Source organism: Mus musculus, chromosome 12 (genome assembly GCF_000001635.26).
Source record: "Mus musculus strain C57BL/6J chromosome 12, GRCm38.p6 C57BL/6J".
NCBI lineage: Eukaryota > Metazoa > Chordata > Mammalia > Rodentia > Muridae > Mus > Mus musculus.
This window is the reverse complement of record NC_000078.6, coordinates 28,634,067-28,909,762: the sequence shown is the minus strand read 5'-3', so window position 1 is coordinate 28,909,762 and position 275,696 is coordinate 28,634,067. Positions and strand designations below refer to the sequence as shown.

The 275,696-nt window shown below is 47.4% G+C and overlaps 6 protein-coding genes, 1 long non-coding RNA gene and 1 other non-coding gene across 30 annotated transcripts in view; 2 read left to right on the top strand and 6 right to left on the bottom strand.

The window, feature by feature from the left end:
* Positions 1-42,268: 42,268 nt before the first annotated feature.
* On the bottom strand, positions 42,269-157,961 carry Eipr1 (EARP complex and GARP complex interacting protein 1). Of its 7 annotated transcripts, none has more exons than XM_006515121.4 (10): positions 157,759-157,958; positions 149,610-149,693; positions 142,859-142,991; positions 115,827-115,908; positions 80,899-81,055; positions 62,107-62,206; positions 50,375-50,550; positions 46,641-46,808; positions 44,929-45,093; positions 42,269-42,842 (listed from the first exon to the last, which is right to left on the bottom strand). In XM_006515121.4, the coding sequence occupies exons 3-10, from the start codon at positions 142,943-142,945 to the stop codon at positions 42,668-42,670; spliced, it is 1,110 nt and encodes a 369-aa protein (XP_006515184.1). In that variant the 5' UTR covers positions 142,946-142,991; positions 149,610-149,693; positions 157,759-157,958; the 3' UTR covers positions 42,269-42,667. The 7 variants fall into 7 exon arrangements, with proteins under 7 accessions (XP_006515184.1, XP_006515183.1, XP_006515185.1 ...); NM_001379229.1 differs by having other exon boundaries at positions 42,272-42,842; positions 50,375-50,511; positions 157,759-157,944; XM_006515120.4 differs by lacking the exon at positions 115,827-115,908 and having other exon boundaries at positions 157,759-157,961.
* Gm46345 (predicted gene, 46345) lies at positions 132,652-142,851 on the bottom strand. Its single transcript, XM_017315316.2, has 2 exons — positions 136,618-142,851; positions 132,652-136,527 (listed from the first exon to the last, which is right to left on the bottom strand). Exons 1-2 carry the CDS (start codon positions 137,040-137,042, stop codon positions 135,999-136,001), a joined length of 954 nt encoding a protein of 317 aa, XP_017170805.1. The 5' UTR covers positions 137,043-142,851; the 3' UTR covers positions 132,652-135,998.
* Positions 157,962-159,277: 1,316 nt separating the features above from the next.
* Positions 159,278-219,143, top strand: Trappc12 (trafficking protein particle complex 12). Of its 13 annotated transcripts, none has more exons than XM_006515059.2 (12): positions 159,279-159,402; positions 162,227-163,464; positions 171,914-172,030; positions 187,287-187,400; positions 188,573-188,711; positions 197,779-197,891; positions 206,165-206,237; positions 208,154-208,227; positions 212,521-212,619; positions 217,166-217,269; positions 217,917-218,004; positions 218,206-219,143. In XM_006515059.2, the coding sequence occupies exons 2-12, from the start codon at positions 162,232-162,234 to the stop codon at positions 218,446-218,448; spliced, it is 2,397 nt and encodes a 798-aa protein (XP_006515122.1). In that variant the 5' UTR covers positions 159,279-159,402; positions 162,227-162,231; the 3' UTR covers positions 218,449-219,143. The 13 variants fall into 13 exon arrangements, 9 of the variants coding, with proteins under 9 accessions (XP_006515124.1, XP_006515122.1, XP_006515120.1 ...); XM_006515057.2 differs by having other exon boundaries at positions 159,279-159,601; NM_001377007.1 differs by having other exon boundaries at positions 159,363-159,402; positions 217,169-217,269; positions 218,206-219,135.
* Positions 164,195-169,162, bottom strand: Gm31269. The gene is made up of 2 exons (XR_872619.2): positions 167,395-169,162; positions 164,195-164,718 (listed from the first exon to the last, which is right to left on the bottom strand). It is a non-coding gene; the product is annotated as a predicted gene, 31269 (long non-coding RNA).
* An 8,444-nt stretch (positions 219,144-227,587) lies between the features above and the next one.
* On the bottom strand, positions 227,588-234,556 carry Adi1 (acireductone dioxygenase 1). Its single transcript, NM_134052.2, has 4 exons — positions 234,391-234,556; positions 231,866-231,985; positions 230,194-230,373; positions 227,588-228,797 (listed from the first exon to the last, which is right to left on the bottom strand). Exons 1-4 carry the CDS (start codon positions 234,508-234,510, stop codon positions 228,678-228,680), a joined length of 540 nt encoding a protein of 179 aa, NP_598813.1. The 5' UTR covers positions 234,511-234,556; the 3' UTR covers positions 227,588-228,677.
* Positions 230,374-230,438, bottom strand: Mir6937 (microRNA 6937). Its single transcript, NR_105902.1, has one exon. It is a non-coding gene; the product is annotated as a microRNA 6937 (primary transcript).
* A 15,614-nt stretch (positions 234,557-250,170) lies between the features above and the next one.
* Positions 250,171-260,162, bottom strand: Rnaseh1 (ribonuclease H1). Of its 5 annotated transcripts, none has more exons than NM_001286865.1 (8): positions 259,947-260,161; positions 257,623-257,738; positions 256,539-256,700; positions 254,079-254,178; positions 252,437-252,491; positions 252,046-252,130; positions 251,468-251,592; positions 250,172-250,770 (listed from the first exon to the last, which is right to left on the bottom strand). In NM_001286865.1, exons 1-8 carry the CDS (start codon positions 259,994-259,996, stop codon positions 250,684-250,686), a joined length of 780 nt encoding a protein of 259 aa, NP_001273794.1. In that variant the 5' UTR covers positions 259,997-260,161; the 3' UTR covers positions 250,172-250,683. The 5 variants fall into 4 exon arrangements, 2 of the variants coding, with proteins under 2 accessions (NP_001273794.1, NP_035405.2); XR_001780440.1 differs by having other exon boundaries at positions 250,171-250,770; positions 252,046-252,126; XR_001780439.1 differs by having other exon boundaries at positions 250,171-250,770; positions 251,468-252,126; positions 259,947-260,162.
* A 13,647-nt stretch (positions 260,163-273,809) lies between these two features.
* Rps7 (ribosomal protein S7) overlaps positions 273,810-275,696 on the top strand; it is a 5,107-nt gene continuing 3,220 nt past the window's right edge. The window contains exons 1-4 of the mRNA NM_011300.3: positions 273,810-273,907; positions 274,100-274,183; positions 274,276-274,347; positions 275,411-275,554. Coding sequence (NP_035430.1) covers positions 274,109-274,183; positions 274,276-274,347; positions 275,411-275,554 — 291 coding nt within the window. The 5' untranslated portion in view covers positions 273,810-273,907; positions 274,100-274,108. The remainder of the gene's footprint in view (positions 273,908-274,099; positions 274,184-274,275; positions 274,348-275,410; positions 275,555-275,696) is intronic.

Sequence of the window (275,696 nt, the reverse complement as noted above, 5' to 3'; positions counted from 1 at the left end):
GGATGGAACACAGGGCCCCTAATGGAGGAGCTAGAGAAAGTATCCAAGAAGCTGAAGGGGTCTGCAACCCTATAGGTGGAACAAAAATATGAACTAACCAGTACCCCCAGAGCTAGTGTCTCTAGCTGCATATGTATCAGAAGATGGCCTAGTTGGCCATCATTGGGAAGAGAGGCCCCTTTGTCTTGCAAATTTTATATGCCACAGTACAGGGGAACACCAGGGCCAAGAAGTGGGAGTGGGTGGGTAGGGGAGCAGGGCTGGGGAGGGGGGAGGGTATAGGGAACTTTCGGGATAGCATTTGAAATGTAAATGAAGAAAATACATAATAAAAAATTGAACCCCCCCCCAAAACAAACAATCAAACAAACAAAAAACCCTGCCTGGAGCTGAGGTCATCAAGGCTCAAAGACAGACCTGGGGCAGGCCTTACTAGCTCTCCCAGAGCCCCCAAGACTATCTCTGGGGAAGCCAAAACAGAAGACATGGGAGGTTGTCATAATATGGGTGCTATTGCCACCAGAGAGAGACAACTGGGGAAACTCTCCCAGCACCCCTGCTTCAGCCTGTGGGCTACGAGACACTGTAGACCTGGGCAACACTGCAGCTCCACCTGCCCTCCAAAGCCCCGGGCCCTTTGTCACCTCTCTGCTACACATACCTGCCACAGCCTGAGGCCACATTTGTATTCTGTTCTTCAGAGCCTACTTCCAGAAGCTCCAGGGAGAGAAATTTTGTGGTGTTTGTCTAAGACCAGTATGCCCCCACTTACATACATGCTCAAGGTTTGTCCATGTTGTAGCATCACAGGTCAGACTTGGAGAAGGACAGGGTGGCACGGGTCTCTTCGCTGCAGTAACAAATGACCATGAACACGGAAGTTTCCCCATGTAATCTCAGGCCCAAGAATCACAGGTGAGGGCCAGTGTCTAGGTTCTGGCTCTTCAGGCACAATCATTCTATATGGCCTAGGATTTCTTTGCTGATGTCATTCCATATTGCCCATTGCCTTTGCCTGCCTCTCTCCTCAGAACTGGCAAGTGGCTCTGCACCCCCGCCCCCCCCCCGAGCCACTCTGACTACCTTTCCACCTTGCTCTTCTTCCTCCCACAAGACCTGGGGTTATCCTGGATAAGTCAGGACCTCTTTCTTCCTTGAACCCTAACCTCCATTCTATCTGCAAAGGCCCAATGCCACCTGACATTGCAAGCCCCTGGCATGCAGAGACTGGGCATTCATGAACCCCTTTATGATCAGCTTAGATCAGGGGTCAGAAAGGTTAGTTGAGGGCTAACATCTGAAGCAGAGTTGGCCACGTGAGGGACCATGTATAGGGCAATACCCCAAAGGCACAGCAATCTCTGGGGATGGTGTAGAAGGCAGCCATGGGGGTGCAGCTAGCATGGAGGGGGTGATAAAGCCAAGGACCAGGGGCAGCCAAGCAGAGGCCTCAGATTTACTGAGAGGGCAATCAGAAACCATCCGAGGGTTTAAGCTGAAGAACGACCTTGTCTGATTTATATTTCTAAAAGATTGCTCTCTTGCCTGACATTTGAAGTGATATTTGAGATGCGCACTGAAACCACAGGTAGGATTTAGAGTGATGAAGAGGCGGGGAGGGGAGTGTTACACAGGTGCCGGACGATCCTGGCGGCAGGAAGGAGCAGGAGCAGCCCCTGGATGAGGCAGAGGGGCCAAGGCAGAGGGGAAACCCTCTGCAGCAGCAGGGAAGGAGGGTGGGAGTCTGCAGGGGGTGGGGTCTGCTCCGTGAAGCTCCTCAGAGCAATCAATAGGGCCGAGGCTGCACTGGCAGCGCCTTTACATCATCATTAGACACCATTAAAGAATCAATAATTGGAATAAAGGGGAATCTTTGCAAAAGGTCATCTCCAACCCTGCAGGGACAGATCACCCCAGGAGGAGCCGGTCTGGGGCCCAGAGCCAATACTCTCCATAGACATTCTCGGTTTCATTCAGGGAGTAGAATAGGGAATTAATCCATCCAGGGAGCTTGAAGATAAGATCTACCATGCCGCCTTCCCTTTCCTTCTCATTTCTCTTTCCTTGTTTCTAACATACAGATGGTTGTATCTGATAGGTCAGAGAACTCTATAGGCTGTGACTGTGTCTATGCGAGTCAGGGGTACACGCACTGCACAGGGGTTGAGTCTCATCCTTGAGGGGGGGGTGGGTATCATCCTCTAGAGAGAGATCGCCAGGTGACCAAAAGCCATGAAAATCTTCAGCTCAGGTCTCAGAGTCTCTCAGAAGAGAACCCCACCCCCAGAATCGTACAGTAATAACCATAGTCTTTGCTCTAGATTTTTTCTACATTGTCCCCAAAACAAAGAGGCATGTGTGATTTTTCTGCCTTGTTAACAAATAGAAAAGTATGTGCTTCAGAACAGAACCCAGGATCTTGGGGACTGTCAAACATGGTGAAAGGCAAACCAAGGGAAAGCAGTAGATGGAAAAATCTGAGCTCTGTCTCTTTAAAGCCTTGTGCTCTCAGTGCAGTCAGGGCAAATTCACTGTGTGTGGTCTCCCTCAGATTGAGAGAGGACAGAATCATTGCTAGAGGTGTCAGCTGCAGCAGCAACCGTGCCTGCCTTATTTGTAGAGAAAAAGAAAATATGAACCTTCCCTGTGATTCTTTATATATTCTGCGGAGTTGCTTAAGCCTTAAATTACATGCGCGATGTCATGAGCAGTACCGTCTCAGGGTGCCGTGCCCCTGTCAGGCGCAGGAATGCTGCTGCCACCCACCACCAGCAGCTTCTTGTTTGTCTCTCTTATTAAAAGGAAGGATGGAGACCCCTGTAGGAAGAACCAGCTCTGAGTCAACAGAGGAGAATTTAACCCTCCCCTTTCCTACTGAGCACAGATAACATCATCCACACAACCAGGAACAGTGACCTTGGCTCTGCCCAGAGACAGTCCTAGACTGGTGTTCTCTTCAGGTCAGAACTGACTTGCTCTGCCCTGGAATTCTGAAAAGCACACCCTAGGCATATCCCTGCCCATTTGTCCTCACTTCTTACACTTCATATGATCCTGTGGGTTTATCAGTGCTCCTGTCCATACCCTCAAACCAGAGGCATACAGAACCACCCTCACTGCAAGGGAAAGAGGTTCAAGGACCTCAGAGGAGGCCAGGTGAGCATTCCTCAGCACACGGCACAGAGCCATGTCTCTTTGGAAAAGGAGAGGGGGGTTTTAAAAAGACTGGGAGAAGGGGAGCTATTTTCTTCAGTAATGTAGCCACTGTCAGGATGCCCAAACCCCAATAAATATCTCTCATTTATGCTCCTGCAAGCCATCTTAATTAATTCAGTGTTTCATACACAGAGACATGAAAGGGAAGATGAGAGAGAATTGAGGGTGAATCTTACCTCATATGTATGCATGAAATCACAAACAATGATAAACACAGGAAAGCAGCCCAGGGGCCAGACTTTACATCACAAGTCAATGGAACCAGAGAAGACCCAGCAGGCCTCACCTATCTGCTCCACATGTGGCCCACTGATGGATGTCACAGGGACCTTGAAAGCCTGGTTCCTTCCCCTTGAGGCCCTTCTGATCCTGTGACCTCCTGGCACTCACACACTGACCTCAAAAGATGGGTCCTGCTCATGAGGCCTTGGGATGCAGATGGCTCTAGCTCTATTTCATTCAGTCTAGTTTTCCCATTTTGTTCAGACCTGTGAACATCACTGTAGGGTATGAGCAGTGAAGGTCTGTCGAAAGATCATGGGAGCTAAACTCTACTTGTGTGACCACAAACCTCACTTCTAGAGATACCCCAAAGAGAACAGGAAGTGGGGTCTTAAACATGGTCTCTCTGGGTCATTTTGCTGTGGCAATAACTGAATACTTCAAGCTCAAAATAACCCATCAAGCCATGAATGGACCACCCTTCTGACCCAGTCATCTTGCAAATGTCATCTTGCTCAAAGTCTTGCAACTTTACGATGGGGATTAAAGGTCAATGTGAGTTTGAATAGAGACACCCAAACCATGGAGCATGAGTTTCCCAATCACAGCTCACCCCGGGATGCTCCATGATGGCTACAGAGACAAGATGGATGGACTTTAGACCTCGTGTGTGCAGAAAAGCAACCACTATCTTCAACCAAAAGGCACAGTCTGATAAGCAATTTTAAAATTACCACCTGTGTACTTGGCTGATTAAATCCGGGCACAGAGACCAGTGGGCTTCCTGCACTATATCAGAGACCTGAGAGTGTCACAAATAAGAGCGAAGACTGATCGACACAGCTGCCTTGCTAAGATATGTAAAAGAGAGACGCATGAGATGGGCAAGGCAGCTGGAAGAGTGCCTATCTATGTCACACGTTTAGCTCAACACCATTGCCCCAGCTGAGTTGCCAAAACTTTGGCATTACCATATTGCCTCTGGCTTTGAACAGCCTTGCCACAGACATGTAACCTGGAGCCTGCTCACCTGCAGTGACTCTTGGCATTTGCGTTTCCTCTTCACTCTGACGTCTTGCATTTCCAAGGGCCCATTAGCTTTTCATCTCTATATAACCTAATTTAGCTGTTGGAAGTATTCTGTGATCTGAAGGTTATGAAATTAGTAACTGACCAGGAGCAAAACCACTGGAAACACTGTAGCATCAATAAATCCCATGTCCTGGCCTGCTCTTTATCTGTCCTTGTTTGTTTTATTGTCACTGTGATAAGCACCATGAAATGATTAATTACAACTTACAGGTAACAATCCATGATCAAGGAAAGCCAAGGCAGGAATCTGGAGGCAGTAACTGAAGCAGAACACAGAGGAATATTGCTTACTGGCTTGCTTCCTCTGGATTGGTCAGCTATCTCTCATATGCAGCCCACACCCACATGCATAAGGATAGTACTACCCACAGTAAGCTGGGTCCTTCTGTATTGATTAGCAATCAAGAAAATGCCCAGGAGCTGGACATTTGGTACAGACCTTTGATCTCAGCACTCAAGAGGCAGAGGCAGGTGAGCTCTATGAGACTCTGCCTCATAAGGAATAGAATAAATGAGAGAGAGAGAGAGAGAGAGAGAGAGAGGAAGGAGGAGGAGGAGGAGGAGGAGGAGGAGGAGGAGGAGGGGGAGGAGGAGGAGGAGGAGGGAGAATGTCCCAGCCATGCCCACATGCCAATCTGACAGAGGTAATTCTTCAGCTGTGGCTCCCTTTTCACAAATGATTCTAATGTGTGTTAAAATTTTACAATGACAACTAACAACAGTATGGAATGATCTTCAAAGAGGAGACAAAAAAATACAGAGATAGGGTGAGGCACAGGTTCCATGAGTACCACAGGATCACGGAAGTGGTCATAATCACCGATTTCTAGGAACCCTCACACTTCCCTCTCCCCATGCCAGTGGCTTGGCTGGTCATTTCTAAGGGTCAGTACTTGAGCTCTGGGGCCCTTCAGCAGACAACAGTGGAGTGTCTAGATGGCCATGATCTTCCACATAGCACTGCCTCTTAGGAACATCTGTACATGTATGCCTGCTCACAGCCCTGGAGATGTGTCCAGGCATGTATCAGGGGTAGTTTCTTTGGAAAATGCCTGGAGACTCTAGTGAATTCCCTCTCTGGAGGTGCCTTTCCCATTCACAGGTACACTGTCCTCTTGAAGGTGATCCTAGATGGCTCAAGTGAGGCCCGGTGACCTGGGCCCTCTGAGGACTCAGTACAGAGTGGTTTCAAAGAGGAGCCACAAAAAGAGGAAAACCCACCAAGAGTTGCAGCAGAAGAGCATCTTAGGGAAATGAGCGGGTCCTGTGTGGCTTTATATCAAAGTAGGAAAGGACACCCCCCCACCCCCACCCCCCCACACACACACCTTGGTCCTTCCGGAATATGCTTCTTCCCCAATAAGCCAGACCCCTATCCAGCAGGCCATGCATCTCCATTTGTCTGGCTGTCTCTGTAGAGGGAACAAAGGAAGGGAGGCAAATTGGCCCATTTAGGAGCAGGCAAGCAGGCCATGAAGCAGGGCTGACATTCTAATAACTGTCTCTGCTAGGAGTTTTCATTTTCCTCCAAACCCGAGACTTTCTCCTTCCTTTAATTCCCAAGGTACGCATGTATTTGTGAACACACATGCATGCAGACATGTATATATAACACAAATGCACACATGAGCACATAGGCACACACACACACACACACACACACACAGAGGAGAGGGCACAAAGGGAGATGTCAACACATTTGTATATGCCAGCTAACAGTGCATTCATACACATGCCTGTGTGCACGCAACAATGCCTGCCATAAATATGTGTGTGCATGTACACACTGTGAGGACTGTCTCATGGCTGGAGAGATTCACAACTGGGTTTTTACCCTGGGTCTGCCCTGTTGATGACCTGCTGCTGTGAACCAGCTTCCTGCTACACATCAGGAGAAAGAAATATGGAGCCATTATCACGCCATTAACTCAGAGCTAATGGGCCAGGTTCATCACCCCTTTTTCCTGATGCGAGGTAACTGCACAGACCTGCTCCATCTGAACTGTGACTCATCCCCATGGCCACAAATCAGCCTTGCTGGACAAAGGGAGCAGGGAGATGCAGCTCCCCTAGACACTGAGTGTGAGCAGGGGCTGTGTACGTCAGGCAGGAGCTAAGGCCTGCGAACAGCCTCCAGGAGGGTAGGGCCTGCTGGAAAGTTGTCTGAAGAGCATTTGACTTCTATGTGAGGCTCCTATTAGTGGAATGTGTGGACCGAGAGTGTTTACCACCGAAAAGGCAATGGAACCTGGGAGAATGGATCTTAAAATTGAGGAGTCTTATGAAAGAGTCAGGAGAAGGATTGAGGGACCCGAAGAGGACAGGGACTCCACAAGAAGACCAACAGAACCAACTAACCTAGACCCCTGGGGGCTCCCAGACACTGAACCACCAACCAAAGAGTGATCGCAGGCTGGTCCTAGGCTCCCCTGCATATATGCAGCAGATGTGCAATTTGGTCGTCATGCGGGTCCCCCAACAACTGGAACGGACACTGTCCCTGAATCTGTTGCCTGCTTGTGGATCCTGTTCCTCTAACTGGGCCACATTGTCTAGCCTCAGCAGGAAAGAATGTGCCTAGTCCTGCAGTGATGTGTGTGTGGGTTTGGGGAGGGTGATACCCAGAGAGGGGGCTTCCCCTTCTCAGAGGAGAAAGGGAACAGGGAGGATCTGCATAGGGGGTAGTGAGAGGAGGAGGGCTGCTATTGGAATACATGATTATTTTATAAGTGAACACATAATTTTTTTTTAAATGAGGCAGACTAGAACCTCAAGCAATAGCCAACTTTATTCAGAGCACCAGACAATTTATGTGCTGAGAGTTAAGAAAGGCCATGTAAGTAAAGTTCTCGTGAGTTCAATCTGTATACAATCTCAAGGACAAGCCGCACCTGGCAAGAAGCATGGTTTTCCATGGAGACATATAAACAAATAACAACAGCCAGGTTTAATGAATAATCGAAAGCAAACTCACTCACCTGGGAGAAGCACAAAAGCACATTCAAGAACAACTCTGTGTTTCTGGAGAAACTGAGGTCACAAGACTTATTTTCTTGGAGGTTTCTTCTCATAAGCACTCAGAATTCTCCAACAACTCCATTCTTTTATTCTTATTCTTATTCTTATCCTTATCCTTCTTTTTTTTTTGAAAATTTTTATTAGATATTTTCTTTATTTACATTTCAAATGTTATCCCCTTTCCTGGTTGCTCCTCTGAACACCCCTATCCCAGCCCCCTCCCCCTGCTTCTATGAGGATGTTCCCCCATCCATCTACCCACTCCTACTCCCCTGTCCTGGCATTCCCCTACACTGGGGCATTGAGCCTTCACAGAACCCAGGGCCTCTCCTCCCATTGATATCTGACAAGGCCATCCTCTGCTACATATGCATCTGGAGCCATGGGTCCCTCCATGTGTATTCCTTGGTTGGTGGTTTAGGCCCTGGGTGCTCTGGGGTTCTGGTTGGTTGATATTGTTGTTCCTCCTATGGGGCTGCAAACCCCTACAGCGCCTTCAGTCCTTTCTCTAACCCCTCTGTGCTCAGTCCAATGGTTGGCTGAGAGCATCTACCTCTGTATTTGTCAGGCTCTGGCAGAGCCTCTCAGGAGACAGCTGTATCAGACTTGGATCATGTTCTGATACAAGTGGTCAGGCATACCTGGGTTAAAGGTTAGCATAGTGCTCACACTGTGTGCTCTTGGGCTCTGAGCAAGTCTCCATCTCCCTAAGCTTCTGCTCCTTGCATTCTTATCACACAGGGACAATCAGAAGCCACCATCTATGACTGAGGGTACACAGCCCTCACCAAACCCCCAAATCTGCCAGAGCCTTGATTTTACTTAGACTTGCAGCCTTCGGAGAAGTATAAAGTGAATTTCTGCTGTCAGGTATCCATGCCTGCTCCTGACATGTACACGCACTGCCCCCTCACACACACACACACACACACACACACACACACACACAGCTGTAGCACTTATGATGAGCAAGGTTGTCATCTTCATACAATTATCTGGGAGACAAGCTCCCAGACATGCCTGTGAGGAAGTTTCTACATTAGGCTGTCTGAGGAGAAGAGGCAGTTCGCCCAGCCAGCACTAGGCCCCAGGACAGAGTGCAAGGTGAATGACACAGACAGAGGCGAGCTAAGCACCAGCGCTCATCACCCTCTGCTTCCTGATTGCAGACACAAAGTGATCAGCTGCCTCAGGCTCCCACACAAGCAGGCCAAGAGAGCAGGCAAGGGTGAAGGAGAGTGGGCCACAGTGGTTCCTCACTGTGGTGGCTGGGTACAGGGATGGCTCAGTAAGGAGCTTATACATCAGAGAGACGGACAGGACAGAAAAGTGTCAAAATCACACACACACACACACACACACACACACACACAAGCGTGCACTGCTGCCTCATGCCCTGACTGAGGGTCCTGAGCTCATGCTGTGGGGACCAAGTCAAGGCTAGCTATCACTGGCTGGGGTGTACTGCAGAGATGGATGGAAGTAAGGTCTCCGAATCCTGCCTCCCCAAGATCCCAGGATCACCATTACAATCTGTTTGTCAATGATAGATAATTTATGACTTCCTAACCCCCACAGTCCATCACTCTGGGAGCCCTGACTGGCAGGCGGGGCCAGCCAGTTACTGTTGGCCAGTGTTCCATGTCCTGGTTGGAAACTCTCCCATGATAAATAAGTATTGATTAACCCCACTGACCCTGGCACTCAGAAAAAGCAGTCCTCTGTGTTGTCCTTCCTTCCGAAGTGACACACTTTCTCTCATGCCTTCAGGACTCCCTGAGGCTGCCTTGTTCTGAAACCCAAAGGCTCAGAGTAACCAAGCCTGCCTTTTGCCACCTGCTCTAGCGTGCCCCAGAACTGCAGACAAGGTCTGTCTTTGCTGTTCTTCCACTTGGCCACTAATGTAAAACTTAGAAGTAGAATGCAACGCTGGCCTCCCATGTATGGTAAACTGAGAGCTCTCCCAAATTGGGGTGTTTCACAGGGAGCTGCATCATGTGAGGGACCAGAAAAGCATTATCCCATTGGGGTGTGGGTGAGGCTGTCTCTGAGCAAAACTTGCTCTCTATGTGGCCTTACTTGAGGGCCCTGCTCAGTAGGACAGAACAGACTGGAACCAGTACAGTCCCCACCACCCCATTTCCTAGTCAGTGTCTATGGGTCATCCCAGGTTAAAGGAAAGGGACCCAGGTGGAAGGGAGGGAGCATGCTTGCCATCACGTGAGTTATCCAGATTGTGCTCTTGATGACACATGGCTTGTAACCAATGAGCCACGTCCTCTACAGCACAGACTTGCCTGGAAGGAAAGCTGTTCTCCAGCCCTGGCACTTCCCAACTGTGTGACCCTATGAGGTAATTAACCTCCAGGAGCCTCCGTTTCCTCAACCATAAAAGGACCATAATGCCTCGTGCTGCCTGGGGCTGTTGAGCAGATTCAGTGTGAACTGTGTGTGCTCACTGGCTCTCTGTCCCAGAAGTTCTCAGCACCCTAGGAGTCATCATCTCATCTTCTCAGCAACCTCACCTTTAGACTGCCTACCCCATCAAACCCAACCTACCATGGTCTAGACACTCTGTGCTGCACCTGGCTAAGAAGGGCGGCAAATGTAACGATGACTCCCCACTGGGGTGCTCAGCCTGGGGAGAAAGGGTCCTGGGCAGCAATACAGACCTCCCCTCTGTCCCTATCTAGTGAGGGTGATGCTAACCTCTGTAAAGAGTGCAATGTACATCCTGGCGTATCATAAATACAGTCCACTGGCCGTTACCACTGTGTAGTAAAGAGATAATGTGAGCTTTCCCTGAATTTCCTTTCTGGTCCCCACCTCTCTTTCTGATGTAACCCTTTCCTAGGCCTGGCATGTCATTGCATATTGACATCAGTTTTATGCAAGGTATTTCCCATAAGCCAAGTTAAACCCTAAGTGAAATGAAGCTAGCTAAAACAAATGAACACACAGTCTCCCACGTCCCCCAGCTTGCCAAGCGCTCTTGTCTTGCAGAGGGGTTCCTATTGATCGCCCTGCTCTCCCTGATCCCTGACCCCTGACCTCTATTCCCCCAAGGAAAGCGCAGATCAGCAGCTTTCCTGCCGCCATCCATAAACCTTGCTGAGTTAGACCCCCATCCTTCTTTCTGATTAGACCTTCCGCTCCGTTTGTCATCCGTCTGGGTGATCTACTTCCCTCCAGTCTGTCAAGTTGCCCCATAACCTCATTCCCAGGGACTTCAATCTCTCAAAACCAGACTCAGATTTATTGTAAAGAACATCCCCGGAATAGAAATTGCCTTGTCTCCCTTTGCGGGAAGATGAAAGCCTACAGGGCCCCTTCCCATGGGCTGCCTTGGTGCCCCACTCCCAACCCCCAGCCCACAGAGTTCAATGAGGCACAGTGACCCTGACACTGTGGTTGGTGACTAACAGACAGTGAGGGTCACAGGGACATGACAGCAAGGTAACACCTCAGCTATGAGGGGATCCCCAAAAGTCAAGAACAGCAGGGCCAAGGCTGAGAAAGACTAACCTTGCTGCGACCTTACTCCATTTCCAGCTGGGACCCATACTATCAGAAGTGCAAGTGGGTAGTACCCAAGATCAGCAGAATTTGTTCAGCGCCGCGCACCCCCATGAGTAAATAAGGTCCTCTGGAAATGGACTTCACTCCACCCAGATGGCTCTGAGCTGATGTGACCTCATCCCCAGAAGCCACACGACATCAGAAGTGTCAATAGAACAACTGGCACATCGTAGATAGCTGGCACTGTCAGCTGGTGAGCCAGGTGTCTAGCTCCCTAGGGTTGCATGGGAAGGTGTGCTGGCTAGTTTCATGTCAACTTGACACAATCTAAAGTCATCTGAGAGAGGGAACCTCAATTAAGAAAATCTCTCCATAAGATCAGGTTGTAGGCAGGCTTGTGAGGCATTTTCCTTAATTAGTGATTAGTAGAGGAGGCCCAGCCCATTGTGGGTGGGACCATCCCTGGGGGTGTGGTCCTGGGTTCTATAAGGAAGTAGGCTGAGTAAGGAATGGAGAGTAAATGAGAAAGCAGCACTCCTCCATAGCCTCTGCATCAGCTCCCGCCTCCCAGTTCCCTGCCCTGTGTGAGCTCCTGTCCTGGCTTCCTTCGCTGATGGACTATAATGTGGAAATATAAGCCAAATAAACCCCTTCCTCCCCAACTTACTTTTTGGTCATGGTGTTTTATTGCAACGACAGAAACCCAACTAAGACAGGAGGCTCACCTCAGTTTACCCTCCACATAGAACCTTCCAGAGCCAGACAGTTGATCTACATGCCCTTGCACCTCTGTGAAGAGACTCCATGACAGAGGCAACTTATAGAAGACAACATTTAATGGGGGCTCATCTTTCCAGAGAGCTAGAGGCCATAACCACCATGGTTGGGAGCACAGCAGCAGGCAAGTAAGGATAGTGTTGGAGCAGTAACTGAGACCTTACATCTTTATCCACAAGCACAAAACAGAGAGAGACAGAGAGAGAGAGAGAGAGAGAGAGAGAGAGAGAGAGAGAGAGAGAGAGAGAGAGAGAGAACTGATGGGGAATGACATGAGCTTTTGAAGCCTCAAAGCCCACCCTAATGACACACCTCCTCCAACAAGACCACACCTCCTAGTCCTTCACAAACAGTTCTACCCACTGTAGATCCAGCATTAAAGCTTGAGATCATGGAGACCACATTCATCCAATCCACCACAGTACCCCTGCCTGTTCATTCCTTCTGTCCTTTCTATTTGGTCATAACTGGCATGGCCTTGGTGGTCCCACCCCTCGGAGGAATCTGGATTCTAAGCATCCCCACAGAATACCAGAGGACTTTGGTGACCTAGCTCTGAGGAACACACAGGAGAGAAACTGCTTATAGATCCTGCTGGAGACCTTCCTAGCATGTCACCTTGGAAGTCAGTTACCGCCCCCCCCCCATCCTGTAGCTGGGACAGTAACAGAGCCACTGAGGATGAAAAACAGAGGAGAAATTCACCTAGCTTGCATTGCTCATGTTTCTAGTGGCTTCCTTGACTCATCCTTGGAATCCTGGGGTCTGAGTTGCAAGATAGAGACATGAGGTTGGGAGGTGGCTCCAGAGGCAGTATTGAGAGGAATGGGGTCTATTCATTAGGAGACAGTAAACATCCCTAGGTCACATGCTTCAAGGGGGGGGTGAGGAATTCCCTCATACGCTGCTATAAGCCAACAAGAAATATCAGGAGGGAAGTCTTCACAACCTCACAGCGTGGAGAGTTTGGTGCAGGGCAGGTTCCTAGGGCCCAGACTCCCACCTGTGTTCAGTATTGCAGACATGACATGAACCCCAGATTGATTCTTCCGTGGGTCTGTATAGGAAGGATCTGAGCTGCTGCTGCTGCACCAGGCTGTCTCCAAGTAAGAGCTATGTGATAACACACCAGCTGATGTGTCCATATGCCTGGGAAAGAGGAAGGTGTCCTCCAGAGAGCTGAGTTGGATTGTGGGATTATTGGCTTCCATAAGGATCTGTGGGGGTGGAACAAGGGTTCATTCTTGATCTAGGTCATGTGGCAAAACTGGGGACAGGTAGCAGTCGGCCTCAGGAGGACCAGGGTTCTGCAGCTTCAACAGGAAGTGCTTGGACTGCATGTGACCCGTGTGCTCTAGCCAGCTTTATTTTCAACCTCCTGATTCCTGGAGCTAACAGGAGTGGAGTTTTCCCAGAGTTACTTTCTGCCTCCTAAATTTTTAAAGGCTGAATGTGTGTTTTATTAAAACAGCAGCTGGGTAAACCTTCAAGCATGCCCTCTGTATCCTTCTCCAGGCTCTGGGGAGGGCCCAGTGCAAGGCTAAAACAGGCAGGCAGCCTTGTGCTGTGGCCACAGCACCCTGGGATGATTTTTTCTTTCACTGTGGCAACATGAATGTATGTTTCCCTTGAGAATTCGCCTTGTCCAAGTTTCTTAATTAAAGCTGCAAGAACGGTTATGTTTTTAGCCAATAAAAGGAGGCTTTCCTGAAAACATATCCTTTCCTCCCCTGATGCTAGTCCGGCTCAGTGTCCTGGGACTCCTGCATGTATGGAATAGACTTCAACTATGCTTTTGTATATCCACAGCTTCCCCTAGAGACGCAGCATCACCTGCTCAGAGCAGCCTTATGCTTCTACCACAGCCATTTCTCTGGCCTGGCCCTCCTCCACCATCTTTTCCTCGGCTATAAGAACCTTTGTGCCTTGGGGGACCGTGAACCTACATGGGGCTGTGGCCTCCTTGGCTTCCCGGTCCACTGAGGAACTCTTTCCAGAGCTCTGCTTTAAAGTCAGGAAGGAGTGCTTCTTCCTGGCATTTGTCCCCAAGGTCCCCAAGGCATTTCTTAACCCCAGTGCTGTCAACCGTCCTAAGCCAGGCCTCTTTCCATGAAGCAACCAACATTCCTGTCCTGGTACATGTTAAAATAAATAAGTGAAGGCTTTTGAGCAGATCATCTCTCTCTCTCTCTCTCTCTCTCTCTCTCTCCCTCCCTCCCTCCCTCCCCCCCCTCTCCCTCCCTCCCCCCCCCCTCTCTCTCTCTCTCTGTGTGTGTGTGTGTGTGTGTGTGTGTGTGTGTGTGTGTGTGTGTGTGTGTGTGTATGGGTGCACACGCATGTATATACCCATGCTGTAGCTCTTCTGCCGCCATCCAACTTATTTTCTGAGATCGTCTCTTACAAGCCTGATGCTCACCAAGGCTATGATGGCTGGCCAGCGAGCCTTAAGGATCTGCCTGTCTCTCCCTTCCCAGAGCTGGGATTACAAGATCATGATGCTACCATTCTCTGCTTTAAAAGGCGTGTGTTATATTTTTGAAAGTCTCACACATTCAGACGATGCCTTCTAATCCTGCCCATCCAATACCACCTCCCTCCAGCTCCTCCTCATGTTCCCTTCTGCAGCTGTCTCTAGACTCCTGGGTCCTAGTGATCCAACTCAGGTTCTCATGGTTCTCAGGTTCTCGCAGACTGTACTTTATCAACTGATCCCTCTCTCCAGCCCCAAGACGATTTCTTAAACAAGTGAAGAGCTAGAGAATTGGAGCCTAAGTCTTCTTGTCTCTTGGTACTCCAAGCCAATCCCACCTACAATTCCACGTTGTATACTCACGGCCCATTGTGCAGTGGGCCCCTGTCCTTACCTTCTCCACAGTTCCTTATAGAGCCTCACTCTTGTCACTGAGGGCCAGATATGCTGCTTACCATGCTCACTACATCATTGTCCCCGCCCACTCCAGCCACACTACCCTCAGATGCCCCATCTGTCCCGTTCTCTTAGAACTCTGTTAGGATCATGCAGATTAGGCAAGGTGACAATGTTGCCCAATTGTCCTCAAGAGGACCTCTGAGTTTCTTAAATTGTCTTGCATCATCTTGAAGGACAAGGGGAACTGGGGCAGCAAAGAAGGCCCCTGTCACAGAGAGGACAGTGAAGACCAAAGGGTAGGGAGACCACTGCCAAGATTCAGTGCTGGGGAAAGGGTATCATTCCATATCAGACACCTATTGTATGCAGTGAACAGAGACAGGTACAGAAGGAGACTGGCCCAGCAAACGCTGAGAATCAGAGCATCCCTATAGGGACATGTAGCATGGCAGGGGTTGAGTCTGCAGGTCTGAGAACTAAGGTCTGATCCTGGTGGAGGCTCCTAACCAGGAGAGACTGAAGCACTGTGGCTCCTGTGGGAGAGTGTGCTATGGGCTGTGGGCTAGTGAGGGGGAAACACAGGAAGGCCATGCGGGATACTGGTGTCCTTGAGGAACACGGTCACTGCATAGAGCTCAGGGCTTGGGGATGCCCACCAGGAACAAGTTATCTTCCCTCAGGTATGATATCAACTATGGAGTGATATTACTGGACACAAAGCTGACTATGCACGACCATGGGGGCTTGTGACAGAGGTGATGTGGTTTTTACTGACTAGAAATGAAAGTGTGGCATCATCATGGATCATCATGGATCAGTCACAGAAGAGTACGGATGTATACAAGCAATACTGTCTCCAAAAGGCATAGTCCTGTGCTGGGAAGCCCACAGAGGACACACTATCACTCTTTCGAAGCCTTTTCCTGGGAGACTATGGATGGGACTCAAACAAAAAAAAAAAAACCTATTTTGCAAGAAACCAGCTTGTAAACCCTGTGATGCCTATCCTTTGCGATGTGTACCCAGAGTTAATGCTTCCTGCTGAGCATCTGTGGCCCTGGGAACCCAGGTCCTGCAGGCTGGGAATGCCCAGGCAGCCAGAGCAAAGAGCTCACCTGGCTGGGTGGTGTGTGCCTTGGGTGCCTCTGGATCCCCCATCTGCCATTCTGTGCCTTACAACATTGCTCCTCAATGGCATCATTGCGATAGCTTCCATGTAACACATTCAAAGCCATTGCTTTCCTGCAAGACATACTAGAGGAGGTCCGTGAGCAGCACCTTGTCTCATGTGCCTGGCCTCTGACATCCAGGGGTCAGGGAAACCCTAGGATTCTATTTTATTTAATTATTGATTAAATCTGACAACTCCATAGGTGTACAAAATATATTCTGATTGCTCTCCCCACACCTCTTTTCTACCTTCTACTCTTTAATCCATCTGTTTCCAACATTCATGTCTTTTTGTTTTGTGACCCACTTTGATTTAAACACCATCATCTTGTATAGTTCCATGGTTTGGAACTATTCATTGGAAGCTGGCAGGCTCTCCTGTGGATACCCAACTGAAGACAATGGCTTCTCCTGCCCTAGAATCTATCAGTAGCCAATAGCTCAGCAGTAAGGGATACGGCCCATAAGCACCTCACCATCCATGGCTGGCTGTTGACAGGTCCAGTGCCAGTAAAAGGAGCTGCTATTGAGTCAAGGTTGCAGTGTCACACCCAGAGATGGCACTTCGAGGCTCTTCTCTCTTCATCTTCCCGCTCTTATATTCTCCCCTGCCCACGTCCTCTTTAGGACTAAGCTCTCAATTGTCACTTATGAGGAATCTACATCCATGGATATAAAAGTAGATATTTAGAAGGCAGTTTGATGCTGTATCAACTTAGTTAAACAGCAATAGTAAGCCCCCCTCCTAGAGCCCATGATCTTCCAAAGCATGGGTTTTTGACTGGGTTTATAGTATCAAGCATGGGCTCTCTCCTACATAGTGGGCCTCGAGTCCAATCATAGAGCAGTTGGTTAACCCTATGACTACAGAGATGGGTACAGGCAGGTTGGTTTGATGGTTCACAGCATTCGTACAGAGTACTCCCATTCAAACAGTATGAAGTCAATATGACCACCTTTCAGACGAATGGATTTATGTCTGTCTTCTCTGTGGGATCTCTGTAAGGTCATGACCTTTTGGATGTCCCTGGTTTGTTGCTCCCAGAGAAGCATCTCCAGCACCCCAATCCTTCCCACTCTGCGCCCCATCAACGTGCCTATTGTTTCCACACCATTTAAAATCAGATCTGCTTCGACTTCACAGAATGAACGATGGCTGGTAGGAGAGTGGTCCTGTGACAGCTGGGAGCTTTCCTGAAGGGTAACAGACAATAAGAGTATCCTAAACCAGGAGCCTGGAGATCTCCCCGGATACAGAGACAAGGAGGGTCAGAAAACGGATGCCAATTAATAATTAATGGCCCTGGGTACTAGAACCAGACAAGCTTCATGTGCTTTGAATAAGCTTGAAAAAATGTGTTTGCTTAGTAAATCTTTAATAAATGCACATGTTTAATGTATAAAATAATACAGGTGTGGGTAGAAAAAGAAAAGGTGGGTGGTAGGTATAGAGGAAGGACCGAGGGGAGGGAGGGAAGCCCCAGCCAGGTCTCCCAGACTTCCCAGAGGTACAGCTCTTCTCACAGCACTGTTCATATATTTTTTCTGCATTTTATTCTTCAGTGTCTCTGAGGAGTCTAATTATTGTTTGCCTACACAGCCTATATTTTTTATTCCATTTGTTTATTTTAAATAGTTTAGAATACTTCCAATCATATTTGAAGGATTACATGTGGTGTGGGTATCAGAATGGAAGTCAAGCCAGGACCTGGTGCCTAATGGGTGAGTGTTTTACCACTGAGCAGCACCACCAGACCTCTCCAGGCATGTTTGAGAGTGATGTGCTGCAGGTTGGTGGCAGGCTTTTCTTTGGAAGTGAGCAGGAGTTTCCAAATATCACAATGAGTCATCTTTTACTCCAAGGTACCAACACTCCACCAATTCTGCCCCCACCCCCACCCCGCACACATACACTGTTCTCTCAGGATCTTTAGAGAAGAAAGATGCCCTCTCCATGAGTGGAGTGACAGCTGCCATTGCTGGTGCCTCGAAAGGTAGATCTGCCTAGAATTGGCTGTCTCTGCTCAGTTCACCTCCACTGTAATACCGTGTATTCAGCATCCACTCTGCTTCCCTGGTCTGCTCCTCCATCAGATGCACACACCATTTGTACCTGCTGAGCAAGAACACCTCCTCCACCCGTCAGCCTGTGCTCCAGACAGTCTCCTAAAAGTCATGTGCTGATGGCTTATCTCCCAGCTCATGTTAAAGAGATCTTGGGAAGGAAATAAACACTGAGCCCAATCTGTCATCTTGAGCCAGAAGTCTAGCCCTCTTTTGCAAACAAAGCATCCTTTCTGACAGGCACAGAAGCCTGCTCTCCGAAAGCGGGGGTGGGAGTGGAGGGGGAAAGACATTGCATCTAGGGACACTTTCTGAGGGTATGCAGTATTCAAAATGCCTGGAACCAAAGGCCCTTGCATGAGGGCCAGAGTCTAGGCAGCTGGGGTCCTGGAAAAGAAGGGAGGGAAAAGACAGAGAAGAATTTACCATGAGTGCTTGGATTCTGAAGCATTTAGTCCTCATGATGCTATGAGTTTGCTGTAGTTTTATGACTGAGAATGCAGGAAGTTGTGCTTAATGATAATTTACCTGTGGAGATGTCCCAATTCTGCGAATACCTACCTTCCCTAACTGCTGTGATGTTCAATGTCTCTGTAGCAACCTGAGCACATTGTCACAGTATGTCACGCAGACATGCTTAATGGCATGAATGTGGGAGCACAGCTGGACAGACACCTTCTGTGGTCTTGAGTCCTTGAATGTTATTCTCTCTGTATATAGTGGACATAACGTTCTGCCTCCTGGAGACAGTAAGTGGCAGGCGGGGGATTGTATAGCCTCACCCATGGGCTCCAGCATCAGAAAGCAGAAGTTTTCAACTCACTGATTGAGGGTCAGAAACCTCACTGGACTCTTCAGTGATTAGTCAGGCACCCAGTTAATCAAGGTCCTGAATTCTCTCACTTCCGATACTTGCAAAGAAAGGTGCATTAGTATAAGTCTGAGAGAGGAAACTGAGGCATGAAGAGCTTATGTTGGGATAAAGGATGCAACCTGGATTTGAACCTGTGTCTGTGTGGCTGAAAGGCAGGGCTCTTCCAGTGCATCACTGCTATCTCCAAACACCATAGAACACCACACAGACACGGATACCACCTAGTGCTAAACTAACACCATACCAGCAGCAGGTTAGAACAATGCTAGTATACCACACTGACACCACACAAGTACCCCACTAACCATGCTAATCCCATGTCAGCACCATGCTAGCCATGCTAACATCACACTAACTATGCCAGCCCCACACTAGCACCACACTAACCACACTAGCACCACACCAAAGCCAGCAATATGTACCAATCACCGCAAAAGACCAGGCATCAGCTTTGCAAGAGAACACTGGACACCAGTGTGCTGGGACCTACATGCCACAATATGAACATGAACAGAGGAACGGCCATGGCAACCAGAGTGATAAATTAAACTTCTCATCCATGGCTCAGGATGAAGGTCCTCATCACAGCATGTGACAACAGACACCAAATCCTGCAGTGCCTAATACCCTCCTGGTGCCATGAAAATGCTTCTGGCCGCCACCACGCGCCAGCAGAGCTCAACAGAAGTAGCAGTAACCTGGTTAGAGCCACTGAAAGTGGAAACCTCGACACACTCTGGGTGCTCATTCATTCAGTAGTAGGCACACCTATATCTCTTTCATGCTTCCCTCACAGAAGTGCTCGGTAGAGAACAGCTACCACCATCCCTTCCCTGACTGGTACACACCGCTCCCAGAGTCATGGTCAACAGGACTTTTCCAGCATCTATCTCTTTTGCTTGCTCACTCTTGCTCTTTCTTTGCTATTGACAGTGCCACAGTCCACTTTAATAAAGAGGTGGACAGTCCATCTACAGTGACCTGTGGCTTCCTCATGTAGTGGCCCCATCTCAGGCACAGGGCAGGTAGTCATGGGTAACTCTGCCTCTTGATTACAAGGTACACAAAAGTGGTATAGAACCACACACACAGGCATAAATGGGCAGAGGCAGGGAATCTGTGTAGGGGGGGGGTGGTTTGTGTTATAGCTGGTAGCCTAGCTGTGACAATCTTAGAAGGTAGCCTACAATATGTTTTATGGAGAGAATCTGTGTAAAGAATCTACAGACCCTCCCTATTGTTGCTTACCTGTGAGCCTGTATTTGTAGCAAACTAAGAAGGTTTCTTAAAGCAGGAAACACACATTTCCCTGACCTTGAAAACAAAGTCTGACCTGCATTCTGGCTGGGCTAGGGAATGGGTGGCAAAAAAATGAGCTCTTAAGGCCTCATAGTCAGCTAGGACTAGAAACTGCTGTCCAGGGTACCAGTTTTCCGGCTTTGTCCCCTCTCTTCCCTAGAGAGGTGGGGGCTGGAGAGAGCAGCTTCCTATGGGCTTTGTTAAGAGAGCCCAGCGCAACACTAATGGCTAACAGAATCATTCAGGTGAATGACTTCCCTCCACTGGCACAACATGGGTTCTTAAATCAAAGCCTGGGCAGAGCTGTCTTCTCTCAGTGGCTCTCTTTGCTTCACTAAACCATATCGCTCAAGTGATCTGAGCAGGCTGTGTGCTGCTTCCCCCAGCACTGTGCCATGAAATCCTGTCTGCAGAGCTAGCACTCCCCGGTGGCTGGGCTAGATCCTTCCAGCTGTCAGTCAGAGTACCTGAGAAGGATTCTATTCAGGGCACTGCACCGTCAGAGGGAAGGCAGTGACGGGGAGTTGGGAGCCATGCTCTTTTTAATTATCTGCAGATCTCGACTGCAAAAATGATACTTCTGTCAAAGCGAAGGGTAACTAACGATTTTTCTGTGTGTGCTCAGCTGAGTGTGCCAAGAATTATGATAAGGGCGACACCTCATCTGCTCAGACCTTCCAAAGAAGGCTTGGGCTTCTCTCTCAATACTGAAAAGAAAAAAACAAAACAAAACAAAAAAAAAACAAAAAAAAAACCTACAAGTGAAATCTATGGGTCAGACCAGTGGACCTGTTTGATGGGGGTTAATGGAGACAAGAGATAACAATACCTCGCCACCACTCTGATGTTGCACTCAGTGGTCAAGTCAGGGAGAGACTCGGATCATCCAGGATCATCACACTTCACTCTGACTCCGCTTGTCTGAAGTTCAGGTGGTTTGTACCCAGACAGTACTCACAGACCTCCTACAGGGCCTAGGGACAGGCCCTCGTCTCCACCTGTGACGCTGCCACAGTGCCTTGGAGTCCTGCGTTCCCTCTGTACTCAGCTGGCCTGAGCATAGGACCAGGGACACTTACGTGTGGCCACAAGTGGGAGTCCCTTGTGTTCCTCTTGCCTTCCTCTCCCACCTGGCCATGACCATAGCCATCAGGTAAACTGCAGAGTGCATAGGGACTCTAATGTGCCTCACAGGTTTGCTTAGCATGCTGTGCATATCTGCAGCAGACCCAGAGAAGCACAATGCATTTATCAGCCCGGGCTCTATTATGGAACACAGCAGACCAGCAGCTTAGTCAGCAGACATTGACTTTTTTATAGTCCTGTAAGATGCAAGACCATGACCAGAGTGCCAACAGGGCCAGGTGCTGGAAAGTCCTTCTCTCTGCTTCCATACAGCACATGTCTTTAATGAGACAGATCACCCTGGCCTCTCTTTGCAACAGGGCACTGATCTTATGATGAGGACACCATCTATGGTCTCATTTCCAAATGCCATTACAATGAAGATTAAGCTAAAACATGTAAAGTTAGGAGATTAAATTCCATCTATGGCACACACTAAAATCACCTTGCATCGTGTGAGACAGTCCTTATGGTCCAAGCCCACCTCCTCCAGCTTTACACAAGGGCTTCTTAGCATATGCATGGTTTGCGTTTCTGACTTGAGTATCTGTGAGCAGACTGTCTGCTGTGCTCCAGGATGTGGTACGCCATGCCTGATCTCTATCCACTAGATGCCAGTAACACCCCATAACTGGGACATTCTAAGTTGTCTGCAAAGATTCCCAAAAGTCCCGAGGGCAGCAAGAACGCCTTGGTTGAAAACCACAGACTTAAAGAGAACTCATATCTCACAACATAGTGCGTACAGGATATAAGCTAAGATTACTCTTCAGCCTAGGAATCAGGAACATCAGATCCTCAAAGTTAAAGACAGCCAGCACATGCCAGCCTTGAGATGCATTCGGTTTCTGAATTATCTATTAATCTACATTCAGCTTTGATCGATGCGCTCCAGAGCTGAAGGTGAACACCAGAGAAACAGAGAAGGCTTCAAACACCTGCAGAGAAACAGCACTTACACCATGGAGATGTCGGAGTAGGAAAATGCAAACTATAGGAAGAAAAAAATCAGTCCCAGGATGGCTTCGGCTGAAGACTTCAGATAATTGGAGAAAGCTAAAGATGTTGAAGACAGTTGCATGTGGTCAATCTCATTAGGAAGACAGGGAAGCAAAGCAAAGCATGGGCTTTAAACCCAACGCAGGGCAGGGCGGGAGAGGGCAGGGCGGGAGAGGGCAGGGCGGGAGAGGGCAGGGCGGGAGAGGGCAGGGCGGGAGAGGGCAGGGCGGGAGAGGGCAGGGCGGGAGAGGGCAGGGCGGGAGAGGGCAGGGCGGGAGAGGGCAGGGCGGGAGAGGGCAGGGCGGGAGAGGGCAGGGCGGGAGAGGGCAGGGCGGGAGAGGGCAGGGCGGGAGAGGGCAGGGCGGGAGAGGGCAGGGCGGGAGAGGGCAGGGCGGGAGAGGGCAGGGCGGGAGAGGGCAGGGCGGGAGAGGGCAGGGCGGGAGAGGGCAGGGCGGGAGAGGGCAGGGCGGGAGAGGGCAGGGCGGGAGAGGCGGAGCAGGGGTGAAGAGACTGAACTGCTCTTGCAGAGGTCAGTTCCCAGCACCCACATTAGTGCCTTAAAACCACCTACACCTCCAGCTCCAGGGCATCCCATGTCCCAACGTCCTTCTCTGGCCTCTGTGGGCACCTGCACTCAGGAAGGAAGGAAGGAAGGAAGGAAGGAAGGAAGGAAGGAAGGAAGGAAGGAAGGAAGGAAGGAAGGAAGGAAGGAAGGAACATACTGGGTAATTTCAAACTCCTGACCAAGAAAACTCCCTGCCTAGATGGTCTTACTGCAATTCTGCCAGTGCCTAAGAGGGAAATGAAGCATATTAGACCACAACAGTACTCAGTTTACAAATCCAGCACTGTCTATGTCAACAGTATGCCGATGAGGAGACCAAACCCAGCCTTCATGGATATAAATGCCAAACTCCTTGGCACGATGTTAGCAACTGAAACCAGTGGAGCTGGGGCAGATGCCAGCAAAGGGCCTTTCTGGGGCATATAGCAGTCAGCCATCCACTATGTGAAAAAACTGAAGGAAACCACACAATCTCACCAAACAGGCACAGGATGCATTCAACAAAATTCAACAGCGTTGGTGTAAAAGTTCTCGATGACCTTTCCGGCAGAGACGACCTCCCCACGAGAACATGCCTCTCACAAAGGATCTCCTTCGTCTTTCTCCAGAAGAGGAAAAGAGGAAACACCAGAAAAAGTGCCTTGTGCAGAGCCCCAGTTCCTACTTTATGGATGTGAAATGCCCAGAATGCTATAAAATCACCACAGTCTTTAGCCATGCACAGTAGTCTTGTGTGTTCGCTGCTCCTAGTGAAAGGTTTATGTCTAAACGGGACTTTTCTAAACAAGTAGACACAGAAAACACATGCTAACACACGAGGAATGATGGACAAAGAAGATGGGATGCAAGGTCCACCCACTGTGACCCAGGAGGAGCCTGGTGACGGCCCGTGCATGGCAGATGACAGTAGGTTGTAAGCTGTGTAGGTTGTCCAGCTGTGGCCTTCATAGACACCTGCCTATTCCAACTGTGGGATTCAACAGCATAGATGGCAGAGACGGCAAGGGGACCCAGGTGGTTTTTTGACACTAACTAGGTGTGGTCTGATGTTGTCAAGTGTGCAATATCTGAATTGGCTTCCAATCTTGTTAAATCAATGGCTTAGTGCAGGAAGGCCACTGAATCCTTTGTTCCACATTCCAGCCATATGGGAATTGGGTAATATTATCAACCAGCAAGGGAAGGATCTGGAAGCAGGCATCACGGGGAGGGGTGAGTCGTCTATCCCTCAGGATACATGAAGGGTCATCTGCTACCACAGGTTCACAGGTCTCTTGATGTGGGCGCTGCAGTGTGCTGGTGTGCTGTGATTGATTGACAAGCCACCTACAAAGCTACATGTGGGACAGAGAGAAGAGACAAGGGGGAAGAGAAGGGGTGTGGTCTTAGCTCTCTCAGTAAGTTCAGAGTGACTGAGAATCAGGAAATACCTGCCAGATGTCACTGCCTTTTAAGGCAGTTATGCACGAGATGTTTAAGCAGCTCATTAAAACCTCCAGCTCATCTGAGGTTGCCTCACCCAAGGTCAGTCCACAGCCAGGTTTCCAGCTCTTACATTGTGCCATGTTTTGATGAAAGCCATTACTGACCCATAGGAAGAGGGAGCTACAAACAGAATGACCCCAGACTAAGAGGACAAATGGTATCAACCCTCCCTGAGTCTGGCAATGTAGCCCACCTCTTGCCACATTAGAGTCCCACCTTAGTGAATTCTAATGTTCTTTTATCAAAGGCAATCCTCCTGGCTTTGCTGTGCCAACCCCACCCCTGCCACCATTCTGACGCTCTGTGCATTCCTGTGGAGGTTTAGAACATACACTAAGACAATGTCCCCTCAGTGGACCCTGGCCCCACTCCATGGCAATCCCAGTGTCCTTCAAGCACAATGGCTTAATTTATTGCTGTTGACACTTTAAGTGGACTGCAGATTAATTTGTGGCACGAGGTCAGTCGAACGTCACTCTGCTATCTCCAGGGTTTGCCCTGCATATCTAAGGTCTATTATCTGCCTTGTTCCAAGACCGTGAAGAAGAATTCTCCTTCTTTTAACACAAAAAGAAAGGGAAGTAAATTATAACTCTCTGTCTTCCTAAGAGGGAAAAAAAGGAGGAAACTTATTTGTTATACCAAAATAATTTCTATTCTGAAAAGTACTAATTTGTGGTGATAATTCAAAGTTTCACCCCCCCCCCTTTAGTGATAGAGTGGCTGGGCCAGGATGCTCAGACAACTGGCATGCCATGTTTGTAAGTCCAGATTTTTAGTCACTGAAAGGCAAGCACATATTAGGCTCTAACATCATCTTGCTATGCCTAATTTATGTGCTTTTTGAAGCCCTGGCCACATCGCCAGCAGCAATGACCAATGCTCTGCGAATAGGGGTGGTAAGCTGTTCATGGACAGACGACATTCTGTTACAAAAGGAGTTGGTGCTACATCTAGCATGACTCCAGGGACTTGGCCTGACTAGAAAAGATGAACACACAGACAGACACACACCAAAGAGAAGCTGGGTTTAGGTAAAGTGTTCTTGGATGGAAAAGCCATAGCACCATGGAAGTTCAGCGTATTATTATATACATGAACAAGGGGGTAGGGTTATTGCATACAGGTAAACAAGGAGGCAGAGTCTGTGACATCCAGCTGGATCATGGAGGCAGACTTAGCTTGTCTTTGTCGAAGCTCTGTGGGAGCATCTCTACTCTCTACAGGAGGAGTACACTATGGTGGGCATCTCCTGCACACTATCAACACCCACACTCAGACCCACCAAGGCAGGCTTTGCCACTGTCCTCTGAGCCTCACCCAGGGAAGGTGGGAGCCTGGTATTTCCTTCTGGGTCTAAGGCACTGGGGTCTTTGCCCTGGCCGTGCCCATCTCAAGAGTCCACATTTACTCAGGAAGTCCCTCATGCAGGACTTCCTGCACACCCCACAATTTGTGGTATCTTCTTGGCAGTAAGGACAAGGCTCTTCAGCTTAGTCCTGATCCTGCTTCCCCATCTTGTACCCCACCATCCATCTCATCTTCCACTCCATCCTGCATCACATTCCCTTTTTAGTCCCTCAGATGAATATGATGCTCTGTGTATTGTGGGAGGGCTGTGTCGTGTGGGGGTGTGAGGAGGTGCATGGGTGGTGTATATAATGTATGTATGTATGTATGTATGTATGTATGTATGTATGTATGTATGTATGTATGTGGAGGGTGAGGATGGAAAAAGTAGGGAAGGAGAAGGTATGATGGGAGAGGAAGTGTGTGTGTGTGTGTGTGTGTGTTCAAGTGCTCAAGTGCACACATTTGGGGAGGTATGGCAGTTACAGAGCAAACATTAGGTGTTGTTCTTCGGGCCCTGTCTACTTTGTTTTCTGAGATACTCACTGGCCTGAAGCTTACTGACTAAGCTAGGCTGGCTGGCTGGCAAACTCCAGCAATCCACCTCTCTGTGTCTTTCTAGAGTTGAATTACAAATGTTACAACTGTGTGCAACACCCCCCCCACACTCAGCTTCTCTATTAAAATTGTTAAACTTTCACACAATTTATTTTGATTATATTTGTTTCTCTCCCCAATTCCTCCCAGATACATCCCCTGTCAACTTATCCAACTACATGTTCTCTCTGTCTGTCTCTGTCTCTGTCCCTCTTTGTCTCTGTTTCTCTCTCAACCCCCACCCCCACACTCATAAAAAAGCATGGAGTCACCATGGAGTATGGTTGACATGTCCATCAACAACCCAGGAGAGAAGACTGATTTTCTCTCTCCCAGCCAGTCAGAGCTACTGGGTTAGGGCTGGGAGTTCCTCGCCTTCCCTTCTCCCTGGTAGGATTGTTTCTGGCTTAGACTTGTGCAGGTCTTGGGCGGTATGTTCTCACAGTCTCTATGCGTTCATATGTGCACGAGCCCTGTTGTGTCTGCGAGACATTTTTTTTTTCTTGGAGTGATCCATCACCTCTGTCTCTTACAGTCTTGCTGTCTCCTCCTCTGAACAGATCTCTGAGCCCTGAGGGCCAGAGTGTGATACAGGCCGCTAGGACTGGGGTGCTTCAAGGTCTCACTCTTTGAACATTGTCCAGTTGTGAGCTCCAAGAAGAAGCTTCCGGAATGAGGTCTGAGTGATGCTCTGAACTATGGGTATAGCAGTATGTCATTAGGAGTCATTTGTTGCTGGCCTTTCGACAGAGTAATTCTCGAGCCTCAGGGTGTCGTCCTTATCGTCAATGTCGGCTCTAGGTTCCATCTCAGGGATTAGGCTTAAATCCTATGAGAAAGTGGTTGGTTAGCCCTAGAAAGACAAGCATTGCTTATGGGCTTTGAATGTGAATGTTAGACTTTGAGCTTTAGGTGTGTGTGTGTGTGTGTGTGTGTGTGTGTGTGTGTGTGTACTTGTATGTATATGTGTTTCATTTAGAATATCTAGGGGTTAGATATCTAGTTAGGGACCAGGGGAGGAGAAGATCTTCCAAGGAAAAGAAAATAGAATACAGCGTTACCAAAAAATAAAATTAAATGGGGTGGATGGGAGAGCAGGGTAAGGGAGAGAATATGAGGAGAGTCAACAGACACTAGAGGCCTTTTAAAAAGCCATGTAAAAAACCTACTACTGTAGAAGCTTTCTAAAATATATACATAGATAAAAGGAATTAAATGGCATTATTGAAATGGGGAAGATGAGCCCCACTTAGATATTTTACATTACCAAATCAAACCCTCAGGACTAGAAATAGGTTACTTCTCTTTGAGTCATTAGCCAAAGGGGTCCTAGAGATCAAACAATTTCTGGCTATTGTCAATGCTATTGTTCCCCTCTACAAGTAGACTGTGTTGCTGAGAATCCCATATACTTATGTCACTGAACATGGTGAAATTAAGCTTGTACTCAACTCGAAGCTTCTTACCTTCTGGGTAGCATTCGCAGTGCTGGAAGGTGCTATATATGCTACTAGAGAGAGAATAATCACCAACCAGCATGAGCCTTGTGAGCTACAGTAAGGATGTGCATACAAAATACACTGGTACAATGGTGGCACCTTATGGTAGCGCAATAGCTTTTGAAAACATGGGTCCTGGGGATTGAACTCAGGTCCCCATAAAGGTAAGATAAGAACTTTAAGGTAAGAGACATTTCCTTACATTTTCCTACATTAATCTAATTAGTCTGGCAATGCCTGCTTTTCCTGGCCACCTTGTAGTTACTGAGGTAGAGTTCTTCAGACTCATGTCTGCACGATGTTGTACACACATGAGACATTCCAGTCATGGTGCATCCCTGGACCATCGTCCACATGTGAGGCTCCTCTGCATGGTGTACACGTGGGACACCTTGACTATTGTGCACACAGTGGGGCTCTCCTGCCATGGAATGAGCAGCCACAAGAACCTCTTTGCATAGAATACGCACAGACAGAAATCCATGCCCTTCCTCCTTGGTTATCACAGGTATGTGTCAAGCTGTCCATCCAGGGTAGAAGATTGCAGTCTGCTACCTGCCAGTTCTTCTCTCTGGCTGAATCTCATAAACTCAAATAAATACCTGTACTCTGTGCACAGACCTGGGTCACCTTAGTAGCATGCCCTCCCTCCTCGACTACCGTGTCTTCTAATATCATCATTTGCTCCTTTGCAAGACAACTCTCCTTTCTTCCAAAGCCTTAAAGCATCTTTCTAGTTCCCTTTAGGATTGCATTGTCTATTTACAAGAGTCTCCCTCACCACCTAAGTTTGAATCCCCTAAGAACAAGGATATAGTTGTGCTGCTCTCTGAACTCGAGCCCAACCAGATCATGGCTTCCACAGACCCTTGGTCACACTATAAACAAGGCCCAGAGCACATGTCATGCCTTGGTGATTTTCCTTCATTTCATGAGTCAGTATTAGGTTCCCAAACTGAGCTGAAAGCATACAGTTCCTTTCCTCTACCTTTACAGAGTGAGGCAGAGCCATGGGCAGCCAGCTGGTGTCTACTGTGCCCTGCTGAAGGTGCAGGGACAATGGGCAAACTTAGCGCCTTGATTAAGAACAAAAGAGAAATGCCAGACATGGTGGTAACACACCCTTAATCCCAGCAGTCTGGAAGCAGAAGCAAGTGGAGCTCTGTAAATATGAGAGCAGCTTGGTTTACATATAGAATTCCAGGCCAGCCAGGACTGCAGAATGCAGGATGGAAGCAAGAGAGAATAGGCAGTGGGGACCACAGTCCAATTGGACAGAAGCAGGCAGGGCATATCTCACTAGAACAACTGGGAGGGGAGTCAGCTCTGATATGCCTGCCTACAGGGCATGAAGCAGTTACTTATGCAAATGTATAGGCCAGTGTGTATAACTGCACAATACAAATCACAACTAACCCATCACAGTACAAACAGAGAGCCCCAGGCACTTCAATCTGAAATGAATTCTGCTCCAGCAGCAGGCTGTTCTCAGCCACCTTCATGGGTCTCTAGATAGAGTGTCCTCAGCACACAGCATCAGAACCTAAAGTAGCTGGGACCTGCAGAAGAGGCCAGCACCAGGCTGTATGCAGCTACAGACTTTCATCTATCTGGCCTGAATATGACTGCAGGAATCCCTCAGCTACCTAGGTGTGGTGAGCATTTGTTGGGGGATGGGTGGTGATGGCAGCAGCGTTTAAAGCGATGCTGTCATCTCTGCACACACACACACACACACACACACACACACACACACACACACACACACACACACACCAGCCATCTCCACACCTACCATTCCCACATTGAAAAGCTGTGGTTCTCATCACAAGGCAGGGCAGAAAGACCCTTGCAAATATACACTCTTCCCACTTTACAAATAAAGAAACCGAGCAGAGAAGGCTAATGGCCAAAGGCAGAGGTAAAATCTAAATCTGAGCCCTGGAGGATTGGCCTCCGAATTCCTGTTCTGCTGGGGGTGCCCAGCAGGTGTGATTCCCATAATGCCAATAGCACAGATTCAGGCAACAGGGGGCTGGAGGCTTCTGGCCCACGATTCGCCTACAGCCTAATCCAATTCTCCCTGTAGGTCTTCCCTCAGAATGGATTTACCAGGAGAGCCACGCACTGGACTTAAGTTAGAAGGCTTACCTTACAAATGAAGGATTTATGAAATGGAATGGCTATGGGACAGAAGCATGGGGGAGCTCATCTTTAAAGGATGGTCTGTGAGCTCTGGCTATGAACATGTCTGGAAGAAGCTATTCAGAAAGCACTTAGCAGGAAGGAGGCTCTCTATAGAGAAAAGGAAGATTGGCTGCCTGTGGCACTCCAAGTGCTCAGGAGACAGCCCCTGTATCTTTCTCTCTCTTTTTTTTTCTTTTTGCCCATGCTCCATCCAAATCAAGGCAGGATGACATGGAGATGTTAGGGGTCTGATAAGAGGCTCCCCTACATTGCAATCCATGACATCTATCTATACCACAACATAACACTTGCCTAGTGGCTCTGCACACACTTTAAATCCCTTCCGGAATAAGTCTAGGCCAGGAGCTAATGCTTAAACAAAGGAGTGGCTCACCTTGATCTTCCTTCAACTTAATCACACTCAACATCTTGCATATTTCAAAAGGGACACACATTAGCAGTGTTCGGTCGTGAACACGTGAAGGTCACGCTGGATTTATTCTCCATGGCTGGAAGGAGAGCTGTGAGACTGTCAGGAAAGACAGGATTCACGCTGCCGCAGGGGCTCGAGACTTCCAGCCCTCCTTCATCACCATTTCCCTGGAGAAAGGTCTAGGCTGGCGTCAATGGTCAGGGTACTCTGGAAACCTCACTGATATTAGGTGGAAGTCTTTTAATTACACAGAAACAGACACTTCAGCACTAGCTCTGGGAACTCCCTAATGGTGGAGCTCTTGATTCTGTGGCAGAGAAATGACCCAAGAAGTAGAGCCCTTTCTTCCATCTTCTCTTGGCTTCTTCAGGAGGACATTGCTACGATGGAGGTTCTGGGTTGCATCTGCACCCTGGATGGGAGCTGATTCCTTGGCTTGCTAGCCTTGAATGACTAATCTAAACCATGAGCTACGCAGGGGTAACATTTCATCTGCGTTTTGTCCACAGCACTTAGCAGAGCACTGAGGCCCAGTACACACTTGGTGAATGAATGGTATCAAATACCATTGTGTGGTGACCACAGGACAGAACACACCCAGGGAGACAAAGCTTTGAGAATTATTCTATTGCCTATTGTTTCAGTGTTTGATAGCCATCCTTAAAATGCTCCATTCTGTCCTAAAAGATCTATCTCTTTATTCCCCCAGGAATGACATTTATTAGAGGACAGTGGCCCAGGCACTGTTAAATGCACAAAACTCAATGATGAACACATGCCGTGTTTTCTGCCCTTTTGACCTCTAACCTTTCAATACAAGCCCCAAAATGAGCCCTTTTTTTTCCCTCCAAAACTAATATATTAAACATGAAATAGAAATACCAGTGAGCTTGAGAGGCTGGGGTGCATCTCAGGGGTAGAGCACATGCCTTCCATGTTAAAGGCTTCTAACATTGAAGGGCTCAGGTGCAGACACACACAGTAGCACATGTGGGGTCCTGTGCTGTCTCTCTGGGGAGGACAAAGCCTTTGTTCTCATCCTGACAGTTAACCTGCTGCTCAACCTGAGACTCTTCTGTCCCCTCCCCCTGCCTCACAGTCAGCACATGTGTCCTGGGTTAGAGTTTCCCTTCAGGAGAATGAGACAGAACTGTGGGCAGCAGATGGACTGAGTAGAGAGAAGGTACCCAGAGGATCCAGCAAGAGCTCTTCCTGGAGCAAACATGGAGCCAGGCCTGTTATAGGGGCTGTAGCCTCCTGGAAGCCATACTCTCTAATGAATGCCACACAGCTGGCCAGCTGCCACATATACTGTCCCTACACCCTCCAGACATCTAACACACTGTACTGATCGCCAAACATGATTCTAATGCCCACAATGTTTTTTCTTATCAAGCTCAAACCTGCCTCCTGTTAAGATTATTCATTAGTTTTCACAGATGTGTTTTCCTGAGCTTTGAAGCCTGTACTCCAATTTCACTTCCACAAGAGTCTCCAACCAAGGTCACTCTACCCTTGTCCTGAACTATCTTTCCCCATCGGAGTCCAAACCATTCCAGTATCCCAATATAAGGCAGCCCAAGCTCCATGTATCCTGGACACTGCTGAGCAGGGGTGTAGTGTGGAGGAGGGGCCATCGACTGGGCCAGCAGTCGGCAGGCTACAGCTGCACTGTTATCTGGTCACTATGGTACCAGTGAATATATACCAATGGATGAGAGGTGCCCGTGGGTATGAGGACTATAAAGGTGGACAGGTGTGACCTATCTAACTATATTTCAAGTATAGTGGGTCAAAGTATGTCTGAGTTGAGGGGTACCTTGGGGTTAGCAGGATCCTCCTGAGTCCCTGCTCAGTGTCTGAGTCATGACAATCCCAAGACTTCTATGTACATGGGTGATACATCGGCATGACCATGCACTGAAACCCAGCATCCAGGCCAGCTGTATGATCGGAGGATGCCTCCTCCAGGAGCAGACCTTGTCCAACATGGAGTGAATCTTCTCTCCTTCCTCTCCTCCCCCCCCCCCTACAGCCCTCAATCCTTTCTTCCTCCCTCCCCCCCTTTTATTATGGAGCAGGGTATGGGGGTCCATATATGTTGTCCAAACTAGGGTAGAAATTCTGGTCTCAAGTCATCGCTGTTTCAGCCTTCTAAGTAGCTGGGAATATTGAAGCTGGTTTGAGTATCCCGGTTTGATCATGGCTTTTGCTTGAGAGGAGTGTGCCCAGCATAGAGGAGTCTACATGGCAAAACAGGGGAGCGGGGAATCACAGGACAAACGGACCTCAGTGTTATACACTCCTGCTCTGGCTTTTCCTCATTTCACAGCAAACCCCCAGCCCTCTTGCGCCACAGGCTGATGTACAACTCCCTCTGTCGTACACAGTCTAGCTAACCTGGCGTTCAGGTACCTATGGGACCTTGCAAGGCCGCAAGCACCAGCCTTACCCAGACATACCCTGAGTGTCTCCCTGACAAGGCAAGGCCCCGTGCAGTGGCAGTCAGTGTTCTGTGCCCTGTCGCTTCTCTGATAGGGTGCCACAGCAAGTCCTCAGGCTCCATGAAAAGGCGTCAGAGTTGTCTACCCCACAGCGTTTCCTAGGTACCCACATCCTCTGTCACAGGCACCGTCTCTCAGATCACCTCTGAAACTGATGACAGTACACTGACCAACTACTGCTGAAAAGGACAAGACAGAGCTCAGAAGTGACCACACACTGGCCTTTCAGAGATGCTGCAGGGGCCACTCTGACTTCTGTGGCAATATAGCCCGTCTAAAGGGTGTACACCGGCTAAGGAGATGAGCAAGGGCCCAAAACCATGATAAAAGGGAGGGTGTGGGACCAAACTTTTGTGAAGAGCTGCTATCCCAGTGAACCCTATTGAAGCCACAGCCCAGATGTTGTTGAGCTTTTAGTGTTCATAGGGATTCATTCCACAGTGCCCTCATCTTGACGAGGATACTGAGGTCAGCACTGGCAGGTAGCACACTGCCTAAGTGTATCAGCTGTGCCAGAGTGGAGCATCTCTTAGAAGGCCTGGTGGCCAACTTCACACAGGGCTTTGGGAACACCAGGCCCCCTAACGGGTATCATGGAATTCCACCTTCTCCTTCAGAAGGGCCATGTTACCTTCACTTTAAAGCTAGAAACTCCTGCCTAGAAAAGTAAAGAAACCTGACCTAGTTCATCAGGAAGCCACGCTACCAGTCAAACCCAGACCCCCAGGCTATCATAACCACCTGACCTGCTCCACTATCAATGCTCAAGTTTAAAAAGTAATGCGCAACGTGGGGGGGGCGGGGTTAAAGTCACAGAATCACCTTGGACAATGCACTCCTTAGCATGCTTCCACAGGGGACCACAGCCTGGCTTGTGTTCAGGGTACTCACACAGTAGGATCCAACTATTGTGACTGGTGGTCTCAGGGAAGCCCTGTCCTACTAAAGCTGGTATAGCCGTCAACCATTTAGAATGGCTTTCAGCTGGGATGTGCTACCAATGCTGAAATACATGCCTAGGACCAGTCTGATGCACATTTCTGGGAGGCTGAAGCCAGAGAAAGCAGAGGCTCTTCTATGGAATGCTCCTTCTTGAGGTGAGGGGCTTTCTGCCAATAGAGCCTTCTCCCTTGGCCCCTGCACTATGGGCTAGGTCCTTAGCACCTGCCCCCAGCCCTGACAGCTTCATCAGTCAGTGATGTATACCTCAGCCCTCCCCACGCTCTGCAGTGTAGCCAGCTCTGAGACGGCAATAGAAAGACAATTCCAGCACAAGCCTTCCCATACGCTTATTAAGCAGCAAGACACAACAGGGCATGAATTATTACGCAATAACTCGTGCCTCGAAGCCATTTCAGATGCAGAAGTCGGCGGATTCATCATTATCATATATTCAGTTCTATTTTTCTTTTTCAGGCTATAAAAAATCATGTCTAAATCTCCTAAAACCATCATAGTTACATCAAAAAGTAGATTGGGCTATCAACTTCGACAGTTTAAGATAAGCCAGGCGCTGAGCAGGAAACACTCTAAAGAGTTCTTTACTTAGGTTTGGGTTCTGTTACTGGGAGATGATGATAAATATGTGATTTCTTACTCCTACTCTGGCTTTATATATATTTAAAAAAATACAGCAAAAAAAGGGAAGTTCCCAGTTAAGGGAGTCAGGTATGCCTCCAAATGCCATTGCCCACACGCCACTGCCCACACGCTGCTGCCCACACAAAAGGCAAGCAGCATGCTGCAGGGAGGGACTGTGCTAAGAGGGAAGCCATTCTCCCAGGGACAAGAAATTGTGGAGACAGCCTCAGTCACGGAGCTGCTATAATGGATGGATGGGCATGGGATAGCTCAATGCTATTCCGTTTCCTCCCAGGAATATGGGCATGGCACCTTGCCATCCCTAATGAAGAATGGACAGCAGTGACAGGCTGCAGAGTCCCTTAAAGAGACTTGAGGGAAAACTCAGGATTCTGTGGCCACCCATTCCTGGGACATTAACGATGGCCTCAGGCCAGCCGGAGGGAGGTGCCACCAGTAGCTCATTACAATAGACACCCAGCTGCAGGCTCTGGCTTAGGGCCCAGCTGCGGGACTCATTAGTTACATCGAGAAATCTAGTGATGCTGGAGAAATTTGAGTTCGAGGTCCCACCCATCCTGTGGAGAAAAATGCCTTCTCTATTGTTCCCACATGGCTGAGGGACAAGGCTGGGGTCACCTGGTGGGGACAAGTGAAGTGGTTAGAGCCTCAGATGGCACAGGCTGCTTTGGTTTTCAGCCCCCAAAGCTGCCAGCTGGTTGCATCCTTTTCTGAAGCTTGGCCACTCTTGCACCTACTTTAGCAATGTGTGCTCCTGCACCTACCTTGTTATTCATCCTACTACCCACTAGCACCTACTCGGTATCTACGCTAGTATCTACTCCCAGTGCCTACCTACCTCAGCATCTACCTTAGTACCTAGCCTAAAATCTATACCCCAGTACCTACCCTAATATACCTCAGTACCCACCCCAGAACCTACTTTATTATCTATGTTAGTAACTGCCTGAATACTTACACTAGTACTCACCCTAATATCTATACCCCAGTACCTACCCTAATATACCTCAGTACCCACCCCAGAACCTACTTTATTATCTATGTTAGTAACTGCCTGAATACTTACACTAGTACTCACCCTAATATCTATACCCCAGTACCTACTCTGCTCCAGCTTTTTACAAAAATACAGCAAAAAAGGAAGTTCCCTGTTAAGAGTGCCAGGTTTGCCTCCAGGATGCACTGCCCACATGCTGCTGCCCCTACAAAATGCAAGCAGTATATCCCAACACCTATCTCAGTACCTACTTTATTATCCATACGCAGTACCTGCCTAAATATCTACCCCAGAATCTACCCTAATGTACCCCAGTGCATCCCCCCAACAGCTACCCTAATACCTATACTCCCGTATCTACTCTAGTATACCTGATGCATATGCTGCAGTATCCACCCCACTCAGAACCTGCTCCTATGCCCCTTGAGTCCCCGAAAGGCCAGCAGCCAAGACATGGAAAAGCACTGAGCCTTAGGGTCGAGCAGGCTGGCTGCTGCTGCTGTGCCTTAGCTGACCTCAAACCCCTGGAGCTTCACCAGTAAAGGCTAGAAGACTGCTGCCGAGAACACCCTGAGACCAACAGGAATCAGGAAATGACCATTCAGGTGAACGCAGTGGGGACTCCACAGTCAGACGGGCTGAAGGCAACAGTATAACCTGGGTACCTCAAGGCCATGCAGCTGTCCTGACCAGCACTGGGACAGTGCTGAGTGACTGGCATTGTGTGCTTGCTGGTACCTCAGGAGTGCAGAGCACCAAGGGTGAGCTCATGTGCCACAGCATCACTTACCATGACAGCTGGGCATGGATCACTAGGTGCAACTGTCACACAGCAAGAAGAGATGAGAGAGGTGAGCTGCAGGTGGGGTGATTTGCCCAAGTGCTCGTAGCTCCAGCTCTCTGTGTAATTGGTCTGGAAGGCTTTTAACAATTATTGATAGCTGCAGACCTCAAGAGTAGCTCAGTTATTTTCTGCATCGAAGCAGCGACCAAGCCAGCCCAGCAAGTACAGCCCCTTAAATTCTGAGACCATGGTGGGGGTTGGTGGGTGTCCTGACAAATGCGTGCTCGGTCACACACAGCTATTTTGCACAGCACTACACAGGACCAGAGGGTGGTCTGCACTGACCTTGGGGAACCCTGACCAATGTGGGCCTCCGTGGCATTTGTGTCGAAGGGCAATGCCCCCACAAAAGCCATTCCTCAGCAGGCGATGAGGCACTGCACCAAGGAACTGCCAGGCATGAGCGGGAGGAACTAAGAATTATGACCACACCTGGTTTTAAATCACAGCTTGGCGACAGGCACTCCAACAGTGATCCATGAGCTGCGGCACAGGTCTGCATGGCATGGCCTGTGGTTAATCTGTGTGAGCTGGTGACCTGGATAGAGGCAGGGTGCTGCCTCCTCTGCTGAGCTGCTGCTGGAGCTGTAGGACTGGCTCTGCTCAGGAGAGAACTAAGACACGGATGTCCTTCCATGGTAACCTCATGATGCTTTCTTTGCAACAAAAGCCAACAATCAGAATCAGATGCTTAAGGTCTAGGAGATCAGTGCAGGCCTATCCTGACAGCCCTGCCTATGGGGGCACTGAGGCTGGCCATGTAGTTGGCTCTGATGGGCAGGCAGCGTGGTGCTATATGGTCAAGGAGCTCACTCAGACTGTTTCACCATGCCTGGCACGCCCACAGTTGTCACCCAAGAGCCAAAGTGCATCCTGGCCACGTGTGTGCCTGTCACAGGCTGTTGTCTCCTTCGGCGGAGGCAAACACCCAAGTGAACAGAACGGGGACTGTGATTTCATTTCACAAGCAAGGAGACGCCTCCTACGCATCTCTGAGCTTATCTGAGCGGCAGGCTCCAGACCAGCAAATTGCCGCCCACCTACACACTCTGCACTTCCTCGGGGACTGAGTGAGAAGGCTCTTTGAGAAACAGATTCGGGATCTGCTCTTCCTCCAGGATGATGTTCATTCCTCTTGGGGAAGCTCATCAACTTCTATATACTGAGGAAGGGCTGGGGGCCTCTGGCATCAACTATTCAAACATCCCTAGGAGAGGGAGCCCACCTGTGCATCTTATAAGCCTCTCAAACTTCCCTGAAGGGGATGGCTTGCCCCTTCCCCACCAGTGCCACCAGCAAGCACACCACAGATAATGATTCACTATTCCTCCACTCTCCTACCCAGCTCTGTACCTCTGCCTGTGCACCCTATAAGCCGGGCACCACGCTGCTAGCAATATCCCTTAGTCCAGGCGACATCTGAATGTGCTTTAAGATAACTTTTAGCAACCTGACCCAGAGCAGAACACCCAAGCTTCCCAGTTGCTCCTGTGGCCCATCTTAAGTCCACACTGGTACAGGGCCCTGCCTGGGTGTGTATCTCAGCTCCCAGGTGCCTCCCACCCTGTTGCCTGTGTGTATGAAGGATGATGCAGTATTGGCCAAATGAGTCTGGCTGACCTTTCAAATCACGCTCCTCTCCTCCACCCTAAACTTCTTTTATCCATTATTTACTCACTTTACATCCTGACCACAGCTTCCACTCTGTCCTCTCCTCCCAGTCCCACTCTCATACTCCTCCCCCACCTCCAATCCCCCTCCTCAGGGCTCTGTTGACACAAACCTGCTGTTTGCCTCCCAGCCTCAGTAGCCTCAGCAACAGTCCATCAGGTACCACTGAGGCCTGCCTCACTAAAGGCATCCACATTGTTCTTACTTAGTCTAGCAGAGCCCAGTGTCCCTCAGTCTGGTAGGCTCAGGCCTCTGAGGGCATCTGTGAGCAAGGTGTACACAGCAGCTTCAGCATAGGCCCTCATGCCAGCTTCCATCTGAAACCCTTAAGTGCAATGCCATCATGGTTGACAGATGAACCTCTTACGTAGATAAAGACACCCAAACCTAAGGGTTATGGAACCCATATTGCTGCCCTGAGAAGCGGCATGCCCACCCCTCTCCCAGCAGAGACCCGATGAGCCAGCCTAAAATCCCACACACCAGGTCTTGTTCAGATTCATTCATGCTGGCCCTACTTTCCTCTCTTACGCCCTGGCCCAGAAGACTCCCTCCATTGACTGACTCTTCTTGGTTCTTCCTGACCACTCCCTTTTCTGTGATGGATGGCTACTGCCCTGACCTGCAGAAGCTCTGGTCCCAGAGATGACAGATACGGTACATGGCTTGTCTTCCTCTCCCTTTCCCAGCATGGGACATCAGAAGCTCTGGGCAGGGCTGTGTGGGGGAAAGGCTTTCCCGACAAGGAGACACTGGTCTTGGGGACAGAATTCAGAGGCACTCTTGTAGATCTGTCTGTGATAGTGAGGAGACCAGGGAAGCTGGTGTGGTGTGTGTGTTTGTGTCTGTGTTGGGAAGGCTTTGGCGGGGGGGCTCAGATGTGGATGAAGGGGTCTGTATGCCCTGGAGAGGCCTCAGGGTCCCTTGGTACCTACTGAGTATCAGACCCTCACCCAACAGTATCCTCTCTGCTCCAGATGGGAACCACAGAGTTGGAGATCCTCAAAATGTCAATCATTGAAGAAGACATTTTATACTTTATGAAACTAGATGAAGAAAGATGGCCAAGGTCAGGCCTTCATGGACCTAGCAGCTGACCAAACAGATACCCAACTGCCACACTTCACCCCTGCCCTGCTCTTGTTTGTTCCTTGATTTTCCCAGCCTTCATCCAGCCTGTAGTGGGATTCAGAGTATAAAGCAGTTTTCTCTTTCAGTTGCTTTCTGTACACGGGGTTAGGGCAGGACTAGGGGAGGTCTGGTATGACGGGACCCTGGTGCCATGAGCCGCAGAAGGTCCTAGACCACTCAATAGAAGGCAGGGCTCTGCCGTAGTGGGTAGAGAGAAGGGTTTCCAACTTCCCCATATAACTGTGGCAGCAGCCACACGGGCCATGGGAAGTGTCAGATTAAGGATGGCGACCCTTCTTCTCTGACCTATCAAAGGATATGGCATCTTTCCTGTTCTTCTCCCACTGGCCCCAGACACAGGTATGGCTTCAAGAGGAGCAGTAAGTAGGGGACTTAGTCCTCAGGGAAGCGGTCACAGGACCCAGAAGGAGGCTCCGGGAACTCGAATGTTCTGGGCAGTAGTCCATAAGGTCCAAAGGGATTCCTAATGAGACAGAGAGCAGTGGAGGGGAGTGAGAAGGAACAGACAAGCGAGACCTGGTGTGGATAAAGAAGCATGGCAAAGGGGAAACAGCAGTAAGGGATGCTGGGATGCTGGGATGCTGGGATGCTGGGATGCTGGGATGCTGGGATGCCTGGATGCCTGGATGTCTATATAAAAAGAAGTAAAACCATCCCAAGTGGATCCAGGAAGTAAATGCAGAGCCATGAAACATTCAGAAGAAAACACTGGAGAATATCAGGCAGGTTCAAACCATGAAGAAAGAGGCTAGACAAGTTAGATTTCAACTTCTTTCTTTCTTTTTTTTAATCCCTGTAAGTCATACTGCTCAGCAAGCAACAAGGTGAGGAAAACAGGTTATTTGAAATTACATAGCTGATAAGGAACTTACACCCAAAATAAAGAACTGTCAAAATCAATACTAATTAAACACACAATTAATTACCAACCAACTGAATCTACGGACTCTGCCAAGGAGGACATTAGATGGCTAATGAGTTTGTGAGCTGTGTAGCAGGGGCGAGGTCTGCAGTGTATGAGGTTGAAGCGTGGGCTGCGGGTAAGGGACAGGCTCTACAGGAAGAGGAAGCCATGAAGCCTCCAAAGTACTAGACAGTGTACAAAGTTATACCCCAACTGACATGGACCCTGAGATTCACTATTTGTTTGTTTCTTTGAGATAGGGTCTCACCATATATCCCAGGCTGGCCTCAAACTCACAGCAATCCTCCTACTTCAGGATGAGTGCTGGGACTACAGATATGTATATCATACCTGAACCCGAAATCTGTTTCTACTTGGAGCAGCCCCAGTGAACCTGGAAGGGTCAGAAGACACACCCAGAACTCAGGTCCACGGGGTCACTAAGTAGCCCTTCACCTTAGGGGTTGACTGTCTTCTAGATGTGACATGGATTTGGTGGCAGGGCCACAGCTGATCAGCCACTGCCCAGAAATAAAAGTGTCTGTTCTCGGGGACCAGTGCATGTGTTTGGGACAGCTCTACTATTGACTACCAATCACATGCCATGGATGACCTTTGATGGAAACATTGCAATTGCAGAGTGTGGCCTGCAGGGAGAAGACAGAAGAGTGGCCCTGGCACTGCCGCCCAAGCAGATGCTCTATGAAAGTCTCCAATGAAAACCATTACAGAGAGGAGGATCCAGATAGCCATGCCAAGAGCTGTGAGCCTGAGACAGCAGGGAAGAGTCTGCGGTTTGACAATCTATTCTGCACTGTAAAGATTCATAGAATGTACTGTGAAAATGACATCATCCAGCAGGGCAGTGTGCCTGTCCTGCACAGCGTCTGTCCCTGCCTGTGCACAGGCACCCAGATCCAGGTCCAGGACATGAACCCCTGGGCAGTGCTCCACTTCCCAGGTATACAGATATGTCAGGTTAGGGCTTCAGACTGATGCAGAAGTCTGATAGACAAGCTGTGGGACTGGCTGGACCATCCCCCTCTCTTCCATCTCCTCTTTTGACAGGCAGGAAGGCGGGGCATTTGAGTAAGGAAGCAGAGCCTGCAGGAAAAGATGGGCACCCTGTCTACTGCCAAGGTGGCTTCTCGAGCATGAGCATGTGTGAGATAGACAAGCAAAGGCTCCAGGGTTCATACAAGAGAGGTCAGCAGTTCCCAGGGCTCTTGAGGAACTGTTGGTGGACTGTGCTGCTGGTTGCCCATGGTGACTCTACCCATTCCTGACTTCTGACATGACAGAGACCAGCAAAGGCTAGCTGGCCAGTTTAGTTGTACAATCTGAAACAAGTATGCCCCACAGACAGAGTGAATCCCATTTTACTAAATGTGCTGGGCAATTTTATGTCGACTTGACAGAAGCTAGAGGCATCTGAGAGGAGGGAGCATCAACTAAGAAATGTCTCCAGATGATCATGCTGTGGGCAAGCCTATAAGGCATTTTCTTAACTAGTGACTGTTGATGAAAAGGGCCCAGACCATCGGGGGTGGGGTCACCCCTGGGCTGCTGGTCCTGGATTCTATTAGAAAGCAGAGTGAACAAGCCTGCAAGGCCTCTGCATCAGCTTCTGCCTCCAAGTTCCTGCCCTATTTTGAGTTCCTGTCCTGACTTCCTTAAGTGATGGAGCACAATGTGGAAGTGTAAGTCAGATAAACCCTTTCCTTTCCATTTGCTTTTTGGCCAGGGTGTTTTAACACAGCAATAGTAACTGTAACTAAAACACAATAGTGAATCACTAACATCGCAGGCTAGGCACTCATCCACCTGGAGCCAATGGTCCACAGGAGCCTTGCCTAAGGGACGGCACTGTGGGGAGGGCACACCTGTCCCACAGGTGAGGGATGGCACTGTGGGGAGGGCACTCCTGTCCACAGGTGAGGGATGGCACTGTGGGGAGGGCATACCTGTCCCACAGGTGAGGGATGGCACTGTGGGGAGGGCACACCTGTCCACAGGCGAGGAATGGCACTGTGGAGAGGGCACACCTGTCCACAGGTGAGGGATGGCACTGTGGGGAGGGCACACCAGTCTCACAGGTGAGGGATGGCACTGTGAGGAGGACATATCTGTCCCACAGGTGAGGGATGGCACTGTGGGGAGGGCATACCTGTCCCACAGGTGAGGGATGGCACTGTGTTTTTTTCAGATGTGATAGAAAAAACAAACAAAGAGCCTAATGACTTCCTCAGTGGGGCAGGGAGCCTGAAAGGAGGAGGCTGTGCGCATCCCACTGACTTTATTTCAGTTTGCAATCTCATGACAACAGGAAGGTGGAAACACACTGGGGAAAAGTTAAACTTCCAACACCCTTTAAACAGAAACCAGAAACCAAACAGAGACTGGGCAGCCATCAATTCACACATGGACAGCTGTGTCCAGTAAAGCTCCCGCCCATGCTGAGCAGTGTGCTGACAGCATCAGATGAGCTGCTGGCAGAAGCGCCATGTCCCTCAGAGCTCCTGTAGAAGCAATGCTGGTTCTCCCAAGGAGGGAATCTGTCTGTGAAAGGAATTACCTCGTAGCTGCAGATTTCTGAGAATTTGCCAAGTACCAAGCAGCAGTGCCATGGGCCACTAGAGCAGTATGTGGTACTTCAGTGCCCTGGGAACTCTGTTGATAACCAGTCTCCCGTCGTAACTTAGGGAAGCAAACAGCCATGGGTCAGCTGAGGCCCAGTCCACTGCATACACGCTGTCCTCATGCTCCTCATAGGTGGCAATAACGTTGTCCTGCAGGGGTTCCTTGCTCCTATAGCCCAAGACATAGAGACCCGAGTGAGCCACAGGAGATATGAGGGTCACAGAGGAAAACACGGCAAGGACCATATGCAGCCTATGTGTGGCCAGCATGCTGACGCTCAAGAGCCCTCATGACAGCTATGGGGACAGGGTACAACCGGCTCTGGGACTGTGGGTTCCTGGGGTGATCATCTGTCTGGAGTATTCTGAGGGCCCTGTCCAGGCACCAGGACACTATGTCTAGTAGAGTGTAACAGCAAAGCCACTAGCAAGTGAGCCCGAAGGACACTGAAAGCAGCCAGGCCAGGGCTACAGAGTAGCCAGTGTCTGGGATCTCAGCTGAGGCTGCCCAAGCCACTGAGAGGAAGGTTTTGTTCAGGTGTGCGGCCAATTTGGGACTGGGACTGGGTGAGGCAACACCCTCTCCTTACATCCTTAGACATGAGCCCAACAAGTCCTCATAGAGAATCCAGGGCTGTACACATTCCCAAGGAGCAGGCCTCCTGGCCAGTATCAGGAGGTCTGAAACTCCAGGGTTTCCCGTCTGCAAAATGCAGCCCAACCTGCTCCACAGACACAGGCAACTTCCCAGAAGGCACAGCTGCTCTGGCACTTTCTCCCCCTCAGTTTCCAGAATGACTTCCAGCACTGAATGCAGTCTAGGGGCCCTGAGTGCCAGAATAAATGCTTCCTTTCCCATTAGACTGCTGGAGGTCTTAATGCCCTCCACCCACCCTTGAATTTCACCTGGGATCTAAGGTACCCCAGGGCCCCCACTTTCCCAGCAAGTAGACCTGCCAGTGGTCAAAGAATACTTTGTGACAAATACCAGGAAGCATCTCCACAGGGAATCCCATTTTCCTGAATTTAGTCCCATCAACATGGCAGGATGTCATCAGGACAGTCTGGCAGCCACGGCCTCCTCCCCTGTTTCCTTAATGCTTCCCACAAGGGGGGCAGCACACACATTAATCACTCCGCAGACTAAGGGAGCAGTAAGTTCCTCCCCTGGCAGAGGAGGTGAGAGACTGCCTCCTTGGCAGAAGCCCGTCTGCATGGCACCCTGGAAGAACAGCTGGAGGCTCTGCACCTGTGCTCAGCAGGGCACCAACAGGAAAGTGACAGTGGAGGAACAAACCCTGCAGCAGAGCCACACAGAGGTGTCTCCTCACAGAGTAACGAGACAGATGCAAGGGAACAAAGGAGTGTGTGTGGACACAAACCAGCGCAGAGGCCTGCAGTGTGCTCTGGGATCGCTAGCTGTCCAACTCGGTGGGTTTCACTCCAGAGCCTCCTGTCTGCAATCTGGGCATGAATTCCTGGAGTGTGCTTTGAGGGAAGCTACTGACACGCAGGAGCATGGTAAAACCACTGTAAGGGATGAGAGCATCTCCCTCCAGTGTAGGCTCTACCAAGAAAGCTATGGGCCCTGCAGCCTTCTCTCACAACAGAATGAGAGCACCCCCACTGACATGCACTGGGAGCCCAGGCAGAAAGTCTACAGTCACAGCTAAAAGGGTAACCACAGAGTCCTATGTGTCCCAGAGACAGGAGTCATGGGTACAAGTACCCAAGGGAGCAGGTACATGACAAAGGGCTTTTAGAGAACACTGAACCACAGTGGTGCGGCTGGGACCAGGACACTCTGAGCAGTGTCTCCATTCTGAGGAGGCCTGAGTGAGTCACTGAACAGGACTGAGAATCTTATTAACGAGCTGAAGGCTATAAGGACATGGTCAACACTACTGAACTATTCACTGAGAATCCCGAGGACACTAATAGTTTCACAGGGAGTGACAAGGCCTAGGGAGCTTCAGACATATTCTTGCCAGTGTTCAATCTGGTGACAACAGTAGCCTTTCAGATATGGCATGTGGCATTCAGTAAGACAATAGAGAATACAAACCGAGTAGAGGGATGCCTTCTAACTGCACTGCTCCTTATCTCACAGCTACTGACCTTCAGATCTGTGGTCTGTAATTGCATAGAGGAAGGGGATATCATCCTTATCACACCCAGAAATCTCCTGTCCCAAATGTCATCTGTGATCATAGAGTGCTCCTGCCCAGAGCGTTGCTCGAAGCGGTGTCTCTTACTTTTCAGCATGGTGCTCTTCTGGATCACTGATGTCACCGTCGTCCACCAGGTGACCAAAGGGCTCTGAGGAGATAGATACCATGTTGGACAGGATGACTCTGCTGTCGCTGCTGCCAGTGAGGACCAGCTGGTCGTGAGAGTGGTTGTAGCGCACACTCCACACCCTGCAAAAATCATGGGTAGATACACCATTTTGAGTGACCTTACTGGACAGAGCTGCATTAGGGCAATGTAATCAGCACCACATATGCTGACACCAGGGACTTTTGGGAAGGAGCTAAAATCTACCAAGGGTAGATCCAAAATATTCTTTTCGGACCTAGCAAACAAGGCCAGAAGACGGAGTGTCAGCTTGCACCTGCAGAGGGAGAAGGCTTAGCATTCTACCTTCCTTGAAGCCACACATGGATTAGCCACAACCTGGAATATCTAACAAAGTCCCACACATCTTTTCAGCCAGGCAATGCCACAGGATCCAAGACAAGCCTGAGCATCCTCCAAGTATCAGGTCTGATATTGGTGCCATTTCTCCTCGCACTGGCCAGGGGCCCTGCAGAATTTGGCCTCCTGACCCTTCTAAGACCACCGAAGGCTCTAGTGCCTACGTAGTTGGAGAGTGCAGCAGAACTCACATGCAAAGCTGTGCTCAGCACAGAGGACACAGCTAAGCTTTCTGCTTGGGCTGCAGCAAATTACAGCCATCCATCCAGTTCATCGCAACTGCACAGGGAGGGCCCTAGGGCTTCACAGACACAGTACCACTTCCGGTAAGAAATTCACAAACTCAGGCATAGAACTAGGAAGGGAAAGCCCTGGAGGGGCCTCCTCACCTAGGGAGGAGTCGTCAGGAAAGTGGATCTCTCAGCCAGACTTTCCTACACATATACACATGCATGAATGCAGGCACACACACAATTCACATTTCCTACATAGACACACATACAGACACACAGACACATTACACATGTATACACACTCACACATTTCTTACATATACACACATTCAAACATGTGCACACACACATTTCCTACATGCATACACAATCACACATTTCCAACACATGCACACATATACAGAAACACACATTTTCTATACACACATTACACATACACACCTCACACATTTCCTACACACAAACACGTGTGCACATGCACATATAGGTTTTGTTGGAATAAAAACATGCCTTCATGCCGTATATACTAGTCTGCGTCTCATTCTTTCTTTCCTCTCAGCATATGGTACACATCCAGACAATATTTGGAGAGGATGAATGGTCTTGGGCGTCCTTCCATATCCACACATACAGATACGCCTCATTCCTTCTGGCAGCTGCATAATCTCCCCTGCACGGATGTCACCAAATTTCCCTAACCAATCCCCCACTGATGGACATTTGGGTCCTTTCCAGGTTCCACGCGTGGCAAACAATGCTGTGTGAACATCTGCGCACATTCACGTTTCCACACTTGAACCGGCGCAGTTGAAAGAGGAACGGAATCTGGTGTTTTTCTTCTTTTCCTACACTTATAAATCACAAACATTCACATTTGGAATTAGTGTTTCTTTAGGAAGAATAAAACTGGGCTGATTGAATGATTCACAGCAGCACAAACTAAGCTGGTTTGTGCTTTTCCAAATGGTAAAGTAATTAGCAAAATAAATTACATAATCCCCTCTTCCCTAAAGCAGCATGCAAATGAGTCTCTGTACCAGTGGGAGTGCTCCTCCAGGGTCTTCACAGGCTCGGTGACATTCCGTGTGTCCCAGAACTTCACCTTGCAGTCATCTCCACAGCTGGCGAGGTAATACTGCTTGTTGGGGTTGAAGTCTAGGTCACGCACCAGCTGCCCATGAGCGTTCTCTATGCAGTATATCTGGCTGGAAAGAGAAGGACAGCACATGTAAGAATGAATGGACTATGGAAACCACCCCACTTTTCCAGGCTCTGCCTAAGCCCCCAGCTGAAGAAAGAGCTGGCCCATGCCCCTGCTGGCAGCCAAGCAGAGGGAATCCTAGCCTGGGTGCCTGGGCTCATCCACGTTTCTCCCCCTATAGAAACCACTCATGGCTGAAAGAGTGCTGGCATGCCAGTATTATATGTGTAGTTCCCTGGGCCAACTGGACAAGTGGACAATGGCTTGTAGGTATCAAATATGATTTGGTGGGCAGTGGGTAAAGGTATCTGCCACCAAACTTGATCATCTGAATTTGATGCCAGGGACCAAGACTGTAAAAGAGCCAAATCCTTCAAATTGTCATCTGTTTTCTCCATGTTCACCAGGGCACAGCTCCCCACCCCCACCCCCACCCCCACTAAATAAATAGATGTGATAGCTTTTAAAAGTATTTTAAAATGTATTTGGTCTCTTGAGAGTGGGAGAGGCCAGAGGGACAGTGACAGCCTTGCAGAAGCTGGAGCAGATGAGTGAGGACCCTGTTTGCTGTGCAGCACAGAATGAGAAAGAAGAGAGGAGAAGGCTAGACTCGACGCGTGGTGTGCTGTTGCTATTAGGAGATATATGTAGAAAGAAAAAGACAAACAGGAGAAGTAGAAAACCTGTGAGAAAGATGAAGAAGCTGGGGTTTGCTTTCCTGGACTTAGTCCATGTCGGTTCCCATCCCCACTAGTTCTCAAGGCAGGACATATGGAAAGGGGGTGTCTGAAACTTACAATATGGTGGTTTAGAGTGCACAAGCTCAGTAGACACACACACCTGAACATATGTGCACACTCTTCACACACATATGTACTGCTCATATACATGCAAGCACATACACTTGTATATATTCATATTCACTGTCTCTGTTTCTCTCTTTTCCCATTTCTTCCCCCCCCCCCGCCACCCTAAACTCATCCATACTTCTTTGACTGCCACACACAGGGTCTGAAATCCAATACTTCTGGTCAGTAGGGTCTTTCTGATACTACATCCCCAAAACAGAGTGACATGCTCAGTGCAGGTGGACAGTAGCCCCAGTTAGTGCTGTGTAATCCCTAGCTATACTCAGGGGAGACACAAGCCTCCACTGCCATCACTGGCTCCCTCGCTTGCTATAGCTTCAGTGGCGGTTGGAGAACAACCTTGAAGTCTTAATTACCTTTCACATAGCAGAACTGTATGTGCCCTGCAACAAATATCAGCTGAACTCTTTTCCTTCCCCAGCCTGATGGCATTTTCAATTATCAGTCTGTACATGTGTGAGATGTAGGCACATGTGCATTCAGGTACGTGAGTACAGGTGCACATATGTGGAGGTCACAGGACAGCCTTCAAAAGACTCTGGAAGTTCCCTAACCTCTGCCTTTCACCACCACTCACTACAAACACTGTGTCTGGCTTTTATGTGGCTTGGGCCTGGGGATGTGAACTTGGGTTGTCAGGATCGGCAGGCAAGTGCTTTTACCTATGGAAGTGTCTCCCCAGCCTGGTACGTTACATCTTCAGCTAGCTCCTATAGATTTACATCTTCAGCTAGCTCCTATAGATTTACATCTACAGCTAGCTCCTATACGTTTACATCTTCAGCTAGCTCCTATAGATTTACATCTTCAGCTAGCTCCTATACATTTACATCTTCAGCTAGCTCCTATAGATTTACATCTTCAGCTAGCTCCTATAGATTTACATCTTCAGCTAGCTCCTATAGAGTTACATCTTCAGCTAGCTCCTATACATTTACATCTACAACTAGCTCCTATACATTTACATCTACAGCTAGCTCCTATAGATTTACATCTTCAGCTAGCTCCTATAGATTTACATCTACAGCTAGCTCCTATACATTTACATCTTCAGCTAGCTCCTATAGATTTACATCTACAGCTAGCTCCTATACATTTACATCTTCAGCTAGCTCCTATACATTTACATCTTCAGCTAGCTCCTATACATTTACATCTTCAGCTAGCTCCTATAGATTTACATCTTCAGCTAGCTCCTATACATTTACATCTTCAGCTAGCTCCTATAGATTTACATCTTCAGCTAGCTCCTATACATTTACATCTTCAGCTAGCTCCTATAGATTTACATCTTCAGCTAGCTCCTATAGATTTACATCTTCAGCTAGCTCCTATAGATTTACATCTTCAGCTAGCTCCTATAGATTTACATCTTCAGCTAGCTCCTATAGATTTACATCAGCTAGCTCCTATATATTGCACTTTTTCAATGTCGTGGTATCTCTACCCTACCCCCACCAATTCAGATGCCCCAAATCATAAGAACTCTTGGGTGAAACAAGGAAAGCTGTAAAATAAAAACTGTGACCCATTCTGGGGGTCAAGAAGGGCAGTCACAGGCACACTGTGATCCAACTGAGGCTGGCTTCCGTTTCTGGCAGCACAACTTTAACACGGCCAGAAGAAGCAGCGCAGGCAGCCTGGCTAGACAAGAACAAAAGGCTGTTGCCAAAGGAGTCGCCCGTCAGTGAGAGGAGCAAAGGCTCTCCACTGTGCTGACACTTCCTTTGCTTGTCACAGAGACTCCCTGGGCACAACAAGGTCACTGTGGGGAGTTGCCAGCCAGTGCTGTGTGAATCTTGCATTTTGGTGTGTGAGCCAGTCTTTGAGCTTCTTGTCTTCACATTCTTCAAAAGGCAGCAAGGAGAGAGGCCCAGAGGACAAGGAGAAGTGGGCTGTGTGGGATATCCATCACGGTTTGAGTCTACGGCCTCCAGCTTGATCAGGAAACCAAATCACTCCTTTGTGCAGATATGCACAGGGGAGGAGTGCCAACGAGTTATTTATCAGCCCTGGATTTTCACAGGGGCCTCAGAACTAAAATTAAAGGTGTTCCCCCACCGTGGAAGAAACTCACGTTATTACATGACATCCGTCTCTTCAGCTCAGTGATAAATGATGGTGTGCTAAGGGGATAAACTGCATCTTAAAGAAGCCTGTGCAGGCTCCTGTTGCCATGGCAACAGACATCCCACCATCACTCCTCTGCCTATCAAAATCACAACTGGAACAGAAAAATCGCTCTTGTTTGTTCCATTAGAACTGCTGGTTGTTGCGTATAATTACTTAAATGACAAAATATGATTGCCCAATAGGTATGGCTCTTGAAAGCACAGAAATGGCCAGACAACTCCACAAGGGAGGCTTAGGCTGGGGACTGAAAGTGCCAGCCTACAGCGCTAATCACAGAGATGAAGCATCTGTGTCGCCATGGGGCTTGTGAGGCACCACAAAGCCCTGGACTTGGTTTCCTTCTACGCTGCCTCTGACACAGAAAAATCTAAGGGACATCACAAAGCCAACAATGGGACAGCTCCCTGCAATGGGCCTGCTAGCTTATTTTGGGGTGAAGATAATTCCTACAGAAATAAGATGAAGACAGCAAGTCAGGTATCCCCAGTGCCTCTAGCTTTCAATTAACTCCTTCAGAGGGCGAGGAAGGGAGAGAAGCAGGAATCCACAGTGTGGGTACAGCACTGACCTCATGCTCCGTGTGTCCCATCCTCGGAGGGTCGTGTCACTTGCTGTGGCCACCTGGGTACAGTTGTGGTGTGGGCTCCACCGCCCCGCGGTGAACTTCAGCTGTCCCCTTCCTTCCAGTGTTGCTGAGCTGGCCAGCTGGTAGAACGGGTATTGTTCAAAGGAGAGAAGAAAGATCTGGACTCTTTACACAATTCTCAGGATTTTATGGAAATAATTAGAACAATTTGGAGGTTCGGTCTTTGTTTCCCCCCTTAAAAGGCAAGACCATTTGAACCTTATTGGAAAAATAAAATAAAATAAAACCGTGCACAGCAAAAAATAGAAGGCACATTAATAGCCCCTATTGTGGAGGGCTTGCTTCAAGTGTGTGATTAGAGACAATCAGCTCAAACTTGAAGAGAACAATATGGAATAACTCAAACATCTGGCTTTCCCAAAGAAAGAGAAAAACCAAGTCTCCATGACCAGCTCCTTCCAAAATGACACATGTTCTTTAATCAAATGTTGTTCCCAATATAATACAACCTCTTTCCCCTTTATCATGAGGAACACAGGATCCTCACAGGGGTTCACTCAATCCCCACAGGCTGGTGAGCCCACAAACTGTCTTTTGGGGGTACTAAGACAGGCCTTGGTTCCAAGCCTGGGATAGAAGGCCACTCCACTTTCCCCCTGCCTAGATCTTTTGGCAAAGGCCCACAGGACTTTCCACGTTCCATTTGGAGCTCTACTCATCTGAGTAACTTAAACACCATCTCTTATACTCCTCCAACATCCTGAACCCACTATTGGTGAATACATTCAAACCTTCAAACTGGGCTCTTCAGAGCCCCTGAGAGGCTGTGTAGCCTCAGCATCTGGGAATAGTCGCGTTGAAAAAGCTGACTGGATAGCGGAGGCTGGGCACAAGAAGACAGGTGCATAGAGGTGAGAGCCTCTCTAGTGGGGTATTATGACAACTACAGCTCTCAGTTCCTGAGACTAGATATTCTGGAAGCTATCACCCAGCAAAGCATGTGTGAGAAAAGGTCACAGGCAGGTGGGACACAGGACGTCCTGGCAGGGAAGAGTTCATGGAAATAGCCATGGGTGACCCAACAGTGTCTCAAAAGTGGCTATGAAGATGTACCTCCCATTCTTCTTCCCCAGGCACCCATCTTCCCTTCAGGGAGACTACGAGCCACGAAAAGCATAAGCAGTACTTTGTCAGAGTATAGTTCACGATGCAAACCTCTCTGCAGGCCTCATCCTTCTGATTCATCAGCATGCCGTTTAGCTAAGGAGCCCAACTCTGAAGATCCATAGGCCTTACTGTCACAGACACGTCTGACCATTCATAGCCCTCACAAAGAGCGGAGGGCCACCTCTGCGCTTGTACAGAAGGCATTTGCCCTGTTTCATGGGGACACTGATGCAGTTGTGCAGGTACCAGAAAAATACCCAAACAAGAGGACAACATGAGGGAAGAGAGAAGAAAATCCTTAGGTCTTTGGGGACTTTGCGAAGGGATTAGCAACATCATTTGGGAGAGGCCTGGGGACAGTGTTAGATACTGAAGGTGGGACTGGGAGGGGCCATGGCAGCCACCATAAAAAGAACACACTGACATATGTGAAATGTGTGGCACACCAGTCCCTTGCACCTGGAGGGAATGTGGCAGTGAGGTAAGTAAACATGGCGAGCCGCTAAGTTCTCATGAGATAGGACATACAGCCGCAGTCTGCTCGCACGGAAACATGTAGCAGCACAAGAGGGATGGGGATGTGAGGAGTCAGGGGCTTGGTGAGAAGCCAGGAAGGGGATGAAGAACTGGAGGTACAGGCTACTCTGCAGGCCAAGGCTCACAATCCCCAACACAGGCAACTCACACAGCAACTCAGGAAAAGAACAGAACAAGAAGAGCCCATGAGGCCTGGGATATCTCAAGGTCATCACAGTTGGGGTGGTGGTGGCCGGAGATAGGGGCAGATGAGTACTAGAGACCCAAGACCCTACCCATTTTTGTCCTGTCTCTTATCCAACTCAGCCTTCTCAAAGCCCAGGGCAGAAGGAATGATATCCACAGAACCTGGCAGGTCATACTGGTCGTATCAGCCAACTTTCAGAACTCACCATATAACTCCCACAGAATGGTAAGGGATAGCCAACCAGGGGCAGCCAAAAGGGGCCAGCTGGGTGAATGGTGGGGGCAGGCAAAGGAGGGTTGTCCCACTAATAAGCCTGGTGTCTTCTTCCCTCATTGTGTTGAGTTCATGGGCCCTTGTTTTTCCTTAGTTTGGCAGAATGGGGACTTCAATTCTGCTACCGGAGCGCATTTCTTTTCAGTTAGCACACGGCTGCTCTGAAATACTCAGCACAAGGGCATGAGGGGAGCTGGGCTTGCAGCTCAGTGGCAGACACTGCTTGCCTGGTAGACACAAGCCCAGTGGTATCCCCAACATCGAAATCAACAATAAAAAAGCACTAAAAGGAGGGCTTAGAGATGCTGTTGACTGAGTCACAGGGGCCATCAGAGGACAAGTGAGGAGCATACTGAGTTCTGAGGTCTGAGGAAGCTACTGTGGCGCTGCATAGGAGAGAGCATGGCAGCAAGAAGCACGGCACAGCACCTGGGCTCTGAGACAGGAAGGTGCTAAGAGCCAGCCGCCATGATGGAATGCAGTTACTAAAGAGGAGGTACAACATCGATGCTACATCAAAATCTGAAAGCAGTTCTCACTAGGCAATTACAAATACACCCACATGGGCATCACCATTTAGTACGGATACAGAATGGTTAGGCTGGGGCATTAAATGATGGCAGCTTAGGTTTGATGTCTTGGTGAATAAAAAATTCTTCCCTCAGTGTCTTCTCAGGGTTTACACAGAGCCACTCAGTCTAGTCTCCTGAAAACCTACTGTTCTGGCTAATGACAGCTCGCTGGTGACAGAATATACTAAAAACATAAGCTCAGTAAGCAGGGTCGGTTCATTCTGCCTACTCAACAGCAGGTTCTCACCAATGTCCCACTAAGCCACTCATGCACTGTCTTCAGACGCATAGGTCATATCAGGTTTTTTAAGATTTATTTTTATTTTATGTGTAAGAGTGTTTGCCTACATGGATGTCTATGTACCACATATGTGCCTGGTGCCCTGGAATCCGGAAGAATGCATTGAATCCCCTGGGAATGGAGTTACAGATGTTGTAAACTATCATTTTGGTGCTGGACCATAAACAGTCAGAGGTGTCCTCAGCAACTCACTTTCCTGGGCAATTGACCCCTAAGCAGCCCCACCTCAGGGACTAACCGCACTGAGCTTGGAAGCAGGTAAGCCTCCTGTCGGTCACTAGCCCACAGGTCCAGAGACAGTTCATGTGGAGGGACAATTGGCTCACACCCAGGTCTCAAGTGGTACAAAAAGCCCACACATATCAGTGTAGGCTGTGTGAGACAGGCAATGCTCTGGCAAGCGTAAGGCTGCAGCAGAAGTCCTAAGCTGACATATCAGGACGTTCAGAGGTCAAGGCGAGATAGAATGAAAAAGGATCCCAAGTTTAGAGTTTCCATAGAGACTCCCCTGACTTCACAGACAGGAAGACTAGACCTCAGATAGTGTGAGGAACTCACTCACGGCCAAGCGGTCAGCTGAGGGAAAGCAGGACCGACTCCTGATCAGGCTAGTGTACGGACTCCTAAGGCAAGGAAGGGAGAAGGTAAAGCTTAGAAACATCCTGCTCAGGGCAGCAGCAGCAGCAGCAGCAGCAGCATATGCCGCGGGACAGCCTTCATCCTGTTTCCCTGCAGCATGGAGACAGCTCAGCAAGAGCTCCATAGGGGATGACAAACATTGTCATGTTTTCAGCACGCAGAAATAGTCAGGGCTTCCTGGTCCAAAATGGATGATTAAAAGCATCTAGCAAACGCTTTCAGATGAAATGTCTCTAACACCAGGACACAAACAAAAGGAAACACCATTTAATGAACAAAATATAGTGACCTGTGGTCTTCTGGAGCCTCACACAATGCATTTCAGAAAAGCCTCAGAGTTAGAGTAGTGAAGACAAAAAGCTGCACTTCTACCACCATGGCCGCTGAGCCAGAAAGCGCTCAGGAGCAAGCACTGCATTAAAGGCAGCCCTGCAGAGTCAAGTACCCCTATCCCGCTTCCTTCAAGAAGAAGCAAGGCTGGGGCGCTTACAATGTAGGTAGCACCAAGCAACCTGTGAAAGCTGTGTGAAAGGCAAGGAAGGCACAGCTTATGTGACAATTCTGACCATCCTACCCTAACCCGCTTCCCAGCCTTAAGCTTGAGTTGCTTAAAGCCAATGACTAGTTAGGTACGGCATGGGAATGTGTTTGACACCTGGACAGAGGACTCAGCCTTCTCATTGCTGGTACTGTAGGGATCTTGATGTGATCGCTGGAACTGTTGCAGCTGTCCTGCCAGCATCATGACAAATCAGTGATAAGTAGATATCGCAGAGCAGAGGGATGTGGAGCAGGAGACTTCATGCTGTCGAGAAACTGAACCAATCAACCTTGGAACTGCTTTGTCTTCTTTATTGTTGCATCACTATCCAACTCTCTCTCTTCTTAAGGTACATTTGGCTCCGAGTGCAAATGTTACCTGTAATACCATCTGAAAGTACTGACGCCACCCTCCTACCCCACTCCGTAATCTCAGGCTAGGAACTCCACTCCAAGAGTGGTTCTGCTCTGCTAGCTTCTAAGGATTAGCCTAAGAGGTCACTAAGTCTTAGGAGGAGTAGCATCCTCTAATGTAACTCAAACACACAGTGGCAACAGTCCTTATAGGAGTGGGTACAGGGATCAAATAAAAGAAAACACTGCAACTGTCTGGAACATGTTGGCTGCACTAACCTTCTTCCTTCATTTTGTCATGACGTAACACACAACATGTGGATCATTTCAAGAGCTCTGGGTTGCCCTGGGAATAAGGTCAGAGCAAAGATACAGCATGTGTACAGATAGTGGGACTGAGATTCATGTGGGAGCCTGGGTTTAAAAAGGGCAGACTAACCTGCAGGAAGAAACCTCAAGGCTGTGGCAGGGCTACTGTTGGCTGCTTGTAACCAGGCTTACAGTGAGAATCAGAAGCTAAAACAGCAAAAAGACCTGAAAAATATGTACTTTGGCTAGAAAAGGAGCATACTGAAAACTGTGGACAAACTGATAGCTGCTAAAGAGACTAAAGTTACTAGAAAGACCTCACTTTTCTTTTTTTTTTTTTTCCCATTTTTTATTAGGTATTTAGCTCATTTACATTTCCAATGCTATACCAAAAGTCCCCCATACCCACCCACCCCCACTCCCCTACCTGCCCACTCCCCCTTTTTGGCCCTGGCGTTCCCCTGTTCTGGGGCATATAAAGTTTGTGTGTCCAATGGGCCTCTCTTTCCAGTGATGGCCGACTAGGCCATCTTTTGATACATATGCAGCTAGAGTCAAGAGCTCCGGGGTACTGGTTAGTTCATAATGTTGATCCACCTATAGGGTTGCAGATCCCTTTAGCTCCTTGGGTACTTTCTCTAGCTCCTCCTTTGGGAGCCCTGTGATCCATCCATTAGCTGACTGTGGGCATCCACTTCTGTGTTTGCTAGGCCCCGGCATAGTCTCACAAGAGACAGCTACATCTGGGTCCTTTCGATAAAATCTTGCTAGTGTATGCAATGGTGTCAGCGTTTGGATGCTGATTATGGGGTGGATCCCTGGATAAGGCAGTCTCTACATGGTCCACCCTTTAATCTCAGCTCCAAACTTTGTCTCTGTAACTCCTTCCAAGGGTGTTTTGTTCCCACTTCTAAGGAGGGGCATAGTGTAAGACCTCACTTTTCAATGAAACAAAAGGAAGTCTACTTGAGGGCACCCCAGGAACTGGACAGATCCCAAGGGCTCACAGGGATGAAAGAACAAACTACAGAGAGCCTTTCCCTTGTGACAAAGCACCCCAGAGTGCTCTTCTTACAGAGACAACCTGAAAATTGTTCTTGTAGGATTCCTTTTGCAATGTTCTACCACCCAGGCATTCAGAGGCTGCTACCTGTCCAAGAAGACCTGACTGCCACTCAAGCTGGCAGAACACCTTGGCATCATCCACATGATGCTAATTTTACAGGGATGCAGAAAATGAGAGCTGTCGGGTCATGGAAGCTTCCTCCAGGATTTGAAAGGAAAGACTGGGAGACCAGGCAGTGTGTGAAAGGGCAGTGTCCCCCAGAGCAAGGTCCCTGAGAGAGCAGTGTGGACCCATGAGGGTGAAACCAAAGCTGAAGTAGAGATTTCAATATGTTGGGGGTAAAACAAACACAGAACATCTACAAGGGAAAGCAGTGGGCACTAAATGGAGTGAGCCCAGGAGGGAAGCCCTGTGCTCTGCAATTGGCCAGGCCATAGGCACACGGCGGCCCAAGTCCTCTGGCCTTCAATCACACGGCTGTGTGTTGGTTGCCAGAATTGAAACTAGAGGTTTTAACATTTGTCCTGCTGAGTTCCAGTTTTGCTTTGGTCCAATCTTTCATTGCTGTCTTCCTGTTCCTCCCTTTTGGGATAGAGATGTTTACGTGGTGCCATTGTCTATTGGAGTAAGCAATTTGTTTTTTGAGTTTTATAGGATACACAGCTAAGAGTGGCTTTGATTCAATGGGCCTTTGAACAATGTTTGAAATGTTAAGTCATTTTGCATTATAAGATGGTCATAACCTTTGGGAGTTGGACATATGACTCCAGTGCTGGGGATCAGTGAATTATCTGAAATGTTTACAAAATCCAAGGGCACAGATAGCTACTCAGTCACAGAAGAATTTGTACTTAGTAAGTTGCAAAACTCTGCACCTTAAAGATAGTTTGCTTTTAGAAGAAGATAGCTTCACATATAAGTGCAAGCACAGCTCTGAAGTCACTCTATAGCATCAAGCAGGCCATGAACACTTGGTGCTCCTGCCTCAGGCCCCCAGTACTTTGGTGGTTTGAATATGCTTGGCCCAGGGAGTAGCACTATTTGGAGGTGTGGCCTTGTTGGAGTAGGTGTGGCCTTGTTGTAGGAAGTGTATCAATGTGGGCATAGGCTTTAAGACCCTCATCCTAGCTCACTGGAAGCCGGTCTTCCATTTGCCTTTGGAAGGTGTAGAACTCTGAACCTATATGCTAACCCCAATTAACTGTTGTCCTTGTAGGAGTTGCCTTGGTCATGCTGTCTGTTCACAACAGTAAAACCCTAACCAAGACAGTACTCAAGTTACAGGTGTGTCACTACACCCAGCACAGCTGTCCTAAGTGTAAGCCAGCTGGTCTGCACGCCAAGCCCAGGCTGTACAGGTGATGCTTTCATGATCCCCAAGTCCCACAACGCACTGGACTGAGAGACTCATAAGAAAATCTGTTTTCCATTCATTTTTTACATTTCCACCAAAAGCTTTACAAGCTTCATTAACAATCTTGTTTTCATTACTCCAAATCGGTTTTTTCCCACAAATCAAAGTCACCCTCCCTAGGCACAGTGACCACTGCAGCCAATCAAACTAAAGTCATGAGCCACTTGCTGAGATTCTCCCTTCCTGAAGGACAGAGACAGGGCCTGGGCAGGGGAGGACCTCGGGAATCTCCACTGCTGGAATAAGCAGGCCAATCCTGCATCTGTCACTCATATCGAGTCCTCTGCAGAAGGCTCCTTTGGCCTCTTTAAGCCTTTTGCTTTCATCTGCCAAGTCAGAGGGCCAACAAACCCATAGCCATGAGGCCCATGTCTCAGTTTAAATGTACCCAAACAAGCCGGGCTTGGAGCATGCCTTTAATCCCAGCACTTGGGAGGCAGAGGCAGGCGGATTTCTGAGTTCGAGGCCAGCCTGGTCTACAGAGTGAGTTCCAGGACAGCCAGGGCTACACAGAGAAACCCTGTCTTGAAAAACAAACAAATAAACAAAAAATGTACCCAAACACGGGTGAGAAGTGACTGCCCACTGCAAAGCCGCCAACTGCCTCTCCAAAGCTGCCAGGAACCATTTCTGACATCAACTGGCCTAGGCCTGGCACATGGCTGGCAAAGTCCAACCTTAGCCCTAGGTCACAAGAAACACATGGAGAGCAATGCCTGCCATCTTCACTGTGAAGCCAACCACTACTCATTCTGCCTGCTTGCTTTCTTCCTCCCATTCTCTCTGGAACTGGCTAAGGAAAGACTCATACACAGCATTCATCTACATGGGTGTGGATGTCCAAGTCTCCAAACGTAAGGCTGGAAGGGAAGACACCCAAGGAGGAATCTACTAATAGAAGGCACCGTAGGCACTCTTTCCTCGACTCTTTCTGTTCTGTAAAGCAAAACTGTAGCTGCTGTAAGACATATAAGGCAAGAGGCTGGCCAGAGGGGCCTTGGCCTTGGGATATTCCCAGGCTTTCTTTAAGCCTTGCTTGTCTCAGATGTAAAGCCAGAGATATCACAGCAGTAAATACCAACAGAAAAGACCCAGAAATGCCGTGTAGAAGCCTGTATACCCCTATCAAATGTGCACATAAGTCAGGAAACTTTGACAGTAGCCACTCCAGTTCCATCTCAGGAGAAAAGCTCTGAATGGAAACAGGAGCTCTCATACTCACCTGCATGTTAGGAGGCCCCATTATCCCTCTGGGTAGAGTCCAAGATGTGAGACCTTAAATAAATATAGCCTCAAATGGCTCACAGACCTCAATATAGAAACCCAGGCACCTAGGAAGGTCAGGATGAGAAAGCCTTCAGAATCCAGGGTTCCTCGGGTTCTCAGGCTTGAACTCCAAGAGGAACAGCACTGGGTACAAGTATCGACAGGGATATAAGACGACATGGGGACCTTACACGCATTGACAACGCAAGAGAATCTGAGCTGAACACCACACATCAGGTCTCAATTCTGTGATATTCTGGAAAAAAACAAAGCTGAGGATATAGGGACAAGGCAAGAAGAACACAAAGAGAACAGAGAGAACAAGCTGAGCACTGGGCCTTGAGGGCAGTGGAGACCCTGCAGGAGTCCCACCACTGTGCATCTGTCTAGACCACAGGGTCCAACTCAAAGGCAAGCCTTGTGCACTGTGGAATTTGGGGATGCGATGCAACATGCATGGCCAACACCAGGAAGTGCTGCCTGGGTTGCTGCTGAGGGAGCTGGGATATCACCTATCTTGTCTCTGCGGTTCTGGAGATGAAATTCAGGGCCTGCTAGCAGGTGCTCTACCAGAGTTAGAGCTCTGCCCTTTTAACTTATTATTTTGAAACACAGTCTTACTAAGTTGTCCTTTCTGACCCTATACACTCTCTATAATCAAGAAAGCCTTAAAATTACAATTCTCCTGCCTAAGCACCCTGATTAGCTAGATTATAGGCCTGTGCCACAGAAAGTCTTTTTTTTTTTTCTTTTTTAAATGAAAATTTCTTGAGGGAGAAGGTACAGGGTGGTGGGATAGCAGGGTGTTAGGAAGAGAAATAACAAAAATAATTTTTTTCAAAAATGTAATAAATGCTAAACACTAATATGTATGCTAATTAAAAATGAGTTGGGTGCATAGGGAGGTGGGGGAGAACCTAGGATTGGGGGAGGGGATAAATATGATTAAATATGTATAAAATTCTCAGTGAATAAATAAAAACATTAAAAAAGAAATCAAGAAGAATATCAAACATGTGCTTTGTACAATCCCGTACTAAAAAGATGAACAGACAGGCAGGTGGCACGCCAGGATAAATACTTCCGAACTACATCCAGCTCTGGGAAAGGGAAGCTAACCGTGAAAGAAACGATTCCTGTGAACACTGATGGTGAACTTCAGGCCGGACTGCATCTCTAAACCATGCTTCGCTCCTTCACAGGCACAACCGTGTGTAAGAGCCATCACTCTGAGGAAGTCCTGTGTGGACACAGCGGAGGCGGCACCAGGCTCTCTGCTTTCCACATGACAGAACCACTGATGTCCACAGAGCTGAAGGCAGCAGGACGTGGAGCTGAGCGAGCAGATGGAAGCAGGGAGGCCGCCCAACCCTTCATCGGGGTCCACATACCCCACAGACCCTCACACTCCAGGCCTCCCCAGGGTTCAGCTAATGATTATAAATGGCAAAGGATCTCCAATTTAATTGCAGAAGGTAATGATGCAGTGAGCATAAGATTAAATTTACCACAGAAGGCAATATCCTCAAACAATAGAAGAAGAGACGCCAGTATGGGGAGGCTGCAATCGATGGGAAGGTTTCTGTATTAAATACCGTCGCACTGGGTCACAAAGGGGTATTGACAGAACTGCTGACAGCAGATAAAAAAGGGGGAGAGAAAACTAAATTGGTCTCTGCAGAAAATAAGTTACAGATTAATCACCCCGACATGAAATGCTTTAGCGATGACTTGGGGTGTGAAGATGTGTTTACCATCTGACCACAGCTCAGGACATCAAAGGGCAAGTGGAGCCTTCTCAACTCCAGAGTGTGGTCCTTGGGCCTCTGCTGGGCACACCCCCTCTAGTGCTTGGGGAGGCTGAGCTAGGTCTTCCCCAGGGTCACAGCAAAGCCTGCTGGGGAGGAGTATCCTTCCTTCTGAAAATTGTGACAGCTGACACACAGCTAAAGAAGGAATTAGCGTGCTGGCCGACTGCAGCCCAGCGCCCAGCATGTCTCCTAAGGGCTGTGAGTGTGTTCCCAGTGTTGTCCACAGCTAGTCTGGGCACTGGCTCTCCTGGCTGACCTTTTACTGTGAACACCCCTGTGGGTTTGGGGTCGTCACACAGAATGAGGTGCTTTGTCTTCTGAACATGATTTGTTTCTCTTAAATACTATCCGTGCTCTAGGAAAACGGGCCAAGTCAAACTTCAGACAGCGGGGCCGGAGTTTTTAAGCACTGAAATGTCACATAGTATTCTAAGTGTAGCCTCTGCCTCATGTCACAACGATGCACCATCAGCCACGTTTTCTCTTTAACCTAGGGGCATTGGTGAAAGTGGAAGGCACCAAGACAGCAGAGAGCTCTGTTAAGTGTCATGGGAACAAACAAGCATAAGGCATGGCCACCTGAGGAACCCACATGCTGTGAAGGTGACCATGTGGCCCCTAGGGACATGACATCATAATGTTTCATTGCAGGGCTCCAGAGTTTTCTTCTTTTTTGTTTTGTTTGTTTTTCGAGACAGGGTTTCTCTGTGTAGTCCTGGCTGTCCTAGAACTCACTCTGCAGACCAGGCTGGCCTCGAACTCAGAAATCCCCCTGCCTCAGCCTCAAGTGTTGGGATTAAAGGCGTGCGCCACCACGCCCGGCTTCAGAGTATTCTTCTTTCTTCTTTGACAACACATGCTATCAAATTATGAATGCCTGTGATACACATCTTAGGAAAGAAAGACTTAAGGAACCAACCATGAAGAAAACCACACAATACTTAACTCTACAGAATACTCAAAATGAGTATCTGGCAAGATAGCCAGCAATGTGGAATTAAGCTGACATAAGTGTCCCTCCTCAGAGTGTGATTTTCTTTTAAGAGAACACTCTGGAACCTGAAGCCATCCTCAGTGAGCCTCAGTATCACTCATGGTGCTTAACTTATACCCACAAGGCCTAGCATTCAGTTCTCGGCTTGATGCCTCTGTACCTGCATCATTCCCTATGTGATGATTTTGAAATTACCAATGTGAGCATCAGGAAGTGTATTCTGCATCCAGCCAAAAGCTGCAATTCCAAAGACAACCGGTGAGAGTTTCTCCCTTCTTACTCACCACAGCCTGGCTCGAGCTGGGCTGGAGGTCCCACAGCAGGATGTGGCTATCGGCCAGGGAAATGACCTTCTTCCCATCCCCCATCGGTTCCCACACGACACTAAAGAAAAACAAATGACAATGTTAATGTGACCAATGGGGACTGCCAAGACTATAGCCCACAGCTTTTACCCAGACTCCTCACACTGGTGCAAGCTCTTTCCTGGCCCAAAGCCTTTAGTGTTTATTAACAATGGCATCTAATAGCATATGTCATCAGAGACATTATGTGTCAAAGCTGTGACCTACCATGATAGATACAATTAAGGTTGGAGATCATGAGGTAGACTCTCTTGCTTGGGACCTAAGTCCCCATAAGAGGAGAGAGCAGAATTTGCAAGTCCCTGTCTCTATCCACCATGTGAGGACAGCAAGAAGGTAACCATATAAGTCACAAACAAAACAAACAACAAGTCTCACCAAGAATTAAATCAGCCAATACCTGAATGTTGGCCATCCTGCCTCACAAGCCACAAGAGCAATCCAGGATGACTGCAGTGCTCACAATACACAGCTCTCTGGTAGCTCAGTACTAACAGCTGGCCCAGGAGGAAGGGCAGCTGGACAAGGCACGGAGAGAAGTTGATTTCACATATGAATGCTTTGTCTTTGGTGGGGCAAAGGCAACTCCTTTCAGGAGTCAGTAGGGCAGAGCTGAGAATTGCACCCATACTCCAAATTCTAGGTGGGCCACCCACCTGTGACAGAAGCTATTTCCCTATCACAGCCAGTGTCCCTGTTGTTGCAACCCAACTACTGCAACCATGGATCTGAAGAGTTAACTGTAGTGAGAATTTTGGTTTCCTTAAAAACATAAAAATGTTGTGTGAATATGTTTTTGTCTTAATCCTAGATGTGGGCTATGCGGCTGCTTCACATTGTCCACAGCAGCTATGATTTGTCCTGTGCTCTGGCAAGGGTGTGATTCTGCCTGCTAAAGATAGTTTACGTTTGAAATTCTGGGGACTCTTGAGAGGGTATAAAAATGCTGAGCCCAGAGAAGCTGCAGTTTGTTAAGTAGCTGTGAACAAAGACAAAAGAAGAAATTGGATATCCTGATGACTAAAACCATCATTGCCCCACAATATTGACGCCCCCTTCCCCCCTTATTGTTCTTTCTCTTCTACCTAGTGTTGGGGTTGGGGGGATTGGAAGAAATAAGGGTGGGGGAGGGAGGCAGATAAAGGAACCCAATAAAGTAGCAAAAAGAACGGTTATGGTAACAAGAGGCAAACATCTCAGAGAGCTGAGGTGGGTATGATCAAGGCACACAGGAATGAGGGTTTCTTTTTCTCCACATCCTCTTCAGCACTTGTAGGCGGATTTGTTGATCCTTATCATTCTGATTGGGGTAAGATAGAATCTAAAGTTGTTTGGATTTGTAGTTCCCTAATTGCTAGGGACGATGAACATTTTTTGAGATGTTCTTAGACATCTTTACTTCTTTTGAGACCACTCTGTTCAGATCTGTAGCATATGTTTGATTGTAAAACAAACCCAAATATCCTCCCAAGAGATCAAAGTCCAAAAGAGAAGCCTAAAGCACTGAAATTGCTAGAGGAGAACGCAGGCAGCGCCCACAGGACGTGGGTAGGGAAGGCGTTTGTGGGTAGGATGCCATTTGCCCAGGAACTGAGGCCAATGACTGGCAAGTGTAACTTCATAAAAGTAAAACGCACCACGATCAATAGAGAAGATGCTGAAGATAAGGAAAGGAAGAATGTGGGGAATTAATTGCAGGCTGGTATCCAGTCGAGCTGAGATCTGAACCCCGATGGTCATAATTCACCTTCATGACACAGTAGGCGTTCCCTCATGCTCCTGGAACTCTGGCCCCTGCCTAAGTTACCACCTCCCACAGCCCCCACAAGAGAAGCATGGTCAGTAGTCATGTAAGCAATGGCCCAAGCTTCTGGCCTTCAGGCTAAACTCTTCCCAGTTACCTAGCAACAGTAAAGACGATAAAAAGGGCTGTTCAGCCCCCACCTCGCTCTCTTACCTCTTACACCTCACTCTCATCCTCTCTCCCCTCTCTTTGTCTTCTTTCCTCTTTCCTTTCTCTTTGTTTTCTCCTCTCTCCTCTCTCCTCTCTCTTTCTCTCTAGCTCTCTCTCTCTCCCTTCTCTCCCCCTGCCTTTCTTTAATAAAGCTCTTAAACCATAGAGAGTCTCTGCTCCATCAAGATCCGCTGCGCACTCTGGTCAGTGTTGGGAACTTCTTCCCTCATCCCTCTCTCCTATAACCCCGGGGCTACAGGGTGTAGCCTCGGGGTCCCCGGTCGGGGGCTGCCCCTTCTCCACCCCCTGCAGAGCCGAGTGGGGGGTTAGAGGCTTAGATACCCACCCAGGGCCAAGTGGAAAAGTGTCCGTCAGCCCCCCAACACCTTGCCCAGAGCACAGGAACTCTGGCTGGACATGTGACCCCTTTTCCCTTCCTCTTCTTCCCCGGGTCCCCCTTTTTTTTGTTCCCAACACAAGAAGAACACAGAATGGGAGAGACTCTTTGCCAGCTATACATATAACAAAGAATACATAAAAGAATACATAAAGAACTCATAAGTTTAAAAACAGAAGAAGAAAGAAACTAGGGGACTTGGGGATCTAAACAGAGTTCTTAAACAAAAAAGAAAATGCTAAGAAATAATCTCGAAAAAAATTGCTCATCATTTCCAGCTTTTACGGAACTGCAAATCAAAGAAACTTAGAGACTCCATATTACCCAGTCAAAATTAAAGATCAACAAAAACAGCTAACAACAAATGCTGGAGAAAACGTAGAGAAATAGGAAATCCTCATCCGCTGTAGATGTGATTACAAACTGGTCCACCCACTCTAGAAATCAGTGAGGAAAGCCATCAAAAGGAATCTGTTTTAGCCCAAACCCAGCTACACCACTCCCCAGCACATGGCCAAAGGACCCAACAACCTGCCCTACAAATAGTTCTTCAGCCATGATCACTGCCACTCTATTCCCAACACCTAGAAAGTGGAAACTTTCTAAATGCCTTTGAACTGAGGAATGCCTAATGAAAATGTGGTACACATCCAGAAGGGATACTATTCATATATTCACATTATGATTCATAACAGTAACAAAGGTACACTTATAAAGCAGCAATGAAAATAATTTTATGGGGGACCACCATAACATGAGAAAATGTATTAAAGGGTCTCAGCATTAAGAAGGTTAAGAACCACCACTGATTTTGTGAAATAGTTATTGTGGGTTCTTCCAGAGATCCATGGCTGCACTAGCCCTGGAGAGTTGGCTGGGTTTTAAGTACCAGGCATGACTTCCCTTCAGTTGAGCAGACCTTACATACAAAGAGAGCTGTTGGTTATTCCCAAAGTATACACACCACTATTGCACCCTTGGGTTAAAGTGCCATACTGGTTGCTGCTTTAGCTCATAGGCATATCTGGATAGATTTATTGGTTGCTTCACTCTTTTGGAAGCTTGCATGGAACTTTCTGATACTATGAAACTAGTCCTCAATAACTGAAATGGCAGGAGTAAGGGACCTGAGGTAAAGTGTTGAGTGGGGGGAATCCAAGGATGTAAAATAAAGAAGACAAAACAATAGCTAAGATCAGGGGTTCTTGCATAAGCTGATGCAAGTTTATTAAGAAGTACAGTGGCTGTATTCTGTTGAGGGAGGGAAATGGCTAAGAAGAGTAGAGAACTAAGTCAGACAATATTGGCAAAGAGAACATAGGATATCTAGGGTGCGGATGCCTTAGGATGCCTTAGCTCAGGGGAAGAGTTGGCCCCTCAGAAACCTTGACCCTGTGAGGAGCCGCCCTCACATTTGCCATTACAAGATGGCGCTGACAGCTGTGTTCTAAGTGGTAAACATAATCTGCACACGTGCAGGGGCAGTTTTCCCGCCATGTGTTCTGCCTTTCCCGTGATGACAACTGGGCCGATGGGCTGCAGCCAATCAGGGAGTAATACGTCCTAGGCGGAGGATAATTCTCCTTAAAAGGGGCGGGGTTTTGCCATTCTCTCTCTTGCTTTCTTGTTCTTGTTCTTTTTCTTGCTTTCTTTCTCTCTCTTGCTCTCTTGCTCCTGAAGATGTAAGCAATAAAGCTTTTGCCGCAGAAGATTCCGGTTTGTTGCATCTTTCCTGGCCGGTGGCGAGAACGCGGGTAAGAGTTGGTGCCGAAACCCGGGACGAGAAGACCTGGGACGAGAAATCCCAGGACGAGAAAACCCGGGACGGTTACCATCACCGGCACTGGCTCCAGGGTCAGACAGGCCTTGCCAAGTCTTGGACAAAACTGAAGCTAAAGCTCCCTTTGCTATCTGGGTTATCACACTCATATGATCTTTTCTTGGCCCACTCATTTACTTACAAAGTTTATGGTTTCATTTTTCTTTACATCTGAAGAGTATCCCTGATTTCTGGTGGTCTTAGGTGATTCCTGTGAAAGGCTCATTTGACTTCCCTCGGGGTTGAGACCCACAGGTTGAAAACCACAGCACTATACTATAAACTACACTCTAAATATTTACTTTTATAGCCACAGGTAAGCATAGGTCTTATCTATGTATACCCTTTTCTGTCTATAGCTATAGTATCTATACCCCTACAGTAGTATCTACAGTATCTACACCTCTCTCATCAAAAAGTTTCTCCTTGTAACAGATGAAGATCTTGCAGAACACTACAGCTGATGAAAGTGCAGAGAACAAGGGAGTATGAGGTACCCAGCCCCAACTGACAGATACACAACATGATTCCTGAAGGTAAGGCTCAGGTATCATAGTGGAAGACAGGGTGGAAAATTTCTCAGAGCTAGAGGAAGAGATTGGTGTGAGATTTTATCAGTTAGATATGTCTGTGAAGCTACACCCATTAAGTCTCACCAATGTGGGTTAGCCTTAAGGCTTAGGGGCTGGCTTCTCTTCCTTCTGAGTTGTTTCCTACCCATGGAGATGTGAGTAGGGAACTTCCTCCAGTTGTCACGACTTTTCTGCCACAATAGACTGTATCCCCTCAGACCATGAGCTCAAATGAATCCTCCCTCCTTTACGGTGTTTCTATGAGATATGCAGTCACAGGAATGAGAAAGGTCACCTATACACAGAAAACCAACTATGCACATCCCACGCCATCCTAACCAGAAGTACCTTGTGATCAAGACACTGCTCCTGCTAACACAAGCCTACAATGGCACCTTTCCCCTAACCAACATTTAGCCACACACTGTCCCACCTTGCCTCCTCATCTGTAGATCTGTCAGTCTCTGAGAAAAAGCTCACGTTTCTTAGTATTTTGAACAGAGGCGAAGATAACATGATTTTTAAGTGGCTGTAGAAGTAACTTTTATGTCAAAAAAAGAGAAATATATTCTAATTTGAAAACAAGTCTTACATGCTTAAGGCTCATAGGAGGCTACATTCATTTGCTTTAGGAAATAACCTGGTTTTGAGTTATTACAGCCATTTGCAAAAGCTTTATGCCCCAGACGCAAGTTCTCTGTCACTTGTTTCTGAAGGTCATGATGAATATAAAACCTAAAGACAGCTCTCTGAAGCCTGGAAGGGGCAGGGAGACAAGGCATGGTATTTGGCAAATTCAGAGAAGCTTGCCCTACTCTGGAGCCGCAGAGTCTGCATAGGGACATGACAGCATCACAGGGCTGCCTAGGTACATGACAGCATCACAGGGCTGCATAGGGACATGACAGCATCACAGGCTGCCTAGGGAGAGACTAAGCTGACCCTGCATTTCACTAATTCCTCTCTAAACAAGGATACAAACGAGCCTAGAAATAGTCATGGCGCTGCCTGCGGGTCGACAGGACTCTCCCTGAAATAGGTGCTCTGTGCTTCTATATATGCTCTGTGAAATAGTGCCCAGCAGGTGACAAGGCCAAAGCAGGGAAATTCCTAATCACCTAGCCATAAGCACACAAGTATCTTACACATGCCTCTAATCTAATCATCACTGCTCTTCACTGGCCCAGAACTGACACCAGAAAGGACAAGTCAACTACAGGGAACCACAGTCTTCAGGCATTAAGCACCTTCCTCTTACCACCTCTCCCACAGACAGAGCAATGAGCTGACCTCACTGGACACATCACCTCTCACACTGTTCACAACTTCTGGCTTCCTGGCCCAATGTCAATTCTCACAGCCTAGAAGAGCCCTGCCCAGGAGAGCCCTGGGGAGAGGTGAGGCTGCTCTCTGCTTCTTACACGTCCAGTATACTTAAGATGTACAAAGGAGAACCGAGTAGATCCCGTGTCGGGCACAGCTCAGGGAAGAAAGTCCATTCACAGGGCCACTCCCAGGAGTGCAGGCTCCTCCCCAGGAAGAGGGCTGCTGGTCAGATAACTCTTGTGACTTGCTGAAAGCAGGTTATTAAAGCCATGAAGACTTTGATGGACACAGACTCTTAGACCCTCAGCCAAACGTGTCCAGTCCTTTCCCAGTTGTAAACTGCAGTACAGCCCTGTGCTGAAGTCAAAGCTCACACATAGCCAGCTTGTATGCCTTGCCAACTACACTACTGGCAATGTCGCTTCTTCACCTGGAACTCCTACGTACCAGATGCAGCCCTCTGCCATACTGCCCCTCTGACACGCAGTGTTATTTGCTGACAAAAGTTTGGGAGCAATCTTCTATGTCTACCACTCTTAATCTCCCTAGATAAAACTAGGCTTGTTGATTTTTATCTTTTAATATCTTTAACTGTCATGTTTAATGGAAATACTGTGTACTGGCTGGTTTTGTGTGTCAACTTGACACAGGCTAGAGTTATCACAATGAAAGGAGCCTCAGTTGGGGAAGTGCCTCCATGAGATCCAGCTGTGGGGCATTTTCTCAATTGGTGATCAAGGGGGAAGGGCTCCTTGTGGGTGGTGTCATCCCTGGGCTGGTAGTCTTGGTTCTATAAGAGAGCAGGCTGAGCAAGCCAGGGGAGGCAAGCCAGTAATGAACATCCCTCTATGAACTCTGCATCAGCTCCTGCTTCCTGACTGCTTGAGTTCCAGTTCTGACTTCCTTGGTGATGAACAGCAGTATGGAAGAGTAAGCTGAATAAACCCTTTCCTCCCCAACTTGCTTCTTGGTCATAATGTTTGTGAAGGAATAGAAACCCTGACTAAGCCATACTGCCTACTCAATTTTAGTTCAGTGCAACTCTCAACAGTAAGTATGCTGCAACAATACTTCAGTAACAGGATACATGCCAGACATTGCATGGCACTACTACCTTATTCAAGATACTGCATGGTACCACCTGTCTCATGCCAGGCACTGCATGTCACTACCTGCCATGTGCTGGGTGCTGCATGTAATCCCTTTCCTTAATGCAGATACTTACCACTACACACTTAATGGGGAAACATGGAACTATAAACTTAATGCAGATACCACTACACACTTAACATGGATACTCACCAGTACAAAATTCCTTCTTACAAGTTCTTTTGCTGCACTCCTAAATCTTGCTGTGTGATTCCACTGTCATTTGTCTAGCGACATTTATTTCCCTTATAAGTGTTGACTTGTTCTGTTGAGCATGGTGGTTGGGAATCACCTGGAGCAATCTTTCTCATCCTGCTGCCTTAGGAGGCTCAGCACACAGACTTGCTGTGTGTTTGTGGCCCTGGCTTCCCTGTCTTCACCAGGGTTTGCTAATGGCAGCTCAGTTGACCATCTTTACTGATCCCAGGTCCCCCTGCCATCACTGCCCTCTCTCCTTGGTCAGTGGGCTTGGAAAACATAACCACCAACATCTAACAAGTCTTGTTAACAAAGTAATAAGTGTCCCTGAGTGGGCACTAAAGGAGCTCTCCTCTGGGCATTAAGTTCAAGATGGCACCAGCCTTGGTGACACCCCACTGAATTGTTTAACTTATTCTGCACACAAAGTCAAATGCCCAAGTTAAAAAATGTGAAATTAGAAACGCTGGCATCCCTCATATTCTCCCCTCCTGGGATGACTGACACACTGCTTGGGTCACATGCTCTCTATGTCATCTCTAACATGCAGGGTACAAATAGCACATTACAAAGGTTCCTGGAGGATTGTCACCAGTCACTGACATCACTGTGTAATCTCTGTTCTTTCTTAAAATTATCCCGGTCATTCTAGGTCAAACACACACACTTCTATCTATAGGCTTCACAGAAGTAAATTATATAGATTTCTGTGATTTTTTCATATTTTTTAATTTTTATTTTCTGTGCATGGGTTTTTTGCCTGCAAATATGTCTATGTACTACATGAGGCCAGAAATGGGCATCAGATATCAGATCCCCTGGACCTGGAGTTACAGACAGTTGCAAGCTGCCGCGTGAGCACTAGGAATCGAACCCAGGTCCTTTGCAGGAACAGTGAGTGCTTTGACCACCGACCGAGCCCCAGAATTCTGTGTCTTTAACATCTGGTTACTACTATATGACAGTTCTGGGCTTCTGTCCAACTTTTCACACAACTGATTTGTATAGTAAAGCAGTACGTATCTTGGAGATACACTTCTTGGCACCCGTGAAGATCAAATCAGTTCTAGAACTGCAATTTCAGGTTCAACAGGCAGATGTGCTTGCAGATCTTCCCCACAGAGGTGCTTCCCATAAATGTGATCCTGACCATTCTGTTAAGAACTCCCAATTCCCCTCCAAAGCATATGTGCTGTTTTGATTTACATTTCCTTGACAACGAGATAGTTTCTACATCCTGTAAAGTGTGACTGGTTGCCTCTAGTTCTCTTGCAAGCCCCTTGTTCTTTATGACATGGTCTCTAAAAGGCACCCATTACAGGAGCTTGCTAACCTGCAAGGACTCATTCTCCATCTTTCACTCTTCTCAGGGAGCAGAGGCCTGAGTGGGTGAGGAATTACGGGATGAGAGAAATGACCAGTCTTTCTTTTAGAACTTAAATCTAATCAACTGTAAAATAAAAACCATTAAAATATTCACAACATTAATCAGAATCCATAATTTGTTCAACAAAAATGTGAAAATCTCAAAGTTAGGAGTTGCTGTGTCAAGCAGCTTGAGAAAGTGCTATCAAGCCTCTCCCACAGGGCTGGACTGCAAAAGATAGGGAGCAGAAGAGCAGTGTGGCTTCTAGGCCAGCAGAGAGCTCTCTGATGCACACAAGCAGCTAGAGGCGACACAGGACCAAACCTTAGCAGCGCAATGCAATAAAACTGTATTTACTTGAGGCCCCAGTGAGTGGGAGGTGAACGCTGCCTACATTATTGCCCAAGGGAAAGGATTGGTGGGGATGCAGGGTGCTTCACTTGTTCAGAGTGACTCACTATGCTGAGTCTTTTCTCAGTAAAATAGCCGAGCCATCCATTTAATGTCAATTCATGCTACAGCTCTGCTCCAAACCAGGGCACCCTCCTCATGACCATCCTTCTTGCAATCTTCAAGAACAGGCGTGGAGCGCTCAGAGACATGGCAAAGCCCCCTCACACATTACAGACAAGCACCTGGGAGGAGAGAGCATGCCGCAGTCTTGGCTATCAGGCCACACGGCCAGCCTCTACAGATTACCCCACAGAATATCAACCCAGGAGTTCAGAGGAATTCAAAATGGCCCAGGCTTTGGCCAGAATAGCTCAGGAAGGGGCCTCCTGGGGGCTGCATCCTGACAGAAGGAGAAATATAATGCTCAGCCTGCTCATTCTGTGTGCTGTGACTCTACCTGTCCCCAGCCTCCCTGTGAGAGCACAGTGCTCCAGCCCTGCAGGACCAGCATCTGCATTCCCATCCCAGCAGCTGCTAGACACCACTGTAGCCTCTTCCCTGCCCTTGGCCCACAGCACTCTCACTTCCAACAAAAGGAGCCCTTCCTGGGTGTAAGACTCAGCAGAGAGAAGTCAGATACCTTGTAGCCAAAAGCCACATCTTTGAGGAGAGAGTGTGAGTCCCGTGGTTTAACAGGCCACAGGCAGAAAATGCTCATGAAAAGAGCTTTCTTTTTTCAACACTGAGTAAGGAATTTCAATGAAAGTCATTTTTATGAATCTGAAAGTCACAAATGATTTCTATTAGCAACCGAGAAGCTGAGGTGCAAGCCTACAAGCAAAAATTCCGCAGAAACAGGGAAGAAAAACAAAAAAGCCAGCATGGTGGTGCACACCTTTAACCCCAGTACTCTGGAGGCAAAGACTGGTGGGTCGCTGTGAGTTTGAGGGGCTGCAGAAGTGGTGTCCGCAAGAGAGTGCAGGTTACATGACAGGGACAGATGCTGGTGCTCAGCTCACTTTGTCCTGTCTGGTCAGTTCAGGACCCCAGTCTCTGAGATGATGACCAGTCTACCTTGATTACGGTAGGTCCTCTTCAGACCATGTTTTATGTGTTCACTCATACAAAGTCTGGGGACTAAATTTGGGCTTACACATGATATCCATTCAGATGTAGCAGCAGCAACTTTGGTCACTAGAAGCATCCTTCAAAAACACGTCCATGCACGTACATACACACAAGGCACATGCGGTAACAACCAAAACTTGGTGTGGCTTCCTGGTATTTCAAAGGTGTCTGCAGTGGGCTGAGGCCTTCGAGTTCTTGCCTTACAATTGTCTGTCTTTCCTGTTCAGAAGCATGGGAAACCCTTGGGGCCCTGCAACTAATGTTCTCAGGTAGGGCCCAAAATGGACTAGCCATGTCAACTCTAAAACATGGCAAAGTTATAAGTAAAGGTTTAACACGTTTCCTAAAGATTGTACAGTTTTAAGGTGTAGATTGTAGGGCAACCAAAAAAATCACAGAAATTCTTCGTTTGGGCAATTGCTCCTTCCCAGTACTAAATGTGGGCCAGCACGAGGACGTGGTCTGAACGGAAAGGCTTGTGATGGGGAACACCTTGCTCACGCCCTGCCCACAACTGACTCCCATGTGCTGTCTGAAGGCTGCTGTCCCAACTCTGTCTGTTTCCCATGACCCTTCGGTTAGAGCACAGCAGAGGAAGGGATGCCTTGTAATCAGGGCCCAGCCACATTCATGTCCCAAGAATACTGTCAGTGTTCCAAACATTTCCACATAAAACTCAATTAGTTGAGGAGGACTTAACGCAACCAAGGTGACCACCATCTCAGAGACTGGGGTCCTGAATGACCAGACAGGAGAAAGTGAGCTGACTGCATGTTACCTGCACTCCCTTGCTGACATCACATCTGCAGCTCCATCATGCCTTCACTGCCATGGACTACACACTCAAACTAGAAGCCCAACAAGCCCTTCCTTCCCCAGACTCATGTTGTCAATGAACACAGCTGTTTATACAAATACACCAAAATTTCCACAGAGAATGGTTTTAAGGGAGAAAGCCCGGAGCAGAGGCCAGACACTCAAGTCTTGGCTCAGCAAAGTACAGACACTTAGCTTAGCTGTGTTTTGCTTTCCTGTACACATGAAGCCCTGGATCAGAGAGCCACCTTCACAGTATTTGGCTTAGGGTTTCTGGCAGTCATTCATCCTAATCCAGCAGGTGGCAACCCATGGTCCCAGGTGCTCCAGTGCACATCGACTATGCAGTCTTTTTAAAGGCAAATCAGAGGAAACAACCAATCATCCCATCAGAACTGAGGAAGCCCCTGGACATTTCCTTGCAGGACAAGTCCAGAGTGGGCTTAAGGATCAGGGAGGAGAGATCAAGGGTGCTCTAAGAGGAAAACCAAAAGCATCACACACAGATCCATCTCATCCTAGTCAAGGTCATAGTACCGCTTCCTCTGCAACCACCATAGCCCCAGCCCCAGGAAGGAAGCATGGGGAAAAACCTAAAAGCTGAGATGACTCAGAGTCAGGCTTCTCAGAGTTTCTGACAGTAGACTCTCAGAAAACATTGTAAGACATTTTCACAGCTCACCAATTAAAACCTGTACGCAAAATAAACACACCAGCACACAGGCGACACACAGAAGGCAGACAAAGGAAAACTGCCATCACACAAAACATTCCTTCATATAACTGTGGTTCCTACAGTTCACATGCAGAAGGCAGACACCTCACAGAGAACGCACTCTGCCTGTGCACAGGCTTGCCCTCTGCTCTTGTCAGGCATGGGTCTCTGCTGGGAGGAGGTTGTAAATGATGACAATTCTTACTTCCCAGTTTGTTCTTACCCTGTAATATGTACTTGAAAAAGACATGGGGAGAAAGAACTTGGTTCCTGCAAGCAGCATGGAGCTGCAACACTGGGCACAGCTGGCAGAGTTTCTACAGAGCTGCAGCACCAATGACCTTTACCTCTGTTGTTGTTTTATAGGTTACTCTCCTGTCATCATGTTTGTGATAGCTGTAGTACACGAAATCCAATAAAAAGGGAAATCCCATCTTCTTGTATATCATCACCATGAAACCAGTGCTATAAACAGGGGAAACAGCCGATGGTTCCTGCCATCCTTTCCACTCCAAACTAAGTTTTATTTATTTATTGTTCATAAAAAACACCTACTTTTTATCACACTCTATCAAAAAATGAAGACATAAACAATATTAACAAGTCAAGAATACAGTAGCACACAGCCAGTAGAAATGTGCTCTGTCCCTATATAACCATGATGCAAAAATCACAAGCAAGGGCTGACTGTAAGTAAAACCCAATAAAGTTATAGCTGAGGTCCTTTGAAGAAGTCACCAAGGGCCACAGGAACAGGATAATGGCTCCAACTGAGCAAGTTTTATGTTCAAACAAAAACACACTTTTCTCTAAGTATGTGAGCCCAAAACTAATGATTTTCCATCAGCACCTTGGAAGGGACAGTTCCGCCACCATCAAGGAACTCTCAAGGCAATCCCAACACAGCTTACATTGGCACTCTCCATACAAGCTCCTCATTTTCCCTGATCACAGAAGGGCAGGGCAGTCCCCACAGGTCTCACTGCATGAGAAGCAGCAGCCACAGCTGCCAGGCTCTCCACATATTACGTACTGAGTAGGGAAGGGTAAGAAAGGCTTCTTCCTATGTAAGTCAACTCTTTTAAAAATAATATTACATAAGAAAGTCAATGTAATAATTTTTTCCTCAGATCACAGAACAATGCTCCTGTGTCACACAGATCTGGTTAGTAAACGTCACACACGTGCTATAAGGATTGAAAAGGCAGTTTTGAGAACCACATCAGAAAGTCAACAAGCCCTTTGATCTCTCTGCAGAAGTGCAGGGCCTTTACGCTGTAGCATAAGAAACACTTCCAGTAACAGAGCTGTGTTGATATGTTGCCTGGAAACTTTCTGACAGGCGAGCCATGTAACTTCTGACACCAGGTGACTTGGTTATTAAAAGTCTGTTTACTCTGACATCTCACTGGGACAAACTTATGGCGCTATCAACTACATAAATTCCACTTTCAGGGAGACAGAAAGCTAACGGCAAACACAGCCTGGAGGTGAGGCAAACCAAAGGTGATTATGTCAGGTGGTTTTCTCCTCTTTGGAGTACAACATACAGTTAGCAACTCAGTAGAACTACACAGTATGTACACTCAACTCAACTGAGAGAAGCCTTCCACCAGTGAGAACTCAAGAGCAGAGAGGGCCAGAGTCTGAGTACAGCAGGGAAGCTCTCCCACCCCCATTAACCATGCAAGAGACGCACAAACTCAACACCTACCCCTGGATACACTGCTGCTTGGGGTGGGACAGGGTTGAAGGATGGACAGGGCATACAGAGCTCTATGCTAGAGCCTGTTCCTGTCTTAGAGCTGAACAAGCAGAGCTGGCTCAGGTCATCTTAATTATCGTGGGGAATTCAAAATCCACAGCGGCCTAACGTGGCTCAGACTTAGAGCAGCCTCCTCTACACTCTCCGCATAGGAGTCCAGCCAAGAGTCAGGAAGAGCACTCCGAGCCCAAGTGATGCTCCCCTAACTTCCAAGAACACATTACATAACTCCAAAGACTCTTGTTCCTAGGTCTCACCAAACTCAAAGGTAGCCTTTAAATTACAGCAAACTTTGAAATAAAGAACAAGCTAATATAGGAGGATCAGAAGCCCTTCTGATCATCCAGGCAAGTCCTTCTTTGTCTTCTCATCTCTCACCTCCTTAGGAGTGGCAGCCATAGAGAAACATCCTAACACATAGGATCACCATACCTTTAGATTTAAAATTGTTATTGGACCTCAAGCTTCAATAACAGACCTTCAATACCACTGATGGCCTCATCAAAAGCAACCAGGCCCTGGGAGCTCAACTTCCTGTGTATACAGGAAAACACAGTGACAGGAGCCATCAGTGAGCGGGGCAGAGGGACTTACTTCATCAGACCCCAGGTCTGCAGGGAACACATGCTTGGATTTTTTGACATTGAGTCTGATGGGAATGAAATTCTGCCATTAAAAGCTGCCCAGTCTGCAGCACTTGGTGGTAGCAGCCAGAATTGACTAGCTTCCTTCCTTTCCACAGGACACAACTGTGCACTCTCTGTTTCTTTCCGTGTTCTGATTGACACTTGGTTCAGAAAAGGACCAACAAAAACACACTCTTGAAACATTTTTTTACAGAAAACATGAACTAAATTTTGAGGAGAATATAAATTTCTCTTTGCTATAAATAATGACCTATACTTTCTACACTGTATTTTCAGATTTCTGTATTTGATTCTTTCCAGGAAATTCTGTCTGTGATTGCATATTAATACTTAACTTTTCTAATACTCATATGGGCAAAGGATAATGACACAGAGCCCCTTTTACAGTGTTTCTGAGAAAATACCAAAGGACATTTATAGTATTCTTTGACATCATAGAACTGTCCGTTTCCTCAGCAAACTAAGCAGCAATCTAAGAGACAAGTTTGGTACTGAGCAATAGTCAGGAATCAGCTTCTGAGTATCTGCTTAGGGACTACAGCAACACCGAGATGACTCTTCTACAGTCGTGGCTGATCTAACGATGACCTGCGGTGATCACCGGCAGATCTCTGCTGTCTTGGGGCAGTCAGAGCACAAACTTCTGAAACCCTCCCTTAAGCAGCTTTACAGGATTTTGGACAACCATCAACTTTCTCCTTTCACCGTTTGGCAGCATCCTCTGTTTCCTAATATAAACCAAACTCAGAAAGGAAAGAGACACCGGGCCAGGTCTTCTACTCCTGACAAATACTCAGGGTCCCCTCCCTCTCCTCTCTCAACACCATTCCTGCCCTTTACTTCCTAATCACCATCTTGCTGTACACACCAGCCCTCCCGGGTGTCCCGCATGCTCAGCCTGGCTGGCATTTCAGTGTGATATTTACTCTAGCCCTAGGGGAGGGGTCTTCTTCTCTAGCAGCTGGCTTGGGCAGCAGGGGTCAGTTGGCTGTGCAGCGCCACAGTTATTCAGAATGCTACCAGTGAAATAAATACCTGCATGGCGCTGCATGCTTAAGAAACTATGACACCTACACAAGCCAGACCCTGGACAGCTAGGGGTGGTATGTGAACATATCACAATGGGCTTCAATTTACATACATCTTCAAAGCTTCTGACTAATAAGGCAACTTCTATGAAAGATATCTGTATCACCCAAGAGAGTAGTTTGCAGAACTGTTCCATACACTACTGGTGGGAGCACACACAACACAATGTACTGAAGTTTTTATTGTTTTGGCTTTTCATCTGTTGGACAAAATGCTCACTAACAAGTAGCTGGAGAGCTCCTGATCACCAGAAGGAGACAGGGAATGGCAGAATCACCCTGTTGTGGCTAATTGGCCATTAGAACCATGGTGACGCGGCTACATTATATGACTCTTGGTAGGTAATCACCTCCTTCCCTTCTCACAAGTTGGGTTCCCGGAAACCTCCCCTTTATCAGGAACCCCAAACATGCTGGGATATACCAACTGGGCATGTATGAAGTTCTAGGAAGCATTCAAGCATGGTGGCCTAGAGTTAATACACATACTGCATTGTAAACCATCATGTAAGTATCAGTGTAGCCACGAACTCAAGGAGAACTGCACAAAACATAAATGGAAGATCTTTTTAAAGACCATCCTCAGGCTGGAGAGATGGCTCAGTGGTCAAGAGCACTCAAAGTCTATTCTCAGCATCCACATGGTGCTTCACGCCATCTGCAGCTCCAGTGTTAGTGGATCCTCTTCTACCCACCAGGTGGCACCAAGCACACATGTGGTACAAAGACATATGAAGGCAAAACACTGGAAGCCTTCTCTGATGAGGTGAAGTGTTCCCAACACCTGAGACAACAGCCAGATTCCAAGTGATGACAGCTACTTCTGCTCCTGTGGTAGTGAAGCCACAAACCCAACAGTCCTGTAAGGAGTCAGCAAGCCTGTGCACTCTGCTTCACGCCCCAGGCTGCAGAACACTGGCAGATCTTTCCACAGGATCACTGGAGAAACATCCCTGGCTCACTGACCAGGAAGCTCTACTGCAGTGGTGAGTCATTTCTTGCCACTGGGCTGAGCGCTGTCCGTGGTGCTAAAGACACAGCCTTGCCCCTGACCAGACTCAGCACTTACAGGGAGCATGCTTAGGAAGATTGGGGACAAGAGCCCAGGACTATTTGCATCTTTTCACACGCTGGGCTGCAAGCCTTTCCTATTAGAAGAAAGACTCGGGGGCTGGTGAGATGGCTCAGAGGTTAAGAGTGCCGACTGCTCTTCCAAAGGTCCTGAGTTCAAATCCCAGCAACCACATGGTGGCTAACAACCATCCATAACAAAAATCTGATGTCCTCTTCTGGAGTGTCTGAAGACAGCTACAGTGTATTTACATATAACAAATAAATAAATATTAAAAAAAAAAAAAAAAAAAGAAAGACTCATCCCTCTCTGCATCCAACTCCTCTTTGCTAGAGACCCAAACAAAAGCAGGCGTGTGACTGCTCAAGGACAGGCTGTTCTGCTGACATGGCTTCAAGGAGCGAGGTCCCTGACTTGTTCCCTTAGTGAGAGGATCAGACACACTTCTGACCTGTAGGGCACGAGCAGCAGCAGAGACAATACTGGGGTACTGGGACCTGAGCTCCCACACATAAGCACAGGTTGTTTATGAAACTTCTGGTGATGGTGAAGTCACTGGTGTTCTGCCATCATGCAGTTTCCATAGGAACCCAGCTGAAGGGTGCACAGGGCTCCCAGGTCATTCCTACAACTGCTAGTGGGACTGTAATTACTTTCAAGTAAAACACTTAAAACATGCAAATGTGAGAAAAGTGTGCAAGGATGGCACTGGGAAACCAAAGAGAGGGTGAGCTACTTTGAACGATAATACCAAGGTCAAACTCAAGAGCACTCAGGAGAGCCAACAACCACACGCACTGGGTCAGCCGCTGTAGCATGTTCACAGGCAGAACATAACCAGGCAAGCACTTTCATACCCAGCTTCCTACAGTGCCCCTCGGAGTGGTGTATGACTAGAGTACTTGTATGCTGGAAGTCAAGGAAGCTGCCCCCAGGTGCCTCATCCCCGGTAAGCTGGGAACCTTCTGGATAGGACTGACCCTCTCTAAGTGACAGCTCACCTGCCCCAGCTCCCTAGTGCTGCTGTGCCTCTAGAGACACATATACCCATGACAACCATGGCCACATACCAAGGTCTGCTTAATCTGCTAACACAATCACTGTGTGACATGAGCTCTGCAAGAGAGCTCTGTAATGCGCAGACTCTGTACTCAGGCAGCAGAGTGACAGCACACAAATGTTCGCGCCTGCAGCTTAAGGACACACTGGCTTCCCTTGCCTGTGAGACTGGGTGGTGTCAGTACTTAGAGCGCCTCTGGACAAGCAAATGGCTGCTGACCAAGTAGAAACAGTAGCCACGCAAACAAATCCTCTAGGGCTAGCACTGAAGCCATGAGAGCCCCACACAGTTTGGCTGTGACAGAGTGACAGACTGGTCCCACGGTGCCCAATTCCAAGTACTATCTCCAGGTGAGTCCTCTAGCAAACATGACTCACCACTTCCTGTTGGGGCACAGTACACACTCATGACAGCCAGGGTATGTTACAGATTCATGGCAGGCTGCTGTGCTCAAGGTCTCCTCTAGGGGAGCATGACTCCTGAAGATCAGGTCCCCTGATGTTCAGCCATCATCCTTGAACCCTGGCAGAGTGTGTGCAACAGCTGTTTAATACAGTTTGCTGGGTTGGATTTATTTAATGGGGTGAGCTGACCGCTTGTTGTGGACCCATGTCTCCTCACAGAAATGTTCACATGGGTATGGGCAATCGCACTGAAGTGTATGGTACCAAGTAAAGAGACAGTCCCTGCTGAGAAAGACAGGCAGTGGTGTCTGAAGCCATGGCCACTGTGTGGAGGGCCTAGGTAGATAAAGCCAACTTCTAACCACAAATAGTAGTCACATTTCTTCATCTTCATCTCCACACATGCCACAGGATTGACAGGAAATAAAAGGACAGAGAGATGGAGGGAACTGAGGACACTGCCAGGTGTGTCCTACCTTCCTATGAAGTCCACAGGAAGAGAAAGTTGTGTCTTTGAAGCTGAGGCAGTAGATTATTATAATGCTATATGGGGCCAGGCTAGTCTATTATTCTGTCAGGTGACTCCAGGCAATGCGATTTAGAAGAGGGAAAGGGTGGGAAATGTGTTCTTCAACACACTTGGCGGGAGGTGTTCTGTAACTGTAAGTACCCTAAAAACACCTAGGGCTAAAAGTGACAAGCGAGTGTAAACACTATAAAGAAAGAGTAACAGAAGTGGAGAGCAAGGGGGAGAAGCTGGATGAAGTGAAGGAAGCTGTGCACACACAGACCTGAGCAGCCTTTAGGCTTCCTCCCCATGTATGAACTATGTAGCATCCTACCAGGCCACGTTGCCTTGGGCCGAGTTGTCAAGGTGACAGAGCAGCTCCAGGGTCTGAGCAGTGCTTGCAGGGTCGTCAGGGGACTCGTGGCTACCGGATTCTAATTCCTTGGGCATCCTCCACACAGCTGCACACGCCTGGACTCGACTGTCTGTAGCTAAACAAAAGAGAAATGTCAACAGAGCTCTGTCCACATACACTCAACACTTACATCAGCCTATAAGCTCCTGGAAATACTAACGTGCAGTCCGCCCAACCTGAGTAGCAGGGAACTCACCATCCCTGGCTGGTAAGCCATCACTCTCCTCAAACTCAGTTTCCTCCTGTTCTTTGACAGTGTTTTTTAAGAAAGGGAACGAGATAAAGGCACTGCCATAATTGCCAGGCCATGCTTGGGGTTTCTATTCATAGCCTCATGGGATCACAAACAAATGTCAAACACTGAGATGTTCTTCATTTGTCAACTGTTCGGCCATAGTTTGCCTGAAATGACCTATGTCTGGGCCAAGAGGGCAGGATTACTTAAAAGAGCTACAAGCTGAAATCCATGTCTGTTTCTCACGGCAAGCTAGTGTGTGGCAGGAGAGCAGCCAGGACCCAAGGACACCTGCACAGTGCCCTCTGTGAACATGACCTGTTCTCCCAGCTCCCATTGCAGGGGCTTCCTACCATTCTCAGATCCTGAACACCCAGTATTCTAAAGGTACTCCAGAGATCTGGGTATTGTGAGTAGCCTGAGAAGTCATGAATAGATAAAGAAAATAAACTCATCTTGAAAGAGTAGACTCACAGCTCTCCAGGCATGTGCCAGAACAGGCCTTGGGAACTCCAGAAAATATCTTAGAAGAGAGAGTTTTAAAACACGATTTTAATTAGATTTTGAGATATAATTTTAAAATTTGGTTTTATTTTGTTTGAGTTGGTTTCATTGTTTCTGTTTTCTGAGACAATCTCATATAGTCCAGGCAGGCTTTGAACTATCTATATAACCAAGGATGGTTTTGAACTCCTGATCACCCAGTTTCCACTTCCCAGGTACTGGGACTGCAGCACCACCACTCACTGGAACAGCATCCTTTGGCCTTAAAGATTACCTCAATGAACAGTCCCTGGTATGAAATCTGCTCTGTGGGGTCACCAGGACCCCAGTGGGAAATCAACTGCTCTGTGGAGTGACCGGGGTGGGGGTGGGGGGTGGCAGGGTCATGAGATGTCCAAGCAGTTGTTCTGTGGGATCCTCTAGGTCAGGTCCCTGGTGTGAAAGTAGATGCTCTGTGGAGCGATCATCTGTCTTACCTCAGCTGCTGACCAGAGTCCTTGCTCAAGTCAGTAAGCAATGAAACTGTGCTTGTGGCATAATAATTCCACTTTCTAATAAGCTCTCTCCCTTCAATGTCCATAGCCAGCAGGTCCACTCTGCTTACTGAGTGCCCTTCCTCTCTGTTTACCCTGTATTATTACCCTAGCTAACACCCACACCTGAGCCTACCTTGACATAACATAGAGCAACTGTGGACCAGCCAAGGTAATACTACTGTTGATAGACTATACACCTGCTTCATTTATCATACCATCCTGTATTACTCCTCACAAAACAAAAAGAATCTGTTTCTGTTTTCTTTCATTTTATTTATTCTTGCTTGTGTGTGTGTGTGTGTGTGTGTTTCTCCTATTTTGTTTTAAAGACATATACCCACTTGGATAGACATATAGAAGATAGAAAGCAGATGGCTCAGTGCCAAATGACCTTACATACAAGAAAACTGACTCCAGGCAGCAGTGGGGAAAGCTTAGAGCCAGCTTCTTGACATCATTCAGACTCGCACTGGCAGCATCTGGCTGCCTACAGAAGCGCGGTAAACAAAGGAACAAGCTAGGAAAAAAGGTCGGGCACAAGTGGCCCAGGTCTGCAATCCCTCCATCAGGGAGGCTGAGGCAGAAACACCATGTGCTATACAGAAGGTCCTGTTTCGGCACAGACAAGAATCTTGAGGGGAAAGGTGATGTCATAACAGACACAAACACTGTGAAGCATCACACAGAAATGTTAGGGTTCATAGTAAAGATGCTTAGAACTCAAATGAAATAGTAAACACATAGAAAGACCAACATTTAACAGAATTAACAAAACAAATAAACTTTCTGACTAGACAAGGATCTGTTTAAGGCCTGCAGAGATGGTCAGTTGGTGAAGGCACTGGGCCTCAAGCCTGGGACTGAATTCAACCCCTGGGACCCACATGGCAGAAAGAGATTCAACACCTACAAATTGTCTTCTACACACACACACACACACACACACACACACACACACACAAAGTAAATAAATGAATGAATGAAGAATTAATTCTTACACAGAAACCAGTAAGCTCAACTATTTACACCACAAATCTTTCCAAGCATTTAAACAAAGGGCGAGATACCAGGTACAATAGTTCCTACCTATAACCCCAGCACTTACAGAGGAGAAGGAAAAAGACCAAAAAATTCAAAATTTGCTGTGCTACATAGTGAGACCCTATCTTAAAATGGGAAGAAAGGAGAGGGCGAGGAAAGGAAGGAGGGAGAGAGAGGAGGAGGACAGAGGAGGGAGGAGGACAGAGGAGGGAGGAGGGAGGACGGAAAAGAGAGGGGATAGGGAGGAAGATTACCTGCTTAATAGCAAGAATCTAGAAGGAATTATAAGATATTCTATGGCCCCACCTCACTAATATAGATATAAAAATGATAATAAATAAGGCTCAATGCTGTATACAAATAGCATAACATGGGAATGAAGTTGGGCCAGAAGATGGCTTAATGGGTAAAGGCAGTTGCCTCCAAGCCTGGCAACCTGAGTTCAATTCTCAGAACCCACAGAACGGAAGATAAGAACTAGCTCCTGCAAGCTACCCTCTGACCTCCACATACACACTGTGGTCCAAGTGTAGCAACGCTCTTAGAAGACTAAAAATGGAAGAAATTTATTCACGGGGAAGGAAAAGACAAGGGGATCAAAACGTGGGGGAAGAGAGAGTTGGAAGCAAAAGGAAAGTCCTATAGAAATGTAAGCATGGTGGATAAAGTGTAAAACTGTGTGAGAATGGGAGGGGCAGCTTCACACTGCCAAGGCCACTTAACAAACTATAAAGGAGAGCTACCTCATCAGTGTGAAAACAGGAAAAGAAGAAATCACACTGCCATTGCTAGCCAGAAAATGCACATGACTCTGCTCGCACTGTCAGGAGCAGAGCATCTGAGCAGCAATATAAAACTCAGCTGTCTATCTACTGGTTATCACAACAAAGCCAAGGATTTAAATGATGCCAAAGAACAGCACATGAGCTACAGAGATGGCTCACAGGTAAAAGCAGCATGGCGCTCTTCCAAAGTGCTGAGTTCAGACCCTAACACCCAGGTCAAGCAGCTTACAACCAACTGTACCTCTGCCTCTACAGCCGCCTGCACGCATATGCTCATCCCCTCTCCCTCCCCAACTAAAAATAATAAAAATCTTTTATTTGGCACTAAAAAGTTTAGTGTCAAATAATATTTTAACTAAAAGTGTGTGTGTGTGGGGGGGGGGTTGCTTAAACAAATAACACTGACACGAAAAACCAAACAAATAAACAAATGGTGTAACAGGCCATGTTCATGGATGGAAGCTCACTCAGCACTGTGCAAAATTTATGGGGAGTAGAAATCAAGAACTTGCATGAGAGTTGGACGGTGGTGGCTCACACCTTTAATCCCAGCACTTGGGAGGCAGAGGCAGGCAGATCTCTGAGGTCCAGTCCAGCCTGGTCTACAGAGTGAGTTCTAGGACAGCCCGGGCTACACAGAGAAACCCTGTCTCAGCAAAGCAAAGCAAAGTACCTGCATGAGAATGTGCACACCCAGATACCCAACATTCTTGAGAAAGAAAAGCAAAATGGGGCGATTTACAAGCAAACGTCAGTTTTCTGTGGGTGCAGATGGACAAGTGGCCCAGAGGGGGACAAGACTGCAGAAAGGACTTCTGTCAAGACAGTCACTTGATGGTCAGCCAAAATCCCTCTGCATAAGAGTGCACAGAGAGGCCTTTCCACAAATGATATGACAGTTTTGTATCCCTATGAAGAAGGCACCCTTCTCCCTTCCGTAACAATCCCAAACACCAAGTGCAGAGGACAGCTGAAGGTGAAGGGATAAGAGGAACCAGGACAGCAGGGTGCGCCAGGCACGCATTTAATACCCTCACAACCTCAAGCCAGCAGAGTTCTTCACAGCTGCCCACGAGGGAAAAGATGGACAACAAGCAACACTCAAACTAAGAATATCCACTGGCCAGGCTTGGTGGCACACGCCTTTAGTCCCAGCACTCGGGAGGCAGAGGCAGGCAGATTTCTGAGCTCGAGGCCAGCCTGGTCTACAAAGTGAGTTCCAGGACAGCCAGGGCTACACAGAGAAAACCTGTCTCGAAAAACCAAAAAAAAAAAAAAAAAAAAAAAAAAAAGAATATCTACTCACCAAAACACATTATTATTTGAGCTTCATCAAAATAAAATACAACTCCATTAAAAATGAAGCAAAACAAAGGAGGAAAAGCAAAAAGGGGAGAAACATTGTACTACATAGAACTCACTAAGGACTGTATCCTATAATAAAACAGCCAGCACATTTTTTTTTAAATATTTATTTATTATATGTAAGTACACTGTAGCTGTTTTCAGACACACCAGAAGAGGGCATCAGATTTCGTTACGGATGGTTATGAGCCACCATGTGGTTGCTGGGATTTGAACTCAGGACCTTTGGAAGAGCAGTCGGCGCTCTTAACCGCTGAGCCACCTCACCAGCCCCAGCCAGCACATTTTTAAAAATGGGTGTGAGACTGAATGAGACACTTCAGCAATGAAGATGCATAGATGGCCAGCATGTTCCAGGAACGACGCTCCACACCTTCAGTAATTAGAGAACTGCAAAATAAGATTGAAGACACACCACGCCCAGCAGGACAGCAAATGCCTAACGCAAAAGAGACAACTTTGAGTTGAAGAACCAGATCTCTCATGGTTGAAGAGTGAGAAAACAGCACACACACTTCCAAAACACCAGATGACCCAACAATCGCCAGCTTGGAAAGCCTGCTTAAGCTTTAACTTCCAACCATCTGGTAGTTAAGCCTGGCCCTTCCTCTAGTGGCCATGTGTAGACTGCTGCAGCCAAACGTCAGGAAAGGCCTGAGCACGGTGATGGACCAGAGGAGAACTGAGAGGATGAAAATGAGGTGGCTCGCCCAGGGGTTCTCCAACAGCAGTGTTCCTGCCTAACGCACATGCACATGTGTGTACAGACAGATACATTGAAGTGGGTGAGAGAGAGTGAGTGAGAAGAAAGCGGAGAGAAGGCAGCCTTGACCTGGGCTCAGCTGAGCCAGTTTAAAGCGGGACCCCACTGACTAGAGAGACAGCAGCCCAGGGGTGAGGAGTCTTCAGCCCTAGAACAGTATACACCACCATAATCACTGCAGGCCACACCCAGAATCGCCTGCCGCCATTCACGTGAATGGCCAATCACTGGGCAAAAAGTAACAAGCACCTAGCTGATGTGGGGCCTGCCCAGAAAGATGTGTGCTCATATTACCACGTGAGAGCCAAGATGTCACCATGGAGATAGCTGGGGACCAGATGTCAAGTAAAGTCCTGGATTTTACTTACAGAAGACACTTTGGGAGTGGGCCACTCTGTGTTATCTCGACAGTCCATACATATAAAACGAGATCCACAAGAAAAGCAGTTTGAGGGATGTCCATGGCTGTGGCCTGAGCAGTCACGGAGCTTCTGAAACTGCTGGCTCCCCTCATACTGCCAGAGGGTAGTAGAGACTTCAGCCGACTCCCTCCCAGAAAAACAAAAAGGAAGGTACAGTCTTCCATAGAGCTGTGTCTGCTCCCCTACCGCCTCTGGAATATAGTCTGAGGCCTACGGACAACCTCACAAGACATCACACTGACCAGTGTTTGGTGGCATCATGTTGACCAGGCGGGAGGAGAAGGCAGAAGGCCTCAAGGGCAGGAGGTGCAGCCACCCAGGGACAGGGACCTGGCACTTCTGTCAAGGTTCAGAAGGCCAAAAGAAAAGCAGAGAAATTTCTCCATGGAAAAGGAGACACAGAGCTGGGCGGCCCTACTCTACAGCCAGCCCAGCATAGGCACAAGAGGCTGCCAGTTGAGGACCAGAAAAGCCTTGTAGAAAGGTCAGAGAGAGAGGAGATGACCCCATCATGTCCCATCTGGAGGCCCTGCAGTACGGAGCACGGCAGTGGAAGAAGCAAGCACAGGAACAGCCCAGCACTGCCTTCAGATCCTGAAGCAAAGCCTCTGTCTCCAGCAGAGGCTCACATCCTTTGGAGCACAGCTCTGACCATTCTGCTGGGCCAAAGGTGGTCTCCAGGACATGGGTCGACACGTGCCCCATGTCACTCATGAGACCAGCACCAGTTCCGAAGCAAGGCAGGCCAGGAATATACGCCCAGAGCCAGGCTGGACCAGAGAACATGCAAACGCATATAGCAGAGCCCAGCCTGACATGACCCACTGCCCCCATGCACACAGGGCTGGGGCCACCTGCGTACAGGGTCTTAGGAAGCGACACACTTAGTGGGGGAAGAGGAAAAGGCGGAGCTGGTGAATTGGTAGGGAGGGTTCAGCTTAGAGGTAAAACCTAAAACTTTACAACAGGTACTAGCATCCATTCTTAGGAACTGCTGACCAGACAGACAAGGAAGAAACTACTCAAGACAAGACATAAAACACTGCTCTGTCCTCAAGCCGTGCAAGCAGAAATGGCACACACTCAAGGTATGACTGACAGCCCGGCGGGATAGTCAGACTAGAAAGAAGGGATATACCAGAAACAAGGACTAGATATTCACCTGGTGGCAAGCGGATGTTCCAGGCCCCATCAACCATCAAAGAGCACTCTCAATTCTCACTGTAACCAACACCTACTCTAGGCTTGAGTGTGCCCCTGGGCTCTGAGCCAGTCAGTGAGCTTATGCCCCCAAGTATACTCACACGGAAGTATATTCAAACAGAATCTGAGCAGGGAAGCCACTGAAGTACTGAGTATGCAGACTGACCCAGGAGCCACTGCCCCCATCAGTGGTGGTAACCTTTTCAAAGATAGTCAGGCTCTGCAGAGGGGGACCCAGCATCGCTTTAGCTGTGAGCCGAACATCACTGTGCCCCAGCAAGTGGCAGGGACAGTGTAGCATCTTTACTTTCAGTTATTAGAAACCGCATGTATTTATGACAGATAATACATGTTCTGAATTGTGTAAGCCCTGAGATGAAAAAAAAAAAAAGGAACCAAATTAATATAAGCATTACTTTACAACCCTTAAAACCTACTCCTTTACTGACTTTCAAGTAAACAATAGATCACATATTGTTTGTGATCTATTGGTCACCATGAACCTTTCCCTCTCGTCTTAGTGAAATCTGAGTCTTTCGACCAACATTTCCTTTTGGGCCACCCCAGCCACTGCTTAACCACCATCCCCTTGGCTGTATGGCTGGATAAAACAGGATACTGCAGAACTGTTCTGTATTTGCCTTGTTACACCCAGCACAATGTTGACCACACTCACCAAGGTCTCATTAGTTTCTCAGGCTGAGTGGCATTTCACTGTGCACTACCACTGCATCCACTTTCCCCAGCCACACTCACAGCACAAGGCCTTCTGCCCGCCCTCCCCTCCCCTCCCCTCCCCTCCCCTCCCCTCCCCTCCCCTCCCCTCCCCTCCCCTCCCCTGAAGCCTCATTTTTCTATTTCTCATGAGCACTTCTCCAGTCTCCTGGCCTACCTACACACGCTCACAGAAATCAACAGGTGTGATCATTCACACATTTAATCCCAGCACAGAGGAGAGGGGGGAGAGGGGGGAGAGGGGAGGAGAGAGGAGGAGAGGGGAGGAGAGGGGAGGAGAGGGGAGAGGGGAGGAGAGGGGAGAGGGGAGGAGAGGGGAGAGGGGAGGAGAGGGGAGAGGGGAGGAGAGGGGAGGAGAGGGGAGGAGAGGGGAAGAGAGGGGAGGAGAGGGGAGGAGAGGGGAGGAGAGGGGAGGAGAGGGGAGAGGGGAGAGGGGAGAGGGGAGGAGAGGGGAGAGGGGAGGAGAGGTGAGAGGGGAGAGGGGAGGAGAGGGGAGAGGGGAGAGGGGAGGAGAGGGGAGGAGGGGAGGAGAGGGGAGGAGGAGAAGAGAGGGGAAGAGAGGGGAGAGGGGAGAGGGGAGAGGGGAGAGGGGAGAGGGGAGAGGGGAGAGGGGAGAGGGGAGAGGGGAGAGGGGAGAGAGAGGTCAAGGGATAGAGAGATGTCTCGGCCCCACAGTTCCAAGCTTGACACCAAAAACCCAAGGACAAAACAAACTCTGGAAAAAATTTCCTCTGACTTCCATAGGCATGCTGTAGTGCACCCACTCACACTCTCAGACACACAATAAATAAAACTTGATTTTTAAAAATGACAAACTAGGATATGCATGAGAGGTAGCACATAGTACCTCCTTCCTAAGCCCAGGTAGCCTCGCTTAATGTATTTTCCATTTCCATCCATTTTCCTCAAGTATTCATAGAAAAGCAAAGACTTTTAATGCTTTCCATCATCATCCCTCAGCATTTATCTTTCACTGCTTGACTCTGAAAACTGCTGCTTGAGTTGCTGATGGAGTCTCAACCAAAATCATTCAAAGTGAGGCTGGAGAGATAGCTCCGAAGATAAGAGCACTTGCTGTTCTTGCAGAGGACCCGAGTTTGGTTTAAGATCCACATCAGGCAGCTCACAACCACTCCAGCTCTAGGGGATCTGACACCCTTTCCTGGCCTTGAAAGATACACACATGGCATATATAGATATACACAGACACTGGACACACAGGCACACACACACATACACACACATAAATAATTTTTTTAAAGGAATTAAAAGTCACTCAGTGTACTTTGGCTGGGGACTAGGCTAGGGGTTACAACAATTTTAGAGAAAATCCTGAATGTGCTTCTGCTCTTCTATACTATGTTGTTTTTTCAAAGCTGCCTTCTTAGCATTGATCATGATGATCATGAAACCAAAATACTGATCAACTTTGAAAATTTCAAAGATGCTCCAATATCAAGTATTCACTCAATATTCAATTCTCTGTGTAAAATAAATAAATAAGTACACCCACTTCATATGTGGGGTTTTTTTCATCTTTTTTTTTGTTTGTTTTTGTTTTTTGTTTTGTTTTGTTTTGTTTTTCGAGACAGGGTTTCTCTGTGTAGCCCTGGCTGTCCTGGAACTCACTTTATAGACCAGGCTGGCCTCAAACTCAGAAATCCGCCTGCCTCTGCCTCCCAAGTGCTGGGATTAAAGGCATGCGCCACCATGACCAGCTGGTTTTTTTCATTTTTAATATATTAAATTGTACATACACCAAAGAATTGTTTTAAAAGCAATTTCTTTATGAATGTGAAACGCTTGATATGTGAAACTATTTCATATACCTAAGGTAGCATACATATTTCTTAGGCAAAAAGGGGGGCTAAAGTGGAAAGGTACAGCAACCTTTCCCCCAGATGGATGTGAACAGCGAGCCAGTTAGCAGAGACACAGCTGGAAGGTGAATTCCTAGGGCTAGAGGACAACACTGTGTCTGACCAGGTTCTTTGTGCAGTGGACACAGCAAACCTTATTAGACACTTTCCAAATGTTGCAATTCAGCATTTCTCACTCCCAACACCAAACTGCCAGCCCTGAAACAGTACACAGGAGCAACACCGTACAGACTGAGCAGGGAGTATTTAGTATGTATGAATATGCATGCAACAATAAGAATAAAAAAGGACATATCTGAAAGAGAGCAAGGAGGGGGTGTGCGGAATAACCACTGGAGGGAGGAAAGGGAAAGAAAGAAATGCTGTGATTATATTATAAACTCAAAATTAAAGGAGAAGTGTTGGGAAGCAATACGTTTCTCTAAAAATTAGTAAGAAAAAAGCAAAAATGACTGTCAAGTATATGTAAATTTATTTTGAAAAATTATAACTTCTGTTTCAAAGCTTATACTGAAATTTTAATGGGTTCAAGAATGTCCAAAATTACTCACAGAAAGATGTTAACACACAAACATACCAGGGAGACAAGAAAGCTGCAGGTGTCTCACTCCAGCAGCAGCTGCCCGCACCATGGCCCTGGAGATAAAACCACAGCTTAATGAGAACTGTGGTGCCAGTCCCAGGAACCAGTGGGCACGACAGGAAACTGCATCCTCAGAAGCAGGTGAAATTTAAGGTAAACAGAGCTAAGCAGGGAATACAGGAGGGATGCCACAGAGACACACAAATTGGTTCTGAAACTCTGAGGATTTCCATAGCTGCATGCATCTCAGCAGAGCAGTCAGTGCACATCCAGTGGATATCAAAGAAGCAGAGGTACTTTCAAGGAGGAAAGCCCACCTTCAGAAGCAATGGGCTCTAATAAGCAAGGAGGCATTGATTGGGCTTTTATCTCTGTTGTAACACATGCCTGAAATAAGGTCCTATGATGTAACCACCTGGGCAAGAGTAATACTACCATGTCTAGGAGCTTGCAGAGGGCATTAGGCACAGACGCTGTATAAAACAAAGCCTTGACATGGCACAAGAGATAAGGTCTGTGTGCAAACGAGACAGCATCCCAGGCACAGCCTCTGGACAGAAGCAGGCCACCACAAGGAAACAGGATCTGCATTAAAACCAAGCTAGGGCACTAGGCCTTGGCCCTATATAAAGCTAAGCTTGGGAGCCAGGCACAGCCTCTGTATTCAAGCATATCATAGCACTGGTGCACACAGCAACTCTGTCATGTTGATACAGAGCCAGAGAGCCACAGGATAGCTAAGCTAGAAAATTCAACTGTCACTCAATAACCTGACCTCTCTATTTTAGCAATGAGGAAACTGAGGCTAGATGCAGGTAACCGACTCTTCCAAGTTCACAAGGTTCGTTATATTCCCGGCATCAGGAATAAAATAGAGACTCTTGCCTCAGAAAAGTCCACTGCTTTAAAAGAGAAAATACTAAGTTATGTCTTTAAGACCAATTTGATGCTTCTATTTTTTATATGAAACACAAGAGCTAAAAGCACTTAATGAGATAAAAAGATAATCAGGGCAAAATGAATAGAAGAGGCATACTTGAGGCGCCAACTGTATCCATGGAGTGTGCTGCGTGCTGTAAGGGATTAGAGTCAAAAGGCTTAGAGGAATTCAAAGGAGATTAGAGCCTTTGTGGGCTGAATAGCAGCTGCAGCCAGCTTGCTAAAGGGCTAACAATGCCCTGGCTGGGGACGTGGTGTGATCCCCAGCTGGAGGAGGAGGAGGCTTCCACGGCTGCTGCATAATGAGCGGATTCAGAGTCTAAGGGCTATTTTTAGAGACTCCAGCCACCTCAGCATCTGCTGCAGACCAGGCAGGTGAGTGAGATGAAATCCGGTCGAGGCAATCACCTGACACAGGCACAGCTCTTGCTGTACATTGAGTGCCCTGGCACCTGAGATTAAAAATACATTCTCCAGTGGCCTCCACAGTGCTTCAGAGATGTGGTCACATGCAGAATGCACAATAAGTATGAGGGACGCACAGACTGACGCTAGAGAGGGGACAGGGCTGTAGGTATCCCGGCATGACACCAGGTCTGTCCCTCTCCAGGAAGACGTAACAGGGCACAGACATCTCTCAAGTTTCTGTGCAGGTGACAGGTGCACAAGTTCCTGCTCACAGTGCAAAGACTGGTTGGGAAGTGAGTGTGACAGAGAAAGGGTACTGTCAGCAGTTCTACCCAGCAGCTCTGCTGCACTCGAGCACCACACGATTCACTGCAGGTGCCAGCAGAGCACTGTCCTAAGTGGTCAGGGAACAGCCATGGCCTTTTGCTCCATTCTTCACCTGAGACAAGTCACATACCAAGCCCTCAGTCTTAGGAGGACCCCAGTTCTCTCAGAGAAAAGAAGTAGCTAGACCTGTAAGCAATGCCTCTAGGACCACGGACTCTGCCCATTCCTACAGACTTGAGCACAGAGTACACATAAGTCTGTGCTCAAGTGGGACTGCAGGGCTCTGTCTCAAATCCAGCTCACAGAGGCTTAGTCCAACCTGCACTTACTTCCCTGATTCCTGAGTGTGTATCAAAAAAGATGGCCCAGTCAACAGCAAGGCCAATCCTTTCTCCCTGGCAGCATCCCATCTTTGGTATGCAGGAGAGCCAGTCATCTGAAGGGGGACAGGAAAGTCCCAAGAAGTTTAGCTTAGAAAAATGCCAGTCAAAGGCACCAGACACTCCATCATGGGTGGCACAGAGCAAGGCCCCCATAACTCATGAGCTGGCTGCTGCCTTCTTTCCCAGCCCCAGGGCAGAATCTGTTGGCCTGAGCACAAAGCCTTTAGAGAAAGATGCAAATAGCCAGGTTCTCCAGCAGGGTGTGCAGTCCAGGTGTGCCACAGCTACACAAAAGAAAGCAAGATTTAATATTGAGATTGATGCAGCCCTTAATTTTCACCAGAGCAGTTTGAAAGGGTCCTCAGAGCCACCTATTACCTAGCAGGGTCAGGTACACACACATGTCCTGCTACAGACTATATCAATCCTTGGGTTCTCCACAAAAGCTGGCCAGAGGCTGAGAGAGTGAGTACTAGTCAAGTCTGGCCTATTCTGTATGTCCATAAGTTAAGATTGGTCAAAAGGGCAGGAGAAAGAATGTGGGACCATGTGGCCTTCAAGCCTCAAGTATTGACTCTTTGGCCTTTCCAGCTGCTGTATCCACATCCTGTTACCAACTTCCAGTTTCAGGCAGTAACCTTGCTAGCACCCTCTGTTCTGTACACACTGCAGAGGGCTTACTGCTCTTAAGAGAGACACCGAATGGAGACTGTAGGGAGAAAGGCTAGAACAATGTGGGCCTTTAAGTGGGTCTCTATCCTAGGCCTCTCTGTACCCTCTGCTTTGGTCTACTCAGTTATTCCCAAGCCTCTCTACACAGAGACAGGGTAGATAGCTTCTTGTCCACACCAGCCCTAGAAGGCCTTGTACCCATTCCCACTGGTGGCTGCCAGGGGGTTCCCAAGCTTCTGCACCCCATGGACTTTTGGAAAGCGGTCAATGGCTTGCCCAGAAGAGGCAGACAAGCTCTGGATTGTTCTGGCCCCAGGTTCTTTGCCCTCCTGGACCTGGACGACACTACTCCACAGGCTCAGCACTGTCTCAAGGTCCCTTTTCCTCAGGTATCCTGGCATGATACTAAAGTCCCCTTCTGCACGAGGGCAGCTACTTTCCTCTCTAGTAATTCTTCACTGAACTTTCCTGTTTACGTTGCCTTCTGCTTTACACCCAAACCAGAACACACAGATCAGCAGGGGGCCAAGCCCTCATATTACCTGGTTAACAGCAGCCACAGGGAGAGGAGGGGTTCCTCAGATGCCCAAGGAAAACAGGTCCACAGGGTGACAAGAAGGCCCCATGACTTTCCAGCACTATTACAATTGACCTGGAGCAGCATGGGGCACTTTTGTCACTAAATAGCCAACTACTTGTGGCCTTTTTGGGTCTGGAAGGTACCACTTGCTGACAGTGGAGCTCCACCCAGCGGCCTTCAAAGCTGGTAGCTACTCTTGAATCTTAGCAGGCAGCTATCATACTGACATCCACAGAGTCAGGGAGCAAACCTGGACGCCTTCAATGGAATAAACACAGCCAGATGCTGAGGTCTTAGAGCCAAGTAGTGAGTGTCCTTTACACTCACCTTCTCCTGTCAAGGAACGGTCCAAGCCAGACATGGCAACAGACACCTGCAACTCTAGTACGTGGAAGGCTATTGGCTGATCTAACCCTGGTCCTACTTAAAGAGAAGAAACTCCACAACACAGGGAGGACCACGTCACATGGTGAGTGTGGGCAACCCTGTTGGGAGCTATTAAGACAACTCTATTGTCTTGATCTCCGAATTGGGCCTCTCCCCCCCCCACCCCCCCCAGAAGAAAAGGGGATCAAAAGTGGGCCACCGAAGCACCGTTCTGAGAACAACCACAAAATGTTCCAACCCTAAGTCAGCGCCAGATGTTCTGACCACAAGATGTACCCTGATACCACCAAGTTCCTGCTTCCCTGTGTAGTTGCCAAAAGAAAAGTTTCCGCTGCCCCATCCCTCCTGCTGAGAAGTACTTCCTCCTTAGCTTGTGCATTTCCGCTGCCCCATCCCTCCTGCTGAGAAGTACTTCCTCCTTTGCTTGTGCATTTCCACTGCTCCATTCCTCCTGCTGAGAAGTGCTTCCCCTTTTGCTTGTGCATTTAAGCCTTGAGCCTTGCTGAATACAGAGAGACCTTGATGCTACTCAGACTGCTTCTGTGTCGTTCTTTGCACTTGGTTTCCATCTCTCCCTCCCCGCATTTGGTTCTTAGGAGAAGGTCCCCTCGAATAACTGGACCTGCTGGACAGGTCACAACCCTGTTGGCCATAGCACAAACAAACACAGCCACCTACTCCCCAGTGGAATTCTCATGCTCTATAAGCACTGTCACTTCAAGAAGGTGGTGAAGGAGTGTGCTCAATCAATCGGGACTCTCCTACACAATGCCCTGTGTCTCTGCTTACTGGAGAGTCCTGAAGCCTGAGACTAAGAAGGAACCCTCCCTCAGCTTTCAGAGATATTCTTCCAAAATGGCTCTAGCAGCCATTACATAGGAGGGCTGCTGAAAGAAACTGAAGGCAAACCCCAGGAGACAAAAGCCAGAGAGACAACCTGGCCACCCACACTCTCCAGACAAAGAGACAGTTGAAAACAGTGCCCCCCACCCACTGATAGGCAGGCTACTTGACTAAGGCGTGGACAGTACAGACCTGGCCCATGAGGAGCATTTATGACTACACAGCAGGCCCCAGGAAGCCCTGCTTCACTGCTGCCAGCTGTGCCTAAGGCCTCAAGTCCACTGCCTATGCTCCATGACCCTTGGTGACTAAGATCTGTGTTGCCCCAGAATCCGCCAGGATGAAGGAGTCCTGACATGCTGGGTGAGGAGGCCCTTCTTTCTAAAATCGTCAGTATGGTTTCTAGCCGCCACTGATCAAGCTGGCTATCTTAAACAGAAGGTGGCCCTGCACAGACATAAGTCATTCAGAGGATGGTTCGAATGGGCTGTGTCTAAGAGGTCAAGACATGTCCAGGTGAAAAGGGCCACTAAGCAGCTTGACATCTCCAGCTGAAGGCTAGGGACACATGCAAAGGATTAAAATTAATTTTATCTTAGTGTGCTCAACAGTTTATTTTAGTTATCAACTGGCAACAGAGTCTAGGACTTCTGATGTTAGCAACACTGACAACAACTTGACATAAAGTTACTGCTGTACTGTCCACAAAGTTACTAGACAATGCATTAAATACATAGCTTACTTTCAAAAGACACAGAGACCACCACCAAGAGCAAAGACTAAAACTAATCCGAAGAGCCAAGTGTGAATACAGCTTCCCTATCAGTACTGGTCCATCTTGAGACCCCAGGACTCAAACACAGCAGTAAATTAAGCTGCAAGCACACAGAGACAGTGGGGACTGAGACCTCTGTGACAACCAAGGCTCCTAGAGTAAAGCCCGAGCTAGGAAGGACGACTCTCGGCTGTTACTGGAACCATTAAGAGCATGTTTATTATCCCCTACATAGACACCATTTTCTATTCTGAAGAAGTGTAACTTAAATGGGTCTTTTAAACGTTTGATTTGGGGGATGGGGTGCACAGAAAAATGGCTCAGTGGTTACTACTAAACTTGGCGACCTGAGTTCAATCCCTGAAACCCACGTGGTAGAAGACAACTGACTCCTACAAGTTGTCCTCTGCCCTCTGCACACATTTTGTGTCACACATGGAGTGGCAGCATACCATGGCATGTGCGCACACCCCACACACCCCTACAGCACATTACAAATCAATACTTATTTCTTTGAGTTTGTTTTCAGAATTCCACAGCAGGAACTCAGAGTCTGAGATAATAGTAGCAGAGTAAAGAGGAGCAAGCAGTCTAGGGCTCCAGTTGCCACTTCCTGGCAAGAAAAGGCAAAGGCAATCAGGCAGCCCTGGGGAAGAGGCTGGCCTTCGACCCACAGCTCTTGCAACCTAAGGTGGCCCTGAGGGTTACAGTGAGCTGCTAACTTCTGCTTCGTGAGTGGTCAGCAGTGGAGAGAAAGTCTGTCTTGACTTCCACGTCTGAGGCTGAGGCTGAGCATCATCTAAAGAGGGAGAATAAGCTGAGCTACTCTGAGGGCCTGAGGAGAGAAGCAATCATAAGTTAGGGCCTGTGGGCACTGTCTTGATTAGACTAATGCAGAAGGGACAGCCCACTGTGGCTGGTGTCACCACCAGGCAGGTGGCTCTGGGTGGTATAAGAAAGCAAGCTAACTAAGCAGGCCATGGAAGAAAACATAGTAAGCAGCATGGCCTCTGCCTCAGCTCCTGCCTCTAGGCTCCTTCCTTGAGCTTCTGCCCTGCCTTCCCTCAGTGGCAGACTGTAACCTATGAGATGAAGGAAGCCCATTCTTCCCCAAGTTGCTTCTGGTCATGTATTTATCACAGTGACAGAAGCAAACAGGAGAGGTGGTGAACACTGACTGTCAACCTGACAGGATCTACAAGGGCCTAAAGGATAAGCCTTGGGGCTTGTCTGTAAACGAGTTTCTAGACTGGGTTAATTGAGACAGACTGGCAGTGCCATTCCACAGACTGAGATCCTAGACTGAATAAAAAAGGAGACAATGAGGTGTCTCAGTTCCTTTTATAAAACATGATGACCAAGACAACTGATAGAAGAGTTTATCTGGGATTTATAGTCTCGAGGGTTGAAGTCCATGGTGGAAGAACAAAGACATGAGGGCAGGAGTGTCTGGTCACTTACATCTTAAATCTACAAGTAAGAGGCTGAGAAACAAACACTGGGAATGCCACATTTTGAAGCCTCAAAGACTGCCCTCAGTGATACACCTTCTCTAATGAGACCACACTTCCTAATCCTTCCCAAACCACTCCACCAACTGACAACCAAGTCTTCAAACATATGAAATTATGGGGGCCACTCTCATTCAAACCACCTGAGCTGAGCACTCATCACTCTGCTTTCTGACTACAGATGCAGTGAGAGCAGGCGCCTCACACTCCTGCCACCTCGCCTTCCCCATCACCAAGGGCTGAACCTCCGAGTGGAAGGGGCTTTTGTTTGGGGTTACTGCTATTGCAGCAGTTTGTTTTCTCCACTATGGTACAGGGGATTTCCTTCAAGGAGGGTATTCAGTCAAAAGCAACTGATACAGGAGTCAAGTACTCAGTGGAAGAAAAGGCACAGTGAGAAATGACATCAATAAAGCACACCAAGAAGAAGAGATTATCAGATGGAAAACATGGAAAAGGAAATACTAAACTCAGGTGTCAAAAAACGAGCAATAATGCCCAATTAAATTTGAATTTTACAGAACTACTGGCTGTTATGGTGATGAGTAAAACAGTCATAAAAGTAAAACAGGCAAGACCAGAGCATCTAAAAACTCTGGGACACAGTCAGGATACCAGACCTAAGAACCCAATCCTAAGAAGTAGCTGAGACAAAAACTAAAGACATATAAAATATATTCAATTAAATTAGAGCAGAAACGTCCCAAAATCTGAGTTAAGAGTTTAAATTTTCTTCCTTTTAATTATGTGTATAGGGGAGGAGCTGTATGTGAGTGTAGGCATCCACAGACACCAAATGGGTCAGATGCTCCTGAAGTTACAGGCAGTTGTGAGCTCCGCATCATGGGTGCTGGGAATCAACAACCAGGTGCTCTGCAAAAGCAAGCAGTACATGTTCTTAACAACTAGATATCTCACCGGCCCTAAGTTTACAGGTCCACCACCTTAGATATTTTCATCATCTCTATAAAAGAATAATGATGGATCAAAGGAAAAAAACCAGTAAGGATCCCAAACCACAAATGAGAAAGCTCAAAACTGAACGCCTGCCTCCTCTGCTCACCTGGCCCTCCCTGAAATGTGCTCACCTGTGGTCCTGCACTGCTTCTAAGAACAATCGCTTGCTTATCTTCACATTTAGTGCTTGGTGTGATCTGTTGACATTTTAACTAATTTTAATTTTTTAAAAATGTGCTGGAAATGCAGTGTCTTAGGTGGGAGGATCTGCTGATGACAGAGTTTGGAACCTGAATTAGTCCTCTAGGCCTTGGCAATAAGGTATCCTTTAGAGTCTCCCCAGTTTGAATCCTGACCCTGAGTAATACATTCCTGGATGGGCACTGTACTACTTTCAGCTGTAGTACAAGAGGCTTTTCTCTCAACCTCTCAAACCCCTCTATTCCTCTCCCTCCCTCCCTCCCTCCCTCCCTCCCTCCCTCCCTCCCTCCCTCCCTCCTCTTCCTCCTCTTCCTCCTCCTCCTCTTCCTCCTTCTTCTCTCCCTCCCATCCCGTCTCCCTCTCCCTCTGCAGAGAATTGAAGCCAGTACCTTCTGAAGTATCTTCCAGTGAACTGCAGCCCCAGGCCCTGGCAGCTTTCCTGAGTCTGGGGAGACTTGTGCACAACAGATCATGAGCTACTGTTGCCCTTGCTGCTTATGTAGAAGTAATAACTCTGCTTCGCACAAAGGAAGGTGAGAGGGAAGAAAGGGGGGAGGCTGGGAGAGAGAGAGAGAAACACCCCAGGCTGTAGGCAGCCCCAGGCATTTTCCAGAACCCAGAATTCACTGTGGCTGGAGGAACACACCAAGTCATCCTCAAGCCTGTGGAGGCAGAGCAGCCTGTTGGGAGCTGATACGCGATAAAACTCACGAACAAACAGGAGCCTGAGTGAGAGCTGGCCAAAGGAAGAACAGAACAGAACTGCAGCCCAGTGATCTCAGACCCCACAATGACCTCAGACACCACAATCTTAAAAACATTCAAGTGAGTGATGGAATACAAGTGTGAGGGAGTAACAATACTGCCAAATTTTAAAAGAAGCCTTTTTGGATTTTTGTTTGTTTACTAGAATTAAATGAATTATCTAGAAATAAAAATGACAGTTATTTTTAAAAAATCTCACTTGGCAATTTAACAGAAATTCAGAAAATCCGTGCAATTCAAACTGACTGGAATAAAGATGTCAAGAAAGCATTGGACACAGCACAGGAAACTGAGGAGGTGGCACTGAAGAAACAGGGTGCTGTGACAGCTGCCACACAATTAAGTGGGGTACAAGGGGAAATCACATGACACAGAGGCCAGAAAGCTTTACAGAATCTTAAGAAAGAGAGAAAGATACAAATTCTCTGGGTCGGAGAGTAGGACAATTTCCAACCAGCATAGCTAAAAGCAAAGCCATTCCTGGGCTACCTACAGAAAAGTGCAGACCTCCAAGAACGACAAAATCTGAGCATGGCAGACCTGGTGAGAAGCCTGAAGCTGGTTTCTCTGGAGGAACAGGGCAGTCTAGAGCAGTGCATTCCGGGCTGCACAGAGGGTGTCCAGTCAGCAGAGCAAGACATTCAAGAAACATGGGCTTTACCTGTGCCCACAATCCCAGCACATAGGAGACAAAGACAGGCGTTCTCAGGCAGCTTAGGCTACATAGGGAGATCCTGTCACAACCCTCCCCACCCAAAGAAAACTACAGGCTTTCTCAGGTTATCAGAAGCATCTGAAGAGCCTCTGAAGGCAGCTTCTAAGACACCCAAAAAAGAGGCAGCGTGACCCCAGAAGGAAGGTCTTAAGTTACAACTAAGAAAACCAATGGCAACAACTGAGATGGCATCCAGACATGGAGGATTGTGATGAGAAAGGTAATTTTAATTCTGCGGAATTTAATTGATGAAGGTGAGATTTAAAACCTGTTGAACAATGTATGGGGTGAGGGTGCAGAGGCATTCTTGCTTTTTACACTGTGGGAAGGAAGGCAGGGACTATTTAACGTAAGTCTTATGTTCAATATAAACAATGAACTTCAAGAAAAACCACTTAAAGAGCCAAAACCACCAAGTAACTATAGAGCAACAAAGTGCTACTTTAAGGCTCACCACCACTCAAGAAACCAGAATAACAGAGCTCACATAATATCAGATGAGAGAAGTTCCAGGATCACCATGCTGTAATAAGCTAAATGATCAGCTACAGACAGCCAGACAGATTTGTAAAAACTAGCACAACACTAGGCCAGGAGCTAGCTCTGAGGGAAAAGACACTTGCCTTCAAGCCTGAATTCCCCAGTCAGGCCCGGGAGCCCACAGGCGTGGGAAGAGAGGAATGATTCCTGAATGTTGTCCTTTGGACCCCCGAACAATACAAACACAGTAGATAAATAAATATGTTTTTAAAAAAGTCAGTGAAAGTTTCTTTTCGAAAATTAACCCTGAAACGTAAGGACATAACCAGCAAACAGGAAATGATAAAGAATTAGGAACAGTCGAGATGTTTTAGGGCATGATCAAAGTTTCAATCCACTAGAATTGTACACAAATCCTTTAAAGATAATTCTGATTTCATTTCATTGTGAGACGGCATCATGATGTAACGCCCCCATGTTCTCAATCCATCTCCTTTCCTCTGCCTCCCACATACCAGGGTTACAGGTGTGTGTTTCTCAGCTTAACCTTAGTTTACATGTTTGATAAAACTGTAACCAAATATGTCACAGGAAGTGAGAGAGCCACTAAGACTTCCCTTTCATTAATTGAGATTCGATGGGAAAACTTAAGGCTTTACAAGAATTAAACACTACTTTCCTCAAACATAAATATAACATACAAAGAGTCATAAATAAAGCACCAAAAACTTCAAACACTTGGCAGACAACCACATTTTATTTTTCATGAGTGTCTCTACCATGGGAAACAGATTCTACGTAACACTGTAATGTCTGAAAACCACCAGGAAAGATTAAGAGACAGGGGAAATCTTTTATCTTCAAAGATACACCTTCCTCTAAAAGGCCCTAGCAAACAGAGCTGACCATGGAAGCCAGAAAGAAGCCATTACCTCGCAGTGTGATCCTGCCGTCCTCAGACACCTAATGCCAGCAGCACAACTAAAGACAAGGCAGCTGCACACAAGGACAGAGCACAAGCAGAGCTGGGCTCAGAGCCCTAGCCAGATGTTAGCTGATACCACAGCATCCTTGGGTGCCAATGACCTGTCCCAAAATATTAGGGCAAGCAGTAAAAGGATCACACTAGACTAAGGAAGCCACTCACCTGGTAGACAACACTAGTACTTACATATTTTCAAGACAAATGCACTCCATTTTCAAAATGGCCATTTAGGGTGAGGAGTGATTGTTTTACTTCCTTGTTGTTGCAAATGGTGTACATGAGATTTACAAAATGCTTCCTTGATGATTTATTGGAAATACAGTACCTTCTCCTTCAGACCCCACAGTCATTCATAGTGAGTGTGCTGGGGTCCTGTGATGACAGGTACGCAGTGCACAGGCCTCCTCTCCATAGGAAATGCTGTTTCCCAAGGAACCTAAGAGGCAGCCCACAGGAATGGAAGATCATCTTCCTGCTACTCTAAAGGACTGTATGTCTAAAGTGGGAGAAGCCCAGGCCACCATCTCCTTTCCTCCAATAATCCATAGCCTTAGGTCTATCAGCACACGCAAAACACTGTCCTCTACCAGGTCTAAAGCTGTGACTGATAACGCCCCAATCCCTGCTTCTCATCAACTGTTCTAAATTGTCCAGGGGCAGCTATGCTTGTGGGTTCTCTGCAACTGTGCTGGGTGCTGTGAGAAACACTTGAGGACCTCAGCATCACTTGCCACAGACAACACTCTCTGCTGGTATATCCTGGGTGGACAGCTTCCTATGAGTTGCAGTTGTTCAATGCTGCAAATGTGGCTCAACAATTATGAAAACTGCTGCTCTTGAAGAATCTAAGTTAAGTTTCCAGTACCCACACAGGACTTCTCACAACTACCTGTGACTTCAGGGAATCTGATGACCTTTTCTAGCTTCCAAGGGGATGTGTGTGTGTGTGTGTGTGTGTGTGTGTGTGTGTGTGTGTGTGTGTGTGTGTATTTTATTCAAAAACAAAATAGTGAGTAAAAATAAATCCCTGTTGTCTTAACAAAGATGTAAGAATAGTTAATGTTAAAAATAGCAGCCTAAATACAGGAGAAAGAACCAGCAATGGCAACTCTATTATTAGACTTAAGATACTGACATTGTCACCGGCATATCCGCTATCTAAAATACCCCTAGAGTTATATATATTTTATACTTTTAGCAATACAATAAGGAGTCACCTGAGGAACAAAATGACAATAAAATTATGACATAGACACTGTGATTACACATTACAATTTGATCCAGTAGTAGAATCCCATATTGACACCCCAACAGAGCTCTGATTCCTCTGAGAAGATGAATCCCGCAAATATCTGAGCCCAAGTCCTCAGTCCACCTGGGCTTCTGCTCAACTGGCAAGACCGATTTATAGCAGCTGTGTGTTGTCTTGGTTAAATACTGATTTAAAATACTTAGGAGAAGTTTCTGTGAAAATGATGTGCAATGTTCTTAAAAGCCTCAGTAATAGCAAGCTATTTAAAAACCCTGCCTATTTAGAAGACAAAAACAAAAGCAAAAGAAAACAAACAGAAAACACATACAGGGGCAGGAGTCACAACAGCAGAGCCTCTACATTCAGGCTGCGCATTCCCTCCTAGATGCTCTACAACTAAAACTGGAAAGCCAGAGAGGGGTTCAGGGGAAGAGTTCTGGAAAGGGGGGATACAGATGCAGGAGACAGGACTCAGAAGAATGTCTTGATCTCTATCACAGATAGATAGCATAAAAACGATGACAGCCGGGGCTGAAGAGATGCCTCCGCAGTTAAGAATGTGTATGTGCAGTGCACTTGTAGAGGATCCAGGTTCCCTTCCCAGGACCCATGGCAGCAGGCTCTCAACAGACTCTAACTCTAACTCTAGGGAAAATCCAATGCCCCAGCCTCCGTGCACATAGCAACACACAGTCACACACACACACACACACACGCACACACACATACACAAAATTTACAAATATGTAAGCGGCATGAACACACATTTACCTAAAACAATGACATTACTTGAGTTGCCAGATAAATGCTTGGCAAACACTAATGCTTATGGGAAAAGGGACAACCGGCCCATGATTTGCTGTCTCTTCTGAAGTAGTTGACCAGCCTTGGTTGATGAATGAGGGCCTATGTGTCCACTGAGTGTGTGGGGTCACTTGGGCGGTGCTCCATTTGATCCTGCTAATATCTTGTAAAATCTTGGCTCAGTCGTGCAACCTCTGTGAAGGCAGCTGTCTTGTGTGTGAGCTCCAAGGACTGCACAGAAGACAGAGAAGTGAAAAGCACACCACCAAGAGTCCTTCCTCTCCTTCAGCTCTGACTCTGAGCTGGAGCATCACTGCCTAGCATATATCAGCTGAATGGAACAAAGGGTGCTCTGTCCTCCACCCCACATCCTTAACTGCATTAGTCATTCCTGAGCTTATCAGGAATGCACCAGCAGCTGCAGTATGCCTCAGGACATCTCTAAAGCTTGACTCCAAGTCCTTTCTAGTGATAACCACCCCACCCCAGGAGGAGGAGTCAAACAAGGGCAGCAAGCAGGCTGATGTCAGAGCCATCTACAGCCTTCCTTTCCAACCCAGGCTGCCCTGCCTTCTCCAGACTTCTGATTTCCTACCTGAGCCACATGAACATGTCTCCACCCACACTGGCTCTGAATATGCCCTCTAACAGAATTGCAGTGCCCAGGGCCCTGTCTTCTTTGATCACAGCTCCTATTTCACTATTTACCTAGACCTGCAGGACATCTGGAAGGGAATAAATAGGTCAAGACATAGCTGGATTCAACAACCACAGAGCAGCATAGGCTAGCAGCCAACAGTGTTCTCTCAGGGATGATGAAACATCTCAGTCAGTAAAGCGCTTATGTTGCAACATGAAGACCTGAGTCTAAGAATCAGGTAAAAGGCTCCCAAAGCTGGGGGAGCAGAGACAGATAAAAGAAACACTGAGGCTTGCTGGCCTTGGTCTACGTGGCAAGCTCTAGGCCTGGCCTATGAGAGATATCCCCCCCCCCATAACTCCTCCCCCCTGGAGCCAGAGTTAGCAGCTGTTTCGAGCCTGCTGACATGGGTACTGGGAATGGAACCTGGATCCTCTGTGAGTGCATCTTCTTGTACAGCAAGTAGAAAAATTAAAATTCTGGCTCTGCTGTTCCCTTCCAACTTTTCATGTACAGGTTGACCTATTCCCATTGATCTCTCTCCCAGCCACTTCTATAATGGAGCTGGAAGGACGATGGCCAGTGGCTCTCTCCCTGAGCTGAGCTTGATTCAAAGAGCCCTGGCTATTGGAAAGGTTTGCCTTTCTAGAAACCGAATGTCTCCAGAGGGAACAGAGTATGAAGGCTTACCCACACTGACACCCTGATACCTGGCCTGGTCTAACAGGGATGCCATGCCCTGGACCAAACTATTCAGTCACCACCCTAGCTAAATGAGGCAGTCTGGCACATGAAGCAGATGAGATTGACACAAGGTTGATACATGTATCTGCCTGCTCTCCAGAGCAAACCTCGATAACTAAAACAAGGGCAGTGGCATCCACAAAATGTCAAACTATTTGCTCTCTGGAGAGCACTCCTGTTACAGAGAACCGGTGGGTCCTCAGCATGAGCTGAAGCATCAGATCTGAGAGATGGGGTTTTACACTGATCAGAGCACTACTCGGGCACTCAGCCATGTCAGACATTAATTAACACCCTTGCACAAAAAAAAAAAAAAATCACACCTTCATTCTTTGAAACTCTAACGATTTGCAGACTGTCATGTTTAGGTTTCTACTATTTTTCCTTGGGCTGAAATACCAAAAAACACTCTCTTACAAAAATATCCACTTGATACAATTTGCACCTAAAAAAATCTTAGTTTTCTAAGTAAATATGAGGAAAGTTGTTCCGTCCGGTACAAAGAAGGTGCAAGGGGCAGCCATCAAGAAGGTCCAAGTGGCTATCAAAGGAAGCGTATTATATTTCTGGCTTCTGCGAATCAGCTGTCTGACCACATGCAAGCTACTCCAGCAAGTTCATAGGCTTTGGTGCCTTTGCCTGCAAAATGTAGACAGGTCTCAATCTCTGGGGACTTTGGAAAAGAGAAAGGAAAAATGAGCATCCTCACCCCATGCTTGAGACAGGCTGACAGCAAGAGCAACAGCTCACAGGAAGGGCCAGTAACTAACACAAGAAGGCAGTGTAAGCACCGCTTCGCCAAGCCTGTGCAAGCAAACTGACCACAGCAGAGAACAGCATACACGGTGTCTCGGTTAGGGCTCCCACTGTGTGAAGAGACACCATGACCAACTCTTAGGGGACAACATTTACTTGGAGCTGGCTTATGGTTGGTTTCAAAGATTCAGTCCATTTTCATCATGGTAGGAAGCATGGTAGCATCCAGGCAGACTTGGTGCTAAAGAAGGAGCTGAGAGTTCTACATCTTGATGTGAAGGCAACCAGGAAGAGACTATCTTCTACAGGCAGGACAAAGGTTTCTTCTGCCCTGGGTGGAGCTTAAGCATAGGACCTCAAAAACACACACCCATAGTGCCACACTTCCTCCAACAAGGCCACACCTACTCCAACAAGGCCACACCTACTCCAACAAGGCCACACCTCCTAATAATGCCACTTCCAGGGGCCAAGCATATTCAAACTACCAAAGAAGGGAACCACCAGCAGGCCAGCCTTACATGAAGGTAGGGAGGAATATGACTCTGTGCCACAACAGCCCCCACTGATGGTAATACATCGGCGATCCCAGGATGACAGCTCAGAGCAGCACCTGGAAAGGGAGCCTCAGGCTTACGGCGTCCTGCTGCAGCCTTAGCGTATAGCTAAACTTTCACAAGTGTCTTTTGTAAAGGGAGAGCCGAGCAGTATAAAATCAACTTTCCATATAGTCCATGGGTCATCATTTTTTTTCTTTTGTAATCTCTATAAAAAAAATAATAATGAAGCTGGGTAAAGACACTTGCCACCAAATCTGATGACTGGAGTTCAGTATCTAGGACCCACGTGATGAAAGAGCGCCAATTCCCACAGGTTGTCCTCTGACCTCTACACACTGCCTGCACCCTCACACACACACCAAGCAATCGCACACATTCATGCATACACAAATAAATAAATAAATAAATAAATAAATAAATAAATAAAAGCTTTTTAAATAAAATAGAAAGGGGAAGTGATGTGGCTGATTACTTTGTGTTTTTTCAAGTCGGTGGGGAGAAGAGACGCCCCATATGGCCAGTCTTCTGCTGCAAACTCCTGCTAAGCCTGTTTAGCGCATTGGCAAAGTCTGTTCATCCTTTTTCTTCACGCATTTTATATTGTTATCCGCATCCTCTAATGGGTCAAGAAAACTGCAAAGAAGTTACACGTGGACACTGACTCCCTGGGAGGAGCTCAGGACCAGGTTAGCCTCCACGTGGCGCTCTTCCCTCCTCCTGCTGCCTCAGGGAGGGTTGGTTCACTTTGGAAGAACTGTATTAGCTGACAGCTTGCAAAGGAGTCTTCTGACCCCAGGCCTAGGAGAAAGGGGACATTGTGTTGTCAAAAAAAAAAAAAAAAAAAAAGGGCACTGACTGGGAAGATGGGGCATTCCCACATCTCAGAGCTCCATCTGGGCAGATGCTTTTGTGCCCTGAGTGACCTGTCTCCCTCACTGAGTGAGGAGGCTGACAGGAGCCGGGCTACCTGGCTCACTCCCATTAGCATATCCACAGTCAGAAAAAGCTCCTGAGTAGAGTCTGGCCGCTTTCCGACCTCTGCTAGCCTTGCTTCAATTCTAGCAGTAACAAGCAAGCCCTTCTGCTTTAGGGATGCTCTTCTTCATTTCCATCAAAGGTTTCCACAAGCACAGCCGCAGTGTGCCAACACCCACTGAGACACAGAAAGAGAGACAGTAGGCCTGAGTTCAAGGGCATTCCAGGGCAGATGGCGCCTCTCGCCACCATTCACATGTCTCAGCTATGTACCCAAGATCTGGGTTCTGCAGTTACATGAATGGCTCCTCTCATCTCCATTCACCTATCCACTCAGGGTCTGAGTTCTGCAAGTGCATGGCCTGTACCACTGCAGGGATCCCGCTCATGTCCCATGGTTATTTCTATAAATCACCTGCCTGACCCTACTGAACCTTGCTCCTTAAGCCAGTCTTTTATTGGGGACTAAGCACTAGCAAACTGCCTCCTGGGACCAAGCAGAGAAAGAAGGCTGCCTGGGCCGCATAGATACTTAAATTAGCTTTATATCTTGGTGTCCAAATGCCTGACTAAAACAACCTTGAGGAAGATTTGATTTACCTTGGTTTCAGGCCAAGGTCACTGGCCTGTCTCTGTGGGTCTGAGACAAGGCAAAAGACGGTTAAAAAAACAAACAAACAAACAAAAAAAACCCCGCAAGGTGGTACAGTGCATGGTGGTGGAGTTTCTTACCTCAAGGCCGAAAGGAGGCACACAGTGACAAGGACCAGAGACAAAACAGGTCTTTCAAAGACATACCTCCAAAGCCCTACTTCCCCCAAACAGACACAGCCCTCAATAGTCCATTTAAGCTATGAACTCTCTAGATGTTAGTGAATTCAGGATCCAGTCTCCTTAGCCAGCTGGGATCATACCTCTGATAGGTGAGCTTGGAAGAGTCCCAAAAGCAAACTGTCAGCAAAGTGTGACAGTGCTCACTGGGGACAACGACCTATCTTTGCCACAGTGACTACAAGTAGTTACACTACTTATATTTACTTTGGCCCATGTGAAATCACAATTTGGCTTGTACTCATGATAGAAGTCTACATCGAAACTGAAAAGGGAAGAAAATTACATTTCTCTTATAACACAAGGGTGCCTCTGGTTGGAGCCCCGCCCCACCCCCCCAGCACTGTTAGTACTGCTGAACGCCATCCGCCAGAGCACACATTCTAGAAAAGGCAGGGCCACAGGCAGCTCTGAGGTAGACTGGCTTGTGTGCATGCATACAGGAGGTCTGCAGCCTTATGAAAGACAGAAAGCACGAGAAGCAATCAGGGCATACCTCTTCAAAAACAGCCACACAAGAACAGCTCAGCACCGCTGTGCCAGCCCTGTGGGGCAAAGCCTAGACCACAGCAAAGTCTTGCAAGTTCCCTTCCTGTAGCCAATTCCGTGGCTGGGCACAACTGACAAGAAATGACCTCTGTCCTCTGGCCTGTGGTCTGGGGCAAAGAGACCTGTCACAGGCTCCCATTAGATGGCATTTCCTCTTCTCTCCTCCCTCCCACACTGTGCACATCTAACCAAAACCAGAACTGCACCTAAATTCCCTCCAGTTTAACCTTGAAGCTGACGACTAGGGTGCCTACCACCCACCCCACAGAGGGGCACAGGCTGTAAAAGCGGCTCCTGGCTGGTGTGCACACTGACGGGGCAGAGCCAGAAGCCATGCTGCCCAGAGAACAGCTGCTGAAGTGTGAGCTCCAAGGCTGTGCTCCACTGGGCACCTCTGCTCCTCTCAGAGAAGCCAGCAAGACCCAGCTGGTGCCCATTAACGCTTTCCAGCACAGAAACAAGAGGACTCACAGGGGCCCCACCCTTCCCACTGACAAAAAGGCTGCGTGGCTACCCACTAATGAGCCCAGTGTCCCTCACACCCCCGGCCACATGCAGAGGTATGAAGAAATAATCACCTCCAGGACGAGCCCTGATTACTCTCAGCAGCACCTGTTCAGTGAAACAACAGAAGTAGCCAGCACACCTACAGCTTGGTCAGCCCTGCCAGTGCTTTTCATTAGTGCAGTTATTTACTGCACTTTACAGGCATGCTGTCCCAATTAGTCTTCCACCACGTCTCTAGTCCGCACTCAAAAGCATACAAAACACACAAGCCTGGCCATTGTGCGCAGTCTGGGGAGCCCAGCTGCCCCTGACCCGTGCTCCCTGCTTTTCTCAGCATCGGGGAGGTAACTAGGAGAGGCCTACCTGGTCAGAGGCTTCCTCTGTCCCCACCTCCTGAGGTGCACTGAGCCAGTCAGAATGGCTAGCGAGGCAACGTCTAGATCTCACACTCCTGTCTCTTCATTCTACCACCCATGAAGCTGCTGATTCTGTGAGCTGTGTGTGTGTGTCTGTATATGGATGTCTGTGTATGTGTCTCTCTCTGTGTGTGTGTATGTGTATACATGTAGTATATGTATATGTAGTGGGTGTTACTGGAGATGAATCTTCAGCCACATACCTGTCAGGCAAGCTCTTTCCCACTGAGGCATAACTCTAACCATCCAGCAAAAGATCACTAGCTACATTATAGAGCATCTCACACTACCACAGGGTCTGGCCATCCTGGAACAAAAGAGCCCCAGTTACATTATAGAGCATCTCACTCTACCACAGGGCCTGACCATCTTGGAACAAGCTGGGCAGTTAAGCCAGCCAGAGATTCTGTAACCACATGTACCAGAGACCCCAGCCTAGAAGAATGGGCTATGGATATGGGGGCAGGAGGGATGTCCTAGCCACAGAAAGGAGCCACAAGCCTATAACAAAAGACAACAGCCACCTGCTTCCCAACAGGCACTACAATGGTTGTTCTGTTTTAAAAATGTCAATTTCAGGGGTGGAGAGTTGGCCCTGAAATTAAGAGCACTTTTTCTCGAAGAGGACTCAGGTTCAATCCCTACTACCCACAAATTTACTCACAACCATTTTTTTTTCCATTTTTTTATTAGGTATTTAGCTCATTTACATTTCCAATGCTATACCAAAAGTCCCCCATACCCACCCCCCACACTCCCCTACCCACCCACTCCCCCTTTTTGGCCCTGGCGTTCCCCTGTACTGGGGCATATAAAGTTTGCAAGTCCAATGGGCCTCTCTTTCAAGTGATGGCCTATTAGGCCATCTTTTGATACATATGCAGCTAGAGACAAGAGCTCCGGATACTGGTTAGTTTATATTGTCACAACCATTTATTTGTAACTCTAGTCCCAAAGGCTCTGACATCCTCTTCTGACCTCCAAGGCCACCAGTCAAGCATGTAGTATACATGTATACATACAGACAAAACACTCTGAAAGAACCTAGTGAGGAAACCCCCACTCAATTCCCGATTCGGCGTGCACCCAAGAATCATGAACAGACGACCATCTTGATGTAAAAACACGAGGTAGTTTAATGGCGGAGCTCCGGGTCGAAGAAACGTATCTCACGCAGGAGACAGTGGTTTTGACTGTTTAATGGCAGAGCTCCAGGTCGAAACGTATCTCACACAGGAGACAGAGGCTTGGAAGCTAGGGGTTTTTATAGAAAAGGGGCGGGGACTGGGGGAGGAATTGGTGCGGTTTCACATGATTGGTCCATTTAAATATCAGCAGGGAGGAATTGGCAGGATTTCATATGATTGGTTCATTTAAACATCAGCAGCCTGTTTAACATTTAACTCAGGTCAGAAGGGCAGGAGACAGGGAGGCGCCGGGCCAGTCCAGCAAGTCATTCTCTTTATCTTTATGGCCAAGCAGCCTCAGGAAACAATGGGCCTGCCCAGGCATGTCCTTGCCTGTTCTGCTACATTCTCAGCCCCAGGTTTCAAAGCTCACAAACAACTCTTTGGGCTATTTGACATAAATTACATGAATCACAGGTCTCAAGTTTTTATTTTCTTTCAACTCCTACACATATAATAATAATAAAATTTAGCCAAGCAGTGGTGGCACACACCTTTAATCCTAGTACCCAGGATGCAGAGGCAGGGAATCTCTGAGGACATCCTAGCCTACAGAGCTAGTTCTAAGATAGCCAAAGTTACATTTTAAAAAAAGTCAAATTCATAGAAAAGCCAAAAGTGGTTTTGAGAAGGTTAGACTGATTCCATGACAGACTTCAAATTGTCAGTTAAGGAGAACTGGACAAGCCCAGGCAAGTCAATTACTAACAGAAAAGAACCCCAGGCTCCAGCCTTCATGCCTGATAATGGCTCCGGAATGTCTAGAGATAGAGTAAGATAAAGCTCACCTACCCCAGAATTCCAATGTGCTTCTTAAATTGAGCCTGCAAGCTCACTTAGCTGTCCCTCTATCTTGGTCATGGGAGACCCCAGCATGCTGGACTTGGGCAGAATAAAACATTCTTTGCATTTACATACGATCTGAGCCCAAGGTATCATTCTTCAGAGAATCATGGACAGTTTTAAATGCCTGTCTTCATGTACACATTGTGTGAATGTTGTTAAGAGCTTCCAAGTACCTCCAGCTATCAGGGTCTACACTTCAGAAAGCTATAGGATATAGCCCAGAAGATGCAGGACACACACCACCAGAGCTGGCTTCCTATGAGGGCACTGCCTGAACAGACAGAAAACCAGGGGGTGGTCACACTGTGTTTAATGATGCTATAGTCTGTATCCAGGGGATGTCTTTTTTTATCTCAAGCACCTGGGCATTTTCCTGAGCAAACATAAAGGCAGTTCTCTGGAGGGTGGGGCATCTTTTAGTCAGAGACTCCAACAGTACATAAACCAGTGACTGCCAGACATTGTACCCAGGTTCATAAAGTTGTCCTAGAGTACCTCAGGGTTCTGGGCCTGTGGTGGTTTGAATAAGAATGGCCCCCTTAGGCTCCTACATTTGAATGCTTAGTAAACAGGGAGCAGAACTCTCTGAAAGGAGCTGTGGCTTTATTGGAAACAAGTCACTGGGAATGTCCTTTGAGGTTTCAAAGACCCATGCCAGGCCTTGGCTGGCTGGCTGGCTGGCTGGCATGTTTTCTCTCTCTCTCTCTCTCTCAATCTCTCTCTCTCTCTCTCCCTCCCTCCCTTCCTCTCTCTCTCTTTCTCTCTCTCTCTGCTTAAAGATCTTGAAGTAGCCATCTCAGCTCCTCCAGCACTTGCCTGCATGCTGCCATGCTTCCCACCATGATGATAATAAAATAACTCTCTGAAACTGTAAGCCAGCCCCCAATTGAATGCTTTCTATTATACAAATTGCCTTGGGGGAAACAAAATAGATTCTGTGGGTGGTCTGGGGGCAGGTGCAGATGGGAACAGGAGGAATCGGGTGGGGGAATGAGAAAGAGACAGGGAGAGGGAGAGAGCTGAAAGAGACAACTGAATTGGCAAACATTTGGGGGCAATGTAGAATCCTGGTACAGTAGTAATTCCCTGGAATCTACGAGAGTTACCCCAGTAAACTCTCCTAGTAATGGGGGATATGGAGCCCAAACTCTCCACCTTCTAGAACCAGGTAAGGCTCCCAGCAGTATGCCTGGGACATCAATTCAGCCACAAAACCTTTGACCTATGATCTGTTCTGCCTGTAAAATGTGCTGAAGTAATTAAGGATAGTGCAGAACTTGTGGGAATGGCCAAACAATGACTGGTCCAACTCAAGACCCATGCCACGACACTTGTCCATGCCTGACGACACTACCTAGATGGCCAGGAGTCAGAATCAGGACAACCCAGAGACCCAAGATAGAACCAAACATGACTGGCAAACAAACAAACAAACAAAATTATTCTTCATGATATTCTGCTATATTAATAGATTAGTGCCTAGCCTAATTGTCATCAGAAAGGTGTCATGATGTACCAGCATCATGAGATCAGATACAGAATCAAAAAGCCAAACACTAGGCAGAGCCAGGGGAACCCCATAGAAGAAGGGAAGGATTGTAGGAGTCATAGGGAGTAGAGAAAAACATGCCCACAGACTCAACTAAGCAGGGCTCATATAGGTTAACAAGGACCCTGTATGGGTCTGAGCTAGGTCCTCTGCATATACTTTATGGTTATGTAGTTTGGGTGTTTAGGGCAGTTTGAATATGCTTAGCCCAAGGAGTGGCATGAGTAGGAGGTGTGGCCTTGTTAGAATAGGTGTGGCATTGTTGGAACAAGTCGGTTACTTTGGGGTGGGCTTTAAGACCCTCCTCCTAGTTGCCTGGAAGAGAATAGTCTTCTCTTGACTGCCTTCAGATCAAGATATAGAACTCTCATGTCTGCCAGCACCATGCCTGTCTGGATGCTGCCATGCTTCCCACCATGGGGATCATGGACTAAACCTCAGAACCTGTAAGACAGCCCTCACTAAATGTTGTTCTTTATAATAAAAGTTACCCTGGTCATGGTGTCTCTTCACAGCAATCAAACCCAGACTAAAACACTGTCCTTGTGGGAGTTCAAATATGGGAGTAAGGGCTGTCTCAGACTGTTTTGTCTGCACTTAGGACCCCTTCTACCTGAGTAACCAAGCCCATGATATGAGGGTTTGTGCCCAGTCTTATTGTATCTTGTTATGCCCTGTTCAGTGGATATCCCTAGGAAAGCTCCGTCTGCCCCCAACAGAGTAGAAGTTGATTTGGGGGAGAGGGAAGGTGGGAGCAGGGATGGGGAGGAGTGAAGGGAGGGGAAACTGCAGTCAGGATGAACTATATGAGAGAAGAATGGCAGTTAAAAAAAGAATTGCCTTGGCCTTGGTCATGTATCTCTCTACAGCAACACAATAGTATCTAAGACAGTGCCAATCTCACATATAACACATCCAGCTCACAGTACAATTTGATGGCAACCTGCCAAGAACCAGCCTCAGCATGGAGAGGGTTTCTGAGAGAAGGGGTGTCTGGGAGCGGCGAAAAGAACAATTCGAAGTCAAATTGTGGATCCAAGCTGATGACCTGTGTTCTACTTGATACTTTTCTTGATATGTTCTGCTTTCTCTCTGGAGATCTCTCTGACTGTATTCTGCTTGCTTGCTATTCTAAGAGATCTCTCTGTCCATGTCATGCTTGTGTGTGTGTGTGTGTGTCTGTGTGTGTGTGTGTGTGTGTCTGTGTGTGTGTCTGTGTGTCTGTCTCTGTGTCTGTGTGTGCATGTCTCTGTGTCTGTCAGTTCTCCAAGCAGTTCCCTTTTCATCCTAAAAAGAAATCTCTGGATAGCTCATCTCCTGCAGAACACAGGTTCAATCTTTTATTTTACATATCATAGTCATTTAATCCAATTCTTAAGAAGTATATGTTTTTCTTCTTAACATTGTAAAACAATTCAGAGATATGTCTGCCTTTTTGAAGCACAAACAATAAGCTAGCTGGATGAGACCCTGATCTGAAACTACCATTTCTACCACACCTGGGCCTAACCTCCTCGATCTGTCCTAGGTTGACCTGGATCTCAGGAATCTGCCAGCCTTTGTATCTTTCTGACAAGCTGTCTCATAGTATAGCTGTCTTTGTTCCTTTAGACTCATGAAGCCCATCATAATTCATACTGTATCCTTATATTTTGCATAGTTGAGAAATTACATATTTTCAAACTCATGTATCTAGAACTCTTTCTCACAGCCTTAAGGGCTATCTTGAAGGTCCCAACGTTTACTATTTTGCTGAGTGAGACATTAGCCACACCTTCATCTCCTGGACTCATGCTGTCAGATTATCATAGCATCATTAACATTAACAGAGAGGACATTCCTCAAATGAATGTGAAAATATGTACATTATTACACAAACAAGTCTTACACCCACAGCAGCCATCGACACTAGTGGAGCCTCACACTAGGATCCTGTCCCAGGGGCAAAACCATGTCATCACATCACTCTGTCCCCACCAGGGTCACACCGGGCTCGGCAGCAACCCACTAGCAAGGGGCAGGCTGAGGCCACTGTGACTCTATAATATGTCCAGTTGGCAGCCAGGGTCCATCCCTTCTTCCTCTGAACCTAGGCTATAGTGGGGCAGTTGGTCTGCACTAGAGGATTTGGAGTAAGAGAACATTGGACTACATCCTAGATCTAGCTCCAGGCTTCAGGAAGGTAGCGTCTGTTGCTCACACACATATGAATATGTCCCTCATACACAGAGACTTGCTGAGAATAGATTACCTTGATTGAGTGAAGGCATGCTGCAGCCTCCACAGCACCCACACTTGCTGGCAGAAGCTGAGACCAGCTGCTTCATGCTTTCCTAGAAAAAAAGAAAGGAAAGAGGTCCCCATGCCTGGGCCTGAAGACTTAGATCCTCCCCAACACTGTTTTCCACCAGCTCTGCTCCTCCCCTCCCCTCCCCTCTTTTCTGTTCCCCTCCCCTCCCCTCCTCTCCTCTCGTCTGAATTCTCAAGACTTTGTTCAGTCTGTGCCCTTCTCCCCATTCTTGGAAGAAACTCCCCAACATGTGAAGACTGTGCCCACCTTCCTGGACTGTAAAAATGGATCCTCTTTCCCACTAGCGCTGTCTCTCAGGGATGGATAAGAGACTGGCAGGTGGTGTATGCCATAGAGAAGAGCTAGGTCAGAACAAGAGGTGGCAGAGGCAGCCTGTGACCTCGAAATGTCACTTACTTGGTAGAAAAGATACTTGTTCTCAGACACTGTTAACTCACCCAGAGGTCTTCTAAAACACAGATTGGTTTTGGACCTCAAAATTTGGAAACACCTCAACAGTAATCCCCCAACCCCAAACAGAGTAATTTTCTTTTACTAATTACTTTTATTAATTCTGTGAATTAATATACAAAGTAATGGGTTCCACTCTGCATTTTCATCCATACTCTGCTCTTACTGATCCTCTAACTGACCTCCCTGCTCTGCCCCACTACTGGATATGGATCATGAAGCTACAAAGGAGACCATGAGAGAAGAAAACTCTTAGGTGAGGGCAGAGGTGCATATATGTGACATCAACACTGAGTTTGAAGTGCATGCTGGAAGGACTCTCACAGTTCCAGCACACTTCATCCCAACTCTCCCAGTCCTCTGAAAGTTACCACAGGGTAGAAAAAGGAATGACTGTGGAACACCAAATGTCAAAGATAAAGAGGTCTGTCCCCCAGTCTGCCATGGTGCATGCATGGTTCCCTTGCTTCTCTGTTGGTGTCAAGTAAACAAGTTACCAAGGAGGCAATAATGTGGGGAAGAAGTACTTCCAATGACAAAGTTAGACATCACTGTGGTCCTTAAAGAGTCAGAATGAAACTGTTGCTAGGCAACAGCTCTGCTACCCTCCGGTGGGCTCAGGTATCTGCTGTGTGGCCTGCCAGCTCACGTAAGAAAATGGCAATGACCTGACTTGGGCCCAAATGTGCAGACCGCAGATGGGGTGACCTTTTACTGTCTGAGAGAAAAGGCTTTTCTGAGAACACAGCCAGTCCCTGTGACACAGGGAAGCACATGTCAGCTTCAAATACTAACCTCAGAAAGTAGACACTTCATACAAAAGCTGCAGTGAGAGGTGTGCACATTGAAGGATAGTATTTCAAATGAGATGCAGTCTCCCTCAGGTTGGTTCTTGCACACACGCAGCACAGCCTGTCCCAGCAGCCACCTTGAACCTCTCCAGGACAGGCTATGTGAATGCACACCAACTCCATGTCCTCCTGCTCTAGAGAACCAAATGCTCCCTCCAAGAGCCTGCCCATCATCACCTCATCCGACTGACATCCTGCCTTCCCAGGCTGACATCTGAGCTCTGAGAGTGTTCTAGGGACTAACTTGTCCTTTTGCTCTCTCCCAGCAAGGGCTTTACTCTGTTCTTCCCTGTCTCTGGCTTCAGGGAGCCCTGTTTTCAAGGTAAGAGGCAAATTTCTGCTGCTCTATCATCCACATCTCAGGGTTTACTGTCTCTCTCTTTCTCAGTCACTCTGCTGCCTTTTCATCACCTTCAGGATTATGGATTCAAACAAAGACCACCAACCTCAGAGCCTCCTTTCTCTCTGTCCTGATGGAAGAGGAATAAAAAATGAGTCAAAGACCTGGAGTAATGACTGCAGTCACTACTTTTTAGTGACCCTGACTACAGGGTCACTCTCTTGCTGCATAACAGCAGGAAGAAAGGCAAGCAGCAAGTCCAGACCTTATTACTCAGTCACTCAACTCCAGCTCTTCTGACCCTGGAAGCCTCTTGTTTCAGGTTCTCCTAGGGCCTCAATTCTCACTGGCTTCCTCAGTTTCCTCCTCAGCTCTTTATCTGTGTTCCTCTCCATACACACCAGGTTGAACTTCATGGCTCCTCTCTACACATGCGCTGGGCATACTCTTCAGCTCCCCAGCTGGGCTCATACAGCTTTGTGTGCAATGAGAGGCACCATGTGCATTCATACCCTTTGTCCCCAGACCCCACTACTAGGAATCACGGCTCACTCTGCACATGAGATCTTGGCCTTGTCTTAATCCTCAAGTTCTCTCACACCAGACATTAAACATACCATCAATTGTGCCATTCCTCTTTGTCTCCACGGCTACCACCCTGGATCAAGCCTCCAACCCCACTCCCAGGAGATGGGCTGATGAATGATCCCAGGCACCAAACCGTATGTTGACAGCAAGGTGGGTCTTTAAGCCTTTCCTTAAAGGTCTGAGTGTTCCCAACAGTCCTTGCCTTTGACCGTCTCTACCAGACACACTGTGTTAGTCTCTAAGGCAGCGTGGTGAAGCACGTGTGGCTGAGGGAGAGGCACAGGCAGAGTTTTCCAACACCCAGCTTCTCACACTGGGGGTCACAGCCTCCATCTGAGGTCAGGCAACTGCATCTACTTTAGCAACAGTAGAAGGTTCTGAACAGCACAAATTCCTTCCAAGTCAAATGTGTCCTGAATCTGAGGCGTTTCTACCAGCGCTCACTCATGCTTCACCAACAGCATTACCACAGCCTTGGCTCTAAACGAAAACACCAAGGAAAGGTGCCTGAAACACATTAGCTCACAATCACGGTTGCGGTTCATGTACTCCACAGGCAAAGCCTTCTGTTGCTCCAGAGGCATGATGGTGTAATTATGGGGTGAGGGGTCTTTTAGCACTTTCCTCCTGCCATTCCTCAGCATGCATGGATTAAAGTGTGGTACCGTGTTTGATTTTTTTTTTTTAATTGATATTTGAGTTGCTGATTTGAGTTTTGTGAGGAAAAAAATATTCAATGAATTCTGGCTTAGGATTAGGGCAGAAGTTCCAACAATTTCTGAACTGAGCCCAAACATACTTGCACTATGTAATTATACAAAGTGGAGCTTAAAATGAGGCAGGAAAATAGAAACAGAGAGGCTAGGAAGATGGACCAGTGATCAGGAGCAAATAGTGTTCTTGAAGCAGAGCAGAGTCAAAGGCCCAGCAGCATATCAGGTGGCTCATAACTGCCTGTAACTCCAGCTCCGGGGATCTGACATCTGGCCTCTGACCACATGCATATGTACACACACATGTAAAAATAAAGACCTTCTGCAAAAGGACAACAAAAGGAGGGGCAAGTTCCAGGGATTGGCATGTGAAAGGCAGAGCCTCACGCCCCACTTCACTCACTACGACAGCAAACTCCAAAAGTTACACAGTCCTGGGAGGGAGAGGTGGCAACTCTGTGCATGAAAGAACTCCTTTTGCACCTTCCCTCCCTTCTGAAGCCAGACCACAGGAGAGACACGGAATATGCCCAGGCCTTTTGCAACTCTTAATCAAGTCTTCCTTTCCTCGAACTCCACGTGTATCTGTGCAGACTCCCTGTATGGAGGGAAACACAGGAGCCTGAGCCCTCCAGCACCTGCCTTCCAGACTCACATCCTTGCTTGTGACTGCTTGCTCAGCACAAAGTCAGAGGACCATCATCTCTGAAGAACTGAAGATGCTCCACAGCCTACAGTGTTAAATATTCAGCTGGCTACAATGCAACTGTAGTTGGGGGTAACCTTGTAGATCTGAGTGCTGGTATGGCCAAGCCCAGCGGTCTGGTGACTGGAAACTACCTAAGAAAGAAAGGGAAACACTGCTGGCAGAGGCCCTGGTACAATGGCAGGACTACTGCAGCCTCCTAGAAGCCAGAAAGAAAAGGTGGCACTCTGTACACTGGCCTCTACCACCTTCCTCTTTCTGCTAAGGAATTTTTTTCTTTTTTGAGGCAGGGTCTTTCCATATATCCCAGGCTGACTTGACATTTGATACACAGACCCAGGCTAGCTTTCACTCACAAAAATCTGTCTGCCTGACTTTCTATTAAGTACTTTAATTGCAATGTGGATAAAGTTTTGGCTTGTGATAAATAAGATGCAGCCAAGATGAATTCATTGTAAAAATAAACACACTCATTAATATGTAAATTGAATCTTTAATAAATGGAAAAACAGTATGTATACCAAAAAAACTGTGTATAATAAAGTTTTAATTTAATACCTACAACTGTTTGATTTATATGTTTGTCTTACATATCCAGGCTCATGTGAAAAGGTTGTAAGTGGGAAGTTGGAGGAGCGCTGGTCTAACCCACAAGGTCCCCTGACAGCAAGTTCTGCGTATTCCTGGGTGTAGCTGTGCTCCTACAGCTGTGCAGGAGACTGTTATGGACCAGGGGTGAGCAGGGTAAGTTCTGCTCACACTTCGGAGAGGACCTTCCTCTGGCAGAGTGATGAGGATATGTACTGGACACTGAAAAGCCAGAGCCCACCTAATGAGCACAGCTCATACCTCAAATGCCAGTCCTCACAAACAATGCAGGATGGGATGAGAGCGTAGAGCAGAGCCACGGCCCCACCTAGCATCACTACACACACTTAGAGGACAAGAGCTCAGGTTTTTATAATTAGAATCCACACCAGTGCAAAATGGGATGCTGTACTATATGACTATTTAAAAGTTCATTACATACCTGAATGCTTCTTGTGTACCCGTGTGCTGGGCACAGAATATCTATAGCTCCTATGCTGTCTGCTTCAAAAGTCATCTAGGATGTGCTAGGTGCTGAATGCATTATGATGTAGATCGAACCACATTTCAAAAGTGATGCCAGATATTTCAAAAATCCTTTGTCTAAATGCAATGCATGGCTCCTAAGATAATGGTTTTAAAAGCAACCAGAATTTTCCATCTATTCATCTTTAGTAAGAAACAAACATAAAATACACATAGAGTGATACAATGAGTCCGTAAAAGAGTGGTCCAGGATCTTGCCTGTGTTCTTTCTGTAATCTGTGTAACAAATCTGTAGATCCTGATTCTTCTAGAACAGGAGTTATCATCAAAGACACAACTGTTTACCGAATACAATAAAGCTAGACAGAGCCACGTGCCCTCAGGCAATACCACCCAGTGCTCTCCTGCTGACCCAGAGGTGACCGTGGGCTACACTTGGGCCTTGAAGCTCATATTGTCCTGCAGCCCCACTCCTGGACTTTGAAAGGATGCCTTACATCAAGACTTGTCCCTTCCAGCTATGTGCTAGCAACACTGGGAAAGGCCACTCTGCCAGTATGTAGAACTACCTGGGAAGTATTCCGATCGAGATGAAGCCAGCACATAGGGTCCACAGGATGCCTGTGAGCAAGACCCGTCCAGCAAGCAGATGGTTACTTGTACGTTTCTGTTAAAGGTTCATCTCTTTAACTTATAGTAAACATAAGAATCCGGTGCCTTCTGGATCTACTTCATTGAGCAGTCTGTGAGGGACAGCAGCCTAACCCTGACTCATATCCTTCTACTTCCTACGCTTTCTGTATATAAAGCTTTCTGTATATATGTGTTTCTTACAGAGGCTAAGAAATGTCCCCCAGAGTATTGAGCCTCAGGTTAGAATTGTCACCCAAATCCAAAGATGACTAACACTTGTACTTTCTCTGATTCTAGCAGTCCTGTAATGAATTGGAAACAGCCAGGCAAGAGCCCTCAGTCCCTCCACAGAGCATTGAGCAGAAGAAAACAATGCCAATGTAATAGATTCTAGTACTCAGAAAATCTTAACGTTTAAGACAGAGAAGGGAATATTTTGCCACACCCCCCCACAAAAAAACCAAAGTACAAAATAGACATCACATTATTGGCTTGATCTAGAAGACAAAATTATTAGTTGGAATAAAATAAGCTGAGTTTCCACATTTGTTTACTGTCTTGTTTAAACGAGTTATTTTAAACCAGTCATACCAAATGTCCACCTGAAGCACCGGCTGGCTTTCCAGCTCAAAGGAGCCACACTCCTCTCCCACATAACACGTCACTGCCTTTCCCGGGGGCCCTCTACATTCCCTTCACGCCCCCGAAGAGCGTCCTCTGAGGAGTCATCATACCCCAGCACTGTGGACTGACATGTCTGCCGAAGGCTAACCCAGCAACATCCTTGCATCACCCCCGCCCTCCACATGTTTCTCCCACACTACCAGGACCATCGGATGGTCCAGAAGGAAAGAGGTCAATGGACAGAGCGCGACTCCAGGTAGACTTGGGATGCACTGGTAAAGGGCAGCACTGAACAGAACACACTGGGAAGAAAAGGTCGTATGTAGATCGGAGCCAGCCTCCTATACTAACATCAGAGGCCAGCGTGGACTGGAACACAGAGAAGCCCTGCTTCACAGCCTGACAGTCAGCCACAACTGCCCTGAGGCCTGTGTGCATCCTAACCTCTACTCTGTGCCTGCCCGTGTCCAGGACATGTGAGCTAATGAGTGAGAGCAGGGCTGGGAAGGGGGCTGTGTGACCCTCTTAACATGCTGCAGGAGAAGACTTAGCGCTTAGATGTCAGCTCCACATGGAGTCAGGCTTCTCAACCACATGAGAATGAGACAGCACTGTTCATGTCACACACTTACTATGAGGCAGCACAGCGGAGCTCAGTGAACAGTAGGTGTCTGAGAAATCTCAGTGCCCAGCCCCCAACAACGACTGAAGGGTGCAGTCCCTTCTGTATCTGAGGTAGGTGTGGGATACTTGTGCCTACTACATTACTAGGTCCAACCAACTTCAGTTAACCTTGCTACATGGAAAACATAGGTTCCCCTGCTTGTCCAGGTACAGCAAACACTTCTCAATGCAGCTGGTAGCAACTATTTATCCACTACAGCTGTGCCTCAGCTCTGTCACTGCAGCGAAAACACCGAAAGATACTGTGAGCATCCACCCAGAGCACTGGCACGTCAGTGGGGCTCTACCCAGGGGATACATGCATACATTACATACATACATACATACATACATACATATGAGACACATGCTCACAGGTGCACACGCACACCTGAATACACAGCCATGTACTATTCTGGTACTACTTCTTAGATGTGATCAAATCATGAAGGACAGGCAATCTTATCCATCCATAACATGTCATCCCAACCTAGCAGTATTCATCCTAACAGCACAGGTAGAGGAATGGCCCGGGCAATAGAAACAAAAGACTGTTCTAGGCTCAGCACCACCAATCTGCGTCCAGCAATCTAGACCAACTGCCAAAGCATCCAGAGCCTAGGACGACAAACACAATGAATAGTTCAGACCACTCAGTTTCCAACACACTCTTCAACATAACTTCGAAGCCACACGATACTCAATAAGCCAGGCAGTAGGGCACAGGGCCAGTGAACTGGTGGATCTGGCCAGATCATTGCACGAAGACTGTAAGAACTAGGTCCCCTCTATTTCAGGTCAGAAGCACAGCAAATTCCTGCCATTTGCAGTTCAACCATGTGAAACCTCAACCAAAGCTTTTTACCTTTCAATGTTCCCATAAGCCCTGGGTTACCACTGTCTTTTTAGGACACCAAAGGTCTGTTAAAACAACGGCTTTCCCCCAGCAGGTGCATTTCTTACTACCCATAGGCAGTGTGTGGCCAACCTCTGATCCTCATCAGGCCTCCCTACATAGGCACCTACCACCTGCCACCCCCTGAATCAATGTACACTCACTCACTCTCATAGGCTTTGTTATAATTCGTTCCTAAAAGGGCTTGAGAGCCTCATAGGACGGTCTCTCCCCTTTCCCTCTCCCGCTCCCCTCCCCCTCCCCCTCTCCCTCTGACCCCGAGGCCTTGCATGTCTCTGTTCCCACCCCCAGACACTCTTACATGCCATTTTCTAACTAGCCCCTAGAAATCACACTGAATGGGCTCCAGTGATCCCATCCAAATTCTTTCTTGCCATTACCAATTTCCACCAAAAAAAAAAAAAAGAAAGGAAGGAAGGAAGGAAGGAAGGAAGGTGGGAGGAGAGGGAAGTAAGGAGGGAGGGGAGGGAGGGAAGGAGGAAGGAAGGAAGTAACGAAGGAAGGAAGAAGAAAAAGAAATAAGTCTGTCTTAGGAAGAGGAAAAACACTGAGGCCTGCTCTCATTTAGGAGGCTAGGGCCACCAAGTCTGCTTAGGATAGTCTAGGGAGCCCTGAGGTGCCTATGAACCCTCTGGAGTTTGAGACTCAGTTTCCATGAGATAAGGTATATGACAACAGACACCCATCTCTTTTCCCATCCTCCTCTCATTAACAAGCACAGAGCTTCACCCATGAACAAGCCACGGGATCTGTATGAATGCTGGGACCTCCCAATCCAGGCTGTGAAACCTGAGACCCTTTCCCTCCTTCCAGGGAGGTCAGGCTGATCAGCAAGTGGAGGGTAATTGTTGGGAACTGAAAAGGGGCCAGGACTATCACCTGCCTAACAGACCAGAACTGTGTTAGAAACAAAACAACTTTGAGAAGATACACCTGGTCTTGCAACACTGGTCTAACAGTTAGATCAAAATTCTTCCTCCCAATTCAGACTGACTAAATGTTGGCTCAGGTGACAAACTGAAAGGTGCAATATAGAAACAGTCACAGAGTCAAGGGAGGACTAATCATGTATCCCCCGATGTTTGATTCCACCATTTATATTACCCTGGGCCTCAGCTGTGGCAGGTGTTTTCATTAGAACACAAGGGAATGGGAACAAATGGGTCAAGAGGCCAGGAGGTGGGGCTGCGCATTAATTAGGACGTGACAGGACCACAGGAAGACTTGGGTAGAGGGAGCTGCCAGACGCAGTGAGGCAGAATGTAGGAGACTTTTTAATGGGGCTCCTGAGCCTGCACACACTGTAGCAAACTCTCCAGAGCGCAATGAACTCAAGACACTGCATACAGAATACTCCCTGGGCGGCCTGAGGTTTCCAAGCCATTTGAAAGCCTCTCAGTACACAGCAAGAGAAATCACTTCCTGAACTCCTAGCTCTAGCGCGATGAGGGCATCCCTGGCAGTACCTAGGAGAAAGATCCCAAGCCCTGCTTGCCGACTTCTACACTGGTGGCAAAGCACACACATGCCACCCTAAAGCAGACAGAGTGCTGATTTTAAAAACAGAAAACAGAATTTGAAACTAGATTGTCGACTCTTCCTCCTGAGTTGTTTGTAGAAGACTGTCTTCCAAGCCAGTCACACAGTGAACTTCACATGCATGACAAGGTGACCTGCAGGCTACACAGCTTCAAGCTGCTGCTCCAAATTCAGCATCAGCTTTACCACACCACCCACCTTCCCACTGGCACTCCCTGGAAGCCTTCTGTACTCATCGTGATAGCCACTAGGGGGATTCCCGGGCCTTGGCACACCACCATGCCCCTGCACCAAGGTTACTCTGGTGAACAGCTAGCTGTCTACTGCCTGCCTTCCCCACACAATTTCAAGGGAGGCCAGGACTTCACACTGGTTGGCCAACAGCTGTTCCAACGTGGCTGTACCCATAGCACAATGAACAGAAAGTAGGACAGCCTTAATAGCCAAAAGTGAGGTAGAAGGGAGGCTCTGAGGGTCCACAGCAAGGGATACAGGCCCTATGACCCAGCTCCTCCCCTTGTGAAATGCTATGAAGAGAGTCTCAGTCAGTCTGGCTGCTGTCAGCCTCACCACAATTTTATAGAACGCCAATTTGGGGATCTTACAAAAGCCTGATGTTGAATATACTTTTCGCTTTCAGCAATAATCCGTACAATATGAGCCTGAGAACTTTGGAGCTCTATGGAGGGAGGTGACGGAAGGAAGGGGCCAGAGGTAAGGTTATAGAGGGAGGGATGGTGTGGTCCTTGCAAGCCAGAGCCTGGGGTCTACACAAGCCCACTGTAGATGAGCCATCTGAGGGAGGGCCAACCCCCTGCCTGGGGTACAGAGAGCCAACAAGCCAGAGTAAACCTTATATTTGCCTCCCTCTTTCACCACCTCTGATGTGCACCAAGGACTTAGGCTTGATCACACTGATCTGGTGTGTGCCTTGATTTCAGGTGAGTGCCAAGGGGGTCAAGCCAGGGCCTTGGAAGGAAATGGGAGATAATGTGCTCTTGGTGGGATGAGGAGATGAGAAAAAGGCAGACCTTGCTAGCATGTAAAACCCTAGGGTCTCAATTATCAGGTGCCACAGCAAGAGCCTGAGCGGTCCCTAGCCACAGCTCCTAGGAGGGCATGCTGCCTATCCCTGGTGCATACAATCCCTCTCCACCAGCCCAGGAGGCCCCAGCAGGAGCACTGAACACAGTCAGTATTTCATCTGTGCCTCGTGCTGTCAGCTCCTGTGGTTCTAATTTCCCGAGGATGTAGTGCTGACATGATCTACGCTCTTCCTGACATTTCACCTTCCTCTGCTGAAAAATTCATGCTAGTCCTCATGTAGGACGATCTTGCCCAAGCATAAGGCAGGAGATGTATGCTGGCCACCCTCACTCATATCTGCTGCCATTTGCCCTTCTGCAACCATGGATGGAGCTCAGAAAGTCGTCGTTTGCAGACTTTAAAGCCTCTAATTTACCGACCAGCTGCCAGGGTTCTCTGTTAATTTTAAGGACATAGCCCATCTTTACTCTTCCTGAAGTCCAGCTGCTGAGGTTCCCTAGCTTCACAGCATTGCCTCTTCTACTCCCGCCACTTTGTCTGCTGAGACAAGGGTCCAGAGTGACAGGCAGAAGAGCCTGAGGAGAAAGCCTAGGCAACCTTAGCTTCAGTCTGGGGGCTTGTCTCGGTTGCCTTGGGCCTGCTGCTGTTTCTATTCCTGAACCTTTCCTGACCCTAACCAGTACCCTGGAAACAAGCCTGATCCCAAAGACCCTAGCTGTGTGTTCTGATGAGGTCACTCTGATGACCTCCAACACCCATAATGCCTGCCCTGGCTCACCTTATCATGCCCAGTCTCACACTGTGAAAGCTCCAACCCTGCATTGCCTACCTAGCTTCCTTCACACTACCTTGCCTTAGACTGCCTGGAGGCTCAACCTGAGGTGCTCACCAAACTGCCAGTCAACCTCCTTTTATCCACAGGACCAGTGCAAAGTCCATCACTCACTCACAACTTCCCTGGCAAGTTACCCAACCACGTCCACACAGCCCTTCCAGCTGTATGACACAGAGCATACGAACAGAAATGTATACACCTCCGCATCATTTCTCACCATCCCCATGTCTTCACCACCACCATCACCTCCCACCATCCTTAACTCTACCCCTGCCAACATCACCACCACCACCATCCCTACAAACACCAGTAATCCACCATCACCAGCATCCCAACTACCACCACCATCCTCACATTATCCCGCCATCATCAGAACTATGACTCTACCTGGCCCTCACCATCTCACCCCCACCCCATAACCACCATTTACATCATCACTCCCATCACTCCCACCCCACCCTCAACACACTTCAAACGACGAATGAGGCCAAGCACAATGTGAACTCACAGATGACAATTACACCTGATTTTTCATACTCATGAACAAAGTCATGAGTCAAATGCATGATCCAGCCAACAATGTACTCTGAATATAAAAGTGGTCCCATAAGTTTATAATAGAACTGAAGAGTTTCTGCCACCTAGTGATTACTGTTGCCACCATAATGTCACAACAAAATATATGACAAATTTGCAGTGGTACTGATGTGAATGAAGCCATTGAAATGCCAGTCTATAAAAGTCACAGCACATAAACTCGTGTATAGTGCACAGTACTGGATAACCATCAATTATGGTATTAGATTCTGTACTTACTAGATTTCTACTATTATTTTTTAGTGTATTCCTTCTTTTCTTTTATTTTTTTCTTAAAAGTCAGAGTCACCTTTCGAGCCGTGGGGTTTTTGGTTTTGTTTTTATATACCTGTAATTCCAGCACTCAGGAGGCTGAAGCAAGAAAATCCTGACTTTGAAAGCATTTGGCTTCAGCCAGGGCTGTATTAGTGAGACTGTTCCAGATCACCGTGAAATGCCTATGGAGATCCTGTCCCAAACAAACACAATCAAAACTAAACTAAACAAAACTCCAAATCAGAATGCAGTGTCCTAACAGCAACAGACTTGCCCCCTTGGTATTATGAGGTCTCTCTTTGTTTTAGGAGTGATGACCCTCACCACCCAGCTCTGTGTACATAAGCTCTATGCCCTTTGTGCAGAAAGACAGCCCAAGCAACATGTTTCTCAGAGAACATCCCACCTTCTTGCAACGTCTGATGCTCTGGACTGAATCTTACTTCTCATGGCCGAGGCATGCATGGTTCATGAACAGAGATCTCCTTCCTCAAGCTACCTGCTCTTCAGTTTCAAGCTTTTCTGTCTTAATTGGGGTTTCCTTTTCACAGGAAAGTCTTTTAATAATTGTTTTCTCCCTCAAGAGCTAGAACAGAAATAACTTCAAGCCAAGCCCACAGAGGAAGCTCTACAGCAGACACTGGCTGCTCAGCCAGGCTCCTTCACTCTGGAATCTACTTTACAAAGGAGGCTCGACCTCTTCTGGTCACAACACCATGCCATACCCAAGGGACACCCAACAGTAAGCAGCTCAAAATGCCTGCAGGATGCCACTTCTAGTTAGAAACACAAAGCAGAGGCGTGCAACCTGGGGGCCCACATGTGCTCTACATGGGGTATGGCTCTTGGAACCCCAAGAATGCAGAAATGTTGAGAGACAGGTTGCCTCACAGCTGCTGTGAGAACCTAATGGCAGCAGAAGGCCCTACCCAAACCGCTCCATAAATAACAAAGAAAAAAGACATCATGACTGTTACAGATGTACATATGTTAAAGCCCCAAGTCCCAGGAGACCACGTATGGAAACAGGCTCCTAGGAAAGAATTAAGGTTCAATAAGGGTCGGGCGGTGACCTAACATGACTGGTGTCCTTATAAAAGACAGGCAGAAGAGAATACAGAGACAAGACCGCTGAATACACAAGCCACAGAGAAGGCCATGAGAGACATGAACTGCTAGACTGTCCTCTTGGACTTCCAGCCTGCAGACCCATCAGGGAGTAAGCCTCTGTTGTTTTTAACCCCATCCAAGGAGGGCTGCTGCACAGCAGAGAGGACGAGCACAGAGCCTCGGCACCTTTGTGAAAGGGTACACAATACTAGGGGCAAGGGACCACCTCAAGGCCACCTTCCTAATGCAGAGTCCAGGCCTCCAAAAGCCAGGGAGATTGCATGCTCCTACTCTGTATCTCCAAAGCGGAACTGCAGATGCTTCGGGAGAGGTGAGGGCCAAGGACAGAGAGCAAGTACCAGGCTGTGGGCGAGCACAGTAAATGACCCATCTGGAGTGGAGGCAGGAAACTGGAGGAAACAGACACAGTGTTTTTTATGGTCTTACTGGAAAAATTAATTCAGATTGGGTTTTGTCAAAGCACCCCCATGGGCTGAGACCAGGAGGAAGGACTATAAACAAAGCACACTGACAAATGGCAGAACACCGAGCTTTGAGGGGCGTCCGGGGTGCTATGGGACCAGGCCTTATTTAACATCTTCATTAGTGATCTGGAAGGAGCAGTAAACAGCACATTAATTACACATCCAGATGATTCTGAATTTGGAGGTGCTGCAGAAAGTCAACGAGGACAGAGAAATGACACAAATGGGACCCAGAGGCCTTTGCGAGGAGCATACTTAGTATCCGAGGCTCTGGCTCACATAAAACAGAATGCTAAGAACACTCTGTGCTCTGGGTCAACATCCACTGTCCAAGTAGCAGTGGCCAGGCAGATGCAAGTCAAGTCCTCCCCACGACTAAATGGTAAAAAACAATAGCACTTAAAAAAATGCTGCAGTCCACATTCTCCCTGGCTGTTACTCAAAAGACTCAGGTCTCATGCGACACCGAATCCTCAAGCTTGAAAGCCACACTCAGCCAAGGTCACTGGGGTACAAGTGCCGAGGTGGACACACAGAAAGGGAATGATTAGGCCTCTCTGGACAATACTTGCGTCCCTAGAACTTTATTCCATTCTAAAGATATAAAAGACACACGTTTAGTGCCTTTGAACTCATGACCTCTGAAGGCCAATAGTAAAAGTTACTATAAACAAAACATGAAAGTGACAGTTACAGCTCAACTCCACAGGACAAAAAAACAAACAAACAAACAAAAAACAGTAAGAAACACAATGTGAATTTACAAAACGTACACCCCAGAAGCAAATAATGGAGGCCTGGGCCATTGTGCCAAATGCTGTTTTCTTGGAACAACAAATTCAGAAGGGCCAAAATCCCGAACATACTGCTCTGGAAAAAAATTATAAAATTACTTTTTAGAAGACATTTATTTACATATTACAAGGGATTTATTGGTAGAAAGAAAAACATGCAGAATACGACATCAGCTACATTATAGCAATAAAGTCTCATATTTGTGCAAAGCATAAACTCTCTGGGATAACAGCAGTGATAACTGAAATAAGACACTCCTAAAGAAAAGACACCAAGGGAAAAGCTGGTGACTATGCACACAGCTGTGCAACAACAGACACCATGAAAGCCATGATGAACAAACCCCATCCTCAGAGGAAACAGACCGGCTGCGCACAGCCAGTCCCCTTTCACAAATGCACATTTGGAAGTGCCATGCTCATAGGGTACACAGGGCACACAGAGAGCACACAAAGCATACAGGGCATACAGGGCACACAGAACACACAGGGCACACAGAGCATACAGGGCACACAGAGCACACAGAGTACACAGAGCATACAGGGCACACAGAACACACAGGGCACACAGAGCATACAGGGCACACAGAACACACAGGCACACAGAACACACAAGGCACACAGAGCATAAAGGGCACACAGAGCATACAGAACACACAGGGCACATAGAGCACACAGGGCATACAGGGCACACAGAGCACACAGGGCATACAGGGCACACAGAGCACACAGGGCACACAGAATACACAGGGCACACAAGGTATACAGAGCACACAAGGCACACAAAACACACAGGGCAACACAACACACAGGGCACATAGAACACACAGGGCACACAGGGCAACAGAACACACCGGGCACACAGAGCACACAGGGCACACAGAACACACAGGGCACACAGAGCACACAGAGCAAACAGGGCACACAGAGAGCACACAGCACACAGAGCACACAGAACACACAGGGCACACAGGGCTATGCTGCACAGTGAACCTTTCTGAGCCAGGCTGTCAAGAAAGAATAAAGCAAGTGAGAGGTGTCTTAAGGTCCTCATACCACCTGCACTTCCAACAGGGCAAGGCTGTGAAGACAAGGGCCTGGTTTACGAACTAGAAACATAATGCTAGTGTTTCAGCAAGGGCAGTGGGCAGCAACTTGAGGGTGGGCCATGAGACCTAGCTGACCCACCTGAGCAGTAGCTAAAATCTGAATCTCACACTGTGACAGAAAGCATGTCTTCCTTCAGGACCTGGTACCCTTCAAAGCACACACTCTCATGAACTTTTCTACCAGGCAGATTAGGATCCCAGCCCCAGCACTCTTTCCATCTGCACAGGGGACAAGCTCACAGACACACCCACATCTCCAGATAACACTGTGCAACCACAACAAAAGAGTTCCTCAGAGGGAACTTTTTAATCCTGTGACCCCTACTCCTGCTGCATAGCCTTTTCCAGTGGTAACTGAGGACTGGGGTAGTACTCAGGATCTCCATATTCGAGATTGCAGCACACAACTGTAATCAATACCAGCCTCCTGACTGACCTAGAGCTAAGCTACCTTGTGCTGCTTGCTTACAGTCACTAGTGACTCTTCAGTGGGAAAATGGAAATGAGAACACCTGCAGCCAGGCAAGACACACGTATGTAATCCCAGCCTTCAGAAGGCAGAGGCAGGAAGATTGCCTATTTGAAATCAGTCTGGTACTAAAAACAAAACTCTTCCAAAAAAAGTCCATTGGCTAGATATGTAGCTTGGTGAAAGAGTGTTCACCTAGTACACACACACCAGGCCCTGGGTTCTTTCCACAGTACCATCAAAACCAAACAAAAGGGCCAACAAGATGTCTCAGTAAAGGTACTTGCTGCCAATACTGATCCTACAGACCCACGTGGAAGGAGAGAGCTAACCATGTTGTCCTGATTACCATGCATGTGAGCATAGCACACACACACACACACACACAGTATAACTTTTAAAAAGCAGGCATTGAACGAAGACCAAAGTGTGGACACTTTACCCTTTCTTAGAATTGGGAACAAAACACCCATGGAAGGAGTTACAGAGACAAAATTTGGAGCTGTGACGAAAGGATGGACCATCTAGTGATTGCCATATCCAGCGATCCATCCCATAATCAGCTTCCAAACGCTGACACCATTGCATACACTAGCAAGATTTTGCTGAAAGGACCCAGATATAGCTGTCTCTTGTGAGACTATGCCGGGGCCTAGCAAACACAGAAGTGGATGCTTACAGTCGGCTATCGGATGGATCACACGGCCCCCAATGGAGGAGCTAGAGAAATTACCCAAGGAGCTTAAAGGGAACTGCAACCCTATAGGTGGAACAACAATATGAACTAACCAGTACCCTGGAGCTCTTGTCTCTAGCTGCATATGTATCAAAAGATGGCCTAGTCGGCCATCACTGGAAAGAGAGGCCCATTGGACTTGCAAACTTTATATGCCCCAGTACAGGGGAATGCCAGGGCCAAAAAGAGGGAGTGGGTGGGTAGGGGAGTGGGGGGGTGGGTATGGGAGACTTTTGGGATAGCATTGGAAATGTAAACGAGGAAAATACCTAATAAAAAAATTTTTTAAAAAAAGCAGGCATTAACTAGGTAACCCATAATTTGTTATCAGATAAAGTACTTGTCTTCATGTCTGACACCGAAGCACTGAAAAGTATCACTGTGTCCTTGTTGCCACCACCATTTTCATTGACATTGCGAGGCTCCTTGTGTGTAAAACAAGAATAATGGAAATAAGGAAAGTCATGTGACTTGTCCTGCTTACCCTCTGAGCTTCTCATAGCCGCTTCAGTCAGGCCACTCTGCAGTCTTCCGCCCTCACCAGACAATGCTGTCCACTCTAGGTGGGGCCACAGAGCCATTTAGACAGGCCTTTAGCATCACTACTTTCGGTCCACATACATCAAGAGACTTGGAAATGAGCTAGAGATAGGGAATTCATTTCTTTATGCTATGTTTATCACTAACTATTGATTAAAACAGGCAGCATTGAAATTTTAAAGAGAATAAAATTTAGGCTATTCATACCCAAAAGGAGGCCTCATCCAATTAACATAATGACTGTTTGCCAAGATCACAACCACAGGGACCTGGGGGAGTTGACGTGGGGTGGATATCTCATCTCTCACCACAACAAGTGGTGTCAATGAATCAATATATACAAACTCCAAACCAAAAGAAGTCTACGAAAAGTACCATCCAATGTCCATGCAGGGACACACTTAACTCTCCATCCCCTCAGTTCCTCCCAGGGCAGTCATCTTCAGCACACAGCTCTTCCAGAGAAGGCAGCTCAACCAATGTGACATTTGCTTATCCCAGAAAGACTAAGACTCATTAGATAAGGAAATGAAATTCATGCTAATTCAGTCAGGAATAAGCTGCACATTAAGAGTTGCTCAAAGTCTTCATCACCTAGTGATGTCACCACACAACACATAACTCATGTGAGTACTGGTGTTTCATGCCACATACAACGACACACTCCAGTGAAAATTAACTGTTTCTGGTTTATGTATTTACCACACTAATTTTTCATCTTCTTACCAAAGAAACACACATAGTGTTAAACAGACTACCGTGTCAGTGGGCAGCAGCGTTTTGATTGCACCACATCTTGGGCTAGATTTAGCCTTAAGTTTTTCTGTATTTGGCGCTAACAGAAGCAGGCTCTATGTCGTCCTCATGCCCTGTAGCCTGATGCCTGTGAGGCCACACCACCTAGGGTATGTAAGCACTCTCTGTGATGCTATGACGAGATCACCCGGCCACACAGTTCTCAGAATGTGCCTGCGCTGTTGAGTAACATGCTGCATTTAGGTTTAAACTTAAATATAACATGCTTCCTTTCAGAGCATACTGTAGTGTGAAAACTAGGATGGAATTGCAGACAAGGTCTGGCAGTGCTGAGACACTCACATTCAACATCTGAGGAAGGCAGGGGTTCTAAAAAGAAGCTGCCACCAACAGACTAATAGGGAGGGTGCCTGGGAGCCCCAGCACGGGAAGAGCCCCAAGGGTCTCCAGAGTGACAGGTCCTCAGCAGTAAGCTCTTGATTCTTCTCTCTTTTTCAAAGAACTCTTTCTTGGCCCAAGATCATGAGAAAAGCTAGCCCTGCCGTTTCCAAGTATATATTACCTTAAAACAAAGTTGTTATTCAGTCTTAATATCTGCTCAGCAAGCACGAAGGGAAGTAAGCAACGACAGAAGCCAGCACGCTTCAGAGATATGCAGCAGGGCCCCACGTGCAGCCAGGCATCCTCTGCTCCCACATTTAATTAGCATCCCCTCGACAGTGATCCTCATGGACTCTAATTGTTCTCCCTACCTCTCCCGGGTGCCATTCTCAAAGGACTCTTGATCATTTCATCTCAGAATTCTGGTTTTATAGAGAGAAGCCTTAAGATACTCTCTACCCAGGAAACCCTTCTTCTCTTAGCTCATTTTCACCAAGCAATCATTTAAATTGAAAAACATAATTCTTTTCTAACGTGGCACAGAGATAAAGGGGAAATGGTGGCTTTTAACAGGAGGTTGTACCTTGACCCGTGGATGTGGCCATTACTGTAATCAGAGCACTCAGGGTACTGGGACCAGCAGGGTATTGTGGATCACCTGCCTCAGCAACTCCAGGCTACAGATAAACTGAGCCAGAGAGACTCAAGCAGGAGAGCCCCTGGGATGTCCCTCCATGCTCCTCTGAAGAAGCTACATGCTCAACAGCAGGAGACACAGATGCAACAAGCATGGCTTAACTTCCCTCCCCAGCACTGCAGGAGGCCGCATTTCATGGATCCACGCATAAAGCTCAAGTGATAGCAGTTGCTCTGAAAAAACCATTTCACAGCCTCTAACCCACAGAGTGGGCAGTTACCTTTACCTCATGAGAAGACACAGCATTCAAATCACACCATTGCTGCTGGTCACATCTGTCTGTCCCTCTGGACCACATGCTCTGGAACCCTGTATTGGGGCTGTGTGTCCTCTCTCTGTCCTAGACACTACAGCTACACCTTCCTCACAGACCTGTCACAGGGCTCAATAATCCTTTCATTGCTTAAAATCAATACGGTTGACACTAGAAAAAGATATACCAGATCTACCCTATGGATCTGGCCCCTACGCTACAGCTGCCCTAAGAGTTCTGTGCTGCCTTTTAGAAGCTCCTGCTGACATTGCAGAAAGGCTTCATGAATAAGGTGTGCACATGGAGATCTAGAGGGTGAAGGCATACCACATTCCAGGTTCTGGCCAGACCACCTACCATATTCTAGCCATCCCAAGTACTAACGGCCCCTAGTACTGAGGAACCATCTATGAATTCCTGTGGTTTAGGAGTCAGGAATTAAATTCTCTACAGATCTGTGCCAACCCCATGAATGTACCCTGGCCACAAGAAGGGAGATGGCAGGAGTCAATCCAAGTCTGAGACACGTCTTGCATGCAAAGTCTGAGAGTCAGAGCACACTTCTACAAGGGTCAGAAGAGAAGGTTTCAGGAATGGCATGTGGCCATTCAGAGCAGCAGTAAAGATTGAGGCCACCAGAACACATAATGTGGGGACCCTGTGATGGGCCACAAGCAAGGACACAGTGTCAGGACAATGGTGCCCTCTACTGACTGTGAGATCACTGCTACATGGGTATCAGCAAGGATAGTATCAGCAAAAGCAGAACACACCACACACACTCACACACAGACGCTTATGTCAATGTATGGGTGCACATGTGTAAAAGAACACCATAAAACACATACTACACACAGTACACACATGGACAGTATGAACACACACAATACATGCTAAGTCGGAAAAATAAAAATGCTTTTAAAGCAGGATAGTTGGGTCTGGAGATATGGCTCAGCATGCCATAAGAGAGAGCACTTGCTGCTCTTCCAAAAGACTGGAGTTCAATTCCCACCTACCTTGGTAGCTCATAAGTGCATGTAACTCCAGTTCCAGAGGCTCTGGTGTCCTCTTCTGGTTTCTAAGGACACCCACACACATATGGCAGATATTCAGAGACACATGTACACATAAAGATAAACTAAATCTTAAATACATAAAACAGCAAAGTCTTTTCACTGGCATGTGTGCTTTCCTTCTCCTGTGAACTGTATGAAAACCTTGTGATGGACACGGACCTTGTGATGGACACAGACCTTGTGATGGACATGAACCTTGTGATGGACACGGACCTTGTGATGGACACAGACCTTGTGATGGACATGGACCTTGTGATGGACATGGACCTTGTGATGGACATGGACCTTGTGATGGACATGGACCTTGTGATGAGCACGGACCTTGTGGTGAACACGGACCTTGTGATGGACATGGACCTGTGATGAACATGAACCTTGTGATGGACATGGATCTTGTGATGGACCTTGTGATGAACATGGGCCTTGTGATGGGCATGAGCCTTGTGATGGACATGGACCTTGTGATGGACATGGACCTTGTGATGAGCACGGACCTTGTGATGAACATGGGCCTTGTGATGGGCATGAGCCTTGTGATGGACATGGACCTTGTGATGGACATGAACCTTGTGATGGACATGGACCTTGTGATGAACATGGACCTGTGATGAACATGAACCTTATGATGGACATGGACCTTGTGATGGACATGAACCTTGTCATGGGCATGGACCTTGTGATGGACATGAACCTGTGATGGACATGAATCTGTGATGGACATGGACCTTGTGATGGATATGGACCTTGGGATGGATATGGACCTTGTGATGGACATGAACCTTGTAAGTGAACATGAAGGCAGCCCAAGAGGCAAAATCCTCGTAAGGCTTAAAAGTCTACCGAAAACATATTTTGAGAAAGACAGACTACAAAAAGGTCTGGCAGACCAAAGGCAGTGAAATCTGTGAGTGCATATCATCACTGCCTTTACTTGAGTGACTGAACTTTTTCCAGATGGCAATAACACCACTTTTAGGATGAGCAAACAATCAAGACCTGTTATTTGTCACCACTGTCCTCAGGCCCCACCAGCAATTTGATACCATGTGCTAAGTACTCACAAGTTCTGTGTGCTGTCTACTATGGAAATATCTCCCCTTTGCTCATAGGGGCACATGCTCCTTAAGGAGTCATCAGTACAAGGGCTGGGGACGCAGCTCAAAAGGAACAAGATTTGCCTCACATGTGTGAGGTCCTGAATTCAGTCCCCAAGACTGCTAAAAAACTGATTAGTGCAAAAAGGTAGGGCTGGCCTTTCTATCTTCACTATCTTCAAACACCACCCTAAGTTTGAAAACTTTTTTTTTAGTCTTTACAGGCAATGGCTAAATACAGACCCACAGTGCACAAACCCCTTTGGATAACCTGTGACAATATGTGCCTACACATTCATCCTGGCAGAGATATAAGCAAAGACAGATGAGTCACAGTTTGGTGGTAACAATCCTCAGGTTTCTTTATCTTATTACAAGTTCTTGCCCCTCGACAAGAGTGAAGAGCAGCACTCAGCCCGTGAGACCTGTGAGACACTGGAGTTACAAGGGCCTTCTTTGCCTTTCCTCCCAATGACTAAAAGAGGTTTGCCATTTGCACTACCAGGCCATCCTATCACCCACATGAACTCTCAAGGCACTGGAGCACCTGTGTATCCATCAAGATGCCACCATTCTCAGACTTCCCGTGACTGTGGAGATCCTGCATATCCCAATTAAGACACAACCTGAGCACTGCTGTTGACAGCAGTGTCCAAACCAAGATTCTTACACAAGGGCACACCTGTCTAAGTGCATTCCATGTCTAACTCTCTTCTTAGAAGCTCCCTTCCCATGGTTCTCTCTCCCATCTTCAGTAAGATCCACTAAGAGTTTAGCACACAGGCAAAAAGTATACACAGACACTGACCGAAGGACACAAAATGATAAAAAGTGGTTCCCAAAGCCTGCTGGCCTCAAACCATCAATCTACTTTCCAGGCCTGTCCTCCCTACCAGCTGTGCACTGAGACACATCTTGAAAGCCTCAGCCTTGACTGAAAGATGCTGCCCCTCCCACCATATCACAAAAGGTGGGCTTCTCTACAAACATGCACACTAACAAATGATCACATGGAAGCCTAGTAGTTCATGGGCAATCTTCATATACAAAAAAAAAAAAAAAAAAAAAAGATATAAGCATTCACTTGCAAAGTACAATGGGTAGTTCTTCCTGAGAAGGCTGTTATATGCAGTCAGACATGGCAGAGCTGTGACCTGTAGAGCCAAGGTTTTCTAGAGGCATCTAGAGAGAAGAGTTGGGCACCTGTCCCCATGATGGTGAATGTCACCACAGATCATTTGAGTAGACTGAGTATACCACAAAGCATAGCTTCAAAGAGCAAAAAAATCTAAGAAGTTCAAGTTCACCAGCCCCTGCTGGCTGCGCTGAGAAGAGCTCGGCATTCTGGAAAACAGTGCTGCCCGCAGAGCAAAGCTGCAAACAGCATTCCTGGAATTCAGCCTCACATGCTGTCAAACTACACCCTTCCTAGAGACAGGGAGAGATGAGGAGAATTCTGAATGGTGGGCCAGGCTGCCTTCAACATGCAGTGGAAAGAGCTAGTCTCTCATCGGTCCTTGAAAGACTCAGCACAACTGGAAGAGAGTGATACACACGGCACAGTCAGCACTAAGACTTCCCCTTAACACCGATCTGCTGCTGTTGCTAACCGCTGCCAGGACAGCTCAAATCACTATCAGCACCATAATGCCTGAGGAGCTGGTAAGACCCAAGTGGAGAGCCAGCAAATCAGACATTCAGATCCAGAAGCCCTAGAAACCGAATTATATCCACAATCGGGGCTCACACTTGCCAGGGGACTCAGCAGGGGACCCATTAAGCCACCAGCATATACTCTGGAGCCTGGGAGCAGACAGTGCTGCCCCAAAGCCCATCTCTTTAGTGGTGAGGATATGAAAGTGTACAATGTGTACTGTGGTAGCAAACCCCTACAATGGGCAGCTGCTCCAAATCCCAACAATTGAGAAACATAAGGAAGAAAGTTAAAAAGAAATGTAGATAAGCTGAAATGGTATAGATTCAACAGGGGTTAGTCTACTTCAAGAACCAAAACCCAGTGGGAACTGCAAAGTGCTGCCTTGCTGACAGAAGACACAGCAAGGCTGCCTCTGCCTTGGCCTGCGGTATGAAGCTGGTCCCTCAACACTGGTAAGCAACAGATGGGATACTGTGGAAATGTGAGGAGAGCGCAATAAATTGAAGAAAGAGCTGTTGAGAGAAGGAACAACAATGATGACTGGAAAGCTCAGCTCTACACACCAAACGCTAAACAGGCTGACCTGAGGACAACCTGGAGAATGGCATGGAAGTGTGGCTAGGACACTGAGTCTATAACAACAGTGAGCACACGGAGCACCCGGAGCACAGTGAGCACAGTGAGTACACGGAGCACAGTGAGCACAGTGAGCACAGTGAGCACAGTGAGCACACGGAGCACAGTGAGCACATGGAGCACAGTGAGCACAGTGAGCACAGTGAGCACACAGAGCACAGTGAGCACACGGAGCACAGTGAGCATAGTGAGCACAGTGAGTCGATTGAGCTCAGTGTGCCTAGGAGTAGAGTTCACCTGGGAGGAAAGTGGATCCTGAGGTGATAATAAAGCCCAGGAGACCCTGGTCCTGAGGACTCCAGACAGACACCGAGTGAACACTTGAAATCACCATGGACTGGCTTTGGCTGCTTTCCATCTGCCTTTTGAATGGAATGTCATAGTGACCATGCCTGGCCACCACTGTGTACAGTATGTGTTCCAGGCTGCCAGCTGGAGAAACCCTGTGCTGACAATACCATCAGAGTAAGCTCTGCACCCACCACCTCAGATCCTGCACCCTGGATAACCAGCAGGCCCTGTGGCTGCGTCTCTGGGGTCAAGAACTGGCTCTGCACATAGACTAGGCCTCACCTTCATGCACCCGCAGCGGGACTGTCAAAGCTGAAGGTTCCCAAGGTCAGCTGATTGTGCTAATCACAAAGAGCACCCACCTGCCTACATGTTACTTTCCTGAGACTACTGTCTTAGGCACAGAAACTTGGCTCTCTTCAAGCATGAACGACCACAATCTCCCTATTGATAGGTTATTTTTCCACCAATGAAATGAGCCAATTCATGCCAGATTAGATCATATTAAAGGCAGGCTTATTGAGAAGCTGCTCTTGGGCAAATTCACTGGCCCCTAGGATTGAGGCCATGGGAGTCATGGGGGGGGGGCGGGGGGGGGCTGGAGAAGGATGGATATGCTCAGAAAAGAGAGAAAAGAGAAGATGTTGGCATTTAGTCTAGGTTCTGTCCCAGTTACCTGGCAACAGCCAGGTGTGCCTGACTCACTATAAAAGGGGCTGCTTGCCCCTCCTCTCTCTCTTGCCTTCCTGCTCACGCTCTGTCTTCTCATCCCTTCCCCCTCTTTCCAAATTTCCCTCCCCTCTCTTTCCACATGCTCATGGCCCACCTCTACTCCTCTACTCCTTCTCTCTCTGTGTTCTACTGTCTCTACTATCCTCTCAACTCCCCTCCCCATACCCTGATTAAATTCTATTCTACGCTATACTGTCATTTGGCTAGTCACTCAGGGGGAAGGGATGCCTCAGCATGGGCCCGCAGAGCCACCCCCTTCCCCAACACCTGACTGCACCTCCACCAAACATATTCTCTCTCTCCTTTTTTATAAAACAGGAAGAGGAGAGAGGGAGGGAGAGAGAGAGAGAGAGAAAGAGAGAAAGAGAGAAAGAGAGAGAGAGAGAGAGAGAGAGAGAGAGAGAGAGAGAGAGAGAGAGAGAGAGAGAGAGAGAGAACAAAATGTCTAGGGGAAGGGCAGTCCAGCCCCTAGGTTAGAAAGTTCAGGGTTGGGGGCAGGGTAGGCCAGGTAGGGACTGAGGGATTCTGGGAGAACCTGGAGGCCAGGTCTGCTTTGCTATATAAAATATGCACTTCATTCCCTTGTCCAGCGTCCAAAACCAAACACATATAAGGAGAGAAAGTGGAGGGCTGGATTAGAAAATTGAAGGCAGAAGGCTGGAGCGGATGTGGCAGCCATGAAACCGAGGCAGCAGTCATAGTGAGGTGACTACAGACAGGTTGCCTTCAGAGGTAAGGAGAGTCTGCTCACCTGACATGGGTCAGTATTTACATTACTGCTCGATCCGGCATCAGGGAAGGAGTATAACACATTCGCCACCTCACACACAGCAATGTGAAGACACATGGGAGAGCTGTGTCTCCAGAGGCTGAGCAACAGACAGACTAACACCTCTGTAATGGTTTGAATAACAATGACTCCCATAGGGTCATTCATATGAGTGCTTGTCCACAGTACATGGAACTCACTGAAAACGATTAGGAGGTGTAGCCTTGCTGGAGAAGTATGATTTTGGAATTGGGGTTTGAAGCTTCAAAAGCCCATATCATTCCAAGTTAGCCCTCTGCCTCTGCATCTCTGTCTGCCTTTCTGTCTTCCCCTCTCCCTCTGCCTCATGGCCACTGTTTCACGAGGTAAGCTCTCAGTTACTGCTCCAGGGCCATGCTCACCTGCCTGCTACCGTGCTCCCTGCCATGGTGGTCATGGACTCACCCTCTGACACTGCACGCATGCTCTCATGTTTTCTTTTTATAAGGTGCCTTGTAATGGTGTCTCTTCACAGCAACAGAACAATAACTAAGACAGGGAAATTCAACATGAACGTCTTACTCAAATGCAGTAATACCATGTAAAAATCTAAAAGAGATGTGTGTTGGCAGGCATCTATAACCCAAGAATGTGGGAGGTTTAGGCCGAAAGGTCAAGAATTCAAGACCAACTTGAGCTATATAGAAGTCCCTATCAAGAAAGGAAGGGAGGGAAGGAGGGAGGGAGGGGAGCAAGGAAGGTGGGGGAGAGAGAGAGAAAGAGAAAGAGAAAGAGAGAGAGAGAGAGAGAGAGAGAGAGAGAGAGAGAGAGAGAGAGAGAGAGAGAGAGAAGTTTCAATGAATTTGGGAAAAGACCTTTCATCAAACATTTTTTTAAAACCGGGAAACAGACTATATTTAAAATAAAGACAGGTTGGCTCAAAGTGAGACAGAAACAAGTGACCATACAGAATCCTATAGAGGCAAAGTCTAACCAAAAGGTTCCAGAAGTAGGCACCCTACTTTCTGATGGAGCCACCCATCAGAACAGTGATGCACTCTGTGACGTGAGTTGAGGTTTTCCCCTGAAACCACCATGAGGAAAGTGACAGACAGAGCAGGGGAACTGAGGGAGAAGTGAGGTCGCTCACTGACTGACTGACAGAAATGCTGAAGGTCCCGAACCTGGAGCACTAGGCTGGCAGGTGGAGGCCCACCGGGCACATGGATACACAACTAACACGGCACTGCTGCCAGAGAGGACTACATGGCAGTTGATGACACTGCACGCCCCCAACATCAGACAGTAGGATGGAAGCAAGTCACTCCCATGCTTGTAGTGGTGTGGCTCACACGAGAGCAGAGACCTCCCCTCTCAGAAGCCCTCGGGTGCAGTGCTCCTGGAACAGCAACCAACCCTGAAGCACAGACATCTATTCCCAGTGTCAGTGTGTACGGACAGCACCTAGGTGGATGGTCATATCTAAATCACACACAGACCCATTAGCAATATAAAATCACTCTCACGTGACACTTCCAGCTGACACACACACACACAACAATAAGCACAGCACTTACTTTTGTTGTAGCAGGTGGCCAGCACACCTTTATCTGCCGGGCTGGCACTGATGTGCCAGATCTCACCCGCTTGATGGAGGAGGACATTTTTATTTATAATGTTATTTTCGTCATCAAAGTCTATGATGTGGATCTGCAAATGCAAGCAGAGGACAATCAGCATCTCGGATGGTTTTCTTGGCACCTTAATAAGCACCATGACTATAAAGAACCAAGTGCAAACTCAATGGCTGCTATCCCTTTGAAGAGTACTCACCTCTACAGCTTAGTTCTCATGAGCCCCTTCCCAAAGGTAGAGTGGCAAGTCCCCGAGCAGTGCCTCCACAGAACCAAGCTGCAGAATGCTGCCAGCCGGTCTTCTCCAGTCTAAATTCCCAAGGTGCTAAAACCTCTACTCTAAAGAGGCTTGGGGGTGAGAGCATGCTAGTGTCAACCTGTCAGATTCTCGGATCTATGGTTGCAGGGAAGATGGGAAGTGGAACAGTCCAGAGAAATCATGGGGTGCTGTCCAGTGAGGTCCAGACTGAATATGGGGCTGCTGCCCAATGGGACTGGTTAACCATGGGGCGCTGCCCAGTGAGATCTGAGGATAACTGTATAGGTTGCTGATCTAAGGGTGACCATGGAGGCTACTGTCCAGTGGGAACCAGGTGAGCTATGCCTAGTCCCTCTATGATAGGCAAGATTCAACTCAAGGGAGCAGTGACTGAGATGGGATGAGCCTGTGTTTTAGCACATTTTTGGTTTATTTAAAAATGAGGCCAACATATCAGCACCTCTGACTCTCCACTACTAATTACAACAGTGTTGAACTTAGGTTTCCAAGAGAGAAAGCTAACGATGCCATCTCAATGCTTTTCTGGGAAAAAAAATTAGAAACTGAAATGATTTTCACATTCAATCTCTCTGTTCAAGCCAGCAGAAAACACTTATTTTTAAAATACACATATTCTAAGAAAATAACATAGATCTGCACAGATTTCTTCCAAGAAAGCTCTCCAGCGGCACTGATTACTGTGATGAAAGAGTCAAAGCCACCTTGATGCCTGGGGCAAGTTCAGCTAGCACTTGGCTGCGGCAGAACCCCAGGAAGCTATTTAGTACCTGGTAGACTGCTTAGCATCATGGAAAGTTGTCCATAATGTAGATTGAAGGAGAGAGGAACATCAAAGGAGCTACATAAACATGACACCCACTCTTGTTTTTAAAAGTGCATGTGTCCCCAGCCAAGTGGAAACAAAAGGACTCATTCCCAAGGTGGGGGCCATAGCCTTTGCCTTTGAATCTCTGTGCTTTATATTTTTAATGGTTTTTCTAACACTAATATGTGTTGCTTTTGCTACCAGAGCAACACTAAAATGTTCACCCAAGAGCTAACAACACGTTTATGTGGTACAGCTTCAGAAGGCCAGCATTACCCTTAACCAGAATCCTTCCTCCTCCTCAGGAGGCCTCTATATTCATCAGTGTGGAATCCGAACCAGGCCAGTTAGCACACGCAGCTACAGTCCTCTTCCCTGTGGGAAAGACTAGGACACAACCGCCCTTTAAAACAGTGTCTGTGAGTTTCTCTCTACCCTCGAGTTCGGTTCAAAAGCAGATAAGAAAATTAAGGTAACAGAGACCGACTTGGTAAGGCTGCCAAGGGCCTTAGATACTGGACAAAACAACAAACCAAAAGTGTATCATTTCCACCTCAATGCACATAAAAATTCTTTAAATGCAAATAAAATTTTTCAGTCACACACCATGGCACATGCTTTTAATCCACATTTGGGAGGTAGGAACAGATAGCTTTTTGTGATTTCAAAGACAGCCTGGTCTACATAACAAGTTCTAAGCCAGCCAGGGCTATATAGTGAGATCCTGTCTTAAAAAGTTAAAAGTCAAAAGTAAAGTCACACAAGATGGTTCATAGATTTCACCACACCCGATGACCTGAATTTAATCCCTGGAACCTATATGGGGGAAGGAAAGATTTGACTCCTTTGGTTGTCCTCTGACTTACACACAAACAATAAATAAATAAAAGCAGGTTTGGGGAGATGGCTTGGTAAGAGAAGTGTTTGCCAGGCAAGCATGAGGACCTGAGTTCAGATCCCCAGAACCCACTAAAAAGCCAGGTATGACTACATGCATCTGTAACCCCAACCCCACAGCTCACTGGCCAATGTGGGAAGTGCGCTCTAAGCACAGTAAGGGTCTCAATAGGGTGGAGGGTGGTTAAAGGGGACATCTACCGTCTACCACTCCCTCCACTCATACCACACAGGTGCAGCACCCACCAAAAGCTACCCTCTTAAGAGCGGCTAGGCTCCAGTGGTGTCCCCTGGGGATCCTCACATAGCAGTGCTGCCTTTCCCAGTCTTTCCCAGAACTGCCCCAGCTGGACAATGAGACTCCTCCAGCCACTCACTAGCTTTCCTGGCCTGAAGCACTCTCACTACAGCCCGCTTTCAACTCATAGTTCAGTGATTATGGCAGCTGTCCTGGGCTAGCGCTGGACAAGGCAGGCCATTTTCATGGTCGTGTCTGACTATTTTTCCTCAATCCCAATTAAAGTCAATGACACTAAAAACACTGGCCTGTTTTGCTCCATCACATGAGTCAGGAAACCTGGGACCCAGTCTGGATTCTGCCACTTCCTGGTTATGTTACCATAAGTGAGTCACTAAGACCTTCTGGGCTCTTACTTCAGCATTTATAAGTTTACAGAATTTGATTTCTAGATCTATTTAACTCAAGCCAGTTTGCATCCTTCAGCTGTGAACTTAAATAAGAAATGGCACATTATTAAATACAACACACTTTTTCCAATGTTAATTAGGCATATTAGTGTGTCTCCCTATGTATATGAATACCCTTGAGTCTTCTACCCCAGGACATGAATCCCAAGGATGCTGGGAAACCCAGAGAATCAAAAATAGCCTAAATCCCAGGACGCCTTAGCACTGTGACTATGTCTTTTGAAACAATGAATAAGATAAATACTCTTTTGCACAGTGAAGCCAAGGCTAGGAAAGCAGCTGACTTAGCCAGCTTACTGGATGTCACCAGCTGTCTCATTATTAGATGTAAATCTAAAACTCAGAAATATCTGAATCTAGGATTTTTCCCTTTTAACTTTTATTTTTATTTTATGTATATGGGTATTCTGCCTCCATATATGGCTACAACCACATGCATGCAGTGCCTATGGAGGCCAGAAGAGGGCAATGGCTACCCCAGGACTAGAGTTACAAGTGGCTGTGTACCCCATGTGGGTGCTGGGAATCAAACCTGGGCGATCTCCAAGAGCAGCCAGTGCTCCTTATCATTGAACCATCTCTCCAGCCCCAAGTATAGCATTTTAAAAAGAAATTGTGCAAAACACCAATGCTCATAAAATAAAAATAATCAATAATGCAGATGAGATCAATGTTCTCTGACAGCAAAGAGCAGGCCTCACAGAGACTAGAGAGCAAGGCAAGCACGGCAGGGGACTGGCTATCTTGGTCGGTCTCTCCTGATCCGAGATGACACTTCCAGACTGCACCACATACACAGTCCCAGGAAAATAACCCACAGCCAATCCTGGAGGTGCTCTAGCAGTCCTGATGGGACAGGCTGCTGGGAAATCCTAAACCCATTTGCACATCTCCTTGATGGTTTTTCCATCAAAAGCATAAGCAGACCCATCATGTTGCACTGCATCCCAACTGACGGTTGTGGTGCAATTGCAGGACAAGCTGACTATGGCTTGGGCCAGGGAGTGAGCAACACTATTTAGAGGTGTGGTCTTGTTACGGTAGGTGTGGCCTTATTGGAGAAAATGTGTCACTGTGCGGGTGGGCTTTGAGAGACCTTCTCCTAGCTGCCTGGAAGCCAGTCTGCTCCTGTGTGCCTTCAGAGCAAGATATCATCTTCTCATCTCTTTCTCCAGCACCATACCTGCCTGGATGCTGCCATGCTTCCAGCCTTGATGATAATAAGACTCAAACTCTGAATCTGTAAGACAGTCACAATTAAATGTTGTCCTTTATAAGAGCTGCCTTGGCCATGGTGTCTCTTCACAGCAATGGAAACCTTAAGACAGTGACACAAAGGCCTACGGAAAGCTCTGAGGTATTGGCTTCAAGTCCTCTAGCAGAATAACTCCCAATGGATTTTGAGCCACACCAACCTGACATCTAGCCTAACAAGCCCAAGGGATCCACTATGGCAAGTCACAGAATGAGCTCCAGGTACTAGAGCCCAGATAATATCATTTCTATAGAAGAAACAAGTACCTGGTTTGATGGCCTTAGAAATATAACAAATGACAAAGAAAATCTAGAACATCATAAGATTTCCTTGTAAATAAACAAATGTACTTTTTATATTAGAAATAAGCATGGGAACTAGAAAGATGGCTCAGTCATTAAGAGCATGTACTGCTCTTGCAAAAAAAATGGGGCATCTCTGGGCTTCTCGGGCTCTTACAATCACAGGGGCATACCCATACACAGATGCATATATGTAATTAAAAATAAATAGAAAAAAAAAACTAAATTGTTGACAAGGTATCTGACCTTCCTCAACATAAAGTCATCTGAGACAAGTCTTTAGTGACAGGGTGACGGGCATTAAACAGTCCTCAGTCCTCAGAAAATGCCCAGTGCATATCACAGTAGAGAAAAATGAAACAGGGAAAATCAGATACAGAAAAGAACCAACGAGAACTCTACAGTAGGAGCCCTGCACTGAAGGCACACATCCCAGAGGACAGGAAGAGCAGAGCCAACAGCTGCTTCCAAGCTAGGGAAGACGGAAGGGGAAGGAGTCACATGGCACAGCTGGAAAGATCTCCTTCTTATGGTAACTCAGAAACCAGAAACACACATCTTTTTCAAAGAAACTCTATTTTGTATGTATGAGTGTTTTTGCCTGAATGTGTTTCTGTGTTTCTAGTACCCAAAGCAGCCAGAAAAGGGTATCAGATTCCCTGGACTCAGAGCTACCCATGGTTGTGAGCTACCACATGGGTGCTGTGACCCAAACCCAGGTTCTCTGGAAGAGCAGCCAGTGATCTAAAACTCTGAGCCATCTCTCCATATCCCTTACCCACACACTTTAGAAAATTTTTCAATTGTATTTTGTCAGCCCCTATTTATACATTATAGGTATGTGTATATGTATGTGTCTGAGTTTGTGCATGTGAGCACAAAGAATGAGTACTAGCCCACTAGGGTGGCTGGAGGGGGAGGTCATGAGTCACCACTCCAAATAAAAATTTTGTTACTGTCCAACCTAACATTTGTACATTTTCATATTCTGACCATTTCTGACTTTTCCTGAGCACCACTGTAGTTACTGTTATTTATATACAAAGCTTTCTCTAGGTTTTGGATACAGAAATGGCAGGTTAAGTAACAGAAATGTTCACTTACACAAGCTCTATCTAGAAATGACTGTGCCATTTTTAAACTCCTCAGCAGCATGCAAGAGTGACAACTTCACCATGCCTACCCAGCACCACTATTTGTCAGCAGCTGCTAATGTTATCTCCTGTGTGAAAATAACAACTGGGCAGAGGCCTACCATGACTAACATAGCCTTACAAACCTTTTCCCAGTGTCAAGAATAATGTAATTTTCATGATAGTTGTGGTCTCTCTGTGAAGTCTATAGAGCAGGCATGTTTATTTCCATTTTTATAATAAGGAAAGTGAAGTCCAGCAAAGTTCATCCATTTGTTAAAGGTCATACAGTTAGTATTAAGCCACAAACTGACTCCAGAGCCCCTAAGCATCCACTGCAGTGTCCACAGAAACAAATGGCTTTCTTATTGCGATGTGATCATGACCTGTTCTTAATTACACAAAGTAATAGGAGCAGTGAGAAATGGCCCAATGATCATGTCCCCAGACTGCTTCTTAATCACTTATACAGTAAAACCTATGTCACCACAGAAACAAAGCAAACTACAAAAGCAACTAAACAGGGCTAAGGAAGATGGCACAGTCTTTAAACTGCTTGCTGCATGATCATGAAGACCTGAGTTTGGGTTGCCCATACCCACATGAAAGCTAGGGATGATGGCACAAACCTATGATCGTAGCACTAGAGAGGTGGAGACAGACAGATCTCTGGAGCTCATGAATCTGGCCAAGTCACTGAGCTCTAGGTTTAATGAGCTCAGCGGACAAGGCACTGCCTGGCATGGCGGTGCACCTCTAACCTCAGCACTCAGGAGGCAAAGGCAGGCAGATCTCTTGGGGTTTGAGGCCACTTTGATGGACATAATTCCAAACCAGTAAGACTACAGAGTAAGATACCTTACTCTGTTACTTATATACACACAAATATACACACACACACACACACACACACACACACACACACACACATACACGAAGAGAGAGAGAGAGAGAAATACTGACAGAGGGACAGAGAAAGGAAGAAAAAACAATTGAAGAAAAAACCCAAGTCAACTTGTGACATACACATGCACCTATGTACACACACACACACACACACACACACATACATATACCATGCACACGCATAAAGAAGAAACAGTAAACAGAATATTTAAATTATTGTAATCAATCATTATACATAGTTGGGTAATAGTTACGACTTAGAAATATATATTTAAATCTAATAAAATTTTGTTTGTGTGGCATTAAATTTTTTTTAAATGTTGCCTGAAAAAAATCAAGAGCAAGATGGATATGAAACTAAGAATAAGCTTCGTAATTAACATGTATACATTTGTCAAAAATAGTTACCTGATTATCATATTTAAGAGACTGCGTCCCAACCAAGAAGCGAATGGCATCTGTTTCCGCAGTTTGAGGTGTTAGAGCACGTGCCTGAGGAGGGAGGAAATGCATACACATTTATGAAGTTAGGCTTAATAAACACAGAAAAGTCGGCTTATCTCATCTGCTGAGATGAAGGATAAATCAGCAGTGTCTAGAGGCGACTGCACACTCCTAACACAATTGCACTTCAAATCTGTACGTGAAATAACTCTAAGTGGGCACTAATCTAAGCAATAAAGACACAAATTATTTACACAGAGATAGTTAAGTTGTGCAATAAAACCACCATGTCAGCAATAAATAGATTGGTTCAACAAATTATACTTCATCAAAACAACACAAACAGAAAGGGCTTCCAGCGATGCAATGCAGGTAGTTTAAGCCAATTTCCCTGCAGAGAACTGGAAAAGCAATGCAAAACACAGTCTGCCTCAAGGCCTCAGAGTGTGACAAGCCCAGGATCGCAGGGCAGTGGTGGCGCATGCCTTTAATCCCACCACTTGGGAGGCTGAGGCAGGTGGATTTTTGAGGCCAGCCTGGTCTACAGAGTGAGTTCCAGGACAGCCAGGGTTACACAGAGAAACCCTGTCTCAAAAAAAAAAAAAAAAAAAAAAAAAGACCAGGATCTGGCTACTTTGTCCCTGCAGGTTTAAGTCTGAGGAAAACTGTGACAGGGTAGGAGGCTTAGAATGCAAACATGCACAGAGCGGGGCTGTCTTAGTCAGGGTTTCTATTCCTGCACAAACATCATGACCAAGAAGCAAGTTGGGGAGGAAAGGGTTTATTCAGCTTACACTTCCATGCTGCTGTTCATCACCAAAGGAAGTCAGGACTGGAACTCAAGCAGGTCAGGAAGCAGGAGCTGATGCAGAGGCCATGGAGGGATGTTCTTTACTGGCTTGCTTCCCCTGGCTTGCTCAGCCTGCTCTCTTATAGAACGCAAGACTACCAGCCCAGAGATGGTCCCACCCACCAGGGGCCTTTCCCCCTTGATCAGTAATTGAGAAAATGCCTTACAGTTGGATCTCATGGAGGCATTTCCTCAACTGAAGGTCCTTTCTCTGTGATAACTCCAGCTGTGTCAAGTTGACACAAAACTAACCAGTACAATTGACCCCTTGTCAACTTGACACACAAACACATCACTAGTAAGCCTCAACCCTTACATTCTTATTCATCCCCAAGATCTAAATAACTTTAAAAGTCCCACAGTCTTTACATATTCTTAAAATTTCAATCTCTTTATAATATCCATCTCTTTTAAAATTCAGTCTTTTTACAATTAAAAGTCTCTTAACTGTGGGCTACACTAAAAAAGTTTCTTCCTTCAAGAGGGAAAATATCAGGGCACAGTCACAATCAAAAGCAAAAGTCAATCTCCAACCGTCCAATGTCTGGGATCCAACTCATGATCTTCTGGGCTCCTCCAAGGGCTTGGGTCACTTCTCCAGCCAGGCCCTTTGTAGCACACGCTTCATCCTCTAGGCTCCAGATGCCTGTACTCCACTGCTGCTGCTGCTCTTGGTGGTCATCTCATGGTACTGGCATCGCCAAAACACTGCATGACCCCTTCAGTCCTGGGCCTTCAATTGCAACTGAGGCTGCACCTTCACCAATGGCCTTCCATGGCCTCTCATAGTGCCGAGCCTCAGCTGCTTTGCGTCACCCCTTCATGCCTTCAAAACCAGTACCACCTGGGTGACCCTTACATATTACCAAGTCCTGCTGCAGCAGGAGTACAACCTTGGCCATCTCTGGAACACAGCCTCTTTGTGCTTTCAGAAAACACTTCCCAGAAGATGTCACCTCAGTGATGCTGGTCTCTTCTTAATCACCGCTAATTTCTTAGCTCCAGCTAACCAGCATCAATAGTCCCAGTAATGCAAAGTTTTTGCTTTGGTAGTTCTGGGTCTTGTTAATCACAGCTGATTCTTCAGCCCCAGCTAACCAGAACTACAGAATCTTCACATTCAAAACAGCAATGGCCCTGAAAAGAGTCTTTAATTTTCCCTCTGAAATTTCACAAGCCAAACCTCCATCTTCTGCAGTGTTCTCAATATTATCTTCCAAGCTCCTACACAACATCCGACAGAGCTCTTAACAACGAATGGATCTTCAAGCCCAAAGTTCCAAAGTCCTTCCACAGTCCTCCCCAAAACATGGTCAGGTTGTCACAGGAATACCCCACTTCTGGTACCAATTTGTCTTAGTCAGGGTTTCTATTCCTGCACAAACATCATGACCAAGAAGCAAGTTGGGGAGGAAAGGGTTTATTCGGCTTACACTTCCATGCTGCTGTTCATCACCAAAGGAAGTCAGGACTGGAACTCAAGCAGGTCAGGGAGCAGAAGCTGATGCAGAGGCCATGGAGGGATGTTCTTTACTGGCTTGCTTCCCCTGGCTTGCTCAGCCTGCTCTCTTATAGAACGCAAGACTACCAGCCCAGAGATGGTCCCACCCACAAGGGGCCTTTCCCCCTTGATCACTAATTGAGAAAATGCCTTACAGTTGGATCTCATGGAGGCATTTCCTCAACTGAAGGTCCTTTCTCTGTGATAACTCCAGCTGTGTCAAGTTGACACAAAACTAACCAGTACAGGGGCCCACCACCAAAACACTGGAGCAGATCTCACCCGTGGGGTCACAGTAGTGAGGAGCAGAATTGTAACAAGAAGGCTGGCGCACCCTGAAACTGCATGCTCGCAATCCTTGATCCAACAAACAGCCCACTGCTCCCAGGCTGAGGAAAACTGCCAGCAGTAAGTCCGCCACAGGAAGGGAACATCTAAGCTCTCATGCCGAAACCTAGCCCTCAATCAAATGTAAGTCATCTCACAGGAAGACAAAACCACAGGGGCAGAAGAAGGAAAGAAAATGGAAAAGGGCAGAAAGTCCGATGGCCCAGTCTCTAGGAAACAGGTTCTAACCTTACGGTGTGTGTACCTGGAAAAGTAGAACTCGGGCATTTGCTACAGAGGCCTGTCATCCAAGTGGATAGCCTTCATACCATGCACCCCAGTTGAGCAACTAGGGCTACAAGTTGTCTCTGGAGAATGGAATGGCCTGGGGCAAAGTGCCTCTGCAGGTGAAGCCACCTCCAGCTATAGGACCCAACTGAGAGCTACCTGCCACCATCACGCTCAGAAGCTAGCAGCCTCCTGAAGGTGAAGTCTAGGAAACTTAGGCCAGCATAAAGTGCAGCAACTGTGCTTAGAGCTTTCATAATAAAAGACAAGATCTTAAGTTCCACACTTTGAGAAAACAAAGACTGCCCAACTCTGACTGTGCTTCAAGCTTGTAAAGTAGCTCAGCTCTTTCAGTGCGATCATTACCAGGACCCAGGCCAAGGCCCTGGAACTTACACCTTACTTCCTGCTGTAGGGAAAATATGGCCCATCAAAAATGTCTACATCCGTGTTCAGACACACAGTGAAGGGCTTGTGCAGCATCCACTCAGTCAAGGGCTGGAGGAGGGGAGAATGTCCAGGATGTTATTCACCCTTGTGCTACAGTCACAAACACATGGAAATACAGCAGAGTCAGGGTGAGCTACAGGGGGGACCTCAATCAACCCTCCAGTTTCATTTGCTACTACCTGCATGTGCCACTGAATGCCCATGATCCCAGGCACAGAGGCCATGAGGTCAAGGCCATCCTGGGCTACATGAGACCCTCCCTCAGATATTGAGAAAAAAGGGACCAGACAATCTGGAGGTCACACAGCTAAACCACATATTATTAGTTTGCCAGAAATAACAGCTCTACTATGTAGAGTTACAAGTTTCCCAGCCGACTTTTACAGAGAAGTTATTCTTCACTTAAATGACAGCTTTGCATGGGTGACTAGAGCAGCAAGAGGTTTGGTGCCGGTCTCCTTGGCAGCCTTGCCTTTAGGCCAGATCCTATTATGCTCTGCACAGAAACATTGGTCACTGATTAAGTATTTTGTCCAGAACTGAATTACGACGCTTAGTTGACCTAGACTTAAGGTCAAAGTTAAAAGATTCTTAAGCAGCCATGACTGTGACTGGACACTCCAGACCATGAAAGGAGGGAAGAGAGGGGACACCCTGTGTTCCTGGAAGATCTCCTCATTCTCAGAAAAGACATGGATGTTCCTCCATTTCTTAGCTTCTCTCCTCATCATTCCCTCTATGGTCCTCTTGGATGAGAGATGTTGATTTGTGAGCAAAGCTCCCTCCCTCTTTTCCTTTTATGTTCTTGATCCTTAACACATCTCTCAGACACGGGGTTTTTAGTAAGATGAGCCTCCAGTAACACTAATGGTAGCTTAGAAAGACAGGTAATTGCAAGGACTCGGGCAGCTGTGGCTGGCTCTAAAGATGGAAGAAGTAGCCATGTGCCCAGGAATGTGGGTACCACTGGATGCTGGAAAAGGCACGGCTACAAATGCTCACATGGAACCACCCCAAAGTGACAAAGACCCCAGTGAATTGGGTTTAGTGTGGGGCTTCTCACCTACGGAAAGGTAGAAGCCTCTAAACTTCTGCAATTTGTCACAGCAGCAACAGCAAGCCCCTCCCTCACCAAGCTCACCACTGTCCTCAGCAGCCTGCATCCTGAATTCCTGACTGTCACAGCTGAGCTCCTTATATTTTTTTACAATTTATTTAGTTATTATATATATGTTATAATATATATTTATTTACTTATTTAGTTTTTCCTTCTTTTTTTTTCCTTGAAAATCAGTAAGAGAAAGAGTTTAACCATTGTACTGACCATTTAGTTTGTACTCTTTATACTATTTCCACAATTGGTACAAATTTTAGATTTCAGAAGATCAACCACACTGCCTCTGTGTCCCCTCCCTTCTCCAGGGACAGCAACACAAAACTCAACTGATAGTGTATTTAAATAAAATAGAAGAACTACATGTCCAGGGTGACACACACTCTAACATCTGGAAAAGGTGATCGTCCACTCAACAGGCAGAGCAGTCTAAGGACGCATGTCCACTCCTGCCTCCCCTTCCGCACACTTGGATGGACATTTGGACAGCCTTAAACCAGTTTGTGAAATGGTTAATCCTTTGTGGATCTAGAAATCCACACAGACACATGCCAAAATTGGGGCCTATTAGTAACACCTCAGAACCTTTGAGCTTTATGTGCCTTTTAAAGACCTAGCTTAGGCCACACTGACTGCTGAAAGGAAGAAGGTGGTCAGCAAGGCTAGAACTCAGGTTTACCCTGCTGGGAAGAAAGCAGGGGATGGGCTCCACCTAAGATTAGTACACAAAGACCTTCAAATGCAACTTGAGGTCACACAAATGATACAAGGACTAGAGTACCCAAAAATAGGGCCAGAAGAGGACCCAACTGAGAGCGAATGACTATTTTACATTAAAAGTCTTTTCTGCATTTCAAGTTGATGACGACAGGCGGAGCAGGCTAAGGATGCATGTCCACTCCTGCCTCCCCTTCCGCACACTTAGACGGACATTAAAGACAGCCTTAAACCAGTTTGTGAAATGGTTAATCCTTTGTGGATCTAGAAATCCGTCAAGTATTCTTTATCCCTGAGCCATCTCTTCAGGCCTTCTTTCTTTTGAGATAACTTTTGGTAGCATATTTGAGACAACTTTCGGCCAGCCGGGTCTACAGAAGTGAGTTCCAGAACAGCCAGGACTACACAGAGAAACCCTGTCTTGGGCTGGAGAGATGGCTCAGTGGTTAAGAGCACTGACTGCTCTTCCGAAGGTCCTGAGTTCAAATCCCAGCAACCACATGGTGGCTCACAACCATCTGTAATGAGATCTGTCACCCTCTTCTCTGGTCTGTCTGAAAACAGCTACAGTGTACTTAAGAAACCCTGTCTTGGGTTGGGGAAAGACGGTGAGAGGACAACAAGCTAGCTAAGACATTTGTCAACTGAATAATGAATAGACCCACTAGGAAAATATGCTACCAAAAGTTATCTCAAAAGAAAGAAGGCCTGAAGAGATGGCTCAGGGGTGAAGAATACCTGTTGCACTTCCAGAGAACCTAGGTTCAATTCCTAGTACCCAAATGGTAGCTCACAACCATCTGTGGCTCCAGTGCCAAAGGATCTGAGGAGTTCTTCTGGCTTCTGTGAGCACATGCACTGCACAGACAGAAAAGCAAGCGAAACACTGATACACAGAAAATAAAAATAAATAAATCTAAAAAAAAGAAAGAAAAGAAGTAAGAAGCCTGAACAGCTACCACCAGGAACTACACTGTGACCAGGGTGGCGTGAGAGTAGAAGGCCGGGTAAGCAGCACCATGCTGCTCTGACTGCTGCACAGCCCCAGTGGGAGCTCCCCAGTGTAACGATGCTGTCCTATGGAGACAATCACATGCTGACACAAACAAGAGGCTTCTGGAGACCTGTCAGGAAGGAAGCTGAATCTAGCATTGGAATTCCGTCCCAGTATTCAGGCATTACCCAAAATCTGGAGAACTGTGCCTGTGAGTAACCATAAAGATGAAAGTAAATAACGTAATAATAATAAATAAATAGCAGCTAAGAGTAACTTGATACTCACGGAGAGGCTCCAGCACCCACATCAGGTGGCTCACAACCACCTCTAACTCCAATTCCAAGGAATCCAGAGCCCTCTTCTGAGCTTCCTGGGCACCAGGCACACATGTGGAGCACATGCATGCACCCAGAGAAAACACTCACATGCACACAATGAAAATAAATCTTCTGGAAAGCACACATGTGTGGGATGCCCCAAGCACATAGGCTTCCTCAGGAAGCAGCAGGCTGACTGTAGGCCTGCTAAAATCATGGAAAATGAGAGCAGGCCCTGTAGTGTTCCCCGAGTCCTCCCAGTGCTTCTGAAGTTCCCACTGAACTGGTAGTACACAGAGCAATCTGAAGACAGTTCATTAAATGTGTGTGTGTGTGTGTGTGTGTGTGTGTGCGCGCGCTGTCTTAGTTAAGTCAGGCTTGCCTGTCCACTTTAAGGTTTACACTGACTACTGGGGCTATGCATCTCACTTAAAAATTATCACAGTCCATAGACAGGCCCCTCTGAGATAAATTGGAACATCTCCCAGTAACTTCCATTTGTACTTAGGCTTCCAAAGGAACACTAAAAATTGACTCTGAACATATTCCACACATTTCTTCTCATTTTGCAAGTAAATACACTGATACCCCAGATGAGTGAAACACCCTCAACAAGCTCAGTAGCAGTATCTAGGCATAGCCTCACTCTGTCCTGCATTGTCTGACCTTAGCCCTACCATATGATACCTCTATGCATCCATAGCCTCATTCTTTATCTGTATAGTGGGTATTCAGAATCACCTGCAGAAAGCTGAGTTTCTCCTCCCATCAGAAGTGAAGGACAACCCCACAAAGCAATCATTACAAATTTGTGTTCAAGAGCACACAATGTCCAAGGATTTTATTTTTATGGAAGGATCACAAAAGAAAGGAGTGAGGACAATGAGGCTACACTGGATTTGATCCCATCTAGATGATGTCAGATGTAATTCCCAGGACAACAAAGAATAGACAAGAATATTCTTGTAGGAATAGAGGAGTGTAGAATAGTCGTCCTGATTCCTAGCATGGGAGTTCTGGATACCCAGGAAGGCGCTGAGAATGGCAGAAGTCTCCAGTGAGCTCTTAGCAAATCATGGTCCAGGTCTGAAGAACTCCCTGGGAGATGGAAACCCTCATCCCACTATTGACTCGAATCTGTAACGAGTTTAGTAGCTATTGAAATAAAAAGTTCATAAGGAAAAAGGCAAGTATATTTCCAACCTGAGTGAGCAAAATGCTTCATAACAGACCAGCCAGCCAGCAACTCCCCTCCCCACGAAGTCCCTCTTTAATGCTCTTGTACTGAGCAGTATCCAACACACAACTCAATGGTCAATAATTGCTACTCAAGACCCCAGAAGTGCGAGTGTAATCAAGTCACCTGCGAGGCCGAGTGCTCACCCTCTGCTGTCTATGCCAGCCCTGGCCCTCACTTGGCCACACTCCCTGCGCGTACCCTCTCCCCAAATCCGGGCCTTGAAGCCCAGAATCCTTGGAACCAGACTGAGTGTGGGCGCTCTCTGGTGAGGGCCAGGCACAGGCGGCACCTCACCGACTCCGCCATGCTCACCTGGAATTCCAGCCCGTAAATCACCGGGGCGTCGTCTTCCATGATACTCTGCCTACCCAGCTACTCACGCCTCAGAGCTCGAGTCCCCCCTCACCAGGGATCGCTCAGAACCCATTCATTCCCCGCCTGAAAAATGGACTACGAGACCCAGACCGGCTCCCTGACGGCTCACTTCCTGTTTTCTTCGTCGCGTCATCAATACGCTCCTCCCCGGTGGCCAATGGCAGCTGGGCCTTTATTCTGCGCATGCTCATTTGGCCTTTCATGAGACCCAGCAGCTACAGGAGATCCTGGGTTGGAAGGCCGGGCCCGGAGCAAAAGCAGCGGGAATGGACGTCCATCAGGGCGGCGCTCTTATCCTGCGCTGCTCCCTCAAGTTCCAAAGATCTGAGCCCTAAAGAGAACAGTTAACTTGGCATTATGGTTGGCAGAGCTTTACTCCTAAACCGTGGTCCTGAGCACCAGAGCACTGCCCAACCCACTGCCAGGACCTTCGATCCAGCCTCAGAAGCAGGCTCTTAGATGTCCATTTAAAGATAAGATGCTGCAAGCTTGAGTCAAGACTGTGGTGATGGTGTAAGTGGGCAGTGACATACAGCGAGCGGTGTGCACTTCACGTAACCACCCAGTCCTGCACAGAGACACAACTAAGCCCACGATCTAAACTGTCCAGAGCTCTCAGAGACAGAAGGCTCTAGGACCTGGCATGGAAAATACTGCAAGAATGCACCATAGGAAATGAACTGTCTTGGTTCTATGAAGTTCTGGATCTCCACACGCGTTTCTTCTGTGTTTTGACTTTGCCATTATCTCTTGACTGACCTTCATGACAGCAGTTTCTGTGATGCTACCATTAGCCCCCTTAGTAGTCATCCATTGCCCACCTTTGTCTTACCTTGACTTTCTGATAAAACCTCTGGCAACTAGCTTCCACCGATCCCAAAGCTATGAAAGTCATGAGATAGCACCTGAGACCTACCCACCTACCCACTGCTTCCGAAGTGTGCTTAAGAAGTAGGTATTTTTGGTTGTTACTGTAAAACTTCATCAAATTGTTATCATGTAGGGCAGAATCTACGGTGACCTGAATCTATGTTCCCAAGCTATAGTCACTCACAGAATAAATTCTTCTTCCCTTTGAGATGAGAGCTGTGTTTTTACGTTGTCATAGAAATGTGACACAGAAAATCAAGAAAGCAAGGTTCTTGACTTGAGGACGATTCTCAACCAACCATGAGTTCAGCAAGCAAGGCTGACTCTTGACTCCTTAATTCCTCCCCGCAACTTTACGGATGTTAGCACACACTGCCACAGACACAAGGGGGGAAACGTGGAGAATCAACTAGCACAAAGATAAAATCCTAGGAAAAAACATCCTTGGTTGGTGACAGGCCCAAGGACAGACGATTTTCTTCAATCTCCAGGACCATCCTTGTCCCCTACCCAGTTTGGCCTTAGGCCCCGCCCACAGCTCTTGAGCCGGATATGCGCCCGGCTTCCAGTGGAGAGCTTAGCGGCTCCCAAACTGAGCATGTGCGGAAGTCGGGTCTCCGCGGCCAGCACACGCAGACGCACAAACGCGCGGGACCTTGGATCTTGAGTTTACTTCCGGTCTTCCGTCATCTCTTCGGACCCTTTTCGCCTGTGGGTGACCCGACCTCAGGGGCGGGTGGCAGGTGAGGAGCGGGTCGCAGTGAGGAGGGTCGCCGGTACCCTTGACCTTCCCACAGAGGGCGGCGTCCTCGCGTAATCAACCGCTCTCGGCCACGCAGAGTAGCCCCACGAGGGGCTGGCTCCTTCGGGCTTTAGCCAATTCTGTGTGCTCCCTGTGGTTTTGGACAAGGTACACACCCTCCTGACCTCGGTTTTATGTGTATAAAGTGCGGGTTCGTTAGCATGCTTAGAAGGTGCCCGTGTTACATCACCAGTGTTCGAGCTATGTTTTTGGTTTGCCCCAACTTTTGCTCCTGTCGACCTCGGTGTGTCATAGCCCCACAATAAATGAAGCACTGCAGTAAGCCAGAGTCGGGGTTAAGAGATAGAGGATGGGGTGCCATAGACATAACCTGACCACTGACGAATGAGTAGTGTTGTGTGGGAAAAGTGATTCCTTCCTGTAAGCATTCGGGAGATTGTGATGTGGAATATTTTAAGTTTGAGGTCAGTCTGGGCTAAATAGGGAGACACCCCAACCCCCTCAAAAGAAAGAAAGAATGAATAGAGTCTAAAAACTAAAACAAGGGTTGACAGGATGGCTCAGTGTCTGTCACCATTCCTGATAATCTGAGCTGCATCCACAGGACCCACACGATGGAAGAAGAGTTGTTCTTCCACATGATTGTCTTCTGACCATAAATAGACAAATGAATAAATACAGTAAGACGAGGTGTTGGTGCTGAGCCTGTATCATTTGAGAAGTAGAGGCAGGATGTTCAGGAGTTCAAAGTCGTCTTAGGCTATATAACAAATTTAAGGCCAGCTTAGGTTACCTACGACCTTGATTTATAAAAACAAACTCTCACACATATTAAAAAGCTAAATAAATGTTAAAAAAAAAAAAGTATCAGCCAGCCAGTGTGTGGTGAAATCGGAGTGTGTGTATGCTGTTGCAGGAAGGAACTGCAGGTCTGTGATTGCTCTTGGCAGTGGTGGTCCTTTTCTCTGAGCGCTCAGGAGGCACAGGCAGACTGATCTCTGAGTTCGAGGGTAGCCTGATCTACAGAGTGAGTTCCAGGACAGCCAGGGCTACTTGGAGAAACTCTCTCTTTAAAAACAAATAAGTGGTCGGGCAGTGTTGGTGCATGCCTTTAATCCCAGCAATTGGGAGTCAAAGGCAAGCAGTTTTCTGAGTTCAAGGCCAGCCTGATCTACAGAGAGAGTTCCAGGACAGGCTATACAGAGAAACCCTGTCGGGGGGCGGGGGGGAAGAGAGAGAGAGAGAGAGATCAAAGTGGTCCTTGATACATAGCAACAGTTAAGTTTACTGTGGCTTTGGGTACATAAGACCCAGTCTCAAAAGAAAAATTTGATGGCCATGATCTAGCACATTGATTTCTGGGCATTGAAATAGGAATTTGCTGTACCAAAGAATTGAAATTAGAGTCTCAAAGACGCACACACACAGACACACATCCTGTTCACAGAAGCACTGTGCACGATTGCTCGAGGCTAGAAGGAACCCAAGCATCCATTTGACAAGTAAATGGATGCGCTAACTGGCGCACGCCTGCAGTGCTGTGTTGTTACTCACCTGTCCAAGGGAAGGAAAGCCCATTGGTGCTGCGGCATGGGTGTCCTGCCGTGAGGAATGGACTGTGGTGGCTGTGCGTTCCAGTTCAGAGGACTTGGCGCTCAGGAAGCAAAGAGGGCAAATAGCACAGAGCAGGCTGGGGCAGCCGGTAGACAGCAACACCTCATGCAGTCAGGGCTTACAATAGCCAACAGAGAAGACTACCGTAGCCTGACAGAAAGAGGGGCCAAAAGGCATCATCAGGTCAGTGCTCCCAGCATGCCTCAGAGTCTGCTGGGGAAGCGGCTTCATACTGGATTCCTGAGTGGAGGGTCTGGGCAGAGCAGAGCAGTGTCCACGGATGAGCTTCACACTGGTGCCAATGGTTACCTTCTAGCTGTTCACAAGCGCTTCTTTTCACGCTCAAGATGTGTTGCTATTGTTAGCACCCAGACAAGGCCCTTGGACGGAGGACACTATGAGATAGACATGGTTGAGCCTGATGTGGGGGCAGGGACGATCCCACCTTCACGGTAAGGGCAGACAGCACTTGTTTACTGATACACTGTGTATTGCAATGGGCCAAGGATGTCATGATGAATGCCTTATGATTCTACTCACTTGAGGTCCCCAGGAAATATAAAAGATGGGAAATAGGATGGTGGTCATCTGTTTTATTAAATGGGTATAGAACTCCTGTTTTTGCAAGATGACAAAAATTCTGGAGGTTAATTGGACAATAATGAGAATGTATTAAACATTACTGAACTGTATACTTTAAAAAATGGTAGCTAAGCTGGGCAGTGGTGATGCATGCTTTTAATCCTAGCACTTGGGAGGCAGAGGCAGGCAGATTTCTGAGTTCGAGGCCAGCCTGGCCTACAGAGTGAGTTCCAGGACAGCCAGAGCTACACAGAGAAACCCTGTCTCAAAAAACCAAAAAAAAAGAAAAAAAGAAAAAGGGCTAGCAAGTTTTATGTGTATTTTATCCTAATTAAAATTAAGTAAACTAGAAAAAGAAAAACTTTTAATTTGTGCCCCTTGGATGTGGAACTATTAAACATGTGTTCCACTGAGCGATAAGATAAAAGTAGTACAGCCTATGTCTCAGAACCGCAGAGGTTGTGAGTTCAAGTCCACGCACGTTATGTGAAATCCTCTCTCAGAAAAGAAAACAAGTTTATTTACCCATACTTGAAATAAAACAGTGGAGTGATTCACGACTGCCTCTATTTTTAGACAACATGGAAACAGCTAAAGATGGTGAGCAGAGCCCAAGTGAGGCATCTCCTTCAGCCCAGGCAGGTCCTGAAAACATCCCGGAGCCTATGTCTCGGGAGGAGGAGAGCCAGCCATTGTACCATGAAGAGACCATTGATCTTGGTGGAGATGAGTTTGCATCTGAAGAGAACGAGCCCACATCGGAAGGGTCTCACAACTTCGGAGATAAGCTTAATGAGCACATGATGGAAAGTGTGCTCATCTCCGACTCTCCTAACAACAGCGAGGGGGACGTTGGCGACCTCGGCTGTCTACAGGATGTTGGGGAGCCCCCCAGAGGTGCCACTGATCACCGACTGCCCAGTAGCACAGACAAAGAAGTGGTGGACACTCTGAGTAATGGCAGTGAAACCGATGGAGACGACACTCCCAGAGACATCTCAGACATGACACCTGATAGCAGAGCCTCTCTGAAGGAAGACTCAACACAGGAAGATGTGACGAGCATGCCTGCACTGGAGAATGCTGCCACGGAGGAAGTCGGGCCTAAGGACAGCCTCGCGCCCCGAGAAGAGCAGACCTCAGAAGTGTCCTCCAATCAGTCCTCCTCCAAAGACGAGCCCTTGCCCGTCTGCACCATCTTCAGCCAGGCTACCGCCACTCCCTCCCAGCCACACCTGTTTCTACAGGATGGCTTCGAGTCCCAGATGGTGAAATCACCCAGTTTCAGTAGCACCAGTGAGACGTCAGCCAAGACCCCTCCTCCGATGGTCCAGCCCAGTCCCAGCCTCAGTACATTTTTTGGAGATACAATGAGCTCTAATTCCTTGGCCTCTGACTTCTTTGATTCCTTCACAACTTCTACTTTCATTTCAGTCAGTAATCCCAATGCAGGTTCCCCAGTTCCAGAAAAGCTGTCTTCACTCACTGCCCCTGTAGGAGAGAAGTCCCCGGATTCCACCAGCCCATCTTACTCCACAAGGATGGATAGATCGGAATCAGGTGTTTCTCGGGCCCCTCTGGATGTCCCTGAATCTCCAAAGCCATTTTCACAGATCCAGGCTGTGTTTGCTGGAAGTGATGACCCCTTCGCCACAGCCCTGAGCATGAGTGAGATGGACCGGAGGAATGACGCATGGCTTCCCAGTCAGGCGACCAGAGAAGTCCTGATGTCAGTAGCAACCCAGCAGTATGGCACTGTGTTCATAGACAAGGAGAACCTCACTATGCCTGGCCTCAAGTTTGACAACATTCAGGTAGGATGAGGACTGTTTTTATGTCCATATCTCACTGCGTGTAATCTCCTTCTAGATCTGTGTACAACAGAGAGGCTTGTAGTAACTCTGGCTTTCCTAGTTACTGGGCTTGACAGCACCTATACCTGAAGCCGCCTAAGCAGCACGTACTGAGTGTGCTTCTTAGGCTTGTGGGTCTTGCCTACTTCTTACTTCTTGTAGCAGCAAGCTGACTGAGTTCGAGGCCAGCCTGGTCTACAGAATGGGTTCCAGAACAGCCATGGCACTCCCCGTTGTGTGCCCCACCCCACAAATGCATTCTAGAGCTGGAACGATAACTCAGTAGTTAAGAGCACCGGCTACTCTTCGGAGGAGCTGGGTTCAATTCCCAGAACTCTCGTGGTGGTTTACAACTCTCTGTATCTCCAGTTCTGGGGGATTTGACACCCTTTTTTGGCCTCCTCAGGCACACATGGTGCACAGACACACATGCAGGCAAAACACTCATAAAGGAAAATAATATTTCAAAAAAATAAATAATAAAAGGATGTATTCTAGGGCTGGAGAGAGAACTTGGTGCTTGCTGCTCTTCCAGAGTACTACAGTTTGGTTTCCAGTACTGACATCAGGCAGCTCACAGCTGCATATAACTCCAGCTCCAAAGGAGCCAGTACACTCTTGTGGCTTCTGAAGGCTTTGTACTCAGGTATACATAGCCCCAGATAGACAAACTCACACACACACACACCACTAAAAATAAGTCTTTATGAAAGAGTGCATTTCAATAGTATTAGCTGAGAGTCAGCAGATTAGGTCAGACCCAGAGCAGGATAATGGATGACTGAATAAACTGAAGAGTCCAGATGTGGATCTGTAACTGCAATCAAGCAGTTCTAATCAGTCATTAGTCTTGCAGTGCCTTCAGTGTAGATGTGGCTTGCTTCTGTGAAGTTCTGTGTACAAGATGCCAATCAGATGTTCTCCCTCTGACACTGTTGTAGGTAGAGTGTCCTTTGTTCTAAATCAGCTCCATAAATACTTACATGGAGGTTTGTTTTCCAAGTGGCTTATCTAATTAAAGGTCTCATTTTTATGAGATAATTTTTTTTCACTTATTTATTCAACAACTCTGGTGGCAATCAAATTAAGTTAGACAAGCCTTAGAGTTATGATTGGAAAGCTGTATTCAGCTCTAGTTGCATCCCGCAAGGACATGCACATTTCTATCCAAGTGTTTTGTTTTGCTGGATGGTGTCTTAGTTATGGTTGCTATTGCTGTGAAAAAAAACAAAAAACAAAAAACAAACAAATAAATAAATAAATAAACCAAAAACACAAACAAACAAAAACATGACCAAAAGCAACGGGGGGAGGAAAGGGTTTATTTCAGTCACGGTTCCATATAGCATTCATCGTCAAAAGCAGTCAGGGCAGGAACTCAAGCAGGGCCCGAACCTGGAGGCAGGAGCTGATGCAGAGGCCAGGGAGGAGTGCTTCTTTCTGGCTTGTCCCCATGGCTTGCTGAGGCTGCTTTCTAAGAAAGCCCAGGATCACCAGCCTAGGAATGGCACCGTCCACAATGTTCTGGGCTCTCTACTGTCTATCACTAATTAAGGAAATGCCCTGCAGGTTTCTCTGCAGCCCCATCTTATTTTATTTTTTTTTTTAAGATTTATTTATTTATTGTAAGTACATTGTAGCTGTCTTCAGACACTCCAGAAGAGGGAGTCAGATCTTGTTAAGGATGGTTGTGAGCCACCATGTGGTTGCTGGGATTTGAACTCTGGACCTTCGGAAGAGCAGTCGGGTGCTCTTACCCACTGAGCCATCTCACCAGCCCTCTGCAGCCCCATCTTATGGAAGCTTTTTTTTTTTTTTAAACTGAGGTTCCTTCTGCTAGACTGTGTCAAGTTCACATAAAGCTAGCCCACATAGATAGCATTCATTCCTCTTCATCTTGGGTAGCAGGCATACAGTCTCATAGATTTTCACTGTGACATTTCCATACACAGATAGCATGTCCTTTGCTCGTATTCTCCTTCTGTCACATTCCTTTGTCCTCTCTGTCACTCGACAGCTTCTTTCCTCCAGAGTGTATTCTGCTTGCCATGGCGTGTGCGTGTGTGTGTGTGTGTGTGTGTGTGTGTGTGTGTGTGTGTGTGTGTGTGTATGTGCGCGTGCGTGCGTGCGTGCGTGTGTGTGTTTAATCTAAGTTCAATATATCAAAAGAAAACCTAAGATATTTGTCTTTCTCTTTTCCCTTTTATTGTACACTCTTGCTTCCCACCTTGGGTCCTTCCCTCCCGCAATGTGAACTTGCTGTGTAAATCAGGCTAACATCAAACTCTTAATCCTCCTAAGTATGTGGTCAATCCTGAGCCAGCACAGCCACCTCACAGTAGTTCTTCTTTCGCAGAATCTTTTAAGAATTTCCTATAATGTCTGTACCCGCTGACGTTGTCAGGGCTCTCCCTGTGGTTCTGCTCTGTCTTAATGTTGAGCTGTGTGTATCCACCATAAAGATGACAAATGTGTCTCAGATCTATGTCTGAGCTGAAGAGCTAGAAGTTGCCTCTAATCATCTGGAAAATGGAAATCACAGAAAATGTCACCTCATTCCTGTTAGGATGGCTGTTAACAAAAAGACGGGTGATAGCAGTAATCACAGTGAATGTAAATTAGTAAGCCATTATGGAAAGCAGCATGGAGGTGCTTTGAGATATTAAAACTGGAATTAACCACATGATCCAACTGAAACCAAGTCAGTATCTTAGAAAAAGCGGAACTCTCATGATAGAGCCACACAGCCAGCCTGAGTATCCATCTTGGGTGCAGAGATAAAGAGAATGTGGTTGACTTCCTTTGAGGGTAAAGCTGGAAGGGCATAGCTCGATTACATGGTAGTTTTGTTCTTGTGTTTGCTTTTGAAACAGTTTTGCTACATTTGGTACATGCAGCTGATGGCTAATCTGTCTTGGAAGGATGTAATAGTAAATGAATAACTCAAGCAAAGAAACACAGACACCACATATTCTTTCTTATAGAATCAGGAAAAAAAAAACCCACAAACAAACAACAATAACAAAAAACCTGAACTCATATCCGAGAGTACAGTAGAAATTTGTGGGAACCACATTTGAGGTATGCTGGGTGAGTGGGATCTAATATGCAGTATGATGACCCAGTTAGAGTATTCTGTAGTTAACTTAGAATTTATGAGAACAAGTTTTAAATCACACACACACACACACACACACACACACTGCAGCTATGGGTAGTGGTGGTATTTGATTAATTTGTGTTATTCAGTACACCCTATATAAATATTGAATCAGCATGTTGGACTCTCTGAATACACAGTTTTTTGTGTCAGTTAAATATCTTTTTGAGGACAGATAAAGCCAGGCATAGTTAGTGCACGCCTATATCCCTGTATTTGCGAAGTGGAGGCAAGAGGATCAGGAGTTGAGCATTAACCTAAGTACCAAGGTAAAGTCACACTAGGCCTGCGCCTTACATCAACTTGACAGGAGCTGTTGTCATCTGAAAGGAGGGAACCCCAATTGAGAGGATGCCTCCATGAGATCTTGCTGTAGAACATTTCTTAATAGTGATTGAGGGTACCATCCCTGGGCTGGTAGTCCTGGGCTGAGCAAGCCAAGGAGAGCAAACCAGTAAGCAGCCCTCTGCCATGGCTTCTGCATCAGCCTCTGCCTCCAGGTTTCTGCCCTGTTTGAGTTCCTGTCCTGTCTTCCTTCAGTGGTGAACAGTGATATGGGAGAGTAAGCCAAACAAACCCTCTCCTCCCCAGGTTGCTTTTGGTCGTGGTGTTTCATCACAGCAATAGTAACCCTAAGACATTGGGCTATATGAGACCTTGCTTCAAAAAAGCCATAACATAACATATATACATACATACATACATACATACATACAATGTTCTATTCTTACCCACATTCCTTTTTAAAGTAGAGTTAAAGAGCTGGAGAAGTGACTCTGTGGTTAAAAGTGCTTTTTGAGCTTGCCAAGGGCCCAAGTTTTGTTCCTAGCACCCAGGTCAGGCAGCTCACAACCTCTTGTAACTCCAGCTCCAGGACGTGATGCCCTCCTCTGGCTTCTGCAGGCACTGCACATGTGGCTTTCACACACAGAGAGGAGGAGGAATAAAACAAAGCTAGAAATCAAATAAGCAAACAGATTAATTTTATCATCTGGTAAAAAATGATCTGGGACACACAAAATTTCTTTGAGGATCTCAGAAACTACCTGGTGCTGATGCATGTGTATTGGACAAACCTTGCATTGAAGGGGCTGCTTCAGGGACTTGCATACGTGACCCAGAGATATCCATGGAACGGTAAAACTTTAGTGAACCAAAAGTTGAAATTTCCGTTGAGCTGCACTAACCCAGTGGCAACCTAAGTGACAGTGGCTGGATTGGATAGGAGTTTGTATCCATATAGTGGAAAGTCAGCTGAAGGTGACCAGGGCTGTGTATCCATCTGTCAGGACTCCCCACCATCAGGGCGAGGAAAGGTAGGGCACATGAGCATCCCTTCAACAGGTGTATCACTGAACAACGAAGTGTGCGTACCCTTCCCAGTGTCCCTTGACACAGGACTCAGCCACTTGACCACAGCAGCCTGCAGATCAGGGTTAGTTAGGCAAAAGTAAGGTATTGTATCCCTAGAAGGTGAAAATAGAGACTTATGGATAATGAAGCCACTTCTGCCATGACTTCCCTGACACAAAAAAGTCTCAGCTTTTCACATCAGTAGCAGCTGTTGTTGCTAAACTACTGCATGCTATGGCTGCACCAGTCAAGTATGTCCAGCATGCAAATACATGTACCCGGGGCAGCACATGCAGATGTCCAGCATAGCATAAAGTACGTTCCAGAACTACCCTGTGTTGAATTGTTAGAAGCTGAAGGAAGGGTTCAGACCAAGGAAGCTAATCATGCAGCCAATGTTGTGTGTCCGTGTGTATGTGTGTCATACACACTCACATTCCTATTAGTAATTTAGCAAAATAACAATGGTACAGGTGAGGTGTTTTGAGTGCAGCTAACTCTGGCATGAGGGAAGCTGAAGCAGAGGACTGGGAGTTCACGGCCAGACACTGTGCTGAGTCCTGTGTGTGGATTATGCCACTGTTTCCCTTAGCTTGTCTATGGAAATGTGGGTGTAACTCAGTAATAAAGTAGCGGAGCAGGCTTCCAAAATGGACATGTCAGTTTACATTGTGTCCAGCACTCTGTGTTTCTTCTAGTAAATTTGGGGACGTGTTGTTGTTGCTGCTGTTGTTTTACTTGCTATTGCCTTGGAAATGGAGTCTGCATTCTTTAGTCACTTTCAATATCAAACACCTTTTGCTATATATGCTACTTTTTAAATCTTTTTTTTCCTTATGTTTATTTACTTATCTGTTGGGAATAGACACATATGGAAATCAGTAGACAGCTTGCAGAAGGCAATTCTCTGCGTGTGGCTCCAGGGACCAAATCCAGATCTTCAGGGTTGGCACCTTCTTCACCCACTGAGCCATCCTGCCAGCCCTCAGAAAACAATTTATGAAGTTGTCTGTTTGAATGTTTTCTTTGTCTTTAAGCTTTGAATGTCTCTCTTCCTATTACTGCCTAACTTTAAAAGCTCTTTAAACTCAGTTAATGGAAATGAGTAATATCTATAGCAAATATTTTCCCTATTCTGGGCCTTGCTAGTACATAGTCTTTTTTTTATATTTTTTTAAGATTTATTTATTTATTATGTATAGGTACACTGTAGCTGTCTTCAGACACACCAGATCTCATTACAGATGGTTGTGAGCCACCATGTGGTTGCTGGGATTTGAACTCAGGACCTTCAGAAGAGCAGTCAGTGCTCTTATCCACTGAGCCATCTCGCCAGCCCAATACATAGTCTTATGGTGTCTATTGAAGACAAAACCATCATTTTTTTTTTATCACAGGCCTATTAGTCCATCTATTCTCCTAGCTGTTGTCAGTTTGAGAACTTATTACACCTTCCTTTCTTAAGGCACGGGGACACCTTGTCTTCTGTAGCTCCTGTGTGCTTCCTCCCAGGATGCTTTAATATTTGACCACTGTGGGGTGGAAAGATGGCTTGGTTTGGTAGTTAAGAGCACTTGATATTTTTCTGAGGACTCAGATTCAATTCCCAGCACCTACATGGCAGTTCACAGCCACCCATAACTCCAGTTCCAAGGGATCTGACACCGCCCTCTGACCTCTTCAGGTTTCAGCCATACACATGCAGGCAGAACCCTAGAACATATCAAATAAATACATCTAAAAAGGAGAAAATTTAAAGATTTATTCAGTCCTGGGACTGGGCTAGAGACATAGTTGTGCAATCAAGATCTTGCTTGCTGCTTTTCCAGAGGACCCAAGTTCAGATCCCAGCACTCTGACCTTTAAGAACTACTCACTCCCTCAGGAGAAGGCTGTGGTATCCTCAAGGCCTTCCCTCCATGACCGCATCCTAGGCTAGAGCAGGTCTGTGATTACAGTGACAACCCAGCCCAGTGCAGCAGCACAGCTGCCTCTCCTCGTTCTAGTGAGTGAGTGAGTGAGTAAGTATGTGAGTGAGTGAGTGTGTGAGTGAGTGAGTGTGTGAGTGAGTGTGTGAATGTGTGTGTGAGTGAGTGAGTGAGTGTGTGAGTGAGTGTGTGTGTGTGAAGAAGGTAAAGTAGAACCCCGTCATCTTTCTTGCCATCTTCACCTTCAGTTTAGAAACACAGCAGACACAAGATGTGTCATAGGATGTGGGTGATTGCTTTGGGCTGTCTTAAATGAGACATTGATTAGTCAACCATACCTCTCTACCCAAAGAGTGTGCTGTCATAACTAATCCTTGTTAAATGTTTACATTATTTATTAGTTTGTGCAGTGTGTGTGTATGTGTGTGTGTACATGTGCACGTGTGTGACTGAGTGTGTGTGTGTGTGTGTGTGTGTGTGTGTGTGTGTGTGTGTGTCCACGTGTTCTGCAGTGCATACGTGGAGGACAGAGATAGCTTGAGAGATGGAGTTGGTTCTCCCCTCCACCTTTGCCTGGATTCCCAGGACTGAGTTCCGGTTCCCAGGCTTGTGTGGTGCGAGGGAAGCACTGTCACCTGCTGAGCCATCTTTACAGAAGCTGAACTTTAAGGAAAAGAACTTTAAGGATAAAATATAGTTATGGTGTGATCTCATTAGTAGAGACTGTCACTTGGATGCAGGAGATTCAGATTTGCGTTTGCTTTTTGCTCAGCTTTCTGCCTCCACAACTCTAGAAATTCTCTGCATTTGGCACAAGCAGGACTTTTGTAGTTCATTGGATCCCACATTTTCACCCATTTTTATTTGCTTTGTAAACATTGCTTCTAGAGCACTCAGCTGCTCCCGTGGCTGTGATAATTGGAGTATTTTAACCTTATTCTCCAAAAGCAGAAATTACAAATTTGCTGCTACTAAATATTTGCCCCAGTATAGTAGCATACTTGGCCTCTTTAAGCACCAGGCTCAACCACCACAGAGCCTGAAACAGCACAGAGCCCAGATGGCCTCCTGCTGAGGTAGGCAGCCTACCTCTCTAGGTGGCTAAAGAACAGACAGTGTCCACAGGACTAGAGGCACCATCTCCAGCAAGCAGGTTTGGGATCTCCCGCAGCCTGTGCAGCACAGTGCTCTCTCTGCACTGTCACAACTTCTTGGTGTGAGCAGAGTGAATGCTTGTCCTCATTTGTCACTGACTTGGTATATCAACCACCTCATTCATGTAGCCTTAGAGAATCAGGAGCTTGTGACCTCATCATTTGTCATGCCCTATGCTTCATGTCCATTATATTGCTCCCATCACTCCAGGCCCTTAGGACCTTTCTCCCCACGGCTCACATGGGCCTTTCCTCCTCCCCTGCTCGCCTGTGACTTCCCTTTTAAAGGAAGTATAATGGCTGAAGTAACACTTAATGTCTTCCATCTTGCTTCTAGATGGGCATAGCAAAAAGAATAAAGTTAGGAGGCAAAAAGTGGCCCAGAGCAGAGACAGTTTTAAAGTACATCCTCCAACTCCAGCAGGCCCAGAACCCTGGGTACAAGACAGTGACAAGAGTCCTGATCATATTGTTGGGCTTGGCTAGTGAAGGAGCCACCAGCATGCTGGTGGAGGTAATGTCACACACACGGCATCCCAGGAAGCTTGAGGAGCTGGAGCGACACAAGCCTGTTTGGTCTCCCACATGGATGGGGGCTCTCTCCTGTGCTGAAAGTCTCTGTCCTTGACAGGCTGTGGGCTCTACAGAAAACCTGATGTGGTGGTGATATACTGCTTTCTTCTCAAAATAAAGATTAGTTGTAAAACTAGGAATCTTCTAGAAGTTATGGCTTAGCTTCTGACTGATTGCAGTTTTCTTGTGCAAAGCTGTAAACATTTCATTATCTCTGCCTCTCTCTCCCACATTCTTTCCAGGGAGATGCAGTTAAAGACTTGATGCTTCGCTTCCTGGGTGAGAAGGCTGCAGCAAAGAGACAGGTCTTAAATGCCAGCTCAGTGGAGCAGTCCTTTGTGGGGCTGAAGCAGCTCATTGTAAGTAACCACACACTGATTTCAGCATGTCTTTGATAAGCCCGGCTTCCTTCTAGGTCCTTCCCTGGAAGTTAATTGCTCTGAATACAGCGCAAGAAGCTGCTGCAGAGCAAGCCTTGTTCTGTTTGATGCCAGTCCTGGGAAGCAGGAGCACTGCGCCAGCTGCTGATCATCTGAAGTTCAGTTGGTTACTGTGAACAATCAGAGGGCTGCAGGCAGCCAGGTAGCAGACTCCCATTTCTAGAACAAATACAGACAGTTTGTGTGTTTGTTTGTTCATTTGTATTTTTTGAGATAGTCTCACCGTGTCACCTAGACTGGCCTCATTTTCACAGGCTCAAGGGACCCTCCTCACCCTCTTCTTGCCTTGATGGTCATTTCAAATGTCCTCCATTTAGTCTAGGCTTACTGTTTAACTGGAGAATTCCTGAACACTTTCAAATTTCAAACGGGTCTCTCTAATCTGCTAGTTCTGCATCATCAGCACTACACTGGCTGACGTTGTTCCAGTGATTTTTAGGGTTGTGGGAGAACTTCAGCAGTGTAACCAGTTTCCTCTGGATTATTAGGGAAAGCCCTAGAAGTTGATCATACATGTCTCCTGTAGGAATCCTCGGGCAGAATTCCTTCTGATAAAGGAATGCTCGCAATTGGTAGCCTTACACCCCATGGTGTCCACGTCTGAGCACGGTCAGTGGGCATGCCTTGTGGAAGGGATCTGGGAAGCCATGTTGGGCTAAAGCAAAGGGAGGTCCAACCGTTCCCTGACTGCTCAGTCACTCTCCTGACTGTGATGAGCAGACAGGGATTCACTGGGTTTTCTGCTTATACCACTCATTTTTTTCAGGAGTTGAGTCTTGGGTTTGGGTTTATTTTGCTTGTTTTTGTTTTTCCCCTGTCATAACTAGTTTTTTGTTTCAAGCAAGTTTTAGGACCTAAAGGTATACTATTTGAGTAGGTCTGAAAGATATACCATTTGAGGCTTACACTTTTTATTAAGGATTAACTGCAGATCATCTAAATAAGGTAAAGGAAGCAGGTGAGAAGGCGCAGAGGGTAAAGGCCAGGGACCTGAGTTTAATCCCCAAGTCTGACAAGGAGGAAAGAGAGAAAATTATCCTCTGACTTCCACGTGCATCCACGCACACACATAAACACACAAAATACCTAAAGAAAATGAAATATAAAAAGTTTTTATGTCAGGTGAAGGTTAGCATATGAACTAAAAACAAAAAAGCTTTCTGAGTTTATGTTGGAGACACCCATTGTGGAGTGTCAGCTGGCCAGGCTGGGGTTACACCTTTCACATCAGGTAAGAAAGCCTTAGCTGCTTGAGCAGTTGACGGTGCAGTGCAGAGTGAGATAAGCCCCAGTCTCAGACTGGCATCAGGTCCACATTCAACGCAGATGTGAAAGGCAAGTAAACCTCACATGTCCTTACCTGGCAGAGGTGACAAGAGTTTGAGAGGTGCCCTGAGTCACAACTCAGGGATAGTAGATGTCTAATCTTAACAGAGCCGTGTGTGGATTTTCTCCTTCATTGACAGGTTGTCTTGAATCCAGATGCCCAAGCCACATGAAGGATCTTTTTTCATTTTAAAAAAATGTATTATTTATAAAATGTAAGTTTGCATGTATGTATGGGTGTTTTGCCTGCATGCATGTCTGTGTATCATGTGTGTCCACAGTCCCTCCACAGAGTAGAGACCACATCCTGTAACCTGGGACTGAAGTAGTTGTTAGCTACCATGTGAGTGCTGGGATTCAAACCCAGGTGTTCTAGAAGAGCAACCATTGCTCTTAACTTCCGAACCATCTCTCCAGCCCCTACATAATAATATTTTTGACATCTGTCTTCCATGGTTTAGAAGGAGTCAGGCTGTCTCTGTAACTGAGCCACAACTAGCAATGTAAACCTTGTTCCAGAGCATAGACAATAAGGCCTTTCAGACAGCTATGCCAAGACATCCTCTGTGGTGGCATCAGCCAGGACTTCCACTCTTGGTGCCTGATTCCCACCCCGCTGCCTCTGCAGCAGTTTATATCCCGGTGTCTTCTTAGCTGCACATATGACACCTGTGCCCTACAATGCCCAAAGGAAAAATAACTAAAATTTGCTCCTGTCACCCAAAGGTTTGCTTCCTAGCCTTTGGTGTATTTTTTATCTTCCTTTTATCTCTGCTCGTTTGCCCAGAAAACCTTTTTGATCTTACTCATGCACACACCCAAAAAAAAAAAAAAAAGCCAGTGTTTTGACAATACACTGAGCCTTTCTGAGCCCTCTATCCCCAGACAATAGTGACTTCAGTGTCAGTGGGCAAGTCTGTCTTCAGGTGCAGCAAAACCATGAAAACCAGTAAGCACCCTGACAGTCAGGAAACGGCTATTTCATTGACAGAATCTGCACACAGATGGTGTATAGAGAACTATAGAGAATTGGCTCTGGGAAGGAAGCTGAAACAGTAGAGTCAGAATACTGGTTTGAAAAAAATGGAAGAAGGACTAATAAGATGAATCAGTGGGTAAAGACTCATTGCTACATTTGATAATGTGAATTTGATTCCCCATATGGTGGAAGAAGAGAACCAGTTTCTTTTTTTTTTTTTTTTTTTCCCGGTTTTTTGAGACAGGGTTTCTCTGTGTAGCCCTGGCTGTCCTGGAACTCACTTTGTAGACCAGGCTGGCCTCGAACTCAGAAATCCGTCTGCCTCTGCCTCCCAAGTGCTGGGATTAAAGGTGTGTGCCACCATGCCCGGTGAGAACCAATTTCTATGTTGGCTTCAACATCCAGATATATACATGACATTCACACCCACCCACATACATATATACATACATATATGCATAATAAATAAATAAATAAATAGTATGTTTTGGAAAGAGAAATGAAGAATAAGCCAGGCAAAGTGGTCACATGCCTCCAGTATATAGGACATCACTAGTTTGAGATGAGGGTGGCCTGTGTAGCAGACAGAGAGAGAGAGACTGAAACTGAAACTGACTGACTGACTGACTGACTTTAGTTACTCTTCTATTGCTATGATAAAACTCCTTTATAGAAGGAGACTATGTGTGGGGCTTGCTGGTCCTGAGGGGTAAGACTTGATAATGGTAGAATGGGGTAGTCAGTGGCAGACAGCTGGAGCAAGGACTTTGAGAAGGAAGCAGAGCACACTGAGAATGCCATGGGTGTTTGAAACATCAAAGTCCTGCTCAGTAACACTCCTGTTTAAGTAAGGCCACACCTCCTAATCCTTCCCAAACAGTTCCACAAACCAAGGCCCAAACATTCAAATGTATGAGCCTATGAGCCTATTCTCATGCAGACCACCACAGATTGGTGTGAAGCTCACATAGAAGGACAGATGATGCGTATGCCCCTGCTGCCTCCAGACCCTGAGCATGACCAGAGGGGCCTCAAGAGGATATGGCCATGGAAGGCAGCAGGCCAGCCTAGGGCAGAGCACTTCCACCATGACCATTCTCTGTGTGGAAGGCTCACTTTTGTATCTTTTGTGCTAATAAAAAGAGGGGAAGTGTATGAGCTTTTCATTAAAAAAAAAAAAAAAACTAGAAAACTGAGGCCAGGCAGATGTTGTGGTGCACATTCACAGTGCCAGCACTGAAGAGGTGGAGGCAAGAAGATCAGAGTTCAAGATCATCCTGAGCTACACAGTGAGTTCAAGGCCAACCTAGGCAACAGGAGACCCTGTCTCAAAAGCTGTTTTAGGACTTGGGAGGGTTATTTTTGTTTTTAAAAACTGACTGCTTCCTAATCAGCAAAATAAGGGAGGTGCCGCAGACCCTCTGGATCCCTTTGTCTGCGTGGAACGGGTCTCTGGGGCAGGTGGGCAAAGCGTCGGATGGAATGACAGACAGATGCACACAGGAGAGGTTGTGTAGAATCTGAATGTAATTTGTCAAGTCGAGCATCAAACTTTTTATACTTTATACAGAAGAAAATAGGGAAGTTGGGTGACACACCCACAAGGTACAAAGAGGTTACTGGATTCTTACATAAAACAGAGGAATGCAAACACAGAAGGTCTAACAGGAACCACCTGGGATAGAATTCAACAACTGGGATCAACAAGAGCTCCACCTAAGATTCACTTAATCTTAGAAGCCAGGGTCAAGGGCTTTGTGCCCTTGCCATAGTTCCTATTTTAGTCTATTGTATAGTCCACCTTTCCCCTAGGCCATTGTAAATATGTGTGTATGGATGCAACTTAGCTATCTATAGTTCTAAGTATCTATTCTGGTTCCTCTTTAGGTCTCAAACTTCCTTCTTAAGACATAGTCTTTTGTTTTGTTTTGTTTTTTTTGTTTTGTTTTTCGAGACAGGGTTTCTCTGTATAACCCTGGCTGTCCTGGAACTCACTTTGTAGACCAGGCTGGCCTCGAACTCAGAGATCCACCTGCCTCTGCCTCCCGAGTGCTGGGATTAAAGGCGTGCGCCACCACACCCAGCTTCAAACTTCCTTCTTCCTAGATGATGGTAAATTCCTGTGTAGGGCAGTGACTTAGCTTTTATTCAAAGTGATAGTGTAATACCAGAGGCAATTCTGAATGTCACTGAATAGACAACATTCTTACTGAATTCCAAGCCCATGGTCTGCTCAAGGACTTTCTAGGACTGTTGGAACACTGGCAAAGGCTTTAGCTATGTCAGAATTTAATTTTAAAAGGCACTTATAATAAGATAATACTAAAAGAGAGCACGTGGATCCATACACCAGACTAACTCGGGAATGGAATATTAATGTATGGGTTAGAGAGAATGCCAGTCTCCAGGAGGTGAGTTTCTGTGAAACGCTTTGCCTCGTGAGTGGCTTTTAGGCCTCTCGGCTTGTCAAGCTGACTCCGAGTGCGTGGCAGGGAGGGAGACCTCTAACACAAAGGACAAAGTCACCCTACTTCCCTTTTTTCACTATGATGAACTGTAATTCAAAACCATGACACTAAATAAACCTTTCCCCAAAAGTAGGGAGGAGCATGTTTGGGGGAATTTTTCCCACCCAAAAGTCCACACTTTGCAGATTAGAAGACAAGAACCGGGCTGGAGAGATGGCTCAGTGGTTAAGAACACTGACTCCTCTTCCGAAGGTCCTGAGTTCAAATCTCAGCAACCACATGGTGGCTCATAACCAACCGTTATGAGATCTAAAGCCCTCTTCTGGTGTGTCTGAAGACAGCTACAGTGTACTTACATAAAAATCATAAATAAATCTTTAAAAAGAAGAAGAAGAAGACAAGAGCCTAAGGCAATGTCCTAAGTGTCCCAGTATTGACTAGGTACTGCACAGCCCCTGAAAACCATGCTTTCTGTGGACATATGTCATTTCCTGCCACAGGACATAGTATTTCTGAACCACTGACTATGTGCACTGGGGTACTTTACAGAGTAATGACTAGAACTGGGCTATATCCAGCAGTGAGATGTGTGTCTGTCTTTCTGTGTGTCTATGTATCTGTCTTTCTTTGTGTCTGTATGCATATCAATTTGTCTGTGTATATATCTGTTTGTATGTCTGTGTATGTATTTGTGTGTCCCTGCATGTGTATCTGTGTGTCTGTGTCTGATGGACTTGAAACAAATTCCATATTAGGTTTTCCAGTTTATATGTGTTTATTCAGCAAACACATATCAGGCTTTTCTGGCTGGCCCTCACTCTCTGAAGGTCTACTTTCACAGTCACTTGTAAAGTGGACTCTGATTTAGAGATGTGATACTGTTTTTTAAAAACTTCACATCCTAGACTCACTGGCCTGAGGGGCTCTTCATCAGCATCTTCAGCCCTGAGAGACAACCCAGCTTTCCTGACCCTGGTAATGAATATTGGCTTGTTTCTTCTCTCTCTTCACTGTGCCTTCACACATTGCTGCTTGTTCAGAGCTGGATAGCAGTTCCCTGAGTCCAGTCACCATGAGGAATCCCTTGGGTCTTTTGTGCCCAGGGAAGAGTCCCAGCTATTCCCCTTGAAAGGACTGAGAGATCCTTCCAGAGTCTGAGAGGCCAAACCGTCCATCCCTCCCCCTCTCTGCTGTTGTGCTAGAACAATTGTGTGGTCACCAGAAACAAGCACACAGGTCTTCACTCGATGACCTGGAAGAGTACTGGACCCCAGTGGAGGCCTTGTTCCGTAACAGAAGCAGGCAGCTGTCACCGAGGCAGGCATTTATCAGCCCAACCCTGAGTCACCAACACCAGTGTGCCCCCAGACCTACTATTCGGCTCGGTGTCTTTCACTACACTACTGATGTGTTCTCAGAAAGGTCAGTGACTCACGTGCTGAGGTGTGTTATATACAGAACAGTTAGGGTTTAATTTTCAGTAAATGTCAATCTACTGTCCCATTGGTTCTCTTACTGAAGTGACTCTGAGGTTACTCCTGTGATTGAAAGCTTTCTGTAGCTCTGCGTGTCGTCGGCAGCTTCCTGTGATCCCAGCAGTCTCGGGCTGAGGTGAGAGGATTATGAGTTTGAGACCAGTCTGCAGTATGCAGCAAGATTTTTAAGAAAATAAGACTTTGTTGGACAAAAAAGGCAAGATACTGGTTTTAAAAAAAAGCAAGGACAGCTGCTTTAAGTGACTGCTCTTCTGTCCTTGCTAGTGAGATTGTAGGTGACCATCTCTGCAGCCCCCGTGAGCTGGTCAGCAAGCAGGCCTTTCCATGGTAAGGGGTGGCTGTTCCCCTTCTTCAATTTGGACTTTAAAAAGAAAACCAAAAAAGCAAGCCTGACTTGATGATGGACAGGCTTCATTTCCCAGTTCATCTCTAAAGTACACACGGGCCCTGTACTGATTATAATCCATCTGCCTGGTGTGTTTCTACCATCTGTAGTTATTCCTTATATTAATACATGCTTTTATCTTTCTCCCATACACTGAAAATGCTCAAGGCCATTGGAGATCCCACTGCAGGAACCTGACCAGGCATCCTCTTCAGGACGGGTGTGTGTATAGAAAGGCCATGGTGTTCATTGCGGCCTAAGATTCCCTGCCATCACATCCTCAGTGTCCTAAGTCACATCGCCAGTGCTCTAAGCCTGTAATGTATGGAGAAGCAAATGTCACTGCCCGGAGAGAAGGCCATTTTACTCACTCGCATGGTGTTGTGTGCAGAGTGAATGCTGTTGAGTCGTGTGGGCGAGCTGTGCACCTACTCTAATCACTCGGATACTTCACGCCGGGCCATTTGTCCTAACACTGGAAGTCAGAGTGCCTGGGCTCAGTTTTCAGAGTCTTGTCTTATTTCCTACTTCTTAAAAAGTAATACCTATTTAAATTTAGAAATTTTTCTCCTTCCAAACTAAGGTCGTCAGAGCGCTGCATGGCCTATCCAGTAGAGATAGACTTTCTATAAGATATAAGAGTTCTTGGAGCCTAATGTATTATGTGGCATACTTCAAATTCTAATTTTAAAAAATATTTCTTTTTTTTTAAAGATTTATTTATTTATTATATGTAAGTACACTGTAGCTGCCCTCAGACACTCCAGAAGAGGGAGTCAAATCTCGTTATGGATGGTTGTGAGCTACCATGTGGTTGCTGGGATTTGAACTCCTGACCTTCGGAAGCAGTCAGGTGCTCTTACCCACTGAGCCATCTCACCAGCCCAAAAAATATTTCTTTACCAGACATTTCCAATATCTAACATTGAAAACAAAATGGAAATAAGAAGGTAGAAAATGTTGAGAATAGCAAAAAAAACCCACTAAGAAAATAATTACCATTTCAAATAGCGAAAGGTAGGGGAGTGCTCACAAGAAGCAGTGCTGGCAGGGAGGGTAGCTCAGTGGTGGAGTGATTGCCCAGTGTGTATGGGGTCAGTTCCAACACCACAAACACCACCCAAAACCTGAACCCTGAAGGAAAACATTGAAAAAGACTGAATAAATCCAAAACGTTGAATATACAGAAATGACAGAAGACCTGCATTCAAGATATAAAAAGAACTTCTCAGACTAAGATGAAGAAATAGGCTGGTAAGGAGAGAGATAAAAGACATGAAGAGGCTCCAGGAAGTCAGGTAGCAAGGAAATATGGAAGTGCTCATCTCCAGCAGAGGTCACAGAGGCATAAACAGAACAGGAGCATCCCGAGCCCGGCAGCTTAGCAGAGCTCAGCAGCACAGCCTGTAGCTGGAACAAGGAGTCCATAAAGCTGCCCCAGAACAGACTGAGAGCAGCTACGGACAGGGTTGTCTTAGTTAGGTGTCTACTGCTGTGGTGAAACTTCATGACCAAAAGAAGCTTGAGGAAGAAAGGGTTGATTTGGCTTAAACATCCTGGGTTCAAGTCCACTGGGTTCAAGCAGGAACCTGGAGGCAGGAGCTGATGCAGAGGCCACGGGGGGGGGGGGGGGGGGGGGGGGAGGGTGCTGCTTACTGGCTTGCTCCCCATGGCTTGCTCAGCCTGCTTTCTTATAGGTCCCAGGACCATCAGCCAAGAGGTGGCACTGCACCTACTTTGAGCTCGGTTCACCCACATCAATCAAGAAAATGCACTACAGGTCTCCCCACTGGCCAGTTGTAAGGCAAGGAACGTTTTCTCAATTAAGGTTGCCTCTCTAAATGGCTATAGTATGTATCAAGTTGACATAAAAATCAGCTTTCACATGGATGTTTTATAACCTTTCACCCTACTTCTAGTATTAGGCTTTGAAAAACAACTTAGAAGACCAGGTGTGGTGGCTCACACCTGCTACCCCAGCAGGGAATTGGCAGATGGAAGCAGAAGGATGCAAAGTTCTAGGCCAGCCTCAGCTGTGTACCAAGGCTAAGGGCCTGTCTTAGAGATCCAGAATACACTCAGAAGTTCCCGCAAAAAGGATAGGGTCATAGCTTAGTGCAGAGCACTGGCTTAGCATGCACAAAGCTCTGAGCTTGTCTTCAACACCACAGAAAAAAGAGCAAAGGCCTAAGGGATTATAATTGACAATAAACAGGATTTCACAAAAGGCAAGGCAAAAAGAAAAGAGCACCTAAAAACCCAGCCCTCCAGGTGGAAGCAGGAGGGTTGCTTCTAGGCCTGACCACACTCAAGAATATCTCAAAACAAACAAATCAGCAAACAGTAAAAACCTCCTTGTGCAGGTATAGAAAGATATGCCAAAAATATTTCTACAACCAGGTATAGTGGGGAACGTCTTCAGTCTCAGTACTGGGGAGGCAGAGGGAGGCACAGGTCTCTGTATCTACAGTCAGCCTGGTTTGCAAATCAAGTTCTAGGACAGCCACGGCTAAAAAAACTACAAGAGTTGACAGCTGATGGGTCAGTGAGTAAGAGTGCGTAATGTATAAGCATGCAGCCCAGGTTCAAATCCCCAGCACCCACATAAAAGGCAGGCATAGTTGCATATCCCTATAATTGTAGCACTTAGTAAGAACCAGATGGGCCAGCCAGCAAAACCAAAGAAACAAGGTCCTAGTACAGTGAGAGATGCTCTCTCCAGGGAATAAAGCAGAGAGCGATAGAGGAAGACACGCAGCTTTCTCCTCTGGCCTCTACATACATGCACAAAGGCATGTGCACCTACATGCAGGCACACACAAAAGTGCATTTGTTACATATTTGTAACAACAAAGAAAATCATGTTATATACAGTCAGTTAAACACTCTGGAGCAATTGAAATAAATGAGCCACAGCCACATTCATCAATACAGATAAGTTTGAAAGCAATATTGAACAATAAAAGCAAATTACACAAGCTTGCCTAGAGGGTTTATATTCATATGTGACAACATGACACCTCAGCCATGAATGGGAAAGTCAGGCAAACTGTAAGCTTTTTCTGTTGGAAATCTACTCAGCTCACTTAGCACCTGCCATATGCTCCCAGCACCTTTTGCAAGTTGTCCCCTGTGTTAACAGGTCTTGAGAGATCTTGTCCCTTGCTACTTTTTGGCTCTTCCACACCCATGGGACATCCCTCTCTCACTCAGCAGTGACTCCTCTGTCCTGGCTGGCTCCCAAAGGATCTAATGGCAGATTAGTGAGAAGATATGACCATAGTCATACTTAGGTCCCTTGGTGACAAGATATTCCTGGGCCTGACAGTGTCTGGAACACAAAGTAAACTTGAGCCAAATGAGTATTCTATATTCTCTCGTCAGTAAATAAAGACTGGGGGAGGCAGAGAATTGAAGCTGGGAGCTAGATCTACTAACGTGTGGTGTATGGTTTCCTCACTCAGCTCTTGGTGACTTTCTGTTTAAATAGCAGTCTGAGGGAAACATCCCTTCCTGTTTCCCTCGTGCCTGGTTGACCCAGGCTAGACATCCAAATCACAACTAGTGATTGGTCCTAAGTTACCAGGAGCCCTTTCTGCCTGCAAGTTCCAAATCTAACCCTGGACCTTGACTCTCTACCACAAGTTCATGTTCCCAAATGCCTTACAGCCCCTGAGACTCCTGAGGAATGAAGGTGGCAGGGCTGTCAGGCTGCTGCCCTGGGCTGTTGTGTGTTAAGGTGAGGAGGAAGTGGAACCTTGTGACTCACTGGGTTTGGCTGTCGTGTTAATGTAAGCTTTTTCAGATTTAAATGCATGACGTGTGTAGTCTAGTTGTAGCAGTTGTCTCTAGTCAGCTTCTGTCGGGACCTTACGCTGGGAGGGGCTGGCAACAAGGTAATGCTTCTGCAGTCCGCTCATCCAGGGAAGAAGCTACTTCCAGAAAATTTATATTTACTTAAAAGATAAATAATTAAGATGCTGGGTTGTTTTCCATTTTTATTAGCAGGTCTAGTTTGAGAGAGAGGGGAAACAACTCAGTGTATGGAATCACAGTGGGCTCCATGGGGTTTTTAAGACATTTCACTATTTTTAATCATTTAGGGAGGACTGCCTATCTGTAAATTCCTTACAAATAATTGTATTGCACATTTAAGTGTTTTACTTATGGTGGATATCCATACAGAGTGGTTATAAAATGAGATAGAAGCCTTTACTGCATAAGAATTGTTTTTAAAATATGTGAACAGATTTTTCTCATGTACCTATTTTTGCCTACACACAAATTCTAATTGACTTTCTAATGTGTTAAACAGAAACCAACATACAATGTGGCATAATAAAACTTAGCATGAGGAAATTCAGTATCTGCTACAGTCATCCCTTGGTATCCCTCAGAGATGGTTTTCAGGAACCCCAGGGAGGTACCAAAACTGAGGGAGTTCAGATCCCATGCATACCTTGCATAGTGTCTGTGTGTTTCTTACACAGTCCCCAGTGTAGTTGTCCCCACTGCATTCCTTCTAACTCCGACGCCTCAACTGTGTGTGTGCAGGTGTAGGCTGTGTGGGGGAAGTCCCGCATGAAACCAGCCCACAAGTGGTTTCCTAACACTATCCATTGGTTAGATTTGCCCCTGCAGATTGTGTGGGTACAGAGGGCTGCCAGTCTAAATCCTTAAACTTTTCAACACACTCCCCCACCTGAACTCTGCTGGCACGAGCCTACCATGGCCAGTACATGGTAGCTACATGTGAAATGGTGGTAAGAAAATGGGGCAGCATTGAAAGAATCCATTTGGAGGCTGCTTGTTGACCAGGTCCAGTTGCCCTCGTCCTGGGTGATGTTGGAGCTTTCACTGGAACTCAGTGACTTTGCTGCCACACCGCCACCACCTCCTCCCTTCGGTTTTCCTGTCATTCTGCTCTCCTTCCCCTCCACTCCTCGTGCTAAACCAGTGTGAACCAGTCTGGGTCTCCACCAACAACCTCGTAGTTCAGCCTTCTCTCCCAGAGTACAAGGAAGGCTGTGGTGGCCTGCTTGAGCCATGACACAGTGGATTGGCTATCATGCCCTTTTCACGGAGCTGGTCCTTCTCCTCTGCTTCCTGCAGCTTCCTCAGTCTTGCTTGGTTCTCCAGCAGGTACCACAGTCCTTCCAGCCTGTGAGTGGTGGTCATAGTGGGGTCAGTTGGAGTAGCAAGCTGAGCAGGTCAGGCATGGAAGTGTGCTGTGCTTTGCTCCCAAGAATCCCACCGTGGACTCTCGAAGCCCTGGGTACATAGAAGCCAGTGGGAGGCCTCATCGCAGTGCTCTTACAGAGGCCTAGAATGAAGACCAGCTAGGGCCTCTGTAGCCAGGAGCCAGCAAACACCCTGGGCAGACCACCGTGGTTCTTTCTTCTCTCTCTTTCGTCAGGGTTAGTCTCAGGAGGAAAATGCTGAAGAGGCCATTCGTGCACACTGTTTTCCAGAGAGAATATTACATTTACATTGACTGCTCTACTTTTATTTTTTGAAACTTTGTTCTGATTTCTTAGGCTAACAAAGGCATCTGTCTGTGTGTGTGTGTGTATAATATTTGTGTTTCTTTATTAGTATAAGTAAACACTTTTATTTGTTGTTTTGTTTTGCTATGAGTTTACTGTCTGCTCCCAATTCTTTGAATATCTGTTTATGAGATGAAATGATAGTATACTTAATTGACCCCCAAAAATTCCACCAGAGAACTCCTAAACCTGATAGACAACTTCAGCAAAGTAGCTGGATATAAAATTAGCTCAAACAAATCAGTGGCCTTCCTCTACACAGAGAATAAACAGGTGGAGAAAGAAATTAGGTCTGTTTATGAGAAATGTTACAATAAAGAATACTTTTCTAGGCTGGGTGATGGGGTCAGCCAATAAAGTACTTAACTGTGCAACTAGGTGAACCTGAATCTGATCACCAGAGCGTGTTAAGACACCAGGCATGCTTTTATAATCTGTAATCACACACTTGTAATCCCCACACTGGAGAGACAGAGCAGAGGGACCTCACAACTCCCTGCTCAGCCAGTCTGGCCTACTTGATTAGTGAAAGACTCTGCCTCAAGAAAACAAGATGGAGCACATCTGAAGAATGACACCCAAGGCTGTCCTCGGCCTTCCACAGACACACCAGACTCACTTCCATCCGAGCCCCAGGAATGAAACTGTGAGACACTATTGGTCTCTGGTGCCCACTGACCATTGAGACCCAAGGTTCTTTCATCCCCAAGAGCTGAGGGCAGCCATCCTGTCAGTGCAGCCATGCTGAGCATGTGTGCAGGAGGCAGGGGAGAGCAAGAGCGTTTGCGAAGGGCCAGCCCTGCCAGCTTGATTAGAGAAAGTCAGGGTACAATTGAGGAGGGTGGACGGGTTCAGAGACCAGGACAGACAGAGACAGTTTTTCAGAGGTGGCCAGTAGGAGTCAGGTGAAGCTCTTTTGAATAATTGATGTAATTATGCTTCCCCTAATGGTTTTGTTAGCCCTGGGCAGCTCACTGTGCTGATGCAGCTGTGTGCTTACAAGCAGATAAAGGAAAGGACCTGACTGAGCTGTGGGCTCCATCAGTCAAAGAATGACAAGAATAAGGAAAGTGTGTGAGACACATGCTTAGTAAGTGCCTGCTGTATACAGAGGAGGGCACTGTGCATTGTTACCAAGTGAGCAAGCCTTGCTCCAGCACTGGTCCACAAGACACCATAGCTGTTTTGTGACAGCTGAGTCCCCCAGGACTGCCCAAAGCCACTCTACAACAACTGTTAACTCCTGGTCTCAGTTTCATAACCAAATAGGCGGGTCTGTGGCCTCTCACCTGTGTGGCCATCTCGATACTTTTCCAGTTTTCTATTTTTATCCTTCCGACATTTGTCACAGTGAAAAGCTGAATCCTTATCCTCAATGGAGAAAGATGTGGATATTTTTTTTTAACCAGGAACAACTAAGCCTTACCCAGATGCACATTATCTCAGGACGCCCACGCCCTTTCATTTTGGTTTTGGAGTTTTCTTGTTATTTGTTTGTTCATGGGACTTTTTGTTGTTTCTGTTTTGTTCTGGTTTAAAGTTAGGGTTTCTATTGCTGTGAAGGGGCACCATGACAAAGGCAACTCAAATCGCTCTTCTGCTTTGAATTCCTCAGGGGCTTCCTATAGCCCTTTGGATTAGGCCTAGAAGGCCTACTCATGCTCGGATTGTCTTTGCCTGTCCCTGCTGACCTGGCTCTTCTTCCTCAAGCAGCCCCTTTTGGAGGGACCCCGGACATTGTTTGTGGTGCTTGCTCCCTCTCTTTGCTTTCCCTGCCTGATCCCTAAGTGTCCTGTTCCTTCCTTCCTTGTCCTTTCTCTTCTCTACATCACATCTGAGGTTCAGTCTGGCCACCCAGCCGTGCACACTCACCTCACCCACACACTAAACTTCTTTTTTGGGTTTTTTTTTTGGTTGGTTGGTTGGTTTGTTTGTTTGTTTGTTTGTTTGTTTGTTTTGAGACCAGGTTTCTCTGTATAGTCCTGGCTGTCCTGGAACTCATTCTATAGACCAGGCTGGCCTCAAACTCAGAAATCTGCCTGCCTCTGCCTCCCAAGTGCTGGGATTAAAGGTGTGCACCACCACCATCTGGCCACACGAAACTTCTTGTTAAAGCTTATGCACATGGTCGTTCCATCCATCCCTGGAAGGCATCGAATGCCCATCCTCCTTGCAAGATCCCAGTAGTAACGAGGTCATTCACGACTTTGTCCATAGCAACTGTTGGCAGCCTGTTTGTTGACTGACTCATGTGCCGGTTGTGTTGAGAATCATGTGTGAGGATCTTTTAGTTCCTGAAAGGGTTGAAACACTGATGTTGTCCTGAAGAACTACTTTGTGATTCCTTTGTTACTGTACAGGGGAGAGCCTGAGCAAATGAGTCGTTGCCCTTGTTACCAGCCTTTCCATGCCTCAGGTTTTGACTGGATGAAGGAGATGTGCTGTGTTGGTGGGCAGTCCTGCCTTCGCCCAGTTCACCGACTATTGAGGAAGTAGAATTGTGCTGAACATATAAGACGCCATATTTTATAGTCTGTGCTGCTCCTACAGACACAATAAAAATATATCTGGCACATTTAACATAAAATTGAACTGATTCTACATCGACAGAAATCATAGCCCTTTCTGCTGCAGAGGAAGTCAGTCTTATTAGGAATTGGGGAGCTGTCCAGTAAGACCTCCCCATGTCGTAGGCATTATCCACTTTTACTGTTGGGGTCTGACTGTCTCAAAGCACCTGCTCCTTGTACCTCTTACTGCCAAGTCACAGTGGCCATGTCATCAAGTGACACTACTAACTTCTGCACCAGCTAGCCAGATGCCCTTGCCCTGGTTGCTAAGGTCTGGATGGCATTGCTCCCACAAAGCAAGAAAGTGTGTGTATGTGTGTGCATGCATGTGTGTGTGCGCGCGTGTGTGTGTGCACATGTGTGTGTGCGCCATGCAGCTAACACTGCCTGCTCCTTTTCTTACAGAGCTGCAGGAACTGGAGGGCAGCAGTCGACCTGTGTGGACGCCTGCTCACAGCCCACGGACAAGGCTATGGCAAGAATGGGCTGCCCACCAGCCACACCACAGACTCCTTGCAGGTGAGAGCTCCTATTGTGGTATTACCTGGTTCATCATCATTTGGGGACATATAGGGACCGTGGCCTTTCATGTAAGGTGAACAGAACGAGGATTTCCACAGGTCCTTCCTTCCCAAATTAACTACATGTTTAATCCTTCCTAAAAGACTTGAGAGTCTGTCTCCAGCAAGCATAGAGCTCACCTGTTCTAAACCGAGGCATGTGAAAGGAGAGATGTACATGGAAGAAACCTCCTCTAATGAGGAACAGCCTTGAAAGTCCTTCTGGACTCCCCCTCACACTCTCTGCCACTGAGAAGAGCTTCCAGAGGCCTATCTGTGGTAGGCTTCTTGCTCAGCCCCGCTGCCCTCCTGCCTCCTGCCCCTGTGTCTAGAGTCACACTCGGGGGAATGGTGTCTAGCATCCTTTCATGCCTCTACTCTTGTTTGTAAAGTCCTGACCAGTGTGCTCTTCTCAGATACAGTCCTCTCACTGTCCTGACCATGGCAGCTTCCTTCCACCCCATTGCTCAGTGGATTCTCCCCATCTGTGGGTCAGTATAACGCCCCCCATGTGGTCTCATGACAGGATTTTCTGTTCTTAGTTTGATAGGTATTCCACCAAAGCCCATACACTGTGTTTGTCTTACCCCCCTGTCCTGTCGGTAAGGGAAGACCAGCCTTCAGTGAGGATGTCACTCTACCCTGAGTCCTCTCTCTCTGCTGGGCCATCAGCATTATAGCCTTGGGTGCTCACCTTGCTCACACCTCACAGACCACCCTCCAAGCCTATGGTCGTACCCTTCCCTGACCTTGCAGGTCCTCCTCAGAGTCAGCCCTTCCATTCTGAAGGGCCATCCTCCGCCAGGCTGAGTGCCCCACCCACCCGTCCCTGCACTTCTCTGCTGTCCACACTGGTCCCGGTCCCAGCAGGAAGTGGGGATGTTTTCTCTTCCTTAGCTGATGTGCTGCTCAGGCTCGCACCTTGAGCTACTGCATTAGGTTCAGTTAATGAAATTCCCCACGCTGCTGTGTGGAGCTCAGCAGTGTGTTTGTAAGCATGGAACTGTGTAAACTGGAGGACAGCAGTAACCGTAGCCCTGAGCTCTGGCTTTCTTATATAGAGGCAGGGCCCCACACAAGGCCACCACGACAAGGACAGGGCTGACTTGGGTGTCCTATCCTGCATTTCAGCTCTGGTTTGTGAGGTTGGCGCTGCTGGTGAAGTTGGGCCTTTTCCAGAATGCTGAGATGGAGTTTGAACCCTTTGGAAATCTGGATCAACCAGACCTATACTATGAATACTACCCACACGTGTACCCAGGACGCAGGGGTAAGGCAGTGAGTGCTGCTTCATGCCAATGTATGTGTTCTACTGTGCTTTATACAAACTTCGAAACTCTGGCTTTTCTTTACCTTTTCAAATCTGAAAAACCAAATCAGTAGCCTAGCACAGCCACCATTCATGCAGTTTTGTGAACATACTGACTAGGAGTGACTTGGTGTTTTCTGGGTCTCTTAGAGGCCAGCTGACAAGCACCTGCTAGAACCTGTTACCCAGTGTTCTCCAAGGGAGCACCGCCATTGTGCCACAGCCGCACAAAACTGCATATGTTCCTGAAGTTTCTGTTGGCAGCTGCAGGAAGACTCTGTTCTTAATTTATTTTAAGATTTTGGTTATAGCAATGGAGGGCATCACAGTCTCTACCGTAACACAAGGCCATAGCATGGACTGTTCTAGGACAGGGGCAAAAAGTAAGGCTGGAGAAAAGGAGATTAAAACTGTCTAGAGCCTTTTGTCTAAGTGTAGTGGTTTGGATAAGAAGCCTTACTCCCCAGTGGGTGGCACTTATTGGGGACAGTTAAGATATGTGGCCTTGCTGGAGGAGGTGTGTCACTGGAAGTGGGCGTCTAGGTTTCAAAGCCGCCAGTGCTTCCCAGCACTTGCTCTGCCTGGTGGTTGTGAATCAGGATGTGAGCTCTCTGCTGTTCCTTTGCTCCGCCATCATGGACTCTAACCCTCTGAAACCATAAGACAAATCAACCCCTTCCTTCCATAAGTTGCTTTGTCCTGGTGCTTTATCACAGCAATAGAGAGCTAAAGCACAGAGGTGGAGGGCCTTATAGAGGCCTCAACTCTGCGTCACACGGAGAAAGCCATCTTGGGAGGACATTCAAACATATGGAATTTCAGGCCATTCTCATTCAAGCCAGTATACCATACTTCCCTCATTACTGGGTTAAAGTCCCCTAGAAGTCAACTTAAGGAAGGACAGGTGATTTTGATTCACGGTTTCAGAAGGAACACAGTCCCTCATGGACGGGAAGTATGGTGGTGAGGGCTGTGAGGCAGTCACAGCTCATCTGCAGTCTGCATGCAGAGAGATGAATGGATTGCTGGTGCTCCGCTCAGTCTCTGAATTCACTCCTGGGCCCCAGCCCATGCGATGGTGCTGCTCACATTTAGGGTGGGTCCTCCCATGTCAGTTCAGCACTTTGAGAAATGTCTTTACAGACCCAGAGTTACATCTCCTGGATGATTCCAGTCTAGTCAAGTTGTTAATGAAGAGGAACAGCCCCTGTCATATGCAAAGGTCTGACAGGTTAAGGGCGTCACTGTGTATGGGAACTGGGGGGACAAGGATTCTAGCTAGTCTCCTTTTCTTGATTTCTCGGATCATCAGGAGACAACTGATTTTTCTCAGAAGAGTAGCTATTTTCCTGAAAGCATAAGAAATGTTTCCTCAGTCCATCTCGGCCGCACTCTGCCTTAACCGCAAGGTTAGCAACTAGTTTCAATGGGGTTTTGTCTGTGACCAACAAAGCATAGAATGTGAACCACAGAGGCTCATCTCTCACTGGCACCAGGCTACTAAACCCATAGTCACATAGCTGCACAAAGGCTCTGTGCTATTCCTGGTGACATTCTCGAGAATTGCAGATGCAAGATTACTATCTCATCCCAGTAGCTTCTGAGCACTGGACAGCTGTTGGGGACAGTCTAAGCAGGTGTTTGCTGTAGGAGGGATAAAAAGCTCAGCTCCCCTGGGCTTCTGGCCACCACTGTCCTGCTGCTCAGTCTCAGCAGGCCTGCTGGCCTACGGTAACTCAGAGGCCTCTGCACCACATTCCTCTGTGAGGACTTTCCAAGGAACAAGCTTCCTTGAAAGATAGCAACATGTTTAAGTCCAGGCATCGAGTGGTCCGTTGTCGCTGTCCAGTTTAAGGCCATATCTCCCAGCAGATAATACAGCTTGAAGAACATTTAGGTACCCAGCCTGCAGATGTGCCACCCGAAGAGCAGGCAGATGTGCAGGCTGAGGAGCAGGCAGATGTGCAGGCTGAGGAGCAGGCAGATGTGCAGGCAGAGGAGCAGGCAGATGTGCAGGCAGAGGAGCATGCGGGTGTGCAGGATGAGGAGCAGGCAGATATGCAGGCAGATGTGCAGCCTATGTTCTGCTCCTGCCCGAAATTAAGTGGCACCTGGATGTGGATGAAGAGAAGACAGAAGCTGTGCATCATGAAGCAGCTATTTCAGATTATGAAATGGACATATATCATGCATGCTCAAGTGTTAATATGCATTCACGGTGATAGGCTGGATGCTGGCTAATGCTGCTTATCATTTTGTGGCATTACAAGCATAAATGTAAGAATTGATTCATTCATTTCATTTTAGCTCACAATATATAAGCAAAGCAAACCATTAACATGTGCTTTTAAAAGGGGGTTATAGTAATACAAACAAATAAATAACTTTTATGAATGAGCTTTAATATATTTCATTTAAGATTGGGTATTATAGCAATTCATGATATTCATAACAAGACTTGATGAACTGTGTGTGGAGCTAATGAAGTTGAGTTTTTTTGTTTGTTTTTCATTCATAAAAGGGACAATGCTGTATTTGATATATTTCTAGAACATTTAAGCAGTTTCTATCCAATGTTCAGCTGTTCTGCAAGTCCCATTAGCTTTGTCTACTGACCCTTAGCCCCACTTGGTCTACTGTGCAGAGTTCTCTTCTTGCTCATGGAGCAGCAAGGAGGACAGAGTTCAGGCAGCACAGCCCCAGCATTCACAGTGTCCTGTCCTCTGCCCTCTGCCCTCTGCCCTCTGGGCCTGCTCTCCCACCACACTTACTGCTCTTGCCCTGCCAAGGCTGCATGTCCCTCCCCAGCACTGAGGGCCCATGAATTCAACTCCCATTACCAGTCCTACCCCCTCCTAAAATCCGTTCCAACCAGGAGCTCCCGTACTTCCAGATCCAGGGGTTACATGTCCGCACATATTCAGTGACCATGCTTGCTCTCTGTGTCAGGAGCTTGTCTTCCTTGGTTTGGGAAAAACCACTTTCCCTGGGTTGCTAGAATTCCTTCCTGGGAGGAGATGTAAATATCTGTCCTTCCTCCTAAAGTCCCAAGGACACAAGAGTCTCGATCCCACCCTGCAGTTCCAGAGTAGAGGTGAGGGTTACCTACAAGGCACAGGCGCACCTCTGCCCATCAGGCTGTACAGGAAGCCTTTGCCCAGCCAGGATGAGGGCTTCCCCGAGCTACATAGATGGAGCCCCCTCCTCTACTCTTCTCTAGCCTGCATTCTCTAGACCCTCCCTGAGCTTGGATGCATTCACTCAAAGTTTCATAGAACAGGTGGTGGGGATTGGCTGGATAGTCAGGGAAGGGTCTCCTCTTCCTTCATGGTGGGCTGTAAACAGTCAGCAAGCCCAACTGGGACAATCCTTCTGGAAGGGGACGCAGCTGAACTCCCCCAGGATGCCAATCACCTGGCTCAAGAGCATTTGAGGCGCAGTTTAGCCTCTTTTCAGTGCCGGGTTCCTACGAAGACTAGCATAGGCATCGTTGCACATCTCTCTGTGTGAACATCTATGGGGCTCTCCAAGGTCTAAGTTAAAAGTGGTTTTACTAAAGCCTGTTGTGCCAGAGTTTTCAGTTTAGCCAGATTGCTGTTAAAACAGCCCTGCGCCCTCCTTTCCTTCCCAGCAGCAAGATGTGGTTTCTTTTCCCTCGGCAAGTCAGCAGCCTGGTTGGACTGACTTGCTGGGCCTGAGCCCCACCTGTTGGTCTTACTCTTCCCCTGACTCCTGTTCTGTGGGGCCTCCTCCCCAGGGGCTCACTCCCACACAGGCTTTGTTTCCTGCTGCTCATTTATTGGTGTTCTTCCCATGGTATGGGCATTTAGTCCTTTGTTAGTAATTTTAAAGGGAGCCTCTCCCATTCTAGGAAGGATAATTTCCAGGCCTGCAGGAGGGCCCTCTGATTTCAGAGGCCCAACCTAGCCTTTTTATTTGGCAGCAACTCCTGGTGGGCCCATGTACTCTATATCTAAATCATAATCCTGGCAGTGATGTTGGGATCAGACTAGGAATTAAGGCTATTTTAGTCAGGGTTTCTATTCCTACCAAAAAAAAAAAAAAAATCATGACCAAGATGCAAGTTGAAGAAGAAAGAGTTTATTCAGCTTACACTTCCACATTGCTTTTCATCACCAAAGGGAGTCAAGACTGGAACTCAAGCAGGTCAGGAAGCAAGAGAGGCCGTGGAGGGATGTTACCTACTGGCTTGCTTCCCCTGATTTGCTCAGTTTGCTTTCTTATAAAACCCAAGATGACCAGCCTAGGGATGGCACCACCCACAATGGGCTGGGCCCTCCCCCCTTGATCACTAATTGAGAGAATGCCTCACAGCTGTCTCATGGTGGCATTTCCTCAACTGAAGCTGCTTTCTCTGTGATAACTCCAGCCTGTGTCAAATTGACACACTTAAACAGAGGCACATGGAGACATGTACCAGAGAACTTTCTGGAATATTTTCTTTCTTTCCCTCTTTCCCTCTTTCTTTCTTCCTTTCTTTCTTTCTTTCTTTCTTTCTTTCTTTCTTTCTTTCTTTCTTTCTTTCTTTCTTTCTTTCTTCCTTCCTTTCTTTTATGACTGACAATTTGTTTTAAAGATTTATTTATTTTATGTATATGAGTGCACTGTCCTGTCACTTGCTGTCTTCAGACACACCAGAAGAGGGCATCAGAGCCCATTACAGATGTGATACCATGTGGTTGCTGGGAATTGAACTCAGGACCTTTGGAAGAGCAGTCAATGCTCTTAACTACTGAGCCATCTCTTCAGCCCCTGGAATATTTTCTTAACTAAGCCACAGCACACTGCTGCCCTGGTTATTGCCCAGACAGTGGCATAGCTCTAGGTACATGAATAGTAATCCCCAGGGGCCATAGAGAGCTGTTGGCAACTGCACAGGTGCCCTGCTCTCTGTGGAGACCTGCTGTTCTCCCTCCCTCAGGTCCACTTGCCACTTTCTCCTTCTCCAACAAAAGGAAACAGCAAGTACACTTAGCTTGGCAGATATTCCTGTGGAATCTTCTGCGTCAAAATGTTTTGGGCCCAGAGTCAGACAACCCTATGACAAACCCAGATTTGTCTCAGCTATCCACTGCTACTTCTGTACTCCCAGGGGGTATCGCACCCTCCCCAGGAGATGGCTGCCACCCCACCCCTGGCATGGAGGGATGAAACAAAGGGATCAGGTTATGTACCGAGCACTAGGGATTATTTTGGTTTTGTCTGTTTTTCTGCAATGTTCAGGACAGAACAACTGCTCTTAGGGACTTAAGATCGCTTTCCCAACCCTGTTCTCTGATTGGCTTTGAGAACCTTCCTTGTACCTTCTGGGTGCCTTCTGGGTTTTTTTGTTTTTGTTTGTTTTTGTTTTTCGAGAAACCCTTCGAGACAGGGTTTCTCTGTATAGCCCTGGCTGTCCTGGAACTCACTCTGTAGACCAGGCTGGCCTCGAACTCAAAAATCCGCCTGCCTCTGCCTCTGCCTCTGCCTCCCGAGTGCTGGGATTAAAGGCGTGTGCCACCACACCCGGCTTTCGCTGCAGTGCGCAAGGTACTGCACATGGTACTGCGCACGTGGCACGGTTGTAACTGATGACCAGCCACTGAGTCGTGATTTCCAGTGAGCTAACTGTGTGCATTTGCTGTGTTTCTGTCTTTGGAATGCCCGCACACCACCACTTTCAGTCTGTTCAGAGCCCTCTCCGTGAGAAGGAAAGACTCGCCATGGCTCGAGTTTGGGGTTTCCATGGCGCTGCTTATCTTTCCATGGTCCCTTCCCTTTCAGTGCATGATCTCACACGGGAAAGAAAACACATTCTCATTATCTCAGTGCACCTGCCAGCGGTGCCCCAATGGGCTGTGGTCTGTGCTAGGTTAGGGTTGCAGCGCCTGCCATGCTGCTATAGACACTCACTTCTGAACTTAGACCTGAGGACAGATCACCCTCAAATCATCGAGCCAGATGTACAGACTCTCGAATTAACTGAGTGCTAAGTTTCCGTCCTCCCTGCTGCCATCTGCTCCTCGAAATTCTCACCCAGTCTTCAGTCTTCCTCTGCTCCCTCCAGTGTCTGCAGCTCACAGGTCTCTTTCTCAGGCAAATTCTGAATCTTTTATATCCACACAAAACCTGACATGGCTGCATAATATTGTAAACATCTGGAATTTCATTCTTTACTGCAAAGTCAGTTTACCTCCCACAGCTAACATGTTAGGCTGACATTAGATTTAGATTTATAGTTCACATTACTCTGCCTGAACTCCTGAGTACCGAGAAGGGTGTCCTCCTGCTTCCTGCAGCTTTCTGTTTCCCCGACACTTGCGACAGTTGAGAAGCTACTTGGAGCACTACCTGGATTGGATGACCTAGTCCATATTTTTTATCACTCTACCTCCATCTAAAAAAATTTGATCAAATAATAAATATTTGATCTAGGGTACTTTTTGTTTACATACCAATGTAGCATTAGGTGGAAGATGTCTTCATAGCATTGAGAGTAGTATGTGTCCTTGAACACTCTCACACAGCGGTATCTCAGCAGTAGAGCATCTCAGGGAGACTGATGGAGTGATCAGTATCCCCATCAGCTGCCAACCTGCTCCTTCCACCCCGGTGATGGGGAGGAGGATACCAGGGAGGGGAGAGGGTGTCCAGGGTCTCCTGATGGATCAGTGAATCTAGTTAAGTGTCCCTGTTACAAAAATGAAAGAGGAAGACTGAGACCAACCTGTGGGTCTGTGCCTTAGGGACGGAAGAAGCTACAGTGGGACTCTCCCCACATGCTCTCTGTTGCCAGTGGCGAACATACATATAGTGTTGGGTACATGGCAGCAAGTCCAGCTGTGCCTCTGCCCCACGCTGCCAGGAGCTGCCTCTCTCCGAGAGCAGCAGTGACCCATGGAGGTCACACCCATGCGGCTCTCTGCTTTCAGTTTTCAGTGCACACACCAAGGCCCAGCAGATTTCTAGCACATTCCTCCCTGACTTTCCACAATGGTGGTGTAGCTCTTCAACACTGCAGGGGACAGTCTGAAATAATCTTCAAGTAGTTGTTTTTATTTAATGTGTTCTCTCTCTCTCTCTCTCTCTCTCTCTCTCTCTCTCTCTCTCTCTTCACCACCACCACCACCCCAGCCTCATTTAATATTTTCTAAACAACTAATGAGAATACTTCCTCAGTATTCATGTCAACCTATTTTTAGACAGGCCCCGACTGTACATGGGAGACACACACACACAGAGGACTAGGCTCTTCTTACAGATTTTGACTGGCCAGGCTTTGTTGTACTGGGTAGCCAAACTGAACCTGAAGGATGCTGAAATTCCCAGCAGCTGAGACAGGCAAGCTCGTCCATACTTGGGGAGTGTGGTGGCTTGATCTGGGCACTTGAATGCCTGGTGCCCAGGTAGTGGTGCTGCTAGGGGGCGTGTAACCTTTCTGAGGGAAGTATGTTACACTTGAGTGTGTGTTTACACTTTTAGAGACATGTTGTGACCAGGGACTGGCCTCTACTTGGTTCTTAAAACTTGCCACGTAACTTGTAAGTTAAATCCGTTTGCTTAGCATGGAACTGACAGACAGTATTTCCCAGCTGTTCTCTTCCTGTCTCAGTTCTAGAGCTTCCTGTTCTCCTATGTAGTTCCCATCAGTTTCCTCTTTCGAATGCAGCCACATGCCTTGTGCTGATGGGCAGTCCTGAAGACTCTAATCTGGAGAAGCCTCAAGTGTGCCAGCAGACCTGTGAGCAGGAAGGACACCTTTTCCTGCTCCTGCTCTAGCTCCACTCTGTGCCAAGCTAGCAGGAGCCCAGGATGGAGAGATGGCCTGGCTGAGATGTCTGGCCCTCTCTGGCAGCCTCAGGAACACCTCCTGAGCCCTGTTCTCTGAGCCCAGGATAGGGAGGTCCCTTCACTGAGCTATCTGCCCCTTCTCTGGCATCGCCAGGAGCACCTCCAGAGCCAGTTGCTTTCTTTGCAGCCCTCCCTGCTGGGAAATACAAATCCACTGCCTTAGTCAATGTTTGATACCATGACCAAGGCAACTCTTATAAAAGAAAGCATTCAATTGGGGGCTTGCTTACAGTTTCGGAGGGTTATTTCATTATCATCATGGAGAAGACCATGGCCATGCAGGTAGGCTGAGAACCTCATCCTGAATGGGGGGTGGGCGCTGACTGAGCTTTTGAAACATCAGAGTCCACCCTTCCTTTAAGGCCACACCCCCTAATTCTTGTAATCCTTTAAAGTCACTCCCTGGCAACTAAGCATTCAAATGTATGAGCCTATGGGGGCATTCTTATTCAGGCCCCCATATTCCCTCTCCACTCACACTCACACTCTGACCTGCTACAGTAATGTACTCTGTATAGCTTTCATTGGTGGCCATTTGGTATCTGCTACTGAATTTATTTGTGAGAACCTCTGTGGTTGCTGCAGAGCTGTGGCAATAGTGGTAACATCTGGTCTCCCTTGGTAATTGGCTAGATATGTAAGATATGACTTAGCAGAGAAAACCAGCTTGTATTCTACAGCTAAACCAAAAATCAAAGGACTTCTGTTCTTGCTTCCAATGCAACACCTGTGTGCTGGCTAGTGTTTTGTCAGCTATACAGACAGAGAGCCTTAGTTGAGAAATGATCTACCAGATTGGCCTGTGGGCAAGTCTGTGAAGCACTTTCTTGATTGATACTTAATTTGGGAGGACCCAAGTTGTCGGGGTCCGTGCCACCCCTGGGCAGGGGGTCCTGGATGATATAAGAAGCAAGCCAGTAAGTAGCACTCCTCCATGGCCTCTGCATCAGTGCCTGCCTCCAGGTTCCTACCTTGAGTTCCTGCTCTGACTTCCGTGGGTGATGAACTACAAACTGGAAGATGTAATATTGCAATTGTTACATTTTGATCATGGTGTTTCATCACAGCAATAGAAACTGTAACTAAGACACCCTGTAAATGCTTCCTTCCTCTGGACAGTCAGAAAACACACACATCCATAGCAAGCTCACTAATTTACCTGTGGTTTCTACTCTAGGCTCCATGGTCCCCTTTTCGATGCGTATTCTGCATGCAGAACTGCAGCAGTATCTGGGGAACCCACAGGAGTCCCTGGACCGATTACACAGGGTCAAGACCGTCTGCAGCAAGGTAACTGTCATGGTGTTCAGTCCTCTTCCTCTGAGCATTCACACCACGGCATTCTCCACCGGTCCCCAAGGGAAACTGTCTCACTTCTTCCTCATACACAAGGTTCTGGAATAGTGTCACTATGGTATCCATACCTAAAGTGTTTGTCAAAGGCTAGAGACTGGTTTGGGGCAGAGCCACTGTAAGCCAGTTGCCCAGATGAAGCTCTGCTGTCTGGAAGACTCACAAGGACTGGACAGTGTGTGCATATTCCACGTGCCTGGCTTAGATCAGGGCGATGCTCTTATGCAGCATCCTCTTATATGGAGACATCACTTACTTTTCTTAAAGGAGTACAGTGATGGTTTTGTTTATTGCCTTTGAGTCATTTGGTGACTTCTCGTGTCTGGTTTAAATGGAATCAGTGTACCACACTGTCATGACACAGAAGCCCTTGGCTGTCACTGTCTGCAGATGCCTGTCTTCTGCTTTCTATGCCTCCCTTTCTGGCTCTGCAGACTGTCTGTTCCTCCAGGTCTCACCAGAGTTTTGCAAACTGATTGGGGAAGAACCCACACAGCAGAGACATTCCTAAGAGCCATTTGCATAAATAGGTATAATCCATAACCAGTAAGGTACAATTAGCTTGAGGTTAATTTCATTTGCCAGTGCAGATGAACCACCCCTACTCCACAATCCCAGGTAGATTTGGCTTCGGGGTAAGAGGTAGAAAGGTTTCCTTAGAGCCTCTGCTGCAGCAGATGAGGCTCTGTCTCATGCACTCAGAAAAAGAGGCGCGTGGGCTGGGAGTGTGGCCCGCTTCTCTGCTGATGGCTGACAAGACAGCGTGAGAGCTCTGTTCCAGGAAGGGTTGGTGTCTTTGCTAAAAGGGGTTTCTGACAGATGGGCGCACTTGGGCTTGCCGCTTTCCAGTAGACAAAGTTAGAAATACAGGACAACAGCCACCACCATCCTCTCCTCGCGGGCCGGCTCGGGCAGGCCAGCCGTCAGCCCCCTGATGGCTCTGCCCGCTGCTGCCGCTCCCCTGATCCAGATGCTCCACTTTCCCACTGCTCCTGCGGAGAACAAATTAGCTGTGACTTAATCAGAGACGATGGGGCATTCGGCAAGCCACTTAAAGAAGCAGAAAGAGAGACTGAGGAGCGCTTCATCCCTCTGGGCTGCAGACAGGCGCCCTGCCCCGAGGCTCACACTCCTGCCCCGCATCTGTCTACCCAGAGCAAACTGCCCTCAACAAAGGAGCTAGAACTTCCATCAGCTGGGTGTGCAGGGCGGCTGCCCTGCTGGGGGTCACAGCAGAAGCCTCTGATTGGCACGTTGCAAATCTCGGGCATGGACAAGAAAGCCACTGGGCACTGCGCAGCAGTATGGAGTCTCGGTCCACTGAAGAGCTAGAGAGGGACACACGAGAACCCAGAGAAAGCCAGGCTTTCCGGCTAGTAAAGATGTCTTCCATTCAGTCCTCTTTGCCTTTCTTTTCTTAGCACATGCATCCCCTCCGACTGGTGTGAGTAGTAAGAAAAGCACACACAGACAGGAGGACATCTGGAGCCACACAAACTGGGTGGAAACACCGAAGTGTACATCCTGACCAGGCCTGGCCTGCTGTGCTGAGCAACGCTACTAGTGGCCTGCACCAGTGACCACTCAATGCTGGAGCAGTGGGGATATTTAATAATTCTTCAAGTGTCCAAGAGCACTCTGAGAAGCCTCTTCCCTGTGGGAAGCCTACCTTCCAGAAGGCCCCCAGGTAGCCATGGTAAAGATGGGAAGGCCTACCTATTGGTCCTTGAGTGGGTGTTAGTCTCACATGTGTGTGCCGAGACCTCATGTCTACAGCAAGCCCTCACTCATGACAGCTCCTGCAGGCCAGGGCCCCAGCCCAGAGAGGTGTGCAGCAAGTTAGGACACCTGCCCAGCCACCTACTCAGATAACTGTAAAACTCAAAGCAGGGGTCATGGCCTGTGTAAATATTGTGGCAAGCAAGTGGTAGGGGCTGTATACAGAGTCAAGCAGGGTGCCAAAGTCACTCCAGACATCGTTCCCCTTGGACACATAGCCTTCCCGTGCTGTGGGTGTGTAGTGAGAATTACCCACATTTTAGGAGTGCAGGCTGGTATTCCAATCCAATCTAGTCTGTGCCCAGGGCTTGGGGTCCAGAAGAGCCCTCTGCTTTAGGGAGCCTCCTTGGCATAGGTAAGTGTCGCGTCAGGAGCCCTCTCTTCCAGCCCCACGCTTCACCTTCAGTGTTTCTTCCCACGGCCTGCCCACTCAGTTCCAAGTACCTCTCTCCATGACTGAACTTGATCACGGCGGTGAGCTCGTAAGACACCCAATAATAAAGAATGCATTTCAGCCTCTGCAGATTGAATGGACTGAAATTCTAACGTGTTTCAACTCACTGCCCCTCATGGGAAGCTTGAAACCGAAAGGTACAAGGTAACCTTGACTCAGCTGCACACTGCGGTCGGCTGCTGCCGAGCAAATGAGTCTGTGGCTTAGAGCCGTCTCTTTAATGTTGATTAGTAGGTTAGTTGTGCCTGCTGCTGGGTGTGGCGCTGTATTTTTGGTGCATGCAAGTACAGCCTCTGTCACCAACCCTTGCCTACTTCTAACTTCCCCTGGGGAGCAAATAGGCCATTGTGCCTTCCATGTCACACCAATCAGCTGTGTCCCCTGTCCACTCGTCTTTGAGTGAGCAGCACTGCAGCAGCACAGCACCCGTAGGGCAGACAGTTCTCATTCACTTTGGCTGTAGAATTGCTGGCTCGTGCATTACCGTGAAAATTCAGGAGACAGAAATTGTTGGGCAGAAACCAGCTTGTTCAGGGTAGGCCCTAAAGGAGACAGAGATGTCAGGTCTCTCAATAGATGGCGAGGGCCACAGGGAGATGTGTCTGTGTTGCAAGAGCCTGAAGGGACTGTAGGCATCTCCAGCACAAGCATGGCTCTGTCAGACCTTGCCCTTCCCGCATCCCCTCTGCCTTGCTAAAATCCTTAGGCTACATTCCGAAAGCTAGCCACCAAAGTCTGTTGTTCCCTTATTTGGCCACTTCTCCTCCTGAGGCTGACTACCAAGGTCCAGCTATCAAAGTATTAAAGTCCAACAATCAAACCCTCCTTTTGGCCACCTTAACTAACATGCCCAGTTCAAATTAAACACCTCATTCTAACATGGAGTTTTCCCTTTTCCCCTTGTAAACTGCCATTTGCCTGTGTACCACAGTTTGTCCTCCAGTCAAACACTCCTTCCCCTCTTCCTTGCCTCTTTTCTCCTGTCTGCCTTGTTTCTTTCCCCTTCTCCCTTGTCCCCTATCTCCTGTCCCTTATCCCTGCTCTCTGTCCCTCTGGAGCAAATAAATCTACTTGATACAGAGAACTTGATCATGGGGTGCCGTGAGCCAACTTGGCAATCCCAGTGCTCATGCTGGGTGGACCTCACCAGAGACCTCTGCCTCCTAAAAGTCCCCCTGGGTCCTGACCTGAGGCCAGCGTCTGACTTTCCCCGTGGGTCAAAGCAGTTACTGCTCTGTGAGATGATCGTGTACACTGAGGGGAAGTGGAGCCTCACAGAGTCCTTAGAAAGGGAGAGATTGGCTATGGAGGGAGGCAGAAGTAAGCCAAATGAGGGGACAGATGGAGGACAGAAGCCAAACCAGAGTCCCCCAGAAGGATGTCACTCCTTCAAAACAGGCTGTCATTCTGCACATTCCCACCTATGACATTCAGCATGGTGGCTCTGTTCTCGGGGTTTTAAAGGCCTTACACTCTTGTTTTTCATGGTCATGATAATGGATCTAGGGCAGGAACTCCTAAGGGCTCAGGCACCCATCCTGGAAAGCCACTCAGAGAAACTAGTCATAAAGTCAGAAATGGGGCCTTATTAACACCGTGACCATACCAGGAGGAGCAGGGTTCATGTCCTCAAGTCTGTGTGTAAAGTGGCTCTGTTAGCAGCACAGAGACGCCACGGCAAGCATGTGGTTCCATAGCGGCGCCCAGGTGGTCGGTGGGCCACTTGCTGTCACCTGGGGGCAGCACCTCATCAGCAGGCAACAGGTATTGCTGGGCACCAAGAAGTTCCCTGTCACAGGCGAGTCTTAGTCATTTGTCTTGAGTTTGTCAACAGGATCTGTTGATGGCTCTTTTCTCTCAGAACTGGGAATATGTCATGCCATCCCCTCTTGGTCTGTAAGACAGTTAACAGCTCCGAGATGTCACCGCACCCACAGGTTTCCATCTGGCTCCAGTGCACCTTGAGTGGGCTGCTAGGTCGCTCCCTCACACCTGTCAGTATCGCTGTTTGCTCAGAAGAAGCCCCCACTCCCTGCTTTCCTGTCCTCATGTGGCACCCACTCCCTCCCAAAAAGAGAGGGAGAATCCCAGAGCACTCATGCCCTGTCCTGGGAGTCCCAGTGTCACTGCCACCTGTTTGAGACAGTAACTGGTGTTTAAGTGTTCCCCCTTGCTCTGTTGGCCAAGATCTGTCCTTCTTATGGATGAGTATTCCATTGGCGTCCTGCAGGGGAGCCCTGCCCTCCACGCCTCCTCCCTCACAGTGTGAGCCCGTGACTCTAGGAGCCTAGGGTCAGGTGTCTGGAGAAACGGCTCCCAGTGGCCTCAGTGTAGGCCACAGCATCCCACACAGCCTGCTGAGAAAGCTCCCAGAAGTTCTAGAGACCCACTTACTACTTAGCAGTCAGCAAGCATTAGCCTCATTGCTCCCAGATCACGCATTTCCAACCCTTTTATATTTGTTACAGGGATGAAGGCAGAAAAAAAAGACCACAGGAAAAATCTGAGGCGGAGGAGCAGTTTTAATTTTTTTAATTTCTTGTTGCTGTTCCATGTAATTAATTTTCCCTCGGCACTTTTAAAGTTTACAAAACACTATAAGTACATTCTCCATGGAGCCCCACAGTCTGTAATGCTGACGAGAACAGAGTGTTGGGGCGTCCAGGTGAGAAATAGACATTAGAGATGATAAGCTTAAGTCATCCTGGACCTGAAGCAGCATCTCACGGTGCCTGGAGTTACCACTGCGCCTGTGCCTCACTCCACCAAAGGCAGGAAGGGCTGGGGGAAGAGGAACCGTTTGTGCTCTGGGCTGACAGTGTCATGCCCGTGATTCCCTGTAGTTTACAGCAGAGCTCCCTGAGGTGAGGGTGAGCTGTACAGCCCTTTCTGCCCAGACACCCCACTCACCCACGAGAACACACATTCTCCTTTGTGTTCACTCAGTCCCGTGTAGCCACTCTGCACTGTGCAGTGCCTAGTCCTGTGAGGTCACTGTCCCATGTTGTCATCTCACCCTGCATTTTGCTCTTTACAAGGTGTTGTCTCAGAACAGATTTGGGTTGCATACAGTATACAACAAAGTCTTAACCACTGGCTGACCAAAGGAGGAGGAACACGTGAACCCATGAGTTCAAAACCAGCCTAAGGCAGACTGTAAGATCTGTTTTGTGAGAGGGGGAAAGGATTTCACCTCTCCCAAATTCTAATGGATTTAGGGCAGGAACTCCCAAGGGACCAGGCTCAAGTACCCATCCTAGAAAGCCACTCAAAGAACTGAGACAACATCTTCCCTTTTCTTATTACAAAATAAGCTATCCAACTGACCTGTAGTCATAGCTTCAGTGTCCTACCTGAGAGCCATGACCTGGGTTTGCAGATTGCCTGCTTCTGTGGCACTGCCTGCCAGCACCTTTGGCTGAATCTCCCCCAAAGCTTCTCTGTGTCATCACCTGATTCTGGGTGTGGGGGGGCAGGGAAAGAGGGAGGTACAGCTTCTGGGTAAAGGAGCAACTGAGACGCTGTCTCATGCCCATGTCGGCATTGTGGGCACTGGCTACAGTGGACTCTTTATTTAAATTTGGTAGAGGTGAAAGAAGTCCTTTCATCTTCAGGTTTATCCAATAAAATACAGTAGAAGTGCCAGCCATCCTCCTGTAGACCTGCTTCAAGGCATTATCATTCTGCCACCTGTGCTTAATGGGGCCTCTGCCCTCAGAGCATATTCCAGAACCCCAGTACATTGTGCCTGCTGAGTGGGGCCTAGCTGATACTCGATCTCTGGCTCTTGTTTCCAGGACGAGATGGGCCTGTGGGTGGAGGGATACCATATTCACAAATTCAGCCTCTCCCTGCAGTATCTACATTCTCTAAAAGGGTCAGAACCCTGCGCTGGACATGCCCTTCTCACTGTGGTCACAACCTTGGGTGGCTGTCCTTCCCACTGGTGCTCAAGCCACTTAGTGGCCTGGGACACTGCAGACCCTGGAACTCTTCACATAGTCCTTACCCAACTCACAGGGGTTGAGAAAGGCTGTAAGTTGCTCGAGTCTCTTGTGCTGTGTGGACACACGCTATGTTAGTGACTGTTCTTAAAAGCGCTGCGACCCATGCCCAACACAGACCACTTTACGGTACAGAGGTTGTTTTGATTCATGATTTCAGATGGTTCAGGCTAGTCACTTGACCCCATGTACTTTGGCAGAGCATCACAGGAAGATTGTATGGCATGAGCAGTTCACTTGATAACATAAATAGCTAGGGAACCAAATGGTCCCAAGGACCTTTTCCTGGTACCTGCTTCCACCAGCTAAGCCTTACTTTGTGAGATTTCTAGAACCTCTCAGTAGTGCCACCAGCTTAGCACGTGGGCATTAAACAATGAGGGGGGATCATTTTACATCTAAGCCATAACACATATAGAAAGAAGAGGATTCCACAGAGTGTCACAAGGCCAGGAAAGCCCAGAGCAGGTAGTAGAGTCCTCAGTGGCTCTGCCTTTGCCACCCCATACACTGCAGTGGGGAGCCCCTCCTTGTTCCCGATTCTCTGCTGCTGCTCCTATGAAGTGCCCCACTTCTCCTTCAGAGCCAGAACATTAGGCAGATTCCACCCTCCCAGTGGGTGCTGGCTGAGCTCGCCAGGGCTCCATAGATACAGCTTCCCCCAGCCCTGAATGCCTAGTACAGAGATCGGACTGTTCTGAAATACATGGTGTGGTAGGCTTGGAGCACAGTTGTGCACATAGATCCTCCACGGCCCTGAGACCCAGAGAACTGTCGCCTTCCTGCCGTGTGTGGTTTCTGTCCTAAGTGTAAATGCCAGCCTTTGGTGTGTGGTTTCTGTCCTAAGTGTAAATGCCAGCCTTTGTCCTAGTTCCCTGAGCTCTCGGACTCGGTCCTGAATGCTGGTGCCCTCTGCTGTCCCTGATCCCTTCCCTTCCTTCCTGGCTCCGCGCACTCCAGCCTGCGGGGGTTAAGACTTCAGTCCCTTGTCGGTTTCTGCCTTCACGATTACTCATCAGAAGACAAATTAGCTGGGACATGCCATTTGACCTGGTTTGATCTGGCTCGTTTCTCTCAAAGGTCACAGTCTTTAACCCCGTGTCGGTCCCTTGAATCTCTCAGAGGTCACAGTCGTGAGCCCCACATGTTTCCCCGAGTCACATTCCACAGCTAATTGTTCTCTTGCTTATACAAAATAATGACTTTACAAAGGAGGGCGCCCACTGTGGCGTGGATGAGTGAAGAGAGGACAGTCAGTGGTGCCGTCCACTGCCTACCTGCCTCCTAGGGGTAGCCCCTGGGGTAATGTCACCCAGCAGGTGGGAGGAGGAAGGCTGGGTTTTCCACAGAGCAGACAGACTGCATGAAGACCTTTTCCATGAACATTATGCCTGTTTTCCTCCTACACATAGTCTTTACTCTTAACATATATTCACACCCTGCCCTTCAAAGTAATAATAAAATACTAAATCTTTTCCCTGTGTCACAGGGACCATAGAAGCTTTTCTTTCAGGGAAAACCCAAATACAGATGAAACAATGGAAAGGTTTTAACCAAACAATCAAAACTATGCAAAGTACCAGCTTTACAAAATGGACCCAGTGCTGAAGAAAAGGCTGGAGGCTCACTGGCACCCCGGAGAAAGGCGGGGCTGATGCTCCCACAGCACTTGATCACTCTTGTGTACAGCTTTTCATGAAAAGAAAAACTGAACGCCCACAGTGTTCAGTGTCTGAGAAGGCTCTATGAGTCTCATAAGCCTAAATTCTACCTTCCACCAGAGAGTAGGGCCTGCTCTTCTCGTTACCTCCTGGTAACTGGTAGACATCACAATGTAAAAGACGCATCTCTTGTGAACATTCCTTGCCTGATTGGTTTTCACCAAGAGAAATTTGCTGTGTCTGAAATATATGAGGACAGTGTAGCCACAAATCCACTTACAGTTTTGTTGTCCTTGTTTGAAATGACTGCAGATCTTGGCCAACTTGGAGCAAGGCTTAGCTGAAGATGGTGGTCTGAGCAGCGTCACCCAGGAAAGCAGGCAAGGTGAGCATTGCCCTTCTGTTGGCTGAACACCACTCGCTCGGATATGCAAGGCTCAACAGTATAGTTGGTCCCCACTCTTACCCAACAGTGGATGTCCCCTTCACCCATTTCCCCTGTAGCATCTACTCTGGATAGGTGAGAGGAAGGACGTGGGCTTTTACCCAGTAATGAGAAGTACACATGGGCTGAGGACAGCCCAACCCAGCTCCTCGGTGCACTGGGGGCTTTTCATTTGCCTGCGCAGATTTGCATGGAAGAGGGGAAGTGGGCCACAGTGTGAACTGTCAGTGGCTGAACATCCTGATCTTCCATGGTACCTTGGCAATCACCTATGGACACGTGGTGGACTGCAGGGGCAGATCAGCCTCTAAGATCATGTCTCAGTCTCTTTCCATTTGCTGTAATGAAATACCCAAATCTGGTTTAATTTATAAAGGACAGAGTAGTACTGGATTTACGGTTCTAGAGTCTGGGATGTCCATGAGATGATGCTGGCATATGGTGAGATCATCCGCATTGTACAGGGCATCACATGATGAGACAAGGAAGCATCTTCTTAGCTCTGTTATAAAACTGCCAGTGAGGCCAGGCACAGTGGCGTATATTTTTAATCCCAGCACTCAGGAGACAGAGGTAGGAGAGTTCTATGAATTCAAGGCCCGCCTGGTCTGCAAAGTGAGTTCTAGGACAGCAGGGCTGTTACACAGAGAAATCCTGTCTCAAAAAAAAAAAAAAACAAAGATAATAATAATAAAATCATAATAATAATTAATAAGTGAATAAAACCTCCAGCACTGTGATAAGGCCTCATCTGAGGACTTTACCTAACCTCCCAATGCCTTTCCAAGGACCCCCCATTTCAGATACCATCAACATGTGGCTTTAGGGATTATATCCCCAGTATGTAACTTTGTGTACACATATCTACCACAGCAGTTATTCTGGCTACAGCATGCTGAATACATGCCAGTCCCTTTCAGCACGTTTATAATTCCCTGGATTTGAAGGGTTGGGTGTGTATGTGTGCTGTGTGGGTGATTTATATGTGGTGTGTGCATGTGTGACGTGTGTGTGTACATTTACATGAGTATATCCTGCTATTAACTAGGCTCTGACACCCAAAGGTATGAATGTATCTGCTTGCCCTAGCTGATGTAAGCAGTGTAGTCCCCAGCTCAGCTCTTACTCCTGATGACCCAGGAACCATCAGTCAGCCCTCCCCTCACTTCAAATGTCTGTGAAGGGATCATTCCAACACAGAGGGGGAGAACCAGTGTGAAAACCAAAGAGATGGCCAGTGAAGGTTCTGAACCAGAACAGAAGATGGCCGGTATCAGATGTGAGCAGAGGTGCATTGTTCACGGTCTACTGCATCCATAGCGGTGGGTACTGGACTTATCCTGTCCTCTCATGGAGCGCTTTTATGGCCACTTCTGGTGTCCATCCTCAGTAAAGCCTGTGAAAAAGGCAGACCAGCGTTGTTCCAATCTGAAACTAAAGGCCTAGGGAAGTGGTCAGTTCCAGGTTGTAGGGACTAAAACTGCCACCAGGCCCGGGGTTCTCCGCAGCCGCTGGACACGAGCAGGCGATGTGCATGGGTCAGCTTCTGCCCTGGGCAGCAGATGCTGTCTCTGCATCAGACGTGTTCACAGGTTTAGGATTGTGGCTTAGAAGTGAGCTCCTGATGACTGCTTGAGCTGGGCTATATTTCTTGCTGCATCTGTGCAGATGGTCTCTTATGGGAGCCCACTCTGGGCATCCCACTGAGAACACTGTCCTCTGTCTCCGGTTCTTGGGGAGGCCTGGTAAGGTTAGGCGGGGAGGCGGGGGGCTTTGTGTCAGCACCCAGAGTGTAGCAGTTGCCAGCTCGCAGGAGCACACTTGCTTGTGCACACTCACGCCTCTCTCTCCCGCAGCCTCTGTTCAGCTGTGGAGGTCTCGTCTGGGCCGTGTGCTGTACTCCATGGCAAACTGTCTGCTCCTGATGAAGGTATGTGGGCGGCTGAGCTGTAGAGCACCTTGTTCTAGCAGACAGTGTCAGCTAGAGGCTGCAAGGAAGTGCTGCGTGTTCCAATAGGCCTGACAAGGAAGTGAGCCGTGGGCCTCAGCAGTCTTCAGTGTGGCCTAGATTGCTCAGTAGAGTTCACTCACACTTGGGGGCCTAACTTGTCGTTGTAAAATTTCCACAGAAAACAGTTTATATTGCTGAATTTAATTGCACGGGCCTAGGTCTAAACAGTCTAATTAAAACTGCTCACTCCGCCCGAAAATGGGCGTTTTCCTCTGAACTCCATCCAGAAAATCTCACCTTTGTTCTGATTGTTTTACTGTGAGGGTCATTTTTTAATGATTGATGGATTTGACATCTGAAGGCAGTCTTTCCCACCAGACCCTCTTGTGAGGACCTCACCCCGAGCTGTGCACCTGAGGAGCCAGTGTGACTCGGGGAGCTCTGCCGGGCTGTCAGTCACTGAATTTCCAGTCCATTCTCCACGTGGGCCCTGCCAGCGGGTTTTCAGCTTCTCTCTCATTTCAAATACATCCCATGCCTGGCTTGCCTCCCGCCCTGGGCACGGGTGGCCTGCCACAGAGCTGGCGGCCTTGCTGCCAGCTGCAGGCAGGCACTGAAGCCGCCACGGAATCTGTCAGCAGCAGACGCCCAGAGCAGCGCTGTTAACACCTTCCGAGCTGTGGTGAGACGGCTCATCAGCTCATCCTCAGCCAAGGTCGTCCTGCTCTGACTGAGCGGCCGCCAGCGGGCAGGTTACCAAGGGGAAGAGCGTGCTCCTCGCTTTAGAGCGACTGGCAGCCCTCCACGTGGCCAGCTCCTTGGACCTGGCAGGAAAGTCTGTGACCACAGCCCAGCCATAGGACAGTGTGTTTCCTCTGCACCTCTGCAGACAGGTGACGTGTGACATTGGGTGTAGACAGGCTCTTGTAGTAGGTGACCTTGACACAGAAGAATGGGTTTCCTAAAACCTCTCCAGCTGTCCTCACAGCTCTTTCCGACTCTTGAACACATTACAGCTTTTAGAAGTTCTGTGTGAGATATTTGCACATGGTCTGTTGCCACAGGGCCACTTTGTTCCTGGTATCTTCCCACATCCACCTCCCTGGTGACATCATTGCAGAGCCTCCCCCACCTCCCCATGGGCTGCAGCCCTCAGCCAAGGAGGGGCCTGCTTCCTTCTGTCCCACCGCCCCCTGTGAGGCCTGCCTCTCCTCACTGCTGTGGCCTGTAGCAGCCTGAGAAGGCACCGGGAGCCTCCAGTCTCCTGAAGTCTCTGAGCCTTGGTTGCCTTCTTAGGCTTGCAGCACTGGTGGTGCCCAGCCACAGGCTGAAGATGCTCAGGGAGGAAGTCGCTGCTCAGCTGCAGTGCACTCAGCTTGCCTTTCTGAGAGACTCTGTTAGAAAATAGTGTAACAAAAAACGCTTTCCTTTGTTTTACTGCAGTAGTGACACCGCCAGCAATGTAGGCACAGGCACCAAACGTCTGCCTGTGACATCCTGTCACCCAAGGTTCTGAACGGGACGGATTATCATGTCTCAAAAATACTTTCTCCATGGATGTAATTTAAATTAAAAGTTTGATTTAATCTTGATTTTCATGAGTTAAAGAAATGCTGTAAGGAAAGTGGATGTGAGCACATGCAGTCTGCTGCCATCTAGTGGACACGACAAGTATTGCCACAGTAGCTGGGCTGCATAGCTGGGGCCTGTGTGCCAGCTAACAATGACCTAATTAATCAGCCTTTTAATGATAAGAAATTTGCTCATATGTTCTAGTTCTGAGAGTCCCACTATATATTTCCAGGAACACCCGCTTGCAAGACAAAGCCCTTCGTTCATAAATGTGATATCCTGAGGTTTCACAGTAGCCATAAGATACCTGGACAGTTTTCAGCTTCACGTCCTTATACCTCCCACACAGCATTGACTATTGTGGCTTCTCTTTTGTGGGGAAGAGCCTGCCACACACAGGGTGCCTCCTCTTTGCTTGGAAAACACTACATAAAGCCTTTGTTGGCAACAGAACAGCCATTAATACAATTTAGCAGTCTCTCAGCCAATGCAGTTTTTAGGTGCAAGTCAGGCAAGAATGCTTTTGCCCACATATGAGTGTTTGTATTTCTATTCAAGGGCAGGTCAGTGTAGTCAGAAGAGTAGAGCGGACACACTACAAGAAGCTGTTGTCAGCTGGCCTCCAGGTTCCCAGAATGAGTGATTTCATTGACTAACAGCCAACTAGGTGGCCGTCAGTGACAGCCCTGAACACTCCCTCTAACCGCCCCCAGGCTTGTTGACACATGCTGACACTGATGCCGATAGCACCTGCCTGACAACCCCTTCTCTGCTGCTGCTTTTTCGGATCAGTCCCAAACCTGTGGATCCACCCTGCCTCCTAGGAGAACTGTAAAATCCTATCAAAACTGAACCTGGTGGTACATACCTTTAACACCAACATGGGAGACAGAAACAGATGGATCTCTTGAGAGTTCAAGACCAACTGAGTCTCTATAGTTAGTTACAGGCTGTACAGAGCTATACCGTAAGACTCAGTCTCAAAAAAGTTATATATAATGGGTATATTTATAGCCTGTTTCTTTTCTGTTGGGCCATTCTCAGTAGCATGTACCCTTGACCCTAGGGCAAGTTTGAAAGGCAGCAATGCCAATCAAAAAAATCTAAGATCCTAGCAGGGCTTACTCCTGAGGCATACTGACCCTCCATGCCATGCACCCTGGCCCTCCATGAGCTGTCCATCAGAAGCATCATGAGCAGGGTGGAGCCTAGGTCACGATGGCCTGTGATCAGATGCAGTACTGTGACTCGGCACAGCCTGCCCTCTGCTCGGTGAAATAAAACGTAAGGGTACGTACCAGGTTGGAGGAGGAGACCAGGATGGACCTTAGGGGCCATGGGCTAGACCCTGGTCAGCCTGAGAGCAGGCCCTCAAGTCGCACAGGGTGGCGTGTCCGTGTCCCCTCAGCCATGACCCTGACTGCCCAAAGGCTGCCTTCTCCCCTGACACCTCATGGTGCATGCACACACACACACATCCACGTGCACCTGCTGGCACAATGAGAAATAAGGCCGGCTGGCCTTGGGCGGGGCCGCAGTGACAGGCAGCAAACGTGGTAGGAGAGGAAATCAAGGCATGTGTGGTCTGGCTCCTTGTGAGCATCAGGCCTTGAATAAAATTAGTTTTAACGAGCTGCACTTGAAGGTACCAGACTGGAGAGTCTTCTTTTTTTTTTACCCCTGCCAAACTGGAATTTTCCTTGTCGTCTGTCTCTATAACCTCCCAATTAGCAAGCTCAGTCGCTGTAGTCCCAGTTTAGAGGAAACTTAAAGTTTAGAGTAGAGAAGTGAAATACCTCCCAGAATCTTATGGTTAGGAGGAAATGAGCAGTGCCAGCCTTGGACTGGTCACCATGAGCTGTAACTGAGAGGAAACAAGTGCTTGGCACGGCTCTTGCCACAGTGTTTGCTCGGCTGCACGCTACAGAGGCTGGAGGAGGAGCTGACCTTTGAACCCTCTCACTGAACCCAACTCTCATACCTTTTTGTACTGTGGACCAAAAGTGGGAAGTGGATACTAGGTGGGTGGTAGAGAGACTTAGCCTCAAGGAGGGGCTGCAGGCAGGAGTGGTGTGAGGCTGCTGCTAGGAAGGTGCACAGAGCTGAAGCACTGAAGACAAAGCTCAATCTGCAGGATACAGACGCCAAGGCCACAGCGCCTTCAGTGCCTCTGGACACCTGCCTCTATAGAGCAGCAGTAACTACATGTCATTATAGGTCACAGTGACATCCATATGCCCTCACTGTCATAGTAAACTTGATTGGTGGGTCATTTCAATGCAGGTATTTTGCCTCAATATTGAGCACAGAAAAGTGAGACACTTTCAAAGTGTGGCTTATGTGTTTGAAGGATGAAATGGTGCAGAACTACGAGTCCTTACAACAGCTCTGCCAGAAAAGAGGGAGGGACCAAATACAGGGATCTCTGGCTTCTGCTTAGGAAGTGGGAGCAAAAAGCAGCCTTTGGGCCAGATGCTAGGTCCAGAGCCCTGTGGTAACAAGAGGATGTATGTCACACAGAATTCAGAGTCCTCAGTCCTACCACCATTGGTGGGAGGGGTCTAGCACTAGCCTGCTGCCCCCACAGCTGTGTGTGTGTGTGTGTGTCTGTGTGTGTGTGTGTATCCCTGGACCATAATGCACTGCAAAGCGCTGTACAGCTTCTCCAGCTCACGACATGCTTTTGGTCTCTTACCATAGGACTATGTGCTGGCTGTGGATGCCTACCTCACAGTAATCAAGTACTACCCGGAGCAGGAGCCACAGCTGCTGAGTGGAATCGGCCGCATTCTCCTCCAGGTACTGGCTACACTGCTAACAGCCCAAAGGCTGAGTGCAGTGGCTGCAATCCTGTGAGGTTGCCTGTGAATTCTGCCCCTCAGAACTCATGCAAACAGGCAGTAGTAGGGAAATAGTTCAGTTCAAATTCATGTGACCATTAGGTGTTCTTTGCAATGATTCTGCTGTGTGGTGTTCTGTCCTGTTGCAGTTAGGGTCATCTGCTAACTGCAGCTGCTGTGTTGAGGGAACACTCAAGTGCACCCTGACACAGAGGCTGCAGCAATGCATAGGCTCGGTTCACTAATATTTGGTACATCATCTTGTCAGTCCCAGGATCAGGACCTCCCAGGCTGCCCAGGATATGGGCCTTGTGTGTTTGTCCCTGGAGAGGCTCTAAATCTGGGGAAAGAGGGTGTGGTTAAGAACAGCTGATGGCAAGAGGAGAAAGAGCCCACCCACTCTGGCACATGGCACTGCTACACTCGTGACCTCGCAGTGTTCTGCAGCCTGCATGGCCACCACACCTTAACAGCATCTGTAGCTAGAATGCCTTCCTGGCATGTGGGAGTCTGGAACTCATGGGTACTGGAGTCCTATATTCCCTGACTCCTTAGCAAGGCTTTCCTGCTTGGAAGACCCAGAACACAGGAGGAGGCCGTCTGCATACATATCTGGGAACACTGAAAGTACTTGTGCAGAGTGGGGAATCTGATATTTGGGGGGGGGGGGGCACAGTGGCCCCAAGGATAAGTGTCCCTCATTTCCACAGTGAAAGCCACATGACATAAGGAATGCTTAGGGACGCGACTGGCTTCTTCACTGAGCTGGAGCTGTTTGCTGTTGAGTGTATGGGAAGACAATGAAGAGGGTGCCTGGCTCCATCCTGAATGGGATCCCAAGTCAGAGGAGGCCCCTGGCTCATTGGTTTTGAAAGCCTGGGGCTGATACAGGCCAGTGCTGACCCCGGGAGCAAAGAGGAGTAGTAGTGTCCTTAGTAGCCAGAGAAAGGGCACAAAACAAGGGAAGGAGGTTTGCTGTGTAGTGGGGCTGGGCTGTTCAGCCGAGAGGAATGCTAGAGGCCCATGCTCCATCTCAGGGTCCAATGCAAAGGAGAGGTACAGTCCTTGGGACATATTGCTCCAAACAAGAGATATAGTATCTGGGCCAAGGAATCGGAGCCCAAAGAAAGCAGATCTTCAAGGCCAAGATTCCTGGGCACCGTTGAGTTTGGCCTGCAAGCAATGTGATGCTGGCTCTGCATCTTGTACCTGTTCCCTCACCCTCAGTGCACAGGAGTAACTGCCCTGTCTTCAGTGAGAAAGAGGAGCAGCCTTCTACTGCAGCCATCCCAGCAGGCTCATCTTCATCAGTGTGACATGGCCAGGCTTAAGATACGTGGCCATCCCACCCTGACAAGTCAGCAGAGTGAGCCCTTCCACAGCCATTTTTGTCTCTCCGAGTGAGTGAAGCCAAATGTGGACGTGAGCTCAGTGGCCGTGCCTGGTTTCTGTCTGGGGAAGCACACTTGAGTCCTGAAAAGCAGACACTGATGCAAACAGGGCGAAGCACTTTCTATACAACACTAAAGTGTGGGACTAGAAGTGCTTTAGTACAAAGCGCAGAGGGCTGTGGCGAAGTCTGGTGACATCATGGATGGACAGACAGTGGGTTCCTAGATGACGTCACATGGGGGGATTGGAATATTGCCATGCGCCTTGGCTGCGGGCTTCTCACTTGTATTTATATTTGTTTCTAAGGTTTTTCTAGTGCTGTGTGACCTAAGAATAGGGCCATTCCTTTATCACCTCACAATTGCTGGACCACAGAGAAAGACAGCTTTGACAAATATGAATGTCCCAGAGGCACATGCCCCTCCCCTAGCCTCTGCTATGTCTCCTGGCCACAAACCCCCTGTTGTAATCTTTCAGGGTGTTTTATTCTGAAGCAGTGCTCATTCTTTCTGAGATGAACGTAGAGCAAGTCTGGCTGTGAGCAGGGGTCACCTGTGCTGACTGTGTGCCATTCACGTGACAGCTGGAGCCCAGCTCAGGCCGGTAGCACAGTAAAGGGTTTGTTATTTCGGTATCCAGTTCCCAGGTATGAGGGAGCTCTCAAAGCCTTTGCCTGTCCCCACAGCTTGACTTCCTCCTCCCCACACTCCCTGCCAGCCTTCAGAGAGGCCAGGTGGCATCTGCATATTTGAAACTCTCAGGCCTGTGGATGTCACCGTCACACACAGCATCCTGCAGACCATGGGTGCCTTCTGTTCAGAAAGCAGGTGGAGAGTGGCTAGGGGAGGGAAGTGGACATGAGAAGGATGTCACATTGAGGAAGCCTGTTCGCAGAAGGCTGGAGGTGCCCGTACCCAGGAGCGTCTCAGACAGTCCAAAGGCAGAGTAACGTAGACTCTGGACATCTGCAGCACTCATCCTTTGAAGTTACTTCTCTCTGCTCAGACTCGGCCCCTCTGCATCTTTTCACATGGCTCTTGGGAGGTCATCACTCACACCAGCAAGATAGCTTTTGAACCACAGTGGAAGTGCAGTAGCCCAGGGAAGCCACTGTGTGAAAGCAGCTCTGCTGTCCGGAGCAGGACAAGAGCATACTCATGACCACTTGACTTCAAAGCCAGAGGCCCATGGCTGTCAGAGTTCACTGGAGAGCCAGGAAGGTGCCATACTGTAGGGGACTGCAGGCAGCCAGGGAGTGACTACTGGAACACAGTGGGGAGGAGCAGCAGAGGCCTGGGGAGGAGCCAGGGAGTGACTACTGGAACAGTGGGGAGGGGCAGCAGAGGCCTGAACTTGTCAGAGATGGAGGCAGCATAGCAGATGGGGGTGGCCAATTCAAAGTGCAGCCATGAGTAGCAAGTGCGGAACAGTGGTACACAGTAGCCCAAGGATACCTGACAGATGACACTGTACACCCTGATACGTCCTAGACATCACATTAAATATCTGTATTGTATACATGCAGCTCAGCCAGCAGTCAGACCTCAAGAAAACTGCTTAGAAGGGAATAGCCTCCAGCTTGCAAAGATGTCAACCCCTCCCCAGGAAATACAAAAACTGTTCTTGTTTATTTTATGAGCCATTGAGTGGCTAGAAGTGATAAGGACAAAGAACAAATGGAGTGATGTCTTTGCTGGAACATCGGTGAGAAAGGCTGGAGTGTTTCAGCCAGGGCTGCCACCCATCCCCAACTCAGCCAGTCAGATGAGCCCAAGCTAGGGAGAGCTCCTTCCACTTACCCCTCCCCTGTGCCCGTTGCTGAGTGGAGTCCAGGTCAGTGCAGAGAGCCAAGGGGCTCTGCCTCCCCAGCTGGGATACAGTGGTCATTCTAAATGTCTATTACCCTGCTGCTTAAAAGCAGTGTAGGACCTCAGGCTCGGTCTCCCCTGTATTGCCCTCCCCTGTCTAGAATCACTCTGGTTCCAAAAACAGGCCTGCAGATAAGTAGCTAGTGATCTGCTTCCCAGGCACTGGCTCTCTACATACAACCTACATACAACCTAAGGCAGAAGTCAACCCAAGGGTGTTCCCAGTGACAAGGTGCGGCCAAAGGGGAGAACCACTAGGCTGAGAAAGTCAGCACAAACCTCCCAATACAGAAAATGGACTTTACCAAAATCATCACTCATATAGCTCAATCCTCAGAGATCCTCCAGGCCGCAGGAGGCAAACAGTGTTCATTATAATAAGGTCCAGTGCAGTCAAAAGATGATGCTTTGTGGGGCTTGAGACAGGCTCTAAATATGTGAATCGTTCATCTGCCTATTACTGGTATGTGAGGTTGCTGTGTAACAGGGCCCTTTATGTCTTCCACTTCTTATTGCAAGCCTAACTTAGAGCACTGGGCTCCCTTCAGACTCTTAAGGCAACAGAAGAGCACGAACAGGGCCTGGCCAGCTCGCTTAGCTCCACAGCTTCCTGACACTTCCCAGCACTGATGGAGAGCCACGGCTGAGTTTTTAGAGGAAGAGTCCAAACTTCATTTGCCTTAGAGTATGAGTTCCCTTCCTCTCCCTGGGTGCCCATACCAAGGGGCCCTGCTTTGTTTGAGGGGGCTGATGGTTTCCTCACAAAGGATACCAAAAGGTCTGCTCATTTACTTTTATAGTAGGATTCTATATTATATGGTCAAAATATTACTTTAAAATTGGCAAGCTGATGGTATCTACTCTGTCCTCAGGCAGAAATAATCTCAGAAATTGACTTAGGCTTGTTGTGTTTTACCAAAGTTTGTTTTTACTGAGTGCTACACCAGAATTTATTCTCAGGGGCACAGCTGCTAAGTTGTAAGTCTTGAACCAGGCATTCATATTAACATAATTCGCTGTCAGAGACGAGAAGCACCAGACACTTTGGGTGGACCGTTTGATTTCATTACTGGATGTTAACCTGAGACTGTCTTTAAATGTCTCCTGCTCACTGAGTGGGCTCTGGGATCCCCTGTATAACATACAGGGAACTTCCTCTTCTGACATGATACTGGGAACAACTGTGATTTTTACATTTACCTCTTTTAACCTGTCAGCTAACCTGACTGGATAACTTTGTTAAAGCAGATCGGAGACATAAAAACAGCTGAAAAATATTTTCAAGACGTTGAGAAAGTAACTCAGAAGTTGGATGGACTGCAGGGTAAAATAATGGTCCTAATGAACAGGTAAATATCTTCTACTTACTTACTGGTGTGTGTGTGTGTGTGTGTGTGTGTGTGTGTGTGTGTGTGTGTGTGTGTGTGTCTGTGTTTGTGCGTATACACATGCATGCTGAGCTCAGAGGCCCACTGTGGGGAGTTGGCTCCGACACGCATGAACCCCAGCAGCTTTGTGGGACTGGGGTTCCAAGGACAGCGGGAGACTCAACCTGCTGAGCCATCTCATTGGCCCACAATTAGTCTGACGTCCCTGTCCTCAGAACTCTCAGGCCAGGTAGCTGCTGTTCTTCTAGAATCCGAACATAAGCTTGTTTTCAGTATAGCCTTACAGCAGTGTGTCACCCTGCCATCAGCTTTCCTGAGTCCCATATGCCCAGCTCATGCTCCCCGCTCTGACCACAGCAGAAAGTGAACATGGTCAGTTTATAAGCCAGGAGTAGCCTTGGTTGGAGCTACTGCATCTGGACTAGACCCTGGATGGCAGACTTGCCAGTGAGTCTGACGATTCAGTCAGCATTGAAGCCACTGCCTCCATCGTCCATCGGAGAGCACACGACCCACTCTGGTATACGTGCCTGATGTGTCCATGGTACATGGTGAAACTTACCCTTGGCTCTCCTGTGCTCACTGCCTTCTCTGCTGTGTTCTTCCAGAGCCTTTCTGTACCTTGGCCAGAATAACTTCGCAGAAGCTCACAAGTTCTTCACAGAGATTTTGAGAATGGACCCAACAAATGCAGTGGTAAGACATGCAGACTGGGTACCCCACGGGCCCCTCTACCTTTTGCTGACCAGTAATCCCAGACTCCTGCTCTGGCCTGGCCTGGCCTGGGCTGGCCTTTAAAGAGGTCCACAAAGGGTCTGGTGAGACATGGGGACCAGGGACCACCAAGACAGACGGGCTTGTGTGTGCGCCACCCTGAGCACGTGTTCTTTGCTCCAGGCCAACAACAATGCTGCTGTGTGTCTGCTTTACCTGGGAAAGCTCAAGGACTCCCTGCGGCAGCTGGAGGCCATGGTGCAGCAGGACCCCAGGCACTACCTGCACGAGAGCGTGCTCTTCAACCTGACCACCATGTACGAGCTGGAGTCCTCAAGGAGCATGCAAAAGAAGCAGAGCCTACTTGAGGCCGTTGCTAGCAAAGAAGGGGACAGCTTCAACACACAGTGCCTGAAGCTGGCTTAGTTCCCTCCAGGTCTCTGTACCTGCAGACACTTGAGCAGATGGGTCAGTAAAAGCATTTGATGGGTGTGCAGGAGCATGCCTTCGGCTGGCTGGGCTACCCTCAGACCCGCTGACCTGCCTACCATGCAGTTGCACAATACTGCCTGTTGGTGAAGGTGAGCCATATGCATGGCATTCAGAAACAGGGAACATAAGGACATGGGGTTCCCTTGGTTTGTTCATGGAAGCTAACTTGTTCTTTGGTCACTTCTGAATACTCGTTTGGTAAATAATATTGCCTGTTCTCACTATAGGCCTAAACAATCACAGTTCATTGTCTTCCTCCCTCCATATCCCAAACAAAAGTATTGCTTTGATTATTCAGCTCACTCAGAACACAGCTGGGCAAGGAGCATCATGGGCTGGCACAGCATCTATGCGCTCCTGTGCCTGAAGGCAAGAGAATTGCTTAACGCTTGTATGCGCTTTTTCCACTTTGCAAAATGTAAAGGACCTGGAAATGGTCTTCCGTTCCCAGCTTTCCTAATTCATGTGAAAACACTCATTTTAAAGGCAGGATGCACGGCTGTGGGATGCAGCGGAGCATCATTTGTGCCTCACGATCTGAGGGCATGGGTTCCACCCCAGCTCCATAAGCAAAACTGCTGGCTCTTCATGTCTGTAATAAAGTGAAAAGTGTTTGTGTTATTTCCTGAGGAGACATGAGCAAATACGTCAGAAGTGGCACAGATGACAGACCAAATGGTCTTACTCGAGACTTAACTTAGAGAAGCAGTGAGTTTAGGGGGCTCACTCACAGGAGCATGGATACTCAGAGATGCTGAAAAGGTCACCCCTCCTTGGTGGGGACTGTCAAAAGCTGAATCTGTGGAGCCCCTGCAGAACTTAAGTCAGCTCAGCTGGCCAGCATCCTGTTCCAGCTGTTGTTACTGCTGTGTAACCTTGAGGAGGGGTCTCATGAACATAGCAAGTTACATGGGACCTGTTCTTCCAGGGAGCTGTAGTTCACTTCAGAGGAAGAGGCCACACTGCGCTCCACCCCTTTATCACCTCCAATTCTTTCCACACTGGCTTCCCTGGTGTCTCCTGGGCTTTACAAGGGCTCTGTAGACGTTGGTTTATGATTGGCATTGTCCCACTGTACCTCAGCAACAGTCACTCGCAGGAGCTTGACTGGCGGGTGTCATCAGTCATCTTTGGAGTAAACACATTGCAGAGGCCAGTTGTACAGGCAGCACATCTGTTTTTTTTTTTTTTTTTTTTGGTGGACCCTAGAGCAGCGTCCACCCCAGCCACAGGCTGCCCGCCCACCCTGCTTTTCAGTTCCAAACTGAGTTCCCTCCAGGGGAGCACACTTAGAATCCACTCAGAAGCCAGAAGAAAGCACTGGAGCTCTGGGTGGCTGGGAGCAGCATGATCCAGATTCTGGGAACCAAACTCTGGTCCTCTTCAAGATCAGCAAGCAGTCTTACCCCTGAGCCACCTCTTCTGGTCTGTGTACTGCATGTTCTTAAGGCTAGGACTAGGAATGTGGCATGTGGGAGAGGCGGGGCCAAGTGCACTGTCACTGCCACCAAGGGCAGAAGACAGTTGTTCACAGTCTTGCAGAACAGAAACAAGGCCTAAGGGGCTGAGGCAGAACACCTTGCCTGTTTTGGGCCAGGGATGTGAGAGCTAAGCCACAAGGGTCCTCGGCTCTGGCCATTCCAGCAGATTCACCCTGCTCCCCTCGGGCACCACATCAACAGACGGCATGCCAGGAGCCACTGGATGTCCAGGCAGCAGAAACAGTATCCTAAGGTATGGTCTCACATCTGCAGGTAAGGTCAACCCAGTGATCACCCACATTCCCATGAGCCCACATTCCCATGAGCCCACATTCCCATGGTCTTAGTATTCTGTTGCTGTGAAGAGGCACCATGACCACAGCAACACTTATAAACATTAATTGGTTTCAGAGGTATAGTCATTATCATCATTGAGGGAAACATGATAGCATACAGGCAGACATGGTGCTAGAGACGGAGCTGAGGAGATCAAGCCACTGGGCCTGGCTTGAGCTTTTGAAACCTCAAAGCTCCCCACCCCCCAGTGACACATTTACTCCATGGCCACACCTCCTAATCCTCAAATAGTGCCTCTTCCTGGTCACTGAGCATTCCGATCTGAGGCGATTCATCCGCCCAGTGAGAGGCAAGGGCCAGAGAGGAAAAGAGGCTGCTCTTGCGGTCCTGAAAGCATGGCCGTTCTATGGATTAGCTTTGAGCCTCTGTGTTAGAGCTACCCACAGAAGACATCACAAACTAGACCCCCCCCCCCCAAAAAAAATCAGGGCAGATGCTGGTATACATGTCACTCTTAGGATCAGGGCAGCTAGCTGGGTGTGGTGGCACATGCCTTTAATCCCAGCACTTGGGAGGCAGAGGCAGGCAGATTTCTGAGTTTGAGGCCAGCCTGGTCTACAAAGTGAGTTCCAGGAGAGCCAGGGCTACACAGAGAAACCCTGTCTTGGGAAAAAAAAAAAAAAAAAAAAAAGATCAGGGCAGCTAAAATAAATGCAGACTCCCTCACACAGGGAAGCCCAGTTATCCTGGCAACAACCCAAGCTATCATCACTCTGGCACCAGAAGTGATAGGCTATTTTTCAAGGTTCACTATGCTAATTTTTGAACAGCCATTATTCTTCTAATCCGTCATAATAAACTGCCACACTCCCTCAGGAGCAATCCCCTTTTCTTGTTTTTCTCCTCCTAGAGAGTTAATGCCTGCAGGTCTTGGACCCATTTGAACACCACCACCTCTGCGAAACCCTGTCCAATCACACTGGTGAAGAGTAACAGGCCACACAGTAAGCTCAGCCCTTCATATGGAACCCACCACTAGGAAGCCCACTGGGAGGGAACATCCAGTCTGGAGCTCACCCAGGCCTGGGTTTAGCAGAGCCAATACCAACACTTCCATGTGCCACACAGCATCCTTGCTTCATGTTGTTTGGTACCTAAGCTACAGGATATGCAGACAGGTCAAAGTTCATACTGGCCTGTGGACACTCATCTAGCATAAAAACAGCACACATGAAAAGGGAAGCCTGCGTGACTTATGTTTCTATTGCTGTGATAAACATCAGAATCTTTTGGGAAGGTAAGATTTTTATTTCATCTCCAGGGTTGCAATCTATCATGGAGGGAAATCAGGGCAGAAACCTTGGGACAGTAAACTGAAGCAGAACCCACAAAGGAACACTGGTGTACTGACTTGCTCAGCCTGTTTTCTTACACCACCCAGGACTACCTGTTTTCTTACCCCCACCCACAGTGAGCTGAGCCCTCCCACGTCAATCGTTACGTTAATCAAGAAAATGCCCTACAGACTTGCCTATGAGCCAACCTTAGAAAATCATTTTCTCAATTAAGAGTCCCTCTTCCCAGGAAAGCCTGTGTCTGTCAAGTTGACACGAACCAACCAGCATAGTGACAGAGAAGAACACATTCCCTGCACTGAGCATAGCCATTTATTTTGTTGTTTGAGACAGTTCTACCCTACGTAGGGAACCAGACACACATGGAACACTGGGTTCTCCTGCCTCCACCTCCAGAGTGCTGGGATTCCATGTCTGTGTTACCACACCCTGCTTGGACCACTTCTTAACTGGTCCTGTCCCTCCCCAGCGCTCTGTCAGACCCGGCCTTCTCTCTCCCTGAACTCCCCAGATTCTACCTTGAGGGGAGAGCCAGGCCCCTACTGCAGAGCAAACGGAAGCCTGCACAGTCTGCTTCCACCAAGACCTGTTCCCTCTCTACCATCCCAGCCACAGGGGCCATCAGCCCTGGTCTTTCCCCAGAGCCTTGGTCTGCTGGACTTTCCATCATTAGAACTAAATATCCACAATATGCATACAACTAAAGTTCTTGTTGCCCAGGGTGACTGGATTTGGAGATGGGGCAGAGCTAATTAGAATTAAGTAGGACCCTGTATAAGGCTGAAGCACTGGCATACTCTGGAGGACACAGTAGCGCAGTTGTAAGGTGACCCCAGGAGGCCCAACCCTATGATGGAAATGTTGATCTCTTTAAAAAAAAAATTTTTTATTATACATAAGTACACTGTAGCTGCCTTCAGACACACCAGAAAAGGGCATCAGATCTCATTACAGATGGTTGTGAGCCACCATGTAGTTGCTGGGATTTGAACTCAGGACCTTCAGAAGAGCAGTCAGTGCTCTTACCGGCTGAGCCATATCTTCAGCCCCGGAAATGTTGATCTCAAGTTCAAGATAGCCAGCCTCCAGTCTCAGAGTCTCCCAGTCTGTGGTGTTTCTTTTGACAACCTGAGACTCCTGACTCTGCAGAGGAGCTGCCTCACTTCTGGTGTGTCAGCAGCGTATAATCCACTGAGAACCAGCTGCACCCACTCACTAGTGTTCCTGGCTCTGCTCTCCCAAAAATTTTGTCCTATTGCCCATCCTTGTTCCTATGTGGAACCTGGCTGCGAGGATCTTACCATTCACAGCCCTGGAAGCTCGTGAGTGTCCATCTCAGGCATGAATGAATCTGCAATGCCTCTCCTCAGCAAGGTCACAGTAAGCATGGAGTGGAGAAGCCAACACAGCCACTAGTATCACTGTCCTAGATGATGTCCCTGTGTGGTCTAAAGTCCTGCTCTGGGGGAGGGACGGGGTGGAAGACAAGCCCCTGAAAGCATCTCTGGCCCTGGCCCTGCGGGCACCCCTGTGCTCTTGGATGACAAGCCTCCTTTGTTCTCCTGGAGAAGCAATAATCAATTATGCCAGGGCGCCTGAGAGCCATCAGGATTAATGAACGACTGGCCAGGCTGAAAGATGTATAGACAGCAAGGCCAATCGCTGATTGCATCGATCTGTCTGCCAGACAGGTGTGTGGACTTTGGACAGGAGAGCTTTCTGTAACAGCTGACACAGACAAGCACATTTAACCCATTGAAGCATAATGACAAGGGACAGCAGTAAGTTGGGCATATAGCTCAGAGGCAGGTTACATTCCTAGAATGTTCAAGGCTATGGGTTCAGTCTCCATGCTGGAAACTATCAATGATCATTAATTCCCTAGTGTAGCTAGAGCCCATGTGATTAAATCACTCAGCAATACCACTAACTAGAGATCCTCCATACATGAGACTCTTGGCATAGAGCATATCCCAGACTTAATGGCTGATGGGAAGAGCTGGATTTATTGGCTGTGACCAACAACAGGGTTGTATTGCTACAGGTAAGCTGGTACCTACAGATGGGTTTCCCTTCAGGGATGGCACAGACCTAGACCTCTAGCGGACAGCTGTGCAGACTGCCCTTGACCTCACTGACCCATAAAGATTTCAGGGCATCCAGTGTCATCCACGTGTCAGTGATCAAGAGCCTCCAGCTCACACTCTGCTTACCATCAAAGCAGCAAGGCCACAGTGTCACACCACCTACCCACAGCTACAGTCAGAACGGGAAACCTACCTCAAAAAGAGCTCTGAGCTGAGATACCAATAGCTCAGGCTCTCCTCAGAGGGGAGAGACTAAACAAATCCCATAGCGTTAATGTTTTATTTCTTGTTGCTTGGGGAGTTTAGGGAATCACATTCTAAAATAAATACCCAATCCTGCGCCTCACTGAAAGATTTCAGAGCTCCTGAGCAGCCACAGCCAAAAGCATTAGGATTACATCAGTACTGTATGACCATCTTCAGGATGCTGGGGTGTGTGTATGTGTATTGTATAAGCCATAAAATTATTTGAGGTTTTTGAAAACTTTTACATAGTGTACTTTCCAAAGGAAAACAGTTTTCAGAAAAATGATTGTTCCAGCTCACACATCTGAACAGGAATCAAATTCATCACCCTCCACCCGCCCACTCATCAACTCACCCATCTTCCTATTCAACTCCATCCACCCACCCACTCATCAATACAACCCATCTTCCTACCCTCCCACTCATCAATCCAGTATATCCATCTATCCACCCACCACCATCCAGCCACTCCCACATCCACCCACCCACCTACCCCTTTATATGCCCACCTACTCCTGTGCCCCCCCCCCACATTCTTCACCTATTTATTCACAATTCTACCTCTGGAAAATGCTCAAAATCCTCACAGTGGCAAATTAAGGAAAATTCCTGTCATGAAACCCCCTACTTTCCACGTCCACCACGTGAGACTTACACTTTTATCACATTGTGTGATCAGCCCAGCACCAACCCACCCGAGGCCCCAGGACACCCTGCAGAGTCTTGGATCTTTGTAGCTCCTCCAGCCCAAAATAAGCAAAAGGCTCCACTTCAGATGCCAAAGCTCTATTAAGGAAGTAAGGAGCCTAATGGGTTCTACCCCAGCACCAAACCCGAGAGAGCAAGAGAAAAGCATGTGTCTGAAGCTGTGAGCCTCACTGTATAATCTGGGAACACACACCCACCATTATAAATGGCTTTCCTCCTCCAGACTTGGATGTAGTCTGTACAAATTGGGCCAGAGGCTCCTCCCAAGCCTACACATCCTCATTGGTTCTGATGGCCTACCCAACTGCCTTGTTTACTATCCCAGAGCCAGAGTGGTAGACTGCCTGCATTCCAGCTACTCAAGAGACAAGAGGCAGAGGAGTCACACAAGCCCAGGACTCCCAGACTTACTTTTAAAAACTTACTCTAGAGTCCAGTGTGGAGGCTCTTGCCTATAATCCTAGTATTCAGAAGGCAGAGGCAAGAGATCCTTTGCACTTGAAGCTAGCCTGGCCTACATTCTAGGCCAGCCAGAGCTATGTATTGAGACCCAACAGCAAAAAGATAACAGGGGCTCCCATCAAACCTAATGACCTAACTTCAATCACTCAGACTCACGGTAAGCAGGAATCAACTCCCTCAAGTTGTCCTCTGCCTTCCACTTGTGTACCATGGGACACATACACACACACACACAGTCTCAGAAAAACAAAAAGGACGAATATTCTGGGGAAGCTAAGAAACTGTGACCTCACTTAGGTATATTGACAGAGTTCTGTTACCGTCATTGGTAGTTTGAATAGGTTTGGCCCCCATAGACTCATGTGTTTGCTTGGCCCACAGGGAATGGCACTGACACTATTAGGGAGGTGTGGCCTTGTTGGAGGAAGTGTGTCACTATAGGAGGGTGGGCTTCAGGGTCTTATGCTCAAGCTTCGCCCAGTGTGGAAGAGCAGTCTGCTCTTGGCTGCCTTTGGATCAAGATGTAGAACGTTGCCTCCTCTAGCCCCACATCTGCCTGGATGCTGCTATGCTTCTCACCGTGATGACAATGAACCTCTGAAACTGTAAGTCAGTCCCAATTAAATATTTTCTAAGACTTGCCTTGGTCACGGTGTCTCTTCATAGCAATGGAAACCCTAAGACAACTTCCTCGGTCTTTCCTCAATCTGTGAGGTCATGGCTCACACCCAAGACCTGTCAGCATGTAGTACACGCTGGACAGCACAGTCAGCCTTCAACGGGAACAAGGCCATTCACAGTGGACAGTTAGAACAGGAGCCGAAAAGAATAAAAACAAAGCAAGCGGTGGTAAACATCTGTAAATACAACTCAGGAGGCAACGGCAGGAGGAAGCCAAGCCCAGCCCGCCTGGAGATAGAAAACTGGAACAGGGGCTAGTGCTGAAGCTTGGTTGGTGCAGAGCTTGCCCAGGACTGGGTTCCATCCCCAACGCTGTACAAACCACGTCTAGCGGCTGATACCTGCAACACCAGCACTCAGGAAGGACAATATAGATTAGGACTTGACGACCATTCTACCTTCTCAAAGTCATCCTCAATTTACTGGTGACTTTGAGACCAACCGGAGATACAAACAATAAAATGTGGCTGGAGGGACGGCTCTTGCTGCTCTTGCAGAGGACACTTAAGGGCTTGGCTCTGTCTGACCTCAGTGTTAAGTTCAAATCCCAACTTCCATATGACAGCTGACAATCATCTGTAACATAATTCCAGTCCAGGGTATCTGACACCCACTTCTGACTTCTGGTGGGGACACATACACATAGTGCACATACATACATGTAGGCAAAGCACCCAAACACAAAATGAACTTTCTAAAAAAAGTTAAACAGGCACGGTGTCACATATCTCAGCCCTCAGGAGAAGAAGCAGGAGGATCTCTGAATTCAAGGCCAGCCTGGTTTACACTCAGGAGGCAAAGGCAGGGGACTATCTGAGTTCAATACCAGCCTGATCTACATATCAAGTTCCAGGCCAGCCACTGCTACAGAGTAAGAGAGTCTTAAAAAACAATCAACCATAAATACTAGGTTGACAGCCAGGCGGTGGTGGCGCATGCCTTTAATCCCAGCACTCGGGAGGCAGAGGCAGGCAGATTTCTGAATTCGAAGCCAGCCTGGTCTACAAAGTGAGTTCCAGGACAGCCAGGGCTATACAAAGAAACCCTGTCTCGGAAAAAAAAACAAAAAACAAACAAACAAACAAACAAAATGCTAGGTTGACAAAAGCTAGTAAGGATTGGCCCTTACTGACAGTAATTCAGAGGGAGAGACTCAGGATGTGCTACCTGTACACGTTTGAGTTCTAAGGCTGAGGCGACGTCAGTCACCTCCCATGGGTCAAGCTGCCCCTCCTGTGTCCCTAAACTGTCACGGAGATCACGGTCATTTACATTGAGTGGCCACTCAGAGAATGCCTACAGCCATCTTCTCCAGCATAGATCATTGGGGTTCTCTGTAACTAACATACTACACATAGACATATTTCAGGATTCTTGTTCTTTTTCTACATCTACACTATGTAACCCAAGGTGCTGGAGTAGAAAAAGAAAAAAAAATTTTTTTTTTTTTTGGTTTTTCGAGACAGGGTTTCTCTGTGTAGTCCTGGCTGTCCTGGAACTCACTTTGTAGACCAGGCTGGCCTCGAACTCAGAAATCTGCCTGCCTCTGCCTCCCAAGTGCTGGGATTAAAGGCATGCGCCACCACCGCCTGGCCAAATACTCACCAAGAAAAATCTTATATCTTCCTTTGAATCTTGATTGTAAAAGGACCCAAAACCACACTGATAATATCTACCCTTGAAAGACCCCCAAAGGGAGACCCTCACTCATATCTCGGGATAATAGCGGACCCCCAAGAACTCTCGAGAGACCAAGTTTGATGCAAACCACACGAGGCTTTATTGGGGAAAGCCAGAGCTCTGGGAATGACTCATATCCCACGCAGGGGTAGAGGAGTTGACCCCGAGGAGAAAGGGGTCCCAGTTTTTATAGGCCCTCAGGGGGGAAAGGAGAAGGAAGGAGTAGGGGATTTCCCAATCTAAACAATATCTATTCTAAAATGATTTCTCAAGAAATGGGTTTGGGAGGGGTACAAGGAAAGAGTCTGGTGCAGGTGTAGCAACTCCGGATTGACCCGGCTGTGGTTGCTGGGGAGATTTTCTGACTCTTCCCCAGCAACCAATATCACAAACACCTGGCAGTGGACTTTAGCAGTGGGCACACACATGGGTCAAGGAACGGTCAAAACATTGGCAGACACACGGGTTCAAGGAGCGGCCAGAGCATTATGCACCTCTATTTTTCTAAATCAGTGAAGCTAGTTCTGTTAACAATGAAATCTATTTTGCCAATTTCAGGGCTTCTGTGACCTTTTACATTCTGTCAGGATCTTTCACCCTGATATAGAAATTAACTATGTACATATAAAAATCACATAAGGAATCTAAATGGGAGGTTTTAATGAACCAAGTAAAATACTGTAGGTACACATGAATGTACATACAGCTTAGCTGTGAGCATACAATTAAGGAAACTTAGTTTTAAGAAAGAACAACAACCCCACTTCCCCACTCAACAATCAGCAAAGGAGAAAAACGTCATCTGGTTAGTTGTGCTGGTTATAACTGCCCTCTTGCAGGAGGCATAGCTTCACACCAACAGACACCTAAAGATCTGGGAGATGAAGATTGGCCATGCATGAATGCACATACCAATCCAGGGCTCCTATACCTCTAAGTCTTGACAGTTAGGGAAAATTAAGGTCACTTTTTCACATTTTTGTGGCTTCCATGTAAAACTCACTTTTAGAGAGGCTTTCATTTAAAAGACACTGATCTCACAATCCTAGCAAAGAGAGCTAGTCTAGCCTCAAGTTCAAATACAAAAGCAGAAAAGTGAGCAACTTTCCATTCGGTTACCACAGCAGGAGATTCACACAGTGCAGTTTTCTCTTTGAGGAGCACTGCTATGCTGTTCCTTCCAAAAAACTCATGTACTGTACACGGGCATCAAAATGGTCAGCTGGCCGGTTGTATGGTGTCCACACAGGTTCTCCAACAAACAGCCGCATGGCCTTCACGTAATTCTAGAAAACAAGCCCCACATCTCATTGAACACTTCCACTCATCTATATGGGAACCCTTGCAGCTATCTCACCTACTTAGGGTTGAGCTCTGTCTGACCTCAGTGTGAGTGACCACTGCTAGGCAGCATAAGTATCTGCAGCTCTTGCTTAGGGTCCACACTGGAGCAGAAATGAGTCTGGACTCCACCCACCCTCCTACAGTGCCCCTAGAGACCAGCTCCAGGCCCTGCTGCAGGTTGGTAAGAAAATAACTTGTCAGCACTTGTCTAAACAGGAAATGCAGTCTCCATGAAGCCCTTACCTTCATCCTACAAATAAACATACCCAGGTAAAAATGACAATTGTATGTTACTTACAGAACTACTGACAGCCATGAGCAAAGTAGAAATAAGCTTATCACTAGGGATTCCCCACACAGTGCATAAATCACACTTAAATAAATCAGGATCAGGCATGTCTGACATTGAAGCTGTAAACAAGCGGGACGGGCTCTTTACGCACTCACTCCCCCCAAGCACACCAAAAGGAACACGGAGAGCCTGCTGCCTCCTCGGTAAAAGGAGGAAAGGATTGTGACTCTTGAATATATAAACACCCTCCAAAGCAATGGCTCTCAACCTGTGGGTCGCAACCCCTTTAGGGGTCACATATCAGATGTCCCACATATAGGAAAATTGCATTACAATTCATAACAGTAGCAAAATTACAATCATGAAGTAGCAAAATATTAATTTTATGGTTCCACATCATGAGGAACTGTATTAAAGGGTCCCAGCATTGGGAAGGTTGAGAACGACTGCTCTAAAGGAACTATTAAAATGTAGACACTGGCACCCTTCAAGGAGAAAACTGGGGCTTCGAGGAACAAAGGGGACACTCACTATTGGTAAACACCCTGTACCCATCTCATCATTTGTAACTATCTGTTTGTTTGCTTGTTTGGGGTTTTTGTTTGTTTTTTTGATACAGGGTCTCATCTAGCCCATCCTATTCTTGAAACTTGATATATAGCTGCGGGTGACCTTGAAGCATGTACTGCAAAACTGCTGAGAAGCTCCTCAGATGAGAGCACCCACACACTACACCACAAGCCCCAGTCAGTGACAAGTGCAGGTCCCCCCCAGGAGCTCTCCCTCCTGAAGATACCTGCCCCTTGACCAAAGCCATGTAGATAATGCTGCCTCGCTGTCCAACAAGAACAAAGGCGACATTCTGACCCTTCCCTCCCAGGTTCCATGGCCACAGGCTCTTCTGGTTCCACAAGCTCTTCTGGCTTTCTCTGAAAGAGCTGTGAATGGCCATGTATCTAGGCGATGAGCCTCACACAACACACCTAGTGGGTCATCATGGTCACCTGCGATGTCTATGCACAGACCACACCATGGTACACTCTCACCTTCTCGTCCAGTGTGAAGCGGTGATAGATGCCGGCAGGAAGAGTAATCATGTCCCCCTTCTCCATGGAAATCCGGATCCACTTGTCCTCCTTGTCCCTGACATCGAAGTACCCACTACCCTCCAGGATGTAGCGGATCTCCTCATCCAGATGCAGATGTTCCTCAAAGAACATCTTGATCTAGTGCAAGGGGGAACCTGTGAGTTTCCTGGAGACCGATCACACAGACCCAGCCCTTACAGCTAGACTACAGTGAATAATTCTTGGTATTAAAAGTGTCAAGAGCCAAGCCAGGAAATGACACTGTCGGTAAAGGCACCTGCCACCGAGATGATGTCTTAAATTTAATCCACAGAACCCAAGTGGTAGGGGCAAACTGAGGCAAGGTCTCATGTAGCACAGGCTGTCCTCAAACTTGCTAAGTAGCTGAGATGACCTTGAACTTCTGCTCCTCCTGTCTTCACCTACCAGAAGCTGAGATTACCTACCTGAGACCATGCTCCACTCTAAATAACTATGCCACTAAGCTCAAATGGTCCCAGTGAAGTGGTCAGGTACCCACCCCGAAGACAACACAGATGCTCACAGAAAAATGTATCGTCCAACCGACAACAAGTCAAGGGCAGAGCCAGATGCAGAGCTGTGAATCCCATGAAGAAAACCCCAAGCCAATCCAAGCATCACTGGTGGATCTACCACACATAAGGGACACAGTACCACCAGATTCATACCCCTCAAAAGAGCTGAAAGAAAGGGAATCACCCCAGCACATTCTATGAGAACAGCATTGTAAAGGAATTTTAACCCAGCAACATGATCCGTGCTCTGGCAAGGGATCACATCCAAGACCTAGGCTTGTGTGATCCAGCTGGAACGCAGACACATCATACACCTTTAATCCCTCTGCCTGAGATACAAACATGCCCTTAGTCCACACCTTTAATCCCAGACAATGAAAGGAGGGTTAGTTTACAGAAGGAAGCAACCATGTTTGAAAATGGCGTCTGAGAGGCAGACAAAGTGATGAATCAGAGAGAGATTTCACAGAATGAGTCAGAGATAGGGTACGCCCAACTCTCACTAGAACAGCAAAGAGGTAACTTTAAGAGAGCAGTGCATAGCCAGGCGGTGGCAGCACATGCCTTTAATCCCAGCACTTGGGAGGCAGAGGCAGGCGGATTTCTGAGTTCCAGGCCAGCCTGGTCTACAAAGTGAGTTCCAGGACAGCCAGGGCTATACAGAGAAACCCTGTCTCGGGAAAGAGAGAGAGAGAGAGAGAGAGAGAGAGAGAGAGAGAGAGAGAGAGAGAGAGAGAGAGAGAGAGCGAGCGCGAGCAGTGCATGGTGATTCTGGAGGAGGCAGTTTTACATAGTTTGGTTGCAGAAAATTAGAACAGATTGCCAGAGTTAGTTTGAGACCACGCAGAGATTTTTTCAGTCAGGAGCTAAGAGAAGCCAGTTTGAATTAGTCAGCTTGAAAAGAATTTTTGAGCCAGAACAGCTGGGTTGAACCAGCCAGAGTTCAGAAAGAACTAGAAAGAGTGAGTATCATTCAGCAGTATGCCTCATTAACTAAGACAATTACAAAGCATCACTCTGCCCCAAACCACACGGAAAAGTCTTGTGTTAGCAGGCAAGAAGGTAAGGATTCCCTCCCAGCAGGGCCTGCTCACCTTCTCCTCGTAATTGGGAAGTGTATCTTTGCATATGGTGATGATGTCCATCCAGGAGTAGTTTCTCATTTTCCGGATCTTTTCCAGTTCTGGATCGTTCTCATACTTGTCAGCATCTAGCTATGTAAGTTTAAGCAAAGTGGAGGTCACCTTAGCACAAGGATGCATAGCAGCTAAGCGGGGAGTATAACTCCCTGGTATAGTGCTTGCCTAGTGGTGCACAAGGCTCTAGGTCTGCTCCCCGGCCCTGTGATGGAAACATAGCAACACGTCCTTCCAGACCTGTGGCTGGATCATCCTAACAGAGCACTGCTTATTCTTTGCCCATCCTAGCACAGCCCTCCACCTCCTCTCTTGATGGATCATCCATTTTCACAGTGCCAGGTGGAAATTCCAGTTCTGCTAGAGTCCTGCTGGGTCCTCCACATTTGCAGGTGAAGTCCTTCTTCCTCACAGATGCCAAGACAACACTCACTCAGTGTGTGTGGCCACTCTGCCATCTTCCATGCAGCAAGTCTCACTAGACTCTCTGTGGTCAGCATGCTTCCCAGGCCCACAGACCAAGCTCAAGTTCATTGAGATGGACTGGAGTGGCAATCCTCTGGCCCCATTTAACTTTTCTGCTTCTCTCTGCCCCATTCTTCTACTGCAAAAGAAATCTAGATTCTAAATTAAAAAAAAAAAAAAACCATTCACTACTCTTAAAATTTACTGAATAATGTTGTGGCTCATGACTATAGTTCCAGCGATTCAGAATGCAGGAGAGAATTGTGAGTAGAGAGCTAGCCTGGACTACATAGCAAAAATCCATCTCAAAAAAAGAAAAAAATTCATACTCATACCCTTTCATGGCAAGGTCCCACATCTCAAGGTCCCACTCACAATTTGTGATTTATCACAATCCTACCTACTTTTTAAAAAAATTTTTTTAGATTTATTTATTTATTTATTTTATATGAGTACTGTAGCTGTCTCAGGCACACCAGAAGAGGGCATCAGATCCCATTATAGACGGTTGTGAGCCACCATGTGGTTGCTGGGAATTGAACTCAGGATCTCTGGAAGAGCAGTCAGTGCTCTTAACCGCTGAGCCATCTCTCCAGCCCCTACCTATTCTTTAAGGTCCAAAGCCAAGGACACGCACTTCACGACTGGATCTCCAAAGGCTGACAGAACTAATCTGAAACCCTACATGAAACTACTAGCAATGAATTTAGTGACATTTAACTTTGTTTTACAATGAAGTGCATATTTTATTATCATGGAACAACACACCAACACACAGGCATCAATATATTTTATGTGTCTGTATGAGTGCTTGTATGTCTGGGCACCACTCTAGTGTCTGGTGTCCACAAAGGCCAGGAGAGAACATGAGACCCCCTGGAACTGGCTGAATGCGCCCCTTCCTAATGTGGAAACTTCACCCACAGGATGACGTAAGAGGTGGGCCTCCTGGCTCCCGGTGGGGTCACAGCTGCTCCTGATTGAGATGAGTGGCTCTACTGCCCTGAGGAGCTGTTTAAGGTTTCATAGAAGTCAGCTATGAGGGGGCCTTCACCAGACACCCAAAGCACCTAATCGGGTTCCAGTCTCTACTGGGCAGCCAGTTCCTGTTGTTTACAGATCTGGTGTAGATACAAAGTCCTGAGTGTGACTCCTAATCTAAGGTATCCGTGATGATCGAAGGAAGGGACGAAGGCAGTATTCCAAAAGCTCTTTCACTCCAACGTTGTAGTCATAAGGGGCCTTTCTGTCACCCTGCTCTGTCCCCTTTCCCTAGCAACTTCTGCCGTGGGAGCAAAGACTAACTCAACAGGAATGCCAGAGGCCTTGCTGACCCCAACCCCACAACCCTGAAGCCATGCTTGCTGATCCAGGACAAAATTGCATCACCAAGTCCGTCCCATGCAAAGCCTTGATTTCATATGTGCACAACCCAGATTCTTCTCCAATCACCTATTTCCCCCGCTTCCTATCCCAAAAATATCCTCCTATTACTTGCAGACATGGATTTGAGCGTCGTTCCCACCTTAACGTGGCCACCCGACCTGTGGACGCTGCTTCAGCTGTGAGCACAGCATGTGGTGAGCAGGCCTTCATGGTTTTTAAGGGGCATGACTCTGCAAAGGACTCATCAAACGTTCCTCAGGCATGGCTCCAAGGCCAGTTGGTTTGCACTTCATTTTGACCATACCAATGCACACAGGCTAGATCCAGTTACCCCTCCACTAACCCCAGATTCTCTGCGGCTTTCCTGTGTTTGAACTGCGTTACCCGTGACACTACCATGTGACTGGCAGCTGGCCGTGCGTTTGCAAACACTAGCTGTGAACGCGCGCGAGTACCAAGAGGAAAGCAGGCGCCACCAGCCCAAAGCCTTCTCTGCAGTTATGGAAATCTCTGGAAACGGCGGCCTTGCTGAGCTTGCGCAGCACCCTAGCCCCCATCCCCACCCCCACCCGGCCCACCCCGTCACGGCGTGCGCGTGCGCAGGCGCGTGGTGCTCCGGCCTGCACTCGTACCTTCCAATAGAGCACTCCGAGCGTGCGCAGCTGCTCCAGGCTCACGGGGCGGTCGGGCTGTGCGCGGTGGGGCTTCCGCGGGTCGGCGGTGGACTCGTCCATATACCAGGCCTGCACCATGGTGGCGGCGGCGGCTTCCACTAACTGGCTGGAAGGGGCGTTGCTTGAAGGAGCCCCAACGGTGGTGGGCGGGGTGTAGGGCGGAGTTGTCGGGAGGGCGTGACCGCTCAGGTAGAATTCAGGACCAGGAAAGGCGTCTCACCCTCTGGAGAAGGTGGTGGCATATCCACAGCCTCCTCGGCAGTTATGTGTCTACCCTGTTTTCCTTGCAAATGCTATGATAAAATATTCTTACAAAGGCAGCTTTCAGGCAGAAAGGGTTTACTTGGCTCACAGTTCCAGGTTAAATTCCATCATTCGGGGCAGCAGAATTGTCAGAAGAGGAACTTGAAGCAGCTAGTTCATAGCCAAGAGCAGAGAGAAATGAATGCATGTGTGTTCACTAGTGCTCGGACCCTTTCTATACTTTCTTTTTAAATTAATGCAATCTAGATAGTCCCCCATAGACAGGCCACAGGCCAACCTGATCTAGACCGTTTCTCATTACTACTCACCTCCTAGGTGATTCTAGCTATGTTAACATGACTGTTAAAATAAACCCGTCATGGTGCTGAAAAGATGGCTCGAGCAGTTAAGGGCATCTGTTGCTCTTTCAGAGAACCCAGATGCAATTCCCTGCAGCCACTTGGTAGTTCACAACCACCCATAACTCCAGTTCTGGGGGATCTGCTGCGCTCTTCTGAATTCTGTGGCTATGTTCACACGTGTTGCATATCCAAGGCAAAACGCTTCTAAATAAACCTAAAATAAGTAAATGAAACTAACCTCCATGCTATCCGAAGGTGCAGCACAGATTAAAGATGGGTGTTTCTTCAAAATCTGATTAAGAAAGTCCCATGGGGGGGGGGGGGGCTGGAGAGATGGCTCAGTGGTTAAGAGCACTGACTGCTCTTCTGAAGGTCCTGAGTTCAATTCCCAGCAACCACATGATGGCTCACAACCATCCATAACGAGATCTGGCGCCCTCTTCTGGGGTGTCTGAAGACAGCTACAGTATACTTACATATAATAAGTAAATAAATCTTAAAAAAAAAAAGAAAGAAAGAAAGAAAAAAGAAAGTTCCATTGGTGGGACTTAGACCTCATAATATGATGCTAATTCGTTAACTGCAAACGGCAAGGGTGTTATAAAGAGTAAGAACAACAAATGGCTGTCATCTCAGGGTTGGGTAACAGGACCACACAAGATTTTAACAAATAGGGAGGTTTGTGGAATAGTGGCCCTTGGTGGGATAGCCATCTTTGATAGAAAAAAATTACCGTAGTTTAAAAGTATGACAACTGAGGACCAGATAGCTTTAAAGAATTTTTTGTGCTTGTCAGTGGTGGCGCACACCTTTAATCCCAGCACTTGGGAGCCAGAGGCAGGCAGATTTCTGAGTTTGAAGCCAGCCTGGTCTACAGAGTGAGTTCCAGGACAGCCAGAGCTACACAGAGAAACCCTGTCTCAAAAAACCAAAATTCAAAAACCAAAAAAAAAAAAAAAAGAAAAGAAAAAGTCCACAGCAAGTGCTAAGGCAGGGGTTTGAACTCAGGAAGCCTCACCTAAAATTCTGCTTAAAAAGCTGCTAAAATACAGAGCAAGAAGCAAAACCTTTGTTCAGCTGTAGAAATAAGAGTCTTGAGTCAGGAAGGCTGCCTGCCCCTTGCCTGCTTCTGGCTAGAGCAACACAGCGGGATCCCCGAGCACTGTGTGTTGGCTTCTGTCTTATGCAGAGATCAACTGGGATGAGAGAGGGCAGCAGGTTCATGCCAAGAGCATCATACTTTAGAAAAGTAAGTCGGTCAAGATGCCCCAAGGAATTGGGGGTGGGGGGCTCCGCATTTGCCAGCACCAGTTCAAGGAGAATCATGGAAAACAGCCCTCCTCCATCTCCCGCAGCATCCTGCCCATGAGAGTTCTCCTTTGAAGGAGACTCCTCTGAACTTGAACTGTTTCTTCCAGAATAGCCAGCAGCAGCCCAGAATCATGTTTCATGACCAGAATTTATTGCCCCAGTTAAGAACTGAGAGAGAACAGTTGAGATGTTTTGAAAGACAGCTAGTCTCCATCATTGCAAACCAGTCTGGGCTGGTCCCCCGCTAGGCTTTGAAAGAATGTGAGGGTAGTGCGTAGGTTCCTGTATAAAAGTCATTCTTGTGGTTGCTGTTGTTTTTCGTCAGGGTTTCATTATGTAGCCCTGGCCAGCTCGGAACCTTCAGACCAAGCTGGCTTCACACTCACTTGTATCTGCCTCTCTAGTGCTGGGATTAAAAGTGTGCGCCACTGTACCCAACCCCATAGCGGTGATCTAAAGATAAAGGCTAGTCTTAGGTTTGAGCATAGGGATGCATGCATGTGACTCTAGCTCTTGAGAAATTGTGGCAGGAGGATTAAGAGTTTAAGGCCAGGCTGGGCTAATAAGCAAGATTCAGTCTTAAACAGCAGCAGGAGTAACAAAAACATGCTGCCAATACTGCATTTAAAAAAAAAAATGAAGAGAAAAAACCCTACAAAACTTTTGTTTTGTCTTGCTTTTTGTTTTTCTGTGGAATAGCCCTGGCTGTCCTGGACTCGATTTCTTGATGTGCAGACCAGGCTGGCCTCGAACTCACAGACATCCACCTGCCTCTGCCTCCCAAGTGCTAGGACTAAAGGCCTGCACCACCACAAATGGTTTACAAAAACATTCTTAAAGATTTATTTCTTTTGGTTTTGTTTTCTATGTGCATGAACGTTTGCTTGCATGCGTGGATATATATGCTGCACAAGTCTTTAATGCCTGAAGAGGCCAGAAAAAGACATTAGATCTGGAACAGTGGCGAGGCACCATGTGGGGGCTGGTAGCCAAACCAGGATCCCCTACAAGAGCAGCCGGTGCCCTTAACCACTCTACAGGCCCACAAGATATTCTTAAGGTGGAAAGTCATAATATAATCCCAGCACTAGAGAGGCCGGGGCAGATTTAAATTTGAGGCCAGCCTGGGCTACATCATAAGAGAATTTCTCAGAAACAATAAAATCCTTAGCTCACAGAGCATTCCAAAGAGGTAACAGGATGTACCTGGCTCTGTTTAACTGTGGGTCCTGCTGTGTGCTATTAATAATTTATATCTGCTTACTGTGTATCTAACCCTTCTGACCATGGGGGTTAGAGCTTTTACCTTGTTTGCAAGCTAACAGGTTAGCCCTGCCCAGTGCATGGATGTAACCCAGAGAGACCTCACACAGTGATGAGCGGAAAACGTTGCCACACTGCCAGCATTTTGGCATAGGTTCCTGATCCCAGCGCCCAGTGGGCTGGATGGAGAAAGGGAACCTAGAGCTGAGGGAGCCGAGGTCTGCCCTCCATGAGGTCATGTACAGCGAGCGATGGGCTGTGCTTCCTCTACACAGAGTATTGAAACCTATCCTCTGGCATTTTCCTGCTTCAGCAAGGACAGGTTTTTTTAATGTCTTGTTCTTACCTTTGTTGACCTGGGTGAAGACCACAGTGACTGGTCACGTGGCTTGTCTCACCTTAGTAGCAGACAGCTGAGCCTCCCGTGAACCATTAACATATTGCTTCCGCTGTGCCGCTTTTGCTCCAAGCTTCACCGCACTTTGAGGGCCCTATTTCTTGTCCTTACTGTTTGGTCACTTTAGCACGCAGATGGCCGTACTCCAACAAGTCTTTTCAGTTCACACACCTGAGAAGGATTACAGTGGCTTTCACTGTGGCCTGATGTGGGATGCGGCTCTCAGATGTTAATCAGTCTGTCTCCAGCACATTTCCTCCCTCCCAGTTCCTCTCTCTTCCTGTCCTCCCTTTTCTCTCTCTCTCTCTCTCCCTCCCTCCTTGTATCTTGTATCCTCTCTTGTCTCACTCCATTCCTCAACCTCTTTTCTCTGTGTGGTGGCATATTTAATTTATTAATTATATATAATTTAATGTATTAACCCATCTCCCGTTGCTATAACACAAAACCTGAGGCTCTGTTCTTTATAAGAAAAAGATATATTTAGGTCAAAGGTTGGTGAGTTGAGGGTCAGTATTAGCCAGCCTCATCTGTTTGGCCTCTGGTAAGGAACGCCAGCTGCATTGCTTCACAGTAGACAGTGCCATAGTAGAAACATGTTTGAGGGACACAGGAAGCCAGAGATGCAGAGATGGTCTTCTGTTGCCTTCTCTCACAGGAAGTATGTGGAGTCTAGAGAGAACTAATGAATCCTTCTGAGGACAGGGGTCTAACAGCCTGTTAAAGGTCCTGCCATCTCTATTCTGAGGACTGGCATGGACTCTCCACACATGGGTTCTGGGGATGGATGCGAGCCACAGGACAGCTGCCAACAACTTTCTCTACAGCTTACTAGAAAGTCAGAGGAAGGGCTCTTTATGTAACATCTGGCATCCAGTCTTCTGGAAAATTCTAGCCATCACAGCTAAAGCAAAACACCAAACAAACAAACAAAAACCCCGCCAAAAGAACAACAACAAAAAAATCCCCATGGTATCTGTAGGACTGGGATGTTGCTCTGAGCAGCAGCCAGTTAGGGTCAAGACCAGGCAGGAGAGGCCAAAGAGAAGCACGCCAAGACAGATGTCCACACCCATGGCCATGCTGTCCACGCCTCTTGCTTCCTGTGTGTCCAGTAGAGGAGGGACTCAAGGGACACAAGAGGCAGGCAGAACTGCACTTGCCCTGGGTCCTCGGGCTCTCTTCATGGACCCTTCTACTCAGACCAGGCAGGAAAATGTGAAACCCACCCATTTTGGAGCTTAGCTTCAAGCTACTTTCCATGTTAAGGTCAGAACTGAATTAATGTTTTCAAACTGGAAGAGCCCGGAGGGCTTTGTGGGAAATGAAAAATGCTAAGGGGGGTGGGTGGGCATAATAACTAATTGAAGATGCAGCAATGGCTGGAAGCTACGTGAGACTCCGGGGTACAGGAGCTGGCGTTGGACAACAAAGAACGGAAAATAACAGCGCACCTGAAACTCAAGGGCCCATCTATAAATAAGCATGGGTAACCAGAAGACGTGGATAATGAGAATCACTGAGACTGACATGGGTCCTACACATCAAGGAAACCCAGTGAGTGCCTACCAGACAGGAAATAAGTATATTCCTGCCTCTGGCTTAAACAAGGAACAATCCCAGAATACCTTTCGAAGCTAGCTTATCAAATGTTGGAATTTTCGAAGCTGGGTGACAGAGACATAGCTATCTTCACTTGAAAGTGTCCAATAAGATTTTTAAGTTGCTATCTGTGTATTAAGAAACAAACCTTCTGGTGCTGGCGAGATGGCTCAGTGGGTAAGAGCACTGACTGCCCTTCCAAATGTCCTGAGTTCAAATCCCAGCAACCACATGGTGGCTCACAACCACCCGTAATGAGATCTGACACCCTCTTCTGGTGTGTCTGAAGTCAGCTACAGTGTACTTGTGTATAATAATAAATAAATCTTGAAAAACAAACTTATTTAAAAAAAAAAAAAAGGAAAGAAACAAACCATCTGGACCACAGACCTTTAAACTCCAGACCTTGGGAGGCAGAAGGAGGTGGATCTCTGTGGGTTTGAGGCCATTCTGCTCTACAAAGTGAGTTCCAGAACAGCCAAAGCTACATAGAGAAACCCTGTCTCAAAATAAATTTTTTTAAAGATTTATTTATTGATTATTTGTAAGTACACTGTAGCTGTCTTCAGACACTCCAGAAGAGGGAGTCAGATCTCGTTATGGATGGTTGTGAGCCACCATGTGGTTGCTGGGATTTGAACTCTGAACCTTCTTCGGAAAAGCAGTCGGGTGCTCTTACCCACTGAGCCATCTCACCAGCCCCCTCAAAATAAATTTTAAAAAAAAATTAAAAAAAAATAGAAAGGAGGGCTGGGCAGGCCATTTGTGAATTCAATTTTTTAACTGAGAAAAATAAGGTATGGGGCTAGATTTCTCAACAAGGAAGCCATGCCTACAAACAGCTGCTTGGAGGCCACACTCAGCAAAATGTTGTTCAAACTAATTAGAAGGAAAAGCTGCCTCCTGATCCTAATAATATGTCTCTGAAGGAAACATGGATGACATAAATATAACTCTAGGCTCTTTTCCTAGAAAAAAAAATAGGGGCATATGGTCAAGATGTTGAATTATCTCAACCAGCTATGCTCTTGGGACAAAGATTTAAGCAGATCCCACTTGTCCTCAGAGTCAGAATTTCACTGTCCCCCAGACATGCAATGGAACATTTCCATGTCACACTAGTTGAGAGAATTGGCAGGTCTCTTCATCACCTTCTGAAACTGCTGGTGCCCTGGGTGGTGGTGGTGCACACCTTTAACCCCAGCACTCAGGGTTCAAGGCCACTCTAGCCTGCACAGTAAGTTCCAGGCCAGCCTGGTCTGCATATTGAACCTCTCTCAATGAACAAACAAACAAACAAACAAATGGAAATGCATTGGCATATAGTTGCAGATGCCTTTAGGCTTTAGTGTTTTGATCACTTCTAATCCCTGTGGCCTCTCAAAGGCGCTACTTTCCAACACGTGAAATGGCAGACAGTCTAACCACCTTAGGTGAAGAAACTGTTCAATGATGACAAACATTTTGCTATTTGGAGAGGCATCATGGCATCTACTACATCTGAATGTTCCACAAAATATTCTGTGATAAGCCCTATGTAGTGGCACTGGGTAATGGAGTCGTGGAAGGGAGGCAGAAATTCAAGACCAAGTGAAGTAAGCATTGAGGAATTTGATAGCCCAGTCCTAACAAGCAAGGGAATGTACGGGTAATTGATAGAGAAGGTGGATTATGCAGATAGACTTTCATAGAGCGGTTCTCACGGTCACAGGTTCTCACTCAGCAGGTACCTGGCTGCCAGGCCGAGACTAGCAGGTCTCACTGAAAGAGCTAATACCCAACACCATGAGTCTGAGCCATCCCTGCCCCCAGCCTCCGCCTCTATGACAGAGTCCTAATCTCAAGTCCTCCACTCTGTGTTACTTCTCACTAGGGCAACCTGACTTCTAAGTCTCACAGTGGGGTGGGAGAGATGGTTCAGTGGTTAAGGTTTGCTGCTGGTGACTTATAAATCCATCTGTGGCCTCTGAGGGCACCAGACATGTACATGGTACACAAACATACGTTGGGACAAAACATCCACACACATACAAATTAAAATTAAAGAGAGAAAAGAGAAGCCCTAAGAATAGCATTCTCCACCTTTCAGCCTGTTTCATTGGCTACAGAGCCCATCAGTTTGAAGATTTCTAAGGTACAATGCAGGCATCCTTTTCCTGGCTTTTCCTCCACTGTACCTTCCTTCTGTACCATGGTCACTACCCCAGAGTCCTCAGAGTGGGTGTGGTTTCTCTCCCTCCAGCTGTGGGGCAGTCTGTGAAAGCCCTCTAGACTACCTCTGTGACCCGGTTCCTGCATCCCGAGGCACTGAGACAGGCCTGCAGTCTGCTGAAGTTCAAGGATGACACCCTCCTCCTATTTTGCCCCTCTCACTTTACTTCCATCCTTTGCAGAGATTTGGGTGCGGGCACTCAGGTCATTTTCTACAATGGCCCTCCCAAACTCGGGGCTACTCTTCAAGAGGCCTAGATTGACCAACTGCAAGCTAGGGCTCTTTGGATGCAGCTACATATTTCAGCAATATAAACTCCACCCGGTTTTAAAAATCTTGTCAGGTGTGTGCCCTTAGGCGTGGGAAACAAGTGAGCAGCAGGGGCACACACTGCTCACTGTTCTGGGGAGACGCTGATTGCAGCGGCTGGAATGTAAACAAGAGCCCTCAAGCTGATGAAGGGCGCCTGCTCTGACATTTCCTTCCTGTCACACAAGTTTCCTCCAGAGAGCTCTCAGCCTCCACCATCCTCATCAGAACCATCCTGACAGCCCCGTGGGGGCTTCGGCTGTGACAGGAGGTGTCTAAATCCTAGTGGAATCAATTCAACCTACTGCAGAGACACGGCTTGTTTGAAACTGCCTGGAGATGGGACTCACATTAGAGAGGCAAGCCAGGAGTGACTAGAGATCAAGGAAAAGCACCATCAGGGCATCTGAGGCTGCTCCATCCTAGGTGAGCCTCCCTGCTACCTGGCTGCTGGGAACTGGGTGGGTATCCAAAGGCCAAACAAGGATGGCATGTGTGATGCACCTCTGGCTGTGTTTGTGAAGGAGTATCTGGACTGGGTTAAGTCAAGTGGGAAGACTCAGCCTGAATGTGGGCCAAGAGCCAGGATGGAGAAGGCAAGCTAAGTGCTGGCGTTCATCTCGACCTGCATCCTGACTGCACAGGCAGTGTGAGCAGCTGCCTTCTACTCCTCTGCCACGGCTTCCCTGCTGTGGGGGACAGTACTGCCCTCAAACCATGAGCCAAAATAAATATTTGCTTATATGGCTTTTGTAAAGAACTCCGTCACAACAAAAGTAAACAGTACAACATCCCAACACCTTGGTAGCTATTGAAAACATAATATACATAGGAAGAAGAAAAATATATTCCATTCATGTGTACAACTCAAACCCAGTGCAATTAAAAAAAAAAGCCCATGAATGTATTTGTTGCTCTGTGTGTCTGTGTGTGTGCATATGTGTCTGCATGTATGGGTGTACTTATGCCATGGCATGGCATGTGTGTAGTGAGAGGACAATTTGCGAGAGTATGTTCTTTCCTTCCACTGTGTGGATTCCAGAGATGGAACTTGGGTCATCAGCCTTTGCAGCAGGCAACGTTATCTGCTGAGCCGTCCGATAGGCCTCCCCTGCCAATTTTCTGAGCTTGGAGTCAGGGTAACTCTACCCACTTGTTCCATGCTGGACTTTCAAGTTACTTATATGAAGTCATCCCAGACCATCTGCTTCATAGGAATGTGATAGCATGGAAAGGACCTGTGGCCTAATACTGAAGAGGAGGACTCTTGGGACTGTAGCTTACCAGTTTCCAGATCTGGAGAGGCCCTGGGCACCCTGTGAGTTCACACTGTATAACCTGACAACATGACCATGCCATGGTATAGCTAAGTGAAAGGTTTGTATTGCAGCTATGAGAGGAAGAACAGCCAATGGCATCTGAATGAGTCCAGAGCAGAAAAACAAAGCAGTAGTAGACTGAACATGGCCAGGAGACTAGACCTGGCCACCAGAGAAGCAGGAACAGGGCAGAGAGAGAAGATAGAGAGAGGGAGAACGTAGAGCAAAGAGAGGGGAAGGAGGAAGACAGAGAGAGAGCTGGAGAACACATAGCCAAAGTAGCAGGGTTATACGGAGAATTGGACAGCTGGGAGAAAGGAAGCCCTTGAGCTAGAAAAGTGTAGAGTAGTGGGGGGGGGGGCTAATACTCATGATATTGAGGGAGCCTGGAGGCCAGCATGGACTTTGGTGTGCTAATAGGCACCAAAGAGAGCCATTTGTCCCCTTTGCCTTTTGGGATTTGGGGAAATGGAATTTCCTTTGGACTAGGTAACACAACACAAAGAGATGCCTCCCACACACATGGGGACTCGAGCCGGGGCCAAGTAGATAAGGAAACAGAGCACTGACAGAGAAAGCCTCCAGTGAAGCAGTGTCTGGGTGGCATGTAGACAGTAATGGGGTAGGTGGCTAGCAGAGTTTAGTCACCAAGTGAAAAGGGCTTTGCTGAAGGGAAGAAAGAACAAAAAGCGGCCCTTGGCCATGCAGCCTGCAGAGGCTGTGGAATGTATATTAGCTCAGTGATGCCAAGAGATAATCAAAGAAAAGCATCCTAAATGGTGAAGGTTGAGAGACCTATCCCACCCTCAGCAGGCTCTCTCGGATGCACTCCAGCCAATCCCACCTGAATGGGAAGTGCAAGGAGATGGCAATTAGCTCTCAGGCAGTAGGGAGAGCCACAAGTACTGGAAGGAGTGAAATGAGTGTCCTCAGCAGGTGACAGGGCTGCACGCCTTGGAAGTGCAAGGCAATTAGCAGGGAATGCTAAGAGGACCTCCACAAGCAGCTCTGGCACTGGCTTGCAAGAGACAGCCACTTTTCCCGAGCAGGAACAATACTCTTGGCTGCTAATTACTTTAGAAACTGAAATCACTGAATGGCTTTCCTAGCACACCTAAATCCCTGAGTTCACTCCCAGCACACCCACCCTGTCAGTCCATTTTGTGCAGCTTCGGCAGGCCACCAATTAGGGGTCCTTTCCACACCCACTGTGGTCCTGGGCACTGAACCCGGACCTCATGCACCAGGCAAGAACTCTACAGCGGAGCTCTCTCCCCACTCGCCAATGACCAGCTTTGGTGGGTCATTGCCATGTGGTGGGTACACAGAGGCAGGGAGCCGATGAGGGGCAGTGTGGAGAGCAGCTAACAGGGGTGGGTCCAAATGCCTACGGGGGCCGGCATAGTTGATGAATGAGGAAACAATGTTCCAGCCCCCATACTTGAGTCTTCCTTCCATAGCTTATATATCCCAGCAAAATCTTTCAAGCTGTATAAAAATCACAATGTGTGTCCACTTTTCTTCTAGTAAATGACCATGAAAAAACAGTGTGCTCACCAATACCTTTACAAGAAATGACATTATGTAGTACGGGTAAAGAAAGCAAATTAATCCCCCCAAACCCACATACAGTTGTAGCTAAGCCACTTGTTATAGATTAACAGTGTTTGAGCAAGCAAGGTTGTTTTCTCAGCCAATTTCTCTTACCGGCAGGCAGCAAATTGCAGTTACAAAGAAAGGAGTAATTACTTTATTATTTATCTTTAAAAGTAGTCTTGTAAAAATCTTAAGAGAATCACAAATCTAAACTTTTATATAAAAATCAGTCGTATGTACCTTAAATCCTCAGAATGCATATATACTCATCAGCAATCTTTAATAAATCATATCAGGAAGCTGAGGAGGAAAAATAGGTGTAAGAATCAACCATTACCAGTCCAGCCTCAGTGAAAGTCACGTCAGCCCGTGCTGCCATTGTTCTTGTTCCCTGACCATAAAAGGTCCCTCGCTTAACTAATAAGAGTGCCTTTCTGAACTTCAAATTGTTTCCTAAGATTTTCTACATCAGAGCCAGTAGTAAAAACATCTCAACCTAGCTTCACTGACAATGTTATTTTTCCAAATCCTTTCGAAGGGTAGTAGTTATTACTGACAATGTACATCCCTAAGTTCTATCCTAGGGTGGTGATTAAGTCATTAATCTGCCCCAGCAGCCAACTGAATGAGGTCCAGCCATGTTATGTGAGTGCCAGAACTACTGCCCAGTGAGGGGCTGGAAGCCCCCTTAGAGTTGTCATATAATTCTTAGATATAAAGAGATGTGTGGGCAACAAGCAGAACAGACTCCATAACAGCTCAAAGTCCTCCAGACACAGGGTCCTCGGGGCCAATTTGGCTGCGGTAATCCGGGGCCGCATTCCGTGAGTTCCACAGCTATTCGTCCTTCCTCCTGGAAATGGCACATAGCCTTCTTTTCTATGTTTATTTTAAGACAGGACTCTCACTAAGTTGCTCAGGCTAGCCTTGAACTTAGAAATCCTCCTGCTTCAGGTTTGTGCCACCAGGCCCAGAATAGATGAAATAATTCATTAAAACAGTATAATGCCCAAGATATAAGATACAATTTGCAAAATGCATGAAACTCAAGAAGAACGAAGACCCTGGACACTTTGCCCCTTCTTAGAATTGGGAACAAAACACCCATGGAAGGAGTTACAGAGACAAAGTTTGGAGCTGTGACGAAAGGATGGACCATCTAGAGACTGCCATATCTGGGGATCTATCCCATAATCAGCTTCCAAACGTTGACACCATTGCATACACTAGCAAGATTTTGCTGAAAGGACCCAGATGTAGCTGTCTCTTGTGAGACTATGCCAGGGCCTAGCAAAAACAGAAGTGGATGCTCACAGTCAGCTATTGGATGGATCACAGGGCCCCCAATGGAGGAGTTAGAGAAAGTACCCAAGGAGCTAAAGGGATCTGCAACCCTATAGGTAGAACAACAATATGAACTAACCAGTACCCCGGAGCTCTTGATCTAGCTGCATATGTATCAAAAGATGGCCTAGTCGGCCATCAGTGGAAAGAGAGGCCCATTGGATATGCAAACTTTATATGCCCCAGTACAGGGGAACGCCGGGGCCAAAAAGTGGGTGTGGGTGTGTAGGGAAATGGGGGGGAGGGTATGGGGACTTTTTGGATAGCATTGGAAATGTAAATGAGGAAAATACCTAATACAAATATAAAAATAAAAATAAACCAGTATAATGATTTTGTTTCACACAGTTAAGGCGGCTGGGAAGTCCGATATGGATAGGCCATACCTGACAGGCAGGGACAGATGTCTCTCATGGGGAGTAGGCACCTGTCAGTGAAGCTCTCTCTTCTTTTAAAACGTCACAGATAGTGGTGTGGAGAGATGACTCAGCAATTCAGAACACCAGCTGCTCTTGCAGAGGACCAGAGTTTGGCTCCCATCACTCATATCAGGCAGCTCACCTGTAACTCTAGCTGCAGCAGAGAGCCTTGGCTTCTGGCCTTCTCTGGAACCTGGCGTACCTCCCTAACATGAAGTTTTAGTTACTTGTCTGTTGCTGTGATAACACATCATGACCAAGGCAACCCACAGAAGGAAGGCCTTATTTGGGGTTTAGGATTCCAGTGGGATGAGTCCATCACATCACATGGTGAAGCATGGCAGCCGATACCAGACATGGCAGCAGAGCAGCTGAGAGCTCACACCTCAGACTGCAAGAAGGAAGCAGAAGGGCCGTCTTTGTCAGTGTTGTATTGCTGTGAAGAGACACCATGGCCAAGGCAACTCTTATAAAGAAAAGCATCTAATTGGCGCTGGCTTACAGTTCAGAGGTTTAGCCCATTATCATCATGGCGGGAAGGATGGTGGCATCCAGGCAGACGTGGTCCTGGAGAGGTAACTGACAGATCTGCATCTGGATTGACATGCAGCAGGAAGAAGACACTGGGCCTGGCTTGAGCTTCTGAAACCTCAAAGCCCAGCCCCAGCAACACAATTTCTACAAGACCACAATTAATCATGCCACTTCCTCTAGGCCTCTGGGAGCCATTTTCATTCAAACCACCTCAGGGGCCAAACCCAAGATGGGCCAGTCCTTAAGCTCTTAAATCTCACTCATCCTCTGAGTGACATACTTTCTCCAGCAAGGTCACATACCTCCTTGGCCTTCCAAACAGAGCTACCAAATTGGGACCAAGAATCCAAATGCCCTCGATTGTAGTGACATCTCATTGAAAGTGCTACACACATAACTTAAAAAAAGATTAAAGCTGGGCTGGTGAGATGGCTCAGTGGGTAAGAGCACCCGACTGCTCTTCCAAAGGTCCCAAGTTCAAATCCCAGCAACCACATGGTGGCTCACAATCATCCGTAATGAGATCTGACTCCCTCTTCTGGAGTGTCTGAAGACAGCTACAGTGTACTTACATATAATAAATAAATAAATCTTTTAAAAAAATATTAAAGCCACAGATAGACTGGATTTCTGAGTTCTACAGAGTGAGTTTCAGGACAGCCAGGGCTACATAGAGAAACCCTGTCTCGGAAAAACAAAAAACAAAACAAAACAAAAAACAACAACAACAAAACAAGTCAACAATAAGATCCAGGTCAGCTAGGGCTGCCACATACTGACCCCATATCTCAAAATAGATAAGGTTGAAAGTGAGTAAAGATATCCACCACACCTCCATATACACTTGCACAGAGGAATGAAAACACATACAGGAACATGTACACAAACAAAACAAAAACATACACAAAACCAGCAGCATGGGACTCTAATCCTGGCACTTTGGAGATAGGAACAGGTGGATGTCTGGGGCTTGGCTAGCTCAGTGAGCTCCAGGTCCAGTGAGAGATACTTTTTCAAACAAAACAGGATGTGAGGCTGAAGAGATGGATGACAACTGAGAGTACTTGCTGCTCTTATAGATCCAAAGTCAGTTCTCAGCACCAACAAGTACAGCTCCTGTGGATACATACCCTTCTTCCAGCTTTGGAGAGTTCCAGCACACATGTACACAAACATGCAAGTGAAAATGTCAGGTGGTTTTAGGGTGCATTTCAACTCTATGCACCCATTCCATGAGACACGGGGATGCAGACTGACCAACTGTATTATGCATCCATTTCCAAAAAGTAATTTTATTATGAATCACACACCCTTCAAATAGTCAAAGTTGCAAGTGTCATGGGACTTGTCACTGTCCTTAGCAGTGTATTATCCTAGTGTTTGAGCTTGACTGCAATCGACTTCCTGAAAAACACATCAGAAGAGCTGGCACTAGACAATCTTCACACCAAGCCAGAATTGAGGCCTTTGCTCTCAATAGGACAACTTTCTAAAGTTGTCAAAGGAAAGGGGCTGGCTTGGAAAGGGACTATTGGGGAGTAGGAGACAGATAAGACAGAGTCATGGATTGTTAATCATGCACATGTATGAAAATGTAATGAAACCCATTATGTACAATATCTGCTAATAAAATTTTAAGGGTGGAGAATAATTGAGAAAGACAGTGGCATACTCCCCAGCCTACACACACAATGTGAGCTGAGACATGCTCAATGGTAGAGTGCTTGCCCATATTAGAGACTCTATTCATTCCCTGTACACACGGACAGGATACAATGTTAGGTTTTATTCTGGGACATGGTTTCAGGTAGTCTAGCCAGTAGTGCCCACTCCCCAATAGTCCCTTTTCTAAACCACCCCCTTTCCATTGACAACTTCTGAAAGTTGTTCTATAGAGCAAAGGCCTCGATACTAGCTTGGTGTGAAGACTGTCTAGTAGACAGAAGCCTCAGGATGATAGGTGAGACTTAAACTTGCAACACAGTCTAAGCTGACCTTTAACTTCTGACCTTCTGCCTCTGCCTCCCAAGCCTTGAAATTAAGGTGTGTGCCGCCACAGCTGGTTCTAACCAGGATAGGACTTTTGTGTTTATGCACATGTGTGGAGGTGTAGCAGAAGACACCAGATTCTGGGCGACTCTATCACCCTCTGCCCTGTTTCCTTGAGACAGGCTCTCACCGCTGAACCTGGAGCTCAGATTTCGGCCAGGCTGGATGTCCTGCAAGTCAGAAAGTCTCCTGTCTTTATCCCGCACAGCACTGGGGTTCCAAGCAAGCAGGACATTCCCATCTTGCTGCACTCTGCCAGGGTTCTAAGCTCAGGCCAGGTCCCCAGGCTGATGAAGTCTGCACTCCTCCCCAGTGGGCCATCTCTCCCCAGCCCCATACAGGACTCTGAGCTGTATTATTCCACAGATCACACACCAAGCCAGCAGAGACGACATCCTAGTCACTCAGGCCCATCACCCTGCTCTGCCCAAGACACAGTTATGCTTCTTGAGCACTTTCGGAGGCCTACTCTGTGACATGCAAACATGTACAGCTGTCACAGGGCAATCTGAAGGGCAGGCTGTCACTGCTTGTCAGGGATTTGTCCTAGGCTCCAGCAGATGGCCCAGCTTCCCGGTTCCTAAGGAACTCAGAGTCAGCCTTGTGACAGCACTGTCTTGTGTCCCCACCATTTTGTGACCTTCCATTGCTTAAGGGCACTGTGATGATTTGCATGAGAACGAACTGACCAGCCCATCCCTCTAGAGTGACTTTCTCAATTCTAGTTTTGGATAGCAGCAAAGAACACTCACCTCTAACAGTAACTCAAACTAGATGTGTTCTGTGTCATTCCTATATACTTTTATTATAAAAAATAAATAAGGATAATTTCAACATGTTTTAAATTTATACAGTATTTTTAAGAAAAAATAGGCAAAGAAATCTATTAGTAATATATTGATTTTTAAAGGTCTCAGCTGTTCCTTCAAGGTGATCCAGGAGTCAAGGCCACCTGAGTGTAGGCTGTGTCCCACGTGGCCACATTATCTCAGATGCACAGAGATAGAGGGCAGCTGCAGGGGCAGGAGTCTTGCACTTGTGCCTTCTGGAACTTTTAGGCCACACGTACTGACCAGGGTCTCACTGACTCCTACTAAAATCCAGCTGGAGCATTTTGGGACAGACCCTGAAATCTCACAAAAGCAGGATTTAACACTTCCTTTCCATTATGTAAGCACGTCTCACCAAGCTGTGCCACAGGTTACACTGTGTCCTCCATGCACAGCTCAGTGCACGGCAGGGTAAAGAAACAGCCTCTGCCTTGGGTCTGAGTCGGCAGCAGCTCCTCTGCTCAGTCCTCAGACTGCTTCGCTCCTTCCCGTGCCAGTCTGTCGGCCTCTTCATTGCCCACAAATCCTGAGTGACCAGGAATGTGCATCTGTTAAAATAAAAATTCCCCTTTAATTTTTCCGGATCTTTACATGTGCAGTACACGGCTATATCCTATATCTCACACCCAGAGAAGCTCATGTATCAGAAGAGACTGGGGGCCAACAGCAACACACACCGGGGCTGGAGCCATAGTTCAACTAGCAGAGTTAAGTCTGGGGCTCCATCCTCAGTGGCACATAATCTGGGTGAGATGACGTGTGCTTACAATCCCAACCCTGGCAGGACCAGGCTAAAGAGAAAAGAGTGGATGCTATAGGATGCTATCTTCCAGGCGAGGCATGGCTACTGAACTCACGAACACACGTAGCACAGGGCCTACACGGGACTGGACCAGGCAACAGATGGGGAAGTCCTGCCCTCCCTGGGCTTTTAATGGTTGACAAGGGAGGAACAGGCACCGTCTTCAGTGCTGGAGATACTGCTAAGGTGCTTCTGTTCCTGTAAGCAACTGCATTTGTGCTTCTAGAAGCAGCCAAAGAAACAGACTGCACTCAGGGGGGGAAAGGAGGAAGGGCATGCAACTAAAACACACGGTGTGCACCTGCACCCATTCTTGTGTATAACTAACACACACTAACACATACACTAACCTCATGGAAGCTGCTACTTTAACCTAGTCACCAGCCCCTTCCAAACACCATCCTCTCAGCTAAGTCAGACCATGCATGTGACGTGTGACTCACCCACTGGATGTCCATGCCCTGAGTGAGCTCGTCCAGCTCCATGAAGTCCTCCTTGTTGATCACATCTTTCCCTGTACTTGTTCTCCAGCCATTCTTCTTCCAGCCCTGAACCCAGTTAGTTATCCCTAGGGGGACACACGCTCACAGGCTCATTCATCAGGAGGGATGGCCTCTCTTGCTCCACAGTCTTTCCTCACAATGGCTGCTCTTGTTCTGAGTCAAAGCCTGGATGGCTCCCTTCCTTCAGTGCCTTCCCTTGCTCATTAAGCCTTTAGCATACTCCCTAGACCCCCAACCTTTCCTCTTCCTGCTAGCTGCATCCAGTTAGTTGAACATGGGTCTTTCTCAGGGGAAGCCCCACCCCCCCCCCCATGTGCTTCTATGCAACCACCCCTGTGACCTAAAGTTGCTCACACCCTGACCCACGTGTTATGGAGCCAAGGAGCCCAGCTCTCTAAGACAGCAGCTCTAGACTCCTACTCCTCTGAACCTCAAGAGCCTAGGCCACCCAGGGCTGTCCCACTACCCACTACTAGGAAGAAAAGTCCTCTTCTGTCATAGTGCATGGGACAGCTTACCATTGATGGTGAACATGCTGTCTGTGTACAGAACCAGCTTGCTGATGTTCTGAGCCTTGGCTTGCATGATGGCCTTGCAGGCTGCCTTGAAAAACCAAGTCCATAGTCATGTTATACAGAAAACGCTCGCCGTTTTACATTACTGATCAAGTGTTTCAAGACAGAAGCACTCGCTGCACTTTCTGGACCACCATGTTGTCTTCTCTATGTGAGGAAGGGTAAACCTACAACAGCCCATGGCACCTACATAAAATGATTCTGCACTTTTTCTAGAGAATTACTGTCTTTAATGGCCTTTCAATACCTTCTATCTAAGGCAGGAAAGGAAGGGGAAAGGCTGATCTTGTGGTCACAGGGAGGAAAACAGACTCATGTTTATCTGGGAACTTACATGGATCTCGGCCCTCTGGTTTGTCTGTCGCCCAGGAAGCCTTATACCTACATTTCTGTTTCAGAACAACATAAACAATAAAGACAAAATTACAATGCTAACTCCCAAAGCAACTCTTCTCAAAGGATAATAACAAACTAGTGTTCACTTTCGACTGAAACTTAAAACCTAAATACAAACAACAGCCTCAAAATCCAAACCAGGGCTGGGACACAGCTCTGTGGTGGTGTGTTTGCCTAGCACCCACAAGACACTGGCCCAAATACCAACACCTGCAAACAACAGCAAACCCAGAAAACCACACACCTGTGATCCCAGCACTCAGGAGGCAGAGGCAGGAGTGGTGTGAGGCAGAGGCCAGCCTGGTCTACATAGAGAGCTCCAGGACAATCAGAGCTACATAGAGACCCTGTCTCAATAAATAAAAACAAAACAAAAAGATCCAAGTTAAAGATTTAAAGAGTTCATTATGCTATTATTTTCAAGACAAGGTTTCTCTGTGTAGCCCTAACTGTCCTGGAACTCACCCTGTAGACCAGGATGGCCTTGAACTCAGAGATCTGCCTGCCTCTGCCTCCCAAGTGCTGAGATTAAAGGCATGTGCCACCACTGCCCAGCTTTGATGCCATTTCTAATCCCAGCACCTGAGAGGCTAAAGCTGGAAAATCTCCATGAATTAGCACTACCCAGGCTATACAGTGAGACAAAAGAAAACAAACAAAAATTTCACCCTCACTACCTAAGTTAGTTAATATGTTGAATACATGCAAATATTTAAAGTAAACAGATAAAAATACTTTTTAAATTAATTAATGAGCGGGGACTGGAGAGATGGCTCAGAGGTTAAGAGCACTGACTGCTCTTCCGAAGGTCCTGAGTTCAAATCCCAAAAACCACATGGTGGTTCACAACCATCCGTATTGAACCATCCTTTTCTGGAGTATCTGAAGACCCCTACAGTGTTAATAAATAAATATTTTTTTAAAAAATTAACTAATGAGCAATTTATATGAGCTATGTCTGTCAACAGTTCCTGGTGAGCATCAGACCTTGTGTAAGAAAACCTCACAGAATGGCTGACAGACAGGGCCCAGGTAGATATGAATGGTTCAGTTTTACACCTTTGCCTGTGTTCTCTGACTACTTCTAAGTCAAGCATCTTCTAAAAAGTCTAAAAGTCACCAGGTGTGATATGGTAGTATATGCCTGTCATCCTAAGCACCTGTAAGAGACAGAGGCAGGAGGATGTCCATGAGTGCCAGGCCAGTCTGGTCTCATAGTGAGTTTTGGCTAACCAAAGCTATATAATGAGACCCTGCCTCAAAAACAAGCCCAGAAGTCTAGTGATGGGACGGGTTCTAAGCTGGTGCCCTGCCCCCGCATCGCTGCTGGCTGGCTCTTCTACTCACATGCCTTAGTACTTATACAGACCCAGGGAAAGAGCACTGAGTCTCAGTACTTAGCAATGTCAAGAACCAAGCTGTCTGGCACCAATATAAATCAGTCAGTTGCTCTTCTATTCCCAGCCAACACTGTTTACCTAGCAGTTTAGCAAAGAACACAACAATAAGCAGCAAATATATCAATAAGCAAGGCCTGCCCAGGAGATAAACGTGATGCCCACTCAGCCGTGTTTACTTACAAGGGGTGGCCTGGGCCCCAGTAAACGCCAATTCCTGCTCGTGCCCGCTTCCGTCCATTACTGGAGCAACAGCCATCCGTGTAGACAACGACTGACTCTCCTGTAAGAAGAAAGAGTGAGGCCACAGCACCGACCTGCTCAACAGTGACCACTGCTAGAGTTTTTTCTGTTCAGGACAACATGGATTTCCCACTATGGGGTGTGGTCACTTTTTGCTTGTTCCGTACACCAAGTTACTTAAAGGTAGGACAGAACTTCCCACTAGGAGACCTGCTTATACCTCGAGCTAAAGAGGTCCCTCGTGCCTGGCCCCTCCTCTCAAGCTGTCCTCCCAGAGAAAGCAGTGTTTTCAGTGAAGCTAGTCCCATGTGCCAGAAAGCCAACTTTGCTGGCGAGTGGTCTCATCTTCTCTTAGTGCATTTGCCACTAGCTGGAAAGTAGCTCTCACCTTTGCTCCCTCCTTCCAAACATGGTTTGCCCCAGTGGGAAGGGCAGACCTACCCCCTCAGCAGACTGCAGGGAGACAGTGAGTAACAAAGTATCTGGGGTGGAAGAGGGGAAGCCCAAGACCACCACACAGGAGGAACTGTCCAAGGCCAGTGGCCTAAGTCAGCAGGCTCAGGGGATGCATGGAGACCAGTGCCCCTCAAAGAAGCAAGGCTGGGGACATTTGAGCACAGAGGCTGGGCAGGCCTCCTCTGTCAGCTGCACTTGCTTTCCATCCACACAAGCAACCTTTTTATTGCTTTTAGTGCTGCAATGGAACATGGGGACCAAAAGCCCTCAGGGAGGAAAGGGTTTATTTGGCTCACGCTTACACTTCACAGTTTATCAGTGAAGGAGGTTGGGACAAGAACTCCAACAGGGCAGGAACCTGGAGGCAGAAGCTAATGCAGAAGCCATGAGGGGTGCCGCTTACTGGTGTGCTCAGCCCGTTTTCTTATAGAGCCCAGGGGCGGTACCACCCACAGTAGGCTGGCCCTTCCCTATGAATCTCTAAGAAAATGCCCTAGAGACTTGCCTACAGCCATTATGGAGGCCTTTTCTCAGTTGAGGGTGACTTTAGCTGGTGTCATGTTGACATGCAACTCTCCAGCACAATAAGCAGTGAAAGGGTGCTTGTTCATCCTAGATAACTGCCAAACCATCTACTCACACAGCTCTACAGCGTCCTCCAGCTCTCCCTGGAGGTAAAGTACACATGGCTTCCTCTTGGCAAAAAACAAAAACAAAAAGCAAAACAAAAAACCAACTATGGATGTGGCAATGCTGATTCATCTGTAAATACTTCTGGTTTCTGTTCCCAGTTGTGCAAGACAAAAACCAGAAACGTATATACTATAGTTACTAGAAGCACCCAGGTGCCTTTGGAGTTAAATACAGGGAAGGCCCTGGACTCTTTTCCTCAAGGTTCTGAGGCCGGACAAATGCTCAGTTAGAAAAGACATTCTGGTTGGACTCTCCTTCTGGCCCCAGCAGCCTGTGGCTAGGGAAAGAATTCCCAAAAGCTTAATAATTTTGTACTAATTGATTAGCCAGGCCCAGTTGCGAAGGACTCGGATGGCTCCGAGGCTACGACAGGAGGCTGGCAAGTTCAAGGTTAGCCTGGGCTTCAAGGGGAGTTCATCATCCCGGTGGACTGAGAGACCCTGCCACAAATAAACAGCAAGAGGAGAGGGCGGACCACATCAGTAGGAGCTCTGGGCTAGGAAAGCAAAGGCACTTTTTGTTAAAGCCCTCCCTCCAAAACCGAAGGTCTGAGAAATTTCTAGAGAATAGTTACAGAAAAAAAAAAAAAAAAAAAAAAAAGGATGAGTATCAGCCTATCAATTTAAATGACAGATTGGCCATCCAACCACACCCTGAATCCCAGCACTGGGGGGTTGGGCAGAAGAATCTCTAAATAGCAGCCCAACCCTAGCTACACAGTGAGCCTGTGTAGCAAAAACAAAAAAGCAAAACCAAAACCAAAAAAACCCAAATAACAAAACAAAAAACACACACACACAAAAAACCCAAAAGCAAAACACCACCACCACCACCACCACAACCCAGCTTAAACTCTTTATTTAGAAAAGATTTCTAATTTCTTATAATTGCATTAAAAATTCTGAACCCTGCTGGGTGTGGTGGCACACACCTTTAATCCCAGCACTTGGGAGGCAGAGGCAGGGGGATTTCTGAGTTCGAGGCCAGCCTGGTCTACAGAGTGAGTTCCAGGACAGCCAGGGCTACACAGAGAAACCTGTCTTGAAAAACCAAAAAAAAAAAAAAAATCTGAACCCAAGAAAGTTTCAGGGAGGACAGTGGTAGCTTACTCCTTAGATCTCTGCGTTGAGGAGGCAGAGAGGCAGGCAGGTCTCTACGTTCCAGGCCTGGTCTACAGAATGAGTTCCATGACAGCCAGGACGAGACGGAGAAACCCTGTCTTGAATCTCCCGCCTCAACAGAAAGGCATACCCATATAAGAAAATGCGTCCTTGCTCACTACAGCCGAGGGCTCGGTGTCCTGTCGTGTGTGCTTCGGCCCTGGCTCTGGAAGTTCTTCCCCTTCACCCAGGGGCTCCCGAGGCCGCTTGCTGGTCTTCGCCTGTGACTTCTGCTCATGTGCACTTTCCTGCCCTGAAAGAAGATTCCAAACCAGAGAGTATATGAATGTTGAAGAACCAAAACTTTTGGAAGTTTTTAACATTACTGCCCTAGACTGGGGCACTCTAGATGTGTAACCTACCAGAAGGGATAACTGCGAACAAACCATCCCAGACCCTGGTGCCCCAGGAGCTCCAGAAAATCTAAGGCTCCCACTGAAAATAATAGTTAATGAATGAATGAATGAATGAATGAATGAAAAAGTTCCTGAAACCCCACTTCCCAAGGGTGGTTCAGATAGTTGTTGTTGTTTTTTTTTAATGTTCATTTGTTTTTGTTGTTTTCTTTTTATCCAGTGTTCTAAATTACAGTCAGCGTGCTGATCTGAGTCCTGTGTGTGATCTAAATCTAATGTCCCTTAGAGTAGGCTTCCGGTACTGTCTATGACAAATGAAATGCAAAGAAACTTAGTGGTATAACCATATGGTCTATGGCCTAGCAACGTTGTGAGCACTTGTGAGTATTCAGCTGGAGGTCTGAGTCCTAGAACTGATAACATTGCTACTGCAGGAACCGATATGTACTTAGTTCACTCCTACAGGACCCTACGATGTAGGACAAGTCTGGAACTGGCTGTCATTCATGCCTTAAACTCCCAATCCTAGGTACCATATACCTGGCTGAACCACACTCTTCTTTTAAAATTACATTTTAAAATCTTATTTATATTTATGTGCGCGTGTGTTACAGGAGACTATGAGTCACGCAACATGGATGCTTAGAATCAAACCGTGACCCTCTGAGCCACATCTCTAGCCTCTGAACCACCATTCATGACAACTTTAATGTGCACGGAAAATAGACAGTCACCTTCTCTACAGAAGCAGTGATGTCGGGCACGCAGAGGGCTTTTCATAGCTTAAAACGTTACACTGACGTGAAGTAACTAACATACCTTTTGAACCATCCGGGCTTGAAGAGCTCCTGACAAAGGCCCAGGCCTCATCTTCTGTGGCAAATTTCTTAAACCTGGCAGCAGGAAACCGGTCCACCTGGGCTTTGCACTCACTCCTGCAAGGGTGTGTACATTAGCCAGGCTTCCTTCCTCTTCAATTACATCCTTTCTCATTTTTTTTAACTTAACTTTATTTTTTACTATTTTACCTCATCTATTTACAGTTGTCATGTTTTACTGCAGTTTTAGGTTTACATCAAATAGGAAATGAAAGTAGAGAGTTCTCTTGAGCTTCTGCCCCGCAGTGCCCTTTATTTGCACCAGGGATCAGTCGGTGTTGTAAAGCCTACAGGTTTAGTGAATAGATGATGCCAGTGAACTACATTAGCACAGATGCAGAACAATCTCATGCCTTAGAAACCCCCCACAGGGGGCTGGGTGGTGGTGCGTGCGTGCCTATAATCCCACACTTGGAGGCAGTGGCAGGAGAAGCACAAGTTCAACGCCACACGAATCTATGTGCAGGTTGCAGGCCAGCCAGTGCCTCATAGAAACTCAGTCTCAAAAACACCTGAGTTTGAGAGTGCACACCTGTGATCCCAGCACTTGAGAAGTAGAGACAAAGGGTCAGAAGTTCAAGGTCACCTTTGATTTATAGCTAGTTCAGTTGAAGGCCAACCTAAGACACACAAGACCCTGACAGGAAACAAAGCCTGTCTGCTTTCACAGTCACCTCTCCTCAGTTCGAAGCCCTTAAAAGCACTGATTTGTTTTGCAATCTCTACTAGTTCCAGGATCCCATATAGTCGGAATCCCACACTGTAGATCATTTCAAATTGGCTTTTCCTTTTAGCAGGGTATAGTTAGTGCTTCTTCATACTATTTCATCTTTCATAACTCATTTCAAGTCTGCATAATATTCCATAACTTTACCAACTCACTGTCTACTGGAAACTTGGCTTCCAAGTTTTGTCAATTATGAATTAAATCTCCGTACATGATTAAGTGCAGCTTAATGTGAAGGCATAGCTTTCCCCATTTTTTTATTTCCTCAAGACAGAGTTTCTGTGTGTAGCCCTGGCTGTCCTGAAACTCCTTTTGTAGACCAGGCTGGCCTGGAATTCAGAGATGCACATGTCTCTGCCTCCCAGCCTCCTGAGTGCGGGGATTTAAAGGCTTGTGCCACTATGCCTGGCCCAGTGTCTTTTCTAGAGCAGGAGTTTTTAACTGAATGAAGTTTAACATACAAGGACTTTTCATGGATTATAGGTTTGGTGTTGTATGGTGAGTCAAAGGGATCTGCTGTCAATTCCTTGGGACAAAGGTCACACCTCAATTTGGTTTCATTTTACATGTTAAGACCTGACAGCCCATTCTGCTAAATGCCATCCAATCCAAATAGCATACTAATACCACAAGGTCTTCCACAACTCCAGCACATACTAAAATTTTGTTATCTTTAAGACTCAATCACAGAAAAAGGGTTGGCAGTGGATATATTTCTTCCTTAGTACTGTCTCAGCTGTGCCTAGGGAAACATCCAGGTCACAGGGACAACAAACCTTGATATTAGAAGTTAGCTGTCATATACTCCCAAACCTGGACTTAAGCCCCGATTCTGCCTCTCATTTGACCTGGGAACTGCCACAGTACCGGTGAAACTGAAAACTTCATCTTGCCTCCAAGGGCTGCGACATGGATCCAAAGGCAAAGACCAGCTTCTGGCTTGAGACTCTCCACCTCTCCCCCTCCCTCATCTCTTCCACAGCCCATGCTGGCCTCTAACTTGTAGTGATCCTCCTGCCTCCACCTCAACAGTGCTGGAATTACAAACATGTGACAACACATCTCACCACGATTTTCCTTCTTAAAAACAGTCGGGGATGAGGATGTAGCTCAGCTGCTGGCCTAGTATGCACAAGCCCTGGGTTCAAACACCTGCAGTACACAAATTGAGCATAACGGTGCCTATCTGAAATCCCTGCGTTTGGTTAGTGAAGGCAGAAAGACCAGAAGTTCAATTTGGCACATAATCGGCTCGAGAAAAGTCACCCAGTAGGTATGAAAAATGTTTAAAAGATGAAAACACGAGGAAGTTGGGCGTGGTGGCCCAAACCAATGAGCTCAGCAGTCTGGACTACATGAGGTCCTGTGTCAAAAAACAAAACACCCACACACAGGAACGATCAGAACGTGGGAAGCCTTGTGTAAATTCTGGCTGCGGTGACCATGTGTTCTCTTTGGGAGGATTTGACTACAACACGGAAGGGCTAAACGAGCTGTTAGGTGTTTAGAATAAAGGGCTCCGCCAGGCTCCGTCTCACCAACTCAGGAAGACTCCGGTCCTGCGGCCTCTCCTCACCGCATAGAACATCCCGAGCCCGCAAATGCCTCGCCTCAGGCGTACGACGGCCAGTGTCACTGTGCGGGACAGCGGCAGCAGCCAGCGCATCACTCACGCCAGCGCGGCAACCCACATTGCTGCCCGCGAGCCTCCCGCCGGCGAGCCGACACACTTCCGGCTCAGGAAGGTGACGTCGCGAGGCGCCCGTCGCGGAGAGGGGCGGGGCCGAGGATTGTGTCTTCGGTTTCTTAGACGTCGGTGGAGACGTTCGGCCTGGAGACAGAGGTGTTTCCCAGCTGCCGAGTGCCTAGTCCAATCCCAGCACAGCAAAACTGATTTGGAAGCGAGAGGAAGAGGGGAAAGAAGGAATGAGAGGATGATGGCCGAATGAGGGAATAGATGTGAAGACAATGAGCCCCTGTAAAACTACATCCCATATTCTAGGATGCCCAACTCTGCAGAATAGGGTTCCCCTCCCCTTTGCCAGCAATGAATGAGAAGATGTCATGAATACATAACAACACTCTGGCCATATAATTCTGGACTACATAGAATGAAGCAAGTCACTGTTGCAAACTGGGGAATCGTTTTTATAACCCAAAATCAACTAAAATTTTAAAATCTACTCCTTAGGGACTACCAAGGCGACTTTGAAAGTGAAGGCACTTGCCACCAAGCTTAACAACTCTCCCACAAGTTGTCCTCTGACCTTCGCACATATGCACCAATGATAATGCACGCACACACCAACACATAGATGCAATTTTAAAGTAATAAATGTATATTCCTTGAAGTCATGAGTATGAAAAGTTTTTCTAAATATAAAGAAAAAATAGGGAAGGGAAAATTTCCCTTTAATGGTTGTCTCTGATTGTTTGCCCTTCAGCCAGCTGTCGGTGTGGTTTGTAGAATGTAAAGCAACTCTACCCTTCTCTTTCCTTTAGAAATCAGTTGTTTATTTATGTATTACTTTAGTTCATGTGTATGAGTGTTTCGCTTGCATCTATGTTTGTGCCACAGACATACTTTCTGCCCACAGAGGTCAGGAAATGGCATTGGCTCCCCTGGGATTGGAACTCAAGCCTTTGCAAAAGCAGCCACTATTCTTAATGAGTGAGCCATCTCTCCAGCGCCACCAGAGTTTTTGTTTGTTTGTTTGTTTTTTAATATTTGAAGCCAGACATGGTGCCTCAAACCTATTATCCCAGTACTGTGTAGACTACAGCAAGAGGATTACTGCAAGTTCAAGGGCAGTCTTGGCTACACGATGAATCCTGGCACTGGAGATTGAAATTAGGGTCTCACATATATTGGGCATAGGCCCTGCCAGAACTTCCTCTCATCCCTTCTTTTTATTTCTATGTAGCAAGTATTAATGTCTATCAACTCAAATAAAACCTCAAAATACCAACAATATTCTAAAGTTTAAAAAAGGGGGTAAGAAAGAAAAAAAAAGAAAAAAAAAAAAAACAAAAGAAGGGGGTATGGATATATCCAGTGTCTCGGAAACCGGGTGTGGTGGTACTTGCCTGTCATCCCAGACTGAGGAGTCAGGGATAAGGAGACCAATAGTCAAGGTCATCCTTGGCTACATAACTGGGGCCAAGATACAAGACACTTACTTTTTCAAGAAAAATAATTTGAGCCAGACGTAGTGGCTCACGCCTTTAATCCCAGCACTTGGGAGGCAAAGGCAGGCAGATCTCTGAGTTCAAGGCCAGCCTGGTCTACAGAGTTAGTTCCAGGACAGCCAGGGCTACAAAGAGAAAAAAAACACCTGTCTCAAAAAACCAAACCAAAACAAAACAAGAGCAAAAATCTTAATAACTGCTGGCTGTGGGTTAGATGGCTCAGTAGGTATACAAGCTTGCTGAGCAAGCCTGGTATCATGAATTGGATCTCCAGAACAAAAATAAAAGTTGTTGGGAAGCTTGGTGTGGTGCCTTGAGCCTTTAATCACTGCACTTTGTAGGCAGAGGCAGGAGAATCTCTGTGAGACTGGTCTACATGTTGAGCACGAAGACAGCCAGGACTACATAGAAAGACTTTGTTTTGCAGAGGAGTGACATCACAGTCTTCCTCTGACATCACAGGAATGCTGTGGCATGTGCTTCCATGCCAGCACGCATTAATAAAAACATGCTGACCTTGAAAATGACTAAAAGTCAACAAAAATCTTAATGTACAAAAATGTGTTCCAACTTTGAATTTATAACTTCAACTTAACTTTCTTGCCAATTACATTTTCTATAAGGACTGATTAACATTTAATGTAATTATTCTGTAAAAACACATTAGTGCCGGGCGTGGTAGCGCACGCCTTTAATCCCAGCACTTGAGAGGCAGAGGCAGGCGAATTTCTGAGTTCAAGGCCTGCCTGGTCTACAGAGTGAGTGCCAGGACTACAGAGAAACCCTGTCTTGAAAAAAACAATAAACAAACAAACAAACAAACAAAACCACGTTAGTATTTTCCAATATGTGTAATTTTGAAGACAAAACTCCTTGGTGGGACTGGAGAGATGGCTCAGTAATTAAGAATGCTTGCCTTGCTAGGGTGATGGTGAATGCCTTTAATCTCAGCACTCAGAAGGCAGAGGCAGGCAGATTTCTGAGTTTGAGGCTGGCCTGATCTTCAGAGTGAGTTCCAGGACAGCCAGGGCTACACAGAGAAACCCTGTCTTGAACAAATATCAAAAGAGAAAAATGTTATTAACATATCAATGTATTTCTCCTTCCTCTACAAAGAACATTTATGAAGATAGTCTGAGAGGGTAGAGTGAGCAAGTCTCCTACCTAGTGGGCTCTAGGGAGAGTAGACAGGAAAGGATTCAGATAGTGACACTCAGTGTACTTGATGCCTATCACACACACACACACACACACACACACACACTCACACACACACACACACACACCAATCTGGTCTAACTAACTCCATCTTATTCCTCTCTGGCTAAAGCTTATGGTGGTACCCTGAGATGTACTTTGGGATCATTAGACTCCTTTTATCTGTTTTCCCTATTTGATTCAAATTCATTAAATCTTTTCTCTTTGCCTTCTTTCAGTACTCTTTTAAAGGTGGTGATGGTGATGGTGGTGGTGGTGGTGGTGGTGGTGGTGGTGTATGCTTGAAGCTGTCCGAGGAGGCCAGAAGAGGGTGTGAGAAATCCCTTGAGCTGGAGTTACAGGGCCCTGAGAACCGAATCCAGGAAGAACATCCCGTGCTCTCACCCGCTTAGCCATCTCTCCAGCCCCTGGCACCTTTTCTTTAGGTGATCCTTTGGGTCAGGTGACAAGACATAGCTTTTTTGTGGTTTCTGGAATCAGTCTTTTGCCATAAAACTCTGGTTACAGATATAATCACGCAAAGGAGAAAAGATAGGCTTTAATTTAAGTTGAAATTTAGCAATAAGTACAGTAGTTTCTTTCACTTGACCAAGGAAAGCTTTTTCTGGGAATTGTACTTATCACAGACAATGTAAGCAGGCCTTAGAGGTGCTGGAGTTTGAGAGGCAATAGAAACAAAATTATTTTTCCTTGGGACAAGGTCTATGTGGCCCTGGCTGTCCTGGAACTTGCTATGTAGCTCAGGCTAGCCCCAAACTCACAGAGATCTGGTGCTTCTGCCTCCTGAGTGCTGGGAATTAAGACATGCAGTACCACCTCCAGCTTCTCCTCAGGCTCCATCCCTGGCTTTCCGCTGAGTTTTCACCACTTTTACAGATAACGTGCCTGGATTGGTGTGTGCCAGGGAATCTTTCACCACGCAGCTACTGGGTCATGGTGAGAGGTAGGTGCAGGTGGTGGATGGGACATTAGGAGGCTGACACTGCCAAGCGGATGCACAGGAAAGACGGCACCCACCTCTAGGTTTGGTCTGGACTTAACATTTATGGCCATGACTGGATCTCACAGTGGAGGGTTAAACCTCAGAAGGAGGCCATCCAATTCTGGGCTCTGAAAACTATCTCTAGGGGAGGGATTTGCACTGAGTCAGCTTGGAGAGAACTACCCAAGGCCCCATCTATGCACGCCAGTGCTTCTCACCCTTCCGAATGCTGCAACCCTTTATACCGTTCCTCCTGTTGTAGTGACCTCAGCCAGAGAACTGCTTTGTTGCTATTCTATAACTGTGTTATGTATGAATCGTAATGCAATGATCTAAGATGGGCACATCTGATATCTGACCCCCAAAGGGGTTGAGAAACACAGGTTGAGAACAGCTGATCTAGACTAAAGTAAGGCCACGATCTCCTCACCACTGCAGCTTAAAGCTGGAAGGATGTCATAGACCCTCTGGGTTAAGGCTGCGTTGGAGAGCCACAGTCCCTCTGTATCCTCAGGTTCCTCTCCAGTGGAGAAGACTTGCAGCTTCCGACTGTTGGGCTCCACCTGGCACGCTGTGCTATGGTCTGAGGTCTTGAAATCCCTATGCCTAGAGTTTGTGGAGATACTTCACTGTTCATTGAGGGCTTTTCTCCAAGAGCCCAGTTACACAGGATTTGGGGTATAACACAGTTAAAAAATGAGTGGTGTGTGTGTGTGTGTGTGTGTGTGTGTGTACGCCTTTAATCCCAACATTTGGGAGGGAGAGGCAGGTGGATCTCTGAGTTTGAGGCCAGCCTTGTCTATATAATGAGTTCTAGGAAGCTAAGGCTACACAGAGAAACTGTGTTTTAAAAAGATAGGTAGATAGATAAATAGATAGATAGATAGATAGATAGATAGATAGATAGATAGATAGATAGATAGATAGATAATAGCCTCACTGTAAAAAGTAGTCTTGTAAAGCAAAATGGTGCATACCAGTAATCCAAGTACTCAGGAGGCCAAGTTAGGGAGATTTCAAGTTTAAGGCTAGCGTCGTCTTCATAGGGAAGCATCATATTTACGTAGCCCAGGACAACTTCCTGGTCCAGTCTCATGAGTGCTGGGCTTATAGCTGTGTGTTCCCACAGCCAGCCAGCCATGTGCATTCTTTCTTTCTTTTTTAAAAAAATTTTCGAGACAGGGTTTCTCTGTGTTCCTCTGGCTGTCCTGGAACTTACTCTGTAGACCAGGCTGGCCTCAAACTCAGAAATTCGCCTGTCTCTGCCTTCCAAGTGCTGGGATTAAAGGTGTGTGCCCCCACGCCCGGCAAGTGCATTCTTTCTAAAGAACAGGGTGTCTGCAGAGATACAGGCATGCACCGTTGAGTCTGTGAGAACACAACCTGTGCTCCTGCATGCATGTAGTGTTTGCCAACGATGACGGCCAGAAGAGGTGTTTTCTTTCTTTCTTTCTTTCTTTCTTTCTTTCTTTCTTTCTTTCTTTCTTTCTTTCTTTCTTTCTTTCTTTCTTTCTTTCTTTCTTTCTCTTTCTCTCCCTTCCTTCCTTCCTTCCTTTCTTTCTTTTTAAAAAAGATTTATTTATTATTATATCTAAGTACACTGTAGCTGTCTTCAGATGCATCAGAAGAGGGCGTCAGATCTCATTATGGATGGTTGTGAGCCACCATGTGGTTGCTGGGACTTGAACTCAGGACCATCAGAAGAGCAGTCAGTGCTCTTAACCGCTGAGCCATCTCTCCAGCCCTCTGGTGTTTTCTTTCTGTTGTGATAGAACACCCTGACTAAGTCGATTTAGGGAAGAAAAGATTTTTTTTTAGTTAAAAATTCCACTCGGGTTATAGTAACGTCCTTGCAGGAGCTCGAAACAGTCCCCAGTCGAGAAGACAGAGACTGAACGCTCAGCCCACTCTCTACCCTCACGAAGTCAGGACTCATTCCTACCCTCTCATACTTGTTTGGTCGCTGGAGAAATGGAGATCCAGGTATCCCAACCACTCCATCCTTGGGACGGCTGTGGAACCATCTATGCCAACCCCTTAAGAAGAGCACAGGAGAAGAAACACAGACGTCATTTGTCATCCTGTCTCCTCGGCTCTCCTGCTGAGGAGCACCAAAGTTCATAAGCATCAACTTCAGTTCCCAGGCCCACCGTTGCACAGCTCTGTCAATCCAGTGAGTTGCTTATGATTCCTTTTCTCCTGTGAGAGATGCAGCTAATAATGCTGGCAGTGGCCAGATCTTGACTAAGATACCCTGTGCAATGCCTCTTGTGCCATCCTCTGATGCCTGGGTGCCACATGCCTCTGCATCCTTCACTCCGTTCACGAAGGTCCACACTGAGACTGTGCCCCTTGGTAGAATACATAAGAGATCAGTGGATTCGCAGTTGATGACAGGAAACTGAAGAGTGATTACCCTCCCTCCATCTGATGGGCTCTGGTGTCTGATGATCATGAACTTGTTCGTGTCATTTTTCAGAGCAAGTGACCTTGCAGCTTCAAAGTACAGGCCAGTGACCTCGAGCTCACTAAGCACCTGCTACCCCATGGTTTTCATCTTCATCCCAAGCTGCTATGATCGTGATGAAAGCCCTGCCAGCCCAGAGTGGAGGGAGCGAAGTCCATTAACTTTTGATCAAAGACAGGTTCGTAGATCCATCTCCTGTACAACAGTTCATCCCCACCTCTCTGATGCTTATTATGACGAGGCTCTGGAGGGGAAGAAATGACTTTGAAGCTCCTCAGACTTTTTGCTTTTTAGACCCTGAGATGATACGTTGCCAACACAGGGACATTTTAACGTTTTTGTTACATTTACCTATTTTGTGTGTGTGTGTGTGTGTGTGTGTGTGTATGTGTGTGAGTGCACATGTGTGCATGTATATGTGTAAAAGGACAACTTGTGGAAGTCATTCTCTTCCCCCATGTGAGTCTAGGTGATTGAACTCTGGTCCTCGGCTTGGACAAACACTTTTATGTACTAAGCCATTTCACTGGCTCTGCAGGGAACTTTATAATAGTATTTTACACAGTAAAGGATAACATTTTAAAACTGGAGACAGGGTTTCATGTGTCCCAGGAACTCCAATCTTTCTATCTCTTTCTCTCAAGTGCTGGGATTAGACATGAACAACAGCCTTTCAGGCTGTACCTTGCCTGGGCAACTCTATTTTACAGACAACGCTTGCCTCCATTTTAGTGCAAATGCACAGGCAGAATGGATCTGAACTTACACACACACACACACACACACACACACACACACACACACACACGAGCGCACTTGCATGTGGGCACCACCCACGTGAGGCACAGACTGACCACTTATTCCAAAAAATATGAAGTAGGCTGGGACTATTTGAGAACACAGGCACATTAAAAATACCTCAGCAGCTGGGTAGTAGCGGCACATGCCTTTAATACCAACACTCAGAAAGCAGAGGTAGGCAGATCTCTGTAAGTTCAAGGCCAGCCTTGTCTACACAATGAGGTCTAGGACAGCCAGGCCTATAAAAAGAAGCTCTGTCTTAAAAAACCAAAACAAACAAACAACCCTACATACTGTGTGCATTAAAGGACAAAAAGGCATACGTTTTCATGTGTCCCCAAGGCTCCAGACTAGCTTGGCCCCCACTGCTAATATGGTTTCCTTGAGTTGCCATCTGTCATCCATGTGTTTGACCCAGTTCTCCACAGTCCTGTGATCTTGTACGTCATATCTATGACTTCCATAGGGAGTAGAACTCGGGAGTAGATTAGTGGCTTGCCTCCCTGTGAGATGTAAGTCATGAGGTATCTGGAGAAGTCGCTTAGTGATTAAGATCACTTGCTGCTCTTGTAGAAAACCAGATTCAGTTTCCAGCATCCATATGGGAGCTCACAATGATCTATAACAACACCTATATAAGATCCAACGCCTTCTTCTGTCCACCATAGGTACCAGGCATGTGCATGGTGTGCACACATACCCACATGCAGGCAAAACCATACAATACATTTAGCATGTTTTAAAAGCTGTATCTCTAAATTTTATCAGTATTAGGATATGAAGGGGATGCTATCAACAACTCCACATGCATAAATTCAATAGCTTACATAATCAGTCAATTTCCTCAAAAATAAAGAACCATAGCAACCAATTCTTAGCCAATAGGACAGAGATAATTGGAATGCTTTTATAATTTTTTATTTTATGTGCATGAATGTTTTGCCTGCATGTGTATCTGTGTGCTGTGTGAATACCTGGTGCCTGGAGAGGATAGAAAAGGCCATTAGATCCCTTAAAACTGTAGTAACAGAGGGTTTGTGAACCATATGAGGGGCTGGGTAATGAACCCCAGTCCTCTGGAAGAGCAGCCAGTGTTCTTAATCATGGAGAAATCTCTCTAGCCCTGAAACAGATTTGAATAGTCAAATGATCATTTAAAAAAAAACTATTAAAATGATTGTTTAAAAAAAAAAAAACCGTCCCAGACACTATTGTGGATGCCAAGAAATGCATGCTGAAAGGAGCCTGGCTGTCCCCTGAGAGGCCCTGCCAGAGCCTTACAAATACAGAGGCAGATGTTTGCAGCCAACCATTGGACTGGGTGTGGGGTCCCTAATGGAGGAGTTAGAGAAAGGACTGAAGGAGTTGAAGGTGTTTCCAACCCCATAGGAAGAACAACAATATCAACCAACCAGACCCCCCAGAACTCCCAGGGACTAAGCTATCAACAAAGGAGTACACATGGCTCCAGCTGCATATGTAGCAGAGGATGGCCTTGTCATGCATCAGTAGGAGAGGTCCTTGGTCCTATGAAGGCTCTACAGATGCCCCAGTGTTGGGGAATCGAGGGTGGGAAGGTGGGAGTGGGTGGGTGGGTGGGTGGGTGGAGGAACACCCTCAGAGAAGCAGGGGAGGAGGTGGTGATAGGGGGTTTCCAGGGAAAGGAGATAACATTTGAAATGTTAATAAAGAAAATATCCAATTTAAAAAAACAACCCACACACATCTGTAGTCCCAGCACTTGGGAAGTAAAGGCAGGAGAACCAGGGGTCCCAGGTCATTCTCAGCTACACAGTCATTTCTTGGTCACCTTGGGCAATAATGAGATATGAGATTCTGTCTCACACAAACAAAAAAAGAACCAGTAATTATTTTTTTCCTTGGTCCTATGTTTTGTTTTGTTTCTTGATAAGTTTTCTCTGTGTAGCCCTGGCTGTCCTGGAACTCAGTTCATAGACCAGGCTGGCCTTGAACTCAGAAATCTGCCTGCTTCTGCCTCCCAAGTGCTGGGATTAAAGGCGTAGGCCACCACCACCTAGATTAGAAACAGTAATTTTAAAAACACTTTAGAAACAAATCTTCAGGGCTGGTGAGATGGCTCAGTGGGTAAGAGCACCTGGCTGCCCTTCTGAAGGTCTGGAGTTCAAATCCCAGCAACCACATGGTGGCTCACAACCATCTGTAACAAGATCTGACGCCCTCATCTGGAGTGTCTGAAGACAGCTACAGTGTACTTACATATAATAAATAAATCTTTAAAAAAAAAAAAAAAGAAAGAAACACATCTTCAGGTCTGGCTGATTGATTTCACAGGACAATTCAGCCAAATGCTTGGATCAGAATTAATGCCCATTCTCCAGTGTTTTTCAAAAAAAACATAAGAATCGGGACGTTGTACAACTTGTTTTATGATGCTGGAATCAACCTGATATTGAAGCCACCTGAGAGAGAAAGCAGGGGAGCAGGGGGCTGTGGTGGTGTTTACTTGTAATTCCAGCACTTGAAGTCAGAATTACCACAACTTCAAGGCCAGCCTGGTTCCAGGTCAGGGGCTACAAAGTGGAGCTCAGTCTCAAAAGAGGGAAAGAATGTGAATCACAGCCCAGTACCTTTTGTTTTTAATTAATTAATTTTATTTATTTATTTATTTTTATTTTTTGGTTTTTTTTTTTTTTTTTTTTTTTTGAGACAGGGTTTCTCTGTATAGCCCTGGCTGTCCTGGAGCTCACTTTGTAGACCAGGCTGGCCTCGAACTCAGAAATCTGCCTGCCTCTGCCTCCCGAGTGCTGGGATTAAAGGTGTGCGCCACCACGCCCGGCTGTTTTTAATTTATTTATCATGTATACAGAGTTCTGCCTGCATGGATGCCTGCAAGCCAGAAGAGGACACCAGATCTCATTTTAGATGGCTGTAAGCCACCATGCAGTTGTTAGGAATTGAACTCAGGACCTTGGGAAGGGCAGCCAGTGTTCTTAACCTCTGAGCCATCTCTCCAGCCCAGCCCAATATCTTTTTACAAGCATGAGCATAATAAGCCAATATGAAAACAGTGTTACTTCATGACTGAATTACGTTTTTCTAGAGATGGATAACTGGTTCAATGCTTGTAAATTAACCAGTGCCGTATACCATATTAACAAGCTACAAAGAAAACCTACACAATAATACTAATTGATCGTTAAAGTATGTGATATAATCCTACACTCATGCATATCAAAAATTTCCAGCCGGGCAGTGGTGGCCCACGCCTTTAGTCCCAGCACTTGGGAGGCAGAGGCAGGCAGATTTCTGAGTTCGAGGCCAGCCTGGTCTACAGAGTGAGTTCCAGGACAGCCAGGGCTATACAGAGAAACCCTGTCTCGAAAAAACAAAACAAAACAAAAAACAAAAAACAAAACAAAACAAAAATTCCTGGAAATACAGCAACAGGAAAGAGTTTCCTTAATCTGATAATGAACATCCATCAATTTGTCTATCCACCCATCCATCTATAGATATATATCCATCTATGAAACTTTCAACCAACAATACCATCCTTAAAGACCAATCGTTTTCCCCCAGAAGTCTCTGTTACAATTCCCACTAAACAGAGTATATAAGAGCAGAGACAAGGGGGCTGGAGAGGTGGCTCAGGGGTTAAGAACACTGACAGCTCTTCTGAAGGTCCTGAGTTCAAAATCTCAGCAACCACATGGTGGCTCATGACCATCCGTAATGAGATCTGACTCCCTCTTGTGGTGCATCTGATACAGTGTACTTACATATAATAATAAATCTAAAAAAAAAAAAAAGAGCAGAGACAAAGGTCAGGCAGAGAGGCATATGGACTAAGGGAGTGGGAACAGTTCTTCCATGGTCACAGGATTGGTCAGACAGGACTATAGATTCAAATACACATTTCTTCCTGCCATTTATAACTGTTGGGGAGGAAAATTAGTTTTCTCGAATGAAGTGACACTGGGTGTCCTAATCACTGCAGGGTGGGCCTCATGTTCAGGAGTAGTTGACGTATAATGTACTCCTCAGTTTGTGTGTGCTTTTATCTCATTACAGTCTGGTATTTTTGGTGTGTCTGGGGGCGGGGGCTGTTTTCCTGTTTTGGGGGACTTTGTTGATATATTAGGGTTTTGTTTTTTGAGAAAGAACTTAAAGTTGGGTGGGTAGGGAGGTGTATAGAGTCTGGAAGGAGTTGGAAGAATATAATCAAAATAAGTTTAAAGTTAAAATTTGTTTTAAATAATATATATTTATATGTATAATTTATATACATCTCATCAAAGAAGCTTCAATTTGACACATTTTTCAAAGACCCCTGAATGTCCTGAATGTCACTATACACACCAGGCTGGCTTCAAAGTCACAGGGACCTACCTGTCTCTACTTCCTGACCTCTGGACTGACTAGTGGTGAATGCTGCTACCCTCCTCTGCCTGAACCTTTAAAAATTAGAAAGATTGCAACCAGGTGGTGGTGGCGCACGCCTTTAATTCCAGCACTCAGGAGGCAGAGGCAGGCTGAGCTATATGAGTCCAAGGCCAGCCTGGTCTACAGAGTAAGATCCAAGACAGCCAGGGCTACACAGAGAAACCCTGTCTTGAAAAAAAAAAAAAAGACAAAAGACAAAAGACAAAACAAAGGATCTGGCTCGTAGTTGAGTAATAATTTCTCCACTCACCTTGACAGACAGTAAAACCCAAAAGGCTAAATAATCTATCTCTGCTCCAGAATGTGGTGTAAGGGTGAAATGTACCTGGTGCCAAGTGACTGGGTCCTAACTGCTCCTTCATGTCCCAGGGTAGTACTATCATCCCTTTCTTTCTTTTTTTAAATTTTATTTTATTTTATTTTATTTTTTGGTTTTTCGAGACAGGGTTTCTCTGTATAGCCCTGGCTGTCCTGGAACTCACTACCAGGCTGGCTTCGAACTCTGAAATCTGCCTGCCTCTGCCTCCCAAGTGCTGGGACTAAAGGTGTGCGCCATCATGCCCAGCTCTATCATCCCTTTCAAAGGCTTTCCTAACTCCCTAAAGTGTACATCTGTCCTCCTTACACTTTCGCACATTTTTTTGTTATGCAAGCCATAACAAAATATTGTATATTTATTTTTTAAAAAAATTTATTTATTTAATATACGTAAATACACTGTAGTTGTTTTTAGACACACCAGAAGAGGGCATCTGATCTCATTGCGGATGGTTGTGAGCCACCATGTGGTTGCTGGGATTTGAACTCAGGACCTTCAGAAGAGCAGTCATCGCTCTCTGACCCACTGAGCCATCCCTCCAGTCCTGTATATTTCATCATGTATTTACATAATGTCTTTACCAAACTGTGTTTTCCGTGATGACAAGGATTCACTTGGTTTTAGTAACCAGCTTCTAGGCTAAAACAGGCTATTCAACTACATGTGAATCAGGTGTGCTTGTATTGCCTGTCTAGAGCAGAGCCTCACAGGGCACATGAAGTTAGGGTGACAGTCAGCAGTGGTGGGCATTTCTTCAGTAAACATTGCTTTGATGAGTTTGTTGTTTCCCATCCTCAGATCTTTCTGACTTACTGTTCCTAATCTGTCTGTCTGTCTCTTTTTTTCTGACAATGCCCTGACTAAAGGAAATTGCTCCACTATAGAGAGTGCTCTCCCAGGGCTGTCTTCATTCTTTTTTTTTTTTTTTTTCTCCCTTTTGGTTTTTCCAGACAAGGTTTCTCTATGTAGCCCTGGCTGTCCTGTAGACCAGGCTGGCCTCAAACTCAGAGATCTGTCTGCCTCTGCCTCTCCCTCTCGAGTGTTGAGATTAAAGGTTCATTCTGTTTTAGTGTTTCTCACTGACCTGGCTTCCTTGCTCTCCCCACCTTTTAGGGCTTAACTGTCCCTGTTTTGCAGGTAGCCCAGGCAGGCAGAAGCCTGGCCTTCTACAGCTAACCCCACCGTCAGCTTCCGTTATTGGTACTCTCTGAAAATGGATTTTTTTTTTTTTTTTTTTTTTTTGAGACAGGGTCTCTATTGCAGCTCTGGCACTCGCAGACCAAGCCTGCCTTCACAGTGATCCCCGCCTCTGAATCCTGAGAAAAGGCATGAGCCACCATATTTAGCATTCTCGGCAGATGTTCAACAGGGCAGCTTCATACTTGTGAAGACAGGGGTTCCTGGACATGTTCTAGAATCGTCTGCTGTACCAAGCAATATACGTAAAAACCAGGAATTAATGACTATTAATTAACACTACCTCACTAATTTGATTCCCTATAGGAAGAGCTGAACACAAGTCTGATTCCCGCCCCAACCCCGTACCTCATTTTTTGATACATGGTTTGTATACGTAGCCCTGTCTGTCCCAGAACTCTCTTTGTAGACCAGGCTGGCCCCAAACTCAAGAGATCCGCCTGCCTCTGCCTCCCGAGTGCTGGGATTACAGGCGTGCGCCACCACCATGCTGATTCCCTTTCATTGTGTTAGCAGGAAACGCGGAGAAAGCTGGGGACTAATGAAACATTTGAAACGTCCCATCTTCGTGGGGAAGGAAGCTGCTTTCTTTCTTTTTCCTAGGGCCGTCCGGCCGCCACCACTCTGCCCAGGTCTCCAACTAGGGGAGCGGAGAATTTTCACCAACGGAGCCGAACGCTGACGACTACCGGGAACAAGCGAAACCGGCACGCTCATCCTCCCGCATTAGTTCCCAGTAGGGAACTATTTTCCGGTACACTCTAGGCGGTCCAACTCTTTTCAGAAGAGCTTCCGGTTTCCACCCACCTACTTCCGCTGTCCCCACCTCTTTTCTTCCGCCACCCGGATATGAGCCGTTCTCGCGAGAGCCGTCCCTCTTTCTAAGCCGGCGATCCGTCAGGTAGGTTCGCGGGCCGCAATGTGGCCGCGGTTTTTCGCAGAGTTTGGGGGAACAGACTCTTGGGGGGCGTCCGGGGCGGCAGAGCCTGCTCCCCGGGGTGGGATGCAGCGGATTATCCGCCTTGCGCCCGTAGATGGCCCCGGCTTTGGCGGCCCGCGCCCCAGGTGACCGGTGGCACCTTCCTCCCCTCAGGGTGAAGCCATGTTCAGCTCGAGCGCCAAGATCGTGAAGCCCAATGGCGAGAAGCCGGACGAGTTCGAGTCTGGCATCTCTCAGGTGAGCTTGTCGCCCGGGTGCCCCCCGCGATCGCGCTTGACCTCAGGGTCCCCTGACCCCCGGCATGGCGCCCACGTTCTCTGTCTCCCCAGGCGCTGCTCGAGCTGGAGATGAACTCCGATCTCAAGGCGCAGCTGCGGGAACTCAACATCACCGCAGCCAAGGTGAGCGGGGACCCCGGAGTGCGCTCGCTCGCTGCCCACGGGTGGTTGACAGCCTCTATTCCCGGGGCAAGAGACGGGAGGGCAGCAGACAGGGACTTCCAGTGCAGGCCAGTCTCACGCTTAAGTCCGTGCTGCCTTCTGCACTTGATTGCTGGACTTTTTTTTTTTTTTTTTTCTTTCCCCACTGACATTAACCTTAACTTTTTGGAAGTGTTTAGACCCAGTACCACTCGGTTGAGGATCAGTGGGTGTTTCTGAGTTTGGCGTTTGACAGGTGTTTCGTTTTTGTAAGTTAGTATTTTGCTTCTGTTAATGTACATGCACCTTGCGTGTTCCTGAAACTTGAATTACAAATGCTTGTGAGTGCTGGGAACTGAACCTGGGTCCTGTGCCCTGAACTACCACTGCTCAGCCACCCAGGGAGAGTGTTAATTTTATTGAGTTTTTTGGTCAATTTCATAGTGTTGGAAAGTTTTGAATTTGGAGAAGAGCCTTACATCAGAGATACCCAGGCCATGGTGAATTTAAAGTTGACCTTTCTAGATGGTTCAATCATGTTGGGAGATCCTGAGGTGGCACATGGCCAGAGTCATGGTCTGATCAGACTCACCAGACAGAATCTCTTCTAACCTAGGCTGGTCTCCCGACTTGGATTGTAGTTGAGGCTAGCCTTGAACTCCGTCCTCCTGCCTCTACCTCTCCAGTGCTAGGATGATGGACATATGGACATAGCTCTCTGCTGGCCTTTTGGTGTCTCTTGTAGAGTCACCGGGATTGTGCGATGGAGGCTCCACCTTAGAACCTCAATATGAGCGTCATGGTTTAACTTGCGAACCCCTAGGCTATGTCCAAACCACAGGAGAATGTTTGAGGGGGGAGTTGTTTGCTGGTTGTGGCAGAGCATATTAATCTTAGCACTTGGGACTACAAGGACTACAAGGACTCTGCCTCAGAAGGGGGCGGGTCCTTGATTCAGGTGGTATTTGGCTGTGAGTGGTGCCATTTGAATGAGGAAGATGGAGGTTAAGGACTGAAAAATGACACAGACATTTTTTCCTCCCAGGAAATCGAAGTTGGTGGTGGTCGGAAAGCTATCATAATTTTTGTACCAGTTCCTCAGCTTAAATCTTTCCAGAAAATCCAAGTCCGGCTAGTTCGTGAATTGGAGAAAAAGTTCAGTGGCAAGCACGTGGTCTTCATTGCTCAGGTATCCATCTGCTCAGTTGCCCCTCTTCAATTCCTGGGGCTTAAGTTCTGTTGGTGAGGATGCTGTCAGCCCTGTTGGTGGAAAGCTCAGCCTAGGGTGTTGGGGTGAGAGTGGGAAGTCTGCTGGTCTGGGAGTAGCAGGC

What these genes read in the sequence shown, in the direction of transcription:
- Rnaseh1 (NM_011275.3), bottom strand. Translation starts at nt 260,074, where the DNA reads ATGCGCTGGCTGCTGCCGCTGTCCCGCACAGTGACACTGGCCGTCGTA. An exon ending in TGGGGCCCAGGCCACCCCTT is followed by an intron (nt 252,492 to 254,078) that starts GTAAGTAAACAC and finishes GTTCTGAAACAG; the next exon opens with AAATGTAGGTATAAGGCTTC. An exon ending in ACCAGAGGGCCGAGATCCAT is followed by an intron (nt 252,131 to 252,436) that starts GTAAGTTCCCAG and finishes TGGTTTTTCAAG; the next exon opens with GCAGCCTGCAAGGCCATCAT.
- Adi1 (NM_134052.2), bottom strand. Translation starts at nt 234,510, where the DNA reads ATGGTGCAGGCCTGGTATATGGACGAGTCCACCGCCGACCCGCGGAAG. An exon ending in TCGGAGTGCTCTATTGGAAG is followed by an intron (nt 231,986 to 234,390) that starts GTACGAGTGCAG and finishes AAACTTACATAG; the next exon opens with CTAGATGCTGACAAGTATGA. An exon ending in TTCCCAATTACGAGGAGAAG is followed by an intron (nt 230,374 to 231,865) that starts GTGAGCAGGCCC and finishes CCCTTGCACTAG; the next exon opens with ATCAAGATGTTCTTTGAGGA.
- Gm46345 (XM_017315316.2), bottom strand. Translation starts at nt 137,042, where the DNA reads ATGATATGCACTCACAGATTTCACTGCCTTTGGTCTGCCAGACCTTTT. An exon ending in AGGCCCATGTTCATCACAAG is followed by an intron (nt 136,528 to 136,617) that starts GTCCGTGCTCAT and finishes GTTCATCACAAG; the next exon opens with GTCCATCACAAGATCCATGT.
- Trappc12 (XM_006515059.2), top strand. Translation starts at nt 162,232, where the DNA reads ATGGAAACAGCTAAAGATGGTGAGCAGAGCCCAAGTGAGGCATCTCCT. An exon ending in ACACCACAGACTCCTTGCAG is followed by an intron (nt 187,401 to 188,572) that starts GTGAGAGCTCCT and finishes CCTGCATTTCAG; the next exon opens with CTCTGGTTTGTGAGGTTGGC. An exon ending in TCGGCCGCATTCTCCTCCAG is followed by an intron (nt 212,620 to 217,165) that starts GTACTGGCTACA and finishes ACTTTGTTAAAG; the next exon opens with CAGATCGGAGACATAAAAAC.
- Eipr1 (XM_006515120.4), bottom strand. Translation starts at nt 157,800, where the DNA reads ATGGAAGACGACGCCCCGGTGATTTACGGGCTGGAATTCCAG. An exon ending in GGCCACCTGCTACAACAAAA is followed by an intron (nt 81,056 to 142,858) that starts GTAAGTGCTGTG and finishes TCTTTTGTTTAG; the next exon opens with CTACAGACAGTCGAGTCCAG. An exon ending in GAAGAGCACCATGCTGAAAA is followed by an intron (nt 42,843 to 44,928) that starts GTAAGAGACACC and finishes CTTGGGCTATAG; the next exon opens with GAGCAAGGAACCCCTGCAGG.